This window comes from Myodes glareolus, chromosome 6 (assembly GCF_982192425.1).
Source record: "Myodes glareolus chromosome 6, mMyoGla1.1, whole genome shotgun sequence".
Taxonomy (NCBI): domain Eukaryota; kingdom Metazoa; phylum Chordata; class Mammalia; order Rodentia; family Cricetidae; genus Myodes; species Myodes glareolus.
The window spans coordinates 26,259,299-26,522,263 of record NC_142031.1 but is presented as its reverse complement, the minus strand read 5'-3'; the positions used below and the strand labels follow the sequence as shown (position 1 = coordinate 26,522,263).

At 49.2% G+C, this 262,965-nt stretch overlaps 1 protein-coding gene and 2 pseudogenes across 16 annotated transcripts; 2 read left to right on the top strand and 1 right to left on the bottom strand.

The window, feature by feature from the left end:
- Positions 1-39,698: 39,698 nt before the first annotated feature.
- On the bottom strand, positions 39,699-244,117 carry Dysf (dysferlin). 16 transcript variants are annotated; one of them, XM_048416689.3, is made up of 57 exons: positions 243,497-244,117; positions 213,110-213,165; positions 210,534-210,625; positions 186,082-186,187; positions 180,712-180,826; positions 179,499-179,591; positions 178,982-179,193; positions 177,521-177,649; positions 177,079-177,141; positions 176,500-176,550; positions 173,922-173,952; positions 173,213-173,328; positions 171,098-171,224; positions 169,964-170,067; positions 161,709-161,777; positions 161,555-161,598; positions 157,557-157,639; positions 149,456-149,497; positions 148,003-148,118; positions 147,559-147,672; positions 146,137-146,314; positions 145,472-145,596; positions 143,874-143,980; positions 139,047-139,239; positions 137,838-137,993; positions 134,069-134,200; positions 133,823-133,989; positions 132,403-132,517; positions 132,089-132,194; positions 131,688-131,830; positions 129,717-129,890; positions 117,042-117,135; positions 116,512-116,589; positions 109,462-109,643; positions 106,688-106,828; positions 106,059-106,088; positions 104,832-104,861; positions 97,293-97,394; positions 97,038-97,199; positions 95,013-95,178; positions 94,612-94,688; positions 89,905-89,967; positions 69,649-69,747; positions 63,924-64,052; positions 63,496-63,651; positions 61,395-61,486; positions 59,589-59,759; positions 58,441-58,583; positions 56,160-56,299; positions 54,971-55,059; positions 54,625-54,720; positions 54,061-54,202; positions 49,949-50,048; positions 46,678-46,856; positions 44,222-44,331; positions 42,889-43,036; positions 39,699-39,931 (listed from the first exon to the last, which is right to left on the bottom strand). In XM_048416689.3, the coding sequence occupies exons 1-57, from the start codon at positions 243,582-243,584 to the stop codon at positions 39,893-39,895; spliced, it is 6,405 nt and encodes a 2,134-aa protein (XP_048272646.3). In that variant the 5' UTR covers positions 243,585-244,117; the 3' UTR covers positions 39,699-39,892. The 16 variants fall into 16 exon arrangements, with proteins under 16 accessions (XP_048272646.3, XP_048272645.3, XP_048272651.3 ...); XM_048416688.3 differs by lacking the exon at positions 243,497-244,117 and adding an exon at positions 232,708-232,937; XM_048416694.3 differs by lacking the exon at positions 89,905-89,967.
- Positions 214,108-214,600, top strand: LOC125391648 (glyceraldehyde-3-phosphate dehydrogenase pseudogene; annotated as a pseudogene).
- LOC125388561 (glyceraldehyde-3-phosphate dehydrogenase pseudogene) lies at positions 214,623-215,154 on the top strand (annotated as a pseudogene).
- Positions 244,118-262,965: the final 18,848 nt, after the last annotated feature.

Below are 262,965 nucleotides of genomic sequence, written 5' to 3'. Positions count from 1 at the left end.
TTGAGCACTGCAGTAGATACATAGTCATTTCTTTTCGGGTAAGGAATATTACCCCAGTTTTTAAGGAGGAAACTGAGATTCCCAGATGCAGAATAACACAGTCAAGGCCACACAATTAATAAGTTGTGGAGCCAAGATTCCAACCCTGTGTGACTTCAAAGTCCATATTCTTTCCATTACACTGTGCTGGCGAGAAGTCCCAAGAGTTCGGTTTAAGCACCATGGGCTATAACCAAGCAGAGAAAGCCCTTATCTCAGAGAGAGCTGGTCCAATGAGACACAGGGAAGTCCCTCTCTCAAAAGAGAAAGACCACCGCAGTTCTGATGAGAAGAACCAAGCACTCACCCCTCACAGCGCTCACACTCTGCTGAAGGCCCTATCCAGCAACCCCATACGGCACAGAGCCTTGCCACCTCTTCCTGACCCCAGCTCCCAGGGGGAAAGGGAGGGAGCATGGACAGCCAGCCCTGGGAATGCCTGGGCTTGGGAGAACTGTGTTATTTTGGGATTGTTTACATTTGGAATCTTCCTGATCTTTGGTCCCAGAAAAAACACCCACATGTTGGAAAGTCTTCCGAGTTATTCACTGTTGGGATTTTTTTTTTCTTCATCTCCTTCAACTTTTTCTTCTTCTTGGATGGAAAAAAAAATGTGCTAGTGATTAGTCACAACCTGTGAGGCTCAGCTTTTGACAGCCCCGCTGAGAAGGCGGAGACAAAGAGGCTCAGAGCTCAGAGCTGGCCCAGGGCAGATGCTTCTGGGAAGGAAGTGTTCATAGCATTGAACCCCCACCCCACCCAGCTCCAGCCACCACAGAGAGCTCTGCTCACCTCTGTCTCCCAGGGGACCACCACTCCCCAGATGTAGGACCTTTGACTGTTCCTCTCCAAGCCCAAATCCAGCGTCACTAGGGAAGAAATTGAGCCAGCATGTGTGCTCCAAGGAAGCCAGAGGGTCAGGACCTGGGCAAGTGGGCTGGGAGGAGAGAGGAGCATGCAGCTGGTGCAGAGGAGGCCCAGACTCTGAGGCCCTTTGCTGAATTTCCCCCCCCCTTTGGGTTATCCCTGGCTTCCAGGCATTTTATAGTCCCTGCAAGGTGGTTATGTCTTTGGTCTCATGGATATCCCAGGGTATGAGCAGTTCTCTTGATTCTTTTTCCAGAAGGTTAAGGGTTGAGTGGGTCAAAACAGTGTCCACTGGGCCAGTATGAAGGGAGATTGCCTCAGCTAAAAGAATAGGCTTGGGAGGCAGCTCTGGATCCAATTTTAAAATCTACGGATTGTGAAACATGGCGGGAAGGAGTAACAAAGGGGATCTGGGAGCCCTCCCTTGGTGTGGGTCTTTTAAGAGACGTTTTTAGGCAACTAAGAGAAAATCAATTAATACAATAAGCAGCAAGATGGCTTAATGTCAGGGGGTGACAGAAGTGCCCCTAGGGTGACTGGAATCTGAGCAAAAAGAATTTCCTTGCCAGGCTCCTGCTGATATAAACAATTTGAGTCATTCAAAATTAGGATGTCAGCACCATTGTGGAAGCCCAGTCTCGTGCGATCACACCCACACAAATACTCTGCCCGCCAGGGGAGTCGTCCACACACCAGACTCCCGTCTAGAACCAAGCGTGGCTTATGGGCCCCATGAGGACCCCACAGGCCTAGGGCCCACCCTCCGTGGCATATGGCTGACCTCACACATAGGGCTTGAAGATCAGAAGAAGAAACAACAGCAGCGGCCCACCCAGGTTCTACTCCAACTTCAGGAGGCTATAGTGAGGAACTGCCATCTGCAGTCAGCCCCAGCTATGAAGGGGTTACAGCAGTTACAGGAAGACACTCCAAAGCAGGGGACCCTTGTTACCCCGTCTTAGGGACATGCCAAGGCCTGTCCACAAGCACCTTTTACTCTGCCGTGTGAGGCACTGAGGAGCGGATACCTGGTTCTGCTTTGTGCTTGTGTATAGTTATTTTTCTCATCCTGATAAAATATCTGATGAAAGCAGTTTAATGAAGGAGGGGTTTATTTGGGCTCACAGACGTCACCGTGGGAAGGTACAGCAGCAGGAGTATGAAGCATTATGTCGCAAAAAGCGTCCAGTCAGAAAGGAGAGAGAAATGAATCCATTGCTCAACTCCTTCCTCAGGATCAAGTCCTAAGGACCGCAGCCCATGGGATGGTGCTGCCCACAGTGAAGGTGCTCTCCCCGCTCAGTTAACCTAATCTAGATAATCCCATTCCAACAGAGCTAAACTTTGTAGTGGTTTGAATGGGAAATGTCCCCCATAGACACCATGTTTGAACATTTGGTCTCCACTTGGTGGTGCTCTGGGGAGCTTAGGAACTTTTTATAAGGTGTTATAAGCTTTGCTGCAGGAAGTACACCACTGGGGTAGGTTTTGAAATTTATACCGTCAGGCGGCTCCAGTTTACACCTGCGCTCTGACTGCCTGCTGCCATGTTTCACTACCATCACGGCTCTCCCTCTGCCACTGTAAGCCCAAACAAACTCTCCTTTCTACAGATTCCCTTGGTTACAGTGTATTATAACAGCAACAGGAAGGAGCCACTACGGTCTTCCAGATGATTCCAGACCCTGTCAAGGTGATGCTGGCTGTCGTCCATGGACTTGCGCTATCTCATCCCACCCTGAAGAGAAGGGAAGTCTAAAGTGCCTCTGGGGTTCAGAGATGAGGATGAAGCAAATTCATAATTGCATTCTAGAGCTATTAGTCTTCTGTGCCCGAGACTCCTAAAGACTGGGGGAGGGTGGGAAGGGAGCAGGAGATAAGAAGGGTCCCTAAGACAGACCTATGTGCAGAATGTAGGGACAGAGGCCATTGAACGGGTGTACTTCAGTAGGTTTGGTGGCATCAGGAGGTGCCAACAGGTCAAGTGACAATACCTTTCTGCTCAGAAGAGTCACCAGTTTTGGTTACAACAGCTCTTTACAGCAGGATTCTCTAATCTGTTGACACTGTAATGAGATGCTACCATGTGCAGAAGTGTTGACTGTATTCACAGTTATCCTGAGATGAAAAGCCTATTCTCACGTGACGATCCATGAGGAAGGTGAGTCATGATTCTTGCCACTATATAGAGAAGCTGATGAAAAAAAAATTACCATGTCTTTTTCCTGTCCCACCCTTGTTTGTAGTAAGGTGCCCAAGGGAGCAGCATATTGCGCTGGGGGCTAGTTTCAGTCTCTGTTGGATAGAAGACTGTCCTAGCCTCCCTTACCCCAGATGGAATGAAGGGAATCAAAGGTAGCAATGGCCCAGGCCTTGAGAAGGGGGCTCCAGGCAGGAAGGGCACCAGGAGGCAGGTTGGCCCTGTTGATCAGGCTCACTTGCCCACTCTCCCCTGCTCCTCTGCGTGGCCTGAGCTTGGGTCTCCAGGAGATCTGGAACCTCAGGAAGCAGCTCCCAACTCTGCCAGGGAAGCTTCCAGCCTTGTTCTGAACACCTGGGCTCAACTATGCCCCCGTGATGCTGAAGCAAAGCATGAACCTGGCCTCCACCATGAGACTGGGAGTTCGCTGGAGGACTCCACTCCAATCCTTTTTCTCTCAAGACTCTTTTTCTCCTGTTCCTTTCTCTTTAATGCCCTGTGATCCCTTCCCAGAAAGAACTAGTATTTGACAATGGACAAGCCCTCCTTCCAGACATCCATTCCTCCACCTTGGTTTTGTTTCACGGACAGAGGCCCACCACCTGTTTGCCATGGAGCTATTGGTTCTGAAGTGTCCCTCTTGACCAGAGAGAAAGCCAATCTCAGAGAGGCCAGATGACTTTCCTGTTAGAGATGTCCTCTGGGTGGAGCCCCTGGCCTCTCAGCCTGAGTACTTTCCCCTAGACAACCTTGGGCTTCACCCTAGTCTCATAGTGGCACCCCACGTAAAATCCCAGAGCTGGGACAGGAACTGGGACAAAGAGGAGGACACTGGGGCCCCAGCCTTGACCCCAAGTTCCTATTTATAATCCGTATTCCGGAGACGGCCACTTAAACACACATTCCTGATAACTGAATAATCTTTGGCACCAAGCAAAAAATAGCCTGTGGCCCAGACCACAATTGTACAGCTGGATCGGGGTGAGCAGGGACAACAGGGACCCGATGATGCAGGACAGGCTGGAGGTGGGAGGGGCTGGGTTGGGACAAGTGAGTTGGGACAGCAAATATAGCCAGTTAAATATAGCCCTGTCGACCTGGACACCATGACGACCTGACACTGTGCCAGGCCCCTCTGCCACAAGCTTTCCCCAAATGGGCTCAGATCTCTTGTTCCCAATGGAAGTGAGAACAGAGGACAGGTCTGGAGGAGCCAGAGACACCCTGGTGACAGTGAGCCCTGGACCTCTGGAGAAGTCATCAAACAAATCAAGAACCAGGAGCAGAGGCTCAGCTGGCATTCTCTGCAACGGTTAGCCTGATGGAGGAAGTGAGGCAAGGTGCAGAGGGTCCTTCACTCTCCCGAGCAGCTGATGGAAACCCATACACACCTCCCTCCATCAGTAGAGAACTGAGCAGCTGATAGGAATCCCATACACACCTCCCTCCATCAGTGGAGAACTGAGCAGCTGATGGGAACCCATACACACCTCCCTCCATCAGTGGAGAACTGAGCAGCTGATGGGAACCCCATACACACCTCTCTCCATCAGTGGAGAACTGATGCCAGGGTGTCTTCTATGGAAGCCTCAGCAGGAAATGGACGCCTCAGCCAGTGTCTGCTACTGCTCCCTGGGATCCCCTGGAGAACCAATGTGATCCCACACCATCGCTGTCCATGCTCCTCAGCTTCACAAAATCCAGCACTCCCTCTCAAGGCTGCCATTTGCATTCAGTTTACTTCTGTGAGCTTTGCCATCCGCCTCCTTCCAACAGGGGGAAGCCCCTTCCACGTGACCTCATGCTTGCCTTTTTCATAAGGCCATCAGTCACTCAGGTTTGGGGTACACCCTAAAGACCCTCTCTTAATTAACCCTTCAAAGAAGTCCACATTCTGAAGCATTAGCGGTTAAGACTCTAACAGCTGGGTTTGAGATGGGGGACAAGCTCCATCTTATGCTTGCAGAACATAATTTGACACAAGAAATCTCATAGAATTACACTGCTGGGCTTATGAAGACTTGTGGTGGGGGTGCTTCCTACTGAGGACAGACAGAGGAGGAGCAGATGAGTTCAGCTTTGAGCGTGATTTTGAGGAATAGCCAGCAGGGACCTAGGCTCACACCATGAGGCCCAAGAGAGGGGGTGCTGACACAGGAGCCTGCCGTGTTCTGGGCAGTGTGGGAAGTCAAGAAAACAGCTTCCTGGACTGCATGGAGGAAGAATAAAATCAATAGTGAGTCTGACCTGAAGAGCACGGATGTCTCAGGACATCTAAGGCCTAGACCAGGGAGGCAGCAGAGATCTGGAGGTAGGGGTGCCTCGTGAGCCTGGGGGGAGGCCAAGTTCAGGAAAGAGCAAGCTGTGTTCTCCTGCCTGCGGAGGTGAGCCTGCGGGAGTGTGCCACGCTGTTCGGATCAATCACACCAAAGACCATGAGAACAACGTCGGTCGGTCCTGCTTGAAAACGTAGTCTGGGGCTGGAGAGGTTGCTCACCACCTCCTGTGACTCCAGCTCCAGGGACTTGTGGCCTCTCTGGTCCCTGCAGCAGCTGAACTTGGTGGTGAACAGACACACAGACCCATTCAATGTCTGCAGAGAACATAGTCTGAGGAGCACAGGCTAGCTCATAGGAGAGTAAAGAACAGTGAGACCAAGTCCAGAAGGTTTCCCAGAGATGGCTGGGAGAGCCAGTGCTCACAAGCCTGGAAGAGACTTGTCAGTCAGAGTGGAAGCTAGGAAACCAAGCTGTGACTTCAGCACATCTCATAAACACACAGGAAGATGAACGTCTAGGGCCTGTCCCACATCTGGCAGGTTTTCCACAGATTAAGCTAAAGATATAGCACGGGGCTTTAAGGATGGCTCCGTGGGTAAAGCACTTGACACCCAAGAAGGAGGACCTGAGTTCAGATTCCCAGAACCCAAGAAAACTCAATGTTCCTATGGTGAGCTGGGAGGTGGAGACAGGAGACTGTCTGCAAGTTCACAGGCCATCTAGCTCAGCCTAGGCAGCCAGAAACAAGAGACTGTCATAAACAAGGGGAAGGCAAGGACAGACACCTAGAGCTGTCTGACAACACGTGTGCCTTGGCATGCGCATGCCTACACACACACACACACACACACACACACACACACACACACACGTAAAAAAATGTTAAAAGGTTAGAGTACAAAACAATGAAACAGAAAGAAAACACAATAAGATAAAGAAAAGCCTTGAGCCTTCTTTAAAAATTAAAATTGCCATCTATTCATGGGAATGACAGCAAGGAAGAAGGAATGAGAGTATTGAGATCCCATGTCAGGGTGAGAAAGTGGCCCTCTCTGCAGATCGTGTTAGAAAAAGACAGGACAAACACTACATAGGAGAAACTGTGTGCAAACGGGAGGCAAGTGAACCAAGGGCTCCTGGGAGCACAGGGTGACAACCCCGCTGCCTGTGCCCTACAGCTAGCAAGGCCTCGGTGGCTCTGCCTCCCTAAAGGATACCTTGACTTCTCGGGGCTAGATCAGGGAAGATGGGTCTCGGGACACTTCAGCGGTAGATTTTGAATGAACTTATTCTAACCAGCCAGATAGCCAGGCAGGTGCTGTTTGCTCTTCTGCAGTAGTGCAATGACTGGCAGTCATTCCTAGTACCTGAAGTTCGTTCTCCATGGGGAGCCTCTCCTGGTGGATGGAGCAGCAGAGGATGCTGTCTGTGGAGTCAGGAGCCTGGCTCCCGTGACTTATACTCTCACCCTAACCTGCATTTATATTAGTTTTATATTAAATTTACCCTAACTGATGCATAAAACATAAAGTTATACATATTTATGGGGTGACAGGTGATTTTCAGGACACCTATGTGCTGTGCTTTTAAGGATTGACCCTAAAGCCTCAAGTACTCAGGGCAAGTTCTCCACCACTGAGCTACAGCCAGGTCATCCTTTTGCTTCTTAATTTGAGATACGATCTCACAAGCTTGCCCAGGCTGGCTTGAACTGTGATCCTCCTGCCTCAGCCTCCTAAGGCACCAGACCCAGTTCACTGTGTTATGTTTAGATCAGGTCAAGCATGCCCATCTCTGTTCACTGATCATTCCTTTCTGGTGAAAACACTGCATACTTCATTTTTTAAAGTGAACAACGGATAATTGCTAATTTTGATCTTACTCTGCAATTGCTCCCTATAGCTTGTTTTCCTTTCGCTTACTCATGATTTAATGCCTGCTGCTCAGTCCTTTGTCATCTTCCCTCCCAGCTGTTCTGCACCTTCTGGAAGCTACCACCCTCCTTTCAACTTCTAGGAGACCAAGGTTTCCAGCCTCCAAGGCTCGGCGAGGCTAAGCCATTCTTGGCTCTCTGTGCCTGGCTAGATTTCCTTTTATGGCTGAAGGGCTTCTGTCCTATTGATGTACCACCTTTTCTTTACTCACTCACCAGCTGACTGAAACACTGCCTGATGACTTGGCTATTGTGAATAGTCAGGGAATGACAGACAGCAGGGTCTCTCTCCGACAGACTGGCACACCCAGCCGGCCATAGGATTGCTGGGTCGTGTAACAGGGCTGGCTTCAGTCTTCTGAGGGAGTTCCATCGTGGCTGTACTAATCGACATTCTGGCACACAGTGCCCTTGTCATCACCTCCTTGCCAGTGCTAAGGTTGTTTGTTTATTCATTCGTTCGTTTTGAAGGGTAGGTAATAGTAACTGATTGTAGGTTTGGTTTGCATTACTCAGATTGTTATAATCACTCTTCATTGGTAAACTGAAAAAACAGGATCACCATGGAAACAGACCTCTGGGCATGGCTGCGAGGGGGTTTCTGGATCGGGCTAATTGAGGTGGAAAGACAGGCCCTAAATGTGGGTGGCGCCACTCCATGGGATGAGTTCCTAGACAGAATAGAAAGGAAAAAGCCAAGGCATAGAGGCGCACATCCTTAATCCCAGCACTCAGGAAGCAGAGATCGGAAGATCTCTATGAATTTGAAGCTTTCCTGGTCTATACAGCAAGTTCCAGGCCATCCAGGGTTATAAGCAAGTCCTTGTCTCAATAATAATGATGATAATAATAATAATAAAAGAAGAAGAAGAAGAAGAAGAAGAAGAAGAAGAAGAAGAAGAAAGAAGAAGAAAAAGAAGAAGAAGAAGAAGAAGAAGAAGAAGAAGAAGAAGAAGAAGAAGAAGAAGAAGAGGAAGAGGAAGAGGAAGAAGAAAGGAGGAGGAAGAGAGGCAGTGAGTTGAGCATCAGAGTTTGGCTCTTTGCCTTCTGGCTGTGAACACCCATGACCAGCTGCCACACCCTCCTGCCACCATGCATTCCTTTCCATGGTGGACTATACCTTCAAACCAACAGCTGAAATAATGTGATCCCTCCTTGCACCGTTTCTGTCAGTCCTTCATCACAGCAATGAGATGAGTAAATGACCCATCACTGATTAGCGGAAATGGGCGACCTGCTGGCCACCCCTCCATCTCCTTTTGAGAAATGTCTGTTTACATCTGTGGTCATTTAATTAGCTGTTTGGGCTCTTAGAGTATCGCTTATGGACTTCCACAGATACATGGATGCCACCCTTGCCAGGTGGTGAACACAAACCTCTGCACCATTCTCAAGGCTACTTCATCAGACGCTCCCTGTGTGGTGGGACCTGTCTCTTTGGGGGTTTGTTTCTTATTTGGGAATCTCACATCATGCACCCGGATTGCACTCAGCTTCCAGTCTTCCCATGTCTGCATCCCTTCCTCCGTAACCTCCCCCCCTAAAAGAAACAAAATAAAAAAAGAGCCCATTTTGTGTGGTCTGTATATTAACTGAAACATGGCCAAGCTCCTAGTGTTCAAGCCCCCAAGGGAGAATGAGTCTTTTTCTGCCTGCATCGTGACAGAAGCCATCAGCTGAGGAGAGCAGTGAGGTGGGGAGCAATGTGGCGCTAGATCTTCTGAGTCCACAGTACTGCCTGCACCACAACGCTGAGAGGCGGGGCCTGCTCTACCGGAGAGGGGCACACCCACTTCTCCCATGCCCACAGCACCACAGACACTGCCCTGCAGCTGCCACGGAGGGTCAGGACCAGTTCTCTTGTGCCCATAGACATTAACAAGGCTTCAGGTGGCCATCCAGACCCATGGGCATCCACATGGGCTTCCATGGTAACACAGGTCACAGACATCAACATGGCCCTGGGCCTTATCAGGACCCCTGACCCACTCAAAGCCCTAGTGACTGCATGGACCACAAGCCTCACCATGGTCTCTGGTAGCTACATATGCCATTCACATCGGCTCGTTGGGGGGCTTCTGGCCACCCAGTGGACACAGGGCCCTGAGGGCAGCACTTGCTTGGGTCAGGTTTGTTTCTTTTGAAGACTTGTCTGAACATCCCTGGGCTCCTCGGCATTTTTCCTCTGGTTTCTCCTCACGGTTTTAAACTTTCACATCTTACATTTATGCTTTTAATTTATTTCATGTTGGTTCTTGTAAGTACTGAGATTTAGAGCTATAGATCCATGCCTCACACATGACCTACAATTGACCCTGGCATGGTGGCTTAACAATTTCTCCTCCTCCCAATGCATGAGTCTTGTTGTCAAAACTCTGTTACAGGTGCACAGAATTTACTTTTATGGTCTCTCTCCTATTCTTTGGCCTGGCTGATGATTTTACTGTTGGTGCCCATGCTGTTTGATTATGATACTTTGTAGTATATTTTTAGGTAACATGATGTAGTATTTCTGCTTAGTTCCTTTGCTCAAAATTGTATCACTGTTGGTATCTTTCATAGTTCCAAACAAGTTGCATGATTTTTTTTCCATTTCTGTGAAGAATGTCATGGGCATTTAATTAGAATCACACTGACATTGCATCTACAATTTGGTAGTATGGACATTTGAAGAACATTGATTTTTCCAATCCATGAGCATGGGATGCCTTTCTGCTCTTTGTGTCCTCTTCAGTTTTTCTTCTTTTCTTCAGTGTTCTATAGTTTCCATTGTAGAGTCTGTCTCCCACAACTGTGGATAAATTTCTTCCTCCAGAATCTTCTTTGCATCCATCACAGAGCTGATTGCCTCCTTGATATCTTGTTCAGATAAATTACTGTAGGCACACAGCAAGAACGCCAATGTTTAAAATGTTTATTTTTGAGTCCAGGTGCCTAGAAAGGCCAGAGGCAGCAGACTCCTCTGGGAGATGGAGTTGCAAGTGGTTGTGAGCAGCCCAGTGTGGCTACTAAGAAATGAACTCTGGTCCTCTGCAAGAGCATGTGAGCTCTTACCCATTGAACTGCCTCTCCAGCCATGGGGCTGCTGATTTTTAATGATGCTTTTGTATATTGAATTTTTCCTGGGTCCATTTATTAGATTTAATTTATAGTCTCCATATTTCAATTTGCTCACTTGCAAATTTGGATTAGTAAATTATCAGGAGGAGTTACAGAGTTCACACACACAAAGGTTCTAGAACAGTTCGTGGCCTGTGCTCTCTCACACACAAGGATTCCAGGGCAGCTCATGGCCTGTGCTCCACCCAACAATCATTGACAGGAGCAACTGCTGCTTCGCAGGGAGTCACATTGTCATTCTGAACACGGCTCAGTGAATCTAGAGCTGGAAAAGGGGGCACCTGGCAAAACGTCCCAGCTCTGTAACAGAGACTCCTCCAGCAGCTCCATGTGTCAAGCTTCTTGTTGGAAAGTACTAAACATCTCTCGTTTCTCTGCTCTTTTCCATTCTAACCCAACCCAGCCCACCTCTCCTGTGCCTCTCATAGACAAGGTGCTGCAGCTATAAACTCAGAAGGCTTTCTTAATGACCGACACCTTATGTTCATATAGATGTCATAAAACTGTCCCCATGCTGGGTTGTTGTTCCAGTTACCTTCAGATACACAACTGCCCATCCCAATCAGAATGGCTTAGAGCAGAGGTAGGAAAACAACAGCCCTGCCTGATTTTTGTAAAACACATGAGTTAGGCATCGTTTAAGTTTTCAAGAGGAAAAACACCTCAAGAAGAATAGTTCTTCATGACATATAAAATTATATTGATTTGAAATGTTGATGTACAGAATGAACGCTGTCTTGGAACCAGGCCACAGCCTCTCATTCTCGATTGTCTGCAGCACTTCCATCAAACTTGAAGCAGCTACCAGCTCACACTTTACAGAGGTGTTTGCCAACCCCAGCCTTAAAACATCCACGGTCTTTTGGCTTACAGACTTTCAACATGGCTTGCCTCTGCTCTTTCTGGTCTCTTCTAGGCTGGATCAAGGCCAAGACAGCCTCATTGTCTAGGGTAGGCATTGTCTGTTTGATTTCGGGTAGGGATATCAGTTGGCAAAGCATCTAGAGGTTCCTGCTTGTCCACAGAAGTGTGACTGTTGGCTCCCTCATATAGCATGGCCTCTGAATCACAAGGACAAACACTCTCAAAAGACAGAAAGCAAGAGCTGCCACCCTCTAAAGAGATGGCCTTGAGACCAGCACAAGTGGGAGGTGTAAGTTTTCCACCATCCTAGCTCCATTTCCATTACTGTGATAAAATAATCCTGACAAAATTCTGCTTAGGAAAGAATGGGTTAATTTGGCTCACAACTTTAGCTTTGAGGAAACTCAAGGCAGAAGCTTTAAAGCAGCTCGTGACATCATATCCACCGTCGAGAGCCGAGAAAAATGAATGTATACGTGAATGTATACAAGATGTATTCGTACTCAGCTAGCTTTCTTCCATTGTTACATAGTTCAGAATCGCTTGTCTAGGGAATGATGCTGCCCACAGTGGGCTGGGTCTTCCCACATCAGTTAACATCCATAATCAAGACAGTACCTCAGAGACATGCCCACAGGCCAACCTGATCTGGAAGATGCCTCACTGAGACTCTCTTCCCAGGTGACTCTATATTGTGTCAAGTTGACAGTTACATTAACCACCATAACCATGTTTAAGCCAGTTGTCACAGAGCACAGGCTGGGGGGGATGGAGATATAGATGCTATCTTCACTGGATTCAAGTCTAGAGAATTCAGCACCCATGTCTTCTACATGCCACAGGTATGCCACAGGGTACATGGAAGGAATCGTTTAAAGAGTGGCTCTTATCTCTGTTGTTGCTCACCAACAGTCATCATGTCTGACGGTATTTGGCAGAAGACTTCACAGAGCTTGGGAGGCATCCTGTCTCCTCCACTGTCATTTAAATCAGTTGCTGTTATAAACTGGTCAAGAATAGAGTCCAGATATCCTTCATTTTTATTGTTATTGCTTTGAGACAAGGTCTCACTCCATAGCCCAGCTGGCTTGGAACTTGCTTTGTAGACCAAGCTGGCCTTGAACTCACAGACATCGCCCTACCTGTGTCTCCCAAGTGCCAGAATTAAAGGTGTATACCCCCAATCTGGCCAGATGTCCCCAGTTTGTGTGTGTGTGTGTGTGTGTGTGTGTGTGTGTGTGTGTGTAGGTACAGGTCTATTTTTTTGTTCAAGTATAGATTAGATGCACATCTGTAGATTAGTTGCTTACAAATGTGTATGTGTGTTCATGAGCATATGTGTAGCCATGTGGGATATGTGTATGGAGACAAGAGAACATCTTCAGCTGTCATTCCTTAAACACTGTCCATCTTGGTTTTTGAGCCAGGGTCTCTTGTTGGCCTGGAAATCACTAAGTAACCTATGCTGACTGATTTCAGGAATCCACATGTGTTTAGCTTCCTAGGGCTGGAGATACAAGCCTGTGTTACAATGCTTAGACATCCTAGATTTGTCTGTTTCTAATCTCTGCTGGTAAAAATAATATTCCATGTAGGTTGAAGACTCTAGGGCACTACAGCATGTTCAGCCTCTTCAGAGCCCCACCCACTGACTGACAGCCCACACAGTGACCGCACTATTCAAGCTCTGAACACAAAGCCTGGAGAACAGAAAAACAGCTTTGCTTATGAATTCCCTGCAGAGCCCAGGCCTGGAGCACAGAGGGGGCTCCAGAGAGAGCATCAAGGATCCCAGGACTCCAGGCTTCCTTCCCCAGCAAGCTTTTCTTAGTTGCCTTAAGAGCTGAGGAGAAAGTCTAGCTGAGATAGGAGACGACACCCAGCCCGTCACCCTCTGAAAAGTTCTGGCGATGGGCAGTACCAAACTGAAGCCTGGCCTCCAGATCTGGAGCGTAGAGTCTGGGATGCCATCTTCCAAGGCCCCCAGGAAGTCCCTCATATTGTGGCCAAATTTAGGAGTCCTGTCCTTTGGGAGCTGGGGACAAGCCCCAGTGGTCCTGCTACCCTTCCTCCAGACCTCAGGAAGGTGCTAGAACTTAGAACTGCTGATGTTGACTCTGGGTCCTTGTGTCCACGGTGGAGGGTCCAGGAGATCTTTCATTGTCTGGACACGGGGAGGGCACTAACCTTGCTGCCAATCTCATCTGCCCCATTTACAGGGAAAATAAATGGTTCACAGCCAAACTTGGTCTCCTCTGTCACATACTGGAACCTCAGACTGACTTCAGCCAAGGCCACAGACCATGCCTGACACTGGTCCCAGAGCTGACCCTATCCAAAGACCATCCCTGGCTTGGCTGCAAATCTAGCCCTGACTGTGCCCCCACTGGGATTCTGGCCTCTGATCGGAGTTGTGGGAGGCACTAAAACCTCACAGGCCCACAGTGCCAGTCTTAATTAGCAGCCATGTTCTAATGAGCAAAAGAAATCTGTCCTACAAATTCAAGGCCCCAGAAGAGAGGCTTTTCTGAGCTCCAGCCCATGGGATGGTACCAGCCATGTTTAGGATGGGTCTACTCACCAGGACTGGCCTAACCTAGAAACTTCCTCACAGGCATCCCCAGAGGTTTGCTGCTAGGTGACCAGCTGACAATCAATATTACCTATCCCAGAAACCTAGCAGCTGCCAACTGCCCGCCCTCCCCGCCCCCGACTGGCATCTGTACTTCCATGTTGGAGCTCCCCCCAGCACATCATCTGCCTCCACTTGCTGAAACTCTGTTACCTCCCCCTCCATCCTGTAGAATTGCTCTGTTTTCAGTGTCCAAAGAGCAAAGCTTCAGGGTTTGTTGGGGCTGATGGGACATGGGTCTCTGTCATCTTCGCGGAGCCAGAAGTCCGTTAGCAGTCCCAAGCTCATGATTGGCTTGGAGGAACAAGGGTACTTGGAGCCTCTGTGGTACCTTTGTGCCCGCGAGTCTTTACCTTAGTGCCAAGTTCCCACTGAAGAAATGCCTGCAGGAACACACCGCCTACAGCTAAGGCTGCTCTAGCCTGACCCTGCCTTCCAGTGCCGTGCACTAGGCCCTGCTCCCACCCCCACCCTCACTCTCAGCCCACCTGCCCACTCCTCCCTCCACACAGACCCTCACAGGGATCAAGACAATGGAGCTTGTGCCTCTCACCCTCAGAAAGTCCAAGTTTTCTACAGCTAGAGGTCTGAGCAGACCTGAACAGGACAAAACCAAAGTCCCGTATTCCTGGGCAACACCTCACCCTTGCTTCGGTCCAGCCTATCATGCAGACATGACCTTGATGGGGGGAATCTGAGGTTTCAGACACTGGGCTCCTGCTGCTCCCGGCAGCCTGGAAGGGACTGTGGCAGCCCATAGTCTCTCAGGAGCTGTGGAGAGATGCAGACTCCGCCTACAAGGCCTTCCCTAGATGGCAGGGAGGAACTCCAACCATTCCAGGGAGAGTGGGCTGTGGGATAACCCACATGGTCATCTGTCATCCATGAAGGTGAGTGATGATGACATTGGTGACAACAGCAGGGAAGGGCCAGTGTTTTCAGGCATTCCACTTCAACTGGACCAGAGCCTGAGCGTCAGAGCAGGAACATCTCAGCAGACCCGACAGCCTCCTCCTCCAACCCCTGCCGGGCCTCCTGCCCTCTCCCTGCCACTCTCGTGACCACAGCCATGCTAATGCCTTTAGCAGTCTCAGGTCTGTCTCCAGGGCAGCCCTGGGTTCAAAGATCAAATATACTTTCTGGCAGACTAGGGCTGGTGGCCAACCGCCAGGAGTAGGAAGAGCTAGCTAGTGGCGGGGTGGTGGTGGGGGGGGTGAGCAAGGTTCTTTAGAGTCCTCAGTGTGAAGGGACCCTAGACAGGAAAATCTACAGTGTGACCAGAAAGAATTTCCATTTCCAAGCTAGGCTTGGCTCTGCCTTGTAACCTAGAGGAGGAAACTGGGGAAGGAGCGGAGCACAGGGGGAAGCAAAGAAAAGGCCAGGGGAAAACAAACCAGAGAGGAATCAATTCTAAGTCACACTGCTGGGTTCTGGCTCTCCCCGCCATACCCTAAAGCCTAAACCACAGGGTGTAGCGACAAGGTGTGTGTGGTCAGGGACCGGAAACCTGGGGTGGATGAGGAGGGACCCACGGAGAGGGCAGGCAGAAGTCACCACAGCCTGCCCCTGTCTCATCAGCCTTGATTGCCCAGAGACCAGTGTCTTCACAACTCAGGATGCTTAAAGTTTCCTTCAAACAAAAACTAAAAGCCCTTATCAGGTGAATGTCTGTGGTTCTGAAAACCATTTCTCCAGGACTGCATCCCAGACTTGCCCACAAACCACCCAGGACCTTGCTAGCACAACCTGGGACTCTGCATCTCTCAGGGTTCCCAGGTGGCATGCTGCCGGTGGTGGTCCTCAGAGTAGCAAGAACCACACAAGGACCATGTCTACTGGACAGCACCAAGTGCAGCCATGGGCGTGGAGGACAAGCAATGAATGAAAAGTCATGGAGGAAAGTGAGCGGGGACCCCAGGGAGAGCTTTCCTCTCACTCAGCATGGGCGAGGCTGAAGTAGCAGGCTGTGAAGACCTGCCAAGTCCTCCAGAGGTTTGATCCTGCAGGCAGATGTTGATAGAGCCTCTGAGGAGAGTGGTGTCCTGGGGGGGTGGTTCTCAGATCACTAGAGGATGGTGACACCTCTCTCTCTCTCTCTCTCTCTCTCTCTCTCTCTCTCTCTCTCTCTCTCTCTCTCTCGTGCATGCGTGTGTGTTTCCCTGGATCATGGTATGAGTGATTTTGTTTTGCCACAGGCTCGAAGCCACAGAACAAACCTGTCATGGACTAGAATTCCAAACCTGAGAACTAAGACACATTTGCTTTTGTAAGCTAATTATGTTGAGCATTTGTTACAGCAACGAAATCTATCTGCAGCAGAGCACAGACTTCTGTTGAGAAATGGAGCTGTTGGCTCCAGCTGTGCCTGCAAGGAGACGGCAGAACTTTAAAACTGATTCCCAGAGAATCCAGGAGCTTTCAGAGGAGCAGGTTTGAGAAAACCCTCGATGGTTACAAACAGAGCCCACGGGGGCGACCTGCTGAGGGCCCAGAAGGCTAGATCGCTGTGGGAAGTGTGAGCTGTAAAGGCCAGGCTGTCTGTCAGCTACAGTTGGACACAAATACTAACGTGGAGACATCTGCTGGCAAAGCTGTTCTCAGGGACCTGGGACCACTGCTGTGACCAGCAGGGCCAAGTGAGGACACAGCTGGGGCTCTGCACTGGTCAGACAGGCTGAGGCTGACAATGGCGATGAACCGGCCAGCTGCTGCGCACCCCTGTGAGCGGTGGTGACTGCAGGACCTGGTCAGCCAGTGCTGTGGAGCAGAGGTGAGGACAGCAGGTCCCACAGACCGCGAACACTGGCTGCACACTAGCTGCTCAGAGGCAGCCGGGCAGCAGGCTAGGGACAAGCACCGCTCATCGCCCCCTCCAGTGCACCCTCATTCCCAGGAGAATCAGGAGCCTTGCCTGCTCAAAGTCACTCATCCCTTCCCAAACCTGCTGCTGCAGAGCTGGTCTCTCCCTCCCCCTCCCCCTTCTTCCCACCTCCCTTCGTCTCTCTTTTCTTTTTTCTTTCCTCCCTTTTCTCTTTCCTTTTTCTTTTCTTTTCTTTTTTTTGTTTTTCTTTGTTTTGTTGTTGCTGTTGTTTTCATACAGGATCTTATACATCCCAGGTTGGCCCCCAACTACCTATGTAGCCCAGGATGGCCTTGAACTCTGGTTTCCTTTTCTACCACACCCTACATCCTGAAAGCAGGGGTTACAGACTGAGCCACCACACCCACCTTTTTTTTTTTTTTTAAAAAAAAAAAAAGCTGTTATAGACTAAATTAAGTCCCCCACAAATCCATATGCTAGATCTGTGCACAGGGTTCCTGTAGGGAGAAGTTGAGGTTCAAGGAGGCATAATGCTTGGCCCTGTTCCAACAGTACTAGAGTTAAGGGAGATATGAAGGTGGCCTGGAGGACTAAAGACATGGGAGGACTAGGGACCGTCCTGCAGGATCACCACTGCAGATATGGATCACTGAGGCTGGTCCCCACCATCTACACCCCAGTCCCATAATCCTGCCACCTGGTATAGGGACCTTGGGCGCTGGCTGGCTTTTCCAGGCCCTGAAGTATAGAGGTCCTGGCAGTCGGCCCCTCCAAGCCTCTGCTACGGAAACATAACCTTGAGAGGAGGCTGTATGGAATAGTACTTAAGGCACTTCCCCCACCTCACTTGCACAGGTGGCTGACGGGTGGGCCTCTCCTCAGCATCTGCTCCCCATTTCTAAGTGTACCCCAGCCAATGCTCATAGCCATGTGTTCACCCAAACCATCTCAGCCCAGAATCGATCATCATGTGACTGGAGGAACATGGGGTCAACATCACCTCCCCACCGCCCCCCACTCACAGCTCCCACCTGAGCTGCCACACCAGGGTCCTCATGCTTCTCGGCGACTCACCACCTTAGGGACTGGGTGGTCAGAGGAGAAGCAGAAGTACTAGGCAGCCATGGACACACATGTCTTCTCAGGGCCAGAGAAGGTCAGAAGTGGGCTGGGTGCATGTGGGCAGACCCTGCCCGTATATGGAGCAATGGTTTTATTGTTGTTGCTGTTGTTTGCTTGGAATGTGCCCACGAGTGCACATTTCTAAATTCTAAGTGTGAGTTTTCCATTTGCTACCATAAAAACTAGAAAGATGAATGACTTGACTTGGTCTGACCACACCATCAGAATCTCTCCTCTAAGTGGCAGCAATTCCCGGCCTCCAGTCACCAAGGAGGGGGCCGGGTTTAGCAGGGTCCTCACTGTCTACTCCAGGGAGCAGCAGGGCAAGGGACAGGCAGGTAATAGGGATGGGATCATGTCACAGCTAGCCACTACTCACCTGAATGGACTTGAGCAAGCTGCCTAGTATCTGTTGCCCATCTGAAGTCGGGGCACCTGCAACAGTACCTCTTCTTGGGGTCAGCCTGGGGGTTAGAAAAGTTTGCATTTACCCTATCTCTCAGAAACACTTAGAACAAAAGTTGAGTATATTCACTGGTTCCATGAGACCGGGGACCTTCCGGTTGGTACAACTTAGCAGACCGACAAGGAGAATCATGGTCAATCAGAAGTAACCTAAATTCAAGCCTGGGCCAACACCCTGACCTGGTTCTCTTGGGCACTCACAGAACCTGCTGAGATCAGAGCCGCTTGTCCCCTCTGCCTAATACAGACAGCAAACACTGAGCTCTGGGGAGGTTCTCAAGAAGCACTCTCTGGCTCCCCTGGACTGCCTTGAAGCAGGCAGGCAGGGTACCTGAGATCTCTTTCTCTTGTGCTGTGGCCAAACCTCCCTTCTCTTCTCTTCCTCATGACAGTATTAATGAAGCTGATCTCTTAAGGCCCCCACCCTTCCTCTGCAAACCTCTGCTTCTCTCTGGTGGCAGCCACAGGAAGGTCCAACATCAGAAGGGCCTGGCTGGAGGCTCAATGGCTTCCAGGTGTGGGGGAGGCCCAGCTGGCAGGGCAGGTGTTGGGAGGGCCCACGCAGCTGCAGGGTGTCTGGAAGGCATTTGAGCGTCTAATGAGCACGCGATCTAATTAAAATGTTGGAGGAGGAATACTGGTCCACACCATGTGGCACAGGATGTGTAGCTGGGGCCGTGAGCAGCGGGGCTCTGTGGGAAGAGTGCTTGGCTAAGGAGCAGGAGTGAGCCCTGGCCCTACCCCTCCAGCACTGCCTCCTCCTCAAGATCCTAAGTCAGTGGGCGCCAAAGGGCAGAGACTTCCATGCCAGACGCCAACCCTCCTGGCTGCCCGGCTCAGGCCAAGCCCATTTCCTGGACAGATGTGCAGGCAACCGGGGCTCATACTCAGCTGCGCCATGGAGAGCAAAGGCAGGGGCTGGGGCACCTTTGTTGGACTGCCATCCAGAATTCAACAGCTTCTAAACAAGGTCTCCCATGTAAGCTCTTTCCCAAAGCCACAGTGTTTCTGAGGGCAGTAGATGAGCTGGGGAGGATATTCTTCAACTTGATACCCCCGAACCCTGTAAAAATGGGTTGAGCAAGACATCCCCAACACTCTTGTCACATGGTTCCTGGGAGCCTGGTCACCCTACCATCAGCCTGTGATCAGCAAGGCTTTAAGAATGCACCTATAAACTGGGCGCTGGTGACACATGCCTTTAATCCCAGCACTCAGAAGGCAGAGGCAGATGGATCTCTGTGAGTTCAAGGCCAGCCTGAACTCACAAAGTTCAGCTAGCTCCAAAGCTACAGAGAAACCCTGTCTCAGGGGAAAAAAAAAAAAAAAAAAAGCAAGTCTACCAGTCAACCCCTTGGTACCTCCTTCTGTTTCCGTCACACACAGTGTCGACTCTGGTCCAGTAGGCATTGGCTTCCATATATCTGGCCCATGCTCAAATGTGCCTTGCACCTTTGCAGTGTCCTGGACAGCACGTCCAGGTCCAGGGCCTTTTTCCAGAGGTTGGGAAGAGGGTCTTCCAGTCCTCTGGTGCCCTACCCATCAGCCCTGCCCCTGAGCCAGTTCTCTCTCTTTCCTCCCTGCCCCCTCCCATCTGCTCCCAATAACAAAGCTTCCTCTCCCAGCATGCCCTGCCCCTCCCAGTCCCTGCAGGGAGGACAGGGAGGCGAGACACCCCCATGCTGGTCCCTGACTGGGGTGTTAATGAGATCCAGGTTTCCACCCAGCTGTGGGCTCGGCCCTGTGAAGGCAGTTTTCTTTCTCTTGCCTCAGCCTTGTCTCCTCAAGTGTCCCTCCACGCACTGAGATGGAGGTGAGTGGCAGGTGAGGGGAGGAAGGAAGAGAGGGAAAAGGAGAAGGAAGCAGGACTGGGTGCCTTTGTGAACAGGGGTGCAAAGGAAACCCCTGAGAGTGTCCTCAGCCCGGGACGCCCTTCAGGATCAGCAAGAAGTCAGGTCCACAGTCCTGGGGCAGTGGGGGAGGGGGCGCAGCCGCCCAAGGGAGAGCTGAGCACTGGCTACCCATACACAAGCATACACAGGTCCCCTCCTGTCACCTTCAGTGTCTGCCTCATCAGGACCCACTCATCCTACCTCACCAGGATCTCACACTCATCCCACGGGACCTGGGAAGTTCAAGAGTTCTTCCACAACCTTTCCAGGGACTGAATCTTCCAGCAGAGACCACACCCTCCTTTGCAGGGCACCAGGACACCTGCTGGCTCAGCTCTAGTCTGCCTCTTTCCTTCCTCTCCTGGTGCCCACTCCTAGCTCAGCATCTGGTGGCCCAATGAGAAAATGACACAGACTGGGCAGCCCAGAAGCCCCATGTCAGGAGACCTGCCTACTGCCTGCCCCCACCTCACCATGCAGGCTTGGGCAGTTTCCTCCTTGGTGTTTCTGGCCTCAGGGGTCCCAGTAGATGAACTGAGGGTGGAGTGCCACTCTCCCCAAGACCTGCTTTGCAAGGGATGAGAAAGATGAATCGGTGTGTGAGGCTGTGGTGGCTGAAGCCCTGAAGCCAGTGGCAGCCAGGGTGAAGGAGAGGACTTCTGTCTTGCCCTGAGGGGATGGATGGCACTGAGCCTGTACAGCTTTAGGCTTTAGGCGTGGCCAAGGTTTGTGCCCATTCTCACTGCTCAGGAACGAGAGACTTCATAGAGACATAGATTCCTGGTGCAGGGTGCTGTATTGGTGGCACTGTTCAGTTTTTGTTTCTGGGTTGTATTCCTTCCTGCTGCCTGACACCATAGTTGCAGCTCAGTGGGTCAGGCAACGACAGAGTATAGGCCTATGGCCCTGTTGCACCCCTTTGTGTCCCTTCCCCACCCTACTAATGTCCGACACACAACCCACCGCTCCAGCAGAGGTGTGGCTTGTGCCCAGCCCAGGTCTGGGCCTGGATTCTGGTTAAAGGATGCTACCTTCTTAGAGAAGCAGGCCAAAGAGGACCCCTTGACTGAGGCCATTAGTTCTACCTCCCCTGGATGGACACAGACGCTCTGCTAATGTAAAAGCACTGTTTTCAGCACCCCCACTGAGCCCTGGCTTCTCTCCACATTCCCCTAGACCTCCTCTTTAGTAGCCAGACAGGTGAAAAGACTACAGCTCCACCCCACCCCCCACCGGGTGACCATGTCCATACCCTAAGCCCCAGTGTCCTAAACAATGTCCTCTCCCTACACGTGTGAGGTCCACTGTTCTCTCCTGAGGCCTCTCATGCTGACTTTATGGGGGTTTTAGGTTGTGGACTGGCTGAAGCTGCCTGAGAACTGCCCACAACCCTGTCTAACACAGATGTGGACACTGCCTCTGACCATAATAGTGTATGCTCCTTCCAGACCACCTGAGGGGTGCTCCCTCAAGATTCCGGCCAACATTCTCATGGTGAAAGGGTTGTGGGAAGCTTCCTCAAAGCCCGGCTGCCTCTGGCATGAGTACCAGCTGGCCGACTGCCCCAGCCAGAGGGAGATCCAGGAGCATTCACACAGCCTACGTTCCAGTTCCAGGCAGCGAGGGAGGACTCCAGAAGTGGAGCACTCACACCCACGCAGGAGGACTGACTCCGTGGCACCTGATCTCTACCATTTGTGGCAGCTCCTCAGAGGGCGGGACAGTCCCTTACTTATTCCACAGGGAGTCTCTCTTAGGGATTGTCTTACCGGAAGATTCTACAGAGGGCTCTGGAGCAATGGACCCCTAGCAGGCCAACAGAAGCCCTCTCAGAGCATTCTCTAGTTCAACTCTGAACATGTCATCTCCTGGAAGCCACCAGGCACATTAATGGTTCAGGTGGAGCTGCTCCCATCCCATTTGCCTTCCTTGGCCCCCAGCCTGACTCTGGGGACCCCCGAGAACACCACTATGGGTGTGGATGCCTGGGAGCTCCAGCAGGGGCTCTGTCCCGAGGCTAGCTGTGTTCCCCACCTCTGCCTGGCCTTGTCTGCAGGCTGTTCTCCCTTCCCAGGACTGCCACAGTGGAGCAGCCCAGCACCACATCACTGGAAGAGCCCACTAGGAGTCCCCTGGTTGTCCCAGCACCCCTCCCTGCGTCCACCCTGCCTCTGTCGAGAGCACAGCTGCTTTCCTTTCCTCTCTCTCCTTCCTCCCTGCCAGGCCTCACCAGAGCTCTTCCTTCCTGATCCTAGGGAAACCATGCCTGCTGAGACTCCCTGTCACACACACACACACACACACACACACACACACACACACACACACACCTATCTAGCCATTTGTCCCTTAGGACAAATGTCTCTGCCATATGACTGTGGGTTCACTGAGAGCACTGCCCTTCCTCAGAATCTGTGTTCTCTGAGGACAATGGCCTTGTCGTGCTTATGTTGAGATGTCCAGTTCCAAGAAGGCTGCCTACAGACAGAGGGTCCCTGTGAGTAAGAAAGAAGCCTCTCACGCAGGTCACCCAGGGATTCACAAGGGATAAGACTCTGTCTCCCCATCAGTGCAGACCCGAAGGGCTTCTCCTGCCTTTATCTCCAGCCCATGGGTTCAATAGAGGAGAGGCTACACTCCCCTGTCAAAGCTGGAGCTCTGCAGAGGCAGTCTGCCTCCCCCATCAGACCCTAGCTAAACAAGCCACAAAGCCTAGGACAAAATAAAATGTGAGGGCCATCAGTCCAGACAGCGATAGCAGGGTGTAGATGGAGCATGGGATCCTGGTCTACTGCCTGAGGCACAAGCTCACTGAGGTTCCCACACCTCCCGGGCAGATAGAAGCTGAGGGAGCAATGAGAATGTCCAGAGATCTGGAGGTGATCGGGGCAGGCCTCAGGCCTGTGGCAGGACACCCAGGGTCACCTTCCCGAACAACGAGGCATTCATGAACAGCCTGGCTCCAGAGCAAGGCAGACTGTGATGCCAGGCCTGGCCCAGCAATCTGTGCTCTGAGCTCTGAGCCCAGCACTGGCTGGCGCTCAAGTGGGAGAAAGTTGATGCTGCTGAGGTAGCCGCATGGAAACATCTATTTTTACTCTGGCAGGCAAGGAACAGGTCAGCAATGGAGTAAGTCATGGGGCTGCCACCACGGGGACCAGGGAAGGCCTAGGCAGGGGCAACCATGATAAAGGGAGGCTTATAGAGGTGCAGCCCAGAGCAGCTGAGGGCCACCCAGGCAGCCCACTTTGCCGCAGTACGCTAGTACTACTAGGAGCCAGCAAAGATATTCCAGGGACAGACCCTAGTAGGGTTGCTGGTACATCTACCCTCAGTTCAGGTTCAGTGACACATACGCTTGCCCTGGACCAGAGCTGGAGACACACAAAGCTCTGTCCCCACCATTCCAGCCCTCTTCCATCTTCCCTGAGGATGCTGTGAGTCTTCAAAGCTAGGGTGGGCAGAAGGAGGAGTTGGGGATCTCTCACTGCACATGACCTGCTCAGTGGCCCTGTCTGGGAATGGTGGCCGGGCAGCCCTTCACGTGGGGAGAGAATCCCGAAGTCACCTCTGCTTGTCTCTCACAGTCAGCACAAGGCCCCCACCTGTCCCCAACAGTAGGTAGAACACTATGTGCCTAGGTGCTTACGTTACATAAACCCAACCACACTCACCAAGACCGTTTGTGGCTCTCTCTGACTAATAAAAAAGCAAAGTCTCCTTGAGCAAGGCCAGGCTGGGCTCCCTGCCACTAACCTCGGTCCTTTCTGATTCCTGGCTTCCTTTGGTCCCCTGCCAACACATGACCACACACCTCTGTCTGCCCTGCTAGCCTGCCTGAGGAGGGGCAGCAGACCACCAAGCCCTCCAGGACAGAAGCCAAGGGAGCAGGAGGTCCTGTGCCCCACTCTGGTGGCCTCTAGGAGCTCTGGGCAGTAGAGGAGGATGCCTGTCTTTCCATGGGAAGTTAGCATCCCACTCTGGGAAGACCCTCTCCTCATCAAAGGACAGGCACCACTCAGAAGTCCTGGCCCCACTCCATGGCCCTTGCCTTGTCCAGCACATCTTTAGCATCTCAACAAACACCCCGGAAAGGTTCTGAACCTACAAAAGTTAGCCATTTTAAGCCAGAACCAAGTTCCCCTCTTTCCCCTTCCTCTGTACTGTTTCCTCCTTGCTCTGTAGTGTTAAAGAGTCAGAGATCCTGGAGACAGGAGCATCCCAGAAGGAACTGAACATAAGAAAAGGGAGGCAAAGAAGGCATCTGTCAACTTGCAGCTACTTGGATTCCATCCTACACAACCCAGGAAGGGGCTGCCATCCACCTCATTGTCCTTAAGACTGGGGCCCTTCCAGTGAGGCCGTGTGCAACTTCCCCAACCTTATAGAGCAATCCTGTTGGCTTCAGAGGAACAAGGGGGAAAGATCTAGGCTTCCTAAGGAAATGCTCCCTCCTTACAGGGTTTCTGAAGAGCCTCGGGGCCATCCCCTAACAAGCCCAGCCTGTTCTATAGGGGCCAAGCCATAAACCACAGAGTTCTGAACAGCGCCTGGCCCCAGCCCCCACCTTCCAGCTAGGGTAGGAGGCTGCAGACAGTTTTTACACTTCAAGTTAATGAGGGTCAGACAGGGGCACTCACTGGCAGGAGAGAGTAAATGAGAGGAAGGGAAGGTGGAGGGGTGCGACTGCTCTGGAACAGGGAGAAGAGCTGAACACTTTGTCATAAAAGCCTCTTACAGACACACACGTTCACATTTCCACAGGTCAGCATCGTGCAGGCTTCCTGCGTCCTGCCATGGAGGCTAAGAAGAAACATCTCGGGCATGATGGCTTACAGCTGTCCTCCCAGAACTCAGAAGGATCCCCTACAACACGAGGCAGCCTGGACTATCTATGAAGGTCTAGGCCTGCATTCTCAGCAGACATCATCTGACCACTCCAAATGGTTTTACTGATCATGGAGAGGATGGTTTACAGGAAGAACGAGAGCATCATGGACAGGATGATGGGGATGCAGAGAAGAAGGAGCCTGTAGGGAAGTCCCCAGAACAAAGGAAAGCATCTGCCTTCGGCAGCCTTTCAGGGGATGGCGGAAATTCCCATACCATGTGATTTAGTCAAGGCTAGCCCACATGACAAGAAGCATGGAAGAGCCAGGCACTGGGTAGGTCTATGACACATTAGGCCAGCACAACAGGCTTCTTAATTTTCTGTCCAAAAGAAAGAGGGAATGTGGGGGTGGGGGGAGTCTGCTTTCATCAAGCTGTGGGATCTGACCGACTCAGAGAGAAGAGACAAGCATCCTAAATGTGTGTGTGTGTGTGTGTGTGTGTGTGTGTGTGTGTATGTGTGTTCATGTGATTGTGTATGAATGGGTATGGAGGCCAGAGACTGACATCTGGTACCTCCCCCAAGCGCTTTCTCCCTTACGTTTTAGAGACAGGGTCTCTCTTCAAATCTGGAACTCAGTGATTGGCTAGACTGGCTGGCTGATGGGGTCCAGGGACCCCCTGTTTCTGCTTCCTGTAGCATCCCTGAATGCTGGGGTTGCAGATGCTGACTGCCATGCCCAGTTTTTGTACTGGGATACACACTCGGGTCCTCATGTTTGTCCAACAAGCACTTTTTCAGCTGAGCCATCTTACCAGCCCTCTTAACGGTTGTTATCAATTCACTGTACGTAACATTAAATTCTAGACAGACATGTTCATCTACACAAGTACATAATCCTCCCCTCCCCCACCCTCCCTTTTCCCGTTCTGGCAGTCGCAGTGATGCTTTGTCTCCTATACAGTGTCGCTTCTACTTTCATTCCATATATACATGCGATTCTATGTTTTTACATAAAATCTAGGAAGCACAAATGAGAGAAAATACACAGGATTTATCTTACCGAGTCTGATTTAATTTACTTACTAGGACTATCTCTGGTTGCATCCATTTTTGTGTGAGTGAGAAAGACATAATTTCATTCTTTATGGCTAGATAAAATTGCACTGTGAAAACATACCACAATTTCGTTATCATTCCTTCGTTGACACTTTCAGTCCAGTTTGGTTTTTGTTGCTGTGATAAAACAACCCAACAACAAGTCAGTTAATGAAGAAATGGTTTATTTTAGCTTACAGTTTTGGGTCCCAGTCATGGTAGCAGGGAAAAGAAGGTGGCAAGAACCTGAAACAGAGGTCGGGAGCCAAGAGAAACACACGCAGTTTAGGGTTAACACATAGTCCAGCTCCCAGACCCAGGGAATGGTGCTGCCCACTCTCAGCCTGGGTCTTCTCACACCAACTAAGGAAATCAAGGCTTGCTCCCACAGACAACACGCCCACAGGCCAAGAGAGTCTAGACAGTCCCTCACAGATGCTCCAGGTGAATCTAGGTGTGGCTAGTTGACAGTTAAAACTAGCCATGACACCCACATAGGCTGGTAAAATTGAAGGGATGTAATAAAATGTTAAACATGAAATTCAGAATAATGGTTCCTTCTGAAAGGAAGAACTGTGGAGGACCATCCTAAGGAACTCTAAAATACAGGGGTATTGCTATGGTGTAGAAATACTATCTATCCCAAAAATGCAAAATAAATGGCAGGAAACATTCAAATTCTTGAACTGCTGATGTGAAAATTGGTATTGGCTTTACTGCCAGTCTTTAAATCTTATACATTATAAAGGTTCATAATCTATTCATTATGTTGTTGTTGTTTGAGACGAGGTCCCACTATGTAACCCCAGCTGGCCTAGAACTCACTATGTAGACCAAGCTGGCTTCAAACTCACAGAAATGCTTCTGCCTCTGCCTCCTGAGTGCTGGGATTACAGGTGTGTGCCACCATGCCAGCCCACTCTGTTCAGTATTTAATCAAACAGGTTCCAAGGGAAAAGACTAACTTGCTTGCTTCCTTGCTTGTTTGCTTGCTGGCTTGTTTGGTCCCCCATGTAGCCCAGACTGGCCTCAAACTCAAAACTTTCTGTCTCTGACACCAGCACAGTGGGTTTGCAGGTGGGGCCACCTCCCCAGGCTACTACCATGTGTGTTATCTGTGGGAAATTCTAGAAGTAAGTGCCAGCAGCAGTTCTGGGCAATGGGATTAGTGGCTATTTTATACTCTGCCCTTTGCTAGATGTTTTCTCAGATTTCTATAATGAACATATATTATTTTTATAATGAGGCAAAACCCAATAAAAACTATTTTTAAAAATAAAATAAATAATCTCCCTTGCCCATCTGGAAAGAGCATGTCGTCCAAATTCCCAGGGAGGGTTAGAGTGGGCAATGAAGAGTGTCAGCTTCTAAAGCACTTCCCAGAGCCCCGGCTGGGCTCCAGGCAGCCAACCATGGGAAAGGAGACAGCCCAGGGGCTCTGTGCCCACATCACCAGTCCAGCCGAGAGTGGATGAGGCCGTCCACATGGGTCCCAGCAAAGACCAAGCAAAGCCCTAGGATAGAGCCCAGATGCCTTCTCTGGCTTAATTGGTTACTTTGTGAATCGTGGTGGGGAAGTCATCTCAACAGGATCTTGAAGCAGCTGGCCACATGGCATTCATCGTTAGGAGGCAGAAAGGTGAATGCTGGTGCTCAGCTCATCCTTCTCCCTTTTATTCAGTCTGAACCCCAGTACACTGGATGATGCAGTTCACACAGTACACTGGATGGTGCCGTCCACACAGTACACTGGATCGTGCTGTCCACACAGTACACTGGATGGTGCTGTTCACACAGTACACTGGATGGTGCCGTCCACACAGTGCATTGGATGGTGCCGTCCACACAGTACACTGGATGGTGCCGTCCACACAGTACACTGGATGGTGCCGTCCACACAGTACACTGGATGGTGCTGTTCACACAGTACACTGGATGGTGCTGTCCACACAGTACACTGGATGGTGCTGTCCACACAGTACACTGGATGATGCTGTCCACACAGTACACTGGATGGTGCTGTCTACATAGTACACTGGATGATGCTGTCCACACAGTACACTGGATGATGCTGTCCACATAGTACACTGGATGGTGCCGTCCACACAGTACACTGGATGGTGCTGTTCACACAGTACACTGGATGGTGCTGTCCACACAGTACACTGGATGGTGCTGTCTACATAGTACACTGGATGGTGCCGTCCACACAGTACACTGGATGGTGCTGTTCACACAGTACACTGGATGGTGCTGTCCACACAGTACACTGGATGGTGCTGTCCACACAGTACACTGGATGGTGCTGTTCACACAGTCATTGGATGGTGCTCTCTACACAGGGCAGGTCTTCCTGCCTCCATGAACTCCATGATCTAGGTAATTCCTCTCAGACAGGGCCAAAGATCTGCTGCCATGTTGACTCTAAATCCCATCAAGATGACAAGCAAGAACCACAGGTTCTACTGGCCCAGAAGTTTAAGGTGAACTACACAGAGATAGGAGCCACAGCCCAAGCCTGTGCTTTTTTGGGGGGGTCCTTTGCACAGGACCACTGCTGTGAATACCCCCCCTCAGGTCGATATGGCTCTCATCTCAGCCACCCTCTGAAAAGGGCAGTTAGTTATCTCAGAGAAATACACACAGCCCATTTTAAAATCTCACCTGACTTTGTCTTTCTACCTATCGCTTGCTCAGCCACCACCTGAAGTCTCTATTCTCAGGCACCATGACTGGAGCCTAGATAGATAGATAGATAGATAGATAGATAGATAGATAGATAGATAGATAGATAGATAGAGATATGTGTGTATGTCTATGTATATGTATATATGTATATATATGTATACACACACACATATATATATATATACATACATACACACACACGTGTGTGTGTGTGTGTGTGTGTGTGTGTGTGTGTGTGTGCAAAGCTTCCTCCATTAGCTCCAGTTCACAGCATGGCAGTTACTCCATACACATCGTCAAGTAAAGGCAAACACTGCCTCTGTCATGAGGCCAGTGCCACCTCTGCATATTGGTCCCTTGAGTTTTACATTTCTCATCTGAAGACTGGGGCTTAAAACAGCTATTTTAAAACCAGGTGTGTAGGTGCAAGTCTGTGATCTCAGCCCTTAGGAGCAGAAGACAGGAGAATCCATAGTTCAAGGACATCTTCAGTCACACAGGGAGTCTGAGGCTAACTTGGGCTAGAGAGCTTGTCTCAGAAACAAACAAATTAAAAACAATGGCTACCTACCTGGCTAGCAGTGGTGGCACTCACCTTTAATTCCAGCACGCAGGAGGCAGAGACGGGAGGATCTCTGTGAATTCAAGGTCAGCCTGGTCTACAGAGCAAGTTCCAGAATGGGTTCCAGTGTTACAAAGAAACTCTATCTTGAAAAACAGAAAGAAAGAAAGAAAGAAAGAAAGAAAGAAAGAAAGAAAGAAAGAAAGAAAGAAAGAAAGAAAGAAAGAAAGAAAGAAGGAAAGAAAGGAGGGAGGGAGGGAGGGAGGGAGGGAGGGAGGGAGGGAGAAAGGGAAGGAGGGAGGGAAAAGATATAACAAAGAAAGATAAACAGTGGTTATCTGTTTCCAATGCCAATTAAGCAGCCACTGTGCCTAGTGTAATACTGGCTCAAGGGAGCCAGGGTTCCTTCTAGGGCCTATCTACCTTGCAGGGAGATTGACCTCCAGCTTCAGCTTCACCCCCAAATAAAGCAGCACTGGGGGTGAAGGAGGCTGAGTTTCTGGAAGCTCACTGGCCTCTTCTCTTCCCTGAGTTTGTCTACCTCACATAGACAGGACAGGAGAGGGGAATACAAGATGGAACTGTTCTATCTCTGGTGCTGGGTCTAAGGACTGCCATAGCAACCCACAGCTACACTTCCTGGATCCTAGTCTCTACTCCCTCTGCTCCCTCCTCCTGCCTTTCATGTTTAGAGGTATTCCTCCAGCCCTGATCTCATTCTTGGGGCAATCCTAGCTCTCAGGTATGAGGCTGAGGTTAGGTCTACAAGAACCCTGAGGTGCTGTCTCCACTGCTTACAAAGCCTTCCCAGTGAGAACTTCACTCCAGGGACATTAGTCTTTATTAGAAACTCCCTGTCAAGGTCACTAAGACCATTTGTTCCCACTTTCCTTTCTCTGAGCCTCACTGTCTCAGTTTACTCAAAACCCACCTGTAATGATCTGCTCTGTCCCTTTAAGAAACAATCCACCCCCCCCCCACCCCCATGCACTCAACTTTTGCCTGGTAATCTTGTCTACTTCCAATATCCAGGAGGATAACTATATTCTTTTCTTTGGGTTCACCTTCTTATTTAGCTTCTCTAGGATCACGAATTATAGGCTCAATGTCCTTTAATTATGGCTAGAATCCACTTGTAAGTGAGTACATACCATATTCCTCTTTTTGGGTCTGGGTTACCTCACTCAGTAGAACATGAGCAAGGAAGTCAGGACCATAAGAGGTGTGTCCACCCACTGAGACAGTGGGACTGATCTAATGGGAGCTCACCAAGGCCAGCAGGACTGGGAGTGATGGAGCTTGTGATCAAACTGGACCCTCTGAATGTGGCTGGCAATGAAGGCTGACTGAGAAGCCAAGGACAATGGCACTGGGTTTTGATTCTACTGCATGGACTGACTTTGTGGGAGTCTGGTTTGTTTGGATGCTCACCTTTATAGACCTGGATGGAGAGGGGAGGACCTTGGACTTCCCATGGGGCAGGGAACCCTGACTTGTCTTAGGACTAGAGAGGGAGGGGGAAGTGGGGAGGGGGAGGGAAAAGGGAGGTGGGGAGGGGGTGGAAATTTTTAATAAATAAATGAGTAAATAAATAAATGATAAAAAGGATAAAAAAGAGACAAGCTTCACCCCCTCCCTCCCCAAGTCTGCAGAGGCAAGCCGATCTTTAGTTTCCAGCCTGAATCCCTTTCTTTGCCATCTCCCTCTTAAAGAGGCAGCTTCTGTCTCTCCCCACTTCTCCCCTTCCGCCTCTCTGTTTCTCTCTCTCTTTCTTCTTCTTCTTCTTCTTCTTCTTCTTCTTCTTCTTCTTCTACTACTACTACTACTACTTCTCCTCCCTTTCTCCCCTTTCCCCTCCATAACCCACTAAATAAATATCCAACCTCACTCTACATGGTGTGCCTATCCATGTCTCTGTCTCTTGCCTGCTGTGCGACTCCCTACCCAGGACCAGCTGCCTTCAGAGACCTACAGCATGGTCTCATGGCGTGCCCCTCTGTCTGTCTCTCCTCGTGAGACCAGCTGCCCTATCAAGGTCCCTCACCCACCACGCGGCTCCCTGCCTGGGACTTATGGCCCGCTGCAGTCACTTGGGGAACTGCACCATCCCTGCCTGGGACTGGCTGCTCTCAGGTCCAGCTGCCGCTGCCTGCCATGCCACCACTCGGGGACCTGCGGGACCCGCAGGACCTGCAGTGTGGTCTCGGGACCACTCAGGGATCCACAGCATTTTACTTAATCTATTACACCATCCACTCTTCACTCAAAAAAAGGAAACTACTTCCATCAATCTATCCACGCTTCCCCCTTCCCCGACCTCTGTCAGAGAGGGAATACAGCCCCTCCTACACTAAGGCAGGCGTGAACACAATCCACAGAAAGGGGATCCACAAGGGCAGTCTGACCTCTAAGGGACATTCTTGAGCTGTGAAGTTTTCCCCAGGCCTGTCTGTAGACTAAGACCTTGGTCTAGGAGAGTTCGAAGAAAAACCAGACCCTGCTCACCAGACCCCACGGAGGCCCCTGGGAAGTTCCAGGGAGACAATATACTCCATCTGAGAGACCCATGTTTTCCTCCCTGATGGGTGAGCATATGAGCTGTGAGGCCTCCCAGGCCCCAGGGTCCCTCAGGCCTCCGTAGGGAGCCTCAGCCAGGATTTCTCTGTCTGTTGTCTCCTCCACTTCCACACTCCCCCAGGCCTCTGGGCCAGCTTGTGTGCTGACTGGGGAGCTAGGGAATGTCTGCCACTCTTTCCTGGATCTGGGACAACAGCAGGGGGGATAAGGAGGCAGATCCAGAAGGGTCCCCTGCCCTGCCCCATTTTCCAAGCCTAGCCACGTACTTCCTTGTCCCCTCATTTCAGTAGCTGGCAGAGAGTCGTAATTGAATTTGCAGCTGAACTGAGAATGAAGAAAGCAAGCACTTTACATGTCTGGGATTAATTTATCCCTGATGACGGCCACATCCATGCACTCTTTTCTGCCTGCCTTTCCAGCGTGTGTTCTGGCTGACGGTTGAAAACACACACATGCACACATGCTCAGAGGGAAAGCTCAGGGTGCCTGACCCTCCTGTGTCTGCCTGTGTCTGCCTGTGGTCAAGTCTATGAAGACCCTGACCAGACATAGCTGACCGACTCCACAGGTGGATCTTTCTACAGGATCTGCAACACATTTGAGGTGCTCACAGAAAGTTGTGAAACAAGATCACACTGGACTCACTGCAGGAGATGAAGGTGGATGGTAGTTCAGGCTCAGATGTCAGGAGGTGCCCCCCAGCTCCTTCCCCACGTCCAGCACTTCCTGGTGTCTCCATCACCCTCGGAGTAGAGGAGCCTCTCGCCTTTCCAGATCCTTTCCAGAGGATCCCAGAGCGTCTCTGTAAAGGCATGACAAGCACCTGTGACAGGCTCATCAGTGGAGTCCTCACACTCCCGAGGGAGGGCCACCATTGTTCCCAAGGTTGGAATTCTTTTTGGAGGTCTGTCAAACAGGACACAGAGCACTATGTCTGGGACTCCAGGCACCCTGTCGTTAACCACCATACCTCAGAAGCTCTGTGGCCTGGCATCTTCCAGCTGGTGATTTTCTGACCCTGGAAGAACTGTGCCATGCTGCCCTGGTACTTGTGTCCCTGTAACAGATTATTCTTTCCAAGTTGGACCCCAGTGGAGATGCTCCCAAACCAGCCAGCCTGCAGAGAAGATGCTTGCAAACCATCCACCTGCCGGTAAAGTACTTCCATGCTGGCCATTCTGCAGTGGGGATGCTGGAGAATGCTCCAAAGCCAGCCAGACCCCTGTGGGAGCAGTCCTAAGCCATCCATCCCTAGTGGCCATGTCCCTGAGCCAGCCAGCTGCATCTTCACTTTTGGGGAGGTCCAAGAGGGTGCTGTCCCTGGAGATTCAGGCAGTGCTGTCTTTTCCTGTTCCCTTTGTCTGAGACATCTTTGATTCCCTTCTCCTCCTCTCTGGGGTGGACATGGTAGGGAGGACCAATCAGGTAAGGGCAAGACTAATGTGGAAAGCATTTAGACTTACCAGCCTTGTGTATGTGAATGGTCCCACTACGTGCCTGTGAATGGACCCACTGTGTGCCTGTGAATGGTCCCACCATGTATGTTTTTGTCTATGTGTATGGTTCTATTCTGGGTGTGATTGTTTCCCAATAACTCTGTGTGTGTGTGTGTGTGTGTGTGTGTGTGTAAATGGACTCACTCCTGTAAATGATTTTCTTGTAGACTTTGGTCTTTTACCACTTGTTCTTGGTCAAGTTTGAAACCCGAGCTTTTGACAGTTTCCATCACAAAAACAGTTTCTTGCCTAGGCCTGAGCTAGGCAAGGGCACAGGTGGGTCCAAGCCTAGCATGAGAACAAGGTTTGGGTCAGCTCCTGACATCTCCTAGATATCTCCTAGAGCAGAACATGCTCCCCCTCCCAATACACACACACACACACACACACAGCCCCAGTGGAAGAAAGTGGAACCCTAGGGAGCCCCCAGTCAGCTGGGTTAGGAAAGCGGGGTGCCAGGCCAGCCCACCTGAGTGTGGGGCTTACACAGGCCATGTCCCTTGCTTGCTTCCTTCTTTTCTCCCATATTTTGAGAGAGTGGAGAAGACAGTGAGGAACTGGCTCTGTCCACCAGTGAAACAAGCCAGCTGAGCTCCAGCTCACAGCACCTGGACTCCCTGCTGGAGCGGTGTCTCTGTCCTTCTACCTGTCTGCCTCTGTCTCTCACAGCACATCAGTTTTTGCTCACATCCAACTCATCTGTCAGAGAGGGGGCGGGGCACACTCAGGGACAAAGGCAAGAAATTGAGGTCAAACACAGAGATCAGGTCACAGGGAGGAGCTGAAGTGGGCACTCTTTCCCCAGAGCACAGGTCAAGAAAGCCACTGTAGGCCGACCCTCCATATCCTTCAGTGAGGAGGGAACTGGGAAGCCAGGTGAACCCTCGCAACGCCCTGGCTGTCACCAGCTCCCAGGCAGGGGACACCCACCTGGTTCCTCTGGAAATCCCATAATCCCACATTTATGAAACACGTGAATAGAGGATTGTGACAAACTTGAGGTCCCCAGAGTTGGGGCACAAAGGGGAAAAGCAGAGCAGTCACTGTGTGCAGTGCTTTCCTGGTCTGCTCACCTTCCTGTCTGCCCAGCCGGAACTGTACACACCAGACCAGACAGAAGTAGAAAACGATGTGTGTTTGTGAGTGCATATGTGTGCGTTTCTGTCTGTGTGATGTATATCTTCATAGGCACATGTTTGTGGGTACATGCTTATGTGTATGCATATGTGTTTCATATATGCCTTTGGTGTGTATTTGCAAATATATGCTTGTGTGTGCATGCATGTATGCATGTGTATGCATTTGTGTTTTACATTTGCAAGTATACCTACTTGTATGTTTATGTACAGGCATGTATGGTATTTTATATGCTTGTATGTGTATTTGTGTGTATACCTGTGTTTGTATAAGTAATATTTGTATGTACATGATTGTACTAATGTATGTACATGTATGTTTGCATATGTGTTTGTGTACAAGTGTTTTATGTATTTACATGTTTGTGTAGGTATGTATGTGTGTAGAATCTCCCTTGAAAATCTTTAAGAACAGCAGAGGCAGGAATACAAGAGGCCATACCTTTGACTGAACTCATTTTTAACAGTGAAATCCCCCCCCCCACTTTGCTACCAGAATGATCTCCAGTGTTGCAAACTGACAGAATTTCAAAACATAAAGTCCTCTTGAGTGGGTTCTTAGAGCCTGGTTGTTGAAGGGACTTGCAGTCAGCCCCGAGAAAAATCCCATTAGTCAAAGAAGTAGAGAACCCACTGAAGGCAGATATGAGATCCCAGCCCTGGAGACAGGCTGTGGACCAACAGGCCGGAGCCATCACAGTGCAGGGCCAGGCAGGGCAGAGTACCGGGGGCAAGGGGAGGTGAGTCTTGCTCCCTCCTGAGGCAGTGAAGGAAGACAGAAGCTAGGCGGGACTGCAGGGGACGGGTCTGTGCTTCAGGGAGGCAGGTGCCTGGGCAGAATCCTGCAGAAGCCCTGACACTAGGCTGAGAAGCAGCTTGTTTGCGGGATACTGGGGCACCAGCACCAGCTCTGCTGACATGCTGAGTGCAGGCGTCTGGAAAGACAGGGCTCTGGTGCACTTCCATGTGCAGCTTCATGTGTGGGCAGTGGATGTAAGAGCAGAGCAGAACCTTGGTCAGCACCATGCAGGGAGAAGTAAGAATATGGGACCCACTATCACCCTTGAGGCATTAGACCCCGGTTCTTGTTTCCTTCCTGTCGCTGTGATTAAAACACTGACTAAAAAGCCACTTAGATGAGGGAGGGATGACTGAGAGGAGAAGAGCAATGACAGCTCTTCTAAAGGTCCCAAGTTCAAGTCCCAGCAACCACATGATGACTCATACACATCTGTAATAAGATCTGGTGCCCTCTTCTGGCCTGCAGGCAGAGTTGCAGGCAGAGTACTGTATATAATAAATAAAAAATATTTAAAAAAAAAACTACTTTCAGGTCTCAGTCTATCTGAACTAGGAACTAGGGCAGGAACTAAGACAGAAGTCATCGAAGAATGCCACTTGTTTGTTGACATGTTTGCTTCTACTCAGTCAGTTTTCTTAGACAGCTGGAAGAGGTGTTGGTAGAGGCTTGTGAAGGATTAGGCGGTGCCTCTGCATGAGTTGGGAAAGGTATCACTTGCTGGACGGTAACACACTACCAGGAAACTACAGCACTGCCTGCTTTTATTAGAATAAAACGCTTGGCTACATCTATGGGGAAAGTATTGTAATAAATAATGTGTATAAAAGGAACTGGGAAGATGGCCCAGTGGGTAAAGTGCCTGCCACACATGCACACCCTTAAAACACCAGGCAGGCATGGCTGTGCATATCGGTGATCCTCCTTCTGGGGAAGCAAAAAGAGGCAGGTCCCTGGAGTTCACTGGCTAACCAGTCTAGCCAATCAGTGAGCTCCAGGTTCAGTGAGAGACCCTGTTTAAAAAAAGATAGGAGTATGGTTAACCTCTGGCTGTATACACACACGAGCGCGCGCACGCGCGCGCGCACACACACACACACACACACACACACACACACACAAAGCGTACGATACTGTGGTGCCCATGCACACCTTATTTGGGTGGTGGAAGTTTAAGCAGGTCTTGGGGAGTGAGTGCGGCTCTGCAGGGAGGAAACACATCCAGCAGGGCTTGCACTGTAGGGAATCTGTGACCCTGCATGCAGGGCATCTGTACAAGAGTCAGATGATTGAGGGCTTGGCTCCCTCCCCTCCATTCTGCCGTGCTCTGTGTTTCAGCTCCCTGACTTGGCCCAGCTCAATCACAGGACAACAGCCACTGAAGCCATCACTCCATTTCCTCACAAGAATAAGAGCAAGAAGATGCGGATTTGTCTCCGTGTGTGTTTTTATTTGGTAGAAAACCTTCCTAGTGATGCCCAAGCCTCCCTCACCTCCCCACCACCTTCCCTCATTACAATGCCCCTTCCCAGAGCAGTCGCCAAGGAAAGTGGCTTTACTTTGATCTGTCTGATCATAATAGGTAGAAAAGAGAGGGTGAAGTGCGGATATAGGGAAGAAACTTTCTAGAACTTTCTATAAAAGGGGGAGAGAGAACCCAATACCGGATACATGAATGCATTTGAATCCACTTGTCCAAAGGGATTTGATAAACAGTCCCACCATCTGCAGCAGATAAAACCAGAAAGCACAAGATAGCTTGGGAATTATCTGCCATTCCACAGTCCCGGGATATCAGGTCATATATGGAGATTACACTGTGTGACACTATTCATCCCTGAGGTTCTGGGTAGGGACTGTCCTGGCTCAGCAATTGTATGGAGCATCCTGCCCTCCCACAGCAGTTCCGAGATCTGAACCTGTGCCTGAGCCAGACCGTGTGGGGATTCCAAGTCCCATAAGGGTCTGTCTTTGCAAAGCCTTGCTTCTTTTTCCTGCCCCTTTCTTCAGTGTACCTGCCAGCCTGCACCTCCTTCTCCAAATGCAATACCTCATACATGCAGATCTTATGAACCCTTGTTCCTTGCCTAGTTCCAGCCTGCACTCCATGTATGTGACTTCTTACACAAATGAGTAAATTACCTTGAACTTCTGATTACTGAGCCAGCATTCTGGTACAACCTTCAGACACCAGCAGCTTAGCATCCTGCTTGGTCTCTGTGACCTCAGGCCACACTGAGACACAGGTGCACTCCCCAGCTACTGTCTGCAGCAGGACAGTCCTCCAGGGTGGTTACATACTTGAAGCTACTCTGTCCCTACAGGACGCTCATTTCCCAGGAGAAAAACTAGACTAGAGTTACTTTTTAAACACATGGTTCTGACCCAGGTCAGTCCACCTTTGCACCCTCCTGGGCTCTTTTGTGGTCTCAGAATGAAGTTCAGTCTTCTTAGTGTACAGAGGTCTTTGCAGTAGGCCTTGCCCTTCCTTCAGGCCCTCCCTTCTTCTCTGGAACCACTTAAAGTTCTGCCCTGCTGACTAGCTGACTCCATGCTTCTCTCTCTCTCTGTCCCACACCCAGAGCAGTGTGCCTCTCTGAAGCTCTTCCCCATGAGAAGATGTTTTCTCAGCCTATGGGAGCCACATGCAGCTCACTGGGAGCAGTCATGGAGCCCACCCTAGGACTGCCAATGAAGCATTTCAATATCATACATGTTGGCCAGACACATGTTCGCTGGCCATCCATCCCACAACCCTACTCCTATGTTTGAGATTTGCTTAGTGGCTAGTGTGATCTCAGGAAGCAGCTTCGAGCCCAACTTTCAGAATGGGGCCAACTGTAAGCAGAAACCAACCAAAGGAATACAGGGCAGAGAAAGCACAAGTCCTTATGCGAAGCTGGATCAAGCTTTGCCTGAAGCCTGCATTTTGATATGCTTCATTTCTATGAAACCATTGAGTTCTTTTTACTCATCTGAGTAGATTTTCCACTACTTAGCATCTAGAATAGAAAAATAAATAGTGTTCACAGTAGCCCTCCAGACCTTTTCAAAGCAGCGGGGAGACCGCAGTTTTTCTTACAGTATAGCATCTGGGGGTGGGGGGTGAGGCTGACATGAACTTACTTATTTACTGTATTTCTTTTCCTTTTCCAAGCTAACTTTTTTTTTTTCCTGCAGAAACTATCTCTGCTCTACCCTCCACTGTGTCTCTGATTCTTTCAGGCTGGTCACTTCCTCTTCTACACCTTCAGAAATCCTCAGGGTATCCCATGAGCAAAGCTCCCCAACCCATCCTGAGGCTGAATGAGCTTTGCTTTCTCTCCTCTGGTTCCTCCGAAGGCTTACCATCTCTCCTGCATACACTGTTGGACACAGAGTAGACCCAGCAAAGCCTCCTCACTAGGTGGGAGCTTCCCAAAGAGCTTGCAGCCCTGTCTATGCTCTGCTTTCTGGGTGAGGTGTGTCTTTGCCTCTTGGGCTCAGGTGGCAAGCCTTTGGGACCTGGCTGCCAGGTTCTCTTAGCCCAGCATGAAGCAAGGATAACAGGGTACCAACTCCATCATGTCAATCGGGTGGCGCCTCAGCCTGAATCTCACAGCCCTGGGAGGGGTGAATAATAGAGAGGTATTGGGGGAGGATCCTTCCCTGGCCCAGGGATCTGGGCCAGGGGAACCAGCTCACAGTAGGAAATAGGAGAAGCCTCCGGTGACAGGAAGAGACAGCCAGCTCTCCCTGCCCTGAGGCAGAGGCCTCTCTTCAGAAGCCTTGGAGCAAAGCCTTCCAGCTCTGCGTTTTCTGAGTGCGGTCCTGCTGCTCCTGAGGATTAGTCTGGTTCCCGCAGGAAATTTCAGAACAACACCAAGGCCAAGTTTCAGACCACAAGGAAAAGGTATCTGAATCCAGCCAGATGCTTTAAGTAGGTTGTGGAAGCAGCAAGGAGGAACTGCAGAAGTGTGTGTGACGAGGTCAGGCCACTCTCCCAATGGAGTCTCTCACCTGAACAAATGATGACCTCCCCAGAAAGGTGGAGGTCAAGTGGGGAAGGAGGGGGAGGAGTTCTGCAGAAGGGAGGGGACAGATGATACCAGTCACTGCACCAGATATCAAGCCTCAAGGCCCCCCCCACCCTAACTGTTTCTGCCTCCAAAATGCTGGCCCAGAAATGAGAACACTCCACTGGCACCCCGATCGTCCCAGATAACCCCCTACCACCCACCCAATCTCCCTCACTCAGGAGAGTGAGTAGACATATGTAGACACATAGTAACATAGTCTGTGGTTCTGTCTGCTTTATACTGAGATCGGCAAGAGTTCATCTGAAACAGAGCTGGGTTTGGGGAGAAAAGGATGATGGAAATAGGGTAATCCCAAGAACTCAGTGAGCATGTGCAAGACCACTGGGCCCCAGAGGAATGGAGGAGTAGCCAGTTCTGGGCCAGGAAGCAGCCCTTCTCCAGAGTAGGCATCTTCAGCTGAAGGGCTTCACCAGCTTCATGGCAGCATAATTCTAGGAGAAAGAGACAAGGATAGAGACACACGGTCAGCCCTTCAGGGAAAGTTCGGTGGGAGCTATTGTTTCTGGGACCAGGAGTAAAGCTGCAGGCAGGGAGTTGGGCTCCTGGGTCTTCATCCCTTGCCTGCAGCCTGTCCTTGCCACTTGCCAGCCCATGCCAGGCTCTACACTACTCTTAAGACACTCTTATCCATCGCAAAGCTGACTCTGACCATTTTCATGATTCCTAGGCCCCTACTCTCATATGCCCAGGGCTTACCCATCACCACGCCACTGCCTAGAAAGCCAGAGGGTGGGGTGTGGGGTCATAGGACAACCCATAACAGGGGCCAGCATTAGACAGGGGTCACCCTCCACAAAGCACTTCCTGCAGGCCTGACAGGAGCCTCCCCTCCCCACCACTCCTCCCAAACACCATGAAAACACACAACACAACACAGGGCTCTTAATTGGGACAGTATGTTCTCCAGCGCCGGCCTGGAAAGCCAACCCTGGAAACAAAGCCGGCCCTCCTTCCCCGCCAAATCGCTTCTGCCGCCCCAATCTGGCCCTGCTCCCGGCAGGCTCAGAGTGGCCAGAGGAGTCAGAAGTCCCTGCTCAACCCTCCTAGGGGACTCTCTAAGACAGTGGGGGTGGTCTGACAAGCTGGTGCCCTGCACTGCCTAGAATAGGCCCTTCTGCCCCACCTGGCTGAAAGCAGGTGAGCGGACAGTCCCAGCCTTCATGAAACAGGTCAGGTGACTGGAGAAATGGACAGACAGAGATAGGATTCTGGGCTGGAGCCAGGCCTGCAAGCAGCAGTCCTATAGCTCAATCCTACTGGCCCCTGGATCCTGAAACCCTGGCCGAAATCCACCTGTGCTCCACACGCTGAGTGCATACAAAAGACACTCAGGGAAAATGAAAGTGGAACGTAGCTACTGGAGCCCAAGCACCAGAGGAGGCTCTCTGCTCAGATTCCCCAAAAGTAGTCCTCGGTTATCCTCAGGAGCAGGAAGACCCCCCAGGATAGAAGGGACCGGCCTTTCTTCCCGACACAGCTCTGAGACCTACGATGGTCACTCATGGGCCTCACAGGGCTGGGTCCAGCTGGGCAGGGCTGGGTAGGCACCGAAGTAGCTGCGGTGATGGCACTTGGGGCATGCATGCTCTTGCCCTCCAGGCGCTGGAGTAAAGGGTTCTCAAGATAGCCATTTGTTCCCAGCTTAACAAACAGCAAATCAAAAAGACAAACAAACTTGACCTGAGCCAATCAGACACCTGGGGCTCACATAGTCCAGCCCCTTCCCCAAACAAGATCACACACACACACACACACACACACACACACACACACACGTTGGCGGGAAATCAGTAGAACCCATGTTTCTAAGTTCAAGAACAATGTTCCATTTCCTACAACAGGAGGTTACTCCTTCTTTACTGTCCTAGAGGGCAGCTTCCCGGCCCAGAACGCTGCATCCCAGAAGTTTCTCCTAGTGATATTGAAGCAGATGCTCACTGGACCATGCCTGGAGAAGCAAAGTATAAACCAGCTCTGCCTCCAAACTTTCAGGTGTAATCGTTAGTGTCCTAACTATGACCTAGGACATCTGTCTCCCGGCTTCTCTCTTGGGGTCCCCAGGCAGGCCCTCCTTTCCTAAGCACAGACACCTATTTACTCAAGTCACCCCACTATCTGAGTAGAAAATGACCATACCAAGTGAGAGAAGATGACCTGAGACAGGCCAGAAAGGAGGGGGGGAGGGCTATACTTCTACCTCACCTCCACAGCCCTAGATGGCCCAGTTGCCAGGCACTGAACCCAGGTCATCTTTGGTAGCAGCTCAGCCCACAGGACACTTTTTTGCAAGACCACCCTCACCACTGAGAAGACCTGACCCTGGTGCTGTATTTGCTGTCTTCCTTTTTTTAAAGTATCCCCTTATATGGCACAAACTTCAGCCCTCACAGCCTGGACCCACCCAGGACCTCAATCAGTTTGGTTAGTTGACTTCAACTTCCTGCTTAGTACAACAAACATTGCAACAGGAGCCAGGAGGCAGAGGGCAGAGGCTTGCCCCACAACCATCACAGACAGAGCCAGGGAGCTAAGCACCAAGCAACCCTGGATGGTATGGCTGTGGAGACCCTGATATCTCTGGGTCAGATGACAGCTGATTCTTACCAGATGTAAGGTATCCTGAGTAGACACGCTTCCTGTGAGGGGTTCCAGATACAGTCCCTGCTCATTCCTACTTTCTCCAAACTCTAGCAAGGACCTCAGAGGAGCTAGCAAGTGCTGTCCTCTGTCCCGCCACCTCATTTCTTCCCTTCCCCACCCAGCTCCACTCCACCCTTCAAGGGGCTCCCCTGCCACCGTCGGATCAAGCATCCTGTTGTGTGAATTTTCCCCAATCTGGCGTTATTAAGGCTCAGAAAGCAAATAAAACTTACAAGTCTCAGGATGCTCCTGAAACTTACAAGATTCACAGGTCCGTTCCCCAAGGTTACTTCAGTATTACACAGTACTAGGAAGAAGAGCCTCTCCAACCAGTGGAGCTTCCTGTGCAAGTCATGGAGGTAGCTCCAGGAATGAAGTTTCTGAGTGTTCCCAGCCATGCTGCGGTGGACTTTTCAGTGTGCAACTGCCTCCGAGTCTCACGCAGTGGAGTAAGCAACTGCAATCAACTCACTGGCTCTCCAAGCTAGCCATTTGTTTCCATCTCTCCAGGAAGTCATATGACCCCTCCACTTCTGCCAGTCTCTTGATAGCCCATTCTTAGGTATTTGCTCAATGAGTAAGGATTCCCTAGGGACAAGGTTTTGTCTCCCTCCTACCAGATAAGGGACACCAATGAGGGTTCTATCTCCTCATTGGAGCAGGTCACTGGTTGCCACCAGACTCTGGGAACACATGGAAAACGTGGGATTCTCCCAAGTCAGTGTCTCCCCACATCAGCCATGCTCACCGGGAAGGCGTAGACAAAGATGCCCAGGAAGAGCAGGAGGATGAAGAGGATGATGAAGAGGATGATGGCACATCGGAAGCGTCGCCACAAGATGAACTTCATGGTCTTGTATGGGGAGGTAAACCACAGGAAAGAGGTGTCGGGGCGCCTGGAGGTGAGACCCCAAGTGTCAGCAGAACTCTTCTGAGGATCGTTTCCTCCAGACCCTGCTCTCAGCTGGAACAGTGAGTCAACTGGCCTGGCTATGGGAGAGGAGCACCCTGCCTCCGTGCCTTCTGCCCCTCCTCCCAGAGCCTCTGCTGAGATGATGTTTGCCTGTGCCACCTGTGTTCTTGGTGCTACTGAGCCCCATCTTCAGGACCCCTTGCTTCTTGCCCTCTTCCCTTCTGAACCCATACTCAGCCACAGATCACATGCTTGGGAGTGGGGCTGAGCTTCCAGGATGCCCTGTTTGGTGAGTGAGCGCATACTGGACCCCAGATAAGCCAGGCTGGCTGCCCCTGTGTATATGGCTGGACATCGGAGGATAAAGAATAAAGAAGCCAGAAAAGCCCATTGCATTCACTCGCTTCCAACAAAGAACTGCAAGAACCCCTCCCCTCGGTCAGTAAAACTACTCAAAGAACACAGGGGGCTTTGAGTCTCAATCTTAGCCTTTGTAACACGTACTGGCTAGTCCTGGGTCTTGGGACTTCCTCCTTTGTCCATCAGATCCCAGCATTCTGGGGTAAAGATGCCTCTCCCTGTTCTCTAACCCCACATGGGGATAGCACTGTGATAAAGTAAGCCATACATCTATGCTCACTTTCAAAAACACTACGGTGGGTGGTGTCAAACATAGACCTGAAGTGAGTTCCAAAAATATTGTCAGCAACTGCCCAGGAGCTGGAGAACAGCTTCCCGTCTTCTGTTTTTTAGCTGGAATGACCTCATTTATCTTTGGTAAGCTGAGTCTCATCTGTGAAATGGAGGTAGCTTTGCAGCAGGAGAGATCCCAGGACACTGGACCCTAATACAGTATGCTTGACACAAATCCACAGGGAACAGCTTCTCTTTGCTTTGTTTAGTTTTGTGCTTTGGAGTTTGTGACAGTGTCTTGCTCTGTAGCCCAGGTTAGCCTGAAACCCATTATCCTCCTGCCTCAGCCTCTCAACTGCCAGGACAAGAGGCCTGTACCTTCCGCCTGGCTTCGCACCTGCTGCATGAATTAGTAGAAGAGCCCAGTGTTCACTAAGGTTGTGTCCACGGCCTGCATCTCTCTAAGCCATGGTAAAGCTCTATACCAGGTGCCTTCCCGATGGCACCAGCCTGCCTCCTGGGAAAACCAACTGACCTTGGATCTTCTAGCTTCGGATTCATGTTGGGTTCATCCCGACCCTGGCCAGCGGGCCGTTCTTCATGTTCGCTCTCTGCAACGATCTCCAAGGTCATTTCTAGCTTGCCCTGTGGACATCAATGGAACCTGACTGGGACCTCTGGCCAGTGACCCAGAGCAGAGCCATCCCAGAACAAACAGAAGGACTGACTTGCTATTTTTATTTTGAAAAAATGCATTAATTTTATGCACTAATTATGCACTAATGTTATGGGGCTAGAGTAGTGGTTCAGCAGCTAAGAGTGCCTACTGCTCACACAGAGCAGAGGAACCTAGTCCAATGTCCAGCTCACAGGAAGACGGTGATTCACAACCATCATCTCTTCTTCTGACACCTACTGGACCCTGTACACCTGTGGTCCACATGCACACACTAGGCAGGAACACAGACACATCAGATAAAGCAAGCGCACATCGTCAGCTTCAACTGCCTACTTCACCCAAAACGAGTCAAATGAGAAGAGAGATTCTCAACTAAGGAACTGTCTAGAAAACATTGGCCTTTGGGGCATGTCTGTGTTTTCTTAATTGTTGATGGAGGTGGGTGAGGCTGCCCCTGGGCAGGTGGTCCTGGGCTGTCTAAGAAGAGGTAGCTGAGCAAGCCAGAAGAGGCAAGCCAGGGAGCAGCACGCCTCGTGACCTCTACTTCAAGTCCTGCCTGCAAATTCTCATTTGAAATTCTACCTTGGCTTTCCTCGGTGATGAATTGTGACCTGTAAGCCAAATAAACAAACCCTTTTCTCCCCAAGCTGAATTTGTTCGTGGTGTTTAGCACAGCTATAGAAAAGCAGGCTGTGATGATAAATATGTTTTTAAACACTGGGTTGTCCTAACCACAAAAGCATTAAGGAGTTACATAACTACATAAAAAAAGGCGGTCACCCCACTCATTCTATGTGGAGACAGGTGTTCTCAGCATCCTTTTTTTAATCACTTTAACCTTTCTACTACGGCATTTTATCTTGTTTTATTAATTTATTTTTAATTGTGTGTGTGTGCGTGCACATGTGCAGGTGACTAAGGAGGCCAAAAGAGGGCACTGGATCCCCTTGAGCTGGAGTTACAGGTAACTGTGTGCCAATCAATGTAGGTACTGAGAACTGAACTGGGGTTCTCTAGAAGACTGAGTCATCCCTCTAGCCCCCGGTTCCCAACATCATATTTGTTAGAGCTGCAAGTGTGTGAGGCACGGCACTGTGTATGCGGCTCCATAGTTTCTTCACTCGGGAAGATATTTCACTGTATAATTATATATTATCCAAAGTTTGGTTTCTAATGATTGTAAAGCATCCTATGGTTGGTTGACCATAATTTATTTAATAACTACTTATTTTGGCTTATTTTATGTTGTTTTCAACTCTTTGAAATGAATAAGTAATAGCACAACAAACATCCCAAAACTTAAAGTTTTAATTTAACCAGTAATTTTTTTGAGATGAGAGTTTAGAAGTGGGATGGCAAAGTACAAGGGCATAGACGTGTTAAATCGTGCATGGTGTGGTACCCAATTGCTCCCCACACAGGGCAACAAACCATGCATTCCCTGGCAGAAGGAAGTGAGGTCTGTCTCCCAAAACTTTACCAATGTGAACATTTCTGGTTTGTTTGTTTTGCTAATCTAATTTAATAGCCCAAACAGCAGCTTCTAAAATAGTCCTTTAGTTACTAGGGAACAACTCGCTTCTCATGCGTAATGCGTGCCTATGCTGTGAACTAGCAGTGCCTGTAGCTTGCTGACTTTCCCTTTGGGATGTGTTTCTTATTGGTTATCACAAGTCTTTGTATAACAAGGACATTCTCCTTCAAGGGCCATTGAGGGCTGGTCAGTTACTCTGAAACCAGTCAGAGATTAACTTCCTCTCTGGTATTGATTTGGACTCTAGGAAGGCACTGTTCCTCTGAGCACCCTTTCTCCTCCCACCAGAGCAGACCCCTGTCAGGCAAGAACGATCCCTGACAGGGTCCTGCACAAACAGGAGAGGCGTGGCCTCTATCCGTCCAACAGGAAGCACCAATCAGAGACACTCGGAACCAATCTCTAGAAAGCCATTTGTTCAATTCAACAGGTCTCCCTGCAACAGGAGCCTTGAGAGAAAAAGGCTGGAATAGGAAGGGGAAACCCTAAAAAATAGAAGATGGAGAGAGAAGGGCCTGGGAGATGGCTCAGTCAATAAAGTGCTTGTCATGCAAGCGTTAGGACCTGAGCGAGACCCCCAGAACCCGCACAGAACCCCAAACATGGTGATGTGTTTGAAATTCCAGGACTTGGGAAGCAGAGACCAGCTGTTCCCTGTGGCTTGCTGGCCAGACAGCTCAGCCTAATGAATGAGTGGAAGCCAGTGTGTGTGCCCGTGTCGCTGGGCTCCATGGAAGAGACAGCCCTTGCCCTCCACCGGGCTGGAAAGCAGACTCACCGCCAGCATCTTCTTCTCACCCTCCTCTGTCACACAAGGCCACCATCCTTTCACTGTCTTCTGCTCGAAAAGGGACACAAACCATTCAGGGTGGAAGGTGTCATCCAGCTGGTCCAAGGAGCACTTCTCAGCTGTCTTAGCTGGCTTGGGCATGTGGTTGAGATCCAGCTGCAGGGAGCCTGTGGCAGAGCAATGCCCTTAGAGGATGTAGCAATCACTGTCCATTTATGGCCACTCTGGGTGGGCAGACTCAAGAGCTCACTGTTACCTCTTCAGTTTGTACTCATGGCTCAGCCAAGGGGTTAGATCCACCACCTCCACAGCTCCTGTCCATTTCCTCTAGCCCTCTCCACACAGCCTCCCATCATCCATTCGTGCATGGGTATGTAATCTACCCATTCTGTTTCCTCACCTGAGCACAGATGCCCACTTCTGCAGTATATCTAACTGTACAAACCCTTCACACACTCATCTATTCATTTGTTTAAAATGATTTTTATCATGGTAGAATAATATATATGCATATATATACATACACATGTATGTGCACATACTACATTTATATACACACACATCCATATAGTGTAGGGGTGTGTGTGTGTGTGTGTGTGTGTGTGTGTGTGTGTGTGTGTACACTGGTTAGGTTTATTTATTCCACTTGACACAAGCGAAGGTCATCTTGGAAGAGGGAAACTTGATTGAGAAAATGCCTCCATTAGAAAATATCTGTGGGCCATTTTCTTGATTAATGATTGATGTGGGGGGCAGTGCTACTCCTAGGCAGGTGGTCCTGAGTTGTATAAGAAAGCACGCTAGCCAGGTGGTGGTGGCACATTCCTTTAATTCCAGCACTCGGGAGGCAGAGGCAGGCAGATCTCTGTGAGTTCGAGGCCAGTCTGGTTTACGAGAGCTAGTTCCAGGACAGGCTCCAAAGCTACAGATAAATCCTGTCTTGAAAAAGAAAGAAAGCATGCTTCACAAGGCACAGGGAGTGAGCCAGTAAGCAGCATTCCCCCACAGTTTCTGCTTTTGTCCCAAGCCTCCATGCTCTTTCCTGACTTACCTTCCTTTGATAATGAATTGTAAGCTGTAAACCACATAAATGCTTTTTTCTCCAACTTGTTTTTGCTCATGGTGTTTATCACACCAATCAGAAAGCAAACTAGGACATATGTATGTGTGTGTGTGTGTGTGTGTGTGTATACAAATGTTTGGGGATGTGCATGTGTGTGTTCATATATGTAGAAATCAAAAGTTGATATTAGGTGTCGTGGTTTGAAAAAAAATGGTTTGCATAGACCTATAAGGAGTGGTATTAGGAGGTGTGACCTTATTAGCATAGGTGTGGCCCTGTTGGGGGAAGTGTATCACTGGGCTTTGAGGTCTCAGATGTTCAAGCCGGGCCAGTGGCTCCCAGTTCTCTTCCTGCTACCTGCTGATCTAGATGTAGGATTTTCAGATACCTCTCCAACACCATGGTTGCCTGCATCCTGCCCTGCTTCCTGCTATTATGATAATGGACTAACCTTCTGAAATGGTAAGCCAGTCCCAATTAAATGTTTTCCTTTCTAAGAGTTGCCATGGTCATAATGCCTCTTCACAGCAATAGAAACCCTAACTAAGATGGGTGTCTTTATTAGTCGCTCCCCACCCCTCACTTTCTGAGACAGTATTTCTCACTGAACCTGGAGCTCAAAGGTCAGCTGGCCTGTGAGCCTCTGTGCTCCTCCCCAGCACCGGGATTGTAGGCACATGTTGCCATACTTGTTTCTTTATAGGTACTGGAGTCCAACCTCAAGTCCTCGTTCTTCTGCATGGCAAACATTTTACCCACTGCACCATCTGTCAACCCCCACTAATTCTAATTCAGTGGCTTTAGATACAGTCATGATGTTACATAGCTGTCACCACTATTTCCAGACAGTTCTCATCCTCAAAGAGAAACTGTCTGCTAAGCAGTAACTCTCTTGTCTCCTCAGCCCTGGGTACCAGTGTTGTCTTGTCTGTATGGACATGCCTCTTATAGTTACAAACATCTGCCCTTAGGCGTCTGGTTTATTTCATTGAGCAAAATATTTTCAGTCTCTCCATATCCCTTATGTCAATATGCTTTTACAGTTGAATCATATTGCCATAGGGAGACAATACATTTTATTTATCCAATCATCTGTTGGTGGACACGAATCATCTTCCTCCTGTGATGCCTACAGACATCTGGGTGGCTAGAAACTGACACACATGGGCCAGTTCTCTTCCTGCTGCCTGCTGATCTGGATGGAGGATTCTCAGATACCTCTCCAGCACCATGTTTGCCTGCATACTGCCTTGCTTCCCACTATTATGATAATGGACTAACCTTCTGAAATGGTAAACCATCCCCAATTAAATGTTCTCCTTTTTAAGAGTTGCCATGGTTTGTGGGGACCAATCACACTGGGGAACCTGAAGATGGCCAACATTCACCAAGAGATATAAACCAAGCAAAACAGGGTCCATCTGCCTGATAGAATGCCAGACAGACGTGTGTTCATGTAGATAGACACCTACTATGGTCAGGAGGGGACAAGTCTATTCACATGCAGGAGGTACACAATGGTACACATCATGCATCTGTGCATGTATAAAATGCAGATATAATGCAGATGTGTTCATTTATATTAATATATTCCAGGCTATCTCTGAATGATGAAATAGGGAAGAATACATTGTTTAGTTCTATCTTTCTAATTTTTTCTACAAGAATCCTGTATAGAACAGATAAAATATTAAAATTCAAACCTACAGCCATCATTTTTATAGCCCACTATTACAATGAGCTCCCCAAATTACTCCCATCCCATGTGCCACAACTGGCCCTGGAGTGACAAGGGTAGGGGGACAGGAAGACCAGCACAGAGGCAGGGAAGCATGCCCATCAGGAGCCTGGGACTGTGCAAAAATACACTACTCTTTGACTTCTGTAGACAAGGGCCATGCAGGAGCACACCAGTGACCTGATTCTCACCATTTCTGGGCTCTATATTGCTAGACTAGCGTGACCTGGGACCTCCCTGTCAGAAGTAAGGCCAGACAGTGTGAGCAGCATAACCCAAGTCCCTGCTCTTCCTCATGAGTCCCACTATCTAACATGGCTCAAGGAACACCTCAGCTAAGGCCACTGTGATCTGACAATGTTTTGTCACATACTTCTCTTTTGCTGGGGACTCAGTGATCCTGAACTCCTCCACTGGGCTTCTTGAGGGGCACTCAGGATGATAGAAGTGAGACTTACCCAGAAAGTCATCAAAGGAGAACTTGTCGTTGTCCCAAATCTGGAAGACTACGCGAGCTGGGATCTTGCTCTCTGTCTTGTCAAGTCTCCAGAAGGCATCCTGACCCAGAGGAGGATCAGGGAAGCAAAGTTAGAAAAGTTTGTCCAAGGCCACAGACAGGGAAGTCCCTCTAGCCTGGAAGGCTACAAGGTAGAGGCTGTGGAGCAGTGTATCCCTGAGGGTTACGTCCAAGCCAGGACCTAGCAGGAAGAGTAACAAGGGCCTGGCAGTGCTCAGGAGTGAAATAGCTGGTTTTTAATGTCAATTTGCCATGACTTGGAATCACCTGAAATAAGAGGCTTGATTGAGGAACTATCGAGATGAGCTTGGCCTGTGGGCACACCTGTGGGAAATTGTCTTAATTGTTCATTGATGTAGGAAGGACCAGACTATAGCCAGTGGCACCATTCCCTAGGCTGGGTCCTGAACTATCTTCCAACAAGTAAGCTTTCCACTGAGAAACCCAAAGCACCTAGAGTGTCCAGGGCACAGAATAAGGAGTAGCAAGCTAGGATTCGAACAAACAGGCAGGTTCCAGGGTCCTGCTCTCAGCCCTAAACTGGGCTTTGCACATGTGGTCTCCAGGACATGTGGGCTGGCAGAGAACAGCAGGGTGTACCCCCAGCTGCCACTGGAAGGAAGCAAAGCACACTGCTGTAAGTAGCTGGCACTGAGGCAGGTCCCCAGACTCTCCCTCCTACTCCTCCAGGCCACCTCCACCTCCAGGCCCCACCAAGAAGTTTCTCCTTCCTTCTAGAAGAGGAGAACACTTCCCATCCTGGTTGCTCTCCCTTATCCCACTGGTCAGTTCCTTCTAGAACCAGGCACCTGGGAGGCATGGGAGTGAAATGGCCAATGGGTCTAAGCACTCTCCATCTGAAGGACTGTCGTTGGATTTCTCTGTTCACCGTGGATCTACCTGGGCAGGAAGTATGTATAGGAAACATCTTCTGGGGCCAGCCTGAGACCTGGACCCATATCTCCTAGGAGATCAGAGCTGGGTAGCCCAGGGAACCACGGGAATGTCTGGCCCCAGATGCCACGGAGGTGGTTAATCTTCATTGTCAACCTGACAGTACTTAGAATAGCCGAGGAGACACACATAGAGCTAGGTCTGTGAGGGTGTTTCCAGAGGGTTTAACAGAGGGAAACCACCCTCTGCAAGAGGCATTGTCCCATAGGTTGGGTTCCAGTAATGAATATAATGGGGAAAATGAGGAGGACTGCTAACTACTAGTACCGCCCCCACTGCCCCCATTTCCTGCATCCTCTTCTGTGGAGATTGGCAGTCACTTCACATTCCCCACACTACGGAGTCACCTCACCAGGCCTTCCGCGATGGACCATCTCTCTTAAAACCACGAGCCAAAAGAAACATTTCATCCCTTACATTTAGATCTGGTAGGGTGTCACAGCAACAAGTAACTAATGAACCCATCAAGTCGCCATGAACCCAGCCACACACACCTCACCAAGCGTCCCAAGGGAAGACCATGGCCACTGTCCACAAAGAACGGCCATCATACCAGCACCAGAGCCTAGACTACAGCCTGCATTGAAGGAAAGCAGACCAAGGCTGGCCCCAGCCACCCCTCTCTGTCTTTACCTCCTGCTTGGCTGCCTAGCCCAGCCTCCTGCAGGTGCCTGCTTCCCCTAGCCAGCTTTTACAGTCAGCTCTAGGCTGCCTGCAGGGCCGCCAGCAACCTCCATTCCTCAACAGGCTGGTTTACGGGCTCAGTAATGAGCCAGAGGTTCAAACAGCCCCTGGTGGGAGCAGCTGGTCAGAGGTTCAGCCTGGGGAATGAGCCCCCCAGGTCCCAGGCGCTCATTATGCTCCTGGCCTGGGCCCTTTTACTAGCTGTTTATTTGTAGGGTGGGGGCCTGCCTGCACTGCAGGCCCCAGTGGGTGTGCTGGACTCCAGGTGGGGAACAAGACTGAACAACCAGCGGTGGTTCAAAAAAGTGGGATGAAAGGAGACCTTGTACTTTATGACAGTCTCGTCTGGTTAATGGGGTCCCTGGAGGGTCGGCCTGCCTGCCAGGGGCCCCAAACCTCATGGCAGAGGACTGCTTCTGCAACAGAGCCTGGGAGTCCACAGCCTTTGCAGGCCTTGCCCTCACCCACTCCATCCTGTCCCTTCAGCTAATCAGTGCCCTGCTGTGGGCAAGCTCCACCTGCCTCTCAGGATCCACCCTTGGACGAGCCTACTAGCCCCGCTGCCCTCCTTAATATTTCTGCCTGATCCGTCCCTCCTGTCTCCTGTCTGAGCCATTCTCTGCATGGGGAGGAGCCTTCTGCTCCTCCCTAGATGTGTGTCCTCACTCCTGGGTACCTTTCTCCTCGGCACCCTATCCCTTTGTGGATTCTCCCTTCTTCCACCAGGCCACCACACTGTTTCCCTGTAGCCTAAAGAAGACATTCTGTCTGGATCCCCACCTTCCCTGGGACTCAGTCAGCTTCCCGTTCTGACCAGGGCCTTCAAAAAAAACAAAACTCCATGGGTGCCAGAGCAGGGCTCCTCTAGCTGTCAGTCAGCACCTGCAACTGGGCCCTCAGAGATGCCAGGTGACTAGCATTCCCTCACCTCTCCCCTCCTCCATCCCCTCTGGATGCAGTCACACGTATGTGCACATGTATGTGCATGGTTCATGTCTCTCATTATCATGCCAGCTACTCCCCATTGTCCTGCCCATCTCAAATCACTGTCATAGTGCCAAATTCTCTTCTTACTTCACTGAAGGAAACAGGAAGTCCCTACTCCAGACATGCCTGGCCAGATCCCCCCAGGGTTGGTAAAAGGCTGTGACCTCTCCCATTCAAGCAACCAGTGTGCATCTCTGACTCAATTTCCCCACCAGGTCTACCCCCTTGTGGGAGTCACTACATCCTGGAGAAGGTGTGTACAATGCTTGATCCTTTCTGCTTTGTTCCTGGACTCATCCTCCCTGTCCACAGCTAAAGGAGAGATACTTCTGTATTTGATAAAGGTTCTCAAGACAGGCACGGTATCTGCTTATTAGGGAAGCAGGCTTGTAATAGACAAACTCCAAGGAAAGGCAGCCTCAAAACTTATAGAGCCTGGACACTGCTGGACTTCATACAACCTTGTTGCTAAATTTGGCTTGCTTTTCTGGTGGTCCCTACTGCCATCTCAGGGTTAAAGAATCCCTTTAGCCCTAATAAATCCTTATTTTCTTTCTGAACATTTGGCAGGACACTCTGGTTTCTCTGAGGCGCAGATGAGTCCGTGTGTTGGATTGGAAAGATTCAGGCAGGGGAGATGCAATAAAGAGAATTCAGAGAGCAAGAAAGCCAAGTGTATTTGAACTTTCCTTCAAGGTAAAGCCACACGGCAGCCTGGGGAGACAGGTGCTGCCAAGGTTGTAATGCCCGGAGTGTGAGCTGCCTCTGGGTAGAAATCAGACTGACAGGATCAAAGCATGTGTAGGCATGTACTCTGTGAGGGGAACACCTCCAGGTAGCCATTAGTGTTAAAGGAGGAAGAAGGTTGAAAGTATCATTGGGCCTTCCTCAAACCATCCTGGCTGAAGACTCACAAGGTCCCACAGCCAAGCATTGTGCTCTGCTGACCTCACAGGGTAGATCAAGTGTGGGTAAGAAGCTGCCACCTTGAACTTGGACCATTCAAGACTGCAGAGACCAATGCTTAGAAGAGACCTAAGAATCTAAGTCCCCCATACTCCCCGCAGGCCCGTCCTGCCCTCCGAGGGTACAGAGCTGGCTATGATGGTCATGCTGGGCCTCCAGACTCTTCTGCCTGGCACCAGGTTCTTTCATGCTGCTAGGTGTAGGTGTGGAATAGTGAGATGGGCAGGGGCAGCAGGACTTGAACTTGGGTATGTGTTAGGTGTGTGCTGTGTGGTTGTTGGTCATTCTGGCAGGTAGAGACACTGGCAACAGTAATACTAGCAGAAAAAGAGAGAGACGTGAGGTACAGAGATGGAGGGGTGACAGAGACAGGGGTCAGAGCTGCAGGGGTAGAGAGGATGTGACCGTATCAGCTGCAATGTGAAGCCCCAAGAGTCTGGTCCCAGGTCAAAGGCCGCTCACCTTCTTGGCAACAGCACAGACTTGCTCGGCGGGCAGATAGTCGAAAGGAAACACAAACCTCCAGTTGAAGTTGCCCTCGCCACCAAGGGAGCGGTAGTGCACATCTGTCTTCTGTTTGTGCTCTTCGAATCCCACCATCCAGCTGCCACATGTGGGAGAGGACAGTCCTCATTAGTCCAAAGCTCACAAACCCCAGGACATTTCCCACAGACCTCCACAGCAAGGTGGGCAACCTTGACTTGGACCAGGAAAGAGTTGTAGAAGCAAAGGAACTCGGTAAAAGAATTCCCAGGAAATCTCCATGGTGCCCACAACACACCACAGAATGGGACCATCTAACATCTCGGGAGGTTTCCAAGAATAGCCTCAGTCCTTGCCATTTTAGCTCAAAGAAATTTGAGGGAAATGACCCCCCAAAGGTGCAGACCACTACTGTGAAACCCTCTTTGGAACGGTATCTTCTCCATCTCTACACCACGGATCGACACAGAGAGGAATCCCACCCAGCCCTGGGAGCTAGGAAGTGCCAGGAACTGGCCCAGGTGGAGAATGACGGGACCCTACCCTTTCACATAGATGTCACTCATCTTCTCCCCCGTGAGGCTGAGGTCATCCAGGATCACATCTTTAGTATTCCAAATAATACAACGCAAGAAAAACCTGTGTGCGGGAGGAGGAGAACGTAGCTACATTGGTACTCCAGTGAAGGATGTCCCCACCTGACAAGCCAGCTCATCCAAGCAGTCCTTCTACCTGGCTGGCTGGACATTTTAGCCAGACCCAAACAAACTGTGCTCCAAGAACCCATTGACCCCCAATCTGTCCAACAGGCAACCTCTTCCCTCTATCCCACAGTTGCCATGGCTCCCCTGCCTCCATCCCAGCTAGTATCTGTAGCCAGGCCTGTTACCTTCTAGCTCTTCGTGGGGTGATGTTGAAAGGAGGTCCAGGCCGGCCCAGTACCTTTGGAAATAGGTCAATCCACATCTGCAACTTCCCCTGGAAAGACCCAGACAGTTCATTCATGTTCTATGCATGCACGCACATGTGTGAGCATGCACACATACACACACATACACATGCGTGCACACACACACACACTTCTCCTTGCATCCATAACTTCTGCACCTGTCTATTGAGTACATCTTGGGATCAGGCCAAAGAAAATGATACTCAAACTTGCTTGCTTGCCTGTCAGAAAGAGACTCAGCACCCAGGAAAGGAGGGAGTTTAAACAGATAGGTGCAGGACCCACTGCAGAGGAGAGATCACTATCCTGTAGGCTGTTCAGAGACAGTGAGGAGCTAACTGTGGCCCAGTGTGCAGAGAATGATGTACGCAGAGCCACAGAGGGCCAGGGAGCCAGGGTTTAGTGTCAAGGACTCAGGTCCCCATGACAGAAACCAGTTTCCCGGTCTGTTTCCCTCTGCAAATCCAGGAAATGGTTTCTCTTAAAATGCAATAAGTAAAGTAACTTAGTTCAGTAATGTCTGCAGGATCTTAGGGCTGGAGAACAAGAGGGTATAACCTGGGCTGCTTTGGGAGGCTGGGAGCAGCCCACCTAGGGAAGAGCCTGCTCCTCTCAAAGGTTCCTCGGAGCTTCCCCTGGCTTTTCTCCCCTCTCCTTCTCATCCTGCCCTGAGCCGCTTCCTCCAACCAGCCTGGCTGCCAGTCTTAAGCTTGCTCTCTGTGTTCAACTGACTTCCAAAAGGGAAGCTTCCCACCCTCCTACCCACTCTCCGTGGGCCTCTACCATTCTGGAGGTCCTGGGATCTAGTCTGGGCCCTCAGCTGTAGCTCAGCACAGGAAGACCTTCTGGAACTAAACCACTAACAATGGCAGACAGAAGACACCCTTAGGTAGGGTTGAAATGGAAAGACACCCAGGCAAGGTAGAAGCCAGGCCTAAAAGCAAGGGCTAGCTTTGTTTCCCAGGCAGTAAGGGTCACCCCAAAAGCCCGGGTAGACGACTGTGAAGAAATGAGCCATGGAGAGTGTGACAGATTTCAAAGTCTCCCTGGTAATGTGGCTGTTCTGGCTGTCCTTGGGATGTAGCTCTCTGGGTCCAGGGAGACCATGGTCCAAGGGACAAGGACTTACCTGCTCAATGTCTGGCTGCAGAGGGCTGTAAAGAGGCCGTGACTCCACATGCTCAGGGACCAGGCCTTGTTGCTGAAGGACATGCAGGGCGAGGCGTTCCTCCACTGGGCCTAGGTGTGGGTTCGGGAGTCTACCAGCCTCTGCCCCAGAAGAACAAAAAGTGAGTGAGGACATGAGAGACAGGACAGCAGGGGTGCTTTCCTCTGAAGGTTGGGCAGAACTCCTGGGGTGGGGGGGGCGCAGGGAATCCCTCCTCATGACAGCCCATCCCCACGAAAATGCACTGGGCTGGTCCTTATGCCTTGCTTTCTACGAGGGAAATGTCACTCCCACAGCCTCCGGGCTTCAAACACAGGTTCCCTGTTACTGTCCTTTCCACCAAGCCTCTTCCAGAAAATTCTTAGTTTACATCCACACAATCTTCCTTGTCTTCCAAAGCCCACTCATTCATCTGTTCTTAACCTCTCCCAACTCTGAGCCCCAGCAACCTGTACCACAAATCTAGTGTCTCAGCGCTGCCAGAATGAGGCTCTGGTTCACATAAGTGTGGCCGTAGCTCGGTCGCTACACTCAGAAATCACAGTGAATGCCTCTACAGAGGACCCGCATGCCATGCACTGCTGACACGAATGTTAGCATGCCTGATCCCTAGAAGGACCCTAGCAGCTGAGTACCACTGCCATCCCCACTTCACAGACACGAACCCTACAGAAGCCCCACACCTGTGCGTCAGGGCAGCTGGGATCCTACTCAGTTAGAAAAGATAAACCTGTGCTTCTCCCGCCTCCTGCTTCCCGTGGGACAGCTCCCCACTGACAGATGACTTGGAGACAGGTGCTATGAACGGGAAGAAGCCAGGCTCAGCTCTGTGCCAGAGGCCTTGGCTCCAGAAGCACAGGAATGATGGACATGAATGCACCCCCACACTCATGCACCCACGCACCCATTTGTCCACTCATGTATGCTATTGGGTCACTGTTCTTTGGAGCCAAGCGCACTGTCATCTGGTATGTGCTGCTGGGCCAGGAGAATGGCCTGCATCCAGCTGGCTGGTGACTTTGGGAAGGTCATTAAGTATCCCTGGCCTCAATGGCTTCATCTATAAGGTGAGGCAGATGCTGGACCTCAGGATTTTATGACCTAGAACCCCTATGCTAAAGCGGCTAGCAGAGCAGCGGGTGCCCCCGGAGGAAATGAGACTCCCCTCCTCAACCAGATGCTCATTCTTAATGGCTGAGCCTGGCTCAAGCCCTGGGAGAGTCAGGAGCACAGGGCAAGGAGGAGGGGGTGGGGCACAGGCATCAAAGCCGTCATTTCCTTTTATAACCTCAGCAACAGCCTTGACATCAAACATCTCTGCAACAATCAGGAGACGCGGGGCCAGCTGGGCCTGTAAACACCTCAGGGAGTTGGAACTGCTCTGGGTGGGCGATGTGGGAGTGTGGGCATCTCAGACACATGGGGAGCATGTGGCAAGGCATCTCAGCTACCACGCTGGGCAGAACCAAGGGCAAGGACGGGGTGTGGCAATGCCTGTTGGTTGCCCCCTGGATGCGTGGGTGTAGGAGGTTGGAAATGTTGGTCAAGCAAAGCAGGTTAGCCTAACTCAGTAGCAAGAACCCTCAGAGGTGAATGTACAACCAGCTCTGACCAATCTGACCACTGAAGCCCACAGGAGACAGCTCCCGTCCCCTGACCTCCACCCTGCTGCACACTTGCCTGAAATCTCACCCTCTGTGCTAGTTTGCTTTCTTTTACAGTGATAAAGCCTTCAGGCCAAAAGCAGCTCCAAGGAGGAAGGGACTGACTTGGCTTACATTGCCAGGTTATGATCTGTCATTGAGGGGCAGTTGGTGCTGGAACGGAAGCAGAAACCACAGAGGAGCACTGCTCACTGGTTCGCTCAGCACTCAGGCTCAGCTTGCTTTTCTCCACAGCCCAGGTCCACCGACCTAGAGATGGTGTCGCTCACAGTGGGCTGAGCCCTCCGGCATCAACCAAGATAATCTCTCAGAGACATGGTCACAGACCAACCTGACTGAGACAGCTCCTCAATTGAAGGTCCTCTCAGGTTACTCTAGACCATACCTAGTTGACAACCAAGGCTAACCAGGACACCCTCAGATGACTTCATCATGACTCTGGACAGAAAGCTGACCTGGCTCTGCCCTGACCTCTGACCTACAAACTGGTAGGTTACTCTGCTGATATGGGGTGGGTCCACTTGGGCCTTTCCAATGAGACAAAGGGCCCACCACAGCTGAGACAACAGGCAGCTCACCTATCTCCTCAATGGTGTATTCCTTATCCCGAAACGTCACTCGGTCTGTCCGGTACACAGGGGCCTTGACCCTGTGCTGCTGGCAGAAGAGCTGGAGGAGCTGGGAGGGGCGGAGCTGGTCTCTCCACTGGTTTGGTCCAGAGCTGAGGCCCAAGTACAAAGACTAAGATAAGACACTCCAAGAACAGAAGGGAGGAGCTTCCGGTAGCCTTTGTACCCCACACTGACACAACACTGCCCACCCTTCACAATCAGAGCTTGCGTCCTTTCCGATAGCTCAGCATCCCCATTAGACAGTTGGGGAAACAGAGGCCCAAAGAGCAAAGGACTGAAGCCCTCATGAAACTGGAATTCAAATGCCATATGCAAATGCCCCTGGCAGTCACAGTACTCCCTCAGATCCAGCTGAAGCGTGTGTTTCATGCTATCTTCTCTGTTATGTCTCTCTGTCATCCCTCCCTCTATCCTTCTAGGTACCCAATCCTGCAGACCTTTCTGTGTGTGTCATGAGAGACCGAAGCCAGTGTGGTGGTGCAAGTCTTTAATCTCTGCACTCTGAGTCTAAGGACAGCTTGTTCTACAAGGTGAGTTCCTGAACAGCCAGGGCCACACTGAAACCCTGCCTCAAAAATAAGGCTGAATTGTGACATGATTAAGAGCTGGATACACAGATTCAAATTCTAATCTTGCTAGCTACAAGCCTCTGTTTCCACATCTGTGGGATGGGAACAATTGGGTTTCCATTGTGTTCAAGGAGAGAACACCTGGGCTGGCACCTCGTGCTAAGTAAGAATCAGCCTTTGAAAAGGATGGATCTAGAAAACATCATATTGAGTGAGGTAACCCAGATCCAGAAAGACAAACATCATATGTACTCACTCATAAGTGGCTTTTAGACACAAATCAAAGAAAAACCAGCCTACAATTCACAATCCCAGAGAACCTAGACAACAAAGAGGACCCTAACAGAGACATACATGGAATCTATATAGGAAGCAGAAAAAGACAAGATCTCCTGAGTAAATTGGAAGCATGGGGACCTTGGAAGAGGGTAGGAGGGGAGGGGAGAGAAAGGGAGGGGAGCAAAGAAAAATATATAGCTCAATAAAAACAATTTTAAAAAAAAAGAAGAAGCCTTTGGAGCTTACACACAGTAGGTCTGTGGGAGCCCACAGCGAGCTCCAAACTTGGACAGCAGCCTGTTCTCCAGGTCGATGACCGTCTCTCCAATCTTCTCATCCTTGGAGAGGAGGTCATAGTCATAGAGTGTGATCTTCAGGTCCTTCTCCAGAGGCAGGGTGCAGGTGAGCTCAAACATCCTGTAGGGGAGCCAGCAGTATCAGACACTGCAGATCTGGTGGCATCCACCCAGTGGGGAGTCAAGGAGCAGCCGGACAAGGGCAGGGGATTGAAAGTCAACCTAGAGGGGTTACCCTCCTCAGGTCTCCTGTCACTTCTAGAACAAGCTACCCACAGTGCAGCTGTACTGGGTAGGCCTCTATGCTTCTCTCTCTCTCTCTCTCTCTCTCTCTCTCTCTCTCTGTGTGTGTGTGTGTGTGTGTGTGTGTGTGTGTGTGTGTGTGTAAACATGTGCTTTTCCTAAACTGAGCTGGCTTCCTGGTTCCTGCACCCCATAATGAATAGATAAATGATATGGAATACAACATTGACACCCATTTTTCTACCATGGCAACAGGAGACAGAGATGGGAAACTCTAACAGAGGGCACGTTCAGAACCTACTTTTCAGACTCTTGGGGCTGTACACCAACTTCCAAGATGGAATGGAAGGAGGGCTTATGGAAATGGCTCTTAGGAGGGAGTTCCTGTGGTTTCTACACAACACACACACACACACACACACACACACACACACACACACACCACATAACCACTATCCCCATGCTAGGTGCCAGAGCTCATGAAACCTCGTCTCTCCACCCTCCATCCTCTCCTAAGCATGGTGGTAAACTGCTGTTGGCTGGGACTGCCTCTCTCCAAAATCTGCACACAGAGTGGCTTCCACTGAGTAAAGAGAGGTCACTTGCTATATGAATACTTGCTATATGGGAAGACCAGGAATCCACAGGAGCTAGAGAAACAACAGCCAAAAACTGCCCTCACATCAAAACTTTCAAGACCAAACAGCAGCTCAGACTCCCAAGAGCCACCCCTATACCATAGCACTCAGCCCCCTCCTCCTGCTCTTACAGTCCCTCCTGCCCTGGCTGTTTTGGGTCCCATAGCTGACTCCCATAAAAGCACATGGACCCTAAGAGTAACTGCTGGTAACTTCACATCTGGAACAGACAGGGAGAGTAAGGGACCCTGGTGGAAAACCAGCAGATCCTCATAAAGCCTCTTAGCTAATACCAGCGACAATGTCCTCGTTTGGGAAAATGTACCAGTCAGGTAAGATGCTGAGGGGGATTGGGATGAAGGATATATAGGAACTCCACACTATAAGAAATGCATCTTCTGCTGGGTGGTGGTGGCACATGCCTTTAATCCCAGCACTTGGGAGGCAGAGGCAGGTGAATCTCTATAAGTTCGTAGGCCAGCCTGGTCTACAGAGTGAGTTCCAGGACAGGCTCCAAAGTTATGGAGAAATCCTGTCTTGAAAAAACAAAAAAGAAAGGAAGGAAGGAAGGAAGGAAGGAAGGAAGGAAGGAAGGAAGGAAGGAAGGAAGGAAAGAAAGAAGGAAGGAAAGAAGGAAGGAAGGAAGGAAGGAAGGAAGGAAGGAAGGAAGGAAGAAATGCATTCTGAGTACTCATGTAGTCTCTGATCTCTGAGGTAACCGTTCCCGTGCTTAGCCAGGAGCTCATAAAAGATCCAAGACAAAGGTTCTGCTCGAGAAGATGAAGATTTTTTGAGTGGCAGCCACATCTCCCCACTGAACTATGAGTTATCCATTCCAGTCCCTTTATCCCAAACTCAAGCCACTTTCTACTTACTTTCCAAATACAGGCTCCAGGGTACAAGGGATGTAGTTATCCTGGTCACTCACTGATTTCTTCCCTATGGAGATCTTGATGTAAGGGTCACACTGGAGGACACAGAAATGTACATGTAAAATCACTGGGTCAAGGAGTCTTTGGGGTTTCTGGCTTCCAATGACCATTGGAAGTCATTGGGGAGCTGTAACAGATTGTGTCCTGTCAGACCAGGACCCATCCTCCATACCACATGACACCACACCACCTCACACCATACAACACCACACCTCACCACACTGTACCGCACCGCACCACACCACACCACACCGCACCACACCATACCACACCACACAACACTACAGGACAGTACACTATACCACACCATGTCATACCCACCACACCACACCATACCACATCACACCACACCGTACCATATCATACCATATCATACTACACCTCACCACACACCATACCACACCATACTACACCATACCATACCAGTACCATATCATACCACACCACACCACATAAACTGCACCATACCACATCAAATCCCAGCATATCATGACATACCTCACCCTGTCACACGCTATGGCCAGACAGGTCTTCTGGCCTCACATCTAGCAGTGGGAAGGGTGAGTGTCCTATACTCTTGACCCACTGGCACATGGGAATAGGTGGGTGTGGTTAGACCCCAACCCTCATACACATACAACCATATATTCCTAGGCAAGGTTGGGGTTCCCTCTATTTTCAAATGGCCTATTTCCAAAGATGGAAAGAGACAGACAGGGCCACATTTTGTCCACTAGATCAGCCTGGGCCTGTCTTCTGGGTGCTACCTGTAAGCACCAGCAGACTTTGCACCATCCTACAGGAATATGACAAGAGAGACGAGCAAGGGGTAGCGCAGTGCCATGAAGGCTTGAAGAATAAAAGCCAGGACAACAGTATAGCCTGGAGGCCGCCTATGCTGCCCAGGCTGGATCCAGTGTGTGACTTCTCATCTTTGAAAGGCCGGACTGTGTGGATGGGACCCAGGCTTCTACCCCCAACCATAGGGACACATCCTGGCCCTGAACCCATCTAAGAGGATAAGGAAGGACCCAGGCTTGGACCTCTGAACTCCAGCCACCACCCCTGCCTCGCTGTTCTCTCTCCCTTTCCAGCTCCTCGCTCTCTGCCAATGCCTCTCCTTCAGTTCCCCCCTCCTCCTCCATCTCTGGCCAGGACTTAGCTCTGTTTCTTGCTTCAGACGTGAAATTTAAGGGAAGATCTAAAATCTCAGTAATCCAGAGAAATTATATTTTACTGTGGTATTTTGTGAGCTGGAGAGATGGCTCAGAGGTTAAGAACTGGATGCTCTTCCAGAGGACCCCAATTCTATTCCCAGAACCCACATGGCATCTTACAAATCTCTCTAATTCCAGTTCCAGAGGATCCAATGGTGCACTCTTCTGGCCTCTGTGGACACCAGCACAAATGTGACACACACACACGCGCACACACACACGCACACACACGTATATGTATATATATGCACAAAATACACATACACATAAAGTAATAATAAAAATAATTTTTATGAAGCCAGTCCCAACAGCCTGTGATGAACAGACCCTCAGCAATAGCAGAACAAGCCTTTCATTTCCCTGTGCCTCTAGACCCATAGCCCACAGATGTCACCAGCCTGCGCCTTCCTCCCCTCCCAGAACTGAAACCTTACCAGGCTCAGCCTGAACCTCTGCCCACATTACCACATGCCATAGCCCAGTTCTACCTGTGAATTGAGCAATCAGTTTTTAAGCCTTCACCTGTGTTCCAGTCACTCTTAAAATCCAGTTTCCTGTCCTTCCCAACCTCCCAACATTCATGTGCCCATGAGGGTCCTATTCCTTCCTTCAACGTTTCCCCATTTTCCCAGAGCCCCAAAGAGACTCTAGCCTCCCTGATCTCCTGGGGTTGCTCCTCACATAGATTCCCCAGCTCCTATTCAGCTCTGCAAGCATCTTTGGGTTCCCTGGTTCACTCTGGTCTTCCTGAGACAGAAACTCTGTCTGCCTTCTACAAGTCAAGCTTGCTATTTCTCTCAGGGGACCAAAGGCTCCAAAAATGTTACCTTGCCATTGGGGTCCTTGGGTTGTAAGCCAAATGCTCGAACAATGTAAATACGGACCAAGCATTCCTGGGGACCCTGAGCAGCCAGCTGGTGGAATTGCCTTGGGGGTAGGGGAATGGCTGGATCTTCTGGAAGAGGATAAATTTTGAAGAGACCCTAAAAAATAAAATAGGAACTTGATTTTCATTTTTGTCATCACTGTCAATAATACAGTAACCAATAGGACCATTACTCTCATTTCTGAGTACCATTACAAGGGATCATCGAGCCAAGCCCCAAACTAGCCCACACCACCACCCAATTTTGCATCAACCACAAGGTCATCCCCAAGGACACCAGTAGCAGCAGCATGGTTGCTGCTGCCACTGCCCCTCCCCCGCTCGCTCATTGCTGCAATCTCATGATTGTAGGTAAAGCCAGGGACGGACCTTAAATTCTCCGATGACAGACGGATCGTCTGTTTCCTCCTGAGTCTTGCCTCGGTAGAGCTTGAAGGTATTACAAAAGTCCGACAGGCCCTCAAAAGCCTCCACATTCTCCAACTGTGTATCATAGACCTGTCACCGGGAGGAGAAGAGACTCAAGAGCAAGAAATTAGGGGGTCAGAAAAGAAAGAAACAGGAAAGGGAAGCAGGCAGGGTGAGTGAAGGAAGAGAAGGGACACAGAGAAGATGGAACATTTGACCGCATCAAAAGTTAACAGAAGGGTGGAGTTGGAGTGGAGGAGAAAGGGAAGACAAGGAGGAAAAGAGGAAAGAAAGAAATGAAAAGAGAGAAAGTCAGGGAAGGGAGAGGAGGAAGGCAGTGTTAGTCTATTAGGATGTAGGTTTCAGCTTAATCAGATTTTCAAGTTACCCAACACTTACAAAAGTCACACGTTTTAAGGGATTAAGATTACAAACAATGAAAAGTTAATCTTCTGTGTAAAGAGTGAGTCATAATCCTCATATATTCTATAATTCACTTTATTTGAATTATTTGATCTCAGACTTGACTGCTTACTGGTTTCCAATCTCTTATAATTAACATGAGTTCTTAAGGTTAAAATATGGCTCTGAATGCTACTTTAGACCTAAGTCCGAGGTCTAGCATTTTATGGCTGTCTCCTTAATATTCAATAGTTTGGGTTGTTTCCTCTTCTCAAATCTTATTTCTTTAAAGTATGATGGGGAGTGTGGTGGTGCATGCCTGTGATCCTGCACTCAGGCACTGTAGGGGGCTCAGAAGTTCATAGCCATCCTCACTACATGGTGAATCTGAGGACAGACAGCCTAGGGCACAGAAGTTTCCGTGCCTCCTAAAAGTGTTTAAAAGTACAATTTCTTTTGAATTATCCAGGTAAGGGAGGCTCTGGGGATTTTTGGTCTTGTTACTAATTTCTAGTTTTAAAGTCTTGCAGTCAGAAAGTGGTACATGGGTCATTGCCTCTTCTCAAAAACTCAAGTCTTTCTTCTCAGCCTGGTACACGGCCAACTTCTCTACCTGACTCTCTCTGTTGGAGTTAGAGAGCATTTCCAGACCTGATGGTGAATGTTGCAATAAGGTCAGGCATGGAGACCCACACTGTTAATCCCAGGACTCAGGAGGCAGAGAGGCAGGTGGATCTTTGTGAGTTTGAGGTCAGCTTGGTCTACACAGTGCATTCCAGACCAGCAAGGGCTGTGCAGGGAAGAAGGGGGATGGGGCGGCAGCAGCGGAAGGAAATGTTATGAGTGAGATGCTACATGTTCTGATAAGGCAGATGGCTCAGGTCTAAGGTTTACACACATTTGTATTCACATAACCTTGTAAGTTTCTAGTTTCATGTATGTTTTACTAAAATTCTCTCCATAGTCTGCTCTCCCTCCTCATCCCTGTTCTCCTCCTCCTCTTCTTCCTCATCGCCATCAGCCAATTTTAGGCAAGATTCTCCTCCTCAATATTTACCTTGACACTGTTTGCTTAGAATCTACTTACTTACATAATGTATCAATTGAGAAAAGATCTGTCCACTCCGTTTATTCTACAACACAGCTCTGAGAGAACTCACTGTGCATCTCACCTTCCCTCCTTCGGCACTAACTTTTGCCGTCCTTACCCCGCTACATCTTCAGTAAGAACGGTGTTTTCCATGGTCTCATTACCCAGACCCTCCCACTAAGTCACATGGGCTCCAGAGAACAGTGCCATCCTAACTAGTTCCTCTGCTGTGCCTGAATGCTTGTCAGGCAGTATGACTGACCCTCTGGCACCTGCGTGTCACTAACAATCCTGTGTGCTGTTTCAGGGTCTCTGGATTTGTGTAGTTGGGAAAGCTGAAGTCACCTTGATTTGTTTTCTATTTTAAATGAATCTTTCCACACCATATATTCAAACATTCTTTCACAATGGTGAAATTTGATTAAACGGTTATATGTTTCTTTGTTTAATTTCACTGTTTGTGGTGTCATTCTCAAAGACTCTGACGATAGCAGTGTCCCGTCTCCTGTCCCTGGCTTCCACACCTGCCCCTTCTCTCTATGCCTCAGAATGTTTCCTCTCCATTTTCTTTGTGTCGTGACTGCCACCTCTACCCTCTATGCCCCGGCTGTGTTCTCCATGCTGCCGTTCGGCCTTGTCCACCATTCAAGATCATGCTTTCTCTGCTGCCAGAGTCCTTCCCGTTCATGGACCTTATCCATTCTTGAGTTCCTTCCTACATGCTTCCCATTCTGAAGTTTTCTTTCTAAAATGTTCACAGAGAAACATTCCTTCTCCTCTGCTCCCACCCCACCCCCGTGAAACAGTCCTGGTAGGCACGTGACCTCTTCTCTCTTTTATTGGCTTGATTTCTACTTTCTCTCCTTTTTCCACTTTGGATCTTTGAATTAATGCTGTGCAGTTACATTTACTAACCACTAAATGAGTTGGCTTTTTCTAGCTTGGCTATTTCCTTCCTTCCCACCATGGAGGCACAAGGCCTCCTACAGACATGGCTCCTCCATGTCGCTCCACCTACCCAGCTCCTCTGAATCAAACCAGGTCTAGGCTTCTGCAGTCAGCTTGACCTGCCTTCAGAGCTCCTGCAGCTTTGGAAACAAGAGGCACACTTCCTACTCCATGTTGCAAGCGTTTCACTTTGAGACTATTATGAAAATTTCTAAGTATAGGAAAGTAAAGAGAAACAGCAATAGAGCCCCATGCATCTACCCGCTGTCTGACACAGTTACCGCATTCCCATTTGGAAGTACACATTCACAGGGGTTTATGAGAACCTGTCCCCATGAGCTGCCATCATCCTTCATGTCCCGTGGCCCCTGCCCAATCTCAGTTGTCCTTGAGCAGCCCTTACTTATATTTTGGAGTCTGCGGCTTTTATTTGTTTCCAGCTTCTCTGAAAAATGGATTTTGTGGGTTTGAATGATTTCCAAAAGAAAAGGGGGAAAATGCTGACTTATGCAGGCATGTTCATGCTGGGAGTCCGAATGAAATACTTTATAAACTTCCAACTGGATGGACTTTTTGTTTAAACTTATTAATTCCTCAATTTATTGTACTTTAATATGTCCTGACTGATTTCTGTCTTGGGTAACTTATTACTAACCTAATTTGTGATTAGATTTTGTAAATGCGCTCTGAGCATGAGGTAGAAAATGTATTCTTTATTTTTTATTACTTTTGTCTTCCATTTTTAAATTATTTTTGTTGCCTGTTTCAAGACTACAAATTGAGCGTTTTATTAAGTGGCAACGTAACTAGCTGTAGCTTAAAGAAAAGCCTTAGCCTGTTGTTTGGTTCTTTTATTTACTGTCTATTTGGTCAAAGATGTAGTATATTAAAATTTCCTCTTCAACTTTAATTTCTGCTATTTTGAGAGACTACCTTTTAAGATAAAAGTTTATATATCCCTGTTTTTGCTCTGAGTATTTCAAAGCTCTGGGAGCCTTTATTTGGGAAAAACATCTTTTACCAAAGAAAGGAAGCCACTGCTTTGTTCTTTGCTTTCTACTTTAAATTCTACATGATTCCTCTTTATTTACACTTAACCTGATTATGTCTCCCAAGATAACATGAAATATTACTTCCTGAAATGCTGTTTTCCCCCAGCCATCCTACTGTTTCAAAAGTTTCTTTAAGGAGAGCACAATAAATTTTGACTTTTAATGTAATCTCAAAGTCCTTATCATTTAGCAGGAGAGTTTGATGCATTCTTGTTTATTAGGAAAGTTAATATGTTCTTCACTTTTCTTGCATTTTTTTCTGATTTCTTATTTTAATGCATTTTTTTGCTATGCCCAGTAATTTCCTTATTTTTCTATTTAGGTCATGAGCTTTTACCCCCTTTGCTAGTGATTTCCAAAGTATAGTTCTTCTTCTCTCTGTATTCCTCTGTCCGTCATACTATAGGCTGGTTTTGCTGGTAATGGTGGTCTTCTTCTATTTACTGATATTAAAGGACCAGCATTCCTTCCAGGTCTCATTTCGCCCCAGAAATAGTTTGGATGCCTTTGTTCTGGAGAGCCTCTGCTCACTTGGCTGCTGTTGGAGACCTCCTCAGAGAGGTCAAGCTGGGGGCCGAGTGCCAGCTCCGCATCCGGCATCCTCCTGAGGAATGGGAGGCTGGGGCCTCCGGCCACCCTGGCAGCAATCCTCACCCTTGCTTGCTTTGTCCCATTTCTTGGCAAGGCCATGGCACCCTATGCCAGACCTAACTGGCCAAACCTTCTTCCTGGTACGCAAATAGTTCTGTCTGTCTGCCCAGCTTCACACGCCCAGCCAGGAAGCCAGAAGGACTTGCTGCCTGAGGTGCTGCTGGGCTCCTGCGGCCCCAGGGCAGGGCAGCCACGACTCTAGGTCCAGCAACCAGACAAGAGTCCAGGGGACTGGAGGGACACCACCACGTTGTAAAACTGTCCCCTCCAGAGTCCCCACCCAGGGCTTTCAGAGGCAGAGGACCCAGCCCACACCCCTCCACCTAGCTGGAACTTTCCCTAGTCCAGTCCCTTGACGGCACCTCCATCTCCTGGCCTGAGTCCTCTGCTTGCTCTCCCAACCATGAACGAGGCTGTGAAGTACAAACTCGCTGTCATTTTAGAGTCCAGAAGAAACAACATAGTCATCTGACTGTACTTGTCTCATAAAATAAGAAATCATATTCAGGGAAGTGTGTCCCATGCCATATTCAAGACATACTTAGCATGAAAAAATCATACATTGTATCTGACATTTGGAGGTGGCTGGTCACCTGACAACGGAGACCACATAACACCTTGGAGAACAATTTTTTGAGTCAACTTTGGTTATATTTCTAAAAGCTAGTCTACCTAGAAAAATTTGTAGAATGTCCTCAAAATACCAGAAATTGAAGGACATGTCTCTGTTTTTATTCACAGAAACAAAGTCTAGCATCTTAATTATATTTGTTAGATAACTTCTTTGTCTCTTGTAAGGGTCAAAGGTTGGAGTTCAGAGGTATATTCTCAATTGGATTTCACATTTGAGCTCACTTCAGAATTTCTACTGCAGAATGGTTTCCCCAGACCTCCAAAAGCAACAGAACGATGCCACAAAGCCCTCGGCAGCCACCATGGTAAGGGGCATCAGCAATTCGCAGTTTTAGTAATTCTTCACTTTGAAAATCTGTGGCAGGGCCAGCCTCACTTCACTTCCCTTTCTCCTTTTGGGAGAGAGAGCTAAAGAGGCATTTTAAAGCAAGCCCCGACATCCTTTCACCTACACGTGCTTCAGCATTTTCTTTCTTGGTATTTTTATATTTATTGTTCATTTAGCGTGTGTGCACACACTCATGCACTCATGCCATGGCTTCTACCAGAGGATCAAGTCTGGACTGTCAGCCTCGGTAGAAAGCAGTTTTACCCCCGAGTCACCTTGCTGGTTGGTTCCATTTGTCTTTCATTCTTTGATACTGGGGATCAAACCCAGGACCCCACACATGCTGGCCAACACTCCACAGAACTCGGGCCACAGCCAGCATTTCGGTACTGTCAACGCCCTCCCACAGTACTTTCTCATTCACCGTGGTCCACAGTGACTTCTCGTTCCAAATCCACGCTCTGACGTAGGGTGACCCTTCATTAGACTCAGACTCGTGACAACATCCCTGGTGTCCTAGGGTAACTGCCCGCTTCTCATCCCTGAACCTAACGACTGGGGGCACTGAGGGAGAGGTCTTACCTTCAGTGTGTCAAAATCCTTCTCCAGGTAGGAGCCACACTTTTCATTCTCCCCGATAGAGGCAAAAAATTTGCTCCACCAGTCAATGAACTCCTCCTCCTGAGCAAAGAGAAAGGAGGGGAGGGTTTAGAGACCATCCGCCAAGCAAAGCCTTCTGAATGGGAATTTTCTTCCTAAGGCTTCGGGATGACCTGGATCCCAAGGCTTGCCTGCAAGTGATCAAGGGGCTTGGAAAACAGGGAGCCATAAACCTCTGCCTCTTTGGGGCAAAGGCCGTGGAGACTGGGGAAACTTGCAACACCTGGATGTTACTGAGCAACTGGCTCAGACCTGGCTCCATCCCCATTCCTGTGTTCCCATCAGGCACTCAGGCCTTTCTTGTCTTTCTGTGAAGCAGGAATAACCACAGTAGCAGGCAGCATCCTAGGGACAAATAGGTTGTGGTCCAAAGAGTAAGCAGAGTTCTCTGCAGGGAGGCTATCGAGAAAGCATTGCCTAAAAGGAAGGTAAGACAGAGCCCGGGCAGCTCAATGACCCAGTCCACCCCTCTGCTTTCTGAACTGGGAACCAGAATACAGACTTCTCAAGGTGGAACTGAGGCAGAGTTCCTAAAGATGAGCAGGCATTTGTCACATGACTTTTATTCAAGACGCTGGCCAGTGAGGGGAGCTAGGGAGCACAGAGTGAGCTGTGACGACTCGCTCTGCCCTATCTGCCCTTCATTGGCCATAGTCACTGGAAGGGGCCCACTGCCTGGCCCACAAACCTCCCTCCACACCTTCCAGCTCAGCTCTCGCCTCAGCCCTTCCCCAACTGTGCTCTAGAATGTGCCTTTTCCTTAGAGAATCAGCAAGCTCCCTGAAGGATTTATCCCAGAAACGTACTCAGGACAGGGTCCTCAGGCTGAAGCCTCTCCATTACCACTGAAACACGGGTAGTCAAGGGAGAAGGGCTAAGAGCAAGATGTCGGTAGGTAACATTCTGAAACCACGACTGAAGGCTGAGTAGGGCATCCCCTAGAAGCTGCATCAGTCGACAGAGTGAACTGAGTATCCACCCTAAGCATGAACATACTTAATCCTCCTTGAAGCCAAACCCTTTTAGTTCCCACTTAAGAATAAACCAGGTCAAGGGATCCAAGCAGGCAGTGCGGGTGCCAGAGGTGCCCAGAGTTCCTGTTCATCCTGGAAGTGCAGTCCTAGCATCCCCAGGACCCCGCACAGCAGAGAATGAGTGTCAGCATGAGGCTGTCACTTACCAGGAGGATCCTCTGCAGCCACAAAAGAAAAAAACAGGTTCAGATGGGTTAAAGTGCAGGGAGGCGGAGCTTCTGGGCTTAGAGGGCCCCAGCAGACACCGGCACAGAGCAAGGCAGTGCAGGCTCTCACTGAACACACACGAAGACCAGCACGCAGGAGACAATGTTTACAGTCACATCCAAGGGAGATGAATGTGCCGAATCATCCATGTGCCCCCACAGAAAACACACAGGACATACAGGAACACGGAGACAAGCACACGGGCTTAGGTAGGAGTGGCTAGAATGGGACACTGTTTAGCTGTTTGACTCTTCCTAAGGTTTATTTCCTTTCCCAGCCCAGGTATTTAAAACTTTAACAGGTTAGCTCTGGCAAGACAGGCAGTCAACCAGCATATTTGACAGAAAAAAAAAAAAAGACGGAACACAAGAGCCGTGGGAAAGATATTATATAGTTCTCTGTCTTTAAACATACATACACACTGAGAGAGAAAGAGACAGAGACACTAGGAGACAGAGGAGGAGAATAATACCATCAACAGTAACACTCAAACAGACAGACGTCTTGAAAACTGAAAACAGGAAGAATACCTTTATTTCTGGAACCCTTGGAGCACTTAGGGGGAAAAGAGCCAAAAGCAAGTCTCAATAAAAACTGAGAAATAAACTCATGGTGGTCACCTCTCTGACCATTCAATAAAACTTAAAATTAATAAGAAACGATAAAATGTCCCAGGCTGTTAGACATTTAAAGACATATTCTTATAACCCCATTGAGTCAGAGAAAAGCAGGACTAGATTCAAGACACCCAGGTTGCAGACAGTCCCACAGGCACTGGGAAACCCAATCTGAAATGCTCTTGCTTTTATGCAGAAAAGATAAAAATGAATAACCTGATAATTTATGAGATTGGAAAAAACAAAAAAGTAAGCAAAACATAAAATTAAATTTGAAGTAAAATTGAAGGAAATAAACATATCAGAAAGGGGAATATCACAATTGATAACTAATACCCTCAATAAAAGAGATGAAATAAAAAGAGATTATGGGGAAGAATAAAATAGTCCCAAAAAATGAAAGCACTTTCAAAAAATACCTGCCAATGGAGCTATCAAGCCAGGAGACTTTTTGTTTGGAAGAAAGTTCTACAAGTCTTTAAAGAATAAATTATTTTTTGGTGCACAGGATAGAAGAAAAAAAGATAAAAAATCTCCCCTTCCTCTGTGACAAAGAAGCACAGAGGAGAGATGGAAGGAGGGGGAATGTGCATAACTCTCGCTCCTGAGTACAGATACAAAACTTGCAGATGAACAGACCTGGTGAGGTCCAGCTGGATCGTTACAGAACATGAGAATGGCTCACCAGAGATAGCTAAGCATCACGGGTCAGGGAAGCTGCTCATACCTGTCATCGCAGTACTCTAGAGACTGAGGCAGGAGCATTTCCACCAGTGTGATGTCAGCCTGGGCTACGTGGGACCCTGACTCAAGGGAGAAAAGACGTTTGAGGAGTGGAGAAATGGTACTAAGTCGGTCCTCTCCTTCCACATCGGTATCCATGGGTTACAGAAACCAAACCCAGTTTCCCAGAATTGAGCAGCAGGTGCTTGACCCACTGAGCCATCTCACTGCCCCTCGTCCCCCAAAACTGACTGCTTTTATTTAGATAGAGAACAGCAGCATGCTTCAAAAGACACTGCCAAGAATGGGAAGAGAACAGTTGAAAGGATGGGAGGAAAATATTAGCAAATCCTACATCTGATAAGAAACTGTATCTACAATGTTGGAGAACTCACACAACTCAATAATCTTCTCAATACAACTTAAAAATGGGCAAAGGGGCTGGAGAGATGGCTCATGAGTTAAGAATTTATACGACTTTTGCAGAGGACCCAGGTTCAAACCCCAGCACTCACATGGTTCCTCCAGTTATAACTCCAGTTCCAGGAATGAATCTGGTACCTTCTTCTGATCTCTGAGGACTCCTGTATGCACATGGCGCACACGAACTCACACAGAGATCCATAAATAAAACAATAAAATAAATCTTTGGAAGTAGGCAATAGTCTTAAGATCACATTGCTGCAGGGAAGATACACAGCGGCCAATAAGAAATAAAAACATGGCCACTGCCCACCTTGCCATCAGAGAGATGTGGACCCAAACAACAATGAGAAACAGGCAGCACACTAGGGTGACTCCTCAGACAGGCAGATAACACAGTGGCAGTGGCAGGGGCCCTGGGGAGAAGCTGGGGAGAATGTAAAACATGGTGAACACTGACATCCTGGCTATTCTGAAAAGAGGCAAGGAGTGCGTTCCATGAGACCCCACCCCCACCCCCGGTCTACTCTTGATACACGTCCTAGAAAAATGGGGATGATCCAAAAACAGACACTTGAAAATGCCGAGCAGACTTTTTCAGAATGGCCACCAGGTGGGCATGACTCAAGAGCATGGCTTCTGAAGAACGCACAATATTTGGCAACATTCTACCACCTGGATGAGCCCTGAAAACACGCTAAGCAAAAGGAGCCAATCACCAGAACATGAATTACATAGCTGCATTTGTATGCAATGAGACCGAAGGCCAAGTAGAGCTGGGGATGGTTGGAGGCTACAGGGAGTGGGTGCTCCTTCCTGCAGAGAGGGAAATACTCTAAAATGGATTATGGGGATACTGCTCAACTCTTTCACTACACAGGGAGGAAAGCTGCCAAACTGAACACTTTAAATAAGGGCTTGTGTGGACACAGACATCTCAACAAAACTTAGAAAAAAAGGCAAATGATCAAACACAAGCCTAGAAGCTCACACTAGGAACAGTCAGAATCTCAAGGACTTATTCCAAGCAAGCAAGAACTGGGCGGCATGATGCCTGAGAGATGGCTCAGTGGCTCTGGGTGCTTCCCACACAAGCCTAAATCTAATCCCCAGAACCACACGAAAATCACATACAGTGCGGGGGGGGGGCATCTGTAAACCCAGCTGTCCTAGAGAGAGATAGAGCCACACCAGAGAAGGACTCAGATGCTCATGGGAGAGCCTGGGTCTCACAGTGAGGCAGAAACAATAGGAATTCTAATTCAGCAAGGTGGAAGGCCAAGAAATAACTCCAAAATTGTACTTCGACCTCCACACATGTAGCAAATATGTGTCCTCTCCCTCCCCCCCCATACACACACAAAATAAATTTTAAGAATTAGTGGATAAAGAGGATATTGTTTTGTTTTGTTTTAATAGGCAAACATTTGAGCACTAAACAGTGTCTAAAGCTTGCTGTATATGCAGCTTTTTAAATTTTATTTATTTATTTTTGGTTCTTCAAGACAGGGTTTCTCTGTGTAACAGCCCTAGCTGTCCTGGAACTCTGTAGACCAGGTACGCCTTGAATTCACAGAGATCTGCCTGCCTTCACTTCCAGAGTGCTGGGATTAAAGGCTTGCTCCACCACCACCAGATATACTCAGCTTTCTTAAGAACAACTTTTTGTTCATTTGTTTGAAACAGGACCTCTCAAAGTAGCCGTGGAACTGGCTATATAAAACCAGGCTGATATTGAACTCACAGAGATCTGCCTGCCTCTGCCTCCCCAGTGTTTAGCAAGAACATCTTTTGTTGCTGTTGCTGTTATAATTTTGAGGCAAAGTCCCACATCCAGCAGGCTGGCCTTAAACTTATTGTACAGCAGAAGATAACTTGGAACTCCTGATCCTCCTGCCTCGCCCCTCCAAGTGCTATGTGGTTACAGATACCACCATGGCTGGCTTATACAGGGCCTGCCTGGGCTGGAACCCAGGGTTCTGGGCATACTGGGCTAGTGCTCTACCCTCTGAGCTCCTCCTCCAGCTTTGTCTATAATTCTTGTCTTACCATTCTCTCTGAACTACCCAAACATATTTACGTGGTCATTACTGACTTATGCCTCCAAAGGTCTAGTGTATGCCTCATGAGCCTTTCTAATGCCCTGGTTATTAACAGGCCACCGGCTCCTTCTATTGCCTTTCTCCCGTAAATGACTGGCAGCCCCTCCTCCCAATGCTCAGACCAGCAACTCTCAGTCCCAGGTCCAGAGCACATGCTGAATCTGCCATTCCCCACCTCCACCCTGTCACTACTACTGCCATCGAGGCCCCGTTCCCTCATATTGGTCTCAACTGGCCTCCCGTCTCTCTCCTCTTACTGCCCTGTCTCTAAATCCACTCACACCACCACAGCCCTATAATCTGTAAGTGGATCCTGGCCCTCTGAGTGCAAAGCCTTCTGATGTCTTGTCAGCAGACTGGGAATAAGCTAAAGCCTTTACAAGATCTTCACAAGACTCAAGAGGTCAGAGCCTGCAGCTCTCTTGCCAGCTCACCTCTTCCGGTCATATTAGGCTTCCTGGTCCCAAGTTTGTCTAAGACTCCCTTGCCTTTCTCTCTAAGGGTCTCTGTCCTCCTGAGGGAAGGAACCATCAGTGCCTACCACCTCCTCATAAGATCCCAACTACAAACCAAAGTATGTTCCACCCAAGTTCACCCAGAGGAACAAGTGAGTGTCCTGGGATTACTCAAAGAGTATGAGCGAGAGAAATATGAGTTATCAAAGCAGCCACACTGGAAAGTCCTCACCCAGCGAGGATGATGGCTTCCTCATAGCCACATAGGCAACGCCCCTTCAACTAACCTTCACCAGACTATATACTTTAGCACCTCCCAAGACCCCCAAGGAACTTGTGCAATTAGGGCCGAATCCAAATAGCTGAGCTGGAGCAGCAGGACTCAGGTGAGGGTCCATTGACCCTCCCCACCTCCTCCTTCAGGGAGGAGATGCCAACAGTCAAGAGCCCCATTCCTGATGGCCTCCTGCAGGTAGACAAAGTTGATCTGATGAAGATGGCGTTCAATTTGCTCAAACGGCTGAGTTCTACACCATGGATCCCTGATCACTTCCCTCCCCTTCAAGTCTTCCTTCAATGCATTCTCATCGGCTCTCTCCCGTTCTCTATGTTTCAAACTACAGCTTCCTTCTGAGCAATTTCTACCCCCTCAAAATTTGCTTTGTCTACACAGTGGTCATCCCCACCAGACATTAGCTAGACCTCATTTAGGTCTTTATTGTTTGGTCTCTTTCCATGGGGGTAGGGTCCCATAGCCTTTGATCACATGACCAGTCTCAGTTCTTAGATTACTTCCTGGTAATAGCTTGCATCTCAGGAGATATATGATGGGTACATGAGGTCTTAAACATTGGAGGAGGGGAAACAAGCAGCGATCTTTGGTTTCAGAGACAAAGAACAGATAACGTGTCATCGAATTACATATCTAAGGGAATGAAAGTGTGGCTCAGTTGATATAGTGCTTGCCTAGTCTGCGTGAAGTTTTGGGTTTGTTCCCCAGCATTGCACAGAGCAGGTACACTGATGCACACCTGTAATTCCAGCATCTGGAAGATGAAGGAATGAGGATCAGCAGTTCATAGTTATCCTCAGATCCAGAATGAGCTTGAGGCTTGCCTAGGATCTATGAGACCTATCTAAAAAAACGATAGTAATAAAGGTTTAAGGAAGCATTTTGTCCAGTCAACTCTTCTCCATCACAGAATAAGAAGATGGACTTTCAGGAGGCATAGAAGCAAGAACCAGAGGGGTATGATGGTTTCAGACAAATCATCCTAACTTCTCCCGAATTCATCCTCTATGAACTGAAGAATTTGGTATACAGCTAGCCAGAGGGCTCCAAGGAACTGTGCCAAGGCACTGCACAGGAAGCCGCATAGATATAACAAAAGAAAGTCCTTGGTACTTCCTGTAGACCTGTAGAGTGACATGGGACATTAGTGTTACATGCTCCATGGCTAATCCTGCAGGTTAGGACAGGAGGGAGGGAGGATGGGTGGGAAGAAGAAAGAGGGAAAAGGAGAGAAACAGACAGACAGACAGACAGACAGACAGACTCAGGAGAGGTAGGACTAAGAGAAGATGGCAGAAAGTGCAATCTGATCCATGTGTCCCCGAGTCAGAGCCCAGAGACGCCACGGTGGACTGGTACTGGGAACCAGGCCGCCCTCCCCGGAGAAATAACATTAAGGAAGGCCAAACCAGAATTTAGCCACCACCCCCCACTCTGGGGTGTGGAGGGGAAAAGTAAGCCCAAAGTGACTAAGTTTAAACCTAAAATGCCTAAGATTACCAGGGATTTTCTGCCATTAGGAAAAAATGAGAGCTCAAAAGGGAGATTAAGTTGACTTACAGAAAATAAAGTGATATTTTTAACACACTCACGGACACGGCTTGAAAATATCATTCCTGCCATTACCCCATCCTGGCTTCTGGGGAGTTATTTCAAACCCATTTCACCTGTCAAGGAAGTTCCAGAATAAGTTAGCACAGCCTTGAGGTGAACTATCCAGGTCTTGGCCAGGTGTGCCCCAGAAACTGAATCTCCACCTCCACAAAGGGAGGAAACTGGTCCTGTGGCCTCCAGTGCCAATGTCCTTGACTTCATCTAGAAACAGCTAAGCATCAACCATGGACTACGGCAAAGAGGAGGAAGAAACGTGAAGATTGGCTTCTAAAGTGTCATCTGGCTTGAGTCAGAGATCTGGCCATTGCCACTGTGACATCCCATGCCCACGGTTCAAGGCCATTCCTCTTTCCAAGTGGAAGCCTCTTGGATTTCCACTAACAGCCAGCATTCAGTTGCTGACCAATCAAAGCCGGGCAACAAAGACAGTCAGCCTAACAGGCACCCCAACTCTCCAAGACCTGAGTCTGCATGGTGAGATCCAAACCATCACCCCAGTGCCTCGTGCCTCTTGTGATCATGGAAAGCAAAACCTGTAGTGGAAATTCTAACTCCTGTTGGGAGGCAGGAAGTGGAAACTGGGGTTCAGGGGTACACACACATATCACTGCGGATGGAACCCAGAGCCTTGAACATGCTAAGCGCGTGCTCTAGTACTGAATTACATGCCCCCTTTACCTTATTTTTTATTTCAAGACAGGTTCTCACTAAGTTGCCTACACTAGTCTGGAACTATTGATTGTGACAACTCAACCTCCCAGTGACTGAGGTGGCTTAGGCTTCCTGCCGCAGCTCCTAGACAGAGATTCTCGTCCCAGAACATCCACTGGAATGAAACAGAAGAGCTGCTGGCAAAGCTCATTTCCCACCAAGGTTATAAAGCTAAGGTGAGGTCACCAGGTAGAAGCACAGCCCCTCTTCTAAGTGGAGCAATGGGCTGCTGTTTATGAAACTAAGTGAATATCCCAGACGGCACAGAAAGCTGTTCCTCTCTCAGGGAAATAATTTCCAGCCAGCCAGACAACAGAGTATTACGAGGCTCTGTACTGATGTTTAAGAAATAGTCTGAGCCTGGTATTGGTTGCCATGGTAACTGTTGCTGTTGACAGTGCCAACACCCTCAGTGTGGATACCCAATTTTGCTAACTCGGGTGTGACATCTTCACAGCTCAATTAACAACAGGATGTCAATTCCTGAAGTCTAAAAAAAACTGAGGACAATTTTCTCCTGACACACAAGCACAAACACACATGCAACATATAAGTCCTCAGGCTGACACAGACCAGATATGACTTCAAACCTCCCCTGTGCACAGTAAACCACTTGATAGCCTCAAAACCACAAAGACAGATGCCCAAATCCTGCTACCAATGACTCAGAAGAACTCTACACACTCACAGCAAACATCAATCATTTCCAGCCTCCTGTTGACACCCCCGGGACACTAGCCTCCTTGTCTGTAGAAGGGTCCCTATGCCATGCATCCTGCTTTCAAGCTGGATCAGCAGAGGGTAAGAGAAGGAAGATCTTTGGCTCAAGTGCTCTATTGCTTTCCAAGGCCCAGTAAATACACACACATGGGCTTAGGCAAAGACAGGGCCTGGTTATCTGTCAGCCTCTTACAGACAGGGGCCCATATGAGCAGTGCGCCTTTGGGGAATCCAGGCTTTCTGGCCATATCTGTATGAGATTACAGGGAACTGGACTTGTTGAACATGTAAGTACGGGACCAGAGGGAATCCAGGCTTACTATATAACTTCCTCTGAATCTTTAGCTAATTTTTATGTTGAGAAATGTGCCCCACTTGGGTAAGGGGCATGCATGGAAGCCAGGCGTCTAACCATAGGGGTGAGGGACCTGAGGGAGGCAGGCTGCTGACCACATGGGTGAGGAACCTGGGAGAAGTTGGGCTTTTGGCCACATGCATGAAGGGCCTGAAGAAATCCAGGTTTCTGGACACATGGGTGAGGGGCCTGAGGGAACTGGGCTGTTAGCCATTTCCGTACTCAGAAGTCTAAGTTGGACACAGCTTGGCTCCCTGCGGGTATCATGCAGAAGGCCTGAGAGAATGGAATCTACTCGGTGGGCTGAGAGAAAGAAGATTCCAGATGAGTCTTCTATCCTGTGAAGAAAGCAATGAACATCTCTAATTCGGAATCTGTGGCGGTTCCAGAAGGGCCCGGGGGACGCGGGAGCTTACCTAACCTTCGTTCTGCTTGTGGAGACAGCTTTGCTTAACAAGAGTTCCAGCAATCTACTTAAGAGAAAAAGTATTTTTGAAGGCCTTCCCGGGACTGCAGAAGCATCCATCAAACTACAGACACTAATATTAGCTATCTTAAATTCAATTTAAAAGGGATTTGGGGGGAGCTCTCTCTGTGCCAAAGTCAACCCACTTTCTAGTTACCGTGTGCCTTTTCATACGCAAAATCATGTTAACTTTTCAAATCTTTCTCAAACGTGTTACTCAGTGCTGATTTCCTGGGCCTCAGCTCCTGTAGAGATGTGTCGAAGTCACAGGGTGAAGGATGAAGCTTCACCAAGAGCCCCAAAGGAGCCTTGTGCTCAGCACAGAAGACTGCACAACTTCTAAGCCCCTTTCAACCCAGGCTAGGGAGTAGACCATGTGCCGGACCAAGAAGGGTAAGAAGGCATTATGTTAAATACTGAAGAAAGCCTCTGGCCAGTAGGGTGTCAGAGAAAGCTGTGAATATCCCTCTAAGAAAAAGAAGAATCTTTTTCTATGGAAGGACAAGTAGGTCCCTCATGCCAGGGGAAGGGCCCCTTGGGGAGGAGGGTGGTAACAGAGTGAGGGCAGACGCAAGGAGGGCTGGCTGGAAGGAGCTAGGGCTGCCTCCACCCTGATGGGGGCCTGGAGTTTGCCAGACGTTTCACCCCAGGCTGTCCCCCCTGCAGTGTGCACCGAGGGAGGAGGGGTGCACCCCCGAGGAGACCACAGGAATGCCAAGCAGGGGAAAGGCGCCCCGAGCCAAGGGCTCCAGCAACCAGGATCCAATATCGACGGGGTGACTCCAGCCCCCGTAACAGGAGAGACCGTAAAGTATGTGCTGGGCTTCCCAACCCGCACACACAGCAAATAACCAATTACTCCAAATAGCTAACAGATTGCGGCTCTGACTTCCCTCCCCTCGCCCCCACCCCACCCCATCCCTTCACTTGTCATTGATGGGCGATTTGTATTTGTTCAGAGAAAATGAGAGAATGAGTCACAAGGAAGACCCGAATGACACCAAGGACATCAGACACCAAATCAGAGCTCATGGGAGTCACGGAGATCAGCCTGCACCCACCCACACCATGGACAACAGGGATATATTTAATGGCAGAAGATTCTGTAACTTTCAAATGTCTGTAGTGATTCTAACCTCCCCAATGCCGTAAGTACATGTCCTTAGGAAACCTACACCTATCTTCCTTAGCAGCTCAGCTGATAGATACAGGAATAAAGTAAAACTAAGAATATGGAGTCTGGGGAGATGGTGAGTCAGTAAAGTCTTGCGAGCGTGAAGATCTAAGTTCAATCCCTCGAACCCAGATAAGAAGCTAAGCATAGCAGCACTGTAATCCTTGTGCTGGTGGAGACAGAAGGCTCGCTGGGGTTTGCTGGCTGGCCAGGCAAGCGTCAGGTTCAGTGAGAGGCTGTCTCAAAAAAGGTGGAGAATGGCTAAGAAAATGTCTGACACAGACCTATGACCTCTCTATAACACACATGCGTTTGCACACAAATACAGACACACATACACAATGAACACAGTTAAAGTTAACTCTCAAGTTCAGAGGAGCAGCCTCGCAGCTCGCAGCTCGCAGCTCGGAGACGAACAGCCGCTGGAAATGCTCCTTGCTTATGAGCGACGCCCCGTAACTGATTGCTTTGGTCAAAAAACATCTACTTCAAAGTCCTGGGATAAATTGCTGTCGAGACTCATGAATCACAATAAGACATTCTCTCCAAACTTGGAATTGAGGGAACTAAGGCTGTTCTTGGAGAAAGTGACCTTGAGCTAATGAGTGCTAGGTCAAGACAAGGAGAGGCAAAAATCACCTCAATAGGAAAGAATGTCCTCTCATAGAGTCTTACTTCTTAGTGAGAAGAACGTGAGGATAGAAAATGAGAAGCAAGTGAGGGAGAATGGGGAAAGAAGCCAGCCTTGAATAGTGATAGTGTTTGCACAAGCATCATCAGAGAAGCGAGGCTCTAAGCAATAAAGCTGTCCCCACTTTCAGAGATAAATGTGTCTGCCATTCTTGGTCAGCTACCATTAAATTTCCTACCCACTTCTAAACACAAGTTGCCTCTCTACTTGTATGGCCTACATGGAGGCCATGAGCCAGACCAATGTCCAGGGTCTCGTGGACCAGGCAGCCATTGTTCTCCCTGCAAATGCAAGCTGGGATTCTTCATGTGAATGCTTGAACAGGCTTAGGGGATGACACAAACTTTAGAATCTCCTCAACCAACACTGTAGGAATTTTCCCCAAGTGAGATTCCTGCCCAGATGGCCTAGTGTAAAAAGTCAATCCTGCTTTGCTTAGGAAACCCTTACACAGAAATCCATTAGCAAGGACTGTGGCTCTGACTTTGTTCGATAATGCTGGCTGCCATAGTAAACACACAATCTTCAGCTCACAGAAAAACCCATGGTGAGTGCCTGTGGTTCTGAGTTCGTTCTGATTTCTTTCACCCCGTTGGATTCCCAACTGGCAAAGTAAAACTCTAGAAACTCTAAACTGTCTAACATCTTTTCTTGATCTGAGTTGACTTTTAAAAAGGTCTGTATGTTCAGGGACAGACTCTACCTCGCTCCCAGTGCTTAATGAGCAAGAACTTCAAGAACTGTAAGGCTAAGCAAAGGACAGGATGATGGCATTGAAGGTCGAAAGGAGGAAACAATCTGAGGACTGAGAAAAATGTTTCCCTGAGCCAAAGAGCCACGTCCAAAACAGAACAAATGGCTTTGTTCGTGTTCATGGGACGTTTGAGAAGATGCCACTGACGGGAATTCAGAGCGCCGGATCCTGGAGGAGACAAAACCTGCTTGATGGAAAACAGGACTGTCAGATTTCAAATTGAAACAGATTTTGATTTTCAACTAAAAGACAAAGAAGACAACCAGAGAAGTCTCCCCAGCAAGCTCGTCACATCAATAGGCATCTTTAAAGCCTTGATCCACTCTGGAGATGATGAGGGCACAAAGAAAACCTTTAGCAGCAAACAAGAAAGGAAAAAAATCCAGAGAAATGAGGAGCCAAATGCATACTGACTATGGGACCCCCAAAGCCATGGCTGAACATTTAGTTTGAAGTGAATCTGGGTTTGTAGTGTCTCCAGGCTTCTGGTAAAAGTAAACACACATCCTCTCTGGAAGAATGTGACTTCCATCCAGGCCTCAAAGAATTCTCAGATAAAGTTCCAAAGAGCATGAGTTCACAATCAAAAAATAGTACAACGCATGAGGAACAAGACGCCGTGAGCCAATGCCAGTGAGGATCAACCCTCTGCAGGAGCAGACCCGTGAGAACAGAAAGCAGAAGTGTTGGAAATCACATGTGAACCAAAGGACCCTCCAGCAAACAAAAGACAGACTGAGACCTTCAAAACTAAACAGACTGCAGAGAAAAGAACGTCCAAAAAAATACGTACATCTTGAGATGACAAACTCAGTAAACTGGGTTAAATATCAGATCAGAAGCAAGTACCATCAAATAAAGAGAAGATGGACCTTTAGAAATCTGCTTAAGTGTGACGTCAAGAAACAAACACGGGGGCTGGAGGGATGACTCAGTGGTTAGGGGCATGCCCCACTATTACAGAGGACCCAGTTCACACAGCAATCTGGAACTCCAGTTCCAGCAGGATCCAATCCCTCTGGCTTCTTTGGGCACCTGCACTGCCATGTACGTACCCACACACAGGTGTACACACATACACATATTTTTAAAATAAAATAAACATTTTTTAAAAAAAATTTATTCCCAGGTCTGGAGAGATGCTCAGCAGTTAAGAGTGCTCGCTGCTTTTCTGGAAGACCAAAGTTTGGTTCCCAGCACCCACTTGGTATGGTTTACAGCTGTCTACAATGTCAGTGCCCTCTTCTGGCCTCTGTAGACACTTGCATGGGTGTGTGCGTGTGCGTGTGTGTGCGTGTGTGCATGCACATGCACATAAATAAATAATAAAATAAACCTTTTAAAAAGAAGAAATTAACAGAGTAAACCTCAGTTTCTGCAGGACCTCTGGGTGGTCATAATCTGAAGATGTTCAAGCCTTTACCTATGGTTATGTATAACTTGCATATAACCTACACACATTCTCCTGCATACTGTCAATCATCTCTATATTGTTTGTAATGCTCAGTGTGAAACAAATGTCATGTAAATAGCTATTAAACTGCATTGCATGAGGAAATTAATGTGTATGTCCCATGAGCAAAACCATTTTTCAAACATTTTCAATCTGTGTTGTTTATACCTGTGGACGCGGAAGTCACAGATAAAGTGTCAGATGTAACAAGCAAACTTAGCTGGCACGGAGGACTGAGATGGTCCATGGCGTGTCTCCTCAGAGTTACAGAAGGAAAGGGGGGAAGAACAAGGCCTAGATAACTCTTGAAGGGATGACAATTGAGAACTACCCAAAACCAATGAGAATGGCAAAGTCTTCAGAGAGAGACACTGTTGGCAGAAATGATGTCGGCGAAACTGGAGTCTCCAAACAGGGTGAAATAAAAGTAAAAGTATTCTCAAGCAATTAAAAAGCAGGAGAGACTAAAATAAACTGATTCCCACATAATAATTTCAACAGATTCTACTTAAAGAAAAGGTAAGGTAAGAGAGAAGAGGCTGATACACAGAATAGTAAATTTAACATAGCTTAAAAAAAGCTGATTACTTAAAAAAAAATAAAAACAGACCTAAATGTAGTTTACAAGATGAAACTGAAATGTTCAACAAACATTTCAGTGTGAAAGTATTGGAAGAGAATTCAGTTCTTAATCATATTCTGGAAGAAGCTGCACATGTGAATTAAATTTACACTTTGCTACATCAAAGATGCAGGTTGAGATTATTAAATAAGGCCGGGCAGAGGTGGTTTACCCTTTTAATCCCAGCACTCAGGAGGCAGAGACAGGCAGGTCTCTAAGTTCGAGGTCAGCCTGGTCTACAGAGTGAGTTCCAGGACAGTCAGTACTACAGAGAGAAACCCTGTCTCAAAAACCAAAACAACATTAAATGAAGTTGGCAGGTGGCACATTTATTGTCCCTTGATTCAGGAGACTGACAGGAAGACCTCAAGCAGGGCCAGCCCGGGTCAGCTAGTGAGAGCCTGTCCCAAACAGCAACAGAAGGAGCTCTACACTAGTCACACAGCATTACAGGGGCAGATGAGAGGGTAAGGACAGCAGATTCTTATATCTGAAAAAAGAGAGTCTGGGAGATACAACTCATCGCTAAAGTGTTAGCTTGGCAAGCTCAGGGTCCTGAATTCAATCCCCAGTTCCAGGGGAGAGAAGAATGGATGATGGAGGGAAGGAAGAATGAGAGAGAGAGATAAAAAGATAAAGCTAATAGAAACACAAAATAATATGGCAAAAACATCAAATAATCAGTAAAAATTGACAGGCTGATACATTTTTAAAGAATAGAGAGTCCAAGTACAGTGGTACATATCTCTACTCCCAGGCCTCATGAGGCAGGGGCAGGTGAATCTCTGTGAGTCTGAAGCCAACCTGGTCTACTTAGCAAGTTCCAGGCCAGCCAGGATTGTATCCCTGTGTACTGTGTACAGTAAACTATAATATATATTATATATGAAATGTGTATAATATTTTATACACACACAGCACAAATTGCTCTTGCAATCCAAGTTAAGTTCCCAGCACCCATGTTAGGAGGCTCACAGCCACTGTAATATGGCTTCTGGAGATTTAGTGCCCTCTTCTGGCCTCCACAGGTACCTGCATTTATGTGCACATACTCACATTCAGACTCACACACATAGTTTTTAAAATTAAACAAAACAAAGAAACCCAGGTTTTGATAACACATTAACAAAGTGTCCTAAGTTGACATGTAGCCTGTAAAACACATTTGAAGGACACACATTCTTCAGGCATACACAAGCAGGTCATAAAAATGGACCTTTTCCTGGGCCATAAAGGTCACACCTAAGTATTATTACACACAGACTACACCCTCTGGACCACAGTAAAACTAAGCTAAGCCAGTATCAACAACAAAAGAAAGATAGATTGAAATATAATTTCAGAACTTCCAAAATGTTTTTAGACAACTCAGGTGTCAAAATGAAATAACAGAAATAAGAAAATATTCGGAACAGAAAAATGGCAAAAATACTGCTCACCAAGTCCTGTGGGAAGCATAACACAATACTCAACAGGGAATTTTATAGCCTTGGATGTTTACATAGAGGTTAAAAATACAATAAACACCCCAAAGAGGAGGAAGGAAATAATAAAAATATTAATCAGCTAGGAAATAAGGAAACAAAACAGAAGATCAACTCAAAAGTTGACTCTTTGAAAATGATTAAAATAATCCGACAATGTGTAGCAAGAATAATAAAATAAAATCCCGAGAATAACGGAGACATGGCTAGATGGAGAAGAAAAACTAAAAAAATCAAGTGGGCATTACAAAAAAATTGCCATGCCAATATTTGGGGGGAGGGAAATGGATACATTCCTGTAAAATATAAATCACCAAAAGTGACTCACCTAGAAGCAGAAAATCTCAGAGGTCCTATAAAGATTCTTCAAATTACAAAAGCAGTTTAAAATATCCCAAGAAGAATGCTGAGTCTAGACAGCTTTGCAAGTGAATTTGCCAAACACAGGCAATGATGATGCCAGGCTTACTCTGTCTTTTTAGAGACCAGAGAAAGTTCACTCTCACCCAAGCTTCTTGTAAGATGACTATTGCCTAGACTCCCAAGCCTGGAGGGCATAAAGGAAGACTTCTCAGGCTGTTCTCATTCACCAAAACTGAGGCCAAAAAAAATCCTGGGGCCATGCACGTGCCTTAAATCCCAGCACTCACGAAGCAGAAGCAGGCAGATCTCTATATAAGAAAAAAGGAATCAAAGGCAGACAGAACTAAATATTTGCAGATGGAATCTGCAACACAGAAAAAGAAAAAGTGTCGTGACTAAGTTACTATGTGAAGTTGTTTCAGAACTGAAAGAAAAGGAAAACAAGTGGAAGTGATTCGGGAAATGGTCAAAGGAGAAAAATCACAGAACCATTTCCACAGCTACACAAAAAGCATTTAGTAAAACAGCGTTTCTGATAACAAAGGTTAACTATAGAGATGTCTCTCAGCTCATCTGCTCCATACCCCTTGATGAGCTAACACAAATAGGAAGAGGAAAGAATACTTTCAATAATCAATCACACAAAACACCCCCCTAGAGGTCCTAGCCAGTGCAACAAGTCAGGAAAAAGAAACATTAAAGATAAAAAATACAAGAGAAGAAAAGTGGTTAGTCACAAATTACCTAACTGCCTAAAACTCAGAACACTTGAGTCAGGAGAAATGATAAGGGTCTTAGTAAAGGTTTTGAAAATAAGATCAGCATACATGAGCGACGATTTCATTCACATATAAATAACAACTTACTGGAAAATGTGCCTCTTAAAGAATAAGGAACAGGGCCAGCCTGGATATGTCTCAGCAGATGAACAGGTAATGAAATTGTGGTGCATCTACGTGATGGAGCTTTATTCAGCTACAAAGGAAAGCAAAATTGCTTTCTGGAAAATGGATGAGTCTAAAAAGTGTAGTTTTAGCGAGTTGATTCAAAATCAGACTGAGGAAAAAAAATGCATGTTCTCCTTCATATACATATGCAGACTTAACCTTCAATGTATACACACACACACACACACAGAGAGAGAGAGAGAGAGAGAGAGAGAGAGAGAAAGAGAGATTAAAGAAGTCAATCCTCGGGCGGCAGAGACTGCCCAACATGGGAAGCAGCAGCGGCAGGTGTGGAAGACACGTGGGAAGCTAGTGTGACTCTGGCATCAAAGCCGAATTAAGACAGCCCAAAGCCACACTAGCAAAGGTGCAGAAATTCTAAATAAGAATCAGCAAGTCTAACTCAAAGGTCTATGAGAGGATTTCTCTTGCCCGGGGTGGACAGACACGCTCCACAGTCTGTCCCACAAAGGCCAGTGCCAGGTGAAGGCCGGCAGCTGCTCCTGCATACCCTCAGTGGTTCCCGGCAAGCAAGCTGTGTGTGTGACCACAGTCAACTGCTTCCAACCTCCTCACACCAGCTGCACTAACAATGTAATGACACAAATATGACCAAAAAACTATAAAATTTGAATTTAATGCTTTCAGCCTTTTTTTAAAAAAAAAAAAAAAGTACAAACAAAATGGCGTGAAGATGCCAGACAGATCTTAAATTTTCGGAGAACCCCACATTCAGATGTTTCCGTAGCACCATTACACTCTTCTCAAACATTAATAAACTAAAGGCTAAAAATCACAGATATTACATGTTGGCCGAGGTTTTAAATGAAAGGATAGCAGCTCCTCCATTCAGCACATCCGGAGCCAGAGAGCTTGGCTGTGTCGGGTGACTAGAAGAGGAGCGAGCACACTTGGGGGAGCCTGCACGCCAGTGTTCAGTATGTAGGAGCCTAATGGTCCAGTCTAACCAGCTTGTCCAGCCAGCCAGCTGACTTTTCGCTTGTCTTAGAGAAGCGGGTTTCAGCCTGAGTAAGCTAGGAACTCTTGACAGATGGCAACCTCGGATTTACCCCAGGAACATGGGGCCTTTGCTCTTTATGTTATCAGAATAACGTATAGAAAAGCATTGTCTTGATAAATACCAAATGATACTGATAAGATTAAACACTTAGACTTGTTTTTCCTTGCGGGGGCGGAGAAATGCACAGGTGTACGTGCAGGTACACAAGGCCATGTGCTCACGTGCAGGCTGAAGAAACACGTCACATATCCTGCTCTGCCACCCTCCACCTTGTTGTCTTGACACAGGGTCTCTCACTGAAGCTGGAGCTAAGTTGGCACCAACCAGCCACCCAGGGAATCCTCTTGTCTCTGCTAGCCACACCCCCCCCCCCTTCATTGGTCATAGACCCATGTGTCCGTGCCTGGCTTTTTATGTGGATGCTGAGGATTTGAACTCAGGTCCTCATGCTTGGGCAGCAAGCACTCCTATCCACTGAGCCACCTTGCCAGACTTCATTTAAATTTTAAGCTATTAGAAAACCAACAGTAAAAAAAAACAAAATCTCGGCAAAGCCAGGACTATCTGAAACAGCGAGTTTTTACCACAACTAAAAGAAAGTAACAGAACCATTCTCATAAATTAATGGCCGAGTAACTTTGCTCAGTGTCACCTCTACTGTCAAATACTGTTCTGAAATGGGGAATAATAAAGACACAACTTTGAGGAACAAAGCCAAGCTGGTTGAACAGTCTTATCCACCTAGACATTTTCTTAAATCAATAAGGGCTGGGACAAGGGCTTAATAAAGAGATGGCTGGATGTAAGTATACAGAAGTACTGCTCTGGGAGCTGGGGTGTAAATCTGGGTAGGAGCGCTCGCCTAGCATGCACAGGGCACTGGGCTCAATTCCTGGATCAGAGAGAGAGAAGGAGGGGAGGGGAAGTGAGGAGGGGAGGGGAGAGGAGGGGAGGGGCTAAAAGAAGAGGGAAGAAGGAAGAAGCATTTCCTAGCAAGAATTACAGTCACAAAAAAGAAAGATATTCCACTGAGAATAGTAATAAAGGTTACAAAATATCTAGGGATAGATTAAATGACCTGACCTACAGATAATGAACTAAGCTTTCTGGGAATGTAAGGAGAACAGCAGTGAGAGTTGGCAAATTAAGTGTCCAGTGATGAATAGTTGGCCCTTCCAGAGGCTCCATGAGACATTCGGCCATATCTAATGTGTGTGTGTGTGTATGTGTGTGTGTGTGTGTGTACATATATAAATAGTGGGAGAGCATTTACACTGTATTTTAAAGCTTTTTAAAGAAGATATAAGAAAATGTAATATGATTGCAACATTGTAAAACTCGAGGTATAAACAAGTACATAAAATATACCCAGGAACACGGCATGTCTAAACAGTCTTAGCAGAGAATGGAGATGCAGATAGCTTTACCTCTGCCCTGCACTCTCTGTGTCTTCTGTGTTTCCCACAAAAGATAATTCAGAAAGAAACCTGAACCACAGAGATCATCAGAGGCAGAAAGAAAGTAGCCCTGCTGGGCACTGCAGGGCTGACACTGGCAACCACTTGGGTCTCAGGGTACACAAGGACCCACCAGGAGTCCTCCACCACGCCCACACTGGTATTGGGAGAAACAAGAAAGGCTAGCTACTGCCGTCTGAAAAGCCTTCTCAGGCCCAGGCCCCGAAGGGCAGAGTTGAAGCTAGGGGCACGCCTGCTTCCTCTGGCCCTTGCAGCCACACTGAAGCCCAGCCCACAAGCACTGGAGTAAACCAGGACTGAAGTAAGGCTCAGGAGGAGCAGGACATCGACCAGAGGCAGAGATTTATGGGACTGCACCCCAGAACCTTCTCCCCACCCCTCCACGGTTGCACCATGCACAGGAATGCCTCCTCTCCTCATTATCCCAGATGTGCCAGGAAAACCGAGCCAACAAATAATAAAGAATACCTACATGAGGACTGGACGGAGGAGACCTCAGGTTAGTTGGGGTCAAGCTTGACAGCCCATCTGCGAGCTACAAATTAAACAAGCCAGTTAGTGATAAGATTTGAGAACCTGTGACAGGAAAGGTTGGCCAGCCTGAGGGAGCAGGGCTCTCCCCCCCCTTCCCTCCAGGCACCCTCTGTACCAGCTTGGACAAGCCCAGCTCCATGACCCAACCATTTCTGTGACCTCCCTGAACCGCAATGACCCAGAGCAACAATGAACGACAAGTCAGGGTCTAAATGTGAGGAAGACCATGCTAGCCTATCCAGTCTCCTGCTGCGACCTAACTGCCTTTGGTGCCACCTGTTCAGGTGCCACCTACTCAGCCACTCTCCCTGCCTTTCTCAAACCTACCTGCTCCAGAGACATTTCCAGTCCTCATCATCTGCTCCCTCTGTCACTAACCCCCATACCGAGCAAGGGCAAGATGCCCAGCCTTGATCCTCCAGAAGCTGGGGGCCACATGGTTCCCCGGATGCACACAGAGGAAGCTGAAGGAGTCTCACAGTGCACCCCTGCTGTTTGTCCTAGAAATGGCTCCTCACCATAAACCCTCAGTTGCATCTCTAGGACTGTAATTTAGTGTTTTACAGGAGCACCTCAGACATGCCTGGAGGCCATGGCAAGAGGCCAAGGTGAGAGGGTAGGGCTCGTGCAGGTGAACAGCTAATAGCAGGAGAACAAAGCAGGGCAGAGGGGAAAAAAATCACACAGCGGATCTGAGGTGGGGGTGGGGCAGCAAACAGGTCCTGCCACAAGAGAAACGGGAGGTGAGGCTGAAGAAGCCAGGAGTCAGTGGGGACCCACAGCCACCAGCATTAGCCTTCCTCTTCAGTGACCCAGAGACTCTGAGAGGACCCTGGAAAAGGTGAAGCCCAGGCCAGGCTCCCTTCCTGTGCAGGAAGAATGGTCAGGTGCAGGGCAGAAATGAGGAGACCTGTTGAGACCTGGAGTGGGGGGTTGACTCCCAACCCTCTCTTCTGTGTAGGAAGCATCACTGAGGAGCTCTGGGTCCCAAACCTGAGAAGGCAGCCAGATGAACTGGCAACCAGCCAGGGCTGCTGCCAATACTGGGTACGGTAGGACCTTCCAGAACATACTTGTGCGTACCTCCAGCAGCCCCCAGAGGGCCAAAGATGACTCTGCCCCTCCCCTTCTTGCTCTGACCCCTCAGAGGCCTCACTGTTATTTTGAAAATGTTCCTTTTTAAAGAAGGTGAGAGGGGGACAGGCAGGTCACCAGAGCAAAAGAAACACATGTAGCTAAACATAGCGCCAAAGCTCCATACAGCTGCAGAAATTACACGCTCCCCTTCGGGCTGAGGCCATAATTTGCTGCTCCAATTCTGGGACTGTGTTTCCACCTTCATGGTAGCCTCAAGACTATATCTGGAGCAGTGAGCTCCAAATTAGCCTGAACCTGAGAGCTGCCCACATCCTAGGCCATCATAAGAGAGAAAGTCCCCACCACTTTCTTGAGGCTCCTCCATGCCACCTTCTAGCTGTGACCTCAGTAACACACATACCACCCATATGTACATGCATAGCACCTTACCACATACACACACCTCACTGCAACACACACACACAGTCATACACACATCTACCACTGACATATCCACACATACCTACAATAAACATACATACTACCTTAATACATACACACACTGCCTTACCACATGCATACACCACTTGACCACACACATACCAACTTTATCACATATACACACATGTTACCTCACCACATGTATGCACTATACTACACACATCACCTTACCACATGCATACACCACCTTACCACATACATACTACCTCACCAAATGCACACACACACACACACACACACACACACACACCTTATCTATATATCCCTTATATACACAGCATAACCTTGCTGCTAATCTAAAACCTGCATGGAACACACACACAAATATATACCCCTGTACAAACACCACATATATAAACACACATACACACCCCAACAACCAGTCTGAAACCCACACAGAGTACACACACATATGCATGCACACACACACACACATACACACACACACACATACACACACATAAAGCCTTACTATGTAAACACACATATCACCTCTCCAAAATGGCATGTTCCTGCCAGATGGTATGTTCAGTAAGAACGGGGCCCAGGCCTCTCCCATCAAAGCAAGCTGGTTCCTCTTTCTCCTCCTCCTTTTCTTGTCTTCCTCTTCCTTCTGCCATCTCCTGACCTAGACAAGGCCAGCCTTGCCTGTGTGGCACACCTCCAGCAGCCCAGTTCCTGGCCACCCACCTCTCTGCCCAGAGCACAGGCCTAGCTCTGGCTCTGACTCTTGCTCAGGCCCAGCCCAGGGCCCCTCATGCCAGGGCCAGGAGTCTGTCCAGCCTGGACCTCCTCACTGTCTACCTCTGGCTGTGTTTAGAGCCAGTAGGGCCCAAGCAGTCCCTCCTTATCTAAGCTTGTGGACACTGAAGGTGGCACAGAGACAGCAGTAATCCTGCTGGGAAGCCATGTACTTAGTGGCAATTCAGACAGACCTGTGATGGGGGCAGGAAACAGAAGCTGGAAAAGGGCAAGACAGAGATTAGGACTGACTTAGCTACAAATACCCACCAACAAGGAAGACAAACACAAACTTGCACTGACATCACTATGGAGCCCTCTCAAAGTTCCACTCAGTTTTCCTGTTAGGAAACGTTCTTCCTCAGACCCACATAGAAAATGGGCGAATTATCTGCTTATTCTCCAATGCATCCATCCATATATACATATATACATAATTCATATACCCATCCACCTACCAATCTATTCATCTATTCAACCATCTATCCATCTACCTATCTATCCATCTATCTGTTCACCAATCCATCTACCTCTCCATCTATCTACCCAGCCACCCATCAACTTACCTATCCATGAATCCATTCATCAGTAATCAACCTACTCATCTATCACCCATCCATCCATCCATCCATCCATCCATCCATCCATCCATCCATATGTCCATCCACTCATCCATGGATACCCATCTACCTACTCATTTGTTTATCCATCATCAATCTATCTATCCACTCATCTATCCTCCTGTCCTCTCATTTATCCATCAATTTATTCACCGGTCTAGCCATTCATCTGCCTACTCCCTAGCCACCTATCCATTCATCTATCCACCTATCTACCCATCCCTCTATCCATCCATTCATTCATCCACCCATTGGCCATCTAAACAAATTCTCATTGAATACCCCCTCTATACCAGGCCCCGTGCTGGACACTGGGGACATAAAAAGAAGGCACCCTGTTTGTTGTCATGCATTTAGTTAGAGAAGATGCTGAGACCCAGAGAGTCATGCAGGACCTAGAGCTGATGCAGTGGCCAAGATCCTGCCAGAGAAGTGGTAAACATTCCTAAGCTGAGTCTCAAATAATGAACTGAGCAAGAGAACAAAGGCAAAGGTGGTCTCAGCAGTAGGCTGGCAGAGCAGAGCCCTGGTGAGTGCTAGAGGCTGTGAGATGAGGGCTTGGGGCTTCTGACGCCTTCTCAGCATTGGTCAGATCAAAGAGCAAGACTTCCTGCCTCTGCAGCAGCCTGGCTCCAGGAGCAAAACTGGAGGTGCTCCCCTGGGAGCAGCGGAAGATAGGAGATTAAGAAAGTGGCAGAGACTGGCACTCAGTATTCCTATGGAACACTCCAAAGACAAGCTCTGAGGATCTTGAGGCCATCTCAGCTCTCAAGCTTGCTCTCATGTGCAAAGCTAAGATTTAATGGTGGCTTGAAGAGTACAGAGCCTTGCTGGCTGTCACCTGCTTATCCATCCATCCATCTGCCCAACTGTTGACCTCCCCTTCCCCATCTATTCACTGCAGCCTGAGAACAAGCAGCCTGAAGTTCTAGGATCACTAAAGGCATTGGGTGTTGCATGTACAGCCACAGACGAGGGTGAGAGCCTGAGCAAGTCCAGGCCATTGTAGGGCTTTCTCTAAGTAGGGCTTTCTCCACCTCTCGTGGGGCAAGTACTGGATGCAGAGCCCATTCAGGGCCCAAGATAGGAACAGTGTTTCCTTGGGTGAACTAAGTCATAGGCTTCCTGCCATATGCCTTGACATGTTCTGTGGTCACCGACAGGACCTAGGTCGCAGAATTCCCAGCCAAAGAAAGTCTGATGACCAGCAGGTTGCAGTGGTCTTACCTCAAATCTTCCCTTTCTGGTCCTGGAGGTGGGAGACAAGTGAGATACACTACAGTCCTAAACACAGCCTGCTCTCTCTAAGCTACCTCCAAGAGCTGCCCAGCATGAAATCACGGAACAACGTTCCCTCAAAAAAGAGACACTCCCTCCCATTCCCTTCTCACTGAGGGATCTCAGGCAGAAAGCCTTCAATGAAGCCCCAAGGTAGGTGTTCCATTTTCCCCCACATGATTCCAGAAAAAAGTTTAGGTCTTATCCTAAGGACTACACACCCCTTCTCCAATCAGACTGAAAGTTCCCACCCGTGTTTTTGCATCAGGCAGCACCCAGCCACCAGGGCATAGAGGGATGGGTATAATGACCTTATGGTTGTGAAGGATAGAGGGGGGGTAGGCGAGATGTGGGGTGCAGGGTGGGGAAGTTAAGGCCAGCTCACCCAAGGCTGGGGCAGGAGGGAGCTGCCATCTCACTTGTCCTACCTGGACAGGGATAAGAGGCTCCTTGTCATCGATGTCAATAAGCACGTCTTCCCCGGGGCTGAGCAAGCTCACATCATCTGCAGGGAGAGCAAGTGCACTCCTGTGAGGGCCTCAGTCGAGGGACCGTCACCAGACCACTCAATCTCCCCACCCTCACACCCTAGTGGAGGTGCTTCTTTCTGCCCCCAGCCCTTCCCATTCCTGATTCTATCCCCTGCATCTTCCCACATTCTCCACCTCTCCCTCTACAACCCCCCCCCTCAGATCTTTCTCCACTACCACCCCTATTTTGAACATTGCTTCCCACCCGCAAGGATCACTTGCTCAAAATGTGCCAACCTGCGGAAAGAAAGGCCCCCACCTCTGGGCCAGCTCAGCAAAGGTTACTTGTGCCTCTTTACCTGGGCCACCCTGTGGGGAGGGACTTTCTGCCGAGTAAGGGTCACACAGGAATTTCTCCAGGGAGCGAATGGTGCATTGACCCACTACTGGCCGGCGGCCAAACTGGCGATTATCAATGACCTTGACCACAATTGGGGGGCAGTAGAGGTCCTCTCGGGGCAACATCTGTGGAGAGGAGAGGAGGAGAAATCTAAATATGGTCCTCAGACAATTTCCAGAGAGTCTCAGAGGAAAGAGTGAGGGAGAACCCTCATGGGTAGGACCAAGAGACAGAGAATAACTATGAGTCCCCAAGTGCCCCAAATTCAAAATGGTAGCCACCAGCCAGTGCTAGCCGGTGGGACAGAGGCCACACACCTTCCTGTCTGTCCTTGGCTGCTGTGTGTGGCGGCTTGCTTTCCCACAGCGTTCCCTTCAAAGACACCCAGGTCAGCCTGAAGTCTGAGCAAGTCTATTTTCTCTGAACCTGCACTGCTTGGGGGGTGAGAGGGGAGTTGGGCTGCAACTCAACATTTCTTACAGACAGTCCCCCCCAAGTGGATACTCAGAAGTTGGCTTGCAGACCCAGATTCTTCTCCCCCACCCCAAAAGCACTTTGAACACAACTTGAAGTAATTTATACGCACTCCTTCAGTGGCGTCTCGGCTGAGCCAAGAGAAGGCCCCTGTTGACAGCCACTGGGCCTGGAATTTCTATCGTGCTTTCATCTCGCAAACTATTTTCCTTTTCTCAGACTTGACTTACACCGGCCACTGGGCTCAGGCAAGCCGGGGAGCTGGAGAGGGCTGGGGGCTGAGGATTGGAAGGTTGCGGAGTGGGAGACTCAGGGTTCAGGCCTCAGCGCTGGGGGTTGAGTCTAAGGACTACATACAGGTCTGATGACTGGAAAACCAGGGATTGGGAGTTCAGGGCCAATGGCAGAGGACTGCAGGGTGGGGGTGGGGGAGACTGGAGCTGAGATCTGTAGGGGTGAGGGTGGGGAGCCAGGGGCTGATGGATCAGAAGTTAGGGGGTCAGTGAGGACAGAGGCTGGGAGACCATGGACTGGGACCATAATGTAAGATCAGGTTTGAGGGCTATGGGAACTGTTGAGGGCTGAGGCTATGGATTCTGAGAGCCAAGGCTGAGGGACTGGAGGCTGGAAGCTGAGGATCTAGTAGCTGACAGGAAGGGCTGAGAACTAGGGCTGGGAACTGGAAGGCCAGGCTAAGGACTTAGGGGCTGGGATACTGAGAACTTGGGGATGAATACTCGGCGATCAGAGGTTGGAGAAATGGAGGTAGAGGACTCAAGGCTCTGGGAGGAGCTGGGAGCCAATGAATGGAGATCAGGGCTGGGGTATCAAAGGCTGGAAAGGCAAGGGCTTGGGGTTGGGGGTTGATGGTTGAGGATCCAAGGGCCATAAGACTTGGTGTTTAGAGTCTGGAGAACTGGGGGCTGAAAGCTGAGAACTAGGGGGCCAAGGGCTAAGGGCTGAAAGTTTGGGGCTAAGAAACAGCAAACTGAGGACTGAGATGAACCTGGAGACAGGGGACAGAGATGGGGCTGACAGCTGAGGACGCATGGCCTGGGGACAGGGGACTGAGTAACTGGATTTGGGGGGAGCTGGGACTGGCAGATGAAGGTTTCTTTGCAAGGCTCAAGCTAAGGTAGAACCAGGGAAACTTGGGGAGAATAGCTGAAGGTCAGCCCTGGAGACTCCCTGGGAGGAGGCCCTGGCAAGGAAAGCCTTCCTTAAGGAAACAGATTGAGAATGGCTCCTGAGGCGTCTGCTGGCCCAGGATCAGGCAGGAGGGGGAAGTAGCCATGTGTGCTGCACACAGGACAAAAACCTTCGATGGAGCAAGAAGTAACTCCTGTTTTTACAGGGAAAGCTACGAAACACACACGCATGCGCGTGCGCACACACACACACACACCTGAACCCTTCTGAAAACCAGAGCTGAATCCCAGGGTTGCTGGGATCATGAAGCCACTCTGTCCCTCAGGGCTCTGGAGGGGAACAGTGGGGAGGTAGAGCTCACCACTTCCATGAACAGGGTGCAGACGTCAAAGTTAGGGTTCTTCCGAAGGTTTCTGATGACACAGGACTGCACCGTCTGGCCACCACACTCCACCACGAGGCTGGGGGAAGAGATGCTGGCCATCTGATAGCTCTTCATGTTCCTCAAGCCCCAGGCCAGTATCTGGGGGTAGAGAAAGGGGAGAGCAGCTGAGCAAGGCTGGAGCAGGAAGTGGGGAGGCCAAGGAGACAACACCCAGCCCACAGTCAGGTTCACCTCGATGGCTGTGCGCTGGAGAGCTGGCTTGATGTTCTGCGGGACCATGTAGATGTTGGCCTCCTTCTGGGGTGGTGGGTAAGGTAAGTCTGTGTCCTCCGTCTGCAGGGGACAGCAAATTAGAAAAGATACCACAGTAGGGGGAAGGCCAAGGCCATGGAATTTGGAAGGGCAAACAGGCAGAAAGCAATGGCATGCACTGGGGGCACGGGAATGGAGAAGGATAGGGCTTGAGGTGGGCAAACAGCAGGAAAAAGGAGGATGCTGGATCAGCCTCAACTGGGCACTGTGCTGTCCAGGATCAGAATGCACACATCTTTGCACGAGGCCAAGGCTGTCCTCCCACAACACAGGCTCCAGAGCACCAGTGAGACACCCATGTCTCCCCCGTTACAGCAAACACGTGTGCTTACACATGGATGCACTTACATGCTGACACGAGCATGAACAGCCTCCTGCTCCATCCTGGCCCACCTACTTCAGTCTCTCGGTCACTTCCCTCCGTGCCTACCATCCTGCCCACCAGCTGAGACACACCTGCTTCCAGCCAGACCCCCCTCCAACCCCCAACCCTATTATCACATCAGCAAGAAGAGAGCACGCTCACAGGAAGCCAGGAAGAACAGAGCAATGGCAAATGAGACACAGGGATGTGTGGCCACTGTCCTTACAAGACGTGGGATATAAAGCCACCATCAGCAGCACTCCAGAGGGGTCTCCCTCCCCAGCACAGACCAGAGATGAGTGGGGAATGGGGCAAGGCTGGCCTGCTCAGGGGTTTCCAAAGGGAGGTGAGCAGGACTCACTAAGAGATATGTGGGAAGCAGGGCAAGGCAACAGAGGAAGGTGTGATGCCAGGTTTACAGACTCCTAGCATGGCAGCTCTAGGTGTGACCATGAGCTCTCCCGTCACCTTTCTGTCTCTCAGCCCTAGACAGCAGGAGATAGTCTCTAGCCAGTCGCCAGCCTAAGAGCTGAGAAGGGCCTGCCATACACCTGCAAGAGTGCCTGCAACAGGTACATGCTCACGAGCACTTCTAGGGCAATTAGAAGAAAATGCCTTTTTCTTAAGACTTTTGACTCCATGTCGGGAAGTTCTATTTTATAAGTTTATTAGGTCAAGATGCTTCACTGCCACCTAGTGGGAAAGCCTTATAATAAACACAAATACAAGCTACGCTAGAAATTGTACCTCCTTGGATACACCGCCCTTGTGGGGTTCTCAGACAACACATCCATACATAGAGGTCTTGTAGGTCAGAGATTAACTATTATCAGACAGGATGTGCCTTAATAAGCATTGTGGTCACCTGACTTATTCTCCAACCGTCTTGCTCTGGAAAGAACTACCAGTACATCAACAGACAACCGCTATCGTGGATGAGAAGGGCAACAGCAACAAAGAAAAAGAGCAGCTTCCTCACACCCGCATCAAATCTGACAGCAACTCCAGCCAGCTCCTGCCCAGTGGCTCACTGGTGAGGCCACAGCCCCCTGACCCATGGTAGGAAGGATGTCAGGTTCAGGGCCAGGGCAGCCTGGGACTCTAAGGCCAGCTCTGCTGCCTCCTAGCTGTGTGGCCCTGGGAAGATTACTCAGCCCCAGTGACTCAGTGTCCTCATAAAGAGGGAATAACAAGATGCTGAACAAAGTCACTCTGAGAATGAAACCAGAAGATGAACAAGAGGAGTATCTGGCACCACAAGGCACTTAATAAACGGTGTGACTGTAATTACGGATGCCATTGTTGTCGGCACCGTGGCTGTTACCATTGGTGTCCAGGATGCTCTTCTAAGGGTCACCTGAGGAGAGCTAGGCTGCCAGAAACCTCTCTCAGAACAATATCAGCTTTATAACTACCCTTAATTCACCAGGACGAAGGTAGAAACTGGCTAGTTTATTCCTTGCCCACAGTAGGTGACATGATACAGAAAGGGCTGCCTCGGTGCACACCCACAGGAGAGCTGTGCCCACCACAGAGCCCAAAGATCTGTGCCACCCCTCTAGAAGCTAGACTGCTAACAGAACCTGGGGTCACACTGTGACATCTGCCACCAGCTGCAGGTGGCCTATTTCAAGGTCCAAGCTTTGTGACATATTACTAACGCTCATGGCTGATGCCGGCCCGCTGTAGGACCAAAGTAATGGGGAGGAGTGGCAACAGGAAGTGTTAGGCTCCATACCCACCCACCCAAGAAAACCCATCAGCTAGCTGTCTGTGCGCCGTCCTCCCTTCTCATTCCCCCAAGCACTGTGATGATCATGATGCATGGCCTGGGAACTAGATTTCCCATAGTGGAAGCCCACTCCCTGCGTAGGATGGAAGCAAGGAGACCCAGGCAAGTGTTAGTACCGTCTGGAAGAGGCCCTGCAGGAAGAAGGCAGGGGTACACAGCTATGGAGCCAGGCAGGTGGAGGCAGGAGGAAGAAGAGCAGAGACAGATTAGTGAGCATCCAGGGATGAGTCTCTTAACCTGAGGCCCATACTCCCATCCCAGCACTGCTGCTGCCCACCACACTGTCCCCAGACCTCCCACAACATTCCCGCCCTATGCTCTTTGGCTGCAGTTCCTCAGGTTCCCTCTCTTGATGGCCTTCTCTACCCAGTCTGCAGGACACCACCATGGTCCTCTGTCCTCGGTGCAAGGCTGTGTCATGTGTGCCACAGAAGCCAGCATAGAGCTGTGACTGTCTACCCAGTCCTTAGTGTTCTCTGGGTCCCCGACCCCATCTCACCCATCCTTCCAGCCCTTCACCCTTCCGTCCATATCTGTTTTTCCACCCCGGGGTCCTCTATCCCTCACACTGTCTCCCTGAGTCCTCTTCCCGCCTCCATCCTCCTCTCCGCCGTGCGCTGTTCCAGCACCTCCTCTCTGGAAACTTCTCTCCCAAGTCAACAATCAGTCTGAACCACTCCCACCCCTTGTCAGCACCTGCCAGCTGAACTCAATGTCTTCTAAAGTCACCTGCCTACACAGTTCCCTCTTCCTGTCAAGGACGAGCCTCCTAGGCCACCTTAGCCCCTTCCTTCCTCAGCCCTGCAAAGCCAATCTTCGCCCCATAGGCTTCCCCTTGTGTCCCTCCTAAGCTTTAGCCCATTCCTAGCATCCAAGCCTCCTAATGGCATCTTGCACTTAACTTGTCAATGATTACATTTTTCACCCATTCCCCCAAACCTGCCCCCTTCAGGTGTCATGTCATACATTGGCCCCGACATCCACTAAGACAATCAGTGACACCCTTGGTTCCTCCCTCCTGCCTCACTATGCTGGTTGGTCACCAAGCACTAGCGACCCTTTCCCTAAACCTCTCTCCTGTCCCTTGTTATGCCTCCCCTCCCCATCTCCTTCTCTCTCTCTCCTTTCCTTCCTCCCATCCACATTTTCTTTTTCCTGTCCAGATATCCAGCAACCCACTCTGTGATCTCCCTGCTTCTGGTGTTACACATATCCCTAACTAACGAAGCCCATGACACTCTGTGGGTATGCTGTCAGGACGTACCACTCATGCGACCCTGCACTCAAGACACTGACAACTCCCAAAAGGGCCCCCAGACCCCTCATCTTCCAGTGACTGATGACTTCTCTCACCAAATGACTTTCCCCTCAGGATCTCAATTCTCAATATACTCAATCCCTCCCTTTCTAAATGGAGACGCTGTGTTCCCTTTAACCTTGGGACTCAGTACTCAACATCCATTTATCTGGAATACAGTCTGTCCCTCTTCATCTGGCCACTTCCTGTTTGGACTCTATGTGTCATTTAACTCTTCCTTGGTGCCCTAGGCATGTTACATTCCTATGTCTCCACGGGCCCCACAGCCTCTGGGGCCCATGACCTTAGTCACACTGAAAGACACATCGATCACCCTGTGCCATTTCTCGGTCTTTGTCCCTAGCTAACCTGCAACTCTGAATTGATCAGCAATGACTGTGAAAAGGTAACTGGGGTGAAGGAAGGATTCCGGCGGACAGGAAGGACTAAAGAAGTGGCTCTCCTGGCCTACACTGCCGCCTGCTCTGCCATCACCCTAAGGTCCTCTCTGAGCCCTTGCTAGCTGTGCCTGCTCACAGCTGCACCAACCTCCTTCACTACCTTCTGGAACCTGCCAGTCTTTAGGGCCTAAATCAAGCTCTCCCTCAATTTTTTCAAACACTCCAGAACTTCTTATAGCCTTGTTCTCTGACATCTATTAAACCTAAATGACTCCTGAAACACACACACACACACACACACACACACACACACCTCACAGTGAACCTAACTGTCCTTTGTTCATCTCATTCAGGAGGTAAAAATGAGGTGAGCCTGGATCATATTGCCAACTTCTAAGCCTCAGTTTCCTCCTGGTCCAGTCTACCTAAGACACCCAAAACTGTCCTTCCAGGACAGTATGAGTGCTGTGACCCTTATCAAAACTGGACAGCATTTCTGCACTGCCAGGAAAGGGAAGGGGCAGACTGCAAAGGCAACCAAGGTGTCTAATCGACTGTCTCACGGGTGACAAGGACAGAGCTCTCCAGGCCCAAGGACAGGCCAATACCATATTAGCCTGGTCAGGGACAGCCATATTAACTGAATTCCTGTACCTACCCTGAGTCTCAAGCAAAAGTGGTGTTCACAGGTGGGCAGGGTATTGATCAAACCAGTTCAGTCCCAGATATCCAGGAACAATTGAGGGACATATCCCAACAGTAGAAGCCACCTTAGCTTCTTCTCAGCCCATATGTCCCCAAGGCCAGTTAAGCACAGAGAGGTGAAGGCCTAGAAATGCTCCCAGTCCTAGGTGACAGCACACTAGTCAGGCGTTCCTTTCCAGGGCAGTGCAGGTGTTGACATGTCTCTGCTGCCAACTGGACCGCCCTGTCCCCAGTAGCCCTCAGATCCCACCTCACCCAGGGGGAACATCCTGGTTCCTTGGGGAGCTGCAGGCAGGGGGCAGGCAGGCAGCAGGAGGCTCCATTGTCTGTCGGCCCCACCCAGCTCATTAGGAACAACATACTGGTCTAATTACACTTCCCAGGGAAATAGTGTTTCAAATTAAGGCCTTGGGGGAGGAGGAAAGGGATGGGGGGCACTGGGTTTATTTTCCTGATTGCAAAACACCAAATGTTTCCTTCTAGTGGATGCTGGGGTGCAGGAGCAAACCTAGAGTAGGTTTCAGAGTAAGCTGCATACCCTGCCGCCTCCTAGATTTGGGAAGGTGTCTAGGGTGAGTAGTTGGACCTCCACGCTAGCAGCACAAGCAGCCAAGAAACATATGCCGCCCTCTACCAGGGCATCCTTTCCCTCAGAGCAGAAGAGAAGAGGAACAACTAATCATGTCCTTTGGACAGTCAGATCCCCCAGGCCCTGGGGAAGGCCTTCCTCTACTGTGTTCCCAGTTCTAAGAGCCCCACTAGTAAGAAACCCCCAGCACCTCGTCTGCCATGTATGTGCGCATGCGTGTTTTCACCAACATGCCCATGCGCACTGCATGCACATACGCACCAGTTCTCAGGAAATCTAAAATTGCAGTTTCTTTGAACTCATTCCTTTTGGCAGCCTGAACTGCCTTTGTTCTCAAGACCCAAAAAAGGGGAGGGGGGGCTCAGAAGAGGTGGGAAGGAAGATGGGCCAAGGAGGGCACAGAGGAAGGATGAGACGGAGAAGGATGGGAAGCAGCTCAAAAAAGAGGAAGGACAAAGGCCAAAAGGCACCGTCTGCTCTCCACAAGGGCTCAGGACTCCCCCACCTAGAGCCCCACAGAGCGGTGTTCCCATGGCAGAGAGCCTGGGAGAGAGGCTGTTGTTGCTACTGCAGGGTCCCTATGCAGCTGCACAGTGTCTTCAGCCCAAGGCACTGCCTCCAAAGCCTTTCTGCTTCAAATGCTAGTTCAGGGTCCCCTCTTCCAGGAATTCATGCTCTGTCCTGCTCCATTCTCCTGGGCAGTCAGTCCCAGGCCTCACGTACAGGCCGTTCAGCATCACGGGGGCACGTGTGGCTCACCACCCAGCTGTGCTGGCAGTTGGGTGCTCCTGGACTTAACCACCCTGGAGACATTGCTTCTCTATTCCTCCTGGCTCAGCTCCAGCAGGCCTTGCAACAGTAACTGTCTCAAAAGCCTCCTCCCCAGTCTCTCTTCTAACACCCGGCTGTATGGTGGCCCCGCATAAGAACGCTTCCTACCATACCCTCGCTCCTGCTCTGCTCCCAGGCTTCCTGGGCAGTGGGCACAATGTGCAGGGCGATTGGACTGGGAGGTTGGGAGAAGTTACCAGGGAGCATAAGCAGGTCCTGGGCTACCACACAGAAAAGACAGAAAATCCTCTGCTGGGTCAACAGGCTTTCCACAGCAGCACAACAGCAAGAAGAATGACCTACCTCCTCTCAACCTCTGGGGAGCCTTAAAACTGAGTAAGTCCCAAGTTCTTGGCAGGACACTCAGCCTTCAGTCAGGGGAAATATGCTGAACTCAGGGCCAAGGGTTACACTGGTACCCTCTGGGATAAGGGGCATCACAAGGTCATCTTATAGGATGGGTCACCTCCCTGGGCCTTGAACCTTTTGAACCTGTTGGGCTGGCCCCGCCAGTATCCAGAAAACTCCTAAGGATCGCTGTCCTCTGGCGCTGTTGACCACAGGAAGCCTCAGCAGGGGGCCTGGCCAGCCCTGATGCTCAGCCCTTCAGGGTCTGGCCCCAAGCTGCAGTTTTGATTTGCTTCATGGCAGCCAGGCCACAGCCGCATCCTCGCCCTGAGTCCGAGCCCTCGCTATTCCATAGGACACATCCGGTCATGAAGGATTCGGAGTCTGTCATAACTCATCCCTAGGCTGGGTCCTCTTCAGCACAGGCTGTGGGTTTTGGCTAGGGTTCTATGTTGCCTTCCAAATCGGCAGTCTCTCTGCATGGCCGCCAGAAGCAGGAGGCCGCCTGTCAGGCGCGAAGAGGGCCAGCAGCTGGCAGGCCCCCACCTCTGCCTGGGAGTGAAAGGAAGTGAGGGAAGGGAGGCGGGCTACAATCCCACATCCTGATTGATCCTGCACTTCAAGTCCAAATTGCACCGAAAATGTCAAGTGGTATCCGCTCTCAACCCAGCCCAGGGAGTCCCTGACTCCCTGATGGAGGACACGCAAGGTTTTTTTCCTGCTCAGCCTCTGCCCAGAGCGCTCCTTCCCATCCATCTTCACCCTGCACCTAGGCTCCTTGGACCAAAGACATGTGCCTCCCACCTTCTTCAGCGCTTTGTCAAAGTCCTTACACTGCTTCCACCACCAGAAAGGTTTCCTTGGCTACTCTGGCACCTGCCCAATTTTTATGTCTGAAAATATGCCATCTGGTACTCAACCAGACAAAACTCAGTATTGCTATTCAATGATCTGCATATGTCTGGACTACTAAGAGGGCATCAAGCCCCTGGGGCTAGAATGACCTCACAGGCCGTACCCCAGGCAGCACTCTGAGCACAAGGACTAAAATCTAGCCTGGTCACCCTGTGACAGGAGCTTGGAAGACTAGTCTTTACCTCCCCACCTCCCCCATCCTTGAGTCCAGCTCACCTCATCCAGTATACTTGACGTTTCATGCATCTAGTATGGTCCGCATCCGGGAGACAGTGGGAAAACCGGGAAAGCAAAGGGTCTCCATTAGTAATCAGAAACACTGGCTGTGACCAAGATGGCACCCACAGAAAGCCCTCCCACCATGGGTGAGCATGGCAGCTCCTTCACCACACGCTTCAGGTGCTCCCATGTGAAGAAGGGGCAATGGACTGAGAGTATCTGATCCTCTCCAGAAGTGGCAGGAGGGAGAACATCAGACCGGTGGTAGGAGGGACCTGGGACCCTGTGTAGCAGCCCCCAGGAGAAGTCGGGCCTCAAGCAAATCTGTAGAACTGTATTCTAGACTTGGGCAGCAATAAAAGTCATAGAATCCCCAGGACTAGTGGAGCTGAGCGCCCCAGCTCTGACAGGACAAGCGGGGGCAGGGGAAGGAGGCTGGCAGCAGAGGGAAGAGCTTGTGGGGTTACAACCTTCGGACCCTACGTGTACCAACAGCCCAAGCAGCTCCAGCTGAGCTTGCTAAAATGGAACAAGGAAGAAAATAAACCTGAGGCTCAACACAGGTTTTCTACTGGGACCTCCGCGCAAAGGAGGGAGAGGACCAAGGGGACATTGCCAGCAGAGGAGAGGAAGGGATCACATGGAAGGAATGGGCTAGCTGGCATTCTGAAACTCCCTGGGCATCAGAAGTTTCACATGGGTGGGTGGGGTATGGGATGCTGGGCCTCCACCCTCAGAGCTTGCCTAGATGGCTGCAGACCAAGAAACTGGCATTTCAGACAATACTGGGCTGCTCCCAAACACACTTTCTGATCGTCACCCTGAGCCACAAGCTAAAGGCCTTAGGCAGTACTGCAAGACCCTGAGCCTGGATTGCACGCCCAGAGGCTGTGGTCAAACCTGCACTCCCATAAATGTCAAACCCACTCTAGTGAGAGTCATACCCAGCCCAGCCCAGAGACCATGAAGGGCAGATCTGCAGTTTGGAACTTGATGCTCAGCCACCTCCAGGCAGGTGATACCTGTGCTGGGGGATATGGAGCCACTGAGTAAGACGAGAATGTCAGCCCCTGGTCATCTACCCTGAGGCCACTACTGAGTCATGTTCTGCCTGAATCCTGGGCCCTCAGGTAGGCTGAGGTGGGATCTGCTAGCTGCCCTCCCAAGCCTAGATGGGTCTGCAAAGATGGGGAGACTGGAGAGAAACACACAAACGATACTTACCTCAAAGCCCGGAATATGATGGATTGCTGGCTAGGGTAGAAAAAAGAGGGTATTGTTCACCTGCTCCTCACCCATCCCAGACCCCTTCATTGCCACCCTGGGCCAACACCCACAGACTTCGTCAAGTAGCAGACAGGCCATGGATACAGGCCAAGTCAAAGGGGCAGTAGGCTGTGTCCTCCAGACACCTTACCCAGAGCTGCCGCAGAAGCCTGAGCCTAGCACTCAAAACAGCCTGGTACCTAACAGTAGGGTCCTGGTGGCAAGGTCCAGAGTCAGGCATGGCACAGCCAGCCCCCAGTGGCTGTGGGTATTCACCACACTTGAGACCCCTTGCCCCAGCTACCCAGGCTCCTGGAAACCATGACAGGGAATGACCTGGGAAAACTGCTGTGGCCAGAGGATTCACTCATTCTGAATCCTCTGAATTCTGAAGCCAACATTCTGCCCTCAAGTGGATTGTGTCCTGACTTGGAGATGAGAAACGGTGTGTCGTGTGGATATCAGTAGGAGGGCTGACTCCAGAGGCGACATCCCCGTTCCTACTGAGTTCAGCATGTGGACAGCCCCGCCACCCTTGGCCTGCACCCCAGCTGGGCCTCCCAGGCCTGGAGAGTGGCCAGCCTTACCTTCTCTCTCTGGATCAGCTCGAATGCTGCCAGCAGCTCGCCCGCAGGCTGGCTGCCTCTGGTCAGTGGGAACCAGGCCAGTCGGGGCATCCGTTCCAGGCTGGGCTGACAGATACAGCGACCCATGAATTCATCAGCACCCTAGACCATTGTAGAGAAAGAAGAGTCAGTGCCCCCCGCCCCAGACTAGGCCTGCATCTGACCTCCAGGGCTAAAGAGGACCCCAGAAGTCAGGGCAGCCTCTAGAGCAGAAGGGTGAGCACTGCCCTCTTGGGGGAGCTGTGAGGAGGACAAGATGCAAGCAGCCTCACTGCACTAGGATGGAATTCCCACAGCGGTTGTGGAAGTCCCTCTGTATGTCCAACTGGTATTCCCCATGCCTTTGTTTAATCTATCCCTGAGCCCATCAGAGAGCCATGAGGAACAGTCTGCCTACACTTCCTTAACGCCCTTGCTTGACTCTCATATTGCTTAACTGCTTCACCCTGAACATCCCCATTTTTTCAGGCGACCTTGCTTCCCAAGGTGAGCCTTACTAAAATGATGTCTACTTCCTAAGTCTTGAACCTGGCGTCCTTCCTCACTCCTACTGCCCACGTGACAGGGTCCACCTCTCCTCAGTGACTGACCACCAATTCTTCCCAGCGTACCTCCCTCCATGACCACCTTCCCCCACCTCAGTCACAGCAGACAGACTACCCATAGCTCCCGGGGCAGTCAGCAGAGCCAGGTCTCAGTCAGATGGTGCTGTGGGCATCACAAGCCTCAGCCCTTACCCAGGAGAGGAACGGAGAGACAGCCCTGGCTGTTCTCACACAATACTACTGGAAGGCCTCAACGTCTCTATGAGCCACCCTGGAATGCCTACCAGTGCCAGCACACACACCACACCTGTGAGTGACAATCCAGAGTTGTCACTCAGAGTGGACAGTAGCCACATCCGTGGGAAGGGCCTGGGACTCCTCGGGACCGAGCGTGGCCCCCTCAGTTGCTGAGTACTGTAGGGGGTGGGGCTGGCTGATTCCCAATGGACACAACTCCAGCTCATCCCTGGAGCCACCATTACCCCAGGAGAGACCATCGTTCTCCCTTGCCTCCCTCTTAAGCCTGGCAGCCATGATTAGGGTAGCTTGAAGTAACATTTCCAGAAGATTCTTCTGAAAGAGAGTTTCTGACTGTCCACCGAAGGACAGGTCAAAGAGGACCTGTCCTGAGTAGGGAGTGGCAGTGAGATAGAGGGGAAAGGCAGAGTTCAGGAGACCATGACTGGGTGTGGGCGAGCAGGCCTCCAAAGAGCTCTGGGTCAGTCTGGGAACCTACCAGTTTACCTTGCACCCATCTAGTACCTCCCAACCCCCGTGGCCTTTCTCCCCCTGCCCCACAGGCATCAGGACCTAAACTCCTCCTTCCCTTCATGGCCCAATGACACTCCATCCTGCTGCTCCCCACCTTAGCTCAGCTTCCTCCAGAACTCCCAGGTCAGCATCCCCAAACCAGACCCGTGCTACCCACTGCCAGCCTCAGTCATCATCTGGTGGGCACCTTACAGAGCATCACCTCCCACCCCTGGCTCCTACAACTCCTCAGGACTTCTGATGTGCAGCCGTGGCAACTCTTACTGGAAATAGCTTCTGACCCCTCCTCCTTGCCACTGCACCCGCCCAGACCTGACCTCTCTACCTAGTCTTCTTTGTGTGCAACCACATGGCCGCCCTTACTTCTGACCCCTATCCCCAGCTGCCCGGCCTCATTCTTTCTCTTCATCATCCAGCAACCCCAATATTTGCTAGAATGTCCTTCTATGTTCCTCTTCCACATTTGTTTCAGGATTTTTGTCTTCACCCCAGCTTCCCGATATTTTGCACAGTACTGTGCGATACTGGAGCATGAGTTACTTTCAGATTTTTGTGGGGGTGTTTTGTTTTGATTTGATTTGTTTTTAGGCAAGGTCTCAGGTACCCCAGAATGGCCTCAAACTTGATATGTAGCCAGGGAGGACCTTGAACTCCTGATCCTCCTGTCTCTACCTCTCAAATGCAATGCTGGGATTATAGACATGCACCACCATGCCTGGGTGCCCAGCTTATACAGTGCCAGGTATCAAATCCGGGGCTTTGTGCATGCTAAGCAAGCTCTCTACCAATTATGTCGCATGCACAATACACCCTGTTGCAGTTACTTGAATTTAAAACTCATTTTCTCCCTTGGTACAAGTGCCCTTCAAGGGTCCCCACATGAGGCTGGTGGCTCCCCTCCCAGAGAGCACAGCCAGAAAGCAGAGCGTTGTCACAGGCTATTCTGTTGGACAGCACTGGTGGAAAGGCCCTGCCTGTCACAGGGCCGTACGGTACTCCAGACACTCTGTCTCATCTAGAGGGTTCTTCACATGTTGGGCATCTCAGTTCCCACCTAGACAGCAAACTTCAGGCAAAAGGTGGGTCACTCAGCCCAGTACAGAAAGTGCTTGATTAAAAACTGTGGTGAGAAGGGACAAGGTAGACCCGGAGAAAAGCCAGACCCTGAGCCACAAGTCTGTGCCCTTTCTGGAGCTGCTTCCCTCCCACAGTTTGATTAGCCATGTCTGCCAAGGGGCATGGCTCAGGTGTCAGTGAACCATTTTAACTCCTCTAAACCATTTCAGTGAGCAGTGAGGAGGGCAGCCACCAGCCCAAACCTTAGGGAGAAGTCTAAGTGTTGTGGGATCCCAACACTCACAGCCCTGCTTTTCCCGGGGAAATGGGCAACCGAGAGAAGTAGCAGGTCATCATACTCACGTAGGTGTCGTGGTCATACAGCTCCACCACAATGCTGGGCGGATACTCGGCGACGCTGGCTGGCTCACCAAAGATCTCGATCTCGTAGAAGATGAGGGTTTGATCCCAGGTGGGGTTCAAGGTGTTCTTCTCCACCACAGTCTTCTGGCTCTGGTGCAAGAAGGAGACGATGGCATAGGGATCTGTGTGGGGTAGGGGAGGAAGGACACAGGATTTGGCTCATAGTTCAGGAGTCACAGGGCCACAAAGTCAGAGCATGGCTGTGGCTTCCACTCTGGAATAACAACATTCAGGCCAGATGCCACCTCCGAGGCCTGCTACAGCCACCTGAAGATGCAGCCTGACCTTGGCTTGGAACTTCAGACCTTCCCTTTCTTCACTCCTATCTGACAGAGGTGTGCCAGAAAACGTGGGTGCCTGTGTGGCCCATTCATTTCTACAAGAAGGATTTCCTGAGTGTTTTCTGCCTGCCACACTAGGGACCAGACATTAGGAGTTGGGGGCACAACTGAAGCAAAATGTCAACTATCTGCCCAAACAGATGACACTTTGAATGAGAGCCTGGAAGAATAAAGGCAAAGGGCAGGAACTGTGTTCATGGTAGATCTGGTTTCTTCGGAGATGAGGGGAGTAGGGCACAGGCATTAGGTCCTTGGCGCCCTGGGAGCATCAGCAGGAAATGGCCAGCACCTTTCTTCAGCAGCTCATACCCCTGTCCCCATTGCCACATAGACACCAGGCAGGAGACGCACAAGCAATAGCATGAACCAGCTATGAGGCTCCTGTACTAGTACAGGCAGAGGTGGCTTGGCCTCAGGTGGCTGCAGGGCCAAGAGCTGTTAGGCACTGCACAGTGTGAGCTCCTCACTGGCCCAAAATTCCTGTGCAGCCTGCCAGCCCCATTAGTCTGGGACTCAGCCAATCATTTTCTCTGCCTTGTCCAAAGGAAAGTTGGTATAATTAGAGCAGATTCTAGAACAGTGGTCCCCAAATGTAGAGTTACCATGGAGTCACCTAGAATGTTTTCACAGTTCTCTTGCACATCTGATGCAGCAGGGTAGAGTCCTTGACTTTCTAGCAAGCTCCAGGTGACAATGTGGGACTCTTTGGGACACCAGTATGAGTTCATAGGAATGGACGTGCATGGTTTGGGAGAGGAGCAAAGTGCTGTCGAGAGGGTGTTCTGTTTTCCCCCAAGAGCACAGCAGTTTAGGTGCGGGGTCCTGTTCCTTCCAAATGACAGGCACTTAGAGCACATAGACAGGAGAGGTGGGATGCAGGAAGCTGGCAGCTGGAGCCGGCTGTCTGAGAAGACCAAGCACAGGGCCTTAACACAGCTGACAGGTTCAGCCCTGGCTCTATTCCAAATGTCAAACCCAGGCCAGCCCCAACACAGCCATTAACTTCCCATATGACCCAAGAGAGCTCCAGTGGCCTCAAACGGTGTAGAGCCATCCAAACAATCACAGGTCAGGATAGGGAGGCAGGGAATCAGGCCAGGTTTCTGACCATAAGGAGACCATGAGACAAACCGAGAGCCTTGCACAGGAAGTGACAGAGAGTGTGGTTGGCACAAAGTGACTACAGAAGAGGTGAGAAGGTGAGCTAAGAGTAGGACTTCCACTTAGGTAGACAGCGAGCTTCAACATTGTGACTGTCACTCAAGAGCAAGTGTGAGGGCATCTGCCTCACAGTCAGAAGCCCTAGGCACCTGTGGCAGAACCGCACCAGGTTAGCTGATGGGCACCAAACTTGAGTCAAGCCTGCTAGTTCAGGAACTGAGGTGCAGTAGGGGAGTCGTGGAGGGCATCCCTGTGCTACTGGCTTTGAACCTGACTCTGTGGTTGGAAGAGGGCAACGGATGCCCTTAACAGAGAGAGAGACTCCCCGGGGGAGTGCCTCCCTGGCATGGGACTCCACATCCATGCACAGGCCCTGGCAGGCTGGCCCCGAGCCCTCTTCCTTCTGCCCCTGGCAAGGCCTGGCGGCGTCTGTGCGTTTAATGAAACCGTCTGGCTGTGATACCATCAGCTCCAAGCTCGGCAGAGAACCTCTCCCAGTTCCAGTAAGGGAAGGAGGGCGCGTTCCGATAAATAAAACCATATTAGAGAGCCAGCGAGAAAGCCTCTTTTGTTCCCACCCCCCTGTGCTTCCCAATGCTTTATTTTTATAAGCGTGCGGGCCCCAGACCGACCGCGTTTACACAAAGGTCACAATTGCACATTGTAGCGGCCATGCACGTTGTATTGGTGTTGGCAGCACCCCCCACGCAGGCCTCTGAGCAGGCTGGCTCTTTCCAACAGCTCAGGCAATGAGCTCAGCGCTGGGGGACAGAGAGGGGCAGCTTACAAACAGAACTCACCCAGACCCACACGCATGCACCCCACCCACCCATGGGAGGAAAGAGGACAACAAAAGCATTGTAAAGAACAGGCCTGGAGGCCTTGGGCCTCAGACACTGGGCTACTGTGTGCCCAGGGCCCAGCCTCCACCACCACCCCCGCCCATCTCCCCACCCCCATCCCTGCAAAAGACATAAGCAGCAGCAAGGTGGCCAGATGGACTCGCAGACACATCCTCTGTCAGGGAAGCAAAGAGTAGGGGTTTGGAGGTCAAGGGGGAGGGAAGCGTCAGATCACCATGTCAAGAGTCCAGCCAGCCTCAGGGCTGCAAGACCCAGACAGCTACAGCAACCGCCAACAGGGCATGTTTGGACAGAGCTCTCTGAGGACCACAAACTGCCTTTAAGAGGTTCTAGACACAAACCACCTGAGGATACCACCAGATTCCCTCACAAGAGAGTCAGCAACCTGTCACCAAGCCCCAGGACATTTTCTGTATAGTTGCAGAACTTTGCACCAGGGTGTTGGGCCAGCCCTATTGCCTGGACCTTCCTGGGGCTCCAGATGACACTTGTGTCCCCATCAATCAGCCAGACTAGAGGCTATGACTTATGGTAGTACTCCTCCCAATGCAACCGCCAAAGAAAAAACTGGACCCAGGAACACTAGCCTGAGATCCCAGGAGGCTGAGGCTAGCCTGACTCCTAGTCTAGTACTCTGTGCCATCACCATAAAAAAAGAAATCAAAACAGCGCAAGTTCAAACTATGATGCCACAACAATACCATGACTACAAAAAGGCCAATGTGCTGCCTGTAACCCCAGCATTTGGGAGCTGAAGGAAGGAGCCAGGAGTTCAAGATCATATTTAGCTGCTACGTGGTGAGTTCCACACCAGCCTGAGCAACATGAATCCCTACCACAAAATAAAATAAAATTTAAAAAATAAATGAAATAAAAATTTAGAAAAAAATGTTTAAAATTATCAAACCCAGTGTTGGCAGGCGGTGGCAACGTAAGTGTTCTTTCCTATTGGAAGCTACTTAGTGACCCTTCAGAAAGCAGTTGGGCAGGATGCCTGAAAACATAAAATTGTTTCTAATGTTTTCCTCATAGTCTTGGGCATCATTCAAATTAGCCAAAGGCTCTAGGTGCAAGGGTGTCACTGCAGGGGCTCTGGTAGCATATCGTTCATGCAGTACTTATGTACTGACTGCCTACTATGCGGAAGGTAGCTCGGTGCTGGGGATGCAGAGATGAAGGTGACTCCAGCCAATCTCTTCAGTGTGACCCCTGGGTGAGGATGGTCCCTACCCAAGTTAAGAGCCACAGTGACACAAGTAAGTAGGGGCTGGTCTCACCTGGCTGCCTCCAGTTAGGTTCCCAAAGGAGGTTCTCCTAGCCTGATCCAAAAAAAAAAAAAAAAAAAAAAACACTGAAAAGAGCAAGGTGTGCCCAGATGCCAGCCATGCACAGGTTAAGCAACTGAGCTGAGTGAGAAGAAGAAGGCAGCACCAGAGCCAGAGCGCGGCAGTAGAAGGGATGGTGGGCAGATATCAAAGGGCCCTTGACTGGTGCTGAGAAATCTGGCTTGAGTCCCAACTCATGCACGCTTCCAGTTCTTGGGAAGGCATTAAGGAGCGCTGAAGCAGGTTAGACAGCCGCTGTGCATCGTAAAGCTGGGACCCGTTCCCCAGTCTCTTTCCCAGGAACCCTTTCTAAGTGAAGCGTTTCACAAGCCTCTGATGCAGTCTGGAAAACCCCTTCCCATGCCTGACGGGTGGATGCCGTCCCATCCCCCACTCCCGCCACCACCAGAGCCAACCTGAACAGAAAGCCTAGATCAGAAGAGGAGGGTCAAGTAGCATTGAGACATCAGAAGCCCGAGAGCAGGAAGTCCCCAGTGACACCCAAATCTAGGGATAAGTACAGCACAGGTGAGCTGAGGTTCAGCAGACCCCACTGCAACCCCCCCAGCAGGAACAGCTCTCAGAGACACATCGTTTCAACTTCAGTGGCCCACAGGCCAGCAGAAGAATGTGGGACATCATAAGAAGACCCTTCACCTCCTGAGTCACTAAATCGTGTAGCATCTGCCTGACTGCCATCTCTCCTTGACCGGGTTAGCCAAGGAATACACCTTGGAGTCCACTGACCTCTGAGGCCAAAAAAAAGAGAGTCTAAATAATAAGCATATCTTTGTTCCTTAAAGGTTGTAAGACAACACTTCCCAAAGATCCTCTGTATATGGAATGGCAGGTGTCAGCGGAACCACGGCTCCATCCAATACAGAAGCAGTTCTCGGTGGGGATGGGACAAAGCAGACAGCTTCTACCCTTCAATTGCCTTAGTATACATAGAACTAGGAAGATGTGGGCTTGGACTGTGTTGGGAGATGGCATGATGCTGCCACTTTGAAGGGTCAGGCAAGATGGAGCCAGGAACAGAGCAGAAGCCAAGTGATGTCTCTCAATCCTTGAGAGTCACAGCTCTTAGCTCAGAGCAAAGCCCACACCAATATCAGAGGAGACAACTGATATTGGTTGCATCTTATACTCTCTGCCTGACCTCTGCTGCACACACTCAACTCAGGTATACACCACAGATACCTTCCATGTGTCTAGAGAGCAGATGTGGCCACAAGGGCAAACCCCACTGAGGTACAGTCCTCAGGCCACCTGAACAGTAGCCTCCAAAAGTAACTCCTCCAAACTCCACATCCACAGGCTATCGGTGGGAACAAGGTGGGCAGCAGAGGACCGCATGACCCTGGACAGCGGGTAGGGAGCTGAAAGATGCTCCTAGCAGTAGCAGTCACAGCTGGACCCTCTCCTGGCCTCAGACATTCCGGCTTCAAACACCAGGCTCCTCAGCTATGGCAGCCAGTGGCCGGGCACAGCCTTGAGCAGCCAGCCACCCCAGGGTCAGTTCCCGGGGAGAAATCGCTTTGGTTTAGGGTTTGGGAGTGAAAATAAACACTCCGAGTTTTATAGGTTCCCCCGTGTTGGCTGCTGTTTTCCTTCCCAGCTGCTGCTCAATCGGGTCTTTCATTCAGCAGCCCGTGGCCTCTGAGGAAGCCCTGGGCAGCGCCCTCAAAGCTCAAGGGATGTTTATCTGGGTGGAAAGTATGACATCTCCCAGACCGGTGCCTGCTGACCCTGCTGCATGATCCACACGCTGAGCTCCAGCTGCCCAGGCTACCTCTGGGGTCCTTAACCAGCTCAGTCCACAGAAGACAAACAGCCTTCTACCCTCACCCACACACCACGCCGCTAAAAGGAAAAAGACTGGTCTGGGGCTCAGTCCATTTCTACAGTCCTCAGTGCCAGCTCCAACGTCAAAGTCCTAGACACAGCCACTGTAGATGTCTAACTGCCCCCAGCCTGCCAACGTCGGTGTGCAAAGGGCTCTCTCAGGACCCGCTCCCAAAGCCCAGGAGGGAGGTACTCTAGATGCGGGTGCTTAGCTGAGTGGGGCAGGTCACTGAGAGCCCAGGAATCTGGATGGGAACTACAGCTTCTGTGCCGGATAGAGAGCTTGGGCTTAGAAGGACGGGCAGGTAACTACAAGCTGCGCAGCCATTCTGTGACCAGAAGGCCACTCGCACGGAACCCAATCCTCCTTAACCGTAGGTAGGTACTTGTGAGGGAACCACTTTGGACTTAATTCTCAACTCTGTCACCTGTCAGCTCTTTCAACTGCAAGCAATTTAGGGAACCCACCTGAGTCTCTATTTCTTTACCTATGAAATAAGGAGATGGGACACCTGGCTGGTACACAGGTGCTCCGTAAATGTCTGCTCTTCCAGATGTCCAGTGCTGAAGATTCCGAGGGATATCTGGACACCTCATTGTGTGAGCACCCAGCTGGTGGGAAGACTGCCACAGACAGACCACAACTGAGCCCCACAGTGGACAGGGGCACAGAGAAATATACTAGGGAGGTGCCAAGCACTGGGGGAGCCAGAGGACATGTGAGCTGGGTCCTGAAGTTGAACTTGAGGAAAAAATGCATTCTAGGCTGAGAAGGCATTAAATGCAAAGGTCAGGCACATGCAGGAGGCTAGCAATTGTGGATCGAAGCTGGCGGAGCTGGGGCTCATGGGTAACGGGTGCAAGCAAAGATGAACCTGGTGAAGCCACAGTCACCACACCTCAAAGCTTTGCCTGATGGGGCAAATACGACAGGTTCATCTGTGACGGTCTATGCTTCAAAACAAGGGAGGAAGAAGTCCAGTTATGCTTGGGGCAGTGTGGAAGGCAACAAGGAGGGTAGGAAACTGAGTGACCTGGATAAGTGTGTTTCTGAAGCAAGGATGCATGGAACTGTATAGCCAAGTCTTCCATAAAGAACCCAGGCCAGGCAGGCAATATAGGAGCTGGGTCTGGGAAGGCAAGGGCCTCAGGGAGCTGGGCCTGGGACGGTAGGAGTCTCAGGGAGCTAGGTCTGCACAGAGTGACCTACATAGAGAAAGACATCACTAGAGATCGAACAAAGAATGGCCCCTGGGAAGGAAGGGACAATCAGCTAAGTCATTTCAGGCTGAGGTCTCACATGAGAGGTAGCTGCCCTGAAGAGGAAGACTCATCAGGACCTGGAAACAGTATCCAAAACTCACTGAAGTCAGCCACTTAAGGATGCTGCAAGCCACAGCACACACTTTGAACCCTCCCACTGGGAGTTCCAGCTCCTCCCCTTTTTCCACCTACCTGAGAAGGAGTCTTTGTCCATAGCTGGCAGGTCTCGGGCCTGGTACAGGTAGCAACGCAGATGGTAGCGATTCCCATCTTCGCTCAGGAGAAAAAAGATGCCATGTGATCAATAGGGTTGCTAAGGACTGGAGCTACAGAAAGAGGAGGGTCTGCCCTGGGAAGGTCAGCACACTCTGGCTGTATATGGAAATGGCAAGGCAGGCAGAGCAGGCCTCTTCCAGTCAGGATTCTAGCCCAAAGGCAGCAGCTTGCATCCTCTGAGCCCATCCAGTCCCAGGGAGAGAAACAGCAGAGGAGGGAAAGGGAAGCCAAACTCACAGTGAGAATGACCTGACTGCACACATCCCATCTCCAGCTCACAGACGCAAATGCCCACATGTACACAGGCACACATACCAAAAGACCTGACTGGCCTGGAAGCACACAGTCGGTCCTATAGAGCCTCAATATATACACTCCTGACTATGGAACTCCACTCCAAGTGTGATGTCATGCGACACACTCAGATGCCACCAACTGTAACTTACAGTCAAAGATGCAGGAGATCGTGGGTCTGTTAACGCCAAAGCTCAGGGTAGAAACGGACATGGAATCTTCACTCCGGTCATCCACCATGCCGCCCTAGGGACACAAGGCTTATCAGGGCACAGCAGAAAACTGACCCTGAATTCCTGCTCCTGGCAGCCCCTGGATGCCAGTCCTCTTCTGGATACACAGACCTCCGAGGCAGAAACAGCTCTGGGTGTAAATCCTTCAGAGGTTATGCCTGAGAGTCAGACCAAGTGATTTGCCCCATCTCTCCCACCCGACACCAAGGCTTGCTTTCCTCAACCCAGGCCCGGGCTTCAGTCAGGTCATGCTCCCCACAGCTGCCCTTCACTATTCTTAGGACAAGGTCTTCCCCTGTCCTGTCCTTGCAGAGGGCTCATGCCACACATTCAAGAGGAACATGCTCCTCTTCGGCTCCAGGATAAGCATCAATGCCCACCTGCAGCTGCATGGGCTCCGAGTCTCACCACTGGACACCTCCCTGGCAGACAGCGGAAGTGCAATGGCACCCCTCCACTTTCTTTGGTCACAGTTTTTAACATGGCTCTAAAACAGGATCACCTAAGTTCTAATGCTGCCTGTCACTAACTGTCCCCGTGATTTCATACAGGTTGCTTGACTCCTCCAAATCAATTTTTTGTAGATTAGAGATAATTATACAGTGCTCAGTTCAGAAAGTTGCTGTGCCTGTTAAAGATAGACGAGTAGTTCTTAGAACCCCACCTGGCACAGTTTGTTAGCACGTCACTGTCCTAAGGAAGTTAGGCATAGGCTGTGGGGATGGATGCCAGAAGCTATGCAGTGTGGAGCTGTGCAGTGTGGAGCTGTGCAGTGTGGAGCTAGGCTGGGGGTGGTATTCATATATATGTATATATGTGTGTGTGTGTGTGTGTGTGTGTGTGTGTGTATCGTACATTTGTTCAGAATTATTCCAGGAGAGGTTCAGTCAGTAAGATGCTTGCTCACACACATGAAGGTGTGAACTTGATCAATAGAACCCACGTAAAAACACCAGATGTAGTAGTCCACATCTGTGACCATAGTGCTGGGAAGCAGAGACAGGAAGCCTAGACTAATTGCAAGTCCTAGGCCAGTGAGAAACTCTTTAAAAACAAGGTAGGTGGCTCCTAAGGAACACTCCTGAGGTTGATTTTCAGACTATACACATACACACACACACACACACACACACACACACTACATATACATGCGCACACACACACACACACTACATATACACGCACACACACACTACATACACACACACACACACACACACACACACACACACACACCTTGATGCTCCTACCACTGCTGAGTGGGGAGCAGGGAACAAGCTTTTCTGGGGATGGACAGTACAGGACTCCAGCCCCTGTCCTCAGCCTAGCCACACACAGGTATCCTACAAACAGGCATGGTACTGGGTGAGCACATGCAGTTGTGGAAGTGGCCACCTCACAGGACCCACAATGCATCACTGTTTGCTGACCGACCATACACACACTTTGTGCCTCCCCTCCCAGCCCCTTCACAGCGCCTCTCTCTGAGCCTCTGGCTACACTCTCCGGGTCCATATACAAGCACTGGGCCTGCAGCCTGAGATCAGAAAAGATCTTCTCCTCCCTGGCACTTACACAGGGGCTGGGCCAGGTATCCCAGGCCTGGCTCAGGGCCTATGAGAATTCTTCTACATGGGACCTGGGTTCCCTGACCTATCCTACCTCCTGTCAGTTACCCCATATGGTCCCTAGGGCCCCAGCCATCCCCATCTGATCTGGGACCACTGTGGTCCTACCTTCCACCTTCTCCTGTCTCAGGGTTTGGGCATTAATGGGGGAAAGCACTTCAGAAGGCAGAGCAGATACACTCCTAGAGCCAGGCAGAGGGACAACCTAGAGCCTAGCCTGGCTCTGACCCACCCACTGGGCAGCCACACACACACACACACACACAGAGAGAGAGAGAGAGAGAGAGAGAGAGAGAGAGAGAGAGAGAGAGAAGGAGAGAGCTGGTCAGTGTCTTTCCATCCCACGGCTGGACATCACCCTAAACAGATCCCACTAATGTCTGGGAACAGAGGGGAAAGCAGCCCTCCCTACTGGACTTCAGCAGGCACTGAATTGGCACTTTAGAGTGCTGACATCCCAATACTAGCATCCACTCATGTTCAAACAGCAGGGACACTCTAATAACCCTTTCTCACCCCACAGACACCACTGAAGCAGCTCTCATCGCCTCTCAAAGGGGCCAAGGACACTCAGTCTAAAACATTCCCTCACAGCATCCTCTCGCACCCTGAAGGGATCTTACAGACCTCGATACACCAAATATTCCAACCAAGGTCAGTGTGGAGTCTGGGTACCACAATGACCAAGCACCTCCAACGGCGCTTGGCACAGACAGGCCCAGGGACATCCACTGAGTCGGTGGCTCTAACTCGGGACAAGGCTGGCCCTCTCCTGAAAAGCACCTTTCTCCACAGGGGAGACTGGCGCTGAAGCCATTCTCAGGGACACGCTGAGGGAAGGAGCCCAAACAGGCACCATCTGAGGCTGCATGTGACAGGAGGCACGGCAGTGCTGGCACTGGCCGGCTGATTGGCAACACCCTGCCTTCGCCACCACCACTTCACAGGACCCAAATCCAGGGGCCATTCCCAGAGCTGGATCCTGGGAACTTTCAAGTCAGAGGACAGAAACCAGGGCAAAGTTCCGTGTTCTAGGTGATGATGTTCACTGAGGACCATGACCAGGCCATGCGCAATTACAGTAAGCCAGGCAGACCAGCCCTGTGCCTGGAGTTCCCAGAATGAATTGAGGAAAGGCAGCTGGCATGGCCAATGGTGAGCTCCTGCGATCCTCACTCTCATCCGTGAGAAATGCAGGGAGTTTAACCTTGGTCATATGGCCACTCTGCACTGGGCTGTTCCCAGCGGTGAGGCCTCTGGTGTCATAGGCATGTTTGAAGCATCCCTCGTCACCTGGCGAGGTATCAGTACCACTCAGTTATGACTGCCAAAACGTCTCCAGACACTGTCATGTGTCACCCAAGGGTGGGGTAGTACCCCTCACTTAGAAACATTGGTTAAAAAAAAATTAAATCGATAACGTACCTACAGCCCTCAGTAGGTACCTGGCGTTCAGTGTGTCTACTTAACTGACACTTCTCCAGGCCTATGTGAAGCAGTTCCTCACCCAAATCTCCACTCCTTCCCATCTAGTTGTCTTAAAGGCCTTGCACAGTTTCTTCCTTCCGCCACAGGATCTTTGCACTGCCTGTCCCTCCCACTCAGCGCATCCTCCCTGCTGTTCTTAAGCTCTCCCTCTGTTTTAGTCATTGCAGAAGCATGGGCACTTCGTGACTGTCTGCCTTGAGCAGTTCCCTGCCTAGCCAGTCGTCTTCTGAAGGGCAGCGAGCAAGGCACGCACGACCTTTCTATCCCACGTCCTCAGCCCTCTACCTGGCCCTGAGATGACTCCAGAGAAGGAAACCCCAGCAAGTCCTTGCCTTGGGCAATATGGACAGTTCGGAGACCAAAATCCCAGGCAGGAGGTAGTGACTTGTGTGGCTAACAGTGTTCCCCTCACCTCAGGAGTCCATGGCCTGACTGCCACAGGAGGAAACCCCCACCCAGGGTCCTTTTTTAACCAATAGGCTGCTCTTTATGTGGAAAGGGCATAGAGGACTTTTGGGATGTCCCTTTGGAAAAGGCTTCCTGAAATGGGTACTGAGTAATTAGAGATGGCAGCATCAAAGAAGGGCTCAGCTGGCAGGTGAGGAAAATTGGGAGGGGGTGCCTAGTAGAGTCCTGTAAACAGCCAGGCTCCATCAGTTGCCCCTGCTGGGGTCTCTGCCCGTTCACCCCTCTCTAACACACTCCTGCCCAGCCCTGTTGGCCGAGGGCATTGGGTTTCCCACAGCCGCATTCTTCACTCCGTAGCTCATGTGGAGACTCCCAGGCTGGGGCTGGCAGCCATGCCGTCTGTGGCCACACACTGTGTCCTAGGGCAAGCTGTGTACGGGATCCTATGGCTCCCTCTGGGGGGGACTGGGTGGCCTCCAACCCACTGCTGCCCGGCAGGAGGCCATGGATCCCTGGAGGAGCCTGAGGCAGTAAGAAGGAGAAACTGGGCCTCAGAGATGCATGGAGTGCCCCCAAATGTCCCTGAAGAAAAAGTGAAGCCTTGTTGGGCCTGCCCAGGGCTGACCTCCAAGGCCCTCAACCAAAAGGAAGCAGGCAGGTTCTGGGGGGAATGCCTACAAAAGGGATCCCCTCCCTTATCCAGATGAGATAAAGACCTAGAAAAGGCTCAACACCATGCTTGAGGTTCCTTCAGAGTGACACACCACCCACCAGGAAGGTTGACTGCTCCAGCTTCCAAAAGGAGCCTTGAGTGAGTTCCCTGGAGAACTCTATCAGCACCCATGTGGGGCGGTGGGAGGGGAAAGCGAGGGAAGCTAGAGGCAGGCAGAGCGACCACAAGCTTAGAAGGCTGGGACAGTGCCCCAGATGCAACACCATGGCTGCCGGGAGGAATCAGTAAGGCCTTGGGGGCTTGCTGGGAGCATCAGGGAGACCCCAGCAATCTCCCCTGCACTGGCCAGGTCAAGCAAAGAGGTGCAGCCTACCACCAGTGACTGCCATCTTCCTCCCTCCAGGGAAGACCACTCCCACCACAGGACAGGAGGCAGAAGCAAGAAGAGCCTGGTCCCTGGGAAGGATCCTACTAACAGGAACTAAGCATTGCCCACCCCTCCATTCATGCAAATACGACCGGAGACCCCAATTGTTCCACAGCCCAGAGTTGATACGGGTTCGGGACTTTGCAAGGCAATTAATAGACAGGAGAAACTCTACATTTACAACTCGAGAAACTGCTATTTTTAGAACAGAGGTGGTGGTGCATGCCTATAGCCCTGGAACTTGGAGCCAGGGGCATGAGGGAACAGGGGTTCTAGGACAGCCTGAGTTAGCATGAGACTGCCTAAAAAGACCAAAGAAACAAAGAAAGAAAACACACACACATATGGAATTGCCCCAGTAGAAATCAGCATGTGCTCTAAGTCTGAACTGGGAAGCCTGGCGTGGCTTTTTCTGGAGAGCTGGCAGCCGAGCATTGGCCAGCACAACCCTCTAATGACCCTCTGGAGCATCACCATCTTCACCCTCTCCTCATCCCCAGCTCTGCAGGGACAGCGAAATAACACGGTGATGTGAGACAGTCTTCCTTGGTTTGCATTTGAAGACAGTTCAAGCAAGACACGTTCTCTTCAAAATGGGTTCCTAACGGAGCTTGCCTCCCAGGGCTGGTTAGACTCGGTGGCCACAGGTACCTGTGGTGCATATCCTAGCACAGGACATGAGGGATGTCCACAGCAGCTAGGGCGTCCATACCTGTACCACTGAGGACTACACAGGCTCTGTCACAGATACAAGGCTCGTCAAGGAACAACAGAGTGGCAGGCCATCCAGAGGTGACACTGGCTATGGGACAACAGAGGTTTATTTGTCAAAGCAGGCGTGGGTTAGATTTGGTCTATGGCCCACGGTGTGCTAACCTTGCTCTATGAAGGGAGGTTATTGCTTTTGCTGTGTCGTTATCTTCCCCATCTGACAGTGACAATACCATGACAGTTTGTCTCTTCCCTGCAGTTAAATGGTGGATTCCCTAACAAGACCAGGGTCTCTCTTCCAGAAACCACCAGTGTTCAGAGCACCTAAGTAAAGTGCTGGAGAGGCTAAAGAGGGCTGAGTGCCAGCTTAGGGTAGAAGAAGTCATACCCAGGACTCAGAGCACTTCCCTAGCTGCCACCACTTACACAGAAGCCCCCAACAAGACAGCAGGCCAGACCAAGGCCTGAGAGGCCTGTATAAGAGGGAGTAGACTGGAGATCTCCCTTCTCAACCAGGTCTTAAGTAGAATAGCAGGCAAGGGTGCAACCCCATTTAATTTGCAGCTGGAAGAAGGGTTTGGAATCAGCCGCTTAAGTCTTTACTGAAGTCTTTGCAAAACTACTGCCTGAGCGCCCCATGGAGCTGGGAGGGCACCAGGCAACACGGAGAGTGCACAGTGCCACGTGTGGCTGATTTGGACCAAGTGTCCTCTCTGCAGAGACATCCAGCACAAGTTCTTTCCTGTGCCAGCGGCCTCAAGAATTTCAACAAGTGTCTGTCCCACTTTGTCTGGAAGTGCCTTGGTTCCTCATGCCTGGTTTCTTAGAATGACTGGGAATTATGTCCCAGGCTGTGCTTAAAAATACATTAGGGATGGAGGATCCTAGCTTCTCAAGTGCAATGTCATACCTAGGGGCTCCAACTGTGCAGGTACACTCACTTAGGACCTCAACATCTTAAAACCCAGGTTGGAGCAAGACAGATACGGGGCCCACACATTCTAGGACACAGTCAAACTGTCCTCTCTAGCGGGAGAACAGGAGGGATGGGGAGATCTTTGTTTGAGCGGTGTGCCAGTCCTCAAGCCCCAGACAGCACAGTGTCAGGTAGGGAACAAGGGCTTACTTCAGGTGATCCGGGGATGGGCTCGATAGGAGGAGTGCTTGCCTAGCATGCACAAGGCCCTGGCACTTCAGTCCCCAGCACTGTGTAAAACCATAAGGGACAGTGCACACCTGTAATTCCAGCATCAGGGAGGTGGGTCAGGTCAGAAGATCAAGGGCATCCTAGGCCACATAGTGAGATCAAAGCCAGTCTGGAATACATGAATCCCTGTCTCGAGAAAGGAACTTGGGGACAGATACAGAGTGGCCCTCCCATAACTCAGCCTCCCGCAGCCAACGATCATAGCTACCCAGGAGGCAACTCTCTGAAGGATGCCTTGCTCAGGGGGAACAGATCTGGGAACTGGGCTGGGGTAGCAGGCACACAGTATGACTTCATCCAGGTCCAGAGATGGCCCCACCCTGGCCAAGCCTTGTGGGACCTCAATTCTGGCCAGCTCAGGTCTTCAGTTTCTTCATATCGGCACTGGTCTTTCCATGACCGCCCTCTCCAGTCCTTCCAACTCACAACTGCCCTTCATGGACAACAGCCCAGGGTGGTGACCCCTGTCTCTAAGGGTTCTTACTATTTGGGTCTCTGCTAGCCTATTGTAGGCTTCCTGGGTAGCAGCTTCCCTGGGTGGAGAGATGTATTCATCACATATAGCCGCCCTGAGGAACTGACTGCCTGTCTGAAATGCAGGGAGCAAGGATAACCAAGGATGCTACCCAAGTGCCAGCCTCCTGACACTTCAAATTTTCTCTCCATAAGCCACCTCTTAAAAGCCCTGGCTGAGGCAGGAGAGATGCTTTGCCCTAGTGAAAGAGAGGGTGAAAGTAGTAGTTGGTGATCTAGCCAAGAGTCAGAAAGTGCCTGAGGAGAGAGAGGAGGGCTACTGTATACCCTAAGTAGGTTCTAGGACAGACACAGCAGCATTTCAGAGCTCAAAGAGCTGTCTGTGGTGACAGTGACATCACTACCCCATAGCTGCATCACCCGATACAACAAAAACTGCTTTTTCTTATTCTGGTTACTTCAGAAAAGAATTTAAAGAGCGATGTGTGGCACCTCAGTTGTCCCAGCTGTAAGATGGGTTAATGTCAGAGTCAAGTCTCCCAGGATGGCTGTGGGATACAGGGCAACATGTAAACCTATCTGCTTGATGGTTAAAAAGATTTAGTAATTCTCTCTTGGGGACTTGAATGCCCTAGAGGAGTAGATAATGCCAGAGGCCTAATACCAGAATTTAACCATCACACAGACATATATACAGAAGCATCAGCAAGTATCAGATCTGCCAAAGGGCAGAAGAGAGAGAGAGAGAGAGAGAGAGAGAGAGAGAGAGAGAGAGAGAGGCATTCAACTTCCCAAGGCTCCTACAGCCCCAAGGCTCACAAGCACCTTTGAATGTGGAAGTCCTTCTCAGCTCTAGAAGGCACCAAGGCCGCCAGCACACACTTCAGGCCTGTCTCCTCCCTTCCTCCCTTCCTCCCTTCCTTCTTCCCTCCCTTCCTCATTCCCTCCTTCTCTCCCTCCCAGCCAGGCTGCCTCTGCCCCTCTAGCAAGGCCAAATGCAGAGGCAGGGTTTGGAAAATCCTCGTGCCTGGAGGGCAGGCCTAGGGCAAGGGTGACAGTACAGATTCCGTGAGCTCATCCCCAGCAGCCGTCACCAGAGTTCCCAGAGAGGCTGGTGGCGTCAGGAGGGGGTAACTGGGTGGGAGCCGGGTGGTGGTGGCTGTGGCGGCAGCAAGGGGTGTGGGGTAAGGAGGAGGCTGATGGAACTCGCTATAATAGTGGCTTTGTACTCCGATTCCCAGCTCCCTGGGAACGCCAGGAAGATTATGAAACCCGGTGTCTTTGGGAATGCCAGGATATTAGCTGGAAAAAGAATAATACGAAAATAAAATAATGCTCGGGATGGAGACAGCAGACGCTTAGCAGACTGAGCCAGGGCCTCCCGCTCTGAGGAGGGAGCCAGGCTTGGCCCCTGCTGCTGGTGCTAACGAGCAGACAGGGCCTGCCTTCCAAGGAGACGATTTCCAGAGGGTGCTGGCAGGCCAGGGGAGGGGTGGCAGGAGGCAAGGCATAACCAGGCCTAGTCCTGGGGTCCAGACATTCGAACCCCTCAGATTCCCAAGAGGTTCCCTCAGCCCCACCCACAGACATTCCCTGGCTCTTTCAAGGTCTCTCTCTATAACCTCCTCCCAGCACTCTCCCCCTCAGCATGGTCACTCTGGAATAACTAGAACAGCAAAGATATAGAAGGTTTATTTGCAGTCACACACGAAACTCTCTCTTTCAGCCCTAAGTCCCAGAGGAGCTCCCCCGTGGACCACGCCTCTAGCATCAGACCCACAAAAGGGCAGAACGAGCTATCTTATCTTGTCCCCATCTATGCCACACACCCAGCGTCTCTCAGGAAAGCATCTAGATGGAGGCCAATGTACTCCATCTTCTGCCCTCCATACTCAACGGAGCCAGTAGCAGCAGCAATAGCAGCTCATTACTTAGGACCTCGTTAAGGGTAGAGATTCTTGAGCCCCACCCAGACACGGCCTCAGAGTCAGCATTGTCACAGGTCCTTAACTGACTTCTCTGCTCATTAGCCAGCACAGTCACTGCTAATCCTTCCAGTGATGCTAAGATGTGGTCTCTTCCATGAGTGACGTAACAGAGTCCCAGAGGCGTGGGAGGCAGAAGGAAGAGCCAGAGTACCTGGGAAGCCTGTCACATGTACACCAAGTGCAGGTCAGACATTAGTAGACACCAAGAACCAGCAGTGTGGTACTGGTAACAGAACACCTGACAATCTATCCTGAGATACAGAGTGAGCATGAGTCCCAGTCCCTGAGCTAAGACACCAGCATGTACCAGGGCAAAGCCAATAAGTTCAGAAATGGAAACGCAGTCCATCATTTGGCCATGCTGGAAGCAGGTAAAAGTGACTGTAGAAAAGAAGTATGGTGTGGGGTCACGTGTCTGTGCTGGGGCTGGGGATTCCATATGCTCAGTGGTCCAGACAGTTACTATCCAGAAGGATAAGAGCTCTGCCCAGAAAGAGAACTCCTAAGGACACTGCAGAACTCTGGGGGATCCACCCAAGCACTCACAGACTTTCTCCCTCAGATTCTCTGGCAGCCATGTCCCCCAGGGATACAGAGGACTTCCTGAGGTGGTTCCGTTCCATGTATCATAAACTAATCACAAATGGGGGCTGGAGAGATGGCTCAGTGATTCAGAGCATCGGCTGCTCTTTCAGAGGTCCTGAGTTCAATTCCCAGCAACCACATGGTGGCTCATAATCATCTATAATGAGATCTGGTGCCCTCTTCTCGCCTGCAGGCTCACATGCAAGCAGAACATCGTATACATAATAAATAAATAACATCTAAAATGCTACTAATCACAAGTGAATCAAAAAATTCATCCACCCTCCCATGCCTGTCAACTTGACATTTGACGTCAGTGGACCCCCATGACATGCTCTCCCACAAGCAACAGACTAGTCAATGTCTCTGCTTCTGGGAAATATCATCACTACCATGTCCCATTCTCCCAGTCTTTACAAGGGGAATCTTGGCCCATGTCTCCGAGCCTTGCTTGCTTGCCTTCCTTCTCCAAATCCCGCCCTGCTCTAGCACCTGCCTTTGGCCATGTGTCTGGGTACCTCTGATCATGTGTCCTGCCCCTCCCAGTTGACACTCAACCCCAACTCCTCCTGCTTTCCTGCCCTGGCCATGTTGTAAGAGGACCGCTAGTGTGTTCCTGCCTGCCCAGACCCGAAATAACCACACTCAGCTTAGTTTTCCTCACCTCGCTGTTCCCCTAAAGCTCTGCTATAGGTCCAAAGCAGTTCCTTTGTTAACCAATGATACGGCATACAGAGGGGAGTCTCACATCATGGCCACCCGGCAGACTGCCACTAAGTCTACTTTCCTCACATAGTTACATCGAATGCCAGACTTCCCATCTACACTGCTGAGCCTTTGACACCCCTATATGTCCCTCTGCCAATCCAAAGATCACCTTGGTCCCACAGCTCCTGCCCCACATGGAAGTCTTAGGCCTGGATTTTCTGATGGGAGGTTATCTCTCTCAGTTACTTCCCATAGCTGCTTGATTCATGATCCCCAAGCCCTGCTCCAGCCAGAGCCTGGCCTCTGCTCGACCATGCCCTTGGCTCCCTGGTACCCACTGAGAAGAGGCCTGGATCTTCCCTCCAGAACTCTCTGCTTACCACTATTTCCAGTTTCTTTTCCTTTTCAGAAGTTCCTCTCTCAAACCTAGTGGTACTGTATCACAGAGCCCAGGTGTGGCCATTCAGAGCTTTCCACCCCTCACCCCAGGCACAGGGACTGGCGCAGGCACACACGACCAGCTGGAGCCATTTCCTTCCTGGAGTTAAGCCACTCTGGACTCTCCATATGTGGGGAAGGCAGCATGCCTTTGTCCAGCAGGGTGCTGTGACTGTCGGGATGTGGCATGTCTTCTGCCACCGTCATTGCTACCAAGGAGCAAAGAAGCATGAGAAGAGGCCGAGACAGAGGAATGGGTCCCAGGGACGTCCTGAAGACCTCAGTTTCCTGCCACCTGATTCCTGCTTCCCCTCTGGAGCACTTTTCAGCCGAGTGAGACCCAAAGCCCCCTTGCTCATCAGCCCATATGAGCAGAGTCTCTCTGTAGTGTTCGCATTGTTTTCTGAGACAATCTCTCCCTAGAACCTGGGTCTCAATGGTTAGGCTAAGCTGACTGGCCAAAGAGCCCCAAGGATTCTCCCGCCTCTGCTTGCCCGATACTGGGAACGCAAGCACATGCCACCACACCTGGATCTTTTCATGTGGAAGCTAGGGATCGAACTCATAGCCCCAGGCTTGTACTCAGCCCACTGAGCCATCTCCCCAGCCATGAGTCTCTGCCTAATGGGAATGAATTGGTCCCTTCAGTGCTTGCCTGGCCTTCCTCAAGTTCTTCCACTCCAACTTCCAGCCTCAGCCACAGGACCCTCCCTAGGCCCTGCCCAGTGCCAAAACCAGGCCAACACAGGACAAAGACAACCACACACAGCCCTGCTTCCTGAAAGCCACAGAGTTATCTCACTTGCTCCTGTCCTGGCTGACAACTGTTTAGTGGCCCAGAGCCCAGGATGACTGCTTCCCTCAAAGGGCTTTGTTTAGGAATAAAAGGTTCTCTCTACAAGCCTGTTACAGGCTGTCACCTGGCCTGCAGGGGCTTTCTTCCCCCTGCACTACCTGAGACGAAGGACCTCTGTGGCCAGCCTCTGGGGGTTGGGGGGAGAGCACCACTGGCTTCTACCTCCTTCTCTGTTTCTATTCATCACATCCTGGGCCCACTCCTACTAGACTCTCCCAGACCTCACAGCTGCTTTGACCCACAGATAAGCACACATACACGGATAAGCACACACGGATAAGCAACCTTGTGTGCAAAGGCTGACAAGACCTGCTTCCCAGGTCCACACCCCAGAGTACCCACAAAAAAAGTGCATACATAAAACCAGCTGTATTTCAGAAGTGGTGGTCCATCTCCAGGAGTCTCTAGACTACCAAAATAGAGAACAAGCTGTCCGCCAAGCCCCAAATGGCCCTGCTCCGATTGCCATCATCTCTCCCTGGGGTTCACCACCCTGATCTTGACTCCAGTGCTACTGACTATAGAAGATGACACGGGGGAACAGTAGTCATCCAGGATTTCCCTCTCTCAGGTATGTCTCCCCCAAACCCTAGCAAAGCCCCCACCATGGAGAACTGTGTCCATCAAGATATGCCAGCGTCACCAGGCCTCTCTGGCCACTCCCAGACCTCTCCCATCCCTGCCAGGCTATCTCTGCCGGAAACTCTATGTCCTTGGGCTTTGCTGTCTGGTGAGCCACTCAGAGGCCCAGATTACCGCTCATCTTCACACTCAGAGAAGCAGTGGGTCTTCCAGTGTCAAGAAAGAAGCTGCCTTGTTTTAGGAAGACACCTAGAATGCTGCTCACTCTCCCCACAGGCCACCCCACAGGGACCCAAGCCAGGATGGCTGGCCAACGTTCCATCTGAAACCATGACCCTAGGGATTCTATGCCTGTCCCACATCAGCCTTGGAAAGGCGAGCTGCACCCCACCCAAGCCCAGCCAGATGCGACCCAATGTACCAGGGCCCCCTCGAGGGCAAACACAGCTGCAGGTCCGGTCTTTTCCAGTGGCTCCATGCGGCGGCGCCAGCGGCGGCGGCGGAAGGCATCTGTCTTGCGGTACTCCAGGTGGAACTTCCAGCCAAAGAGAGAGGCGTACTCCCAGCCCTCGCCCTCAGCCTCTGCCTGCCTGTGCTGTAGGAGAGAGGAGGCAGCTATGAGGGAGAGACAGGGCAGGATTCCAAGGGGTAAACCTGGAAGAACCACCTGCAAGAAGGTGGCTTGGAGTAGCCTTGAGGTAGGAAACCCAGGAGAGAAAGGAGACTTCCAGGCCACAGGGTAGCTGAGGAGGCCAGCAGGGAAGGTAGACAGCTAGCTAGGTAGGGAGCTAGACACCGGGTTTCAGGCTGTTTATTTGAACTAGGGGTGGACTGCCTGAATCCAAGCTTTCCTGTCATTTCCTTTTTCTCCTTCACATCCCAGCTTCTAAACACAGAGATGGGTCTGCAGTTCAGAGGCAAAATGAAGAGCCTGCTTCCTAAGGTCAGACGACTTCTCCCCGGGAAGTGGACCTAGACCAACTGTGAGGCACCCTTTCCTGCAGGAAGCCTGCACGTGTCTGACCCCAGGCCCTATAAGAGAGTGACATGGCACTGATGTTAACTATCAAGTCAGGCTGGGAACCTAAGCGAGGCCCACACCTCTAACAACTGGGCATCTTCCATGCAGAGAAAGAATGCCATCCTGGTTCACAGTGACTTGCCCAAAACACCACCGGTCCCCAGACCCAGACAATCCCTCTCTAGAGTTGCTGCTCTAAGGGGGAAAAAGAAAGCCAATCCCCTAAAGACTCTCCCATTTAAAGAGTGGGAGAGACCTGGTTCTGCTACTAAACTCAAATGTGTTCTTAGGAATGAAGGATAGATGACCAGAAGACCTGGGAAGGCAGGTTCTGAGGGGCGGGGGCTGGACATGAGCGTGTGCAGACTTTGGGACAAGTGCATGTGCTCACATGTGCTCACAAGAAAGTACTGTAGGCCTGTCCTGTGTTCCGTGGTGTCCTTGGGTGAACACTGATGGCTCTTCTCTGGTCTCGCGCTAGCCAATACACTCACACTGTGGCCTATCACCGGCAGCCAGAAGGGTGGGCAGGACCCAGCCCATCACTACTCAGCCACTTCTCTGTGGTGCAGATGTCACAGCATACCCACCAGCCAATAGCCAATGGCAGGCAGCTCAGGTGGTGTGGACCCCATCTCCTGCCTCCCCTTGCCTTGGAGCCTCCATATCATGGAGTCTCCCTTTAGGAAACCAAGCGGAAAACACCGCCTTTGGCATCCTTGAGCCTTTGGGGACTGTAAGTGACGGTACTCAGACATCCGTATGTGTTCCATGTATATGGAGGCATCTGTGAGTGCCACGTGTGATCTGTAGAGGTTGATGTGATCAATTTGCTTCGAGTGTGGTCTGTGCACACTGTGTTACTCATATTTTCAGTGTGGTGTGTATATGCGCCCAACTGATCTGCTGGAGACCCGCCAGTGAACTCACTGGGTCTTGAGGTGTTTTGAATGAGAATGCCCCCCAGGCACTATCTGGGGAGGGTCAGGTGGTCTAGTCTTACTAGAGAAACTATGTCATGGGGGGTGGGATTTGGCTTTAAAATCCTCACACCACCTCCAGTTTTCTCTCTCTGCTTCACGCTTATGTTCCAAGATGTGAGCTCTGGGCTTCCTGTTCTGACTGCTATGCCTGCTCATTGCTGCTGTGCCTCCCAGCCGTGCTAGACTCGAATCCTCTGGAACTACAAGCCCAAACCAGCTCCTTTTCTCTAAACTGCCTTGGTCATAATGCTTTATTCATCACAGCAACAGAAAGCCACTAAGACAGGTCTATGTGCCCGTGTGCACTCTATGCACACTCAGACATTTCTAGGTGCACTGGCCTCCTCCATCCAGAAGCCCCACTCCCGCCCACCTCCCCTTGGCTCACCCTCTTCAGTGCCTCCATCTGGCTGAGGTCCCTCCTGCGCAGCCGGACCCAGCGCCGACGTCTGTGAGTGTAATACATCTTCTCAGCAGGGACCCAGTGTTTCGGCTTTCGGTCTGGGGGGATGGTGATACTGTACTCCCAGCCTAAGGGGTGGAGTAAAACCTGTAAATCATTGTCAGCAAATCCCCATCTCTCCTAAGCTATCTCTCTCTCTGGGGCATGCGCAAACCCTGAGCAGCTAAAACTCGGGGCATAAGTAGAAGCTTGAAGTGGAGGCCTGTTCAGGAAGTTCCCAGGTGAAGTAACCCAATGAAAGCCAGGCAACCACCTGGGGCCTTCAGCGGTCTCACTGACACAGCTAGGAGGTGGCCCGGCTGAGACCCCAGCCTCTGTGTTCCCACCTTGCTCATCAACAGCCCGATTGAGGTCTGTGGACCATTCTTCATCTTCCCACTTCCAGCCCAGCGGGCACTCAATATCATCCTTTGGAAGCACCTTCTCCCCATTCTAGAGATACAACAGGCAAGTGTGAAAAGATACAGACTGGGCACCCACATGATTTGAGAACACCATCCTTCTGGAGCACAGAGCAATTAGGTCAGCAAGTAGGAAAAGGGGAAAAGTCACCCAGGCTTCTGAGTCACAAGCTCTTCATGGGACCAAACGTCCAGGACCCCGAGGAAAGCATGCACCACCCACCTGGAGCACCCCTTACCACGTCAGTGTAATTATCGCTCATATAAATCCATTGGCCTCCAGGTAGCCGGGTCTGGTTCTCAAAAACCTCCTCCACAAAGCTCAGGTGGCCAGCATCAGCATCATGGAGCAGGCTATTGGGGAGGACAGGCGGAGGGTCACTGAGGACACCCCAGCCACCGTTTGCTTCCAGGAGAGTATTACACCTCAGCCCAGCTGCACTGTCAACCTCACCACGACACAGTTAGAGGGGGTAATATAGAGAGATGGGGACGGAGGGTGAACAGGAGGCTCAGAACAGGTAGGGATGCTCACGGGCCATAGAATGTGCCACCCAAGCTGGCAGTGTTTGCACACACATTTAATACCAGCACTCGGGGACAGAGGCAGACAGATCTCTCTGAGTTTGGGGCCAGTCTGGTCTACAAGAGCAAGTTCCAGGACAGGCTCCAAAGCTACAGAGAAACCCAGTCTCAAAGAGAAAAAGAAGGAGAGAGAGAGAGAGAGAGAGAGAGAGAGAGAGAGAGAGAGAGAGAGGAAAAACATAATGTGTCACCCAAGGTAAAAGAAGAAAAGGGGGACCAATAAGAGGCACCAAAGCCCAATGGACAGTACAAAGAAAATACCATCAAGCAGTACATTAAAGATTCAATACTTGATTCTGTAGTATATATCAAACTTTTTTTTTAAAGGTACTGGATGTCATCCAGCTATAAAAAGTGTAGAGAGTGGCTGAGGCTGCACAGAAGGATGCACAAACTGAGATTCAGGGAGCAGGTGAGCTGCCTGGAACAGGAATGGTCATACATGTGCAATGAGAGGACTCTGTGTATCATAGGGGACAAGGCACATGACTGGGCGCCAACTCTAAGGTATGCTTCATAATAAAGGACTCTGTATATATGTATGAATATGTGTGTGTATACAAGCACATGGCAGGTATAGGTTTGAGTGTGCGTACATGCACACAAACTAGGGCATCCATGTGGAAGTCAGAGGACAATCTTGGGTGTCAGTCCTCACTTCCCACTTGTTTGAGATGAGGTCCCTTGGTTGTTTACTGCTGAGTCTGCCAGGCCAGCTGGCCCAAGGCCCTCAGGGGATTCTTCTGTCTTTGTTTCCAACTCCTCACAGGAGCACTGGAGTTATAGACAGGCACTGTACTGGGATTCATCACGGGTGCCAAGGAACTGAACGCATCAAGTCACTTGTGTGGCAAGTGCTTTGTCCACTGAGTGTCTCCCCAGCCACACGCAACATTTTATTTCTGAGTGTTTGAGCTATTCCTGGTGAAGTGCCAGCCCCAGGGGAGTCTGAGCAGCTGTGACCAGCTGTGCCCAGCTAGGAGCAGGTATAAGGACTCACAGAGTTCAAGACTTCAGAGGATGGGCTGGGGAGAAATGGAAGCTGTGGTTGGACACCCTGAGACTACCACTCACGTCTTATCTGGACAGACGAACCAGTCCCCTGCCCAGGCCCAGCCAGCGGAAGGACGGAAGCTATCCTTTGGTAGCTTGATCTTGCCTGTGACGTCAGAAAACTTGGGGTAGGTGAGGCCTGTTGTGCCCCAGTTCCCAACCAGCGCCAGCTTCGTCTGGTTCTCATACTGCAGACCAAAGAAGAAAAACCAGTGAGGGGTCACGCAACTCCAGGATTCAAGGGCCAGTAGGCAGGCAGGTACTCACCGTTTCAGCAAAGACAGAGAGTTTCCCCTCAGCAAACTGATTGAATTCTTTCTCATCCACAGAGAGCCCGAACCAGAGTTTGACCCGGATCTGCACAGGCATTCGGGTCCTAGGCACGCCCTCCATGGGATACTGGGATCAAAGAAACACAAACACTCACAGCCCTGGGCATAGCAGCTCAACACCCAGTCAGGTGTACCCTGTTGGAGAATTACACCAAATATCATAGAAATGGAATATAGAATCAAAAATCCTGCTCATCAAAAAAGGCTATAGCAACCATGTAGGAGCCTTTTACAGATGGGATCATGTACAAGGTCTCTAATAGCCCTTTCTGCCACTATCTTCCTACTTCTGTCATCTGAGAGAACTTTCTACTACAATGGCAATGGCTCAGATCTGCAAGGTCCAATAGGGAAGCCCCTCGCCATTTGGCAAGTGGCTCATGTAACCAGGGAACTGGGATTTTCACTTTAATTGTCATTAACTAATTTAAATAGCTATGCAAGGCTGCTGCGCTGGACAGCACCATCCTAGAAACAGAAGAGCGGGGACCCAGCTCCAGAAGAGGAGCAATTAAAGGCACTTCATTTCATTTTTAGTACTTCATGCTTTGGCTAGACGTGAGCACTGCATCTAATGTCCCCACAATTTCAAGTGCTTATCAGCACGTTAACCGCTCCTTGCTGTTCAGCTATTTTTTATCCCAAAGGTTTCAGAAGCTCTGCCAAATGGAATAACCACAACAACCCAACATTTAAAAACATATATATGTTCCCTAGGATTACTTCACCATTTGACTGAAACCAAAGGTCAGATTCGGCCTTGGGGAGTGGAGTTCCTCCCTCTTAAAATGACACCCTGTCCCCTAGAGGAGACACCGTGGTGAGAGATAGCTCACTGAGGAAGAGCAGCAGGGAGTCTGGGTGGGTTCAGAACAGGCTGAGAAGCTAGGGTGGGGGTTCCCAAGCTGGTGGGGAAGGCCCGGACCCCGGGTGGTAGAGCCCAGACCAAGAGAAGGCTTAGGAAGTGGCGTCGACCATTGTTGGCTGACCCTATCCCATTCCTCAACCCAACTCCTCTCAGTCATTCTTCGGAGAAGTATGGAGGCACCTCTTACCCCACCAGGGTCCAGGAACTCCCAGTGGTGTTCACTTCAGCTGTCCCCTCCCTCAGGGTGGCTAGCTGTCCTTTTCCCTCCAAGCCACCAACCCTTGGGACATGGCAGGAATGCCTGCCTCCTCCCTTTCTTCCCCCACCTCTAGCTCCCCACCACCAACCTCCCCCAGACGGGGCCAGCCTGCCCAACCCAAAATAGCAACAGCAAATAAAGAAATGTCTAGTTTGGGGCTCCTCTCCTCTGTGGTGCTCACTTTTTCCAGCTTGGGTTTAAGTTAAGGAACACCAGTGTTTGCTTGGTCTCTGCCCGCTGCCAACATTTTTGTAGCGCTTGCTCAGGAGCTACTGGCAAGCTCATGAACTCAGTGGGGAAGACTTCGAGAAACAATTCTGGATCTTTTTTTTTTCTTTCTTTGCTTGGAATCAGGGAACATTTTCAGTTCCCCTCCTGGAGGTTTCAGGGCGAATAGGTCAGAACTGGAGGGAGAGATGCTCCAAAGTCTACCAGGCCTGGCTACAGCCTGCCTGTACTCTCAGCACCCGTTGCCTTGCCAACCCATTCCCACACTCCCTCCCCTTCCACATACCACACACACAAGGAGAGGGTCAGCCTCGGAGGCCAATCTGAGGCCAGAACTTGAGGTTAGGATCAAACAAAGAATGTGCCTCAGATGGTCCAGGAGCAGGTGATCTCACACACACACACACACACACACACACACACACACACACACACGACCCCATACCATCTCCTCTGAAAGGTCACTCTCCCAGCATACTGATATCTCAGGCATGGCTGTCTAAGTTAGGGTTACCATTGCTATGATAAAATACCATGACCAAAAGCAACTTGGCAGGAAGGGGTTTATTTGGCTTACACTTCTATATCACTGTTCATCACTGAAGAAAGTCAGGGCAGGAACTCAAATGGGGCAGGAACCTGGATGCAGGAGCTGATGCAGAGGCCATGCTGGCTTGCTCATCATGGCTTGCTCATCCTGCTTTCTTACAGCTCCCAGGACCACCAGCGCAGGGACGGCACCATCCACAATGGGCTGGGCCCTCTCCCACCAATCACTAAGAAAATGCACTATTGGCTTGCCTGCAATCTAATCATATGGAGGCACTTTTTACAAAAAAAATTGAGGTTCCCGCCTCTCAGACGACTTTAGTTTGTGTCAACTTGACATAAAACTATCCAGCACACTGATCTATAACAGTGGGCTGTACAGAGAGCTTTGGTGACATGCCCAAGGCCAGCCAGAACTGCAACCAGCCTGTTGCTGGTTTACACAGGCTGGACAGCTAGAGCCACCCCAAGGGGCAACAAGAATGGCGGATCAACAGAAAACCGTGGAGGCTAGCAGCCAGAAGATGGTTCTATGGCTCTACTCAGAAGGGTCAAAGCTGGGATATGGCCAATGATGACCTCTTGGAAGCTTGAAGATAGGAGGTAGCAAGTAAACAAGGGAATAGCTGCAGTAGAGAGCTTGGGAAAACGGGCAAGGCTGGAAGCGGGGCAAGCCATGTAGGCTGAAGAGGCCTTGAAAGCACAGCCATTAGAAGCAATGAGAAGTGGTAAGAAACAGCTGACTCCCCGGCCACTGGGAATGGCTGTACACAGAGAAGTCACCTCATGAGGGGGCCTGTAGTCCAATCCTCTGGCTGAAGCCATGACCAAAGCCGCTGGGGCTCTGTGTCTCAATGCTCACCTAGAGAAGGTGATGGGAGCCCTTCCACAAGAACCCACTCCCATTTCCCCCATCAACTGCTCCTGAGACTGTGGGGCAGGTCTGGAGGCCATTGAAGAGGTTGGGGACCAGTCCCATGAACCAATGAAGTCTTGGATATACACATAAACACACACGCGCGCGCGCGCACACACACACACACACACACACACACACACACACACACACACACTTGAGGCCCTTAATTTACTTCTTTTTTTAAACGGGGTCTTATGTAGCCCAAGGTGTTCTCAAACTCAGGATATAGCTAAGGATGATCTTGAACTCCTGATCCTCCTGCCTCTACCTCCCAAATGCTAGGACAGGCAAGTGCTACCACACTCTGTTTTCCTAGTTCACTTCCAAGCTTACATTCCAGGTCCTACTGACAAACATGCTAGACTCACGGAGCAGGGCCTGGAGAGTTTGGGAAAAACTGAAGAAAAAGAAAGGTATTTTAATTGGGCGTGGCAGCTCATGCCTTTATTCCCAGAATCAGGAAGCAGAGGCAGGTAGATCTCTGTGAGTTCGAGGCTAGTATTGTCTCAAAGTGAGTTCCAGTCTCAAAAAAACAAGAAAGAAATAAAGAAAGAAAGAAAAAAGGAAAGAAAGGAAGGAAGGAAGGAAGAAAGGAAGGAAAGAAGGAAGGAGGAAAGAAGGAAGGAAGGGAGGGAAGAAGGGAGGGGAGAAGAGAGGGAAGGATGGTGGGAGGGAGGGAAGGGGGAGGGAGGGAGGAAGGGAGGGAGGGAGGGAGGAAGGAAGGAAGGAATTTTTCTCAAATACCCCTCCCTTCCCAAGATGAACATCTGAGGACTTTCAGATAGTTTTCAGAACCGGGCTGAATGGGGAGTCGGGGGAAGCTGAAGAAAGGCCTTGTGTTGAGAAAACGCTATGGTGGCCCTGGCAGAGAGAATACTCACTTTAAGGAAGATGGTCTGGAGCTTTCCACAGTTCCTGCCGCAGTAGCTGGGGCCCCGGCGGGAGAAGAGGACTTCATGGGTGGGCACCCGTTGGTAGGCCACACGCTTATCACCCTGCAGCATCCAGATGATGATATCCGGCAGGCTGTTCTGGGGCTGGAGCGGGAATGGCAGCCAAGGTGGGATGGTGGCATGCCCAATGCCACGCCTGACCTCTGACTCAAAGGCCACAAAGTCTTGCCTCGCCCAGCTCCCAATGCTATCCTGGCCACTCAGGGCCCTGTCTTTGGCCCCAGCTTCCAGAGGAGGTCCCACAAATGTCTCTTAGATGCCCATAGGTTTCTGCGAAGATGCCCCTGCTTAGAGCATGGAGTCTAACTCTTAAGTCATGTGGAAGGTGGGCTCTGCCCACATGAGCCTCCTTCCCCGTACTATCCCTAGGACCCTAAGATCTGCAGGCTTACAGGAGCAGATGCCACCACTACAGGGGCTCCTCACCACCTTTCCAAGGCTCCTCAGAGAGAGAGAGAGACCCCAGACCTAGGGCTAGGAGCTGGGAGGATTTTGAGGAGGTCTCTTCAGCGCTTGCCCACCCCAGCCATAGAACAAATTCTGTGAAGAGGGGAGGATGAGAAGTAAGATTCCAGAGGCAGCCAACGACCAGCCTGGGGCACAGTCCTCACCACTATGAAGATATGCCCGGGGAACTGGCCATGTGCCTACCACCCTGCTCAGGGAAGCTCTAGGGTTCATCAGCCCTTCCCAACCAGCCTTTCCCATTGCCCGTCTACAGTCCTCTGTTCCAGACACATGTACCCTGCACATGTCTGGGCACCATCCCTTCTCACCATTCTCCCTTCCTACAGACAGGGACTAGTGGGCCAGGAGTCAAGCTCCTGGGAAGCAGGCTTCAACAGGAGACCTAGAGCCAGGCACTCTGGGTTCTGGTACTAGCCTTGCTCTGACATCCGTTGGGGCACTAGGCCATCTATTGAGTACCTACTGTGTGTCAGGCTCTGAGTTGGACCCTGTAGCACCTAGTACGTATGTTATTGTGTCCCACAAATGAACATACTAATGCTTGTAAGGTTAAGTGACTGGTGGGAGGTCACCCAGCAACAGACCCAGGATGTATCACAGTGTAAACATTTGGTCTACATTCCAGGAGGGAGGAAGGCTGAAGAAGAAAGGCCCCTCAGGATTCATTACCTCCTCAGCCAGGGCACGGAGACGCAGAAGCCAGTCCTCAGCCTGCTCCAGGGCAGTGGGGAGCTCACTGTGGCCGAGCTTCAAGGCCAGGGCAGCTTCTTTGATCTGGCTCAGGTGACGGCCACGTAGCCGAAACAGATATTGATCAAGGTGGGTGGCAGAAGGTATTTCATGGATGTCACACAGGGGCTGGCTAGGAGAGACAGACAGGTGGAGTATGCTTGTTCACCAGGGCTCCACACACTAGAGACAGGTGCGTGTATGCAGGTACACACAAGTGTGTATATTTATAGGGTCCCTGCTCCTTTAAATATAGGTTAGGAGCCTGCTATGTGCTCACCTTGTGGCCTGCCTGTTCCAGGAGGTCTCCCACGCACACCCTGGCCCTTCTACTCCTACTCTGAAACATGCCTCTTTATTCCCAGGAGTTCCTTTGGGGACTCACCCCAGCCTCCAGTCTGGTGGGCTTTTTTGTATGAGCATCCCCTCTCCAAGTTGACTGCAAGCTCTCAGAGGACCAATAGGGTCTCTTTCTTGCCCCCTTGTGTTGTCTAGGACAGAGGCCAGAGTCTAAGTTGCCCCACAGTAAAATAAATCCCTTCTGTGTTGGGCGCACACTTTCTCCAAGAAAGAAATTTATGGACCCCTGACTAGCTAGCTACTGCAGACACTGTGGGGAGGCCAGCAGCCATGAATACAGAAGCATCCACCCTGGCTGCCCCAAGACGGCCCTCCCAGAATCCTGAGCTTTGGAAAGTCTTCTGAGCACTGCTGGGTACGGTACTGCAGCCCTCAACTAACAGCGCTGAAGCCCAAGTGAGGGGTAAAATTAAACTCCATCGTGTGGAGGAGCAAAGATCTCTAATCTCCGACCCATCACACCCGGACGCTCTAAAAGCCCCGCAGCTGGACGCTCCACACCGTTCCAGAGCTGGGTGTGCACATTCAGAAGAAATGCTAAAAAGGGGGGGTGAGCTCCAGTTCTCCCTTCCCAAGCAGGACCCTCCAGCTGGCCCAGTCCTTGCCCTCAAACAGGACATTCGTCAATGCTGCGCCAGGCCTGCTCTGCGCTGCAGCAGCCCCCCCCCCCGCCCCCTCCCCGCAGCGTCTGGACTCCCGGCTCCCGGCTGATTTATTTTTTCTGCCAATTTCCCCGAGCTATGCAGAACCAATTACCGCCGGAGCGCCACGGCACCGCTCTGGCAGGCCCTCGGCGCGCTGCGTCTTTCCTGTTATTTTTTTTAATTGAATTTTTAGGGTGGGGGGAGCGGGTGCACGAGCTCCATCTCGGGGAAACTTAAGCCCCGGGGCCCGTCTCAGGTCACGTACTGCACACCCTGTGGTAATATAATATTTACTGCCCCGAGGGTGCCGCGGACGGCAGCCCCAGGCCGGCGGCAGCGGGTGGAGGCCTTGCATGGTGGGTGAGGGGCTCTGGTGCGCAGTGGAGCAGAGGGCTGGAGAAGCCAAGCCAAGGTCAGAAAACAGGGAGGACCCTCCAGCAGACCACCCAACCAAAACTTCCCAAGACTAGCTCAGTCAAGAGCAGTCTTTACCACTCACAAGACGCCCTGGCTTTCTCCCACCGGCAGGGAAGTTCAGTACAGGGGTACAGAAAGCAGGGGAGTCTAAGAAGAAGATTGCATCCTTAGCCCTCCCTACAGATGGAAGCCAGGCCACACAACACACGGAACAGAGTTGGCTGTTCACCAAGTCACCACCTGTCCCTGGGGATCAAGTTGGTGACTGTATCAGGACCAATCCCCCGGAGAATGAGCTGGATTCATTCTTGAGTTGAGCTCCATGCTGAGTTCAAAGAGATGACCCTCTCATGAGGAGAAACTGAGACAGCCTGCCATTCCCCGCAGGAGCCGCCTTGGAGTTTTCCCTGGAAAAAGTGGCCCTGGTCTGCACCTGCAGGGCTGACAGGAGCTACTCCCGTGTAGAATGCTAGGAAGGGCTAATGGAACAGCATGGTGGCAGAAAGTCATACACAGAGGCAAGGGGTACATTATAGGGTGGGGAGGGGCCAACATGCCAGCAAGGACTCATAAGGCATGAGGCTATGAGCCACCCTGTGGGGAAAACAGTCCTCTCCAGGGTGCTAGAGAAGGGAACCAGGGGAGAGAGTGAGGAAAGTAGGGTGGGAGGGTGGGCTGTAGAGGGAAGGGAGTGAAGGCTGTGTGAGCTGATAAGGTTTGTGCTGTGATCTCTGAAGATGGTGAACCCGTGCAGACAGGAGATGCTGATGGAATGTGGGGGGGCATGCATGGTCTCAGACACAGCCTGGCCCAGGACAGGACAGACACAGGGAAAGGAAACACAGTGAGTCCAGAGATCAGAGGAGAGGGCTTTGCTACATGAGTGTGGGGTTGAGGGGTGCGGAGTGGAGGGAACAGGGGGTTCTAGTGAAGCGCCCTAACTGGAGACAGTAAGGCTGATGGCAAGTATTCAGCCCTGGTCAGTGACACCTGCTCATGCTAAAGCCTCGGGCAGCATGGTGGCCTCAGGTAGTTCCTGGAGGGATGGATCTGGAGTCTCTTCCTTGAAGATTCTGTCAGATACCCAGAGAGGATGGGAACCCACCCGCACTGCAAACTCCTGTCCTGAACTGGTGCCCCCTAGAGGCTGGGTATCCCCCTACCCCCAGGAGAGTAATAGAAGAACCTGGCTTGGAAGAGTGTTTCAGACAAATCCTTCCTGAGAGGGCACTGAGGTCTGCCTGGAACCAAGTCCTACACCCTCCAGTGTCCCAGCACCTCAGACTCGCCAGGGATCGGGCCCCACCCATTTCCAAACTCCCAGACCCACAGACTCACAGCTGTCATGAGCAGTACTGCGGGGGCCCGTGTTCTGCCAGCCACTGTCCCAGAAGGGGCATCACTGGGCATGGCAGCCTCTCTGTAGGCATTGCCAGGGTGCAGTATGCTCTGAGAAGGCACCCCACCCAAGGACCCCTGCAAGCTGATTGTGCCCCTGTGTGCCCCCCAGCACCACGTTCCTTCCACCTCCAGACCGAGACCAGCTTCCTGCTGCCTTGTCACCCGCACCCTGCTTTCCTCCTGCTATACCCCTCAGAGAATGGCCTCACAGCCCACCCTAACTGTCGTGGCCACAGCTAGGGAATCAGGCTGGGCCTTTCCTAGGCCCCTAGTTCTAGCTGTGACAGAGTAGCACAAGGACACTCTCTCACTTGTTTGACCTGTGAATCTGGGTGTGTCCATCAAATCCCTGTGTGCCTCAGTTTCCGTATTTGGCCGTCAGAGAATGGTATGGCTAGAGCTTTATGATTAATGAGTACACACAAACTTCCCAGCACAGTGCCCATCATGAAGTCTATGGTGCCCTCGGCTCCCTCTGCATCCCTCTGCTCCCTCCGCATCCCTCGACTCCCTCCGCATCCGCCCTCCCCAGCACCTTTGCCTTAGCCGCCTGTATCTTAGGTCACTTAGCAGTCCTTTTTCTCTTCTCTTGTCACCCTGAAGCTACAGCAAGCATCTGACCCAGGGGTCTCCTTCCTCAACATACCCAAGCCTGAACTTTCTTTGGCAGAGCCCCTAAAGCCTGCCCCCATTAGTCATCAGCTCTCCTCGGTACCCCTGGAGACAGCAGGGGTCTCAGAACTTTATTCAGGACAAGGCACGTGGGTCTTGGTCCTGGTGGTCTCCTAGGCTCCACTTCCTACCTGCCCTACCATTTCCTCCAGGCATTCCTTCTTTGGGAGGATTCCACTGCCAGCTGCATCTGCTCCAAGCTCCCACAGACACCCCCCCCCCACTCCCCGTCATACCTAGAGGGCTCAAGGTGTGCCCTTACCAGCACAACTGGGGCTGAGCTGGCTTCAGGGAGGTATGGAGAATGGAGGAATGACCTGCCTGGGGCAGAATGGGGTGGGGGCTGTTCCTTTGGGAACAATTTATCTGGTAGAGGTGCACTTCCTAAGCTGGACATACAAGTACCACCACAGTTATGGGTCTCTCATGGTGAGGGCATTCTCTGATCCCTTCAACAGGGCTCTCAGTTAACAGGATGGTGGGGGTGGCGACCCTCATACTGAACCCCGTAGAACGCATAAGAGTGGATATAACCAAGTCCATTTCGTAGCTGAGAAACCAAGGCCCAAAGAAGCAGGGCTACTGAAAGCCACCAGACTGTGGTGAGGGGCGGTTTCCTTGCATTTGTCACTGTGGTAATCAAACTTCCTTACTAGTCTTCCCCATGGTGACAGTCTTTTATTAATCACACTTCCTTACTGGTCTTCCCCACAGTGACAGTCTTTTATTGATCAGATATTATTAAGTAATCCTTCTTCATGCCAAGTTCAACGTCAAAGCTCTCTTCGCAGTGACTACCCCTAGCCCTCCTGGATGTGGAAGAGATGCTGACCTCCATTCCTATTCTCCCTCACCCCCAGTCCCCCCTTTCCTGAAGCTGACAATCAACCATGTGCAGTAGAAACCTAAACAGAAACCGTGGTCCCTGACAACATGGCCTTGGGGGAAGGAGGGGTGCCCCCACCCCAGCTTCTCCTGGAGATTCCATCAGGGAGCTATGAGGTCGGGGATCAAACACACAATGCTTCCCATTCAGGTAAGCTGGTCGCCCAGCCCACAGCTGCTGCTGCTGCTGCGGGGAGATTTATGACCTGTTCTAAACGTCACCTTTTCAACTCCCGGTGCCGGCTCCACCACCTCTGGGCTCAGCACTGGCCAGACTGCTGGCCAAGCGTGGCTGGGAGACGTGCCTCTGCTCACCACCACACACGAACACTCCTGAGGAGACGGGCTGAGCTAGGAGGGGCATCGGAGGGTGCCAAGTACCCCCTACCTGCAGTCTGCAAGAAGCTCGTCTGTCAGCTGAGCCACCAGGGCGTCCATGTCCTCAGAGGAGCACTGTGCCTTCAGAGCCAGGTGGACCTGCTCCAAGTTAGCTTCCTGTGGAACAGGCAAGTCTAGGTCAGGAGTGTCATCACGGAGAGGGACCCAACCCTCAGGCCCCATCACTGAGCCAGAAGGAAATAGATAATATGAGCAAGATAAAACAAGGCCAGATGCAATCTGCCAGCACCTTTCAAGCCTAGAACCTTCCAGGACTCCCACCCGCATCCTCCACCTCAGAACCCCGGTCTCACACATGGTCACAGGGGTCCCCTTGCTAGCCAGAACTTCTTCACAGTCTGAATGCATCCCATCCCACCTGCCACCTTGAGGCCAGACCTGACTGCCCACAGAGGAGTGGATCTCTCTGAGACTCCTCTCTCAGTCCTTTACGGAGTTAACCACAGGTAGATTCAGAGCTAGCCCGTTGTCTCCTCCAGCAGCCATGGAGCCACAGGGACCAGACTCTCAGACCTGGCTCTCTTGGAGTCCCATCTGATCCCTTCTCTTGTGCTTCTCTGGGCACTTTCCCTATGCCTGGGCCCGGAGCTGAAATACCTGTCAGGCCCCCGGCTGCCTCAGTCCTCAAAGCAGCCCCCTCCACACCTCAGTCTTCCAGAGTGCATGATGTGTGCCCCACCCTGGGGGAACCTCAGCCCTGCGGCCTTCTGAAGCGATTACGAGGGATACAGTGGCGAGCCGAGCGCTGGTTCTGCAGTCTCTACTCCATGTTCTTCCACTGGCAGTAGCCGCCCATCACCACCAACCGCCAGCTTCAGGGACATCACCCCTTCCTTGCCTTCCTGCCTCCTTTCCAACTGTGCTCCTCAGTTGTTCCCAGGCCTTGTCAGCCCTTCCTCCCCGCTGCTGGCCCTCATTCCTGTTGTGTGGCCATTCTGTTCTCCCTTGGGTAGACTTGAAAGTGCAGAGCGGCTCCCAGAAGCCTCCGCTCAGCCCCAAATCAGAACTCCTCCCTCACTCAAACCCTCTGCTCCTCTCTCCGGGTTCCCAGCTTTGGACCCAGATCATTTCTCTCAAAGCCCTTCATCTCCCCCAGACCAACGCATCAAGGCCTCGCAGCTCAGGTCCCACAATGCCCTAAAAAGTCACCTTCCTCCCATGACCCCCTGGCACTGGGACCCATCCTCCCGAGTCCTTGCCACGATATCCTCGGTGAGGTCCTCTTCCACATCCTCCCATTGCTCGCATGACATACTCTTGATGTTCCTTAGTTGCTCCCCTCCATACTCCACACCTCCCCCTCAGCACCCATGAATGCCACCTGGAGCTCTAGCTTCTGACTTCTGGCTGGAAGCTGGAAGTTTCTGGCAAGATGATGTATGTGGTGTAAGAGTAAAGAGGCATGTAGTAATAAACACCAGCCATACCCTGACACCCCAGCAATCTCTCAACTCTCTGTCTTTCAGTCATCTACCACATCTACCTGGGGTGTCCCCAGCACCCTTGATACCCATCTTCTCTCAAGTCTGCGGATGCTTCTGGCAGGGCTAGCGGTCAGGCCCCACGTCTGCACAGGATCCCACTCACCAGCCGGTCAGCGATCCTGAGGAGCTGGTTTTGCGTCTCAATTCGATGGCTGATGTCTTCCCAGTATGAGGACAGGACCACCACTGGCTTCACATTGCCCCAAGGCAAGTAATAGTAGTGGCACCCTGCAGGGAGGGGAGGGGCCTGAGCAGTGGACAGAGGTCCGGGACAGTGAAACATGGCTCTGCAAAGCTCGGCACTCAGGCCGCTGGGCTTTCAGAAAGAAAGCCTTTGAAAGAGGACTTTGAGAGAGGACTCAAGGTAGACACATCCTACTCGCCTCTCCCTTTAGGTGTGTGTGGTGTGGCTGGCAGTCCCTAGACAAGGTATCTGAGCACACTTTATCAGGGGAAAGACTGCTGTGGCTCTCACATCAAAACCAGAGGACTGATAGACTGCCTCTGGGAAACCCAATCTCACATCTCCAAGGTCTCCAAGCCAAGCTCCTAGACCCCGTGTGTTGATGGAGATGGCTCAGGACCAGGGCAACTCAGAACCTGCTGGACTCCAATCTGGGGGTACAGCGGGTCCCCCAAGAGGAGTATGAAGGGCAGCACCAACAGTAGAGGAGAGGAATCCCCGAAAGGGTTGGTGTGGTTTCCGTGGAGGCAGAGTTTAGGCTTTGGTGTCTGTCTTATGACCCAGGTTCCTTCAGCCTCACCTACCATCAAAGACTGCCCGGCTGTACTGGGTGGTAGAGGCCAGCGGCAGGCAGGTGGTGTCGAATTTGTTTCCATAGTTCCCAATGCTGACCTCGAACTGGATGGCATCATCCACATCCTGCAGCATTGTGGCCGAGTAGAAGGCAGCAAAGAGAGAGTATTTGCGCCTCCGGAGGTATTTCTGCGGGCAGAGTGAGCAGGCTACAGGTCACAAGGAGACAAGCAGAACGGACCCCACAGATGTCAGCTCCTAGCCATGACCAGCACCCAGAGACTCCTGGCTGGGCAGAGAGTGGCTGATGATCCAAAGGAACAGCCTCCAGACTTGGCTACTGACTGAACAAACTCATTCCAGGTCCATGCGCATTCACTCCTGTTTCCTAATACAATCTGCTCCTCCAAGGTCAGACTGCTCTTTAATCCAAACCAGCATCGATGGCACCACCATGTCCACAGAGCAGGGGCTCCCGCAGTGTTCCTCGGGGCAGCCTACACCTCATCTGCCCCTTAAAGGGGCTGAAAGCTCTCAACGATCATGCCCTGCCCAGAGCTACACACACGCACGTGCGCACGCGCGCACACACACACACACACACACACACACACACACGCTCGCTCACCAAGCATCCTTGCAGTCAGCATAGGCAGCCTCATGCTCAGAATGTGTAGTTTAAATCAGCCCCTCCAAGCCCAAGGCACGGGGCTAAGACAGTGTAAAACATTCATGTGTCCTGACATGAAACACCGTGATTATATAGTCACCTTCTTGGAAAGCTGAGAGGAAAGCAGCTGAAAAGTTGGGGTTTGGAGCATGTGAATGGTGATGACTGATCACACTTACTGTATGCCTACTGTGTGCATACATCAAGTCTTACTGTATGCCTACTGTGTGCATGCATCAAGTCTTACTGTTTCCATCTCCAGCTCCTAAGGTAAATACGACTACAGATGGAAACTGAAGCAACTGGCAGGTAGGAGGGCCAGCGTGGAGACCCGAGGTCACTAACTGAAGTGTCCAGATGATCCTGGAGACTACACTTTGCTCTGGTATTTCTTAGAGTCTTCATCTATACACGGAGTTAACAGCAGTTACCTTGCAGCCTGCTGCATTTGCAGATGTCAGTGGTAAATGGTGTTGAACTGGTCGTGGCTAGCCGTTCCCACCGCATCCTTACGAAATAGTGTTTCACTTTGTATCGAGCTCTGAGTTCCTACAATCCTTTCACTTTTCTCTCTTAACCCTCAAAGTATCCCTGGGGTGGGTGTCACACTATTCCCACCTCACAGCTGAGGCACAGGGGCCCTGAGAAGTGCCGCCATTGTAAACACGGGTCAGAACCGAAGAAGGCCCTCTACCACGGTCCTTAGCGGCCTCATCTCTACTCCCTACAGGGACCCAGCTGTCTCCCAGAGCAGTGTCTTCACCTCCACACGCAGGATATCATCAGCAGCAAGGTCTTCCACCTTCTGCTCACTGTGCTCCACCAGTTTGGTCTCTAGCGACAGCAGGAGCCTGCCTCTGTAAGCCACACCTTCTCCCTGCAAGAGAAAGTCCGGGCACCAGTGAAGGGATGGGGGCCGAGGGACCACAGCACATGGCAACGTAATATAATTCACCCCTACAGAATGGAATATACCAATCCTCCAACCCAGTCCAGGGGGGTGACACGTGAGAGAGATGGGCCTGGGTGTCTTGGGATGGAGACAGTGATCAGGTCCGACTGGCCCAGGATAAAGAAGCCAGAGGGCCTAACAGAAGAAGGTGCTCTGAGGGTCTGTCCAGGCCTCCTGAGGCCCACGGGTATCATCTGGGCCCGGACTCTGCCAGGCCAGCCTGGAGAGCCTTAGGGGATGCATGTGGCCACTCACCTTTCCTGTGTTGAGCTCCGCATAAGGGTCTGGGAAGCCCGTGAACTCCCGGGGACTGCCATAGAGGTTCACATAGCAGGGCCCGAAGGTGGGGAGGAAACCCAAGTTGTCATCCACTGGAAAACACAAGCAGGAATCAGAGAGGTGGTCCTGTAGATCTTCCGGACACCTTCAGATCTGATCCCATCTCTAGCCCTCAGTTGTCCCCACAGGCCCCAGATACGGCCCATGGACATGTATAACTAGTGATACACCAGCAATGACTGTGACCAACTGCTCTCTCAAGGCTCCTCAGTATGCTGAAACAAGGCTATTTTCTAGTATGTTATTAGTCCTATTTTACAAATGAGGAAACTGAGGCTCAGAGATGTGACTGATCACAGGATAGCAAGAAGACAGGACCCAAATGGTGTAATACACTCAGCTGATCTATGCACAGCCTTCCCTCTCAGGCTTTGGGGGAGGAGGAACAGAGGTGATCCCAGAGTCAGGTGACCACAGAAGCAATGTCCCAGGGACCCCTCCCTCCCTACACACACACGCGCACGCACGCGCACACACACACACACACACACGCACACAAGCACACACACACATGTGCGCACACACACACACGCACATGCAAACACACACACATTTATTGTGGCAATGGGAAGCTGGAAAATGGATAAAGGAATCCGTGATGTCTCTCATCATCCCCACCTCCTAGGAGATGTTCTCTTGACAATCTCACAGCTGCCCTTCCAGGGACAAGACCTCACTGGCCGGACTCTGAAACCCTGCAGAGGCAGGGTGTTCCTTTCAGAGGACATTTCCAAAACGCTCAAGGCAGTACCGTCACCAGGCCCATCTGAGTGTCTCTGTCCACACAAGAATGAGCCAGAGCAAGCACCGGGAAAAAGCTTCTGCGGAGACCTGTCCAGCGGGCTGTGTGGCTGTACACTTTAAGTCACGCCGCTGAGACAGTGCGGGGAGGAGGGGCAGCTGGAGCTAGCCTGCCCATTACCTTTCCACATATTTCCTCCTCCAGACATCAGAGCAGACAGGATTTGGCTTTGAGAAGCAAAGGGGGAGGCCTTGGAATGATGGGACTCGGGGGAACCACTAGTAACTGTTTGTGTCAATCATCACCATTATGATTTACCTTGTAAATTGTGTGTCAAGCATTTCTTATTCCCCTGACCACCTCCAGATCCCCGAGATCCTCGCAATCCCCCTGGCCAACTATGCCCCTCCTGCTGGAAGCATCAGCTGAGGCAACAAGCCTAGGAAGGGCCTGGGAAGCTAGAGGAATAGGCCCTAGAGCGTCAGTTATCCGGTGACTGAGACTTGCCAGTGGTCAACTCGGGGCCTGGCAGCAGCTCAGTCCCCCTCATCCAAGTCATAAAAGTCCCCTCCAGCAGAAACCCCAAGGTCCCATCCCTTTGTGGTCCCCTAGGTGACAGCAACGTACGGTCAGTGGCTTTCGGAGGCTTGAGTACACCTGCCGGCTCCTCTGAAGCATAAAGAAATGGAAAAGGGGTTAGGGTGGGCGTGGCTTGGTGGAGAATGGTTACATGAACAAGATGGAGAGCTGGCAGACAGACACTGTGAATATATAACAAAGAAGGGCACACACCCTGCCCCCCCCAACTCCAACCAGGCAGCTCTCAGCACCTCTCACATGAACTTCCATTCAACACACTCAAGAAACAAGACGCCGAAGAAAATATGCTTTTTCTACATTATATACTAGTAAATTAGGAGGCGTAATGCATAGAAAGAAACATGAAAAGAGAAACACGAAAAAGCCATTGTGGGCAAGCAAACATTCTGGGCTCCAAACATCAGATTGACACTTGGGGTCCAGCACACGGAAGGCCATTCAAGGCACAACATCTCCACCTAGTGGGAGTATCTAGTATTGCAACAGACCACAACACATTTAATCAACAGAAGCCACCTGGGTCTGGCTTTTAGAACCAGCGGTTTCAAGGAAAGATAAGAGACAGATGTTGTCAGCTAGCACATGTATACACACACACACACACACACACACACACATATATATATATATATACATATGTATATATATACATGCACATGCACATATATAAGCCTATGCACTTGTAATAAAAATATTTTAACCCTTTTATGTTCCCATAGATTCATGAGGCGCTGCCAGAGGATGTTCAACAAACATGCAACATGCAACCCGGAATGGCTTATCATGCTGCAGTGTTAATCAAAATACATTTATTTGTTTGGGGCTGGAGAGATGGCTCAGTGGTTGAAAGAGCTGACTCTTCCTGAGGACCCAGGTTCAATTCCCAGCACCCGCATGGCCACTCACAACTGCTCGTGGCTTCTGACACTCAAAGCAAAAAACACCAATGCACATAATGTAAAAATTTAAAAATGTATTTGTTCTCTCAGAACCCTGAAGCTGTGACTTGGACACCCTGGGTTTAATGTGGCCCAAGTTAACTCTTCATCCAGTGTGGCCCAGAGAATCCAGGTTGGACACTCAAAAAAGGAGTGTGGAGGAGGAATACGCTAATATGTATGTATGTATATATATATATATATATATATATATATATATATATATATATGGTAAAGACAGCTGGAGAGGTGAGGCCAAAGGCCCTGGACTGGCCCTTAGATCTCTGCAGCCAGATCTTGGCTCCACTGCTGGCTGGTAGAATCAGTGTGACGGAGACTGCGCCCTGTGAAGATTTCCCTATAGACTGAGCCGGGACTTTGGGACAAGAGAGCTCTCCCCCTGACAGGACAACCTACACAGGCACAGCCATGGTCCCCAGATTCTACTTGAAGCTCCTTCTAAATGATGCTCAGCAGGAGGGGCCTGTTGTCTTTAACTAATGAAACCAGGGTCACAGATGTGACCCCTGCACGCTTCTTTCCAGAGACTGACTTTTACTCTAGCAACCAGTCAGAGGCAGTTGTCTACCAGTCCCTCCAATTGTCTACCAACACCTGCTGCTGGCAGCCAGAAGAATGGCCCAGGCCTCCTTGTTCAATTGCGTATTTGTTCATTTAGGAACCATAGGCAGATATAATAGGGGGCCTTCGCACGGCCCTGCTGACGTCTTAAGCCGGTGCTTCCCAACTTGAGAGCCCATCACAAGTCTCCCAGACCATGGTTCACCCCAGGTTCTTGCCCCTGTGTCTTCAGACAGCTCATAAAGTCAAGGGCAGGGTGAGTAGAGAAGCCACCAGACACAAAGCCTCTATTTAGTCCTGGCTGTCCTTCTGCCAAAACACAAGTGTTCTGCTGTGTTTTCCCTGAGCCTGGAGAACTGGGCCCAAGGAAGCCCCAAGGCCCAGATGAACACGCCCAGCTTCTCACCGTGAGAGTGAAGCCCATCTTCCTCACCTGGGTGAACTGGAAGGAAAGAGCAAGCTGCCAGCCACAAGTCACAGCTCAGCAGGCGGTCCCTAGGGGCACATATGTACCCTGAAGAAGCCAAGCCATTACCTTTTCAGCTAGCCCTGCCAGCTCCCAAGGCTCGGCAGAGCCCCAAGTCCATGGATTTGGCTGCCTGACACCCGCCTGGGCCAGGCAGGAGGGGAAAGGAGAGATTGCTGGGAAAATCACCATCATCCATAGTCCAAAGACAACTCTGGTTTCCTCGGTGCTGTTCTGTAGCACGGTGCTCATATGGGTGAAGGTATCAGAGGTGCCGCAGGTGTCACGGGTCCCCTATGCCTACCACCTTTCAAAAGAACTGCCACATCTAAGGAGAGTGCATACTCCATTTTTTAACAAAAACAAAGTCTTCCCTTAATACTGGTGCACAGGGTCCAAAGAATACTTCAGTGTGCCCAGGCAAATCTATGGGCAGAAGGGCTTGAGAGGCAGTGTTAGGTCTTGTCCTTACTGGGGACAAAAACAAGAACACAAAAACAAAACTCCATGCTGAACCAAATCTTCTGGAACCTCAAGGTGGGAAGAGAGAGAAAGGGGTTGGTTTGCTTGGTTTGTTGTTTTGGACACAGTCTCGACCAGTTAGCCAAGGCAGGTCTAAACTATGCAACCAAAGACGATTTGAACTTCTGATCCTTCCAACTCTACCACCCAACCACTGGGCTACCAGGGGCATGGCACCATGCCCTATTTGTGCGGTGCTGGAAGTGGAACCCAGGGCTTCCTGCATGCTGCCCAAGCACTCTACCAGCTGGACTCCATTCTCAGCCCAGATCCAATTTTTATAGTACAGTTTGCATTGTGTTCTGGGAGAAACGAGAGAATAAGACAGTGCGCTGTCCCGCCACAGTCAGAAGGACAGAAGAGAAGAGAAGAAAGTGGCGGGAACATGTTCCCAGCAGGGCTTCTGGCTAGGGAAAGACAATTAGCCAGGAGCAAGGCACGTGACACCCTTTAGTTAGACAGATCTTCCACCTGAGAAAGGGGCCCACCTCTGTAGGAAGGAAACTCAGAGAACCTGGGAAGTCCCAAAGAATGACCCAGTTTGGTCAATAAATTTAATTCTAGCTATTTTGCTGCACATTCCAGAAGCTGGGTGCAAGAACAGTCAGTGGCTCAGCCTTTAGAAGCACATTGGGTTGCTCATGACTTGAGCGCCATCTAGTGACCATGGAAACAACTTTCTCACCTCATTAAACCTGGGTCATAGGAGGCTGGTTACAGGACGCAGTGGTAGCCTCTTTGCCAAGCTTGCCCGAGGCCCTAAATTCAATTCCCAGTACAATAAGCAAATGAACAAGTAAATAAATCAATGGCACAATAAAAAGAAGGCCAACAGCCCACCAAAAATGAAGGCTGATTTGAAGGAGGGCCTAAACTCTCATCAGGTGGCTGAGGACAGATACAGCTGTATCATATCAGAAACTTTGCCCCCAAAAAAAACACTCAAAAATGCCATACTGTGCCTTGACCATCGTTAGTTCCTGTATTCAGAGACAGAAGCAGTACCCAGTCTGAACGCTGAAGACTTCTGGCATACTGGGTGGCCATAACTTCCTCGGTATCACCACATAAGATACTGTCTCTGTCTTGGTGCATCTGTCTGTCCGTGCAAAGCAGTACTTCCCCAGACCCCTGACCAGCTCCCTGTAGGAGACTGCATCCTGGGAAAGAGGCCTCATAGCTAGGAAGGAAGGAGCCTCCATAATAGCAGAACCTTCTAAAAGTATGCCTGTATGTGCTGGACGGCTCAAAGTATCAGTGAGGAAGTCAGACTGGCAGATCAGCGCTAGACATTGGGGGCAGGGCACCGAGTTCACTTGCTAATTCTCAACCTTGGTGTGTATTTGAGAATTTCTGTAACTAGAAGTCTCTGGGGACTGGGGATATAGCATGCATGAAGCCCTGTGCTCCGTCTCCCACACTACATAAACCAGCATGGTGGCACATGCCTATAATCCCGGCACTTGGGGAGGGGACTGGAGACAGGAGGATCAGAAGTTAAAGGTCATCCTAGTGAAGTCAAGACCAGTCTGACACATGGGACCCTTTAAACTAATGACAACAACAATAATAATAATGCCACATATACCTTTAATCCAGGCGCTCAGGAGCCAGAGGTAGACAGATCTCTAAGAGTTCGAGGCCAGTGGCTTCCTCTGACCACTGTACACCCAACACCAGAGGAGTTTCAAGTTCCAGGCCAGCCAGGGCTACATAGTGTGACTTTGTCTCAAAAGATATTTTATTTTGAAATGTTTCCGAGGAGTTTAAAGAGAACACTGGGAATGAGGTCCATGGGCCACCAAAGCTTCAGAGTGGCAGAGACATACAGAGACCCTGCCTTGTCTGCGAATGCCCTTACTGAGCATGCTCTTTAGAGACCCTGCCTTGTCTGCGAATGCCCTTACTGAGCATGCTCTTCAGACAGTGACTAGCAGTGAGAGAGGACGGAATGCCAGGCAGGGGCTCTGCTCTCCACAAAAGCCTGCATCTCCAAGAGGGGCAGCGGCCTCAGCCATGGGGACACATCTGTAAGGCTCTGGAAAGCCTCCATTTGAATGCTACAGGAAAGAGCTTGGGGTTCTCAAGTTCAGGCAAGAAGACAAGGAGATGCAGCCTCTTGGGATAGTTTCTGTGGGAAGACAAATGGGCAAAGAGGGGCAGAACTGACGCAGAAAATAAACAGTGGTTGGTCCTGAGGGTGAGGTAATGACGTAAGATCTGGCTGCCTCTGCACTGAGTCGCAGACACCAGAGGAGCTGGGAGACAGAACTCCGCTGGACCCCTAAGAGGGAGGAGGTCAGGGAGCCCCACTTTAGAGAGAGGAGGCTGAATGACTCCCCGGCTGGCTGCAGAGCCAGAGCTTTCCATCCACCTTCAGGTGTCCGTGGCAGAGGCTAGAAGAAGAATCACCAAACTCAAAACCCCTATCTCAGAGAAACTTCAACCAAGAATCTACAAAAGGTGTCCTGCCTAACCATGGGCTTCCAGGACGATGGTGACACCACAGTGATGTCATGTCTCAGTTTGTATGAGCACACTCAGCGAAGTTCACACAGTAGGAGCACACTCAGAGAAGTTCACACAGTAGGATCGCCCGACAAACTGTTTCTTGGAAATTACAGATAAATGTTGCCTGGCCAGCATCTTCTAGATGCATCCGGAATCTAGTCAGATTCACACCCAGGAAATGAAGCAGACTTTTCTCAGAAAACACACCAAAGCAAATACAAAGTGTATTACATATTGAAAGGGGAAAATAAGCCTTAAAAGTAAAGTTGGTAAAGATTTGGGATGTAGTTTATTTGGCAAAGCAATTGCCCAGCATGCACAACACGCTGAGTTCTGTCACCGGCATCACAGATACCAGGTGTGATGCTGGACACGCGTGTCCCACACTTCAGTACTTGAAAGGAGGATCCAGAGTTCAAGGTCATCCTTGTTAACAGAACAAAGTCAAGGCTAGGCTAGACTACGTGAGACTCAACTCAAAAAGAAAAAAAGGTTAAATAAAACCCAGAGGTTTGCCAAATATTTATACAAGGCCTATAAAGCAGAAACCAAACTTTTGTTATTTAAATAAGAAAACTTTAAAATAAGCATAAGCTAGTTAAAAATTTTGACAAAGAAATAGTAAAATAAATCTAAACAGGCAAGGCAGTTTTAAATCCCAGCACTCAGGAGGCAGAGGCAGGTGAATCCCTGTGAGTTTGAGGTCAGCCTGGTCTACAAGAGCTAGTTCCAGGACAGCTAGGACTGTTACACAAGGAAACCCTGTTTCAAAAAACAAAAACAACAACAACAACAAAATCTAAACAGAGCTAAAGAGCTCAGAACTGAAATGTCCAATAAGGTTTTTGTTTTAAAAGCTGAGAGGCTGATTGAGGGGGCGAGGAGAAAATTCAAACCCGATAAAGAAGAGAGAGAGAGAGAGCTCAGGTAGAAGAAAGTGCCTAACCTAAACCCTAGAAGTCCCTGGGAGAAACACTGCAAACATATTTTAAAGCCTCAACATAATGCATGCTTTTCTAGGAAAACATAAATGATCAACACTGACAGGAGCAAAAATACAAACCTAAAAATAGCAGTGATCACAGAGAAACTGAAAAGTCTGTAAAGAGCCGTCAGTACTCCCACCCAGAAAGGGCACCAAGCCCACATGGTTTTACGGGTGAACTGTTTCAAACCCTCAAAAGATTACATTCTATGTTATATAAACTGTTCCCAGATGTTAGAAGACTTTAAATCTTTCCGATTAATTTTACAGAGTCAGCATAACTCAGATACCAAAAGCAGGCATTAATAAGAAGACCAACTGAAGATAATAGAAAATCAAGGGCTGAACTCAAGAGGCACTGGAACTTAGGAGGTGAGAACAATGGCATTTGGAGACGTCAGGAAGAGAACAGTCAAAACACATTGCTGACATAGCCAAAACACAACTTTGAGGAGGTGATGGTAGTTCACTGTCTTACTGAGTAAGAGATTAATAGATTTGGCTTCATGCAAATTTAATTTCTAACTGTCAGAAAATATTCAAATATAACTGACAGGAATTGCTTATGAGCAAGCTCAGAGTTAGTGCCCACAGTCATGGAGAAAAGTAAGAAAAAGAAAAACAATCAGAAATACAGACCAGGAGTATGTGTTTATAGCAGAATAACTATAATATAGATGTCAAAAGTTCAAAATGTACAATTGGTCCACTTCTCTAAGTCTCAATGAAATGAAAAGGATCGTATTTACCTTCCAATTAACAAAATTCTCTTTGGTATTATTTTTGAAATTTTTGTTGTAACTTCATTTGGTTTGTTTGATCTTTTGAGTGAGGGCCTCTTGTAGCCCAGACTACCCTCAGATTCACTTTGTAGCTGAAGATGGTTTCGAACTCCTGATCTTCCAGCCTCCCCCTCCTGAGCTCTGGACATGCACCACCGCTCTCAACTCCGTGTTATTTTAGCCATGTTGAACCAGTGTCCCATCAAGTGTATGCGAGTTATTGAGCATAAATTAGTTCAGCCTTCTTGACATGCAACTTCAGCATTGACAGAAAGCCTTAAAAGTGCTTAAAATTCTTTGACAGCTTTGCCTTTAGACCCATGCATGAGAGAAAACTTGAGAGCACACAGTTGTTGCTCAGTGGCAGAGCACTTGCCCAGCACATTTGAGGCACTGAGTTTGATCCCCAGCAGCACAAACCTAATTTTGTTTTCTTCTATTTTATGTGCATGCATTTCCCCGCATGTATGTATGTGCGCCACATGCGTGCAGGTACTCTTAGAGGCCAGAAGAGGGTGTCAAGTCCCCTGGAACTAGAGTTACAGGCAGTTACCTAATGAGCAACCTAATGTGGCTGCTGGGATCCAAACCCTGACTCTCTGCAAGGGCAGCAGATGGTCTTAACCTCTGTGCCTCCTTTTCCAGACCCCTGTTGTTGTTGTTGTTGTTGTTGTTGTTGTTGTTGTTGTTGTTGTAACTATGTACAGCATGGAACTCAGCTACAACAACACTTGTTACAAAGTTAGCTATAAGGTAGAAAAATCAGAGATGCCTGAGTACTCCATATTAACTAGCTCAACTGATCATGCGCACTCACAATGGAACGCGCATTTCTTACAATTGTAGTCTAAGGGCTAGGGATGTAACTCAGTTGATAGAGTACTCAGCTGGCACGTGCAAGGCCCCGGGGTCAATCCTAATACTACCAAAACAATATGTTCTAGAAGCATACTTCATCACAAAACAAAGGACTCAGCTTAATATTGCCAAGAGACAAAGAAACCAATGCTCAGACAACTTAGGTTATGTGATGATAAATGCCTTCAGATCACTAGCTGACACTGGGTTCCATTTTAGTAGACCAACAAAAGCCACTGAAATATAAGAATCACTGGGCACTCATGGCCAGAGTAGAACCCAGCACGTGGTGCCCCCTGCAAGACTGAGGGGACCCCTCTGGACTATCCAGTGTGTACCCTCCACTCAGAGTGTAGCACCCTAAATGGCTGTAAGTGAGCTATCACTGGGAAACGGATTGTGGAGCCCTTACAATCTCCCGTAGCCTGCAGGCTCTCCTATCTTGAGTGAGGAAGGACAGACACGCAGAGCAGGAGAGACATACCTTCTATTTCTCCTCCAGGGGCAGAGATTTTCGACATACCCAGGTAGGTGGTAGCCACAGTGTCGTTGTGAGTGAGGCGGTCCCTAGAACAAGGATGGAAAGAGGATGTGAATGGAAGTGGCAGATGCAGCACACAGCCCACTCAAGAAGGAAGTGACCCTGGTGGCACTAGGAGTTCAGCCTTCGACCGAGGCCTGGGGAGCCCAGGAGGAAAGAGAAAGGAAGCTGTTCAAGACACCTCGAAGGCAACTTGTTCATCTTAACAATCTTCTACTCCGTATCAGCTGGCTTATGCGAGGCCACCAGCCCAGACTAACAGGGAGGAGGCCAAGGCAGGCAGAATGAGCGGCAGGAGGCTGCTGAAAAGCGCAGTCTCCAGACCCAAAAGGTCCCGAGAGCCCAAGAAATGCCAAGATCCAAGAAGCCATCTCTGAGGCCATGGCAGGGTCTAGTGTCGGTGTGCAATGCCTTGGACAGAATCTTTAGCTGGGAAGCATGTCCTGCAGGAGTTTCAGAGTTGCTTAGAGTCCAAATATATTTTACCATCCGCTGTGGAATGAGGAGACAGGTGCAAAGGCAGGCAGGCCCTTCCCCTCTCAGCCAGGGGGTGAGGAGCAGAACCTGGACTGCCACCCCAACTCCCATTCAGGAATCATGTTCCTTGGCAAGGTCAGGAAGACCCCTTTCCTGCTTTCTTAGAGGAAGACTTCTCCGGTCCCAGCCAGTGCAGGGGCCTGTAGGCAGGCTATCTAGGAACAGTAACTTGAAGCCCACAGAATCCTGTGCAGACCCTGCCTCTGAACTCCACACATGGATAACAACGAATGGAGATCACTAATGTTGGCTCCAGGCCACCTATGTCACCACTGTCTGAATCTCCAGCACCCAAGTAAAAATCCAGGTGTGGCAGTGCCTGGCTGAGGGGATTCTGAGGCTTGCTGGACAGGCAGTCTCGTCTAAATCACAAGCTGCAGGCCTAAGGAGAGGCCTGATGTAAAACGCTAGAGAAAAGTTGAGAATTTCACATCTGGCCCCCACATGCAAGTATACACATAAGTGCGTGCGCACACACATATGTGCGCGCGCTCACACACACACACACACACACACACACACACGTAATCCATCAGTCAATAAAGGGGTCCCATTACTTAGCTTTCAGGATCCCCTCATCAGCCCTAGCAGGTAAATACTACTGAGTGCCAGCTTCGGGTGAGGGTACTGATGTCAAGATACTTATCAGAGGGCTGGTGGGATGGCTCAGCAAGCAAAGACACTTGCCTTGCAAGCCAGGCAACCCGAGTTTGATCCCTGGGGACCAAACAGAGGTGAAAGAAGACAGTGGACTCCACAAAGTTGTCCATATGCCTGCCATTGCATGTGTGCTCACATACAAACAACACACACACCCACACACACACTAAAATAACATCTCAGAGACAGGGCTGAGGTAAGACACTTCTGGTGTAGAATCCAGAGCCCTGGCCACCCCCACCTGTCCCTTCCTCTGAAGGGTGGACCTGGGCTTCTCCACCTAATGGCTGGACCCCAGAGCACAGATGGCTATGTCAGGAGACTTTTTTTTGTGTGTGTGTATGAGAAGAGAAGACTCCAGGCTTCCACAGGCAGAGGTCATGGGTTCTGAGCAACTTTCAATTCAAGGGGAAGACCCATAGAAAGGAATCACCGTACCAAAGGTCAGCAGTGCCACGTTGGGCAGGCCCTGGATCCCTCAGAAAGCTTCTCCAGTACGTTCCAAGCCTCTTTATGGTGTTCCTGGGCTTCTTCCTCACCGTGAACACTTTGGTCATGGCAGATTCATCCCACACCACTTCCAGACACCAAAGGCATGATGATTTCATTGTCCTCTTAACCCCACCCCCACGAGATGCCCCAGTCTCTAGCCCTTCCTTCCTCTTTGGATTTCCCAGAAAGGAGATTCAAGGTTTGGCTTTTGAAGTCTCCCCCTGACAGGAGCCGCGTGAGGAAGATGAGTGGCCTGGCAGCCCAGATCTGGACGGGATTCCTGGTACACTGTGTCATGAGAAAACTTCCTAGAGGTGACTGCACCACAGCTGACGTCACATGCCCCCTCTTGGTTTCTTGCCCTGACGGGAATCTAGCCCAGCGCCTCAAAGACGCTAAGCTGGGTGCGTTTTTTAAACATTGTTAAGTCCGTCCCTTAAAGAGGACTGGGAGTCTGACTTCTGGTCTTGTCCAAAAAGAGAGGAGGATAAGACTGCTTTGTTGTTTCTATGGAGGGGGTTTCTGCTAAGGAGGCTTTTGGAAAGGTGTGTTGTCTTTCTGACGTCTCTGTGTGTTTGCCTGAACAAGTTTGCATGCACCACATGAGTGTAGTTGCCCACAGAGGCAAAGGAAAAAAAAAGGTGTCGAATCCTCTGGAACTGGAATTACAAACAGTCGTGAGCTGCACACTGTGGGTGCTGGGAACTGAACCCTGATCCTCTCCAAGACCAGTAAGCACAATTAACCGCTGAGCCATCTCAGGGGGGTTTTCAAAGACTCGAACGGAAGATGAAGTTACAGAGCCGCGTGGACTGCATCACGTGTCTGAGATTCAGGTGGCGGCAGAAGTTCATCTGTGTGCTCTGGAAGAAGGGCTTGCTGGATAGAAACTTCCAGCAGTGGCATGCTTTCTGGCCTGGAGCAGGGTTTTGAGGCTTAGGGCTTGCTTTTGGAAAACAGCAAGTCTCAAAATAGACTCACAATAAAAGTGCCACTTCGACCCAAGCCAGAGATGCAGCCACCAGATTCCGTAACGTGTTTGGATTGTACAGTATGCTGATAGCTTTGACACAGCTCCAAGGGAGTCAGGCCAGGCACAGACACAATCCACGAGTCAACCGCACCCACATGCATCCACACAGATGCACACACGCACAAACATGCACACTGGGCTGTCCCAGTCAGCACAGCGCAGTCACTGCCAGCTGACATGCGGAGATGGCTCTGGGAACGCAAAGTGTACCTTTCCACCAAACCGCTTCCCCTTCCCCAAGCCCATACCAGCCGTGGCGGCCCTCGGGACCTCTCCCTGCCCCCTGCCCACACTCCTTTCCCTCTAATTCTCTCAATCTGTTTTCTTTAGGCCTGGGGAACTGGCACACACTTTAATGGCTCTGCGGCCTGGGGTTTTTCCCCTGGTCTCTCATTATCCTCCTAGTTGGGGGTGCCATGGGCATGCAACTGAAGGAGAATGGCCGGGGAGCCACATGATCAAGACTTCTGGGGGCAGAAAAAGGACAGCTTGCTCTTTGTGGAAATCCTGGGGTTCTGAGCTTGTGGGGTTTGGGCCCTGATGTCCCTCAAGCGTGAGAGAGGTCGCCTCCTTGCTGCTACTGTGAGAGACAGCATGGTGAGGATAAGAGCACCAGCTCTGACTGAGAGTCACATCAGGCCTCTGTGACTTCTGAGCTGTCACCTCAGGCAGGTCAATTGGTTCTTCCTCCCTGTGCCTTCCTCTGTGACGTAGGACCATGCCATCTTGTCGGGGGGTCAGATAAACTCACACACATGGAAAGAGCCCACTGGACACAGCCCTGGCCTACAAGTTGGTGATCCACAGTGGTAAGATTCCAAGACACTCACAGGCTACTTTCCCAACCTGTTCAACACCCGCAATGATGACCCCTATTCAGACAATATAACCCACACCCCCAACTTGGGGGCTTTGCTTCCATTCCATCCCACAGGAACAGAACAGCTGGTTTGGCCTCTACCTCTTGTATGTGGCCCTTACTGATGACTTGGCAACTTCTGAGGAAGCCTCCAGAGGTGAGTTCCTCACCGCCTCCTGGCTGTTACCTACTTATCTGCAGTCAGTGTGGCATCCCAGCTCCTGATTGCCCCATAACTGCCCACGGCCCTCGTATCTTGCCTTGACACATTCACTCTCTGACATAGCAGCAGCCCAGGTACATGAAAATGACAGACAGAAGAACTGATGGAGACCACCCCCTCAAAGATCTAGAACTTACCAGTCCATGACACGAATCCTCATTTTTTCGCACATAGAGGGAAACTGGGGAAGGAAAGGGAGCCAGATGAGAGCAGAGTTAAAAGAAAACAACCCTTCACCGAGCCGAAGAACTGGGGGACGGAGATGCTCCGCGTCCCACCAGGACCACTCACCATCGCGGGCAATGTGATGTTCTGGTTCCACTGAGGGTTGGCTGTCTTCTCCAGGATCTTGCTGCAGAGCTAGGAGACATGAAAGATAGGAGTAAGGGAGTCTATGTGGACCTTTAGCTTTGTGGTGACCAATCCACCCAGAAGCCATTCTCTGCCACACTAGCTGCTCTTCTAGCTGAGCCTGAGACCCCAGGTCTCAGGGCCTGTGTGGCAGGCTCACAATCAGGGACGCTCTGTACTGACAAGGCTCAAAGGAAGAGAAGACCCAGGATACAGCGGCTAGTGCAAATGCTGCAGTCTCATTGCCCTAAACCACAGCTCTGCCTGGACTCAACCACACCCCCACCTCCCATTAAGGTCAGGTACCCAGGCCTATACATCAGCACTCAAGTGAGAAACAGAATTCAGTGGAGATACAAACCCCATAAACCACTGGGGATGTACAAAGTGGTAAACCACTCATCCAGCATGAGCAAAACCCTACATTCAATTCCCAGTTAGGAAAGAAAGAAGAAGGAAGGAAGGAAGGAAGGAAGGAAGGAAGGAAGGAAGGAAGGAAGGAAGGAAGAAAACTTTGAAGACACAGCCTGCCTCAGACAAATACTACCTGAAAAGTATTTGTCTTGTTACAAACAAGAAACGTATCAAGAATGGAAAGTGCTCCAAGTCAGGCCTCCATGATGTCCCAGGGCAGCCTGCACCCACAAGTGTGGAAGAAGGCAAAGACTCAGTTGACCAGATCTCAGTGAGTAAAATCTTTGCCACAAAAGCATGAAAACTTAGGTTCTATGCCCAGAACCACATAAAAGCCAGGCATGCTAGCACACAATTGTCATCGCAGCTCTTGGGAGGCAGAGGCAGGAAGATCCCTGGGGTTCCCTGCCTAGGCAGTCTAACCAGTCCCAGGTTCAGGGAGAGACCTTATCTCAAAACAATATGATGAAGGGCTGGGGGTGGTGGCAGCACACACTTTGATCCCAGTACTCAATGCAGAGGCAGGTGGATCTATGTGAGTTCAGGGCCAGCCTGGTCTACAGAGCAAGTTCCAGGAGAGCCAGGGCTACATAATAGAGAAACCCTGATTCAAAAAATTAAATAAGGTTAAGATTTATTGAGGATGACACCAACATACGCGCGCGCGCACACATACATACACACACACACACACACGAAAACAAACAAATAAATAACAAGTTTTAAGAGGCTCAGTAAGTTTTGGAAGACAAGTAAGACCATTCCTAGCAATAGTGAACAGGCTTCGCTTACAGATTTGTCACATGCAAAGCAAGAATTTTATTAAAATGCATTATCTCAATAATGAGTATTTGAATTAAATCCAGGACTTTGGGTTCCCTGGGGTGAGGGCTCCGTCTCTGCCCCCATCTATCCAGTTCCAGCCCCTGTTCACATTTATCTTCCTCCCTGTAGACGGAGCCCAGTCATAGGCTGCCAGGGTGGGGCAGAAGAGGTGTTAGCGGAGGAAAGAGGAAGAGCGGACAAGCAGCAGGTAAAGGAGGACTGACATTTGCAGAGACGCGGCCACCATCATTTGGGAGCATGTGAAGGCACTGGACCAGAAGTAGGCTGGAGAGTTTCTACTCCCACCCCAGACCTATAAATGCCTCCTTCTCCCGACACCCATGTCAGCAAAACTGCAGGGAAACCACACTCTGTATTTTGCTAGTGACAGAAAATGAAATAGTTTGACTCCCATGGGGAGGCAGCTGAGAGCTACCAAACTAACTCATTTTTACCTGCCAGTCCTTCCTCCAGGTGTTCTCTACAGAAACACCTGTGTGATCAGAGTGGCCGTGTTTACTGCAGCATGGCTAGAGCTGGAGGGATCTGGGACAAGCCAGGTATCCACCAACAGAGGGTGAGTTAAAGAAAGCATGGCCTACCTACAGTGGAGTGCAATGCAGCTTCCAAAAGAGGAGACCCTATGTGCACAGAAGAGAAAGAAGCCTTGTTTCTATTTTACAGCACAGAGCAGACAAGTAAGGATAGAGCAGTGAACAGTGCACAAACACAGACTGGGGCAGCAAAAACTGAGAATCCATGCTCACGTTCGATATATACATAAGGAAACCAAAATGTGATGAAGGAAACTCATCTGTGAAGGAAAGAAGAGGGTTGTTGAATGGAGACCAGAGCAAGGGGAGATGATGGTGATGGTGATGATGGAGATAGATAGATAGATAGATAGATAGATAGATAGATAGATAGATAGATAGATAGATAAGATGGCCAACCATATATAGAAGATGTAAGCAGTATCTAATCAAAAAGTAAATATAAATTTTAAATAAAAATGAAAAAATTCTCCGATATACACAGTGGGAGGCCCTACCAACACAGCTTCTTGGCTTTAGCCTTTACCAAGAAAGTTTATGACCTCTGACCTAATAATAATCCTTGTTCTAGAAACTTTCCTGTGGAAAAGCAGAACTTGGACAAAGACTTTTGTCTGTATGCTGACCCAGGTATTTACTAAAAAGTAAAAAGCTGAAATTGCATCCATACATACAGTAGGATCAGCACCACTGTGCATTCACCTGACAGAGTGGCAAGCTGGGCTGTGTAACCTGAGGGAAGGCTGGATGATACGAGCTGTACCAAACTGCTCACACAGAGCTGGGTCTTGCTTCTCGCAGCATCTGCAAAGTCACGCTGAACAATCAATCAGGGCTACCAAGGCATCGTCTAAAGGAAACGGGCGGGGTTGTTACGGCTCACCCGACATGTTTTCCTCTGAGATCCTCACAGTCTTCCTCTGCATGGCTCTGTTGCAGCAGCCCTGGTTTAGCACACATTGCTGACACCAGGCTCACCGCCTGCCTGCAGCACGCCTGAGCTGACACCAGGCTTGCCGCCCACAACCCTCCTGAATTAATCCCACGTGGAACTGGTTTATCCATTTCACACTTGGGGAACAGAATTACACTCTGAAGTCACTGAAACAGGAGAACCCTAACAAAAGGAGGAAGCACCTCTCTCCCCAAACCTGGCACTAAACAGATGAAGGAAAGGCCTCATGTACAACATGACAGTCAAGATGCCAAGGCTGAGCCCCACTCGCCTTTCAGTCACAGGACTGAGAAAAGGAAAGTGAGAACCACAGAGAGAACAGACCAGGAACATGGACATTTTCATTTCCTTTTTTCTGTTGTTTTGTTTTGTTTCTCTTATTTTTTTCACAATACAATAAATGAGTTTCATTCTTGGATCCAGAAAAAAAAAGTCTAAAGCATCTGTCCTGCCCGAAAGGCCTCTTTCCTTGTCCCATACCATTCCCTTGAGTAGCTCCACCCACTGTGTAGTTGGCTACATCTTGGGTAACAGTGCCACCAAGTGTCCTTAAGCAAAAATGCAGAAACATCCAAGTGTGGTTGGATGGACACTAGCAAAACCCTAGGGCTTGCAAGTAAAGTAAAAGCTTAGAACCAGAGACAGAAATTGGGAATGGTAAGAATGGGGTGAGAATGGTGGGAAGGTGGGATGAGGGTCGGGAAGACGGGAGGGGATGAAGGTCGGGGGAGATGGGATGGGATGAGGGTCAGGGGAGGCGGGAGGGGATGAAGGTCGGGGGAGGTGGGATGGGATGAGGGTCGGGGGAGATAGGATGGGATGAGGGTCAGGGGAGAAGGGAGGGGATGAGGGTCAGGGGAGAAGGGAGGGGATGAAGGTCAGGGGAGACGGGATGGGATGAGGGGGGGCGGGAGGGGATGAGGGTCAGGGGAGATGGGAGGGGATGAGGGTCAGGGGAGGCGGGAGGGGATGAGGGTCGGGGGAAGCGGGAGGGGATGAGGGTCGGGGGAGGCGGGAGGGGATGAGGGTCGGGGGAGACGACGGGATGGGATGAGGGTCGGGGGAGATGGGATGGGATGAGGGTCAGGGGAGGCGGGAGGGGATGAGGGTCAGGGGAGAAGGGAGGTGATGAGGGTCAAGGGAGACGGGATGGGATGAGGATCGGGGGAGGCAGGAGGGGATGAGGGTCGGGGAGACGGGAGGGGATGAGCACAGGGCTCAGGGCGGAAAAGAGGGCGGAAGGCCTAAAGACCACAGAAGCAGTTGGCTGCCCCTCCCTGTCAGCTCACTCCTCAGCCCCCATCCTCTCAAACAGGACCACAGGGTGGTACCTGCTTAAACTTTATCTGGTCTCCCAAGCCACCCCTGCTAGACACCAGCAGTCTAGTGGTGCAGGAGAATTGTCTGTATTCTGTCAATCATGTTTTAAATAAACGCTGATTGGCCAGGCAGGAGGTGTAGGTGGGAAAACCAGACAGGAAGTGGAAATGATGTAAAGAGAGCAGGAGAATTCTGGGAAGGAGGAAGCTGGTTCCTCCCACTTCTGCCCAGATCACCGAAGCAGCAGGATGTGAGCTGCCCCACTGAAAAAGGTACTGAGCCACATGGCTAAAATAGATCAGAATAATGGGTTAATCAAGATGTGAGAATTAGTTAATAAGAAGCCTGACCTAAAAGGCCAATCAGCTTTATAACTTACAGAGATTTCAGTGTGGTTGATTTTCTCTGGGGCCTGCCGGTTGTGGGGTACCAGGCGGGGACAGAAAACACAAACAAGCAGGGCCCTACATGTTACAGTCTAGGAAGATCAGAAAGCATCAGATAAGTAAAGGCACAGAGAGATCACGGGTGCTGGTGACATGCTAAGGACAGGGACCACAGCGCGCTCAGCCTGGGCACCAGGCAAGTACGCGACCTGAAGGAGAGGGGACGGAGCTGCTGCTGCAGCACGCTAGAACCATGGGTAAAACAACCAAGCTTCCTAGCTGACAGGACCTTTCCCGACTGTCAATGGAGAAGTCAAATCCTCAGCCTTGAAGCACAGAATTCCAGGAAAACTTGATTTCCCCACTTCCTCCATGCCTCCTGCCATTGGGAAGGCCAGCTCTGAAGAAGTGCACACAGACCCCAAGCCCAAACCAACTCCTGCCTGTGATCAGCAAGGATCTGCAGAGAATAGTGTCACCTCAGAGGGATCAAGCTGGCAAGCTAAATAACTGGACACTTTTCCTGAGTCTCTGTATTAGGTTCTGGAGGGTGAGGGGGTACCACAGAGGCTCCCACAGCCAACAGGACAGGGGCAGGTTGACATTGTAGCCCAGTTAGGAAAGTGTTCATCTAGCACACATGAAGCCCTGGGCTCCATCCTTAGCACCACATAAACCTTGAACTCCAGGGGTGGAGGCAGGAGGACCAAAAGTTTAAGATCATCCTCAGCTTCAAAGTTCATTCTCATCCAAAGCAAGTTCTAGGCTTGCCAAAATCAACCCTCATCAGGAAACTTCTCTTTGTCACAGATGGAGACCATTAAAGAAAACCACAACCAATCAAAATGCAGAGTTGTGGAGTCCAGGCCCAACTGAGGCATCATCAACACAGCTTCCAGGGCTCGGGATCATTGCCGAAGAGCGGGTGGGAAGATGTAAGAGCCAGACGGGGATTTCACTGTGAGACTGTGTCTGCTAGGAGTGTCAAAAGCTATGCCCATGAAGTCTCACCAACACGACTACCTAAACATGACCTGAATAAGAGTGACACATGCTAACATGGAAAGGGGAAAGTCCATGAGGCCTCAACCCTAGACGAAGAACTACAGGCAACTAAGGAATGCTGGGATGCAGATAAATAGTCTTTCCCAGGAAAGAGCATACTGATTGGTTATCCAAAATTGAGGCCATGAATTTGAAAGAGGGTGGTTTGTGGGAGGTTTTGGAAGAGGGAAAGAAAAATGAGAAATGATGTAATTATACTATAATCTCAAAATTTTTTTAAAAAGATATGTATTTTTAAAGTCCAAGGAGAACTGGCTCAGAGGGAAAGAGGGCTCTCTGAACATTTGTAAGAACCTGAGTTCAAATCCCCAGCACCCATGTAAAAAGCTAGGCTTGGCTGCAAGCACCTATAACCTTGGCCCTGTGGAGGACGGAAACAGGAGGATCACTGGGGCTCAATACTGACAACCTGCTCCAGTTTCAGCAAGAGATTCTGATCAAGAACAGAAAGCAACAGAACAGGAAACCCAACAGCCTCCTTCAGCCTTTGTGCATGTTTAAGGACAGGCAACACACACACAAGTTCATTCATGCACATTCAAAAAAATTAAAATTTTAAATAGAACAGAGAGCTAGAAATGAGAAAATGGGCACTGGGTAAACCCCAAGCAGTGACTTATTCAGGCAGAGGTCAGTGGACACTTGGTGCATCAGGTCAGAAGGTACTGGGACATTGAACATCCCCAGGGAATCAAGATGTCACCCTAGGAGTAGCTGTCAATTGCAAAGAGGGGCATTTACCTTTATACAGGTTAGATCAGAAGGTAGAGGACTAACCAAGGGGGATGGGACACAGGGCACTGTGGCTTTCTGTCGTGTTGCAGCACAATGTAGGGAGCACAGCCTGTGGTGAGCTCCAGGCAAAATCCTTCGAAGGTAACCACCCACCTTCAGTGCCCAGGAAATACAGAAGCCAAAGGAGTAAGGAAATGCCAGAGAAAACAATCAGAAAACTCCAGGATTTGGAGAAATGGCCTAGGTTCTCCAAAAAGTCCCTGTCCTGCACTGGGAGATGACAGAGAAGTGACTGCTGTGTGATCCTGAGAGAGAGAGAGAGAGAGAGAGAGAGAGAGAGAAACTGGCTGTGGAGACACCGTGGCTAGGAAGGGCTGGTCCTGGATGCATGGCTGAGGTTGAGAGCTAGACTCGGCATGTGTTTGTGAAAGAGGAAAAGAGGATTAGAGGCCAGCCCACATACTCCACCTTGGACGGTGGAATCCTTAAGATGGAGTCTCCTATGAGGAAGGTACCTAGGGGGAGAGTTTCTCAAAAGGGCCCCAGGTAGAATAGATCAGAGGCATGAGGATGTCTGGCAGGGAAGAGAAGAATCAGCCAAAAAAGAGCTATGTGGAGTCCCTTGCAGCTACGCTGCACTGGAGCCTGGGTGTGGTCACAGCTGCAGGAGATACTGTGATACCTACAAAAAAAATTGCTGAAGCTGTGGGGTGTGGGACAGGAATCAACAGGGACAGGTGCTACTACCTGGGCAGGAGGGTGAGCTGCAAGGAGGAAGGGAGGAACAAGTGACCCCTTGGTTGACCAGCAGACACCTTTCTCTCTCTGCCTTCTGCCATAACTGTGTGAAAACAATTACTATGCTTCCTCACACATTGAGGAAGAGTCTCCCTGCCTTGACAGATGAGTGGAAATGAGAACGTGGTGCAAATACACTGGAGTTCTACGCAACCTTAAAGAAAAGGAAATCATGGCGGTCAAAGGAAAGTGGGTATAACTGGACAGCACTATTAGGTGAAATCAGCCAGACTCACTCGGAAAGACAAGCGAACCACGTGTTCCTTAAGTTTAAAATGAGGGGTGTGTGTGCATGTGCGTGCGTGCATGTGCATGCATGTATGTGTGTGTGCGTGCGTGCATGTGCATGCATGTATGTGTGTGTGCATGCGTGCGTGTATGTATGTGCGTGCGTGCGTGTGTGTGTGTGTGCATGTATGTGTGTGTGCATGTGTGTGTGTATGTATGTGCGTGTGTGTGTGTGCGTGTGTGTGTGTGCGTGTGTGTGTGTGTGCGTGTGTTGACACATGACCCGACAGCCTGGTAAACTTTGTTTGATCCTCAGAACCCATAGGGAAAGATGAAAGCCACCTCCACAAAGATATCCTCTGACCTCACACACACCATGGCGTGCCTGCCCAAACAAACACATATCATGCACACAAACATTTTTTACAGGCCAACAAGACGGTTCAGCAGGTAAAAGTGGTTGGCGCCAAGCCTGGCAACCTGAGTTCATCTGAGAGAGAATGAGCGAACCAGCTCCCATAGGTTATCCTCTGTGCACATGTGCACTGTGGCTGTGCCCTCAACCCACGAACACATACACATAAATAAACAAGTTCATTTTTTAATTTCTGTCTTTATGTATTTCACCTCTTGCCCCCACACGCTTACTCCATACTCCCAAATCCTCCTCTCTCTGCCACCATCTACCCCTTCTCTGTCCACCCATCCTCTCTGTTCAGTCACAGCTACTTACAGCCTGGACATCGGGGCACACCTGTCCATTTTCAGGGGGGAGCAGCCTAGAGAGCCAACCTGGGTATGTTGCTTCCAGAGGCCCCTCTTCTTGCACCTTTGCCAGGGGCACCCTGCTCTGTCTGGACTCTCCACCCCATGGCCTTCTCCCTCCTACAATCCCCCTGGATGCCTGCTCCTCACCATTTTCCCAGCAAAGCTGACTTCCACGAAGGGATCCACCAAGTTCTTCTTGTTGCTGTCAAAGCCAAAGATCTGCTTGACGTTGTCCATCACAGCATCGTCCACTGGAGAAGAGACACATCTGTCACCGCTTGCCCATGCCTCCTCTATACCTAATGTCCCCACAATATATGGGTCACTGCCTGTCAGCTCTCCCTTCTTGAATCAACTGTCTTATGTCTCTGCCCACCTGCTAAGCCTCCTAGGCCCCCACCTGCTAAGCCTCCTAGGCCCCACTGTTCCACATCACCTTCTTCAATGCTAGCCTCCAACCCCCTCCCGTCCCACATCACTTCCTTCATTGGTAGCCTCTAGCCCGCTTCCAGCCCCAGCTATCCCTGTGTCTCCAGGCAGTATCAGGACAGGTTGTGGTCCTTCATGAGAGAGTCAGTTCGGGCTCCCCATGAAGAAGGATCTCAGAACAGCAGCTTAGAAGCAGTTGCCCCTCCCCAAACACACACATCTGTCACTGTCCCCTCACATCAGGCTTCAGAGCCTGTCACATGTAGTGACCGACTGTGGGGCTGATTCAGTGGAAACACTCTGGGTGCCTGGTGGCGTTAATATCAGGACCACAGTGGTTCACCCATAGGCCATCCTGTAGGGCAATCTTACTTTAAATAGAAAATTAAAAAGGTCCAATGTATAGTCTAAGACTTCCCGTTTCCATAAGACCACCAGACCAGGCTAGGGAAAGCTTGAGCGGAGCTACTGGGCAGTTGTTGCTCTCAAGGCTGCGGCAGCTACCCAAGACCTCCTGCATGTATTGCTTTCCATTAGAATCCAGCTGCTCTTGTTGAGTGCAAGCGTGGGGCTTTGGGTTCAAACCTAACACCACTGTTAGGAGGGGTATATCAAATAAGGGCTTGTAACATCAGCCAGACAGCAAAAGGCAGGGTATCACCGGCAACACTAACAGATCCTACGGGAGGAAGCCGGATCAAAAGGAGGAAGGGAATGAACAGCGGGGTAGTCCCTGGGGATAGCGGCCTAGGCCTCTCCTTTCCCCATGAAGTAGACTGTGGTTCAGGGTCCATGCTCTAAACCGCCAGGCAGGAGCCTCTTGTCGGCCTCCAGAAGGGGCGCCACACTCACTCTGCGGTAAGTCCTCAGCCCGGAAGAGTTTCAGACAGAAGTGGGCTCCACGAAGGGCAACACCAGTGGGCCTAAGCAGGTTGCCTTCAATGTCCTCCTTGTCTTCAGAAGGGTCCTTCCTGTCCAGCTACAAAGAAAACACACAGGATCCCTCACCAGACCCTGGATACCATGGACTCCAATGAAGGGTCCTTCCTGAACCTCTTAGGCCTTCGATTGGCTTAGACCTCAACAGAGCAGTGGGGACCATGACACACACACTCCCTAGTTGCATGGTGGACCATCTTCAACACTAACTGTTGTCAACAGGCATACACGGCAGGCATCCACGCCAACTGCGAGAGCCCCCTTTCCCGGGTACTCCACCCCCACTCCAGTGAGACAGCAGTTGGTAATTGCAACTGTTTGGATGCTCCATCTGCAGGGGTGTGGGTTCACTCACACAAATATTGACCCAGTGACCCCGGAGTCAGCATGGTGCTAAAGGGTGAGGCACCCCAGTTAAGGTGGAGTGAGGCTCTGCTTCCTAGATCTCACTCCTTTGCAGAAAGAACATGTAGCTATGCAAACGAAGGCAGCAACACTGCACAACGGTAAACATGGGCCACCTCGTGGCTTCTTGGGGCAGGCCGGTAGGCAGTGGAGGGACAGGAAGAAGTGAGGTCAGCCTGGTCCAGCAGCCTACTGCTTGGCAAGCTAACCAAAAAGGCTGTGGCCTGCTGCTTGCTCGGCCTGTCTCCCACGCCGAACCCCACTTCAGCATCTGTGGCAAATATTTGCGAGGAGCATACTCGGGAGCAAGTGCCCATGAGGGAGACACTCCTCACCTTATTCATCTCAAATTAGAAGAAAATATTCATCTCCTCTAATTCCCTGTGTCTACAAGGAGGGGAGAGCAGCCGGAAAGACGGAGGAAGAGGGCCTCCTGGAAGAGGAGGACTGAGTGTGTGGTTCTGGGGAAGGAGAAAGAAGGTGGAGTACAGAAGACAGGAGGGAGAAACGAGGGCGATGAAGAAGGGACGGCTGAACCAGGTGGAGGAGAGAGGGGCACAACACGCCCATTGACAGTGGAGCGAGAGAGAGGGATGGCCCGTGGCTCCTCTTCTGAATGTGGGGTGTACTTCTCTGTTACCTCCGAGTTCATGAGTGTTTCCAGGCTAGCCCATTATTCTAGCTCCTGCTCCAACAACCTTCAAGAGGCTGAGCTGCCCTCCTCTCACCCCCTCCACCCCTCCTCTCTCCCTTACTCAGTCTCCAGATACTCTGCAGGCTGGGCCTCCACCTCTCGCTGCCATTCCTGTCCTGCCCATCTCCACACTCCTGCACAGCCGCATGCCTCCTCTTGTGTCATGGCTACTGAGAGTTTTGAAAACAACGGCCTCACCACACAGCCCTCACCCTAACATGGTGTTCTACGTATACTACAGGATTCTGCCGTTTGCAAGAAAGTCCAGACAGTGTGGCCTCATCATCCCAGCTAGTGAGGGAGCCTGAGGCAGAAGATTCATAAGTTCAAAGCCTGGGCTACAAGGCAAACTAAGGCCAGTCTGAGCAACTTAGTGAGACCATGTCTCAAAATAAAAGGAAAAAGGAGGGTTGGAGATGTAGCTCAGTGGTAGAGCGCTAGTCAATGCGTGCACGGCCTTGGGTTCAATCCCCAGAAACACCAAAAACAAAAACAAACAAACAAAAAACATTTCCATTTAAGTCCAATTAGTTCCTCATTTGTCCTCCATAAGGATTTGAGCCTCTTCTCAAACATGCAAGATGCTGACATTTGCCAACTCAAACCGCCTCTCACTTCATCCTCCCTGACAGGTCAAGATGATCACAAAATCTCCCCAGGCAGAAAGTCAGGCCACGACCGAGCGTTAAAAGAACAACTTGGCTTTGGCCAAAGGAAAACTAGACATGCATGCCCTTTGAGAAGGATGTGTGATGCTAATTAATAACAGCTCTTTCCAAGCAGCAGAGTTTCGAGTGGTTTGCTCGTTACTTATATTATCTGCGTGTTATACAGCTCTCAGGATCACCATGCACCCCTTTCAGAGAAGAAGACACCAAGCCAGGGGTTTTGTATGGCGTTGGACCAGGTGTTGTGAGGAGCATACTCACAGGAGCTTCGTCTCCGGGCCCTAGCACACACAGGCTGGCTTTGAGGTAGCCTCTGGCCCCTGCAGAGAAGTCATCTGGGTCGGAGAGCAGCAGCCACTTGCGGAGATAAGCGTGTCCTGCAGGAGAGAGAGGAAGGTCCTGTCTGCCGCGTTTTAGGAGACCTGACAGGAAGAGGGGCCAGACTTCACACCCCATGGATGTGTGAAACCAAGAGCTCTCCACAGGATGTGCTGGCTCCTCAGCAGGGCCAGATTTCCTGGAGTATTAAAGACACCACGACACCATCCGTGACTATTGATATTGGACAATGAGTGTCTCGGAGATTTTCTTTTTTTAATTGAGAATCTAAAAGTACTTTGGACATTTGTGTGTCAGAGAAGAGAACTTCTACAAGAGGTAATAAAAGCCAAACACAGGCCTTTTCCCCCCATTTCTTTGGTAAATCACCAGGCAAACAAGGAAAAGCATAAAGTGATTCTGAGCCATAACCTGGGATAGTCACCCCTGAAGAAGCCCAATGACGATGCTCCTGAGGGCTTGCTTTGCATGGAAGAGAAATCCCTGCCTTCCCTTCCAAGTGCAGACCCTCTCCCCTCCAAGTTCAAAAGCACCAGGAAGAAAAAGGGGAGTTCCTCCCCCCCAAAATGAGTGTCTCCAAGCAGCTCTAGGACCAGGATGCCAGGATTTGGCCAAAGGGATAGAAACTCACGGGCTTCTCTGTACACGGTGCCCACATCCATCTGAAATAGAGAGGGGGCATAATCAAACAAAGGATATTTTGACTTCCTGAGTCCCCTCCTGTACTTTGCAGAGGGTCTTTTTCTCTATGTGCCTATTGTATATGTATTTCCCAATAAATGCCTTTCTTCAACTTCTAAAAAACAAAAATGGCAAACCAGAACACACGTATATACAAGCAAAGCACAAAGCACAGACCGTATGCAGGCAAAACACCATATCTATAAAATGAAAATAAATAAATTTTTAACAGATTAAGCAATCTATCTAAGAGCTGAATGGATAGCTACATAATGCCATTTAATATATTTTTAAGATTTATTTACTTTCATTATATGTGTATGAGTGTTTTGCTTGCATGTATACCTGTGTACCACATATGTGCCTTGTGCCTGTGGAGTTCAGAGAAGGCATCAGAACCCCTGGAACTGGCATTACGAATGGTTAGGAGCTGCCACGTGGATGCTGGGAATGAAACCCAGGTCCTCCTCAAGTGTAGTAAGTGCTCGTAACCCCTGAGCCATCTCTCCAGCCCCAATTTTTTGTTTTGTAAGATCTGTTAAATTCACCCTGGGGTTTCCAGGACTCACTAACTTAGAGGTGGACTGTCTATTGTCCAACTCCTGGCCACCAAGAAAAGTACATAGGCCAGGGCAGGCTCCTTCTCCTGGATACCCATGAGAACTCCACTCCAGACCCGTGGGAAAGATAAAGTCAGGGAACAGAGCACTGCATCATGAGAAAGGGTGGTGGGAGTGAAAATGATCCCCACGACGCATATATCTGAATGCTTGGTCCACACTTGGTGGAACTGTTTGGGAAGGATTAGGAGGTGTGGCTTTGTTGGAGGAGGTATGCCACTGAAGGTGGGATTTGAGGTTTCAACGGCCCAAGCCATTCCCAATTCACTCTCTCTGCTTCATGCTTGTAGATCAGATGTAAGCTCTCAGCTACTGCTCCACAGCCATGCCTGCCTGCCTGCTGCCATGCTCCTCAACGTGATGACCATGGAACAACCCTCGGGAACTGTGAGCCCAAATTAAATGCTTTCTTTCATAAGTTGATTTGGTCATGGTGACTTATCACAGCAATAAAAAGTAACCAAGACACATGAGATAGCCATGGGTATGGACTGGGCTGCTTCCCTTCCAGGGTGCAGAGATAAAGGGGATCTTATTAGGGGGGGTTAATTCCCTCTGCTGGAGACAAGTGTAGAGTTTGCTCCCTCTCTGTCACACGCTGACCTCAGAAAAATGGGAGTGTAAGTACTTTCTCCAGCTCTTTGCAGTGTATCTTTTCAGAAAGGAAGTTAGCTGAAGCTGTGGGAAACCATTCAAGGACCCAAGCTCCACTTCCAAAGAAAAATATAAAGGAAGGCCAGAGACATCTGGGAGCCTGACCTTTGAGGGTACCAAGCTCCAGGATGTCACAGAGGGAAAAGATTTGCTTTTAACTCTGAATAAAGAGAACTAACTCACACAGATGGTCACCCTAATTTCCACAGGAGCCTAGGAAGGACTCTGTGTTAGAGTGGGGGTGTTGTGCCTGGATGGGGGTGTGGAATATTCCTTTACACTGTATGAATATGTGTCACTGTGATTGGGTTAATAAAGAAGCTGACTAGTCAATAGCTGGACAAGTAAAGGCTAGACAGGACTTGCAGAAAAAAGAAAGCCCAAAGAAGAGGAGGAAGGTCTTTCAGAATTGGGAGGAGATGTGGAGAGAAGGGGATGAACTTGTCATACTGAGAGCAGAGCATATGTGACAGAGCATAGGTAAGAAATAGGGGTTAATTTAAAATGTAAGAGTTAATTAGTAACAAGCCTGAGCTATTAGCCAAGCATTTACAATTAATATTAAGCCTCTTAGTGATTATTTGGGAGCAGCTGTTGAGACACAAAGAAATTCTGCCTGTAGTGGGGGTGCCACACTAGGGTGGAGTGCTGTGCTGGTGTGAGGGTGCTGTGCTGGGGTGGGGGTGTTGTGTTGAGGTGGGGGTGCCACACTGGGGTAGGGGTACTGTACTGGGATGGAGGTACCATGCTGGGGTGTGGTGCTGTGCTGGGGTGGGGGTGCCATGCTGGGGTGGGGGTGCTGTGCTAGGGTGGGGTGTCATGCTGAGGTGGGGGTGTCATGCTAGAGTGGGGGTGCTTTCCAGCCCCTTCCCTGACTACAGAAATGTGATTGAAGGTGCACTCCACACACTTGACTCCCTCTGTCTTCCCAGTCCCAGACACTGCCTATCACACACATCCCCTCCTGACAAATGCGTAATTAATAATAAAAGGGAGGCCACACATGGTGGCTCACTCCTCTGTACTTCCAGCTTGCTGGAGGTTGAGGCAGGAAGATCACCATAAGTTTGAGGCCTGCCTGAACTATAAGAAGAGAACTCTTCCTAAAATAAAATATTTTATTTCTCTACCTTTGGTGAACGGTTTTCTGAGTTGGAGGTTTGGGGGAGATGGGTTGAAACTAGATTTTCCCAGCATAGCCTGGCCCTGTAGGGGAAGTGAGAACTGACTGCTTCCAAGTAAAGAAACAATTACCCGGAACTCGCCAAGGAGGGCATCTGTCCTAAGGGAGCGTGAATCCACCACCTGCAAAGAAAGAATGTCTTCCTGTGAGAGTATGGCTCTGACCAGGCCCCTCCCAGACAACAGCAGCCAGCAGCTGGAACCATCTCCATCCCAGAAACAAAGTTCAGCAATGTCTCACCTCACAGAGCCCTATGGGTAGATACTAACATGACCTCCACCTCACAAATCAAGGGACAAAGGCACAGGGAAATGACAGAGCATGTGCAGAATCATATGGGAACACAGCAGAGGTGGACCCAGACATTTAACACACAACCCTTCCCAGCAGCATGGGGAAATCTGAGACCACAGAACAGACAAAGAAAGCAAGCCAAAAGCCAGGCGCTCCGGGCCTCCAACCTGAGGCACGCGGGTGTTTATCTGACACTGGCAGAGCTTCTGGGAGTCATCCAATCACCCAAGAGTCAAGCTTCAACCCCCCCCTCTCTCTCACACACACACACACAGACTTACAGGCACAAGGGCAGACATGTCTGTGAATATCGCATCACACAGCCCATGAAGAATACTTTGATGACTGAGACCTACCGTGATGAAGATGGGCTCATCAAACAGCTCCGAGGGAGAGTCAAATACGTTGAAGAAAAGAGTCTGTTGGTCCAGAATAGAAAGGGGAATCAGTGTCTCTGACCCTCAGGCTAAGCAGAGGGGCTGTGGACACCCACCAAGGTTCAAGCCTGAGTTGAGACTAGTGGAGCTCAGCTGACAGTGCCAAGGTCTAGGAATCTACTATGCCTGGCTGTTCCATCTCTACTTCACAGAGGGTAGCATTTCAAGGGCAAGGATGTTTGGATTGTGGGGAGCAGGGCTCTCCACGTCCTCTGATAATCTACATTGGTCTTGGCTCACATATTCAAAGTAGGCAGCACAAGAGAACACTCTTGGACACATGCCCTGGTATCAGCTCTCTTGATAATGGCCCTCTACTCAAGGGCTATCACTGTTCTGCCTGATGCCCGAGGGCATTCACCTCATTGAAGAGTGGACTGTTTCCCTTCTGGATGCGAGTCCGCTTGGTCTGGCCAGCAGCTGTGACTTTGACCACAGGCTTGATGTTCACCCCAGGCAGCTGACGCCCCTCTATCACCTGGACTCTGATCTGAAAGTCAGGAGAAGGGATAAGCAAAAAAAAAGAAGGGAGGCCACCTGCTGGCCCCAAGAGTCAGGAGCCTCAGGACCAGCTCTCTGATGACTTCTGGGAGAACTACCAAAAGCTGCTAGAAAGAACACCACAAAAACAATCACATTTTCTACCAACCTCCTCCTTGCATCTAGAAAAGCCCATAGTTTCTCATAAGAACTGTGGGACACCTCTAAGCACGCTACCTACATGAAATCTCCTGGGACAAATCCAGCCCTACTTTCCTTAGGACAGGTCCCATCTGAGACCCTATTAATGCCTACCCTATTATTGTTATTGTTTTTCTAAATAGGTTACTCTGTCACTAGACTGGCCTGGTACTCAGTATGTAGCACAGGTTAGCCTTGACCTTGGGATGATCTTTCTTCCTCCTGTTGGACACAACTCCTCAGACTCAGGCAGCTGGTTCAGCAGCTCTGAATGGGGACAGAGGTCTACTTCTCTGAGAACCTTGGCTGGGCCTGATGGCCATACAGACCTAAATCCAGTCCTGTGGAAGCAGAGCTGGAGGATCAAGAGGTCAATGTCATTCTCAAGCACACAGTGAGCTAGAGGCTGGCCTGAGTAACACGGGACCCTGTCTCCAAAATCCAAAACCGGGCCAGGGAGATGGGAGAAGAGGAAGAGCAGAAAGTTGTCCTCCAGCCTCCACACATGCTGTGGCACACGCATGTGCAGACACGCAGAGACATAACACATATGATTAAATATATAATTTTAAATTTTTTAGATACTAAGCCAGAGAGATGACCCTGTGGGTAAAGGCATTTGCTGCCATGTCTGACAGTCTGCGTTCATACCCCAGGACCAGCTCCCACAAGCTTTCCTCTGACCGCCACACTTCTCACAGGGGCACTTGTATGCTCCACCCCGATACACACAATAAACAAATAAATGTCACTAATCTTGGGAAAAGCTCGGAGGACCCTGATGTTGCTGCTGCTGCTGGAGCTACTCATGCCTGCCCTTGCTGGATGGAGAGCAGGGAGCCAGCCCTAGGCCAGGTACCCAAACAGAGGAGATGCAGAGCAAGGCTAATCTCATTCACTCATTGTTCGTTTGTTTGTACATCAGACTCCTGGAGACTGGGCAGAGACATGCTCTGAGACCCCAAAACACAAACTCCCAATTCAGCTGCCAGCATCCAGGGCAGCCTAGCTTCTTCATGGGAGGCCTCCGGAGCTCCAGCAAAACATCCTAAGGCTAGTCAACCCAGCCAGGCCCAGGATGCTAGCAACTGCTGATGGACTAAAGGAGGAGACAGGGGTCACAGGGGCCCCCCTTTATCACCTGGAAGTCCTGTGGCTTGTCCGACAGCAGCTTTCTAGGTGGGGCAGAGCTTCTTTTTCTTTTCCCCCCTGGATGGTGGGGAGGAGGGTGGGAAGGCAGCTTCCTGGGTGTGGTTGGTCCCCTTGGGCCGCCAGCACCACTCTGATCCAGGAAGGGCTCGGCTTCATCTCCAGTCAGCCCCTGGTCCTCAGGGTCTTCCTCCCCTCCTGTGTCTGTGGGGACAGGTGCCTCATGAGCATGGTGTCTCGCTGGCCCTGCTCTGAGGCCTCATCCAACAGAGGAAGGACCAAAGAGCATGCATGCTGTGACACCACTCCCTAAGCCTGCCCGCCCGTCCCCAGGATGGATGAGGTCAAAGAGGGACAGCGGCAACGCTGGCCCCTTGAAAACAGAGAGTAGTTAGTCAGCAGAAAGAAGACAGGATGGCCCTGACCCACCCTCCCCAGCCCTGAGGACAGGCCTTTCTGGCCTTGCCAGAAAAGACAGTTACAGGTGGTAGGGTCTGGCCGCGTCTCACCCGTGGGGGCCGGCCACTTCTTCCCAGAGTATCGTGTGTCCATGGTGCTGTCACTGAGCAGGGACCAAGTTTCAGCCCGGCTCTGTCCCCCACCTGGCATGCAGCCGGGCATAGCCCAAGTGGGGAGAGGCAGGAGGAGCTGGGATGAGAGAAGCCCATCTTCTGCAGCCCCACCCGCGCCTCTGATATCCTCACCCACCCAGCCTGGGTGGGTACCATGCTCAGAACTGGCCAGCTCTTCTCATTACCAACCAGGCAGAGCTGGGCACCTCCTCTGATTGGTCAAGCTCAGAGCATCTGGGGACCTTTGAGCCTCATCCCTCCCCCAAACCAGAATCAGCCCTAGCCATGAGCCTAGTCCAGCTAGCTCTGGCCAGTTCGGGATGCCCAACCCAGTGATCTCCAGGCCTGGGCAGTGCTGAGCCAACAAGATTTCCCGCTGCCTCCCTCTCCATAGAAACCTACACAGGACAGGCTAACAAGACAGGTTTCGGGTTACCCAGGGAAGGCAAGGGCTGCTCGGAGTTTATAACTTGCTTCTGTGCCCCTCCCCCATTTCACCAGAAGATAAACTCTAGAACCTTCTCCTAAGCAAACGTTCACTGTCTCTTCTCAGCTGCTTCTAACCTGGGCTGCCCTGTCAGGCTAGCTTTCCAGGCCCCACTGGCCAGTCAGGCTCCTCCGCCTGCATCTCCACCTGAGGAGCCCAGCGGAAGCTTGAGGCAGGCACAGGACCTAGCCAGCTCACTCCCTCAGTCTGCTCACCTCACAGATCAGCACCTGTTCACCCAGAATAACCAACCAGCCCAAAGCCACGCTGCCCATTGTCAAAGGCAAGATGGAAACTCATGTCCCTTAACTTTGGCTCAGGGCTCTTTCATGGGGTGGGGGTGGGGTGAGTAGCTCTTCCCTTAGAGTCTATCACTGCTGGGTGCCAGGCAGAGAGCATTAGGCCACACTCATCTCTAGAGCTGGGCAGTGGAGAGCACAGACTAGACCCTGCCCTTCCCAGGCGTCTGAGATTTGGGGAATAGGAGTCTCCATCCTAAGCCTCGTTAGGGAGCTGTCTCCTGCCTCTTCTTTTCCACCCACCCACCCACCCACCCACCACTTCTGTCTCCACACCAGCCATCTCCCAACCCCAGGATTGAGGAGACCTGTTGGCCATCTTTTGGGGGACCCTGCCCTATCAGGGGGTGGGTAGGCTCCTCACCAGCCACCATGTCCATGTCAGGCAGTGTTGGAGAGGGTGCCAGAGAAGCAGGTGGTGGGAACAAGGGCACAGCTCCTGGGGGTGGCGTGTAGGACACCTGCAGGACCAGGGAGGCCTAGAAGAGATGGGTTAGCAACGGGTAAGTATGCAGGAGAACCGACATCCTTCCTCCGCCATCCTTCCTAGCTCTCCCATCCCTCTCCATGGTTTTGGGCTCTAACAGGGTCAGGGTTGCAGGAGGCTGTAGTAAAGTCACCCAGGAACCTGCAAGCAAAGCCAGTCAGTTATGAGCACATCATTTTGGGTCAGCTTCCCTCATTCAGGAACTGTGAGACATGGAACAAGTTGTGTAACCTCACAAAAGCTCAGTTTCCTTGTTTGTAAAAGAAAAAAGGGGGCATTCTCAGGGCAATAAGTCTCATGAGGCTGAAATAGGATGAGGGATCCCACCTGTCCTACAGGATTTGTCTGGTTTGGGGAAGAAGTCCCCCAACTTTCTGCTCACCATCACCCCCATTCCATGCAGACAGTTCAGCTGGGCACTGCTCTGCCCCAGCTGCAGCTCACCCTCAGGTGCCACTCACCATCTTACCCCGCCCCCCGGAAGCTGTTCCCTGCCACATCCTCACACAAGGGAAGAGACAATGGCCACCCAAGACATGGAACAGATCTCTCCGTCTTCTCTCATTCCTCCCATGTGGATATAATTCCCTCTGTCTTTCTAAGGTTTATTCAGGTCTGTTTTCTACGTCCAGGGGTTTTGCCTACATGTATATCTGTGTACCGTGTGTGTTCAATGCCCACAGAGGGAAGAAGACAGCACTGTACCCTGGGATTTAGAGTTATAGATAGTTGTGAGCTGCCATGTGGATGCTGGGAATCAAACCCAGGTCCTCTGGAAGAGCAGACAGTGCTCTTACCCACAGGGCCATCTCTCCAGTCCCTTCACCTCCACCTTTTAAACAAGTAGTTGACAGCTTGGTATAGACAGCAAGCATTTTTCCAAGATCTGGAAAATCCTTTACAAATGTTTACTGACATACTCTTCATCTGAGAGACTCCAGGAGGGAATACTGGCCACAATAACAGTGGTGAGTTCTTGTGAATTGTGAATAATCAGTAGTGAGGAGAGCATCCAGACACCTAGGGCAAACCCTGCCCCGAGGTTGAGAAGCTTCCAGCTCCCACTGTACCCAGCTCTCGGGTTTTCATCGTACAGACTGGGGGCCAGGGACAGAAAGACAGACTAATAAAAGCAGGACAGACATCAGCTGGGCTCACAACACTGAGGAAAGAGCCCAGAGGCAACTGGCACCCTTTTAATCCCGCATTCAAGGCTTGGATGCTACTAGCCCTGCATGTTTGGAAGCTACCACCAGGTGTCGCCGCTTGAGCATCGCATATTAACATCGTCAGCTGGTACCTTAGAGGGAAACAGACTCCTAGGCCCGAGAGTCCTCCCTCCTATGGCTGAAAATCGGCTTCAGTGAACCTGGGCACCTGGATTTTTCACAACTGGTTATCTTTCCTCTACCTCAACAAAAGCCAAGCTGCGCTCTTTGGAGAGATACCTGTACAAGATAAGCCTAGACCATCTTTTTGTTTTGGGGAAAGCAAGGAAATTCTCAATAAATTACAAAAACATCAAAAGAACAAGAAGAAACTGCAGAGATGGCTCAGTGGCTAAAAGCCCTTGCTGCTCTTCTAGAGAACTTGGGCTCAGGTTCCAATAATAAGCACGAAGCCCTGGGTTAAATCCCCAGCATCGTAGAAACTAGGTATGGTGGTACATGTCAATCTAACCACAGCGCTGATGGGGTAGAGACAGGGAAATCCCTGAAGCCCAGCCACAGCCATGGTCTTCAGGTACAGTGAGAGACCTTGCCTCAAAATAACAGGTGGAGGGTGAAGGAGAAAGACAATTCAGCATCAACTTCTGGCTTCCATTGGTGCACACAGATGCACATGAACAACTACATACAACATACACAACTCATGAGATTCCAGGAGGTCTATGGCCCAGAAAGTCCAGATCAATATTGCTGTCATCCCTGTCAAAGCTATGCTAAAGTTACGTTGGAGAAGGTCTTCAACTCAAAAAATACACTCTGGTGTCTAGGATGTTGGGCTACGAGGTGGTGACGCAAGCCCAAGTGGCAGAGGACACAGAGTTCTTTGAACTGCTCTCGGAAGCTTCTCTCCTCTCTCCGACAGAATCTCTCAATATGTTGCTCTGTATTCTAGGCTGGACTTGATTTTACTATATATTTCAGGCCGACCTCAAATTCACAGCAATCCTCCTGTCTTAGGCTCCCAAGCTCTGGAACTGCAGGTTTAAACCATCATACCCAGGTTCTTTGTTGGTGGTGGTGATGGTAGTGGTGTGTGTGTGTGTGTGTGTGTGTGTGTGTGTGTGTGTGTGTGTGTGTGTGAAGGTCAAAGTCAACCTAAGGTATCACTCCTCAGGATCCATCAATCTTGTTTCTTGAGATAAGGTCTCTTGTTGGCCTAGGGTTCACCATTAGGCTAGGCTAGCTGGTCAGTATGCCCCAGAGCCAGGATGACAAGCACATCATTCCTATCTTACTTAATGTGGGTTCTGGGGATGGATCTCAGGTCCTCACTCCTCTGACTGAGCCATCGCCCCAGCCCAGCTTCTACTCTTAAATCATTTCAAAATAAAGAAAATCTGAGCCAGGTGTGGTGGTGCACACCTTTAATCCCAGCACACAAGGGGCTGAGGTAGGAAGATCTCTTTGAGTTTTGAGTTCAAAGCCAGCCAGATCTACATATTGAGCTTCAGGTCATCCAGGGGGCAGTGTAGGAAAACAGGGAACTGATCACCTTAGGAACCTAATTCAACAAATATAAAGTCTACAACTTTCACACTGGCTCCCCCCACCCCAGCCAAGTCCAGGCCCAGTGCAAAATGAAATATGCAGGCCTTTTTAAAAATGTTATCTAGAATTTCAAGGTGGTAGCAGCAGAGCATTAAGTAAAACCTAGGGCCCTTCAGAGCCATGCCTGGGAGGGGTGCCTGCTTGGACCAGCCCAGCCCAGCCCAGCTTCACATCTGACAACAGGCAATGACAGCCCTGCCTGATGTATTTCGCTTGTCATTCATCCATTAATTTAATCATTCATTTAAAAAAACAGATATTGTGCACCTTTTGGAGGCCAATGGTGCTGCTCGAGACACTGGGGATGCTCCCAGGAGCAAAAGGCTTCCACCAAACAGCACATCATATCCCAGCAAGAGTCCCCACTCAGAGGTCCTTTCCACCTGCCTATGCCGCTCTGGGATGTCAGTGCTATTGTAGGGATAGACATCTGTTCCTGGACCTTCTCCAAGAGATGCGGACTTCATCCCGGGGAGCAAGGAGGGCTCCTAACCTCTCCCTGCCTCCCCTTACCTCTCCCTGCCACTCCTCACCTCTTCTCACCTCTGTGCAGACTTAGCTGGTGGCTCACTAAGCAGGGCCCAGTCCTCCTCTCCATCCACGACCTCTGGGCTCTCATGTACTCAGAGCGGATTGCTGGTAAAGAGTTGTGAAGCTCACGCTCTATGGGCAGCCTGGGGTCTCAGGCCAAGGGAAAGGAGGCAACAGGTTCTCAGCTAGTGAGCATGAAGTACAGGCAGAGTATGGGAGCCAGAGCAAGGGCAGGGTATGCAGATGATTGCCAGTCCTCCTCGGCCCAGTACACAGAAACCTGGATGAACGGTTCCATCCCAGGACAGAATGAGTTGGGAAGGAGCAAGTATAGAAACCATCAGTGTCATAGACACTGGAAGCTGGAGTGGAGAAATGTAAACACCTCAGCATGGAAGTAAGACCCTTTGATGAAAGGCTGTGGGGAGGAGGCAGCTCTGACCCGAGGGGTAACAGCAAAGCACCAGACAGATCCCTGACACGAGGGCTGATCATCACAGAGAACTTGGCATCTCAGCTTCTCTGATTCTACTCTGGTGCTCCCCTGGTGCTCTCCTGGCACCCCCTGGCACTCCCCTGGTGCTCCCCTGATGCTCCCCTGGTGCTCCCCTGGCACTCCCCTGGTGCTCTCCTGATGCTCCCCTGGCGCTCCCCTCATGCTTGCCTGGCACTCCCCTGGTGCTCCTGTGTTACTCCCCCAGTGCTCCCCTCGTGCTCCCCTCGTGCTCCTCTGGCGCTCCCCTGGTGCTCCCCTGGTGTTCCTCTGGTGCTCCTGGCAGCAGAGTCAGCTAGGAATCTCCTCAGGGTCCCAGAAGAGCTAGCTGCAAAAGCCTCTCAAGGCCTCCTAGACTAAAGTACTAACTGACCGGAGAGCTCGAAGGGGAGGCAAGAGGTGACTCAGGAGGTGTTTAAGGCCATCTCAGAAAACACTGCACTATAGCAAAACAGCATCATTGCGCACCGTCCAAGACAAGATGGAACTCTACAAGGAATGACATGATCTGGGGCAGGATGGCACTCTGCCTCGGGAGCCAGTTCTGGAATACAGAGGCTAGGGCCATTCAAGAGCCTTCCTCTCAAAGAGTCTTAAGATGAACTGTGGGTGCTAGCCCCATTTGCACACCTGGTCACTAGGACCCCCGCTGCTCTCTTTTCCCAGTGAGGACCCAGTGTAGTCCCATTCAACCCAGTCCAAATGAACCCCTTCTTGACTCTCCCAACCAGTCAATGACCTGTCCCCTTCCCCCATCCCCCGATACACACACACACACACACACACACACACACACACACACAGCCTGTCTGTGAGGGCTAACAGTCCACAGCCACACGGGCTTCACTGGGAAGAAGTATGTCCCAGTCAGCAGTGCACCTGTGTATCCTGGCATGTAGGCAGACCCAGAATTCTAGTGACCAGGAAGAAAGAACCCTGTGGTGTATATTTAGACCACTAAAAATAACAGGAGGCCAGCAAGGAGCCCTGGGAATGGGCTGTGTGGACTAGGAGAGCATGGGAAAGCCGGGGAGGGGTTAGAAGGACAAGAGAAGGAAAGGAAGGGGTCCTGACTGGCCCCAGGTGTCTCCCTCCCTCCCCTGGTGACCTGTGACCCAGATGACTCAGAGGTTTCCCATCTGGAGAAATGGGTTGACAATGCAGAAGGGCAGTCTGCCAGACAGACTACGGAGCCAGTCAAGGCTGACTGGAACACAGAACAGGAGGTGACCAAATGGACCAGACTCAGACGTAGCCAAGTTGGGGTGTGGCAGGCTTCATTGAGACCTGCATATCCCAACCATGAGTCCCTTCTTACACCCTAAGCTATAGCCAAGGAGACTCAGGCTTAACTCTCAGGAGCTGGCCCCTGACATGAGGTACAGGCAGGGGCCCAGCAGGCCTCAAACAGAAGCTGGGTATAGGCAGAGGAGTGCAGGCATTTACCCCTGTGGGTTGCTGCTTGGTGTCCAGCAGAGGTGCGTTGAAGCTGGCAGACAGGCTGGGAGTGGCAAGGACCTCCTGGAGTGGGATCTTGGCTTCCCCCAGGAACCTGAAAAGAAGAAGGCAAATGGTGAAAACCAACCCAACGTTCCTGGCTCTTCTACGACCCCTCAACCCAGTTACAGCCCATCTACCTAGGGCTTCCCCTGCACCTATGGTACCTATGTAAGATGGTTCCCATGGTACCATCTTAGGGAGACCAGACTCCTGAAGAAAACTCTTAGGTAAAAGAGAGAAATCAGAGAGACTTGCCTTTCCCCAAGCTCACTTTGACCTCCCTCTGTCCAGCCTTAGCCTAGCCATGCTGCTGCCACCTGTAGCAGCATCTTCCCATTAGACAGACCGTTTGTTTACTTACTTAAAGACAGGATCTCATGTAGCCCAGGCAGACCTCAAATTCACTATGTAGCTGAGAATGTTCTGTAACGTCTTTCCTTCCCTTTTTATCTCCCAAGTGCTAGGATTACAGATTCCCCACCACACCGTGTTTATCCAGTGCTGGAGATCAAGTTCGTAGCTTCATGTGTGCACTCTCTCAACTCAGCCACACCCCCAGTCCTGCCATCAGACCTCAACCAGGCCAGCCTCACTAAAAGACAGAGGGGCAGTTACCCCATCTTCACACCTTTGCTGCTCCCACATCAGACTGTCTGCATGGGCTTCCCAGGAAGCACAAGATCAATTACGAATTGGATGCAAGGAAACTCCTGTCTCAGACCCAGGAAGAACAACTGTGGATCTCAGAGACAGACCTCTTCACCGGATATACAGCGCACACACTTGAGACCACACTTCTCACTGAGGGAAGAGACTACTATAAGCATGGGCTCTTAGGAAAGAGTGGGCCACTGGCAGGATGGCCAAGGAAGGCTTCAAGCGGTGCAGAGGGGTAAGTCCCACACCATTCATTCTGTGCCTCTGAAGTGGCAGCAAGTGGCTTGTGTCACCTAAAACCTGTCACTGGGGTCTGCTGCAGCCTCTGCTTGCTCCCTGGGAACCAGGATGTGGGTACAATTCCTCATCAGTCCTGGGGGACAGCTATGGGGACACATTCATCATTGCTTTTTCTTTTTTAGTTATTTCCCCTAATGAATAAAGCTAGCCCAGTATCTGACACCATCCTTTGCCTGGTCTCTGTAACAATGGTGTCTGCATATGGATTTAGATGGGTCCATGGAGTGAAACTTGTAATCTTGACCTAATGAGCTGAGTTTTGAAACTCTACGCTAGTGAGGTACCACCTCGTCTCCACGAGGATGGTATTTAAAAATATGGGGACTTCTGAAGTTGTGCTGAGTGTGTTTGCCTTATGAGAAGTCCAAGAGCCTATAGGGACAAGAGTTAGGAAGTTCTGGCTTAAAAGGGATATGTGTAGGTGCTAGGTTGAAAAGCATGGACTTGCAGTGGTTAATATTGATTGCCAACATGATAGCATCCAGAATCACTCAGGAGACAAACCTCTGCACACAGCTGTGAGGGAGTTTCTAGACTGGGTCAATTGAGATGGGAGGACCCACTTGAAATGTAGGTGTTTCCATGCCATGGGTTGGAGTCCTGCCACATAAGGAAAAGGTGAGCTGAGCACCAGCATGAATCTCTCCCTGCTTCCTAACTATGGGTGTCATGTGACCTGCTGTCTCAAGCTCCTGCACCATGACCTCTTGCCATGGTAGACTGCACCTTCAAGCCACGACCCAAAACAAACCCTTCCATCCATAAGTAATTTTTTTCAGGCATTTTGTCATAGCAACAATAAAATTAACTAATGCGAATGGCTATTATAAAGAAGGAAGGAGAGAGGGAAGGAGGGGGTGTGGAGAAATAGGAACCCTTCTGAGAATGCTGCTGGTCAGAATCGGGGGGTGCTATGGGAGCATTAAGCATAGACATAAATCTCATCTCCAACCTTACTTCTGACTCCAGAGATCTGCACAGCATGTTCAAGCAGCAAATGCTCAAGCATTATAAGATGAGAGGGGCCCAGAGGTAAGTCAGTTGGGAGAGTGCTTGCCTAGGATGCACGGAGCCCTGGGTTCCATCCCCAGGACCTGGTAAACCAGGCATGGTTGTTTGTGTCTATAATCCCAGCAACAGGGTGTAGAGGCGGGAGGGCCAGGAGTTTAAGGTTATCCTCCATTACATGATTTTGAGACCTGCCTAGGGTACACAAGACATTGTCTTTAAAGTGGGGGGGGGGTGGAGAGATGGCTCAGTGGTTAAGAGCTCTGATTGCTATTCCAGAGGACCAGAGTTTGATTCCAAGCACCCATATGGAGGTTTACAGCTGTCTGTTACTGCAACTCCAGGGGACACAATGCCCTCTTCTGGCCTCAAGGGTCCACACATGCAAGTGGTACACAAACATTCATGCAAGCAAAATGTATATACACATAAAATAAAACCGAGTCTTAAATAAATAAATAAACAAAAATAAAAGATAGGAGCAACCAAATCAGGTAGGTGGCATATTATTCAGTGTGAAAGAATTTCTGGCCCTTCTCTTGGGACTAGTACTGGGAGAGCTGTAGCTCCGTAGCTGAGCATTTGCCTTACATGCATGAGGCTACTCGGTTTAGTGCCCAGTACTGTCCAAAAGTAATAATAAAAGAATAGTGTTGAAGACGCAGAAGGACAAATGCCATTTGATCCCAGTATACAGAGAACCTAGCCAATTCACGAGCACACACACACACACACACACACACACAAAGTGAGCAGGGAGGAAGGAAAGGAAGGGGTTCAGGCTTTCTGTTTGGCAGAGGGAAAGGACCCAAAGATGGATGAGTGTGAGAGTTGCACTAAACTGTGCATTTGAGGTTTGTTAAAATGCAGTGGCATCATGGTGCATGCTTTTGGACCCAGTACTGGGAAAGCAGAGGCAAATGAGTCTCCATGAGTTTGAAGCCAGGCTGGTCTACATAGAGAGTTCCAAGCCAGGGCTACACAATAAAAACTTGTCTCAAAATGAATTAAATAGATAGATAGATAGATAGATAGATAGATAGATAGATAGATAGATAAAACTATTTTAAATGGTAGATTTAAAGACCCACACACACTCACACACCTTCTTTATTGTCTTTCTAGCAAGGGAAACTGTACGGTGGCTGAGAGCACACCTGCCCTATGAGGGTGCACATGTATCTTAACATACATAGAAATAAATCGGGGGATGAGCCATGGGTAGCTCAACCATCAGAGTGCCTTGCAAGTATGGTCTCCAGAACCATGTAAAAATGCCAAGTGTGGCAGCACAGGCTTGTAATCTCAGTGTTGGGAAGTGGGGACCAGAAAGACCCCGGGGCTCACTGGCCAGCTACCAGCCAGTGAGAGATCCTGTCTCACAGGAGGTGGTCAGTGTTAACCTGAGAATGGCAGTCACGGTTGCCTTCCAGGCTCCACACATAGATTACACATGGCACGTGCATTCTCCCCACATATACACTGAAATTGATCAATTAATTATAAATAAGTAAGTAACTTATAAACTTATATAAATGAATAATTTTTGAACTCCCTGTCAATAAAATACATGCATTTGCACCCTCATAGGGCAGACATGCTCTCAGCCACCTTACAGTTTCCCTTCCTAGAAAGACAATAAACAAGGTGTGTGTGTGTGTGTGTGTGTGTGTGTGTGTGTGTGTGCGCGCGTGTGTGTGTGTGTGTGCGCTCGCACAAGTGTATGTGTATGAGTCTTTATTGGAGGTGTTTGTATGTATTTATGTGTTGGTGTGTGCCTGTTTGTGTGTATGCACGTGTGTGTGTGTACGTGTGCGTGTGTACGTGTGCATGTGTGTTGCATGCAGAAGACAGCTGTATTGTTGGTCGTCACTCCCACCTCATTTGAGACAGGGTCTCTTGTCACTGTTTTTCCATTGCACTCTCCAGACCAAGTGTCCTTCAAGCTCCTGGGAATTCTTCTGCCTGCCTCTCCCTCCCATCTCCCTGTAGGAGTGTTGGAATCACAGATGTTCAAAATAAGCATCCAGCTTTTACACACGTTCTGAGGATTTGAACTCAGGTCCTCACACTTAAATAGCAAGTGCTTTTACCACTGAGCCATCTCCCCAGCCCTTCTCTTACATTTCTTCATTTATTTTGGTTTTTTGAAACAGTCTCACTGTTTTGAAACATAGTCTCACTATGCAGCACTAGTTGTCATAGAACTCACTCTGTAGACCAGGCTGGCCTCAAACTCACAAAGATCTGCCTGCCTCTGCCCCCCAAGTGCTGGGATTAAAGGTGTGTGCTGCCGCACCTGACTTGACATTTATTTCTTTAAAGAAAGAGTGAAAGAGAGGCATTCCAGTGTCCTAAAGCCCTGTGAAGGTCAGACTTTCTAGAATGTGGACTTCTCTGTCCCCTGGTGCCTGCAGAAAGTTCTTTACTGTAAGCAGGGCTCCTGGAAGGTGTATTCTAAGGACTATCATGGGAGTAGCACTTGTCCCCAGTGTAGTGACAGAAGTATTCTCAGAATCCAGAAGTCCCTGAGACATAAGAAATCAGAGTCACTCTGTCCTTTACGGGAATCCTGGGCAGCAGACCAGGGTGACTTGATCAAGTAGGTGGACAAGCAAACAGCCGAAGTACCCTCCAATGTGTGCAGCGTCTACAGTTGAGACGTCTGGCCTTGGCAACAGGAAGGCTAGGCCCAACAGCGAACAGAAAGCAGTCAGTGAACCAGACAGTTCAGTGTGGTTCTTAGGAGCCTTGGCTAGAGGCCCAGAGTAAAGGTGGACCACCTGAGTCTGGCTTGCTGGCAAAGCCCTCCCAGACAGCAGGGAGAATTCCGGGAAGTGGGCTGGGGAACAATGGCAGGAAATGCAGAAGGAAGTGCCGGCTCCTCCTCTGCCAGTCCTAGCCCTTCCGGCAGCCCCCCAGGGCTGGCTAAGAATGACTGTTATTTCCTCCTCAATACCTCTTTTGGGGCCACCAAATGTGTCCTTGATGCCTCCATAGGCTCTAGGGCCAGTCCCCACTAGGTACCAGGTAGTCCTATATCCCAAGGAAGAAGGCCTGGAGTCTGCCTGTCCAAAGATCCAGGGATCAGGCTCTGGGACAAGTGTGGAAGAGTCAGGGAGGCAGAGCCTCCCATATAGGTGGAAACTTATTGGGGTTGGTGGGAGGAGTATGAGGTTCCATCACAGGCCAGGCAGGGTTAAACCCATGGATTCATCCATTCACTTCTACAAAGGAAAGAAGGCATTGAAGCCCCTCCCCAATTCCCTTCCCCTGAGATTTGTGTCTCAATCTTGGGACACAAACTCTGTCTGTATATCAGAAGATAAACACGAAAGTGTGGGCTCTAGGCCTAGGTGTCTACTGAGCAAGGCTCAGTTGGCACCAACCAACGATCTCATAGGTGGCCTGTGGCATCAAAAGTCCAGTGAGGCAAGAAGGGACCTGGAACCCTGCACAGGGCCAGAGCTGTGGGAGCCAGCTGGGAACGTGCAGAGCCTGGTAGGTCAGAAGCAGCCCAGCAGGCCTGGCCCTGCTAAACACCAAGGCCCTCCCAACTTCTTCCTTTGGTCGTTTCTCCTAGCTCTGTTGTTTCAGAACCACTGGAATGCGGGAGTAGAAGTGTGGGGGCTAAAAGAGACAATGTCACCCCAAACAAAAAGAAGGCAGGAAGGGGCACAGTGGAGTGAAAGCAATTGAGGGTTGACAGGAACACATTTTCCCCTCAAGTAGAAAGAGCTGATTCCCTAATTTATCCATGAATGTCCATGCCCTGTCAGAGAGGTGCCAAGCGGGATCCTCCAAACCTGAGGTTTGAGCAGTATGTGTGAAGGCAGGACCCGGGGGGAAGGGGAGCCTAAGTTTATGCTAATGAGATAGGAAAAAATGGAAACAATTTTGTTTAAAAAAATTGAGTCTTACTACATCGTTGTTTGTAAGAACAAAGCACAAAAGAACTCAGTCAGCAACCACTCAGCACTGTGTAGATACAGCACATCTGTGCTATGAATTCTGCTCTAAAATAATACTTTTCCACAGACAAGTCTCAAGACCCATGGTCAAGGACAAAAACAAAGCCCATAAAAGAGTTAGAACATGCTCCCTACTGTATAAGAAAAGAGGAAACTTGGACGAGAGAGAGAGAGAGAGACAGAGACAGAGACAGAGACATAGACAGAGACAGAGACAGAGACAGAGAGAAACTAAGCGGATCTGCCACAAGACCCAATTATCACATCCCCAGGAACACATCCCCACAGAATACCATCATATGAAAGACACACTTGCCTGTACTTGTTTACAACAGCTAAGCATAGGGTCCACCTAGATGCCTATCTATAGGCAAAGGAATAGTTAAATGTGATATGCACATATGTACATACATTCTGGACTATCAGGCTGTGTTAATGAAATGTTACTCAACCATAAAAGTGAATGTCGTAGGAGCTCAGCAAAACAGACGCACCTAGGGAGTGCTACATTACATTAAATAGACACAGACAAATTTGCATATTCTCACTCATATGTGGGTGCTCAAAGAGTTAATTGTAGGAGGCTAGAGAGATGGCTCATTAGTTAATAACCCTTGCTGCTTTTGCAGAGGACCTGGGTTCAGCTCCTAGTAACCACACGGCGGTTAACAACTGTCCCATAGCTCCATTTCCAGGGGCTCTGGCACCCTCTTCTAGTACCTATTGACTTTGTACACGTGTAGTGTACACATGCAGGCAAAATACCTGTACATGTAGAGTCATTTTTGAAGTTGACTATGGAACTAAGGATAGGCTCAGAGGAAAAAGTGCTTTGCTAACATACTAGAAGCCCTAGCTTTGTTCTCAGGACCATATAAACCAGATATGGTGGCACAGACCCATAGACCCGTCTCTTGGGAGGTAGAGGCAGGGGGATTAGGAGTTCTAGGTCATCCTTGACTACACAGTGATTTTGAGTCCAGTCTGGGCTACATGAGACCCTGTTACAAAAAAAAAATGGATTGGAATGTATAAGATAAGAGTGCTTACTAGTAGTGTGATGGGGAGGAGGGGACAGCGGCAGGCTGGGGGGCAGGAACTTAAACACTAATGGACGTAATAAGCTCCAGTGTCTGTAACACAATAAGGGCTCTACAGTACCTAGGAAAGGGGGCTTAGAGTCCCAGACACAAAGGCATGATAAAGAGGGGGCACTGTTCAATGCTAGTATAGTCTGAGTGTACTGTGTGCCCAGATATCATGCTAGATCTCACAAACATATGTAATTATAATGTGTAAACCATGGGAAGGAGTACAGCTCATTAATTTGGTTGAATTCAACTCAAGACAAAAAAAACACCCACAAAACATCTAGTTCCTACCAACAATGGATGAGTGTTCCCCTCACTCCACATCCTCTCCAGCATAGGCTATCATTGGTGTTTTTGAGTTTAGCTATTCTGACAGGTGTAAGATGGTATCTCAAAGTTGTTTTGATTTGCATTTCCCTGATCACTAAGGAGGTTGAGCATGACCTTAAGTGTCTTTTGGCCATTTGAAGTTCATCTGTTGTGAATGTGGCTGACATGGGGGCTGACTGAGAAGCCATTGACAATGGCACTGAGTCTTTTTTCGTCTGCATGTACTGGCTTTTTGGGATCCTAGTCTGTTTGGATGCTCACCTTCCTAGACCTGGAGGGAGGGGGGAGGAACTTGAACTTCCCACAGAGCAGGAAACCCTGACTGCTCTTAGGACTGGAGAGGGAGGAGGAAAGGGAGTGGGGGGAATGGGAGGGTATGGGGAGGAGGGGAGGATGTGAAAATTTTTATAAATAAATAAATAAGTAAAAAAAAAATCTAGTTCCAAGCTGTATTCATCATGCTTCTGTTTTCTGGTGATTTTTGTTTTGCTTTGTTTACTTGAGATAAGGCCTTACTGTGTAGCTCAAACAGTCCTGGAAATCATGATCCCCCTGCTTCAGCATCCCTAGTACTGTAGCCACAAGCCATGCATGTCCAATGCTTTCCTGTGTCCTTGATGCCCTAACATCCTGAGCCTTGCTGACCTGGAGACACTGACTCTCCCAGAGTAGACAGTCCCTACAGACAGTAAGGGAAGCTCCCCACGGCAGACAGGGCATGCCCTGGGGCACAGCTAGCTGGGTGAGTGCTCCACACACCTCCACTTGCCCTTTTTATGGCCTCTGCCCACGTTCATTCAGCAAATGGCTCTGAGACTCCTGTTAGATCTGACGTCTGGAGGAAGACTTAAAAAGGAGAACAACAAATGCTCACATAGGATGGGCTAGGAAGACGGCTCAGTCGGTACAGTGACTGCTGCCCAAGCATGAGAGTCTGACTCTCAGCATCTGCACAAGCAACCAAGCATGCGGGGATTCCCCAGTCAGCGCTGGAGAGGCAGAGCTTGATGACAGCCAGTGTAGCCAACACGAAGAGGCCCGGGTCAGTGAAAGGCTCTATCTCAGAGAGCAAGGTGAAAAAATGCCTGAGGAATAGCACCCCAAATTAACCTCAGGCTTACACATACACTCGTAACACAGGGAGATGTGGCTCAGCAGTGGGAGAGTTCAACAGGACAGCCCAGCCAAGCAATGGCTTCTTCCTTCCTTCAGAATATACTTCATGGTCAAAATGAAACAAGGAATCAAAAGACCAAGGCTAAGATAAGTTTCAGGAAAAGACTAGATAGACAAAGCCTGGCATGCTCAGAGGAGCAATGTGTGGTGCTCAGAACTGGCACCCCACTATGACGTCAAGAACCTGGGTAGGATGGCTCCCTCAGGGCTGATGGACACGAGAGGAAGGGGTGCTGGAGATCAGTCTACAGAATCCTGGGGAGGCAGACAGAGAAGGAGTCCCATGGTCCCGGAACATGGCTTTAACTCCAAGAGGAAGAGTGCACAGCCATGCACAGTGGGAAATCAGCACCAGGCTAGGCCATGGAGACCCACATGTCCAGAGAGACACCCTGTGTCCCCAGACCCCAAGATAAGCACACCACCTCAGCAGCACGCTGTGATCTTATCCTGAGAAAACACTGAATGATTTCCAAAGAAAGGGGGAAAAAAGAGCAGGTTTAATTTCACACTCACACCCATACACATAACATGGCTCACAACTGTCGGTAATGCCAGTCCCAGGGGATCCAATGTCTTCTTCTGACTTCTGTGAACACCAGGTTCATGTATGGTGCAGAAACCCACATGCAGACAAACATCCAAGGACATATAAAACATATATATTGGTTTTTGAGACAGGGTTTCTCTGTGTAGCTTTGGAGCCTGTCCTGGAACTCGCTCTGTAGACCAGACTCACAGAGATCCATCTGCCGCTACCTGCCAAGTGCTGGGATTAAAGATGTGTGTCACTACTGCCCACAAAACATGTAAGTTTTTAAATAAATTGCCATAAAAGATAAAGAAGGCTAAAATAGCAGATCTTGATGGCCCACACCCAGAATCCAAGAGAGGATTTGGGATCTCTAGGTCATTCCCAGCTACACTGAAAGTTGGAGGCCAGCCTGGGCTAAATGAGACTCTCTAAAAATTCAAACAAAACTAAAACAAACAAACTACCTAACTAACTAAAAACTGGAAAGCTAAAGAAAAATAGCTCAAAATTCAATGTGGGACTCTAGACTGGATCTGGCTCTGGGGGGGAGAGGTGAGTACTGATTTGAGAAGCATTTCCCTATCAGTTAAAAGGATGATATAGACCATAGATTCCATCTATCGAAGCCATTCATGCAACATATGCGGATGCTAATATGGTGTCACAGCTATGAAAAGAAGACATGGCCCCAGTCTTAAAAAAAATCTGCCCTGGAGTATTTGGGGCCAGATGACTGTAATCCATGTGACTTACCTTCAGATGAGAGGAAGGAAAAGGTGGGAGGAAGGGGGATAAAGAGAAACTCAGGACCAACAGAGGCGTGCACAGCAGTGTGTTTCTGAGAAAAGGACATGTGGGTCGTCTCTGTACCAATTCCCGCTATTTTCTTATAATCGCAAAACTATATTTTTAATATTCAAGAAGGGTCAGTTTCTCATCTTTGAAACTAAGATGATGTGTCACATTATACTATATATATAGTATAATTCACAATTCAGCTTCCAGCAACTGGGTCACATCCTCTCATCGTGACTCAGATCCCCTGTCCATCCTGGGGTGCACACACACAGAGGCACACACTCACTGCCTCCTGGACCCTCGGCTGTGCATGCCTGGCAGGGAAGGACAGGAAGTAAGAGATGGCAGGACCTTCCCCGGCTCCTGAACCCTCCTGGCCTCAGGCAGCCTTCCTTCCGGGAGCCAACTCCCTAGAGGTAGTCCAGGGGTAACTCTAAATAGCTTCCAACCCAGAGAAAGACAAAAGAAAGATTATCCTGCAATCCAAGGATGTCCTGGACAGAATCCAGGGCAAAATATAGTTTTTAAAATCCTTGAAAATGAGGGCGTGCCTGGCACTTTTGAGCCCGCGTGGAACAATGGGATGATGAACTCTAAGTATTTGGACCCCAAGCAGCCTCCTAAATCGTCCAGTAAACAGTCTGCAAAATAGAGGTTGATCTTACTGTGCCTGCTGTTCCCAACTCTATAACAGTACCTGAAGCTCTGCCCTCCAGAACACCCTCATGAGTGCCCATCTGAGGGAGGATGCCCGAGGACAAGCCAATGAGAGCAGAGAGAAAAGGTCCTCCATGCTCAGAATGGACCAACCATTTGGATTGCTAATGAGACCCCCAAATGTTCGGAGTTAGAATGGAATCATGAGAGAAGGTCATAGGAACTAAAACCTTGTGTAGACAATCACTCCACGATTTTACCACTTCTGAGGGAGAGGGTGACCGAGTTCAAGGCCAGCCTGGGCTACAAGTAGGATGTTGTCTAACTAAATAAAATATCTAGGTGTGAGCCGGGTGGTGGTGGTACTTGGGAGGCAGAGATAGGAGAATCTCTGTGAGTTCAATGCCAGCCTGGTCTACAGAGCAAGTTCTAGGACAGGCTCCAAAGCTACAGAGAAACCCTGTCCCAGAAAAAAAAAATCCCAGTGTGGTGGTCTGTAATCCCAGCACTCAGGTGTGTTCAGAGGATCATGAATTTGAGACTAGCCTAGGCTACATAGCTACACTCTGACTCAAAAACAAACAAGCAGTTTAAATTCACAGAAGGATAAACACGGAGGGGCACTAACCTTATAAAAAATGTTTAACTGTAAGTCAAAGAAACACAAGCTACAAAATATCTCCTCTTGGCTGTCACATTAAAAGTAAAAAGATCAGCATACACCTTTTCTACACTGCAAGTGGACATGCTTGGTTATTTTTGGAAAGCAAATCGGAAGCATCTCCAAGCTTCCTTCATGCATGCGTACATTTGTGTGTGTGTCTGTGTAGGGGTAAGGATGCACTTGTGTGTACAGGTAAAGGCACACCTATATGACCACGTATTGGTGCACCTATATGACCACGTATTGGTGCACCTATATGACCATGCATTGGTGCACCTATATGACCATGCATTGGTGCACCTAAATGACCATACATCAGCACACCCATATGACCATGCATTGGTGCACCTATATGACCATACATCAGCAAACCTATATGACCATGCATTGGTGCACCTATATGACCATGCATTTGAAAAACAGAAGAAAATTTCAGGTGTCATTTCTCAGGAACTTTCACCTTGCTTTTGTGACAGAATCTCTCACTGGCCTGAAATTTGCCTGAGCAGGCGAGGCCAGGTGGCCACCAGGGCCCAGAGATCCCTCCACCTGTGTCTACCTCCCCAAGGCTAGGACTGCAAATGTACACTGCCGCATCTGACTTTTTATCTGGGTTCGAGGTGTCAGGCTCATGTCCTCATACTGGCATGGAAAACAGTTCCCCAGCCAAACATTTTATATGCTTACTCTCTTTAATCCAATAACCTCATTTCTAGGGCCCAATGCTTAAAATAAAAAAAAATCTGAAATATAAAAACATCAGAATAAAATTGCTCACTGTAAAATCACTTAAAACAGACAATTAGGAGGAGACTGAACTCCAGCCATTAGAGGCACAGAGGCAAATGCAGAGTGCACGGCAGCGTATTTCCGAATGAAGGGCATGGGTGACCTCTATCACTGATGTGGTGAGGTAAGATAAATAACATGTGACGACTGAGAACTGAACGTGACAGTGCGAGGGACACACAGACATGGAAAGTGACAAAAAGTAAAGTGCAGGTCAACACATGCACCAGGGTGTTTGCTTTGTACGCAGGTGTGCTGTGTGTGTGTGTGTGTGTGTGTGTGTGTGTGTGTGTGTGAACATGTGTACTGTATGGGTGGGTGGGTGTGTAAGTGAGCATGTGTACTGTATGGGTGTGTATGTGTAAGTAAGCAGATGTACTGTATGGGTGTGTGTGTGTAAGTGAGCAGGTGTACTATATGGGTGTGTGTGTGTAAGTGAGCAGATATACTGTATGGGTGTATGTGTGTAAGTGAACAGATGTACTGTATGGGTGTATGTGTGTAAGTGAACAGATGTACTGTATGGGTGTGTGTGAGTGAGCAGGTATACTGTATGGGGGTGTGTGTGAGAGTGAGCAGGTGTACTGTATGGGTGTGTGTGAGTGAGCAGGTATACTGTATGGGGGTGTGTGTGTGAGTGAGCAGGTGTACTGTATGGGTGTGTGTGTGTGTGTGTGTGTGTGTGTGAGCAGGTGTACTGTATGGGTGTGTGTGTGAGAGAGAGAGAACAAGTATACTGTATGGGTGTATGTGTGTGTGAGTAAGCAGGTGTACTGTATGGGTGTACGTGTGTGTGTTTGTGAGTGAAGTTCATAGGCTCAGGGAGAATGGAGCAAGACCTAAACTAAGTTTCTAACAATTAATGCTATGGGAGAGAGGGAAGAAATGGATGATGAAATAACTGGCACTTCCCCTTTATGCCTCTTTAATAATGGAGCTTGTACACACACATATGTATACACACATGCAAACATGCACACACATACTCACATACACACATACACAAATACAAACATGCACACACATGCGTACACAAATACAAACACGCACACACTTGGGGGGTTTAAAATATAGGGTACATGTGTGTATATGCTTATGTGTATAAATACACAGACTAGAAGTCAATCTTGCTTGTTGTTCCTCGGGGCACCTTGTTTTTTATGACAGGATTTCTCTCCGGGACCTGAGCTCACTAACTAGGTGAGGCAGGCTGGCCATAGAGCCCACTGTCTCTTGTCCTCCAAGGCTGGGATGACAAGCATGCACCAACAGCAGCTTTTACTGAGTTCTGGGGATTGAACTCAGGTCTTCGTGCTTATGCAGGACTAAGTTATCTCCCCAGCGCATTTCTTTTCTTTTAATGAAAGAACATGTACACATTTGTGTAAGAAGCATGTCAAGGCATGCAGAGCATGCTTGTGGGCTGTGGAATTGATATATGTGTGGATCCTGCTATAACCAGTGACCCCCATGCTCAACCTCCTGTTTTTCCATCCATGGCAGAATTTTGGCAGACACACTGCCTTTCAAACTTCAGCACAACCTTGCCATTCCAGTGTTCCAAGGAGGGTCCCAGACAGTACCAGGCTGGGAATAGCTCTTAATAATGGACTTAAAGCCAGGAGGTGGTGGTGCACACCTTTAATGCTAGCACTCGGGAGGCAGAGGCAGGCAGATCTCTGGGAGTTCGAGGCCAGCCTGGTCTACAAGAGCTAGTTCTGTGACAGGCACCAAAGCTACAGAGAAACCTTGTCTAAAAAAAAAAGTAATGGACTTAAAGGCTCCCACCTCTCCCTCCCTCTCTCTCTCTCTCTCTCTCTCTCTCTCTCTCTCTCTCTTTCTCTCTCTCTCTCTCTCTTTCTCTCTCTCTCTCACACACACACATACACAATTATTTTTAATTATGTGTATATGTGAATGTGAGTGCAGGTGTCCATGGAGACCAGAAGGGGGCATCAGAACCCCTGAAACGAGTTATAGGCAGTTGTGAGCCACCTGGTGCAGGTGCTAGGATCTCAACTTAAGTCTTCTGCTCTTAACCACTGAGCCAGCCCTCTGCTTTTGACCCCTCCCTCACCATCCACCATTCTCAAGCCATTATGCAGATCCTGGACCGCCTGGAAGACCTGGGCCTCTTGCTCCTCCCAGGATGGGACCTTTCAATTCCATCAACACCCTCCAGGTTTGGTGGCAGACACCAAATGGCTCCTCCCTCAGACACTCTGCCATCTACTTCACAGTCCCATCTTCGAGGACTGTATTCAGATCCCCACGGAGCCAAACTCAATGCTATAGTCTTTGCCACAGATGGCTCCTCCTCACTGGCTGTGGCACAGTCAGGACTGTGAAGTAGCACCTCCCGAGTTCCCACAGAACAGAGCATGAAGCCACCTCTGGCACCTATGAGCCAGGATGAGGCAGTCCCTGTTAAAAGCACAGCTGCCAAGAGCAATCTTCCACAGGAGACGGCTACATCACTGAGATTTGAAGCCGTTGGGCACCAGTAAAGTCACACAGAGGAGGGGATGGCTAAGCGCTAACCTGGGTGGAATACCCGTTCTGCAGCAGGACCCTTGCTCTTCCCTCAATACACCCCAAGAATGGAAGCGACAGAAGCTTGGAAAGCACGAGGGACCTGCACAAGGTGATGTGGCTCGCTCCCTAGCTCTTCTCAAAGTCTCAATATCCATATGGGACCAGGTCATTCACCATTCAGCCTGAAATGGGTGTGGAGGAGGAGCGGCTGGAGGAGGGACAGTTGAAGCGACATCAGTGCTTAGGGAGTACTTAAGATGCCTGCTGGACCCAACCAGTTACGGGCACCATGATTAGTGCTCAAACCTCAGAAAGGGTGAAGGAAGGCGGGTGTCTGTGTGTGCATAGGAGCTTCTCCAGAGCCACCAGTCATGAAGGCCATGAGGAGGTGCATGGTTCCCCAGGAAACGCTACTGTAAATACCTGGAGGAAAGGTCACCAAAGGCCATTGCACACATCCTGGCTCTTGGTGTAAACCAGGGTCTCGATCTACACAACTTCACTAAAAAACAAGGGAGTGGCACAGTTACTGGGAGAAAATTACCCAGTAAAAATTAGGGGTCCCCCCTAGGGTTGTATTCAAGATGAACAATGAATAATCTTTCAATACATGTCTGTTCATGCAATATTTCGGGTATCTCTTTCACTTGGATGACCTACGTGTGTAGCAAATGGTTCTGGCATCCCTACCTAGAGCCCAATGGGGCCTGGGGCCACTGAGGTCATGGTGACCTGTGGTCTTACTCTCAGGAGACTCTTTTCTCTCTCCCGTGTTTATATTTGCCAAACATTTAAGTAAAAAATACACCTGTGTTAATTAATTTCTCTTGGGAAGGCACTTCCAGACAGAGCAGTCCAGGTCATTTACTGTGCAGGTCCACACTGTGTTTAGACAATTACGCTGCTTTCTTTTCTGTTTTAACAACTTCTTAAAATTTGTTAATATTGATTGGGGGAGGGGTATGAGTATGCCACAGTCTCTGTGCCAGGAAGTGGTTCTCAACCTTCCTAATGCAGTTCTTCAACCACAAAACTGTCATGTTGCTGCCTCTTAACTGTAATTTGCTACTGTTAGGAATTGTGATGTAACTGTCTGATGTGTGACCCCTGGTGGGTCTCAGTGCACAGGCTGCGAAACACTAGTACAGGGCTAAGAGGAGAACTTATAGGAGTGGGTTTCTCCCTTTCCAGGAACGGAACTCATATCATCAGACTTGGTGGCAATCACCTTCATCAGCTGAGCCATCTTGCTGTCCCGTAACATTATTCCCATTTTATCAAAATTATTTTCACTGAGAACAATTATTCTGTACTAAAGTCTTCCACCATGGATTTAGCTCTCTTATTTTACAGTTTTGGATTTATTTATTTTATTTTATGTGTATGACCGTTTTGCCCACATGTACATATGTACATCATGTGTGAAGAGGGCATCAGATCTCCCAGAAGTGAGTGACAGATGGCTGTGAGCTACCATGTAGGTGCTGAGAGCTGAACCCAGGTTCTCTGCAAGAGCAGTGAGTGCCCCTAACCCCTGAGCTGCCTCTCCAGCCCTGTTTTCCAGTCTTATTTTTTGTGAATATCACGTGTTAGACGATGTCACTCTCTAGCATTTTGAATTACTTTCCATGGAATTATTTTAATTAAGTCTAATTTTCCTAACTGTGAGTTGACAGCTACCAGTAGGACTCCTCAGTCTGTTTCCATTTCTGTAACAATTTTACTATGTGCCCTCCCAGTTTTTCACTTTATTATCTTAAATAACCATGGTTTTTCAGTTCAGCTCCTTTTCTGATTTCATGGTGACTGTTTCACCAATAATCACATGTCTCAACAGCACAAGAGTGACCATTCATGTTTATTTGTAGCTAATCAGAAGCCAGAGTAGGGAGTGGAGATGTGTGTCAGTTGATGGAGTGCTTGCCTGACAGATGTGATGCCCTGGGTTCAACCCCAGCACGAACTGAGAAAAGTAGCACAGCCTGTAACCAGCACTTGGGAAGGAGATAGACGCTAAACCGAAGCATAAATAAGTAAATAACCAGAGAAATTCTTTCCGGGACGTTCTCAGCGCTCTGATGTAGTGGGCCTTCCACCATGAGTGCCCACTGCCTCTTCAGAGCAAGTTCAGGAGGCAAGGTGCTGAGGCCACCATGGTTCCTGCCTTCCTGCCTTTCTTCCTACCTGCCTGCCTTCCTTTCTTCTTTCCTGCCTTCCTTCCTTCCTATCTTCCTTCCTTCCTGCCTGCCTGTCTTCTTTCCTTCCTTCCTTCCTGTTTTCCTTCTTTCCTTCCTTCCTTCCTTCCTTCCTTCCTAGCTTCCTTCCTGCTTGCCTGCCTGTCTTCTTTCCTTTCTTTCTTCCTGTTTTCCTTCTTTCCTTCCTTCCTTTCTTCCTATCTTCCTTTCTTTCTGTTTTCTTCCTTTCTATTTTCCTTCTTTTCTTTCTTCCTTCCTATCTTCTTTCCTATCTTCCTTTCTTTCTAATTTTTTTAAAACTGAAAAAATTATTGTTATGTAATATATTTTAATCATTTTTTTCCTTTCTTATTTCCTCTCAGATTCTCTCCACCTTCCTACCCACTCAACCTTGCATTCTTTTTCTATCTCTCAATTAAAAAACAAAAAAGACAAAACAAAAACCAAACAGTAACAATAAAGTAAAAAAAAATGCACACACAAAAAGTCACTAGAACATAAAAACGAAATCAAAATAAACAAGGAAAAGACTGAAAAGACAAAAAAAATCCAAACAAAGCAAAATAAGACAAAAAGTCTAAAAAAAATACTATAGAGTTCATTTAGTGTTGCCCAACCACTCCTGGACTTGGGGCCTGTCCTGAGGTATGGTTAATATACAACATGAGACCCCATTGGGGAAAAAAAAACTGATTTTCCCTTGCCAACAGGTCAATTGCAGGTAGCCTATTGGTTAGGAGCGGGAATCCATGTTTTCTTTCTTGATTCTCATGGTGCAGGGCTGAGATAGAGCTCAGACATTTAAGAAACATACAGGGTTGTACCATTCTAAAAATCTAGAACTGTCTGTCTGATACAAGAAAACACCAACCACAGGGAGCTGCTTACATTTAAAACAATCAGCGGAAATGAAAACCAGGGTGCGGTACTGCACACCTGTATTCTCAACATTTGGGAAACAGAGGCAGCAAGACCAAGGGTTCCAGGCCTCCCTGGGCTAACTAGCAAGACAGGAGAGAGGAGAGAGAGGAGGAACAAAGCAAAAGACTTGGGGGCGGATGTGCAGAGAGACAAGCTATGCAGATGAATGAGGCCTTAGGGGGATTCTAGATGCAGAGAGAAGGAAGAAGGAAACAGGCTATGGATCTGGTAAAGGGAGCAAAGGGAAGAGAAGGGAGAGAGGGAGGGAGAGAGAGAGAGAGAGAGAGAGAGAGAGAGAGAGAGAGAGAGAGAGACTGGGAAAGGGAAGTCCCACTTAGGGGTAATAGCTACTTGCTTGGAAGAAGGCCCAGAGACGATGGTGAGCTCACAGAAGATAGCCAGGAATCGCAGGGTATGGTTGTAACAAGACCTCTCCAGAGAGCAGCAGGATGGCAACAGTCACCATCCCCCCAGGACCAGACAGTGTGACTGGGGGCACCGAGGAGGAGCACCATGGAAACAGTCTCTGTGCTTGTCTTGGTTATTCTTCTATTACTGAAGAGACGCCATGACCAAAGACACTTACAAAAGTCCATGACCATCGCAGTGGAAAGTATAGTAGCAGGCAGGCAGGCACGGTGCTGGAGCAATAGCTGAGAGCTCGTCTCAATTAGCAAGCAGGAGGCAGTGGCAGCTAATGAAGGACCCCAACTAGTTTTAACCACAGTTATACCGTTTTGCAAAGGTTCACAGATAACTAGCTCAGGACCTCCGGAATGCTGAGCAAATAACAGGCTTAATTAAGGGCCTCCGGAATTCAGGGCCTCCGGAATGCTGAGCAAAGATACCTGAGGTTAGAGCAAAGACAGCCTTATCTGGCTGCAAGACAAAGGATTTATGGACTAGCCATAGAAACAAAGAACGAGAGGATTGCGAGGCCTGAGTCACGTATAAAGCGGGGCTCGTCATGAGTCAGGGGCTGTGCAATCAGACATCTGGTCGCCAGCCAGGAAAAGGGGGGGCAGGATGAGAGGAACAGTAAACCGCTGAGTAGTCCCCTCATTGTTATCTAGGTTAAGAATTTACCACCCTGCATCTCGCTTCTGTAAACCTCGCTTTTTGCTCTCCTATAAAAACCCCTCACCCCCAACCTGCAGGCGCGCAAGTCCTCCGAGAGACTTGGTCGCCCCAGGTACCTGCGTATCCCCAATAAACCTCTTGCTGTTTGCATCCAGCTGCGTGTTTTCGACTGATCTTTGGGCATGGGGTCTCTCCCGAGGGAAGACGCCTATGGGAGTCTTTCACTAACTGTGAACGGTATGAGATTTTGGGACCTCAAATCCCACCTGCAGTGACACACCTCTTTCAGCAGGCCACAAACCCTGCTCCTTCCCAAATAGTTCCGCCAACTGTGGACCAATTATTTAAATATATAAGCCCTTGGAGAAGAGGCATTCTCATTCAGTACTGAATCACTTAACTTTCTTGCCCCTCAAAATTTTAATGTCTCATGGCTGCCCTTGGGACTCCTTAGTATGTTTCCTATTTTAGTCTTAGAATTTTTAATGTTTCTAGGTTTGATTCCTTTCCATTTTTCTTCTGAGTGCACGTGGGGGGGGGGGATGCACTGCCTGGGATGTGTGTATGTATGTGTGGTATGCATTATGTGTACATGTGTGTGTGGGTTCACTGGCTGGGATGTATGTGTGTATGTGTGTGTGTTACGCATTCGTGTGCAGATATGGGTATGTGTATGTGTGTGTGTTATGCATGTGTGTGTACATGTAGGGGGTCCACTGGCTGGGATGTACGTGTGTACGTGTGTATGTGTTATATATGTGTGTGCACACGTGGGGGGGCACTGGGATGTGTGTGTGATATGCATATGTGTGCACATGTGTGTGTGGGTGCACTGGCTGGGATGTATGTATGTGTTATGCATGTGTGTGCACATGTATGTGGGTCCACTGACTGGGATGTATATGTTATGCATGTAAGGGGGCATTGGGATGTGTGTGTGTGTGGTATGCATATGTGTGCACATGTGTGAGGGACACTGGGCTGTGTGTGTGGAGGTTAGAAGTTGATTTGGGGTCATTTCTTCACCCACTCTCCACCTTATTTGTTTGAGACAGGGTCTCTCTCACTGAAACTGGAGCCCCTGTTTAAGTTAGACTGGCTGGCCAGTGAGAGCCAGCCACTTGTTCATGGGCTCCAGCACTGACGTGACAATTGCACGCTGTTATACCCAGATCTACGTGGGTGCTGGGGAGCTGAACTCATGTCCTCACGCCTGCACAGCAAGCACGTGATCTCCATAGCCTCTTTCCCTTCTTTTCTCGTACAAGCTTTTGAGTGTAGTTTCCAGTCCGATCATGAGAGCATCACAGAGTGACCGTGGATGGGCCATGTCCCCTCCTGCTGCTTTGGATGGCTTACCTCAAGCACAGACATTAAAGCTAGCTGGTATGGAGACCACAGACCCCTTTGCCCTGATCGTTCCCTCACGGGATAGGGAGCTCTGTGCTTCTGTAGATCGTTACAAATGTGGGCTTTAACTTTAAACTTAGTCGATTACAATTTAATTTTTAATTGCTAGGACAGCCAAATTAAGATAAATGTTTGGGAAAATAAAAGAAAAAAATTACACCCAAGTGTTTGTAAGACTAAGTTCTGGTAAGTGTTGATGCCTGGTGAACTGGCTATTCCGGATGTGGAGGTTTGAGGAACTGCTTCCCAGCATGCTGCCCTGCAGTAACCTGCTCACATGGAAACTGGCGAGCCAGAGGACACCAACAGGGACCAACGGGAGGGTACACTCATCCTCCCTCAGCAGAACGTATGACCCACAGAGCCAGACAGCCTCTGGGTAGCCCTGAGCCATCCCCTGGACGTCTGGCCCGGCCCATGAACTGACCAAAAGCATGGCCACAATCTCTCCTCTCCTGCTGCCTCTGGGGTCTCAGACTCCTCCCACAGCTCCTAGGAAAGTTCCCAGTACAAGAATGAAAATGAAACTTGCATTTCCTCATGGCCTGCAGTACCCAGGGGGTTCACCTTTGCCTCGCTAAATTCTCAACTCCTGTGTCATCAGAGGAACTAAACTCTGCGGAGTGCCTGGAGGCCAGCTGCCAGAGGCCTTGGGAGCCTCTGAAATGCAGAGATTCCAGAGCTAAGAGAATGAACACAAAGGCCTGCCCTCCAGCCACACACTGCTCCAGCACAGTCTTTGGGGAATGTCATCAATCTAATCTTAAGAGTCTCTGTTTCCGGCCTGTGAGGATGGTGACAGCAGCATCTGGTAGAGAAGGAGCTCACCTCATATCTCAGGCTTACACAGGGCCGGGAACCTAGCTAAGTTCTGTCCAGGGCCAGCTGGGAGTTTTCTCCTTTGCTACCGCTGACCTGGGCTGGTCCAGTCGCTCTCTTCCCAACAAGGCTGCACAACCCTGAATTCCCACATGAACTCACTGTCTTGGCTCCCACACACTGGAACTATATTCCCCTCCAAATCCTGGCCCTGGGTGACTGTGGGCCCTTCTCCAGAAGGCCTTCCCCCACTTCCCAGTGTCCAGAATTGCTCTCTGCCTGGACTGCTGGTCCACCTTTGAGCTCATTGGTGCCTCATGAGGCTCTTGGAGCTGTCTGCCTTTCGCAAAGCATCTAGTTGAGAAGGTAGCAAAGGCCACAGCTTGAATTTATTGATCAATTTATTACTATTATTAATTACCATGTGTGTATGGAGGTAAGATATCATGTGTGCCATGGTCAAAGCACAACGTCGTGAAGTCATTTTTCCAGCTGTGTGGGCTCCAGACATCAGGCTTGAGTGTCAGGGCCCTTACCTAGTGAGAGCCATCTCAAGAGCTGTGGACCACAGCTTCTTAACCCTTGCGTTAGGTAGCATCTTATAACCTTATGTGAGCATGGCAAAATACTTGGCAATGGTAAAATTTTCTAAACCTAGCCAGGCATGATAGGGCATACTTTTAATTCTGCACTCTGGAGGCAGAAGCAGGAAGATCTGTGTGAGTTCAAGGCTAGCGTGGTGTACATAGTGAGTTCTAGGACAGGCCCAGCCATGTAGAGAGATCCTGTCTCAAATAAATAAAGAGGTAGAAGGGAGGGAGGGAGGGAAGGAGGGAGGGAGGGAGGGAGGGAGGGAGGGAGGATAAGTTTCCAAACCCATCCAAAAATTTTGGAGTAAATGTCCCTTCAGGAGACTGGCTTCACTGCAGCCTTGGTTCTGAGAACACAGTGTGCGCACCTTGTACTGGGCATGCCATCATGCCAAGTAAGACCCACAGGCCCTGCCTCTAACGTCTGCGCTTCGGTTCAAGACTGCAGGCTGGAGGCCCCAGGGTTTTTAAGGGTACGTGCAGAGTTTCTTGTTCCTGTAGAAAACGGTAGCATTTCCTACTGCTGTCTTACTAACACTCTTCAGCATGGAGGTGTGGTGGGGTGCACCGGAGAGGACTGCTCGGACACGGTAATGACATAGAAAGTCATCAGCTGACTGGCAGCTACACTGGGTGTTCAGGGATCCCAGTGTAGTTCCGAGCCTTTCTCGGGAGGAGCTTTTAAGCACAAAAACCATGTTCTGGGTTGCATACTTTGATTAATAAGAACAGTCAGCCAGAAACAGGACTACAGAAGCCAAAAGCCAAAGTTAATACATGTAGAGACTTTCCCAGAACTTTGGGCTTTGATGGATTAGGTATTTGTTTTCATTTTGGCAGGTGGTACAGAGTTTTATTTAGCCTGAATGGCACTTCCACCATGGAGTCACTTGTGCTAAAGTCTGAGGCCCTGTTACAGAAAGTACTAGATTAGTATATCTTTAGAATATATTGTGTTCACATGTTTTATTATAATAACTGTTATTTGGGTTACTGACTTGAATTCATCTTAAAAAAAATAGTTTTGATTTAGGATAGGAAGGAATCTCTAACAATTTCCAAAATGGCCCTAGACTTCCTTCTGCCATTTAGCACTTATATAACCATGTATACTTAAGTGACATAGCATTCTCAGCACTGATGGTTCTAAAATCAAAATGTCAAAGCACTCCACAAGACATTGCTCTCTATCTTGCAGTATCAAATACTCAGCCAAGAGTTAATTACTTAAGTAAAACTAAAGCATATCCCTGCTGGGATGCAAATTTGGTTTCATCCTCAATAAATGGTAAAAATTAAATTTAGAATACTTAAAAATGTAAAAAAAAATCTTTTTTGATCTCACTGTGTAGCCGTGGCTAGCCTGGAACTTGCTATGCAGATCAGGCTTGCTTCCAATTCCCTGAGATCTACCTGTTTCTGCCTCCCATGTTTTAGAATTAAAGGTGTTTGCCACCATGTCCAGTTAAAGTAAATTTATTTATGAGCTATTATCAGTAAATATTTATTTACCCACTCTATATTCTTATAGGCCCAAAGTCATATATAAATTTATAAGGCAAAGAAGTCATGACTAGAAAAGACAAGAGATGCACTGAGCGCCCTCAGCAGCAGCCTGGGCTCCCCACTGCAGCACCAGTCCAGAGGCACAGGAGAAAAGTGCCTTCTCCTTCCTCAGGGCTGCCAGGCCATGTACCCAGCACCAGCTCGAACCACAAAGAGACAGCAATGGTTTAGATTTGAAGATTTCAGACTCTGCAGGCGTTCCACAGCCTGAGGCCCTCCCTGGGTTCCTGATTCCCTCCTCTTCCTGAACTTTCCCCTTTCCAGGTTCACTTAACCAAGATTCCCTGCCTCAGATAGGCTGACCCAGTTCCCAAACAAAGACTCCCCTGTGGGCAGGCCTGTGAGCAGCCAGCCAATGCTCCTCAGGGCCAGGTATCAGTCAGCAGCACCAGGCACTGGAGCCCATCCGACACAACTGTGCCCAGTACCCACCAGAGACCACTGACCCCTGTCCTTACCTAAGCACTGTCGCCATAAACCCTCCCAAGTTGTGTCTCTTGGCCACATACAGCCACAGTCAACTGGCCCATCAAGCTCTGAAGGCCTTGCCTACCACTCTGTTGACAAGGCTCAGGATTCCCCCTGACAAGGAAACCACTTGTCGCCTGCCTAGGCAGAGTCTGCTTTTGCCAGTAAGATTTTGCTTGCTTCAGAGAGTTTCCTACCTGTCAACCCAACCAAAACACACACACACACACACACACACACACACACACACGAGAGAGAGAGAGAGAGAGAGAGAGAGAGAGAGAGAGAGAGAGAGAGCAGTCTGCTGCCTGTTATTGCTGTCTGACTTCAGCATCACAGTTCCTACCTCAGGTTCTGCTTCTTCCAGGCAGTTCTCCTCTTCCTCCTCTGCTCCCTCCTAGCTGTAGCTGCTCTTTGTCTACCCACCTCCTGCAGTGTGTATAGCTGCTTTCACCAGCCAGGAAGAGGCAAGGAGTACCCCTCCCAATGACAGGCTCAGGGAGAGGCAGGGAACCTGCTCTTACCTGCTCCCCACAGCCCGCACTGTACTCTTGTACAAAAAGCTCCTGGACACTTGATCCTAGCTCACCCTCCCTCCCCTGCAGCCCGTGCAGCTCTCAGCAACATGTCAGCCAAGTTCCTGAGGCTTCAGCAAGGCTTTGCCCCAGCATCTACCACTGGATTAAGCCCATGAAAGGCAGTCTTCAGTAAGTCAGTGCTGACAGAAAGCACTCACCCTTGGGAGCTCTGATTCCAGGGCATTCATCAAATATTATATGTATATTCATCAAAACCTACCTATACCTTCAAGTCCCAGGTCACTCTTGGGCCCACTCACCTGTTTCTCCCCATCGTCTCATGGTCCTTGACCACCACATGAAGTTCTGAGCCCTGGTCTAGAGGAATACCTTTGAGGTCCCACTCAAAGCCCTAGAAGAAGAGAAGAAAAGGTAACGTAACCTGTAGCCCAGGGTACTGAGCAGACATTCAGAATGGTGCTAGGGGGTGAGCATATAGAAAGGTGGGTGGGTTGGTGGATGAATGAATGGATAAGTGGATGGGTGAGTGGATGGGTGAGTAGATGGATGGATGGATGGATGGATGGATGGATGGATGGATGGATGGATGGATGGGTAGATGGGGGAGTGGATGATGGATGCTTTGCTAGCTAGTTTTATGTCAATCTGATACAAGCTAGTCATTGGAGAGGAAGAAACCTCAATTGAGAAAAATGCCTTCACAAAATCCATAAGCAAGCCTGTAGGGCATTTTCTTAGTTAGTGATTGATGTGGGAAGTCCCAGTCCATTGTGGATGATGCTGCTCCTAGGCAGGTAGCCCTGGGTTCTATAAGAAAGCAGACTAAATAAACCATGGGGAGCAAACTAGTAAGCAGTACCCCTCCTTAGCCTTTACATCACATCCTGCCTCCAGGTTCCTAACTTGTTTGAGTTCTTTTCCTCACTTCCTTCAGTGATGAATAGTGATGTGGAAAGTATAAGCCAAATAAACCTTTTCCTCCTCAACTTGCTTCTGGTCATGATGTTTCATCACAGTGATAGAAGCCCTGACTAGGACAGATGCCCAGATGAATGGGTGGGTAGGTGAGTGAATTAACGGGTGAGTAGATGTAAGACTGAGCTAATGAGTAGATGGGTGGAATGGAAGGGTAGATGTATGGATGACAGGATACTTGCATAAGAGGGTGAGTGATTGGATGCATGGATGGGTGAATACTTGGGTAAAGGGTAGGTGGCTAAGTGGGATGGATGATAGGTGAATAGGTGAATGGGTAATGGATAGATTGATGGTTTTATGGTTTTGTGGGTGGGTGGATGCATGAGTGGGTGGATGGATGGGTGGAAAGGTAGCTAGTTAAATAGATGGGTTGATGGATAAGTGGATAACTAGATGGGTGGGTGGATGGATGGATGGATGGATGGATGGATATCAGAATTCCAGAGCTTCAGAGGTAATGGTAAAAACTAGAGATAACAAAAAGGGAAAGGAAGCCATATTGCACTAGCCTCCTTTCCCAATGCATCGTATGACACCAAAACAAAACAAACAAACAAAAAAAAACAATAAAAATGCCAGGTGATCCTTCAGGATCTTCACACACCAAGATCATATGGCCATCCAACAGCCAGACCCCTGGTGGATGGGATGAGTAAGTGATGAGTTGAAGAAGGCCAATCGGAGGTCCCTCAACCCTCCTCAAAGGGAACATACAGTCTGCACCTGACTCTGTTGCTGTGGAATAATACTCTTGTACACTGTAAAGATTGGTCACTTGTATTATTTTAATAAAATGCTGATTGGCCAGTAGCCAAAAAGGAAGTATAGGAGGCCAACCAGACTAGGAGAATTCTGGGAAGAGGAAAGGCAGAGACGCAGTCGTCATCCAGAAACAGAGGAAGCAAGAAAAGAATGCCTTACTGAGAAAAGGTACCAAGCCACATGTCTAAACATAGGTAAGAATTATGGGTTGATTTAATTTGTAAGAGCTAGTTAGTAATAAGCCTGAGCTAATAGGCCAAACAATTTATAATTAATATAAGTCTCTGTGTCTTTCTTTGGGACTGAATGGCTGCAGGACTTGGTGGGACAGAAAAATCCATCTACACTCTGTCCTCATCTGTGCTTCAGAGGACCACATGGAAGTCATCGCTATGAAAGCTGCATGAGGGGACAGAACTAATGGGAACATCTAGGGGACTTTGTTAATCAGGGAAGTGCTATGGAAAGGAGGTATCTTTGGCCTGTGAGAGGAAAAGCAACAGTCAAGGGAGATCTGGCTGGCTCAAGCTGGGAAGCAGGGAAAAACAAAAGAAAATGAAAGAAAAACAAGCATCTGCCTTCCCTATCAGGATCCACTGTGGGCAGCATCTCGGATATGTAACTTGAGGGCCGGTTTGTTGGGGTAACTGTTCCTGCCCGGTAACTTGTACAGCCGCAAGTCCCAGAGAAAATCAATCACACAGAGATCTCTATAAGTTATAAAGCTGATTGGCCCATTTGGTCAGGCTACTTATTAGCTCTTATAACTTATGTTACCCCATTATTCTTATCTACGTAAGCATATGGCTCAGTACCTTTCTCAGCTGGGCAGTTTACATGTTGCCTCTTCAGTGATCTGGGCAAGAGTGGCAGAGGGACTTCCTCCTTCCTGGAATACTCCTATTCTCATCGCCCCACCTCTACTTCCTGTCTGGTTGACCTGCCTATACTTCCTGCCTGGCCAATCAGCGTTTTATTAAAATACATGATTGACAGAATACAGATAATTCTCCCACACCACGGATAGAGCTGAATTCCTATCCTTCTGAGAAAGCTACCTCTTGAGTCAGGTCAGCCCCCTGCAGAGGTAGCAGAGGCAGAGAAGGGTGGGATAGCGGGGAAGAAACTGGTGTACCTCATTCCACACGGGGTTCACACTGTTCTTGATGACTTTGGTTCTCTTCTTCACCCCTGTGGGAGACAAAGAAGAGAGAGTGGAGACACATCCCACTGGGGCCCATCCACCCTTCTGGGTTCACTTTGGACTCAGTTCCAAAGAAAAGTTCACGAAATCAGCATGGCCTCTGAACACCTCCTAGGAATGCCCAATAGCTGTCATATTTCTTTATCAGCTTTGGGGACCACTAGACAATAGTGTGACCAGAAGGACATTTTTAAAAGGAAAAATGAAATGTTCAATAGCAGGCATAGTAGTGTATGTCTTTAATCTCAGCACTCACGAAGAAGACACAGGTGGACTTCTGTGAGTTTAAGGACAGCCTGGTCTATGTAGAGAGTTCCAGGCCAGCCAACCAGGATACTTCCTCAAAAAAAGAGGAAGAAGTGGGGGATGGAAAGGAGAGAGAAGAGAAGGAGGAGGGGGAGGGAGAAGGAGAGGAGGAGAAAGAAAGGAAAATGTCTGAGCTGACTTCTCATGGGTTATGTCATCATGGACATTGTAATTCCTACCCTCTATTCTCCCAGCTCTCCCCCTCCAGCCCCCCATCATCCATGCTGCAGGTTAACCCAGGCTCCACTGTATTAGACAAGCGTGCTACCACTGAACTACATCTCCAGCCCCTTGGTGACTTTTCAGACCTCTTGTGAAAATGAACACTGAGGGCTGGTGATGTAACTCGGTAAGTAGGGTGCTTATCTCTATGTACAAGGCCCTGCCTGGGCTTAATCCCGAGCAGTGTATACACTAGCTGTGGTGCTGTGCTAGAGCTCAGGGGATAGAGGAAGACCAGCCATTCAGCCAGCCTTAGCTCCACAGGGAGCTTGAGGCTAGCCTAGGCTACCTGGGAGACTGTCTCAGACAATGTTTTAAATGACACAGATAAAACTAATAAACAGGCTCTCTGCTCCTCCCTGTTCTAGAGACAGTCGCTTCTTTTTGTGCAGTGCCAGCCTCGTTCCAGAGACACGATAGTGAAGGTAGGAATGAACGGATTTGGCCGTATTGGACGCCTGGTTACCAGGGCTGCCTTCACTTCTGGCAAAGTGGACGTTGTTGCCATCAATGACCCCTTCATCGACCTCAACTACATGGTCTACATGTTCCAGCATGACTCCACCCACGGCAAGTTCAAAAGCACAGTTAAGGCTGAGAATGGGAAGCTTGTCATCAACGGGAAGGCCATCACCATCTTCCAGGAGCGAGATCGCACCAACATCAAATGGGGTGATGCCGGTGCCAAGTATGTTGTGGAGTCGACTGGTGTCTTCACCACCATGGAGAAGGCTGGGGCCCACTTGAAAGGTGGGGCCAAAAGGGTCATCATCTCCACCCCTTCTGCAGATGCCCCCATGTTTGTGATGGGTGTGAACCATGAAAGTATGACAATTCCCTCAAGATTGTCAGCAATGCTTCCTGCACCACCAACTGCTTAACCCCCTTGGCCAAGGTCATCCATGACAACTTTGGCATCATGGAAGGACTTATGACCACAGCCCATGCCATCACGGCCACCCACAAGACTGTGGACGGCCCCTCTGGGAAGTTGTGGCGAGACGGCCGTGGCACTGCCCAGAACATCATCCCTGCATCCACTGGTGCTGCCAAGGCTGTGGGCAAAGTCATCCCAGAGCTGAACGGGAAGTTCACAGGCATGGCCTTCCGTGTTCCTACCCCCAACGTGTCCGTCATGGATCTGACACGCCGCCTGGAGAAAGCTGCCAAGTATGACGACATCAAGAAGGTGGTGAAGCAGGCATCTGAGGGCCCACTAAAGGGCATCCTGGGCTACACTGAGGACCAGGTTGTCTCCTGCGACTTTAACAGTGACTCCCACTCTTCCACCTTCGATGCTGGGGCTGGCATTGCTCTCAATGACAACTTTGTAAAGCTCATTTCCTGGTACGACAATGAGTTCGGCTACAGCAACAGAGTGGTGGACCTCATGGCCTACATGGCCTCCAAGGAGTAAGAAGCCCGCCCTGGACCACCCACCCCAGCAAGAACACAGCAAGAGAGAGGCCCTTGGCTACTGAGCAGTCCCTGTCCTAACTCAACCCTTGACACTGAGCTCTCCCTCACAGTTTCCATCCCAGACCCCCAGATAGCAGGAGGGGCTTGGGGAGCCCTACTCTCTTAAATACCATCAATAAAGTTCACTGCATCCCCTCAAAAAAAACTAATAAACAAACAGGCATAATCTTCCAAGAAAATACTCCATTTCTCCTTTAAAAATACAAATTTGTGTTATTGCATTTACATAAAATGTCCAGAACAAGCAAATCCATAGATTAGGGGTTTTCAGGGATAGAGTTTGGAGGAGGAGAACTGGGAGTGATTCATAGATATGAGTTTGAGGGCCAATGTTCTGGAATTAGGTCATAATTGAGGTATAATATTTAACCTAAGATCACCAAGCGTGTTCACTTGGTTTGTTCTGTGGTACTGGGAACTGAACCCAGGGTTGTGCTAATGCTAGGCAAGCACTCCATTGCAGAACTACAAATGGCCACGTCCCCAGCCCATTTTTCTTTTTTGTATTTTGAGACGAGAGCACAATCAGTGTCTTAGGATGACCTTGAACTCCCTCTAGAACTTTAGATCCTCTTGTCTCAGCCTACGTAGCTGGGATTACAGATCTATGCCACCTGGCCCAGCTTAATTGGTTAAAACTTGCTCTCCCCTCTGAGACCTAGAAAGGGTTTATGGGAAAGAGGAGACCCAAATAACCCTATCTGACCCATGAAGCTGAAAGAAAGCAGGTAGCTTTGGAGTAGACAACTAGAAGAACTGATGCTATGTCTAAGAGCTGACTCGTGTGACCATAGGTGACAGACGACTCAGCACTTACGGAGTCAGAGCACAAAGGCCTGGGTACCCATTCTTAGCGCAGTGTATGAATGAGCCTTGAAGGAGAGATGGCACAGAAGATGCCCGAGGAAATCTGCTTTGAGGGCAGACTGTGTTCACAGCAAAGCTGGGCCTGGCTTGCATCCCCAGTCTCTGCCGGGGCAGGCAGAGCTGCTCCTCTCAGGGTGATCTCCAGAAAGAGGCCAGAGTCGGTTGACAATATCGGAGTCGCTAAGATACAGGCCTCCCTCCCACACAGACATGTGGGACTACAGAGAACAGTGGCGATGGCGAGGTAGGCCAGAGGAGTTGATGAAGTTGGCACGGCCACTCTGTTCAGACAGGGGCAAGGCAACTACACCTGTCCCGTTTTTCTGGGCAGCGTCCCGAACACAGTGTCTGACGGCACAACAGTGGAAGGAAACGGCCAAAGAACCCTCAGCTTAAAAAAAAGAAAAACAAAAACAACAACAACAACAAAAAACCCTCAGCTTACTCGGGCCTTCAACCCTTCCCAAACAGCCCACAAGATTCTCTGTTTAAAAAGCTATGGTCTCCACTGGACTGCAAGGAACATGCAATCTCCCCAACGATCTAGAAGCATATTCCTGGAGCTGGAGCCTGAGTCCTCCAGAGATGAGCTGCGTCTGGGCTTAGCCAGTCTCCTCGTTGTTCAGCCTGCTCGAGTTTCCATCAAGATTGTGGATGAGGTGAGCTCCCAGCTCCCACCCTCTTGGCGACTGAGTTTGGGAGGTTGGTGGGCTCTGCGGAAGCACAAAGCACCACCAGGCATGTCCTGTTCCTTCTTAAGCTTATGGGTCCCAAAATATCATTCTTCTCCATTACCGAGACTCCTAAAGAACTTTAATTTAAAAACTGAAACTGAAGCAGTGAGAATATTATTTAGTAATCGATTCAGCTGAACATGACTGTCATTCCAGCACCTGGGAGGCTGAGGCTGAGTTCAGGACAGCAGGGACCCGTCTCAATGCAAAACTGGTAGTCAATTTAAAATGCCAGTAAGGGGCTGAGGAGAGATTGCTCAGTAGTTAGAATCAGGTACTACTGTTCCAGAGGACCCAAGTTCTGTTGCCAGCAGCCACATCAGGCAGCTCACAACCACCTGTAACTCCAGCTCCAGAGGACATGAAGCCCAACTGTAGGGACATGTATGTACTCACATACAGGCACACACCAGAGAAACACATCATCAAAATAAATGAAAATAATTAGAAAAAATATTTAAGCCAGTGGTGGTACATGCCTTTCTTTAATCTCAGCACTTGAGAGGCAGAGGCAAATGGGGCGAGTCTGGTCTACAGAGAGAGTTCCAGATCAGCCTTGGCTATCCAAAGAAAACCCTGTCTTAAAAAATTTAAAAATAAATATTTAAAATGGTGATAAGAAACCCAATACATATTAGCACCAGTGGCATATTTATGTGGAAAATAACTTCTAAAACAAGGGAAAACTGGCTGGGTGGCGGTGGCGCACGCCTTTAATCCCAGCACTCGGGAGGCAGAGACAGGTGGATCTCTGTGAGTTTGAGGTCAGCCTGGTCTACAAGAGCTAGTTCCAGGACAGGCTCACTTTTACATTTTTGCAAACCTCTAGAATGTTCAGCTGGGTGGCTATATCTACTCTTGGGTTTATACATCTATTGATGATTTGTTTTGTTTAATAGCTATGAAGAAAATTCAGCCAGATATGTAACTAGAAGTAAAGGAGGCGTGTGTTTTAGTGAACCTGCAGGTAATTGTGAACAGTCTTTTTGAAATTACTCAACAGGCAATAGGTCTTAACTTCTTAAAAACTCTGATGTATATTCTAAAATGAGGTCAGCAAACATATTTATTTTGTTACATTAAAATTAGTTATTCTAACTTTCTCTTTGAAATGAATCTCTTACTGACTCATGATTCTGTAACATTTACATTTGGTATATTTGGTAAAATCAGTTAAACAGATCTTTCAAGTGTTTACATATTTATTTCTTTCTTTTTCTTTTTCTTTTTAATTTTTTTCAAGACAGGGTTTCTCTGTGTAGCTATGGCTGTCCTGGAACTCACTCTGTAGATCAGGCTGGCCTTGAACTCACAAAGATCAGCCTGCCTCTGCCTTCTGAGTGCTGGAATTAAAGTGTGCACCACCACTGCCCAGCAACAGATTTCTTACATAATAACCTCCAATTTATTAATATCATCATCAAGCTCATCAGAGAAACCTATAAAGTGGGAAACTGAGAGAAAGAGGTTACCTATAATTCCATTTTTTCACTAGAAAATCAAACTTCACAACTAGGAACAAATGATAAATGTTAGGCATTGTCCATGCAAGATGAAGGCAAGCCTATTTATATTTTAAAAACAAAAAACTGCCATAATCCTGAGTATAAGCAATCAATTTGCCAGTCTTTTCCTCCAGAAACATAGCATCCCATGACCATAAACTAACCATGACTGTCATAGCTTGTGTCTTAGTTAGTTTCTATGCCTCTAACAAAATACCATGACCAAAAGCAACTTGGGAGACAGGTTTTATTTCAGTTTATCTCTCTCAGGTCACAGTCTGTCAGTCAGGGAAGTCAGGGCAGGAACTCAAGGCAGGAACCTGGAGGCAGGAATTGAAGCAGAGACCATGGAAGATGTTGCCCCCATGACTTGCTTATTCTACTTCCTTATACAACCAGGGCCATCAGCCCAGTGGTAGCACCACACCACCATCATTGGGCTGGGCCCTCCCACATCAATCATTAGTCGGGAAAATGCCCCCTTGGACTTGCCTACATGTCACTTGATATATGTGGATATGGCTTCTTAATTATTATTACCTATTCTCTGATAAGTTTAGGTTTGTGTCAAGTTGACAAAAAAAACCCACCAGGGCAGTTTATAATGACAGTGGCCATGCTGTGCTTGGTATTTCCATAGTCACCATCCATTACATATGAAAAATGTATCTCCTACTTCATGCCACAAGACACCATATTGTATAAGATAATGAAACATTATTAAAATATTATGTGTGATAGTGTGCATTATGTGTACTCCAGGATTAAAATCAAACATGTTTCTGCTTTATCATTTATGTATTTATTTAAGGGACTCCTTAAATAAAACTCTGAATACATGGACATAAAGTATACAGTAGGAAGGATGGCTCAGTAATAAAGAGCACTCGCTGCTCTTACAGAAGACCTGGGTTCGGTTCCCAATACCCACATGGCAGCTCGTAAACATTTTTAACTCCAGTTCCAGGGGATCCAACACCCTCACCTGAGCTCTGCAGGCATCAGGCACATGTGTGGTAAACTTACAAAAAGGCACGCAAAGAGTCACTCACATAAAATACAAACAACAAATACTGAAAAAAACCCAAAGGATGCAATAGACATATACACGTGGGCATCAAAGCCTTGAGTGATGTCAAGGAGCCAGCAGCTTTAGCTTCCCCTGACATGAAGTTAGCAAGGGAAATGTCAACGTGGTGAAAAGGGTGAACTGTTTAATGTTACGGTAGATATTGTTCTGATCTTGTCAACTGATGCCAAGAGTCTTGGGAAATTCATTAAGGTTCCAGCCTCACTTTGCTCATTTGTAAGATCATGGTGATAACTCCACAAAAACTAAGTAAGATAGCATGTATGAGGTACATACCCATACCTCATACCAACTGCCCTGGGCTCATCAAAATCACATTTCCCTCCCTCCCTTCTGTAACTACTCTGATGCACCTCTCCAGGTCTATAAACTCGCTAGCAGTAGCCCATTGGTCATGCCTCAGACAAGCTCTCCCGGATGAATTGTCATCCTGACAGTGACAGAGATACTCTTCTCTCTGGGGCTCCCAAGACACTTGGGACCTCAGCCAGGGCAGCAGTTCACAGTGAGCTTCTCTGTCCACAGTTTGGTGGTTTAAATAGGTTTGGCCCCCATAGACTCGTATATTTCAATGTTTGGCACATAGGGAGTGACACTATTCACTATTATGAGGTGTGGCCTTGCTGGAGGAAGTGTGGACTTGCTGGAGGAAGTGTGTCACTGTAGGGGAGGGCTTTGAGGTCTCAGAAGTTCAAGTCAGCTCACTCCCTACTGCCTGTGAATCAAGGTGTAGAACCCTCAGCTCCTTCTCCAGAACCATGCCTGCCTGCATGCCACCATGCTTCCCACCATGAAAATAATGGACTAAACCACTGAACTGTAAGCCAGCTCCAATTAGATGTTTTCCTTTATAGAGTTGCAATGGACATGGTGTCTCTTCACAGAAATAAAACCCTAACTCAGACACATATGCTGGTGCACTAACTAGGCTGTGATTTTTTCAGAGGACAGACACCACACTTCTTCATATTATCAACCCCAGAGTAATGGTCTGTCCTGCCCTTTAAGAGACAAGCCCTGCCAACTCCTCCCCTGCACTGCTGGGACAGGCAGATCTTCCTTCTGCTTCCAGTCTGAGCCCCTTCATTTCCATCTCTCTCCCAAAGAGGCAGTTTTTGCCTCTTTCCTTTCTCCCCACTTCTTCTTCCCTTCTACCTCTCTGTTTCTCTCTCTCTCTCTCTCTCTCTCTCTCTCTCTCTCTCTCTCTCTCTCTCCATCTCTCTGCTCTTTCCCCTTCTCCCTTTTCCCCTTCCCTTCCATAACCCACTAAATAAATATCCAATCTCACTCTGCATGGCATGCCTATCCATGTCTCTGTCTCTCACCCACCATGTGGCTCCCTGCCCAGGACCAGCAGCGTAGTCTCACAGCGTTCCTATCCATATTGGTCTCTCACCCACCACGTGGCTCCCTGCCTAGGCTCCATGCCTAGGACCCACTGGCCCTCATGGGCCAAGGGCCACTTGAAGGCTCCCTGCCTGGGACTGACTGCCTTCATGGCCCACCGTGGTCTCGTGCCCACTGCAGCCACTCGGGAAACAGCACCATTTAATTTAAACCATAACACCCAGTTCAAAATGAGGTGCTGAGGTCATTGGGCATTAAGTGAGTGGACCCTTTTCTTTCTGAAATTGCTGTGAGGTAACTTCCTCAGTAAGGAACAAAAGCATTGTTCTTGAGGGCACCATAACCTTCCTTACTGGAATGGGACAGTGCAGGTGAATGGAGAGGTCAAAGGAGGCGCACGGGACCAGAGGCACTCTGGAAAGTTCTTTTCTCCATGTTGGCCTAGGCCTGCCTGGGTAAACTGCTGTGTTTCATCAGCGCCACGTTGTCGTGGCTCCCAAGTGAGCAGGACACTGGCTTTGGGGTCACTTGATAAGAACCCTGGGGGCTATGAAGATGGTTTATGAGTAAAGCATTTGTCACACAAACCTGGAGACGTGAGTTTGGACCTCCTAGCACCAAGGTAAAAGTCAGGTACAGTAATATCAATCCCAATGCTCCTAACCAGGAGGTGGATGGTGAAGACAGGAGAATTGCCAGGGCCAGACAAGGTGGAGGTAAGGGCTGACACCTGAGGCTATCCTCTGACATCTTCAGGCATGTGGCACTGTGGCCTTAAAGAGCCTGGTGTTTCTAGGCCAGCAGTGCACGGATCTGGGTCTACTGTAAGGTTTTGAGGGGACAGGAGATGAAAGCTAAGTGTTCACTTCCCCTCCCCTATCAAGGATCTGTTTCCTGTGGCCTCCAGACGTAACATGGAACATTCCACATGCTGCCCTTCTTGAGTGGCCCACTAAAAGCTCATTTCCTAAGAAACTCTCTGCTAACATCATTAGGCAATATGCGTGACAGCCCTGGGCTAAGAGTCTTTAAACCAGTTTCTACTTCCTGTACTCCCTGAAGATAAAGACAACAGAGGACTTGGTGGATTTTATGAAGTCCTGACTAGAAGAGGGGACTCTCAGACCCTTTGGGTGAGCTTGGGAGGAGTCACTTATGGAACTACAACCCCAAAGAAGAACAAGCAGGAGATATTGAGGCTCAGTTGTCAAGTGTTTGCTGCACAAGCAGGAGGACCTGGATTCTAGTCACAGAACACATGTAAAAAGCCAGGTATGGTAGCATGTGCTTGTAAGCTCAGTGCTGGAGAGACAGAAACAGAATTCCCTGGAGCTTGCAGGCCAACCAGCCTAACATAATTGGGGAGTTCCAGGTTCTGGTAAAAGAGACCCTGTCTCAAAAAACAAAATGAAAAGTCCCTGAGGACCAATATCCAAGGCTGACCTAAAACTTACAAATGTGCATGTGTGTGTGTGCAGGTGTGTATGTTTGTACACACGATATGCACAGAAACTCGAACTTTCTTTCTTAAAGGAAAGAAACATTCACCTGCTCATCATGTGGCTGACAGGCACCAAACAAAGGGCACACATCCTTGCTAATCCTGTGCCTGGCTGTTGATTCAGGCCTTGGGAGATAAGGTTTTTCATCTAACTCTAAAGTGCACAGCTCCTGCTGGGAGGATGAGGCCATGGAGGAGCTCCACAGATGCTCTGTGGATGTGCCCAGGATCCATGATAGCTATCGGGAAGCCTGGACTTTGTCCAGACTGTATAGCTCTGCTACACACACACACACACACACACACACACACACACACACACACACACAACCACATACATGCACGAAGGAGGGGAAGAAAGGAAGGAAAGAAAGGAGGGATAGAGGAGGAAGGAAGGGAAGGGAAGATGGGAGGATTGCTACAAGATGCACTATTATACAGTAATTGCTCAGCCATCTTTTCACAAACAACTTATCAGAGTCAGGGGTCCTGGTAAAAGTTAAACCATAATTCAAGGAAATTTTGCTGTTATTACTTTGTGAATAAAGTGGCTTCTTTTGCTGTACATTTTTGCTGTAGTTGACTCCCCTTCTGTTACATATTTGGGCATTAAATTCCACAGTTTTGGATCATTTCCTATGCCTTTAGGTTACATGTGAAACAGTTTCCCACTGCCAGGCCTTCAGTCCTCTCTCCTAGGTAAATTCAGAGATCTGCCTTCCTGCAAGTATCTTTATCAGCAGACATTTGGTCAGTGTTTAGGATCAAGACAAGAGCATTCCATTTAAGATATTCACAGATATCCAAGGACATAGAATTACTAATTGTCCTAGCTGCTGCTTTGGTTTTACCCCACTTAACAGATTCCCAACTCCTTATGCTCACCTTCACCTTAGTTTACTTATGATTTTAGTTCAGAAAATTTACAGCTTGTGCTTTACTCTTGAGGACAGCAGAAGAGATGATTAACTGCAACCCAGAGAAAGACCCACAACACCCGTGATCAGAACGACTGATAACAGCATACCCTGGAACTGATAATTTAGAGGCCTGGGTCTCCTCTTTGTTTCTACCACCTAGAGCAACAAGCATAAAATTCAGACCTAGGCCCGCAGAAACAGCATTTGGTGAATGATCAGGTCCATTAGCTTCCCCCTGACTGTTTACATAGGTTACCTAGTTACCAGGTTCCTCTATTCATGCTAGGAGAAAACAAGTGTTATGCTGATTTAAAATACAATCCATGCCCTATTCATAACTTTACTGAAGATAAACTTTTAATCTAACCACCTAAAAATAAAGCTAGCACACTAACTTCCCCTCCAGAATTCCCTGATAATTAAAGTCCTTCTTAACTTACTTTCTCCACTTAGGAGTTGGCCAGATGCGCACTAGTCACTCCCTCCTTTGAGCTGGCAACCTCGGATCTGCGTGTGTGAGTGTGAAAACTTGTATCTGATTTTTATGGAGCAAAAGAATTACAGCCCTGGAACCTGCTACGGCGGGGAAATTGTTGATTATAAGGGTATATATTACTGTGAACATTTGTAACGGGATGAAGAGAGAAAGAAGAAGAAAAATAAAAGGACATGGATAGACAGATCCTACTGTGAGTAGATTTCTTAACCCCCACTTTAGCCCTGGATGTGGGATTCCCCTCTGTATGTTATGAATATAGTTAAAACCTTCCTTTTTGTTTAGACAGAAAAGGGGAGGTGACATGTAATTCCCCTCTGTATGCTATGAATATGTTTTATTACCACTAGTTAATAAAGAAGCTGCTTTGGGCTTATGGCAGGGCAGAATAGAGCCAGGCAGGAAATCTGAACAGAGATATAGAGAGAAAGTAGGTGGAGTCAAGGAGATGCCACGTAGCTGCCGAAGGAGACAGGTGCTGGAACTTTACCCAGTAAGACACAGCCTTGTGACAATACACAGAATAATAGAAATGGATTAATTTAAGATGTAAGAGTTAGTTAATAAGAAGCCTGAGCTAATAGGCCAAGCAGTGCTGTAATTAATACAGTTTCTGTATGATTTCTCGGGTCTGGGAGCTGGGAAATGAAAGAGCAGTCTCTACCTACAAGCCCCCATTTGCTTATTGTGGAGCCCTTTTTCTGAATCCTGAGAGGAATCCCTAGAAGTCAAACTTTTAGGGTTCCCATTGAAGGAAGAAAAAAAGAAAGGAAGGAAGGAAGGAAAGAAAGAAAGAAGGAAATGAGGGAGGGAGGGAGGGAGGGAGGGAGGGAGGGAGGGAGGGAGGCAGTGTGATTCTGGATGCAGGGTACTGGAAGGGTCAAGATCACAGAGGCAGAGGAGATGGTAGTTGCCAGGGTTGGGGACAGAGAACTGAAGTATTTCCTGGGTGTGGCACTCTGGAAAGTGTACTAGAAATGGGAGGTGGTGATGACCGCACAACTAAATAAAAGGAGTTTTCTTTGTTTTGTTGAGTTTAGTTTTTGTTTGTAGGTAGATCTTGCTGTTTGTTTGGAGGGAGAATGTGTGCTAAGGAAGAAACCCAGGACTAAGTGTATGCACGCTAAGCACACAACATACCACTGAGCTACACTCCAAATCCCGTGAATGTACTTAACACCATGCTGAGTTTGAACTCACAGAGATCAGTCTGCTTCTGCAAGAGCTAGGATTAAGAAATGTGCCACCACACCCGTAACTATATATATTGGTTTTTCGAGACAGGGTTTCTCTGCAGCTTTGGAACCTATCCGGGCACTACTGGCCTTGAACTCACAGAGATCTGCCTGCATCTGCCTCCTGAGTGCTGGGATTAAAGGCCTGCGCCACCACCACCCAGCTATGACTATACTTAATACCAAATGTAACCCTTAAAATTGGTTAAGATGGTAAATTTAGTCAGGCATGATAGAACACACCTATAATACCTGAATTTAGGAATCAGAGGCAGGAAGCTCACCTGATCTACCTGAAGCAAACCTGATCTACATAGGAAGTTCTAGACCAGTCAGGCCTACAAAATACTAGACCTTGTCCCCACCCCACCCCCAAAGAAAGATAAACTTTATATAATATGTATCTTATCTCAACCTTTCTAAAGTCCTTGAGGAAGATGGTGAGGACCTGGGCAGTCGGTCTGGGGGCTACCAATCAGGATCAGGGTGGACAGAGGGAGGGGAAGGTTCTGACCCAGAGAACACATGGGCAGTTGCAGAGAACCCCCGCCCAGAGGGAAGGCAGAGGCAGCAAGGAATTGAGTATTTGGGACATGAAGATCCTAATGGTTTATATATTGACAGCCGACCTGACAGGATCTAGTCTCACGCTGGGTACAATTTCTGGGCATGTCTGTGAGGGTTTTCTAGGTTAGGCTGATTGAAGAAGCCCGACTCTAGCTGCCAAACTGAACAAAAAAAGAGATGAGATTGCTAGCTCAACACCAGCTTTTATCTCTCTCTCTACTTCCCGACTTCTGACACAGTGCGGCCAACCACCTCAAGGCCTTGTGGCCATGACTTCTCTGCGGTGATGGATTGTAGCCTCAAACCGTGAGCCAAAACTTCCATAAGTTGCCAAGTTGCCAAGTATCTTGTTGCTGCAACAAGACAATTAAGTAATACAGAGATGAGTCATGGTTCCTTCTGCTCTTGAGTCAGGTAGCAGAACTTTTTGGCTCCAAGGCTACAGAGCTCCTAATACCATGGCAGCCTTTTGTTCATCCCACAAATAAATGTTGTGGGCTTGCTACATGCCAGTGTTCTCCATTCCCCTTGGTCACAAGTCAAAGGAAACAATAGGAATCCCAGTGTAGGTAGACCACTGGCAACAGAAGAGAAAAAGACCAGCCTAAACCTGATGAGGGACAGCCATCTCCCGTCTGTGGACTCAGGCCTAGGCATCCCAAGACCGACATGACTGTTGCCCCCTCACCAGCAAAAGCACTGCCCTTCCCACCTTCAGTCTCCCCATCTCATAACAGCTCAGGAAGAGTCCAGGAAGAAGCCTGAGTGACGGTTCTGATGGCTGCCGAGAAGCACATTCAGAAAGAGGTGCTCTTCAAACTAAGACGTCCACTTGGAACTGGAGAAGATACTCTTACACAAATTTTCTGGTTGTTGCTTCTTTTTTGCTGTTGTTGTTTTTTGTTTGTTTGTTTGTTTTTCGAGACAAGGTTTCTCTGTAGCTTTTGGAGCCTGTCCTGGAGCTAGCTCTTGTAGACCAGGCTGGCCTCGAACTCACAGAGATCCTCCTGCCTCTCCCTCCCGAGTGCTAGGATTAAAGGCATGCGCCACCACTGCCCAGCTTTGTTGCTTCTTTAAAACAGCCTCATATAATCCAGGCTGGCCTTGAACTTACTTTGTGGAGGTTGGCATTGAACTCTATAGATCCTTGTTGCCTCTGCCTCCCAAGGGCTTGGATTATAAGCAAGCTTCATCACACTCGACTCTGAGCAATTTTTGCAAATTAAAGAAACAAACAGGGGTGCTGGAGAAATGGCTCAGCAGTTAAGAGCATTGGTTGCTCTTCCAGAAGACATGGGTTTGATTTTCAGTACTCACATGGTGGCTCACAACATCTGTGACTCCAGTTTCAGGGGAACCAGTGCCTACCTCTAACCTCCACAGATGCCAGGCACACATATGATTTACAGACATAATTGTAGGTAAAACATACTCATAAGCATATGCATAAACATTTTTGAATTAACTGAAACACCTATGGCAAATGTTACTATTCTTAATATGTAAAGAGTACTTGTAACCAACTTAAAAAACAAATACTATCCACCTCCAAAATGGGCAAATTAAAAGCTAATTCGGTAAGAAATAGATGCTAATAGTTAATCTTGAAATACTAATATTATTTTTTAACACAGGCTCACGGGTAACCCAGCTAACCTTGAACTCTATATACAGCCTAGAATGACCTTGAACTTCTGATCCTCATGCCTCCATTCCAAGCCCTGGGATTATGGATCTGAACAACCACTCCTGATTTTATGCAGCGTTTGGGCATAGAAGCCTGGACCTCATGCACACTAGGCAAGCACTTCACCACTGAAGTTACATCCTCCAGTCCAACAAGTTCTATTTGACCCCTGAGAGATAGTCAGAGATTTACATGGCCCTGAGAAAATAAGCCTGCATACATGGCTGATAGGAGGACATGCTAGGCAAACGGGAAACTCAGCAAAGCCTCAGATGTGGCCACAGCCATGCTGCTTCTGGAACGCATCTTAAGAAAGAAGGCAGTCAACACATGGGCAACAGTTTAGCCATCAGGATAGACTTCAAGTCAACAGTATACTTTAAAAGTTGGATATAAATATTTTTACTATGGTATAGAGCCAGGCACGGTAAAAGATGCCATAATACCAGCAATTGGTAAACTGAGGCAGAAGACTCCTGAGAGTTCAAGGTCAGCCTGGGCTGCATAACAACACCCTGCCTTAAAAGGAAAAGAGAGAAAAAGAAAGGGAGGAGTAATATGATCTAAATGTTCATCAAAAGAGAACTGATTGGATTATTGTTCATCCACCAAACAAAAGAGAATTGACTGAATTAATTATTGTCCATCCACCAAATAAAAACACTCAAGAGACTTAACTAAAGAACTAGGTAGAAGAATAAGAACTGACTCAGAAATTATCCTTGGTTAATTTCTTTTGTTTTGTTTTTTATTATTTTTTTAGTTGAAAATAGATTTTGGGAGGGCTAGAGAGATGTCTCAGCAGTTATGAACACCCACATGTCAACTCACAACTGTCCCTAACTTCAGTTCCAGAAGATCTGACACCCTCACTCAGACATATATACTGTGGGACAGCGGTCTGTACCCTGCCAATTATATTTTAAATAAACGCTGATTGACCAGTAGCCAGGCAGGAAGTATAGGCGGGACAACCAGGCAGGAAGTAGAGGCAGGACAACCAGGCAGGAAGTAGAGGCGGGGCGATGAGAACAGGAGAATTCTGGGAAGAGAAAAGCCCATTTCTCTGCAGTCCTGGTCCCACCACAGAAGAAGCAAGATGTGACTGCCTCACTGAATAAGGTACCAAGCCACATGGCTAACAGACAAGAATAATGGGCTAATATAAGTTGTAAGAGTTAATAAGAAGCCTGAGATACTGGGCCAATCAGTTTATAGTTAATGTAGACCTCTGTGTGATTTCTTTGAGAGTTAATGACTGCAGGAACTGGGTGGGACAGAAACCCCAGACAACACATACATGCAGTCAAAATACCAATATACATAAAATTAAAATAAATACATTCAGAAAGTAGATGTTTTTCATACAATGTATTTTGTTTATTCAAAATTTTCACTCCACCAACCCCTCCCAGATCCTCCACGCTTCCCTACCTACCTTGCTGGCTAGTCTTATGTCCACTTGACACAAACTACAGTTATCTGAAAGGAGGGGACCTCCATTGAGAAAATGCCTCCATAACATCCAGCTATAGGGCATTTTTAAATTAGTGATTGATGGGGAAGGAAGGCCAGGACATGGTGGGTAGCATCATCTGTGCTCGTGGTCCTGGGCTCTAGAAGAGAGCAGGCTGACATGAGGGGCAAGCCAGTAAGCAGCACTCCTCCGGGGCCTCTGCATCAGCTGCTCCCTCCAGGATCCTGCCCTGTTTGAGTTCCTGTCCTGACTTCCTTCAGTGATGAACTGTGCTGTGGAAGGGTAAGCCAAATAACCACAGCGACAGAAACCCTAGGACACCACCTAAATCCACACCCCTTCTTTCTCTCCCTCATTATAAAACAAACAGGCATCTAAAAAACAAAAGATAAGATAAAATAAAAACAAATCAGAATAGGACAAAACAAACAGGGGGGAAAAGAGTCAAAAATGCATAATACACACATATAGATGCAGAACTCACACACTTGCACACACAGAAATCTCATAAAAACACAAAACTGGAAGCCATAATATAATATATAAGCAAAATACTTGTAAGGTGTTTATATATATATGTGTGTGTGTGTGTGTGTGTGTGTGTGTGTGTGTGTGTGTGTATGTGCGTGTGTGTATAATTTCCAGATAAAGCATTATGAGATGAAAAGAAAAGAAAATCCTCAAAAAAATAGCACTGAATTCATTTCAGTGTTGAAATGTTGGCTGGGCCTTGGGCCTGCCATTAAGTGTGGTTTGTACACACAATGATACTCCATTAGAAAAAAACTAATTTTTCCTTTGTGGATGGTTGTCAGTTGGAGATAACTTCTGGGTTAAGGATGGGGGCTTGTGTCTACGTCCCTCTCAGCATGGGATCCCATCTGGCCTAGACCTGTGCAGGCCCTCTGCAGGCAGCATTAGCTTATCTTTGAATATGCAAACTTCCAGGGGTCCTCTATAGAGGAAGGTAGGGGGTCTGGGGGGTTCTAGTGGAGGGCGGAGACAGCCAGTCCCTGTGCCTGGACCTGGGTGACATTGCAAGTTGTTCCACGATGGTATATTCATCACAGCAGAATTTCTGCACCCTGCGCTATGAGTCTGAGGGGCCACACAAACCCCTGCAATGAGCTCTGTGGAGTCTGCATCACATATCGTGCGCTGTTGAGCAGCATTGCTGGCCTCTGAACACTGCATTCCAGCAGCCACCTGCTCCCGCCACAGCGGCTCTCCAGTCCATCTCCCCTGACAGGTGAGACAGAAGGATTCCCTGGGAACAGATTTGCCTGTAAGACCCCCAGGCTGTAAGACCTCAGGGAGACTGAGGGGGAGGGAAAGGGGAGGAGAGGGGACTCAAGGAGCAAGCAAGGGAGGGATGGGGAAGGGAAGCAAGACCTCCTGGTTCCTGGCCAGGAATTCACCAGGTAGAGGACATAGCAAATCCAGGAATGTTTAAACTACAAAGCACCAGGAGACTAATTTTGTGCTGGGATGTACCTCCAGCATCTAGAATGAAAATGGGTACATAATATGTGGTCAACAAATATTTGTCCAATGAGCAAAACACATGAATAGAGGGATATAAATAATTGCATTACAGGATGGAAAATGGTCCAGGGCAGAAGAGAGACGTCAAATGCTGTAAGACAGGAAGCTGAAACTGCTCATTCATACAAATGATGATCAAAGGTCTATGTGGGGCCCAGTTACTCATGGCAATTTTGGTTAAGTAATTAATCAGTGAAAACAAGAATAAAGACTTGACCAGTATTAATTAGTAGCCTGCAGATGAGAAAGCCAGGCTGCTCTGAGTCCAACCTCCCAGAACCCAGAATCTATTTTTGGAGGCAGGTCCTGAAATTACATCTGAAGCTGGAATGTCCAGACGACAACTGCAGGGTAAGGCCAGTCCAGGCACACATATCTCAACCAAGCACAGCTCCTGGTGCAGGCTAGCTTCTCGGCCAGCAGGCCTCTGTCCCTTGCTGCTTATCAACCCTGACTGTGCTCAAAACTCAAGGAGCCTGGTCGGGAAAACCTAGCTGGGCGCCACCCGAAGAGATCTAGATCTCAAGAACAGGAGGCAATGGGCTTGGTTAAAGGTATACCACAGGGTGGAGATTCCCCAGCTGGGTGCTTCATAAATCCTGGGTCTGGTTCTAATGGGTATGCATCAACTCAGCTCCAGATTCCATGGAGAATGCCCCGGGTGCACACAATTATTTCACCTCTGGCATCATCTACAAAATGGCCTGCAACAGATGTACGTTAGAAGCTGATTCTTAGGTCACCTCCAAGATGTTCTTGGGTGGTACCCAGAGTGTTCCTCAAACACACTCTACAGGTGAGTCTCAGGTACCGTGCAGTGTGAGGACCATGCCCAGATTGAAGGAGGCTTGGGTCCAGATGGAGAAAGCCAGAGAATTAACAAGACAGGCAACTGCTCTTAGGAGTCCTGGTGTCTGAAGTAGGGCTGAGGAGAACATGCTGGCAGACCCAGTAAGGGGCTTCTAGAGCTAAGCAGAGGATGGCAACACAGACTCTGAGGTTAACTCCCATCTAGAGATGTAATATGCTATCACAGCCCTTTTTATATGGGCAAGCTAACAGCAAGGCTCCGTGAAGTCCTGAGACTGAGGAAGGATGACAGGTGAGCATATTCAGGGTACCTGAACCAGAGCAACAGCCAAGCAGTGTCTCAACAGTCTGGTCACCTATGTGACGCAAGAGCAGTGTCCATTCTCAGTGCTGAAAGTTTTATCTGGTGTTCTGGTTTGTTTTGGTTTGAACTAGAAATGAAGCCCGCATGCTTCTTCATTCATGTTGGGGAAATGCTCGACCAGCGGCCCAGAATCACAACCAGCAAGCAGGAAGGCCAAGTCTGATGTTATAAAAAACAGACAGACAGAACCCAGCCGTGGTGGCATGTATTTGTAAGCCCAGCACTAGGGGGAAGCAGAGACAGGTAAAACCTTTGGGCTCACCGGCCAGCCAGCTTCGACGACCTGGCAAATCCTAAAACCGTGAGAGACCATGTCTCTAAAATAAAATAGTGATTAGCCCCTGAAATCAGAGTTTATCCTCTGGTATCCTCCCATACATGCGTGTAAGTACACATATGTATACACATACACACATACACCACACAGAGAAAAGTGCTCTACCACTGAGCCACACCCAACAACTGCCCCAACAACGTCTACACAGTGAGAGTTACTGTATAGAAAGTGTCTCACTGTGTCCTTCATCTCTCACTATTATTTGGGGGGCGGGGAGATACTTGAAGAGTGGATGGAAAGCTTGGGTCCCTGATGTCCCCACTGATGTCACAAAGGTTAGCATCTCCGTGAAAAGCCTTGCCGCAGTTCCTTTTCTGGGCTGTTCAATCCCACAGAGCCAGAGTACGCTCCTGCGCTCCTGCCGAGAGGAAGCTCTCGCTCCCTCCTTGGTTATCTTTATCTGCAGAACTGGGGTCCTGACTCACCACCATTGTTCCTTCTCTCGATTTTGACAGGTCCTTCCTCTTCCCTTTCCCCTCCTGAGACACCCTTCCCTTGGGAATCTGCCTGAAACCAGGGTGAAGGGACCTGAGGAGTGGAGGAAGGTGCCGTCTCAACAGAGGTACCCTTTTCTAGTCTAAGTAGCACATATAGAAGTTCAGTTCTTTGACGCTGGAAAACTTCTCTCAAACACTCCTCACACTTCCTGGGTCAAAGCCATATCCATAGTATTCAGTTTCTCCTCCTTCTGGCTGAGATTTGGTCATTCATACGGGCCGAGTTCAGTCACGATTCATGAATGCATGGATGGGACATAACTTTCAAAGCGCACTGTTTAAAAGTTCACAAACCAGTTTTGCGGCCCTGATTACACCTCTACTTTCTGTGTCCATCTTCTAACCCACCCTGTGACCGCTATCCAGGAAGTGCCAGCCTTTCTTTCTTCTGGGTACCAGCTTAGAAAAGTATTAACGGGTTTAGGTACTTCCAGGTTCCCTAAGGTGGGATTTCTGGTCTGATCTGGGTCCACAGACCTAGAAACTGGGTGCAGAAAAACGGATGGTGCCCAAGAGTGGACGCAATGGTTTCAGGGCTCTCACCTCGGAAAATCAGGCTGGCGACAGGGTCGCTGCGCCGGTCCTTCTTCACATTGGGGAGGTTGCTGGCCCTCGCCAGCAGGCAACAGAGCATGGCTCTGCTGCCCAGGAGTGCCGGGCGGAGGGAGCAGGAGCACGGGACACAGCCACTACTACTCGACCAGCCTTCAGATCCGGGATGGCCACGCCAAGAGAGCTGTCGCTCCGCTGCGCCTCCGTGGAGACTTGATCAGCCCCGAGCAGCGAGGCTGAGCTTGCGACTAGGTACTCCCACAGGGCGGATCCTCCCCTCCAGTCCGGCCTGGGTCCGCCCTCAGGGAGGCTACCGGGGAGGAGCAAGGAATGGGACTAACGTCCTGTCCAGGAGAGGGCCCCCAGGGAAGGAAACGAGTGGCGGGCAAGGACAGCGCGGGGTGGACGCCTAAAGCACCATAGGTCCAAAGCGCTGCATGCTGGACTCTAGACTCCTACGGAGCGCACACCGCACGTCCGGTGCACCCAGACCTGGCTCAGAGCAGCCGCGAGGATTTCCTGGTGGCGCCTGGAGCTGTCAAGGTCTGGACTCAAATCATACAGTGTTCCCAGTTACTGTCCATTCTATCTCCTGCAGTTCCCTGCGGCAACAATCTCTGAACTCCTCACACTCCACGGTGGAGAAGGTTGCTTAAGTTGAACCTTAAGTCATCCCAGCCCTTAGCACTCTGCTTCTGTTTTCCAACACTCCAGCAGGTAGCTGGGGAAAGACTATGATCCCTCCTCTTCTTATTTTGAGGGGGTACAGCGCTTTCAAGGGGAAATCCCAGTCTGGGCACTCCCACTCCACTCCAGCAGCCTAAGAGCAGCGTGGCTTGACAGTGAAAACAATCAACTGGAGTGGATGCTGCGATCAGACTGTGATTGTCAAGCTCCTGTCTCCCTCTCCCCTGACAGCACGCATGCACTGAGGACCACACCACTCTACCACTAGGCTAAAACCCCGTCATGTGCTCTTTTCACAACAGTCTCTGAAAGATCCAAGCTTTCTGTATGCACTCTTTCCCCTCTACTCTCTTGAATTATCCAGTCATGCTTCCAAATCTTATCACACCACCAAAACCACAGATCCTGTGGTGAAAATATGGCAAGAAGGAGGAGAAGGGAAGGAGGGAGGGACAGAGAGAGACAGCGACAGAGAGAGAAGTTCACAGAGCAGGTTCTCCATAAATAACTATTTTTAAAAAGAAATGGTTAAAAGCAGACCCAGATCCATTCCTTCTCAGCTTTATTGTCACCACCCTGGTTGATGCCGCTGCTTGTTTTGCCTGAGCTACAGTGACAGACAGACTCCATCCAATCTCCCACCGCCTGCCTCTGCCTCTGCCTCTGCCTCTGCCTCTGCCTCTGCCTCTGCCTCTGCCTCTGCCTCTGCCTCTGCCTCTGCCTCTGCCTCTGCCTCTGCCTCTGCCTCGCCACCACCCTGGTGTACTCTCAAGCCAGTGTCACCTGGTGTCACTCCTTCACTCCAAATCTTTCCACAGCTCCCATCTCCCTTAAAGTAGAACCCAGAGCCCTAGATGGCCTTTACAGCCCTGCCTGACCCATCCGTCTTCAGGCTTGCCGCCCTCCTCATGGTTCCACAAATATGCCAGGCCAGCAGCCTTTGGATCCTGAGAGCTGCTCTCTCTGGCCTTCTTACTCCTGCCTTTCTTTTATGGATCACTCTGTAAGGGCCTCCACTGGCTAACAGTGTAAACCTGCAACACATGCTCTACCTCCTCCTTCACGACATGTTATTATTTGTTTTTTGTTTCTTTGTTTGTTTTTGAAATGGGGCCTCCTGTAACCTAGGCTGGCCTTGAACACTCTTTGTAGGGAAGAATGACCTTGAACTTGTGATCTTGCCTCCCCTTCCTCAGTGCTGGGATTATAGGTATATCTACAATGCCCAGTTTATGCAGTTCTGGAGCTCAAGCTCAGGGCTTCGGGAATGCTAGGAAAGTGCTCTACCAACTGAGCCACACGGCACACCACCCCTCCCCCAAGGCTCCCCGGCACAGTTGTTTCTGGCACCAATCACTAGGTAATCTCTGCTTCTTACTTCTTTTCCTCCCTTCCCATTAGAATGTTGGGTGGGCTCTCAGGTGTGTGGGGAATTTAGCAGAGTCACTGTATCTGGGGTAGAATTAGAGTAAATAGTTTTCACTGTATCCAGGGTAAACATTAGAGTGAATAGTTGTTTTCTAGAAGTACTTTGACCTCAAGAATCATGGAATATGAATCAAAATGAATGAATAAGAATCAAGAATGTGGAAAACAGCGAAGAATCATTGTGGAAAGCAAGGCTGTTTCCCACGATTTGTAGACTTGTTTTTCTGAGGTGGGAGTCACAGCCTTTGCATGATTTTCAGCACAGAACACTTCTGCACACCTGAAACTCTTGGACTATTGTGGATTACAAAAGGTACATAATAACAACTAAAGCCGGTGGCGGCCCACACCTTTAATCCCAGCACTCAGGCGGCAGAGGCAGGTGGATCTCTGTGAGTTCGAGGCCAGCCTGGTCTTACAAGAGCTAGTTCCAGGCTCCAAAATTACAAAGAAACCCTGTCTCAAAAAACAAGCAAACAATAATAATAAGGACTGAAGTCATGTGGGCATGTAACGTTTTCCCTCAGAGAAGCATATAGATCAGATTAGAGCCCTTGGCATGAAAATATACTTTACTTTAAAAAATCTTGGTGTAATAATCAGTAAACATGCCTTTGTATGGTAGTTCAAGGTTCAATTCAGTTTAGTTCTTCAGAGGCTGGACCTTCCTGCTGCCACACAGGCCTTAAAATTTCATCTTGGAGTGACCACTTTCTTTGACCAACCCATGCAATACAGAACACCCTGACAGTAAGGAGTGTCCCTTAAGAGTGGGAGTTGTTAGCCACTGTCGCCTTCTCAGCACCTGGAACAGGGTTTTGCACAAGGCGGGCTCTCTATAAATGTCCTCTAAACAGTTCTCTAGAAGGACACTGCACCCCCGCACTTCTCATTGGTCACCTCTAGCTTATTGGGAATCAGTCACATCCGTCCACTATGGATGCTCAGTATCAGGGAATGTAGACGCAGATGGCAGCAGCCTCATCTCTAGGCAAGAAGAGGAAGGCCCTCAAAAGGGCCAGCAATTCCCATTGGGTCGGGGCATAATGCAGGGAAGGGGAAGAGAGTTGGAGGCCATCCACTTTCCAGAATGTTCTCTAGCTGCTTGAACCCTCTCTTCCTCTCCCTGCCTCTACTCCTCTCCCTTGGTTCCCACTTCTTTCCTAGCAGAACCTAGCTGATTAGATGCCCACCTTTGGCTCCAAGCTGGACCCTGCTCTATCTCCTGCCAGTGGCAGAGTTGCCATGGGTCTGCATCCTACATTGTTATAAGCCTGTGCCCTACGTTAAGGGCACAGGCTTATATTCCTGAACCAAGAAACTGAACTCCCAGTCCTGCTTCCTGGAAGTAAGGTAGCATAGAGGAAATTGCCAGTGAGACCCAAAGGCCCCAGGTACCCTGGGCAGCAGATCAGAGAGAGCGCTGAAACTGCCCAGTTCAGCACAATGCTATGGGAGTGTGCAGTGCACACCCTTACCCAGAATTCATTCTGTCTCTAGTTTTCAGGTGAGTGACTGATCACTTGGAACTGTCATTTAAGTCTATGTGAGCCAACAATGTCAGTTAATTGCAATTTAGGTCAGCCTTCTGAATGCTCATAATGTCGGTAGTATCACCCAGGTTCCACAGGCTCCTGGTGCCATCTACTGGCATCTGCTTCTGCCGGATGACTGATGGCATATCCTAACTGGCCATGCCATGGTCACCCCAGCCACAAATGGCCCATTAACCACACTGCAGTCACGAGATCTTCAAGCATAGTTGGGTCACTGCCCTGATGAAGATCCCTCAAGGGCTTCCTTTTCTCTTGGAATGAAGCCTACATTCCTCTTGTACCAGAGGTTAAGGCCACTCAGGCCCTTAACCCTAGAGCTCCAATTCCAGGGAGTTCTCAGTTTCTTGAACATACCAAGTTCCCCTCCAGCTTGGGAGTCTGCTCACAGCTGCTCTCCTCCTCCTCAGTGCCACCTCCATCCACCCATGGGGGTCTCAGTTCAAGAACCAGTCCCAGGGAAGCAGTCCCAGGCCTCCCTCTAGGCTGGGTCACTCTGGTGAGGAGTCACGTCAGGTGAGACACTGCTCCTTAGTGCTCACGGCAATTGTAAGGAAGACCTATCTACAAAATTGCTTGTTCATTGTCAGAGAGCAGGGCTGGCTGGGCACCCTGGTGTTCCCAGTGTCCTGGACTTGAAGCTATCTCCTGAGGAAGGCAACGCTTTTCAGAGAGGCCAGCATTGCCCCCTAGGGGAAATTTCAGGTACTGTGAGCATTTTTTGAAGATTCCTAGTTTTGCCCCCACCCCTTCTGCATACCCAAGTACACACACACACAAACACACACATGCACACACACGCATGCATGCACCACACACACACACCACATAAACCCTATACGTGCACACACACACACACATGCACACATGCATGCACACACCACATAAACCTTATACATGTACACACACATGCCACACACACACCACATAAACCCTATACGTGCACGCATACACACGCACATGCACGCATGCACCACATAAACCGTATACGTGCACGTTCACACACACACATGCACGCATGCACACACACACCACATAAACCCTATACATGCACACACACATGCGCACACACACACATGCCACACACACATACGGCATAAACCCTATCCTACCATTCTCTCTCCCTGTCCCCACTCTAGTCCACCAAAGTCAGCACAGGAAATCTGTGGAGTATAATGAATATTTTTAGAGGAATATTCCAAGGGGCTTGGGCAAACTGTTGGCCTGTGTCCAAGAGACAAGGATGCCACACGCCTTTTCCACAAACCAGAGAAGCAACATCTGGTGACCCAAACCCTGAAACATCCTGAGGCCTCTTCCCATCTGAACCTCCAAACTTCCTGGTCTTCCTGCTGCTTGCCGCCCAGGACTTTCACAAAACAGATAGCTGTTCCCCTGTAGACTTCACAGCGGGGCCTAGACACTCAGTGGGGTCTCCCGTCAAGGGGATTTGTCTCAGTGATAAAGTTGTAATAGGGATAGGGAGACAGCTTAGGCAGTTAAGAGTTTACCATGAAAATGTGAGAATAGGAGTTCCTTCCTAGAGCCCATGTTTAAAAAGAAAAAAAGCCAGGTGTGTAGAGCACACTTGTTAATCCCAGTACTGGAAGGAATGTGACCCTGCTTATTCATGCATGTGTATAGATGCACACATAAACAGAATGAAACTGTAATGGAGAACGGGGCTTAGACTACAGCTTGTCTCCCCATCCTCCATATCTGTTCTTCCCTCTTCCACTGACATCTCCACAGTTTTACCCGGCACGTGACATCCAGATTGAAACCATATTTCCTAGCCTTCCTTGCAACTAGATGTGAGTATGGGATCAATGAGATAGAAGGAGGAAGTATGTCTGTAACTGTCTGGTGTGTCTTTAAGGAGAAAAAGTGTGCTTCCCCAGGATCTTTTCCTTCTGGTTGGAACACAAATTATGATGATACTGTCTGTGACGATATCACAGGCCATATTGTCAAAGACGTTCCCTGAAGAGAACAGAGCAACAGGCAGAAGGATCTTGGACAACCTGATGCATCAAGAGCTTTCGAACTAGGATTCCCGTATGTCAATGATTACCGTTGTTTCTCATGGAAGCATTAGGGAATCTCATGATACTGGGTATGCATGGATCTGCAGCTACAGAGCAGAGAGCGACCTGTTTACCTACAGGAGGTAGGAGGGCCAGCTAGAAGTCAGTCGGAAAGGACTCATTTGTGAAGCAGTTTGTATAACAAGTCCAGTTTTGTGATTTCATGTTTCCAGACTGATAGAGGTAAGAAAGGAGAAATGAAAAAGTCCTTGTTGGCTGTAGTGATGCCACCCCTCACGGGTGCTGAAGGATAATTCTAAGGGAGAGGATGCAGTCCTATAATTTACCGGACTGAAAATAAGCACTGTATCTCATGCAGGCCCAGGCTACAGATGTGCTGTTTTGGGACAATATGATGTTTCACAGCAAAATTGTGCACAAGTTGAGCATTAGAAGGTTTCCCATACCAATCCCCTCTTACAGATTCCCTTGAAAAATTAGAGAATCTGGCAAAGGAACCCATTTGGCACAAATCTGACCTGTGTACAGGTCGGGGGAGAGGTACACTGCCCCCCACTTACCCAACGGGCACTTGTCTTTTTCTCAATAGACCAGACTAGGCCACCTCACTGGCTAGGCTCCCAACACATAGGGGAGTTTGTAGCCCTGTTCTCTGTAATCTTGGTGGCTCCAGCACCTGGCCATGGATGAAAGTGAAGCTTTCTTTGACAGCATTCTCACGCTGTCTAGAGCATTGCTTCCCCAGGATCTAAGTACCAAGCACCCTGAGGCACAGTTCTGACTTCTGGCTCAGTAACACCACCCTTTAGAGGCATGCATTGCATGAGTTGACAGGACTCCTTCAGGACACATTTGTCAGTCCCTAAATCTTCCAGAAGTATGCATTCTTCTGTGTGTTCTGCTCTGGATGTCCCAATCCAGTCACTACCTTCCTGTTGCTAAGGTGCAAACACCCACGTAGTCCAACTACAACCATAATTATGTGACCTCCAGGAAGAGCGGCTGTGGTGGAAATGATGCAGGCTCCTCTTCTCTGTCCCTCTCTCCCTTGCTGTCTCTCTTCATCCCTCCCTCCCGCAATAGTTCTGAGACTGGGTTGTACCCAAGGCTGCCAGCTGTCTGCACCCCTTTTCAACTTTATTTCAGGAAAAGGGCCCACAGTGACACCACTGCCCTCTCCCCCAGAGTGCCTGCTGTTCTCCAAAGAAAACATATGACCCACGATCCTGGATTAGCGTATCATGTCCTAAGCAGGTCCTTCCACAGGTTTACGAGGACTCTGTGAGTGGGCCTAGCACAAGGACTGAGATGCCTGGAAATCGCACTAAATGGTATCTGGCTGGCCTATCAGACACAGAGAAGGTGAGTCAGGAAAGAAGCTTGCTAAGATGAGAATGTGTCCTTGAGGCCACACAACAGAACTGAGGACCTCCAGACCACTTGCGTGATGTGCAGGGGTTCAGGGCTATTTGCGTGTACAAGTCGACATGCAGTCGGCACCAGAGCCTGCATCCAATCTTCTCCTTCCTCCTCTTGTCTCTGAGTCAGATCTAGATCTGGAAGAAGTCAGTAGAGTGAGTAAAGGTGGTGTGGAGATGACTGCAGCTGTAGCTGCCTGGGCTTGAGAGTCCAACCCCAGTTATCACGGGAGCAAACGTCAGACTAGTCACTTCAGCTCTTCGTGCCTCAGTTTTCTGTTCTGTGAAGTGGGGTGATGAGAGTTGCTACCAGCTGTGCTTGCTACTGGACCAGGACACGGTTTGTGTTACACGTTCTATTCAGAATCATGTCAGGTATTAAGAAGTCTGGATCTTGTCCACAGGATCTTTGTGGGGTTTGATAGGAACACTTTCTGAAAATGATGTATTGCTTATGTTTAGCCGATGCCCTCTTCCCTTCTTTGTGATAAAGGCAAGTTAAGAAGTCAGAACTGGGCGGCCATGATGCACACCTTTAATCCCAGCACTCGGGAGGCAAAGGCAAGAGGAGCTACCTCTGAGTTCATGATCAGCCTGGTCTACAGAGCAAGTTCTAGGACCACAAGGGTTGTACAGAGAAACCATGACTCAGAAAACCAGCCAAGAAGAAGAAGAAGAGGAAGAAGAAATAGTAGAAGCAGTCAGGCCCCTCCACCTTTGGTCATTTGTCCTACACTGTGCTCCTCACAGCCCCGTGCTCCCTTTTCTGGACTCAGCTCTACACTGGGCATTCAGCCTGGTTGGTGTGGGTGGCACATGGCATGCATTCCTGAGCTCTTTCTGCTTTGTGGGCCTCTATGAGGAGATGCTCTGGTAAGTGTACCACCTTGGCAAAGCCCCTGAGTCTTCCAGGCCAAATCCTCACCAGTGAAGGGCGTAAGACCCTTCCCTTCGACCCTTTAGAGCTGACCGAGCAAGGCATGACTACCGTACCACAGACAATCTGTGAGATAGTGTAACCTAACCGTCACTGAAAAGGCAGGGCTAGGTCAGCTAGGGAGACTAGGCTTCCCAGAAGCACAGTTTGTATGTGTCTGCCCCTGGCCAGAGTCTGCTCTGTAATCATTCACCAACCTGGCCCTGAGGAGCAGAAGGGTGTGAGCAAGCTTAAATACTGCAAGGCAGCCAAATTTAGACATGGGTTAAGAGTTTGGCTAGTGCTGAAGGTGGAAGGTGGCCAGGACCTGGGGGAGGGGAAAATCCATTCCCTACCGCTGGACAATGACATCCTGAATTGTGAGTTCCAGCCAGCCTGCTTCTCAGGTTCAGAGCACAGATAAATACACTTCCTTTCTCTAACCGTGAGCTCTGGGCTCCAGGAAAGGGGAACATCCCCAGAGGAGGCCAGCAACAACAAAGAGGAGGATGATGGATGACCTCCTCCCAGTGAGGTTGAGGGAAGGCTTCAGCCAGGCCCCCTGGGGCTAAATGAAGACTGGCCTGCGGCTGCATCAGCTGCACTTCCTCCAGTGGTCTAGAAAACACTCCCATATCATTATCCCTAGCCTTTCTCCCACTAGAGCTCCTGATGCTGCCCTGCGGGTGGGGTGAATAGCAGGCAGAGATTGAAGGGAGGAGGCCAGGGACACTGGAAGGAAATCAGGGCTGCCTGGGTGGACACCAGAGCAGACAAAGCTCCCAAGAAGAGAATCGACTCTAGACCAGCAAAGACACACAGTACTGAGGTGTACCTTTCCAAAGCTGTTTGGACTTCCAGACAGTGAGTGAGGAAGGGGTTCAGAGACTAGCTTAATACCCAAAGAACATGGCTGGCCTTTCAAAATAGTATCCTCCCTTCCCTCAGCCAGGAACAGAAGTGGAGATAATGCCAGTGCTACCCTCTAGAGTAGTGGTTCTCAACCTCCCTAATGTTGACCGTTTAATACAGTTCCTCACGTTTTGGTGACCCCCAACCATAAAATTACTTCATTGCTACTTCATAACTGTAAGTTTGCTACTGTTGTGAATGTAACTATCTGATATGAAACCCCTGTGAAAGGGTCATTCGACTCCAAAGGGGTCAGCGCCCACCAGGTTGAGAACCACTGCTTTAGAAACAAACCACATGGAGTCCAGAACCCTCAGCCAGGCACCTAAACCAGGCCATTGGCTGGTCTGCTCACAGCTGAGCATACAGGGAGGAAACCCAAAAGTCTGCACCCCAACCACACGAGAAGATGACCTTGTCCTGTCTGCTGGGAACACATTGATAAAGCTTGTTTCCAAAGGCGACTAGGGGAAGCTGGTGGACAAGTCAAAGCGTGGGAGAGGGAACACATGTGAAATGTTCTCTAAGTTCTTCAGTCACTCCTCTTAGCACAGGCTGCTTTCCGGGCTGCCCATCCTGGTTCTCGCTCCAAAGATGCACCAAATTCTGCACTCAGCACTGGGTGCTCCCAACACATCTGCATGTGTCCTGCTTGTCTCAAGCCCACCTTCTGAGAGTAACTGCTCTCTGTGGGCATCCCAGACGTCCCATGCACTCCAGGGTGCATCCTTAGTGACAGGTGTGATCCTGAAAGGGGGTGTCCACTGGATGGCCAGGGACTGACTGATACTCTAATCTTCTGGACCAGGGATACAGGGAAAATAGGACTGGACTGGAAGGAAGACTAAGAAGAGAACCTACAGGTGAAGAGTGAAACTGGCCCACTCCTGGTCCCCACATCTCAGATTTGGAAGATAAATCATGAAGATCTCAGCCCTGGTCTGGTCCTGGTGGGGAAGGGTTGTCCTGGGAAAACAGACATGACCAGCCTTCACCTCCTGAAGGAAAAGCACAAGCAGAGCCCAGCTGAAGGTTGTTGTGGAAAGGCTCAGGACTGGAGAGGAGCATGCTGCCTGGTATTAGGGGACCCCAGTCTATTGAAGTCTAAATACAACGCCAGTATTCTGTTGAGAGTGATGAAGAGAGTCCTGAAGATTGGTGATGCTGACAGCTAAACTCCCCCCACCCCACCACCATGTGTGTGTGTGGGGGGGTGTGGGTGTGAGAGACAGACAGAGAGACAGAGACAGAGACACAGAGAGAGACACACACAGAGACAGAGAGACAGACAGACAGACACACACACACAGAGAGAGAGAGAGAGAGAGAGAGAGAGAGAGAGAGAGAGAGAGAGAGAGAGACTGGGATTCCTGGAGGCGTGGCTTTGCTTCTGCCTCCAGTGGCAGCCAGCCTGCTAGTCTAGTTTCTGATAGTGAGCAAAGGCCCAGAGAAGTGCTGGGCTATAAATAGGTGAAGGCCCAGGCCTTCTGGGGAGAGGAGCAGAGACCTGCTAGACAGTGCAGCCAAAAGTGGAAAAAGATCTTTTAAGGAATCCAGAAAAGAGGGGTAGTGGCCCCGTCCTCCTGCTGATCTACCAAACGCCACCCCTGGCTCAGCTGAAACGCAGCCAGGCCACCTCTATCTCACAACCTCAGTTTCCCCTGAGTTGCCCCACCCATCTCCTCTGTATCTTTTCAATATCCAACACCAGTCTGGTAAAGTTAGTCTTTTTCCTGGCTTCCAGGCACGCCTCGATCGCGCCCCGGGATCCCACTCCGGTCCTGCCGGGTTCCCTGACTGTGTCTCCAGCATTCCTACCTGCAAACACAGCGGAGCAGTAGGCGTCGCTGATGTCGGAGTCCGGGGTGTGGACATTCTCCGCGAAGAGAATGAAGACTCGCAGCATCACGAAACAGGAGGGGCAGGGCCAAGGCGCAGGCAGAGGGTCCCCTCAGGAGCAAAGTCGACCTGCCTGGCGGGCTGCCGGCTCCCAGGCGCTGTCCTGGAGAGGAACAGTCTACTCCAGGCGGCTAGGCGAGGACCCCGCCTCCGACTTCCTCACCGGGCTAGTCAGTGGGCTAGTCCGAGTGCATTGCGAGAATAGGGGCTTCTGTTCATTTCCCAACCCCGCAGTCCTACTCCAGCTTCATGAATTTCAACGTCCCGGCCACCAGCTTTCCCAATGACAAGGCACTTTGCATCAGACCCTGTAGCAACCGGCTGGGCGGTGGCCGCGGACGGCCGGAGAAAGAACAAGGGCTTCAGGCGCCCTGTGCAACCCAGATCTCGCTCCCGGACAGAAGAAAGCTCGGCCCCTCCCCTGACCTTCCACCTCTTGCGACCGAGAGCTCTACGCTTGGCTGCGCTTGTCGCTTGCAAAAGTCACCGGGACTTGATAGCTCCTTAGAAGCCAGTCAGCCCTGGGGAGGAAGAGAGGTCCAGAGCATAGAGCTGGGAGCAGGCGCAGGCACAGCAGATGCTTTTTCCCTGAGTCAGAATTTCATTGGTGGACAGCACAGTGACTTTAAAAACTTTGCCTGCCTTCCTAGCTGTAAAAGTAACACATGCTTTAACAAGAACACAACAAAGGAAGACATCTCTGGTTCTTCAACAACAACAGCAAAACTTTATTAAAATAAGATTGGGATATTTACCAGTCTAGGCTTCCCTCTGAACTGACACACACGCGTATAAGTGACAATTTTCCTTGATTACCTGGATCGGTGCTACGCCCTACTGCTTCATGTAATTTTTCTCTTGTATCATTAAAAGTTTTTCCTAAACAGTGTTGGAAAGATGAGATAATAGCTAAACTATTAAGAGCACTTGCTGCCTCTACTAAGAGAACTTGAGTTTGATTCCCAGCAACCATATGACACACCCCAACTGTATTTAACTCTAGTTTTGGGGGATCTAATGCCCTTTTATGGTATTTCCTGGCAGTGCAGACACACGCCAGCAAAACACTCATGCTCATAAAAGAAATCTAAAAACAAATTCTTCATAAACAGCCTGTTCTAGGCCAATGAGATAGTTTATCAGGTAAAGATACCTGCTACCAAGCCTGAGTTCAATTTCTGGGACCCACATGGTGGGATGGAAGACAGGCTCAGCCAGTTGTTCTCTGACCTCCACAGGCGTCAGTCACCGTGTGTGCATGCACACACACACACACACACACATTTAAAACAACCCTTTAACCTTTTCAATGGCTACATAACTGCAGTAATTTCAGTGCACTGGATGCACAAAGCCTCTTCTTGTCATACTAGGCACTCTCCTCAGATACTGTTTATTTATTATAATAGCAAGAATATATATGTTTACATTTTTTTCTAAAGAAATAAAGGATGGGCAGGGTCATGGTGGCCCTACACTTTTAATCCCAGCACTTGGGAGGCAAAGACAGGTAGATCTCCATGAGTCCCAGGCCAGCCAGGGCTACAGAAAGAGACCCTATCTTTAAAAAAGAAAGGAAGAAAGGAAAAAAAGAAAGAAGGAAAGAAAAGGAAAGAAAAGGGAAGAAAAAGAATTTAACATTAGGATATAAGCTTATCTTGAGCTCCCCTCTGCCAGGTTCTCAGATTGAATTACTAGCTGTGACATTATAAAGTTGCAAGATTCTTTTTCTTTCCTTCTTCCTTCCTTTCTTCCTTTCTTTCTGTCTTACATTCCCTCCCTCCCTTCCTTCCTTTCTCCATTCCTCCCTCTCTCCTTTCTCTCTCTCTCTCTCTCTCTCTCTCTCTCTCTCTCTCTCTCTCTCACTTCTAGTACTCATTGTTAGATTGCTTCCCCAGCCCTGAGCAGATCCATCCTCCCCTCCTCCCACCTACTCATCTGTGACTCATCATCTAAAAAGGCCCAGCTGTAGGAGCCATCAGCTGTCTGCAAAAACTCCCCAGCAACCCATTAGGGTGACGGACAAACCAGGGTGGCAAAAAAAGTGACTTGATTGTGATAGCAAATATTTCCCATGGCCACTGAGAATCCTGCTGCAATGTGAGCCTGCAAAACAATACGTGACTGAGGGGAAGAGCAAAGCCAGGGTCCGAAATGCAGTAATTTATATAGGGCTGTAAATCAAGTCTCGAGAGCAGCACTATTGTGGATGATGGGTATGAGCAGAAGTGATATGGTCCCTGTTGTAGGTCCAGCTGCCATCCTCCTCAAGAATTTCTACCTTGAAAACTTATCTCCTAGTATTTTGTTTTTGAGACAGGTTCTCATGTATTTCTAGATGGCCTCAAGTTGATCACGTGACCAAGGATGGTCTTGAACTTCTGATCTTCATACCTCTACTTCCCAAATGCTGGGATTACAGATGCAGGTTGTTACGCCCAGTTTGATGTGGCACTGGAAACCGAACTCAGGGTTCTGCATATGCTGGGCTAGCACTTTACCTAATGAGTTATATTTCCAGCCCACTAACTCCCATACCTCCAAATATGACAGTTTAGAGATATGTTCTTTGGTGAGGTGATTAAGTCAAAATGAGTTCATCGCAGTAATCTCTAATATAGTCTGATTAGTGTCATTTTTTAATATTTGATTTTAATCTTAAAATTGTGTGTGCATGTTATATGCACATGTATTTGGGTACCCAAGAAGGCCATAAGAGGATATCAGATTTCCTAAAGCTGAAAATGCAGGAGACTGTGTATCCCTGATGTGGGTGCTGGGAGTCAAATTCTGGTCCTCTGAAAGGGTAGTACGTGCTTTTAACCACCTAGTCATCTCTCCAGCACCCGAATAACGACCTTCTGAAAGTAAACTTGGGCGCAATGATAAACTCGAGATGTGTGCATGTGGAAAAAAAAAAGCCATGTGAAGACAAGACAGCAATAAGACAGCCAACTGCAAGCCAAAGAGAGCAGCTTCAGAAACCACATTCGCTTCTCAGCGCCTTAATCTCGGCCTTCTAGTCTCTATCTAGCACAGTGGGTCACAAAGTTCTATCATTTAGGCCACCAGGTCACTGCTATCCAATATCACAGACCAAGAAGACCTGTGTAGCCTCTGGCCTCAAGGAGGTTCTACTTCAGTGGAGAAATACGACATGTCTTGGATGATCAAGTCAGTCATATACCAGTTCAAACCAGCAAGTGCAGTTAAAAACCTAAGAGTGGAAGTGGGCACGGGAGCCTTGTGAAGTCTCTGCATTGTGAGTGCTTATAGACAGGTTCTGAAGGGTAGTTAGACATTTACAGAGCAAGACTGAGGTGAGAGCCGGGGAAGGGAGCTCTTCATGAAGAAGAGAGGAAAAGTTCCACTTTAAGAGCTGGAAGGGATGGAGAGAGAACCAAGTCACAGGTTATACGTGAAAGGGTGCAGGAGGGGGCAAGGCAGGAGGCCTGCAGGGCTTGTGGGATGCTGCCAAGTGTGCGGCTCCCATCCACTTTTGAAGAAGGATGTGCAAGAGACCAGAGTGTAAGTGAAGAACCCAAAACTATGGAAGAGTGCCACGTGAAAGATAATGGGGACTTAGATTAAGACTGTAAAAACAGACAGGTGCAGTACAATAAAGTAGAGGGAAAGGGGAAGGTTTTGTTGTTGCTGTTTTGTTTTTTTGTTTTTCGAGGCAGGGTTTTTCTGTGTAACCTTGGCTATCCTGGAACTTGTTCTATAGACCAATTTGGTCTCAAACTTACACCACTGGCCAGTAAGAGGGAAGTTCTGTGGAGTAGGCAACGTAATTAAGTCCATTACTACAGAATTTGGCCATCCTATGTTGCTGAACAAAATAGTTCAGGCTTGGATTGTTTCATTGATTCATCCATCTGTTCCACGTCTTCATCACTTGTAGCAGGCATTTGTCACATTCAGTTTTCATGGAAGGTACTATGGTTCGAGTATGAAACGTCTCTCCAGAGGCTTGTGTGTTGGCACATTGAGTCCCAAGAAGGTAGCACCATTTGGGAGGCTGTGGAACCTTTGGAAGATGGGGCCCAGCTGGAATGAATGAGTCGCTAGAAGGCAGGCAATGGGGTGATAATCTAGCTCTTCTTCCAGGAATTTATCTACTTTCTGAACAACCCATATGTGACACAAATTCTGCCACAAATTCCCACAGGATGGATTTATTTACTGCCACACCTTCCCTGTCATGATGGGCTGTTTTCCTGAAGCCATGAGCCAAAGTAATGTCTCCTCCCTTGAGTTGCTTCTTTTCAGGCACTTGGTCACAGTAACAGGAAAGCAGTAAGTGCAGAAAGGCACCACAGTGGTGCAAATCAAGCACCGTGTGGACTCACAGGTCCTCAGGCTTGGTGAAGAGCACCTTTGCCCTAAGAAGCAGTTTTGCTGGCGGCTGTGGTCTATTTTTAAAGAAGTACAGTTTGAGTCTATGCAGATGCTCAGTGTAACATGAACTGACAGGAGACATGATGGAGGAGCTAAAACTGGATCTGAGAGGCACTCACTCAGTGTGTCTTCCTTTTTTACTGTTGTGACAAAGCACCATGACCAAGGCAGCTTAGAGAAGAGAGAGCTTATTGGGGGCTTTCAGTTTCAGAGTGTGAGTCCATGAGCGTCACCGTGGAAAGCATGGCAGGCAGGCAGGCATGTTTCTGGAGCAACAGCCGAGAACTCACCTTGATCCGGAGGCAGAGAGACCTAACTGGGAATGTTGTCAGCATTTTAAGCAGTGAAGTCTACCCACAATGACACAACTCCTCAACAAAGCCACACCTAATCCATCCCAAACAGTTCCACCAACTGAGGAACCAGGCATCCAAATATATAGCCCTATGGGGGCTGTTTGCATTCAAACCATCACAGCATGCCTAAAGCAATTTGAAAGAATTGTTAAACATCCTCGCCTCCTCTACTTTATTAATACAGCAGGCATTATTCAAGCTTCCTACTTAGCCTAACTTTATTCCTCAGTGTATAGGACATGCTTAATGTTTTCTCTCTTGAAACAAAACTCACTTTCTCTGAAACCATTCAAGCTGAGTGAACAAAGATTATCTGTTTCGTGAAACTGGAATTGAGACCAAGAGACAGGCATATGGCCCAAAGGAGTCGCCTGTATAACAGAGTGGACCAAGTTTCTCAGATAAATAAACTGTTAAGGTGTGAGATGAGGGCAATCAGAGCTGGTGTGGGACCTTTATGAGGCTGGAGCAATAGCTCAGTTGCTTTCAGTATAAGCATGAGGCATTGACCGACACCTCCCCCAGGAACTCACATTTTAAAAGCCACATGTTGTTGTAGGGAGGCCACTTGTTGGTTTCTGGCTGCTCAGCCCCGAAATAATCACACAGAAACTATATTATTTAAGTCACTGTTTGGTCCATTACCTCTAACTTCTTATTTGCTAACTCTTACATCTCAATTTAACCTATTTCCATTAATCTGTGCATCACCAGCAAAGTTTCAACTCACCTGACTCCAGCAGTGGCTCCATGACTTCTCCCTGACTCTGCCTTTCTTCTCCCAGCATTCAGTTTAGTTTTCCCTGACTAGCTCTACTCTATCCTATCACGGGTCCAAAACAGCTTCTTTATTGACCAATAGTGTTTACAGCATACAAAGGGAAATCCCACCATCAACAAGTGATGGCACTTGATTATAATTCCAGTGCTGGTATTTCAGTAGAGATAGTTGGATCCCTAGGTTTGCTAACTAGTCAGCCTAGCCTAAACTAGGCAAGTTCCCATCCAGTAAGAGACATGATCTCAGAAAACAAGGCAGATACCACCTAAGAAAAACCACAGACCTCATACTTACACATACTTAAGATTCTTGTAGCCATTGCTCCTGGGTTCTGCTTTTTACCCCTCCTTGCCCATGAGCACAGGGGTGATCCTTGTGGTACTTATTTGCCCTTTTCAAACTTACCTCCATAAACACCCTTCCCCTTAAACACACCTTCATGCATGGAAACTTCTGCCTCACTTCTTGAAGCTTCGGGTCCAGGACTTCCTGTCACTGTGTAGGGGTACCCACAAGCAGATAAGGAGACATATGATCCTAAGATTTGAATTTGATTCCTTGAGGAACTTTAGGAAATCAGCAGTAGAAGCTACGTGACAGCCAATGGTCAGGCTTTTCCTGGTGGGGGTTGGCGATCACAGCTGTGATCCTGTTGTCTGAGTCCCATCCATTTCCTCTTGCTTTCAGTTCCCAAGCTTGGCTGCCATAGCTACCGTCAGCAGTCTCAATCACACCATGTTTTTGTGATGAGTCCTTATACACTTTGCTTAATCTAATAAAACAGTCCTAGCTTTTAACACCTCTTCGGCTATGAAAGCCAAGGTGTGCTAAACCCTCCGCTGTTCAGTATTTTCATTTTCTTTCCTTTGGAGTTATTAGAATAGGGCAAAAGTGTGGAGCTAAAAGCGCTGATGGAGCCCACAAAACTCCCCAGAGAAAGAGGTGTGTGTGTCTGTATGGTCAGGATTTGGGGGGGGGGGGTTGAAGTTTATCCTTTATCCAGGACATGAAAGAATAACTATCAGTTTTCCATATATGGCTACAGGAAGTGCACTGAACAGTTTTACATACTGCACCATAATTCTGTGTAGAGGCAAGAAGTGAGGGTCTTCTCCTTTTTACCCATCATAAAGGATCACAGCAGACACCCAGACTCCAAAGGAGAGTTTAACAAGAGAAGAAGACTATGACAAATGTATTTGATCATAGTTGGATGACAGGGGAGACATCAGCATGAAGACCAGCATCTAGGAATTGAACTCAGGTTTGATCCCAGGTTATTTTAACGTTTGGGTTCAACAATGCATTGACTGTGGTGTAGAGATATAATTAGATAGTGGAGAGGTCTCACTGCTGTGACGAGATACCAACTACAAGACTTAAGCCAAGCTGGACCAGGCAGGGGAGATGACTCAGCAGTTAAGAACATTTGTTCTTATAGAGGATCCGGGTTTCATTTCCAGCACCCACAAGGCAGCTTATAACTGCCCAAAACTCCAGTTCCATGGGACCCAGTACTTTCTTCTTACCTCTTCAAGCATCAAGCACAGATGTGGTACACAGACGTGTATATAATTAAAAAAAAATAAGACTGGATTTACTTTTAAATTTCATCTATTTGTTGTGGGTATTAGTGTATGAATGTCGTGTACCCTGACATTCATGTGGAGGTCATGGAACAACTCACGAGTCAGCTCTTTCAGAAGGGTTTAGCTCACAGTTTCAGAGGTTAGTCCATCATGATTAGGAGGCAGCGGGGGTCACCACAGCAGAGCAAGTCACATTAGGTCCTCAGCCTGGGAGATGGTGCTGTCCACTTACAGGGCAGGTCTGGGGCTCTTCAGTTATACTTCCCTGGACTTAAATCACGCACACATATGATTTATTTTTCTAGGCACATGCCAATCCAACCAAGTTGACAAGACTAATGGCTACAGAGAGTAAGAACATAATCTAATTCTGAGAGAGTGTGTGGCAACACCCAGCAAGGCCTACCCACTCAGATTCTCCTCATCAGCTCTGTACCACACTCCTTCCTGGAATCCTTTCAGAAATGAGAGTCTTACAACCCACTATAAAAGTAGACCAGAGAATATTTTAAAATTTTATTCAAAATTTAATTTTGTGTGTGTGTGTGTGTGTGTGTGTGTTGGGGCAGGTAGATGCATACCATAGTGCGTATGTGGAGGCTAGAGGATAAATCTGTGGAGTCAGTTCTCCCTTTCCACCTTACCTGGGTTCTGGGGATTGAACTCAGGTCACCAGGCTTGCACAATATATGCCTTTACCAGTTTAGCCTCTCTTCAGCCCCAAAGAACTTCTTTATGGTTAGATCTGTGATAGTTTTCTCATTATGTGACGAAATACTTGACAAAAGCAACTTAGCAGGGCTGGAGAGATGGCTCAGAGGTTAAGAATACTTGGCTGCTCTTCCAGAGGTCCTGAGTTTAATTCCCAGCAACCACATGGTGGCTCACAGCCATCTGTAGTGGGATCTGATGCCCTCTTCTGGCATAAAAACATACATACACGCATACAGAGTGCTCATAAACATAAAATAAATCTTTTTTAAAAAGTAACTTAAAGGTTGGAATGAGAATGCCCACCATAGGAACATATATTTGAATGCTTGGTCCCCAGTTGGTGGAACCATTTGGGAAGGATTAGAAGGTGGGGTCTTATTGGAGGTGTGTCACTGGGGGTGGGCTTTGAGGTTTCAAAAGATTTCAAAGGATTCCCAGTGCAGTCTCCCTGCCTCACAGTTGTGGATCAAGATATGAGTTCCCAGATATTCCTTTGCTCCACCACCATGAACTCTAATTCCCTGAAATCACATGCTTTCTTTAATAAGTTGTCTTGGCCATGGTGTTTCATCACAGCAATAGAACAGTAATTAAGACAACTTATTTTGGAAGGTAGAGACATAAGGCAGCTGGACACACTGTACTCGAGACAGACATAAGGCAGCTGGACACACTGCACGCGAGACAGACATAGGCAGCTGGACACACTGCACTCGCAGAAGGAAGTCTGCATGAGATGAAAGCTAGAGCTCACTTATTTTCTCCTTCATCCTCAGTCCCGGACGCCAGCCCATGGAATGCTGCAGCCCACATTCAGGGTGGGTCTTTCCTCAGCTACACCTCTCTAGAAGTGCCCTCATAGACAGGTCTGGAGGTGTGTCTCCTAGATGATTTAAGATCCAGATAAGCTGACGATGAAGACTAACCACCACAAGTTTCAAAACAGAAAAGGAGAGGAAGATCAAAGTGAATTTTTGGGGCTTCGTGACTGGCTTTGTGGAAGAGGGGTCCTTGTTTCTTTAACATTGGAGAAGAGGAGTTCTAGTTTGGCTTGCCTTAGAGAACAGTGAGAGGTGAGAGTCAGGGAGGCAGAAGGTGCATGCTTATGTGCTATTAACATTTCAGAGCCAGCAAGATGGTTCAACAGGTATCCTCTGACATCCATAAAGTGAATGCTCACACATATACAAACACACACACACACACACACACAGAGTTTACATGAGTTAGAAGTCTCTATCTTTATTATTTTAATTAGTGACCTGTGGTGGGGGAGAATTGTCTGTATTCTGTCAATCATGTTTTAAATAAACGCTGATTGGCCAGGCAGGAGGTGTAGGTGGGAAAACCAGACAGGAAGTGGAAATGATGCAAGGAGAGCAGGAGAATTCTGGGGAGGAGGAAGTTGATTCCTCGCACTCCTGCCCAGATCACCGAAGCAGCAGGATGTGAGCTGCCCCACTGAAAAAGGTACTGAGCCACATGGCTAAAATAGATCAGAAAAATGGGTTAATCAAGATATGAGAGTTAGCCAGTGGGAAGCCTGACCTAATGGGCCAATCAGCATTATAACTTACGGAGTTCTGTGTGGGTGATTTTCTCTGGGACTAAATAATTGTGGGGACCTGGTGGGAGGACAGAAAAACTCACAAACAAGCAGGCCCGACCTCTTCATGTTACAGACCTGGCAGCCAGGTAGTGGTAGCACATACCTTTAATCCTAACACTCAGGAGGCAGAGATAGGTGAATCCCTATGAATTCAAGGCCAGCCTGGTCTACAGAGCAAGTTTTAGGACAGCCAAGGCTACAAAAAAAAAAAAAAAAAAAAAACCTGTCTGGGGGAGGGGAAGGTAATTTTTGCCTAAAATTTTGCAATATTTACACCAATTTATTTGGATAAACTAGCTAAGTTTGTTCAATTCTTTTAAGTGTATGTGTTTAAGCATGCAAGTACTAGGTTTCTTTATGGCATTTTCATATCTTAAGTCATTCTAACTTGTTCCTCTCCCCTCCGTCCTCTCTCATGCCTACTCTGCTTTTGTTTTTCCTTTGGAAGAGAAAATTAACAGAGCTACCAAGCTGAGCAATTTAAGGGAAAATCCAATCATCAAGGCCAATCCATTTTTTAAAATATTTATTTATTTATTTATTTATTTATTTATTATGTATACAATATTCTGTCTGTGTGTATGCCTGTTGGCCAGAAGAGGGCACCAGACCTCATTCCAGATGGTTGTGAGCCACTATGTGGTTGCTGGGAATTGAACTCAGGACCTTTGGAAGAGCAGGCAATGCTCTTAGCCTCTGAGTCATCTCTCCAGCCCAGGCCAATCCATTTTTACGCCTATGAATTCAAGTCTTCTAAGCCCATGTGCTCTGGTCTGGAATAAGAATCTTGTAGTCCAGATATACTGGGAGGAGAGAGGGGTATACTCTTGGTCACCACACCAGATCCCTGTCAACAAGGGATCACTGATAAGATTTTGTTTCTCTGAGTTTTAGTCATCTGTAAGGTAATTATAGTTGTGGTAAAGTTCCTGAAATAGATTACAAAGCACTACTTTAGACTCTTCCAAAATTAGTGATGTTTCTCTTCTTCTGCCTAGAGGAGATTTTTATTCATTTCCTTTTAGCTTCGTTTTTGGTTTTGTTTGTTTCTACCACAACAGGTACAGTGGAAAAGAATTGTGTTCAGAATTGAGTGTGGCAAGAGCCTCTCTGTTCTGAAATTTTCTGAAAGGCCTCATGACCCCTTAGCAAGTAGAGACATGTTCCCTGTTGAGTTGTGAGAACACGGCTTTGGGACTAAGGCACTAAGTGGGCCAGTATTATGCACTGGTCTCCTTTTAAACTGAGTCCATAGGATACTCTACATAGGGTGGAGGACCTACACACACTCACACACATACCCAACTACCTACACTGGGATAGTTACACACCGGGATAGTTATGCACAGACACATACACACAGATAGTTATGGGTGTGCGATTAGGCTAAAGGAGGCCTAGATAGCTTGTAAGAATTATTTAGTGTCTATGAGGTTAGTTCTAGAATGTGTTATGCCAGGGACTCCTTCTTCTTACCTGACCTGGCACTACAGATGAGGACTCCAAGGTTGCCACAGGCCTTCTTGGTCTCAAGGCCTGTTTTTAATTGTATGCTATGTTTGTTTCCAACTACACCTTCAGTCAGCTAAAAGAAGCAACTGACTTTACAGTCTTTGTATAAAATTACTTTTGCTATAGTGACTTACTTAGACAACCCACACATTTGGGTTTCTACAGCGATATCCTCCACTTGGATTTCATTTGTTGATACCAATGATATTCTTAACCGTGATGACAGTACATATGACAGATTACTGTTAGTCACTCTTGGCAGAGGTTGCCACTTCTTAAATACATGAACAAATCAACCCTTGAATTTAAGTTTTTAAAATATTGTTATGAAATAGTTAAAAACTGTTTTATAGGAACCAGGCACGGCAGCACACACCTCGTGTGACCTAGTACTTGGGAAGCTGAGGCAGGATTGCAGCAAGATTGCAGATTCCAGGCTAGATTGGGCTACACAGAAAAACCATTTCTAATGAGTAAAAAATTAATTAATAAGAGACTACAATAAATTACTTAAGCCATGAACGTGATTTTTCTACCTTTCTCAATGCTAACATCTCAAACAACTATAATGATGTCAAGATCAACAGAAAGTACTGGCACAATACTTGTTAAATTCTATTACACAGGCAGTTATTTGTGTGTGTAAAACACGATGCCATTCTGGTGTATAACTCCGAGCAAACATAACCATAACCCAAACAACTTCCTATTGCCCTTCTCAAGCTGCACCCAACTTCTTTCCCATCCCTAGCTGTTGGCAGTAGCAACCCTCTCTTCAGCGCCACCTCACAGTTGCTATAGAAGTGAAATCCCAAAGGTGTGCATCCTGCTGAGAGTGTTTTCCCACTTAGCATAATTTTTTTTTACCTAAATTACCTAAATTGTTGCACTTATCAAGGTTTAAATTTAAAATTGCGGAGTCGAGTCAGGGTCTAGTCAGCCGGGGTCCTTAGGCCCTGGCCGGTGGATAGACAGCCATGGGCCCACCATGTGGGCTTTATTATGATCAGGAAATATGTGGTAGAGAAATGGAAGAGACAGAAGCAGAATGCTTCAAGCGCTGTGGAAAGATGCGAAAAGAAGAAGTAAAGACACGAGGAGTGGACAGATGTTGGAGGCCTGCTTGCCACCTTTGATCATGGTGAAGGCGGTAAGGAGTAGACTGAGAGGAGGGGTCTGTTTGCCATCTGGTGCCATGCTAATGTCCAAGCCAGGCTGCCGTCAAGGGCTGTGTCTGGATCCCTGGTCCTACAGTCGCCAGGGTCTGTGTTGATGTCATAACTCTTGTTGCTGTCCAGTGCCATTCTGATTTTCAGTGGGCTGGGCTGCCTCCAGGTGTCTTTGGGTCCATGAGCCATGCTGCCTCTGGAGCTGTACAGATCTGGGGGCCTTTGTCGCCACCTAAGGCCATGGTGATAACCAGGCCTAGGCTGCTGCTGAGGACCATGTCTGGGTCCGTGGTTCTATTGCAGCCAAGGTCTAGGTTGATGCCCATGTACCATGGTGCCACCAAAGACCACATAAAGCCTGAGGTCTGAGTCGCCTTGTTGGTGTCCAGAGGCCATGTTGGTGCCAGAGCAATCCTGATCTGAGTGGCCGGGGCTACCACTTGAAGTTAGGATGTCGACCAGGCCAAACTCCTGCCTAGGGCCATGTCTGGGTCCATGGCCCAGCTGAAGCTGGGGTCTGGATTGGAGTCTGTGACCCAGGTTCCCACTAGGGCCCACACAAAGGCCTGCTATCTGGACCCGAGCCTGTGGCTTGGTTGGAGTCTGGAGGCCATGTCACAGCAGGGACCTACAGATATGGGTGGCTTGTGCTGCCACCCAGGACCATGATGTCATCTGAGCCCAATCTGCTGCTGCCGAGAGCCATGTCTGGGTTCATGGCCTTATAGCAGCCAGGGTCTGGATTGACATATGTGGCTCCTATTGCCACCGAGCACCATGAGGATGCCCAGCGTCAGATCTGAGTCCAGGTTGGTGTTGGAGGACCATGATGCATCCAGATCTGAGTAGCCTGCGTTGCTACTCAATGTCATTGTGACACTGGAGCCAAAGCTGCAGCTAAGGGCCATGTCAGGGTCTGTGGTCCTACTGCAACCAGAGTCTATACTGATGTCTGATGCTCCTGTTACCACTGAAGGCCTGCAGAGACACCCAAGATCAACAGTCATATCGCCTCTGGGTCAATGGTGACATCCAGACTCAACTGCTGCTGAGAACCAAGTTGGGGTTGTTGGTCCTACAGCAGCTGGGGTCTGTACTGAAGTCCAGGTCCCGCATTGCCACCAAAGGTTACATAGAGGCCCAGGGTTGGGGCTGCAGCAGCCATATGGCCACCAGAACCCTTCCCACCTGAGGAGCCATTCCTTCCACCCATGCCTCCAGGATGTTGGTCCGACTGCACCTGGCATCTGTGTTGATGTCAGTTGCCTGTGTTACCTCACGAAGCCTTAAGAATTATGTGAGATGAAATCAGAAGGCCATGCTGACCTGACCCTGCTCTTCACTGGCCCTGGGAAAGTTGGCCTTGCCTCTCTCTGGACACTATAGCAAGAGAGCCAGCACTGCATTCAGGAGCGATAGCCCCACCCCTCACCACAGGCAAGGGTGAATCGACCCTGTGGGCATGCATGTTGGGGAGCTGACTCTGACGCCAGTGGCCTGGACTGATCAGTTTACCACCCAGGCCCACAGCATCTACCTTACCTAGGACCCACAGGAGTTCCTGAAGGGACTGGCTTTGTGAAATGATTCCCACAAGATCTCCAAGACTAGGGGCAGCCACAGGATATCCCAGAGGAGTTCTGGTGAAGATCTGGTGAGGATGGTGTGCCAGAAACCAGAGGTCTCGAATCAGACCAGTGACTCACTGCGATGAACACTTGCCAGTAAAGCTGATGGGACAAAAAGGTATACTATATGGCACACCGAAGCCTCCATTGCCACCAGACAGATAAAGAGGGGTTGGAGAGGCAGGAAAGAAGCAAAGAGTTTTCTGTTGTTTTTGCTTTGTTTTGATTTTTGATTTTTTTTTTTGTTTTTTTTTTGTTTTTTTGCTTTTGTTCCCTTGCTCACTTTATTTTCTTTTGGGGGAGGGCACAGCAAGGATGAGGGGAGGATCCGGGAGGACTGGGAAGTGAGCAGAATTGGGGTGCATGATGTGAAACTCAGGTTATCAGTATATCAGTTTATCTACAGAAGGATATTTGGATAGCTTCTAATTTGAAACTACTATACAGAGTTACAAAAAAAAAAACATGAATCTGTGTGAAAATTGTCTTCTGTAGCATCCACAGTTGAGTACATGTACTGAGCTGGATGCTGCCATGACTCCAATATGCTTTTAAGGCATCCCCAGTGATTCGTGTTAGAAATCCAGTCCCCACTGTGATATTGATAGGAAATGTGATTTAAGCATAGTACAAAGAGATGAGATCACTGAAGACAATATCTACCAGAGGAATTGATCTACTTGTGGGACCCTAGGCAATGCCTATCAGAGGGTTGTCATATAAAAGATAACCTTGCTAGTAATAATAGGGTCTACCTGCAATCCCTGGGGAGGCTGAAGTAGGACCGAGAGTTTAAAGTCAGTTTAGGTTACATACGAAGACCCTGTCCAAAAACCAAAAACCAGGTGTGGCAGCACATGCCTATAATCCCAGACCTTGGGAGTTCAGGGTCATTTCTGGCTACATAACAAGCCTGGGTTTATGTGAGACCCTGTCTTTCACAAACAACAAAATAGGACTGACCACTGACTCACTGGTGTGCTCATACTTTAGGAGAGATGAGAAGGTCTCTGCATACTGACCTTGAATCTCCAGAACTATGAGCTAAACTTAATTTCTTTATAAAGTACCCAAACACCTTTCATTAACAGAAAAAAGAATATAACAAGTTTGTTTCCTGTTGTTGTTTCTGTTTGGTTTTGTTTTTCTACCAATTTACCAGAGTGCTACTCATTTTATATGCACACCAGCAATGTAGGAGTAATCTAGGGGCTCCGCAGTTAAAAAGCATGGGCTGTTCTACCAGAGAATCTGAGTTTGGTTCCCAGAACCCATGTGGTGGCTCATAACCATTCTTAACTCTAGTTCCAGGGAATCTGGTGACTCTTCTGGCCTTTGTGGGTACCAGGCAGCATAGATATACACACGCAGGCAAACATATAACTAGAATAATAAAGAGTGACTCAGTTTCTCCTTGCTTTGTCAGCACTTACTCTTATCACTACTTTTCATTTAGCCATTTGTATAGGTTTGTGAGGATAAGTCACCATGAGTTTTTTTTTTTAGATTTTTTATGTATATGTTTGCTTGCATGTATGCATACCATGTATATGCCTGATGTCTGTAGAGCGAATTTTAATAGGTCTTAATAATAAAAACCCAGTGTCAGATATAGGAGTTAATGCTGAAAGATCAGAGAGCAGCCAGCCACTAGTTCTTGCCTCTACTGAACCCTCAGACTTCTGGAGGTCTTTAGTTAGTGGCTTAAACGGGTCTGTGGAAACCAAGCTTTCTTCTGCTCTCATTTGCAGCCTGGACCATTTTGCACCAGCCTGTCCCTCTCCATGCTGCTGTCCTTTCCCAGATGAGCAGGAGCTAAGACAGCAAGGAAAGAAATTGCTGTTTTTACTATGCTGGGTTTAAACATGAACAGATATTAAATTTTTCTTCTTTAGTCTGTTGATAGAGTGAATGACACTGACTTCTTGAAATTGAACCAGTCTCACATAGATGAAGTAGCTCATAAGCTGGGCATTTTAAAACTTTTTAAGAGTGGGAGGGTGTTGGGAGGGGGGGCGGAAATGGAAACTTTTATAATTTAATAAAATTTACTAAAAAAAAAAACTTTTAAAATACTTAACAGTTCTCCATTGAAACCACCAGGATTAGAGGAATCTTCTCAAATACATCTTCTAAGCTGCTAAATTTAAAAACAGTTGTTAGCAGCGTTTTGTTACTTTAGTGGCTTCAACGCCTGTGTTATTCCCTACTTCACTCACAGAGCTAGTGACTTGTCTGACGTTCACCAATTTTTATCAGCTTGAAAGAGTATTTTACTTTTTTACTGTTTTTCTATTTTCACTGATTGTTTCTTTGCTTGTTTTGGGTTTAGTCTGCTCAATTTTTCTAGCCCTTTGTACTGGAACTTTAAAGTAGGAACTTACCTATTGTGGTATAGAATATTTGTTTAATTATGTAAAGATGTGTTGTATTTGTGTTACAGAATAATTGTTTACCTATTTAGAGATATTTTGCATTTGTTTATGATGTATTTGTAAAGATGTGTTACTTTTGTTTATGTTGCATTTGTCTAACTATGCAAAGATGTGTCTCTATCTTACTTCGCCTGCCTAAGGTACTTGATTGGTCTAATAAAAAGCTAAACAATTAGGAAATACAGGTGGGACTGGTGAGCAGAGAGTAAAGGTGGTCAGCCTGCCAGGGGTGGCTAGTCAGCAGTCAGGGGCCAGCCTGCCAGGCAGGGGTAAGCCAATCAGACATGAAGGAAGCAGGAAAACAGGATGGATAGTACATAGACAAGATAAATGAGCCTCAGGACAGCACAAAGATCAATAGAAATCGGTTAATTTAAGTTTAAAAAAAAAAAAAAAGCTAGAAATAAGCCCAAGCTAAGGCCATGCATTCATAATTAGTCTCTGTCATGATTTGGGGGGTGGTGGTTCAAGAAAGCCTGCTACGCTCACCTGTTTGTTGAGATCTCTTTTCTCGTTTAAGCATTTCACTATCTACATGGAGTATTTATGTGTTGCTTAATCCTCAAATGTTTAGTGGTTTTCTGGTTGCTATTCTGCTACTGATTTCTAGTTTAACTCTATTATGGCCAGAGAACAAGGTTCATTTTGGTTTGTGTTTCATGGGTACTTGAAAAGATGTATGTTGGGTGAAACGTGCTATAAATGCTATAAATACCATTTAGACACTGTTGACTGGTAGAGTTGCTTTTGGCACAGATCTTAATTTATTATAAGTTACTTTACAAACAATGTAAAAGCTTATAGTTTTTGATTTTTCAAGACAGGGTTTCTGTGTTGCTTTGGAGCCTGTCCTGGAACTAGCTCTTGTAGACCAGGCTGGCCTCAAACTCACAGAGATCCACCTGCCTCTGCCTCCCAAGTGCTGGGATTAAAGGTGTGCGCCACCACTGCCTGGTTTTTTATTTATTTTTGTTTTTTTGAGACACTTTCTCCGTAGTCTTGGGGCCTGTCCTTGAACTAGCTCCTGTAGACTAGGCTAGCCTCAAACTCACAGAGATCTGCCTGCCTCTGCCTCCTGAGTATTGGGATTAAAGGCGTGCGCCACCACCGTCTGGCTGCTGAACTTTCTTCATGTCCAAGCCATTCAGGGAGCACTTAGCACAAGTTATGTTGTCATGTAGTGTTTTATGCTTATGTTCTCATTGAAGTCTCTCGGGACAAAGCATGCTTTATACGCATATGCTCAGTCAATATATACACTTGTATATAAACTTTTAGTTCAGCACCTACCTCAGAAACCTAAATACAGGAGTCATACACTGTTTTAATTATGAAGATTTATATGTCAGAGCCAAGTGATACGTCACAGTGTATGGAACTTATTTGGATCTGGGTTCAGACACAGCTTTAAAAAGTGTAATATATACATTTGTAAGCCAGGGAGGGTAGAAGAACATACAGGAACCTGGAGCTTATTGGCTAATCAGCCTAGCTGAGACAGTGAGCTTTAGGTTTAGTGAAAGAATCATCTCAAAATTTAAGGTGAAGGAGAAAAAATACTCTTCTAGAGGACGCAGGTTCAACTCCCTCCACTTGGCAGTTCACAGTTGCCTGTAACTCCAGTTCCAGGGGATCTAATACTCTCTGTTGGCCTTATATCAAGAAGAACAAACATGTGGTGCATACATACATTTAGGCAAAACACTACAATTTTTTTTCAAAAACAAAAAGAAGCAAAAAAGGTACAAAGCAATAAAGAAAAACACCTGATCTTGACTTCTCCACACATGCATATTTAGGCAAACATACCCCCACCCCAGACACACACAGTAGAAAAAGATCTAAAATTTTTGTTAAATAGGCTTTGTTTGTTTGCTTTGTTTTTTGAGACAGGAGTCCACTGTGTAACAGCCTTGGCCGTCCTGGAACTACTCAGTAGACCAGGCTGCCTCAGTAGACAGAGATCCTGGGAGAATGCTGGGATTAAAAACATGTGCCACCATCACCCGGCTAGGAATATTTTTAATAACATTCATGATCTTACATTTATGGGAAGAATGACAGTATCCAATTTATTTTAAAAAATATTTTATTACATAACATATATAAGTGAGTACATACATACATGAAGGTGCACATGCATGACATGTTAGTGTGCATGGGATGGTCAGAAGACAACTTGTGGCAGTCAATTCTCTTACCATGAGGGTCCCAGGGATCAAATTCAGGTCTTCTGGCTTAGTGCCAAACAATTTACTGATGGGCCATTTCAATGGCCCAGTATTTACTTTTAGGTAATATATAAATGACACTGGAAATGATACAAATTTGTGCATATGAATAACTGGAGTTTAGTTGTAAATGGTTGGTTAGTTAGTACATGGGCATGAGTATGTTAATTTGTAAATCAGCATAAATATCTTATTGTTTGATAGATCCTGTAATCAAGGAATATCAAACTCTAGTCTTGAACTTGCAATATAGCTGAGAATGACCCTGACCTATTGATCCTCCTGCCTGCATTTCTTAAGTGATGGGTTTAAGAGTATTAGCTAACACACTAGGTTAATGAGGTCCTTGGGATTTGAACCCAGGGCTTTGTGCATGCTAGGCAAGCACTCTAACAACTGAGCTACACCCTCAACCCCAATTACTTTTTTTTTTCTCCCCGCAAGACAGGGTTTCTCTTTAGCTTTGGAACCTATTCTGGAACTAGCTCAGTAGACCAGGCTGGCCTCGAACTCACAGAGATCCACCTGTCACTCCATAACATTTTTAAAACACTGATTACAAAGGAGCAGTTCTGGAAAGGCAAGTTTTCACAGAATTTTATAACAGACAAAGTAGTACAAGTCTAGGATTTTATTGTAAAATGGCTAGCTCAGTTGGTAAAGGTACTTCCTGCCAACCCTGAGGACATAAATTCCATTCCTAGGACCCAAATATAAGCCATGGTAGGTACGTATGTGTGCGTACATGCACACACACATACATACATGGATTTAATAAAAAGACCAAATTGAATGTAATCTACTTTTGCTTTGGTGTCTAGATGATGAAATGACAGAAACTAAAAAAGTGAAGCCAATTTAATGCAAATCTCCACCAATAAACTGTTATGAACATGCACTCCATATCCACAGCAGGATTAAAGGACATATTTCAAGATTTTCTGAAAATATCAAGAACAGAAG

What these genes read in the sequence shown, in the direction of transcription:
- Dysf (XM_048416688.3), bottom strand. Translation starts at nt 232,798, where the DNA reads ATGCTCTGTTGCCTGCTGGCGAGGGCCAGCAACCTCCCCAATGTGAAG. An exon ending in CCAAGCAGCAACCCACAGGG is followed by an intron (nt 180,827 to 186,081) that starts GTAAATGCCTGC and finishes CATCTCTTCTAG; the next exon opens with GCCTCCCTGGTCCTGCAGGT. An exon ending in ATGAGCCCATCTTCATCACG is followed by an intron (nt 176,551 to 177,078) that starts GTAGGTCTCAGT and finishes CTTTCTTTGCAG; the next exon opens with GTGGTGGATTCACGCTCCCT.